This window comes from Manis javanica, chromosome 1 (genome assembly GCF_040802235.1).
Source record: "Manis javanica isolate MJ-LG chromosome 1, MJ_LKY, whole genome shotgun sequence".
NCBI classification, from domain to species: domain Eukaryota; kingdom Metazoa; phylum Chordata; class Mammalia; order Pholidota; family Manidae; genus Manis; species Manis javanica.
In genome coordinates this window covers 89,920,815-90,209,172 of record NC_133156.1, presented here as the reverse complement: position 1 = coordinate 90,209,172, position 288,358 = coordinate 89,920,815, and the positions used below count along the sequence as shown (strand labels likewise).

General features: G+C 40.8%; 1 protein-coding gene and 1 long non-coding RNA gene across 4 annotated transcripts; one reads left to right on the top strand and one right to left on the bottom strand.

The window, feature by feature from the left end:
• Window positions 1-51,700: 51,700 nt before the first annotated feature.
• Window positions 51,701-287,141, bottom strand: ARSB (arylsulfatase B). Of its 3 annotated transcripts, XM_037000068.2 has the most exons (8): window positions 286,598-287,137; window positions 252,273-252,459; window positions 245,799-245,989; window positions 238,694-238,901; window positions 182,023-182,266; window positions 136,736-136,806; window positions 55,255-55,374; window positions 51,701-54,468 (listed from the first exon to the last, which is right to left on the bottom strand). In XM_037000068.2, the coding sequence occupies exons 1-8, from the start codon at window positions 286,895-286,897 to the stop codon at window positions 54,203-54,205; spliced, it is 1,587 nt and encodes a 528-aa protein (XP_036855963.2). In that variant the 5' UTR covers window positions 286,898-287,137; the 3' UTR covers window positions 51,701-54,202. The 3 variants fall into 3 exon arrangements, with proteins under 3 accessions (XP_036855963.2, XP_073090839.1, XP_073090841.1); XM_073234738.1 differs by lacking the exons at window positions 51,701-54,468; window positions 55,255-55,374 and adding an exon at window positions 85,404-85,607 and having other exon boundaries at window positions 286,598-287,141; XM_073234740.1 differs by lacking the exons at window positions 51,701-54,468; window positions 55,255-55,374 and adding an exon at window positions 133,923-135,149 and having other exon boundaries at window positions 286,598-287,141.
• On the top strand, window positions 183,817-205,082 carry LOC140848476 (uncharacterized). Its single transcript, XR_012129436.1, has 3 exons — window positions 183,817-183,912; window positions 193,518-193,582; window positions 204,716-205,082. It is a non-coding gene; the product is annotated as an uncharacterized lncRNA (long non-coding RNA).
• Window positions 287,142-288,358: the final 1,217 nt, after the last annotated feature.

Genomic DNA, 288,358 nt, shown 5'->3' with positions numbered 1-288,358 from the left:
GACATAATAAAGATTAAAGCAGAAATAAATAAAATTAAGAAGAATGAAACAATAGAAAGAATCAATGAAAGCAGGAGGTGGTTCTTCGAGAAAATAAACAAAATAGATAAACCCCTAGCCAGACTTATCATGAAAAAAAGAGAGTCTACACACATAAACAGAATCAGAAATGAGAAAAGAAAAATAACTATGAACACCACAGAAATACAAAGAATTATTAGAGAATACTATGAAAAATTACATGCTAACAAACTGGATAACCTAGAAGAAATAGACAACTTTCTAGAAAAATACAACCTTCCAAGGTTGACCAAGGAAGAAACAGAAAATATGAATAGACCAATTACCAGCAAAGAAATTGAATTGGTAATCAAAAAACTGTCAAAGAACAAAATGTCTCGACCAGATGGTTTCACTGCTGAATTTTATGAAACATTTAGTGAAGACCTAATACCCATATTCCTTAAAGTTTTCCAAAAAGTAGAAGAGGTGGGAATACTCCCAAACTCATTCTATTAGGCCAACATCACTCTAAAATCAAAACCAGGCAAAGACACCACAAAAAAAGAAAATTCCAGACCAATATCCCTAATGAACATAGATGCAAAAATACTCAACAAAATATTAGCAAACCGAATTAAAAAATACATCAAAAAGATCATCCATCATGACCAAGTAGGATTTATTTCAGGGAAGCAAGGATGGTACAACATTCAAAAATCCATCAACATCATTCACTACATCAATAAAAAGAAGAACAAAAACCACATGATCATCTCCATAGATGCTGAAAAAGCACTCTATAAAATTCAACATCCATTCATGATAAAAACTCTCAACAAAATGGGTATAGAGGGCAAGTACCTCAACATAATAAAGGCCATATATGATAAACCCACAGTTAACATCATACTTAACAGTGAGAAGCTGAAAGATTTTCCTTTAAGATCAGGAACAAGAAAGACTTTCCCCACTTCTATTCAACATAGTTCTGGTGGTCCTAGCCTCAGCAATCAGACAACAGAAAGAAATTAAAGGCATCCAGACCAGCAAGGAGGAAGTCAAACTGTCCCAGTTCGCAGATGACATGATATTATACATAAAAACCCTAAGGAATCCACTCCAAAACTACTAGATCTAATACCTGAATTCAGCAAAGTTGCATGATACAAAATTAATACACAGAAATATGTGACATTCCTATATACATATGATGAACTAGCAGAGAGAGAAATCAGGAAAACAATTCCATTCACAATTGCATCAAAAAGAATAAAACACCTAGGAATAAACCTAACCAAGGAAGTGAAAGACCTATACAATGAAAATTACAAGACACTCTTAAAGAGACATTAAAGAGGACACTAATAAATGGATGGCCATCCTGCCTAAAGCAATCTACAGATTCAGTGCAATCCCTATCAAAATATCAACAGCATTCTTCAATGAACTAGAGCAAATAGTTCTAAAATTCATATGGAATGACAAAAGACCCTGAATAGCCAAAACAATCCTGAGAAGGAAGAGTAAAGCAGGGGGAATTATGCTTCCTGACTTCAAGCTCTACTACAAAGCCATAGAAATCAAGACAATTTGGTACTGGCACAAGAAGAGACCCATACACCAGTGGAACAGAATAGAGAGCCCAGATGTAAACCCAAGCATGTATGGTCAATTAATATAGGATAAAGGAGCCATGGATATACAATGGGGAAATGACAGCCTCTTCAACAGCTGGTATTGGCAAAACTGAGCAGCTACATGTAAGAGAATGAAACTGGATTATTGTCTAACCCCATACACAAAAGTAAACTCACAATGGATCAGAGATCTGAATGTAAGTCATGAAACCATAAAACTCTTAGAAAAAAATGTAGGCAAAAATTTATTGGACATAAACATGAGCAACTTCTTCATGAACACATCTCCGTGGGTAACGGAATCAAAAGCAAAAATGAACAAGTGGGACTATATCAAACTAAAAAGCCTCTGTACAGCAAAGGACACCATCAGTAGAACAAAAAGACATCCTACAGTATGAGAGAATATATTCATAAATGACATTTCCGATAAGGGGTTGACATCCAAAATACACAAAAAGCTCATGTGCCTCAACAAACAAAAAACAAATAAGCCAATTAAAAAATGGGCAGAGGAGCTGAACAGACACTTCTCCAAAGAAGAAATTCAGATGGCTAACAGGCACATGAAAAGATGCTCCACGTCGCTAATCATCAGAGAAATGCAAATTAAAACCACAATGAGATATCACCTCACACCAGTTAGGATGGCCACCATCCAAAAGACAAACAACAAAAAATGTTGGCGAGGATGCGGAGAAAAGGGAACCCTCCTACACTGCTGGTGAGGATGTAAACTAGTTCAAGCATTGTAGAGAGCAGTATGGAAGTTCCTCAAAAAACTCAAAATAGAAATACCATTTGACCCAGGAACTGAACCTAGGAATTTACCCTAAGAATGCAGGAGCCCAATTTAAAAAAGACATATGCACCCTTCTTTTTATCGCAGCACTATTTACAATAGCCCAGAAATGGAAGCAACCTAAGTGTCCATCAGTAGATGAATGGATAAAGAAGATGTGGTATATATACACAATGGAATATTATTCAGCCATAAGAAGAAAACAAATCCTACCATTTGCAACAACATAGAAGGAGCTAGAGGGTATTATGCTCAGTGAAATAAGCCAGGCAGAGAAAGACAAGTATCAAATGATTTCACTCATCTGTGGAGTATAAGAACAAAGAAAAAACTGAAGGAACCAAACAGCAGCAGAATCATAGAACCCAAGAATGGACTAACAGGTACCAAAGGGAAAGGGACTGGGGGGGATGGGTGGGAAGGGAGGGATAAAGGGGAAAAAGGGGCATTACGATTAGCACATGTAATGTAGCAGAGGGGTACAGAAAGGCAGTATATACAGAGAAGACAAGTAATGATTCTATAGCGTCTTACTATGCTGATGGACAATGACTGTAATGGGGTATGTGGTGGGGACTTGAGGGAGTGTCCCTCAATAATTTAAACAATATTAAACAATATAAAAAAATGCTATATGCATTATGTTTATTGTAGCATTTTTTGCAATAGCCAAAATATGGAAACAACCAAACTGTCCATTAATAGATGAATAAAGAAGAAGTGGTATATAGGCAGTGGAATATTATTCAGCCACAAAAGGAACAAAATATTGACATTTGTGACAACATGGACAGACCAAGAGCATATTATGCTAAGTGAAATAATCAGTTGAAGAAAGATGAATACCCTATGGTAGCACTTATGTGCGGAACCTGAAAAAACAAAAGAAATGAGCAAACAAAACAGAAATAGGCTCATATACACAAAGAATGAACTGTTGGTTACCACAGCAGGGAGGGATAAAGGACATAAAGAGCTACAAACTTTATATCATAAAATAGTTTAGTCATGGGGATGGAAATATTGCATGGGGAATATAGCTCATAATACTGTAAAATCTTTCTATGCTGACAGATGGTAACTATACTTACGGCGAGTATTTAATAATGTATAGAACTGATAAATCACTATGTTGTTCATCTGAAACCAATATGATATTGTATATAAACTATATTTCAATTAAGAAGAAAAATGTTGTATATTGTCTATTGAATTTCTACTATGGAAGAGCTAGATCTAACTTCTTAAAATCTTCCCACAGCACCCCTCCAATCCCCCATCTTCCCAGATAGTTACAGTGTATTTTGGTTAAATTAATATTCATTACTTACATTATTTTGGTTATGTGAATATTTTTCACAAAATATAAATGGGATAGATGTTGCCTTCAAGGCAGACCAGTTTCTACTTCGTATCTACCTTATTTACTTTTTTATACCTTTGCCATCTCTGAATCTCCTCATTCTAGCTGCCAATGACATCAGCTAATATTTAAGTAGCTAAAAAAATCTCCCCAATCCAGACTGCCAGGGCAAAAGTTTCCCTGAACTAATGGCAACTCAAGACAGAAAGAGATGTGTTTGTATATTGCAAAATAGTAAGAGCAAAGTTATGCAATGCACAAAAGAAAATGTTAAAAAAAATTTTTAAGTAGATGCTCTCATAGCAGATAGAAATAGCTATTTCTTTCCAGTTATTTGTAAGAGTGCAGAACAAGAATAGGCTGGGTTAAATATTTTAAAAATCATATTGCAGGAGAAAAAAAGAAGATCAAGCTATTTTCCTTTTTTTTAAAAAAAGAAAGAGAAAGAAAGAGGGAGGAAAAAGAGGCAGTTCCCAAGATACAAATCCATTGCTTAAGGAATGTTCCCCAGGATATAAGTATGTGCTTATGAATGTGAGTAGGTGGTGCTCTTTATGCTGTGACCCCTAGGAGACACCTTCTTTATGCACTAAATGCAGAGGGTAGTGTATAAAGGAAAGAAAAGGAAAAAGTCTCTCATAGCCAGAGCAGGTGGGGAGGTAGAAAGCAACTGTCTTCATTAAAGGCAGAACAGAATGAACACAGTTTTAGTGTCCTGAGTTCCTGGTTAGAAGCCAAAACATTTTCCAACAAAGGCAGTGGGTATCATTAGGAATGGTCCACTCAGGAATGGTCACATGTGGGGTATACTCCTATATCAGGATGGGAGAAGGGAAAAATAGATATCTATAAAAAAATATGAGCTCAAGTTTTATTTTCTCCTGTTGCAATATGTAGATTTCTATGGAAGAGCAGGAAACTTAACCACCATTTTTTTCATTTATTCAACACACATATTTATGAAACACTTATTAAGTACCCGGCAATGATCTAATGCTGGAGAGTTTTCTCAAAATGAACTTACAGTCTGGTGGGTGATACAGATTTTTAAAAGGCAATCCCAACAGTGTCAGAAGGCAGAATTGGGTGGATTCAGGTTCTACAAGGGCCCAGCAAAGTCATCCTCCATGCAGGCTGGATGGACATATGGGAGACTTCCAGAGACTGTCATTTAAAGTGACACCTAAAATAAGGATCTGTGGCACTGTAACTATGGGAAAATATTACAAACCCAAACTTTAGACTTACTAATTTATAAACCTAGTTGGTATGTTAATTTAAGATTACTTGTATGCTATTTCTTTCTGAAACATAAAGTCAATCATACTCATTGTTGCTACGACTGCTGAATTTTACAATTGTCTTAAGCCTGAAACCCTTTCTGTTGCTTTCCTTGCCACACCACCACTGAAAAAGGCCCCAATCCACTCATCTCCTTTGTTCTACACCCATTATTCAATGTTGCCTCAAAATATTGCTTGGGAATTCAAGGAGAATTCAGTGGGGGGAAGGCTGGGAACTACCTTTTAGAAAAGGTTTTCAGAAAACACCATCAAAAGGTAAATAGCCTTGTCCACCTTTTGATCAAATTTTAATGGCCACGCTGATAGAAACTCCTTTCTATTCCTGGTCTATTTTCCATGATCTTTCCTGCAATTAATCACCAGCTAAATGGATTCTGGAAGTCCAGGCCAAAGTGAGAATGCTCTGAGGCTTGCAAATTCTTAAAGGTTCGTACAGGGACATTACACAGCACTTTTCATTAGCTCTGACTCACTCTGGGCTGTCTCCACAGCCTGCAGTAAGACAGCCTGTTACCTTTGCTTACTCCAATTGCCATGGATACCAGCCAAAAGGGCTTTGAAAGCTTCTAATAAGGTTTCCTTTGTCTTTTGGTACTTCCCTTGGAAATCCATGTTGTGGTCCATCTGGCTCTTATTTTCAGACAACCTGGTGCTCTCTTGGTCACCTGCAGTGTGGCCCCTATCCCCTTCAGCCACTGGGAAAGCAACATTGGGGTAACCAAAACACCACGGCTGCCTCTATAAGCAGTGTTTTGGACTTGGGATTTGAACTTTGTCAGAAACAAGGCAATTCACAAATTCTCTGTTAATTGTCTGGACAAATGAGATGAGCAGAAAACAGCTAATTTTCTAAGTCAGGTTAGAAATAAAGAAATGAATAAAAAGCAATCCAGCTTCAATTTTCCAGACCTTTCAGTAAAAGAATTTTAGCCCAAATGATCAGGAGAACTGCACACTGTATATATGCATGTGGCCTTTGGTGTCCCCTGATCCTGGCCCCCACCAGACATCGCTAACCTGCATGTACTACTCTAAAAGTGAAGGAGTGCTTCTCGGCTCCTGCATTTTTCTTTGTTTTCCATGTAGGAGAGAGACTCATTCCTACTTGTTTTTCTTTTCCACGCAATACTGGAACAGTAACAAGCAAGATGGAAGAAAGCACATTCTATTTACAGCTAGTAAGTGAACCTGCACATTAATTACTCATGGAGATGCTCAAAACAAGTTGTTAAGGGTCCAGGCAGTATTTGTGGAGGAGCTAAGTGTGGGTAGCCTGTCCTTAGCTGAGGCCCCATTCTGCTCATGTGCCTGTGCAGTCCAGAGGCAGGACAAAGGGCAGGGAACAGGGCAGTGGGGAATTTTGTTTCCTTGGTAGCCGGTCTGCTGAGGTCAGGAGTACGCGGTGCTGCCGCCTCCCTGCCACCCTGGCCTTGTGGGTGGTCTCACACTTACACTCCACCGGCTACACCGCCCACCCCTGCTTATGGCCCTGCCTTCTTGGAAGACCAAATAGCTAGGACTTTGTAATTAAAGACTTTTCATTAGTTTCCTACTGCAAATTTCTGTGGCTAATAGGACTTACGCCTCACTATTTCTGGCATCAGGAGGCATTCCAACAATCAATCTCAGCCATCCTCTTACTCTCAGGTGTCTCCACCATGAGCCAGCAGAATAGGGGGGAGTCAATGCCAGAGTCAACAAAAAAAGCCTCCCAGGGTCCCCATACTGGTCTGCCTGAATTTGTGTGTGGCCAAAACAACGCTGGGAAATGCAACAAGTCTAATACCCATTTATCATATTTTAATTGATATGTGCTTCTAGTCTTGAGCTCATCCCATAGTAAATGGGGCATTCCAGTAAATGGCGTATCTTCAAGATTGTCACTAGGGAGCATTTAAGAAGCTTTTTGGGGCAGAGAAATGGAGACCCTTAGAGAAAAGGGGATGATAGTTGTGTTCAAAGCTGCCAAAGGAAACTGGCAGAATATGATCATGAGATCAGTACATTTTTTTTTTCCTAGAGTCATTTTGTGGCCTAGTTTGAGGAAATGCTTTCTTTCCTAATTCCTATTGCATGTGACAATTAGTTATACTAAAACAGCTAATATTTGTACTACCTTGCACCAGAATATTCTATGCACAGAATGCCTGATCTCATCTACTTGTGCAGGGGCTCTCCACCAAAATCTCTTCTTCCCCACTTTTCTGGCAAGAGCTGCAGCTGGAACATGGCTGACCAGCTTGGGAATACATTTCGCAGCCTCCCTTGACTCAGGTGAGGTCACACATCTATACCCTCACTCTTGGAAGGTAAGCAAGAGCATGCCACATTCAAGCTGGAGCCTGTAGGGAGTTGGCCTCCTCCATGCCCTTTTCTGCTTTCTTATTGGCTGAGGTGGTGAAAAATGTAATGGTCTTAAAGTCCATGAGTTGCTATCAGGCTTGGTGCTTAAGCCACCCACCAACCCAGAGCACCTGTCCTGGATGGTTTTACGACAGAGAAACAACTGTTCCTTAGCTTACCACACTTGAAGGATCTTCATTAGAAAGCTTGTGTTTCCTTGGAATACTTTGCAATGATGCTCCAAAGTTGTTTTTTTTTTTAATTAAACCCATTTTACTAATGATAAAACTGCTGCCCAGAGAAATTAGGTAATTGTCTAAAGTCATTATCATTAATAATTAGCATTGATATTAACAGGGATTCAAATCTAGGTTTTCTGACAATCTATGATGACAGAGGTCAGAATGGTTCCCTTGGATAGAGTGGATAGACTTGGGAGGGTGCCCCTAGGAGACTCCCCCTGCCCCCTACCTTTTTTTAGGGGGGGGGGAGGATTACTGATTTTCTTTAACATTCAGACAATATTTTATTATTATACAAAGCATCTTCACACAGTTAGTGCATTTAAACCTCACAAATCCCGTGTACATATGAAGAAATTGTGGTTTGGACAAGAAACATATCTTGAACACAGTTAATAAGAAACAGCTACAGGCTTTCAACACAGGTCTTCTCTCTAAATCCTGTGCACAGTCCATTATATGCACGCTGAAGCAACCTTCTTTGGTGTAAATAACAAAAACCAACCCATATTAGCTCAAGCAAAATACAAACCAACCCCACTACCACCATCACACACAGCCCTACACGTTCATGTAACTGGGTGGGTTGGGGGGACAAAATAGAACTGGCCAAAGTAGCATGGCTGCCAACACATTTCTCTTCTCACTCTGCTAGCAGTCTTCCTCCACGTGGCTAGAGGAAAATGGGGCCAAAGACAACTCTAACGCAGTTTCCAAGCTTAGCAACCCCAGAGGAAAAACTGAGTTCTTGCCTACGCTTTAATATTTTAAGTGCCAGCGGAAGACCTTAATTGGCTCAGCATGAGTCCGTTGCCTTCTCCATGGACCAATCATCGAAGCCAAGGGGATAGGGCAAGACACTGTGATTGGCAGTTCGACTAGAACCAAGAGGAACGCGTAGCATGACAGGAACAATTATTGATAGGAAGTGAAGGAAGGTGGATGCTGATGTCAAAATAGGATGGGGATGGCTGACAGACAAAAAACAGATCCATTAAACATACCCTGCATCTTTTTAAAGGATTCACTGTACAACTGGCAGCAGCATCCTTTAGTTTTGAAAACATTGTATCATGTATATAATGGTCTCTTGGTCTTACCATAGATATCCTCTTGCACAGTGTGGTCCTAAAAGTTGCACTCCATGACTCGCCTAGTCATTCAAAATCCTCTCTAGAACTTCTCAGCAGCTTCCTTTTATTACAGGCCTGGGGGGTCTGGCCAGCATCTGTGTGAACAGTCCTGTTCCTCGGAGACCAAAGTCCCTGATTTAAGGAATGAAGGAGTGAAATATTGCACACAGGCACGGGCATCTGTGCTCTGTGCAAGGAGCGGGAGTGGGGGGAGAGGTTACATAAATCCTTAGTTTTCTGTCTCCAGGTTTGTTTCTCTTTACTCTCTGAGGATCAAATTCATTTTCAACACAGTCCCTCAGAGTGAAGGGAAGACTAATAAAAAGTCAGATAGGCTGTCTGTCTGCTCCTCAAGTGTGCAGTGTTTTGGCTGCTCCCAACCAGGTGAATGCAGTTGGTCACCCCATGGGCCCAGGTGCTGGCCACAGACATGAGCTTCCCTGGGTGCTGGATCAAGAAAGCAAGCGGTCAGAGCTGCCCAGCCTGCTGGGGGCTGTTGTGTCTCTACTCCGGCATGTGACTTAACAATTTGTGACACATTTCTAAGACTCCAGACATTTCTGTCACATGCTTTAAATTGTGATGTTTAAACCTTTAAGTTAAAAAAAAATTAAACCCACAGTAAAACATAAGTTTTACACTGACCTTGTGTACACATATACACACACACCTTCACAATATAGCCAAAAATATTTACTGGGAAAACACCTACTTACCCTTACCCTGTGTGTTGCACTCTGGTTTGGTCTGCTCAATTTTATTTAATTTTTTAGAAACTGTGGAGCACAATCGACTGCCCTGATTTCAGGAGAGGTGGGGACCTGCAGTTTGGAGAGTGCACAGTGCATCCACTCTCTGCACTGCTAACCTGTGAGTGCATCATCAGCTAACCTGTGAGCACTTTCTCAGCAAACACTTCAAAAGCCCTTTGTTTCAGGATTCCAGCTCAGGAGGCTGGGAACTGTGCTAGGCTGGGTAGGTGGGTTCCCGGCCTCCCCCCTCCCTCCTGAGGCATCTTAGTTAGAAAGAACACTTCCTCAGCTGCATAAATCCTACATCCCAGGCCCTGCTCCACACCCTCAGGGGTCAGGAGCTCACTGCCTACTGGTTTTGCTGAGTTTTAAGCGTTCTTGATGTTTCCAGAACCGATCTTGCTGCCACGTATATTCCTCTGTCCTGTTCTTGCCTTTCGAAGCCAGCTGAGTTGAAGACAATACCCATTACTGTCTTGAATCCCCCATCACCAACTCCTTCCATCTGTAAGTGATACAATTTCCCAGTCCCTTGCCATCCTGTCTGCTGTTTCTCAGCACAGCACACTCTTGTTTGTTAACATCCTTCCCAAAGTGTGGCCCCCAGAACAAGCAGTTAAGTTTTTGGTGACTATATATTTTTAAAATCCATTTACAAGAAATCAACTCCAATGTAAGGGACAGAGCCCTTGATTCCAACATGGTACATCCTTGTTATGGCAACAGAACACTGAGAGGCCCGCTCCTCCCTTCTTTGGTTGGTTTCTTCATTGCTAAAAAGAGAGGGTTGTGCTGTTTAGTGGGTACAGAGTCTAATTTTTGGATGATGAACAAGTTCTAGAAATGGGTAATGGTGATGTTTACACAACATTGTGAATGTGCTCAGTGTGACTGAATTGCACAGTTAAAAATGATTAAAATGATAACTTTTATGTTAATGTATATTTTACCATAATTTAAAAAGAGAGAGGAGAGGGTTAGATATGATGATCTTTAAGAATCCTTCCAATGTTTCTAAAGCCTTTAATTTACCAACTGACCCCACTTTCCTTTAGCTCTGAAGGCCCCTTCTCTGGGAAACTGGTAAAAGAAACTTGACAGATTCCCAGTCTAGCATGAGGGTGGCTGCCATTCAGGCCTGGGAGCACCACCTCCTCACCCACACTGTCCTGGATGGTCTAGTAAAGCCTAAACACTAAATGCATCCCCAACAAAATTAGAACAGTGAACCTGGCTAGAACTGCTGGGACTCAAAGTCCCTGCAGGACATTAAAAACAAGCAAATATTTCCTGACAGCCTGACCTCTGTTACTGGAGGGCCAACTTGAAGAAGACCAGAGGCCCAGATTTGAGAAATTCCTTCCCTACTCCCTTGTTCTAGCTTTTAAAATCACTTTTCTCCTGCTGTCTATTCTGAGGCAGTGATGGGCACAGGGAACTGGTGAGGTATGGGTGGGGAAAATTTCCAGTTGGGCTTTAATTCTTTTTCTCTAGTTTTGGGAAACAGCCTCCCTGCTTTCTTTTTAAAAATGGAGGGGAGTGGGGGCTCTCTCGTCCCCTCTTGGCATGAGCCAGGAGCTCTATTCTCTCACTTTATTTCTAAATAAAAGCCTGTACCTTGCTCTCCTAAAAAAAAAAAAAAAATGGAGTGGAGGGGAACTAAACAACAGAAACACCAAAGAAGCTGAATCTGAGGACCAGATAGCTTCATGTGGGCTGGCCAATGGCCATCCTAGAGCTGTATAACACAAGCAATCATGCCTTGATGCTCTTGATAATCAGCACCCACAGGTTGCCTCCATCTCAGTTGTTCTGGCATTCACAGACCATCTGAGAAATGACATTCAGGTCTGATGGCCAGGTTCCTTCAGGACATTGTGAAAGGCTATGCACATCCATCAAAAGAGACCCAAGGCATTTGCATAGGTTTATTTCTGGGCTCTCTGTTCTGTTCCATTAACCTATGTGTCTAATTTTCTGACAGTATCACACTGCTTTGATTAGTATAGCTTTGTAGTATACTTTGAAATCAGGGTGTGTGATACCTCCAACTTTGCTTTTCTCAAGATTGCTTTGGCTATTTGGGGTCTTTTGTGGTTCTATACAAATTTTAGGATTATTTGTTCTAGTTCTGTTAAAAAAAATGCCATTGGTATTTTGACAGGGGTTGCACTGAATCTTTGGTTAGATTGCTCTGAGTAATACAGGCATTTTAGCAATATTAATTCTTCCAATCTATGAGCATAGTATATCTTTCCATTTATTTGTGTTGTCCTGAATTTCTTCTATCAGTAGCTTATAGATTTCAGAGTACAGGTCTTTCCTTGGTTATATTTAATCATAGGAATTTTATTTATCTTTTGGTGCAATTGTAAATGGGATTGTTTTCTTATTTTCAATTTCTGCAAGTTAACTTTTGTTATATAGAAATACACAGATTTCCATATATTGGTTTTGTATCCTGCATCTTTACTGAATTCATTTATTGATTCTAATAGTATTTTGGTAGAGTCTTTAGGGTTTTCTATGTATATATATTGTCATGTCATTAATCTACGACAAAGAAGGCAAGAATTTACAATGAGGAGAGGATATTCTTCAATAAATGGTGCTGGGAAAACTGAACAGCTATATGAGAAAAAATGAAACTGACCACTTTTTTACATCATACACAAAAATAAACTTAAAATGGGTCAAAGATCTAAATGTAAGACCTGAACCCATGGAACTCCTAGAGGAAAAACAGCCAAACACTCTTAAACATTAGAATTTTTTTTCTGGATATGTTTCCCCAGCAAGGGAAACAAAAGCAAAAATAAACAAGTGGGACTACAACAAACTAAAAAGCTTCTGACTAGCAAAGGAAACTGACAACACAAGAAGGCAACCTACTAAATGGGAGAAGATATTTGCAAATGATATATCTGAGAAGGGATTGGTATCCAAAATATATAAAGAATTCATACAACTCAACACTAACAAAACAAATAATCTGATTAAAAAATGGGCTGAGGACCTGAATAGACATTTTTCCAAAGAAATCATGCAGATGTCCAGCAGACTGAAAAGATGCTCACCATCACTAATCATCAGGGACACGCAAATCAAAACCACAAGATATCACCTCACACCAGTGAGGTTGGCTAGTATCAACAAGACAGGAAATGATAGTGTCAGGAAGGATGTAGAGAAAAAGGAACCCTAGTGCACTGCTGGTGGGATTGCAAATTGGTGCAGCCACTATGGAAAGTAGTAAGGTTTCTCAAACTAAAAATAGAAATATCATATGATCCAGTAACTCCATTTTTAGGTATTTAGCTAAAGAAAACATAAATACTAATTTGAAAAGATATATGTACCCCTAGGTTCATAGCAGCATTATTTAAAAGAGCCACAATATGGAAGTAACATAAGTGTCCATCTATAGATGAATGGATAAAAAAGATGTGGTATATCTAATGAAATGTCACTCAGCCATAAAAAAGAATGAAATTCTGCCATTTGTGACAATATGGATGGACCTAGAGGGTATCATGCTCAGTGAAATAAGCCAGGCAGAGAGAGACAAGTACCATATGATTTCACTTAAGTGTGGAATTATAAACAAATAAATATACAAATAACCCAGAATCAGATTAATAAATACAGAGAACTGGTTACTGCCAGTTTTAGAGGACAGGGTGGGCTGTGGGGGGTTGGCAAAATAGGTGAAGGGCTTTAAGAGGTATAAACTTTCAGTTATAAAATAAATAAGTCATGGGGATAAAAAGTACAGCAGGGGGAATATAGTCAATAATACTGTCTTAACTTGGCATGGTGACAGATGGTAACTACACTTAGCATGAGCACTAATGTATATAATGTTGTATCACTATGTTGTACACCTGAAACTATTATAATATTATGTCAATTATACTTCAGTAAAAAAAGATAATCAGGGCCTTCGCGGTGAAAAAGGTGTTGGAGTATTTGATTTTGAATGATTTTTCTTTCTTTTTACAAAAGGGGTTGAAAACCTAGGCAGCTGAAACCTACCTGAAGGACTTGACTTGGGGGAGATGTCATATTTCATATATTCAGCAAATGATGGGGGCAACTCCATGGGGACAATAGGAAGTAAAAGGAGGTGAAGCTCATTCAGGGCTGATCAAGTGGGTTGTGGCAAAGAGTGAACAAAACGTTTCTTCAAGAACGCTGAGATCCTAAGTTGCTCTTTCTTAAAGAAGCTGTCTCCCCAAAGAAGCCCTTTTAAATGCCATTGTGCTGCTAGAAATGTGCCTTTTTACCCTAACTTTTGCAGGAAAAACCCACATAGGTTTTTTTTGTGTGTGTTACTTAATCTTTTAAATTAAACTATCATTGATATATAATCTTATGAAGGTTTCACATGAGCAACATGTGGTTTCAACATTCACCCATATTATCAAGTCCTCACCCCCTGCCCCCACCAATTGCAGTCATTGTCTATCAGTGTAGTAAGATGCTAAAGAGTCATTACTTGATTTCTCCATGCTGTACTGCCTTCCCCGTGAATCCCCAAATCATGTGTACTAATTATAATGCCTCTTAATACCCTTTTCCCTCCCTCCCCACTACCCTCCCTAAGCCCTTCCTTTTGGTAACTGCTAGCCCCTTCTTGGAGTCTGTGATTCTGCTGCTGTTTTGTTCCTTCAGTTTTGCTTTGTTGTTATACTCCACAGATGAGTGAAATCATTTGGTACTTGTCTTTCTCTATCTGACTTATTTCATTGAGCATAATCCCCTCTAGCTCCATTCATGTTGTTGCAAATGGTAGGATTTGTTTTCTTTTTTTGGCTGAATAATATTGTGTACATATACCACATCTTCTTCATTCATTTATTCATGGACACTTGGGTCGCTTCCATATCTTGGTTATTGTAAATAGTGGTGCGATAAACATAGGGGTGCACATGTCTTTTTGAATCACGAAACTTGCAGGTAAATTCCTAGGAGTGGAATTACTGGGTCAAATGGTATTTCTATTCTTAGTTTTTTGAGGAACCTCCATATAGCTTTCCACAATGGCTGAACTAATTTACACTCCCAGTAACAGTGTAGGAGGGTCCCCCTTTCTCCGCATCCTCATCAGCATTTGTTGTTCCTTGTCTTTTGGATGGTGGCCATCCTAACTAGTGTGAGGTGATATCTCATTGTGGTTTTAATTAGTATTTCCCTGATGATTAGCAATGTGGACTATCTTTTCAAGTGCCTGTTGGCCATTCAAATTTCTTCTTTGGGGAAGTGTCTATTCAGATCCCCTGCCCATTTTTTAATCAGGCTACTTGTTTTTTGCGTTTTGAGGTGTGTGAGTTCTTTACATATTTTGGATGTTAACCCCTTGTTGGATAAGTTATTTATGAATATATTCTCCCATACTGTAGGATGCCTTTTTGCTCTGCGGGTGGTATACTTTGCTGTACAGAAGCTTTTTAGTTTAACGTAGTCCCATTAGTTCATTTTTCATTTTGTTTCCCTTGCCTGAGGAGATGTGTTCAGGAAAAAGTTGCTCATGCTCCTATTGAAGAGATTTTTGCCTGTTTTCTTCTGTGAGTCTTATGGTTTCATGACTTACATTCAAGTCTTTGATCCATTTTGAGTTTACTTTTGTGTATGGAGTTAGAAAATAATCCTGTTTCATTCTCTTATATGTAGCTTTCCTGCTTTGCCAACACCATTTGTTGAAGAGGCTGTCTTTTTCCCATTGTATATTCATGGCTCCTTTATCCTATATTAATTGACCATATATGCTTGGGTTTATATCTGGACTATCTATTCTGTTCCATTGATCTATGGGTCTGTTCTTGTGTCAGTAACTAATTGTTTTGATTACTGTGGCTTTGTAGTAGAGCTTGAAGTTGGGGAGCTTAATCCCCCTGCTTTATTCTTCCTTCTCAGGATTGCTTTGGCTATTCAGGGTCTTTTGTGCCACATCAGTATATTTTACATTCTCTAAGCTCTCAATGAACACCAGTCATCACAAGTATATTGGAGGCTCTTACCCTGATTCTCTATGCTCCCTGAAGGCCCTCCCGGCTCCAGGGCAGCTCATCAGTGAGACCAGCACACCTGCACAGGTGGACCTGGAGGCTGAAGATACAAGTGGTATGCTTCAGCAGGGTCTTCTAAAAAGGAACCTGCTACTTTACTCCAGAACTGGTACTATAAACCTAGAGTATACCCACAGCTGGAAAACCACAGTTCAGTTCCACCACATCCTGACTACTACAGTAGTTTTCTCTATTCTTTCATCTTCTACTTCCTCATTCCTTTGCTGTGCATAAAGCAACTAGTACATGTGTACAAACATGTTGGACTTTTAAAATATTAAATGGACAATGGTGTTTTGATCAAGTGGAGATGAGATGGGGAAAATTATCTTCTGTGAAAATGCCCTCTTTCTACACCAGTAGCATGCTCATTCAGCTCTTATCCTTATATTCCTATAACTTTTTTTTGCTCATAATGTGAAGACATAAAACCCTTGCTTACCTTGTTCAACTGTAGCATTTTAGTGTTTTTTATTTTTCATTGTAAAACCAAGGACAATTTTATAGCATTTTTGTATTTAGCCATTACATGTAGGACAATCTGTTTTTAACTTGAGATAGATTGCTCTAAAGGGAATGAATCCTAGTTTTCCCTTGAAGGGAAATTATCTTGTTGTTTAAATAAACTTGTTTAAAACTAGAAAAAAGATGAAACAAGAATAAAGCTACCAGGTGGTTCTATGAGTGTCTATTAAGAACCAATGAACAATTGAAGAACCATCATGTGAAGCCCATTGGAGGAAAAGACTCGCATGCGGGCATGCCTCCCACCTTCCCCCAAACAGCGAGTGCTTTCCACCCCACACAAGGCAGCATGCCAGGCATTCAGATCTGGGTCCCAAGTGTCATGCATTAGTCATGGCTCTGGGTTCTGGAGTTGTTCAGGCCTGGGTTCAAATCCTGAACCTGACATGGACCAACTCTGTGCCTCTGGGTACACACCTCATGTTCTCTGTCCCTCAGCCGTCCCATCTACAAAGTGAGTTTGATGGTACTTCATAGGTGCTCGTGAGAACAAATGAGATAGTACATATAAAGTCCTTAGTGAGCAATGAGAACTCAATAAATCTACATTAGATTCTGTATTTCAAGTCTGTGAAAGCTGAAAGCCGTCAACAGTTACATGGATTTTTCTCAACATTTTATGAAAATATTTTCAAACATATATTAAAATTTAAAATTGTATCATGAACACCTATATACCCCCTAAGACTCCAAAATTAGCATTTTACTATATGTTTTATCACATATCTATTTAACTCTTATCCACCCATAAATCCATTTGTTTTTAAAAATACATTTTAAAGTTATAAATATCAGTACTTTTCACACTGCAAATCATTATCCAGCTTTTTAAAATGTAGAATTAAATTGATAAATTACACAAACCTTAAGTGTACCATGAATGCATCCCTCTTGGATCCTTAGGTCTGTGTCCCTGGCCTCTGTTGCCATGAGGCTGCTTGGCTACAGGATGGGCTCTCCCAGTGAACAGATAGTGGGTGGTGGGTGGTATGGGAACACCCAGGAGGGGAAGGTCTGCCCATCTTGAGGCCACTCACCCTTTGAGGCCTGCACAGCAACAGCTCACCTGGGAGAGCCAGATTGCACTGATGCACCATTAACTATCTCACAAGTCAAGACCATCTTAGAGGTCATTTAGTTTATTCAATGCAGAAAGTTCTTTTGCAGCACCCCTAGGAGATGATTATTCGGCCTGTGTGTGCCCGCCCTCAGCAGCCTCACTAGATTAGCTTTCCCATGCGTGAGTTCTTTTTGTTGATGAGCTGAAATTCCTCCTGTAATTTCCAAGCTCTTCCTTCCGGAGATTCAATATCCCTGTAAAAATAGGAGGCCTGGTCTCTCACGAGCTCTTTGTTCTCTCAATATCTCCAGGTCTTCTTATCCACCCTCAGTTAGTACTTTATCACACCCAGCCTTGAATTGTTCGTTAGTGTTTCACACAGTTCTGTGTCTCCTTCTTGAAGTTTGCTGAGAGCAAAGACCACATCTAAGGTTTCTGTACGCCAGCCGGAGACACTGGTTCCTGGAAGGTGCTTGACATATGTGTGTGATGGACTTAGATGGAGAAAAATAAGGATATTACATGTGTTAGGGATGAATGTAAGTGATCTTTGAGTCCAAACAACTTAATGAGATTTTAATCATATTTTGGCCCATACATCATGAGTAGGAAAGGTTGTACATCGCCCAGTCTATATTCTATTGAGGAAATAGCCACAGAATATAGCACCTTAATGAAGGGCCTTGACTAATGAAGTGATAAATAAAAGCAGTGTTCTGCTTACTTTGTGTCGACAAGGTAGGGCTGCCTGAGCTGCCATGGCTGTACCCTTTGGATTATGAGCACCATAATTTTGGAGACAAAAACCTTGCTGTCCAGGAACCTTCTCTGAAATGTCAGCCCCGTCTTAATGCCCACCCCAAGAGTAAGAGCCGAGGAAACCGTATTTCAGTCCAGGGAACATCAAAGAGCTTTCTGGTGTGAGGTTTCTTCCAATCCCCCAGACACATCTTCCAAACAAAACCTCCATGTTTTCCATGACAGGCACTGGTTTCTAGTGGACTATGTTAATGAAGAAAGTCCAGTTCCATCCAGGTCTTATCCATTCACTTTCCTTCCAATTCATTCACAGGAAACCCAAGTTGAAATGTCCCTAAGCACACTTTCTTTGGTGCCCATAAGCGCCTCCATCTGGGGCAGACAAAGACTGCCAGCTCAGCTCGTTTACATTTTTTGTTTGTATTTACAGAAAGGAAAAACTGAGCTAATTTTTACCATGGCTTCTCTTCTCTGACTCCCATGAGACCAAGATTTAGCCAGAAGCCAAATAATCACTCTGACAACATAACTGTGTCCTTACCCTGCATGTTTTTCTTTTCTTCCAAAATTTATATTTTAAAAAACCCTGCCAAACCTATAGTCATATATGGTTTTCATGAGAGGAAAGAACTGTTGACACCATCCAGATGGGGCCTGGAAGGCACTGGTTCTGCCCTGGAGCTGGGGAGGGCCCCAGGGAGCAGAGAGAATCAGAGTAAGAGCCTTTGATATACTTGTGATGACTCGTGTCCACTGGGAGCTTAGTGAACGTAAAATAAGCCTATGTGGGTTGTCCCTGCAAAACTTGAGTAGAAAGACACATTTCCAGCAACACAATGGCATTCAAAAGGGCTTCTTTGGGGAGACAGCTTCTTTTAAAAAGAGCAACTTAGGATTTCAATATTTTGGAAGAAATATGTTTTGTTCACTCCTTGCTACAACCTACCTCGTATATGGTTCCGTGGTCAGCACAGGAGTTACAGACTATTACAGTCACTGGCGGTTCTCCAGAGAGGCTGGGCCTTATCTGGAAGAGGTGCTGAGTGGTGGTTCCTGAAACAGCCAAGAACATGAAGGCCAGAGGCACCCCCTCCATTGTGCCTGGGGAAGATCAATTCTGTGTCCAGTGTACTTAACACGCACCTGGAACAAGTACAAAAACCCTGCTGTGTCGACCACCAAAAAACATGGAAAGTGAAAGGAAGGATGGGGATGATGGAGAGAGGCCAGAATAACCTCCTGAACTAAATGTCCTGAGTAATCAGGACAGTTTTCCTGAGCAGAAATCATGTCCAGGCATGTATTTTATTACTTGTCCTGTACGTGGTGAATCTGGTTTGCAATAAAGCACAGCATTTAGGAAAACAACTGCCTTCAAAACAAAGGGATTTTGCTTTCTGGAGCTTCCCTGTGAGCATTATAGTTTCCTCTTTACTCTGGGGGCAAAAAGATCTGCCTCTGGAAAGTCTGAGTTAAAGCTAACCTGTGTGAAATTTTTTAAACCAATGACTTTTAACCACACTGTTGATTCACAGTGTTGCAAGATTCAGCCTTCTTCTGGACTGGAAAGTTTAACGAGACTTACCACAAGGTTGGCTATGGTGTCCATGGTTTAAAAAACATTGTTCAATATCACCTAGAAGAGCTGCATTTTAACAGCCACAACACTACCTGAAAGAATGAGTAAACTGTGACCATAAAATATGAACCTTTCAAACAAACACATTAGAACGTATAACCCAAATATATGGGCATATATCCAAATAAATATTGGTCTTGAAACCATCTTTTTAGTCAAATAATGTTGTCAATCCCAAAATATTTTCAAAACTTCTCTTTCAGAGTGGCCTTCAAAGAAATTGGCACACAAGCAGAAAGATGTCACCTGACTTGAGAGTCACAGGTTTGCTTCCTTGATTCAATGCAATTTTCTGCCTTTCACACTTTCTACAGCTGTACCCATGCCCTTCTCCCCTCTTTCGCACATGAACTAATAACAAGGGATCCCAGGAGATGTGTTGTAATGGTGCTGAGAGTGGGAAGGTCTGGAAGGAAGACTGTGGGTCCAAATGCAGTCTGGAATCAGAGGGACTGATAGAGCATGGCCACTGCCCAGGTTCCTTTGGGTACTGAATGACTGTAAGAACTACAGGCAGATAACTCGCCAAAGTGTTCTCAACCCAAATCATCTCAAGTTGAAGCCCCATTAAGTCAGGGTACATTCCTTGCCTATAGCCAAGAGGCAGCACCATGCATCTAAAGTAGATCTGGATTTGGTCAATGTCCCTTTTTGCTACAGGCCACAATATGAATGCTGGCCAGCCATGCTGGTGCTGGTTACCACTGGGTGGAGGCTCAGAGATAAGGTAGAAAAGGACCAACTGATGTTCAAATTCCCTCAAGGCAGCAGCTGTAAGAAAGACTTACGAGACTTATAAACCAGTGTTTGGGGAAAGATGAGTTTGAGGACTTCTCACTGTGTGGAGCTACAGGAAGAGAGAGTGTAGCTAAGGTAGCTAGGGTAATAGAGACCCCGGGGTATGGACTCAGACCGGGAACTAACCAGAACACCTAGTTGGCTTTTTGTAAGGAATATTTATGCAAATATTTTGAAGCTATAAAATGCTTTTGTTGATAAGTTATTCACCACCCTTATTATCCACCAGGAAGGCAAACAAACTTCAACCTCCTGCCCCTCCAGTTATCACTCACCTACACCCACCCCCATTTCCTTTGCTTTCTGCTCTTTTCCTTTCCTTAGCTTAGTGAAAGACTAATTACCTGGACAACATCAGTCCTCTTCTAGATCCATCCCTTCCTGCTTCCTGAGTTCACACTCCATCAGCGATGCCCCATGTGTTCACCTCTTCAGCCTCTCTCTTTCCCATCATCATTCACACATGTTCTAAGATCTCCCAACTTAGAGAAAAACGCTCTCTCATGCCATTATATCCCTATACGTACTTCATGTTTCTCATGCTACTACCTTTTTTTTATAGTCAGCCTTCTGGAAAGGGCAGTCTCTACTCACTGCCTCTGGTTGCTCATGTCCCACTCACATCTGAGCTTGCTGCCCTCTGACGCCTGAATCCATCACTGCACTAGAACCGTTTTGGCAAGGTGATCAGTGACCACCCCCACTAAGTCCAACAGGCATGTTTTGTTCTTCTATTAACCAACTTTCTAAACTCTCTTCCCTCAGCTTCTTTGGAAACACATTTTCCTATTGTTTCTACCATTTTCCCAATTGCTCTGTCCCATTTCTTCATCCATCCAGTACCCAAACATTGGGGATCCCTCCCTCTTGGCCTTTAGGGGCACTGACAGTACTTTAACTCTTAGGAAGAAACTGGTTGGCACATAGTTCATAGCCAAGGCCCTTTTTGAGCCAACAGGTTGGGAGCAGGTGCTTCTTTCCTCTGAGGGCCTCCATCAGGGTGCTCATGTTGAGACAGGAATCATGGGCTTAGACAGAGTAGGGTGAGGGCCTCCGGAAAAAGCAAGGCAGGATATTTACAGTCAGAGCAATGTAACTACATGCAAGGAAACCCACTACCAAATCTGTGTTAAACATTAAGCTCTAGAGTCATTCTTCAGCAAGATCAGATCACATGTTTTTATTATGCTGATCACTTGTAATCATAAGATTCACTTTAGCAATGCTAAAGGGCCCAAGCTTATGTGCTGTCTTTCCTCCTTCAGACCTGATTAGGCGATTTTGCAAACTGGGCAACTAATTTAGCATGCAGACCCTGCTATAAATAACACAGTAAAAGGCAGGAAGGATTCCACCTTAAAGATAAGACTGCATTTTAACACTCAGGAAGTTAAGAAGTAAGATTCTTAACTTACTCTTTAGCAAACAATACCTCAAACCCACCTTGGGGGCTGGGCAGGTAGCCTTGTTTGATTTGCTCCCAGACCAAGACTCTGGTATCTCAGGGAGAAATCACCAGAGCAGGAAGTTGCTTGTGTTAATTCTAAATATTCAGGGACCACTTAACAAGTCCACACCCGTAAGCCTTTGTCCGGTTTCCAAAAATCCTCAACTGCTTATAAACCCCCTAGACAAGGCACTACCCTGGGCTCTCTTGTCCCCTCCTGGCAGGAGCCAGGAGCTCTGTCCTCTCACTGTCTCAATAAAAGCCTCTCCCTGGCTCTCCTACCTTGGGTGTTTGTGAAATGCATTCTTAGACTCTGCAAATGAGAACCCAGGCATCAATGTCCCCAGCTGTCTGGTGTAATGAGTCAGACTGCATCATCTGCTGCAGGGAAAGCATGTCTCCTAGAGGTTCAGTTCCCATGAGCAGTGCTCTGGGTCACCAGAGCAAATCCCTTTGTTTCCTTATCCTTTTTTGCCATGCCTTTTCTAGGGTACACCTCGCATCTCTAAAAGGGATAAGAAGGGGCAGAGAGCTGCATGTGGGCTCATGAAGATGGGTTGCCACTCAGTCTGCTGGGTCTAAGTCTTAGATCTGCCAACTGAAGGCCAGATAGTGTGCGGTTCCATGAGTGAAACCCAACCACCAGGGCCCAGGCTCCTCCCCGAGGGCCAGGTTACAGCCCTCACATAGCCATCCCTTGGGGGCTTCCTGTGCCAGGCTACCTTCTTCATGACTTCTTCTTCCCACGGTCCTAGAACATGATTCAGGTGTTAAGGTCCTGTGTTCAGGCATTTTTAAAGGCACCCAAGTCTGAACAACTTGTATCATAGCCACTTTCTTCCCTATTTGCACTTGTTCTGAGGGGTCCGATCTACCCACAGGGCTCCAAATCCTGCACGCGGGTGATGGTGCCGAATCATGATCACTGGCTCCTGACCTCCAGGCCCATATCTGCTTACACAAGCAACACATCCAGAAGTCGATCCACCAACACTCCCTGTCCTTCCCCTCCCTAGTCCGTCTTTTCACTTCTTTCCATCTCCCTTCTGGTCTGGTTAGCTCTTGGTTCTCCGTAAAAATGTGGCCAAGCCGTTATTTCATTGGAACCTTCCCTCACCCCCAAGACTGAGCTGGTGGGCCGCCTCTGTGCTCATAGAGTGGTCTGTACTTTCTCAGTATGGCCCTGTCTTACAGTTACTTTCTCCCTTTCTGGGTTTCCCACTAGACTGCATTCTTCCAGGGCAGGAATGCTATCTTGGGTCTGAAAGTTCAAAAATAAGTGTGCAGGTAAAATGGATAAACTCTCCTGTTGCAAATTGGAATATTACTCTTCCTCAAACACATGTCACCAGTTTACCGAGGAAGCTGAACTCAGTAAGCTGCCATTTCTTTTTTTCTCCCACCCTGTCTTCACACAGACTCTGCCTAGGTCTCCTTTCTTGCTCTTTGGTGATTACTTTAGGCAGATCCCAAGACACCGATACTTTCACATAACAGAACAGTCCTATCCTGGGATATTGAAAGCTCCAATGTAACCCAAACTTGAGTCTCATATCCAATTAAAAGTTTCTTCCCTCCTAACTGGCTCAGGTCTGACATGGGGGTCAAGAACCTTCATGAAGAAATTTTTATCTATTTATTCAGTGGGAAGAAGAGTATGGTTTGTGTTAGGGTCCAGGAACTCAGAGTTTTCCTGAGAGAACAAAGCACACAGGCATGGAGATGTAAATACAGGCAAAGTCTTTATTCAGCCAGCAAGCTGGGGTCGATAGCACCTCCCCTGACACGCAGGCCAAGTCCGAGCTGCCGACCCCCAGGCAACTTTAGGTATTGCTTATATAGGATTTTCATAGCCGTTACACCAAAGCCTGCGCATTTCTACAACCAATAATTTTTAAACACATTCTATATTGTAACCTTTTAGGGAACACTCCAGTTGCCTGACCGCTTCAATTGTTATCTCTTGCTTACCCAAGCATGTCTATGTGATCACATCCCCAGGCTGTTGCCCACTTCTAGTTATCTAACTTAAAGGAGGCGCATTTCTAAGCTTAGCCTCGGGTTGTTTATTCAAAACTGGGTGGCCCATGCTTTAGGCAGTTAGGTTAAATGTTATTAGTCCTTTTTCCTGACTCTTGATGCCCTCTGCCCTCCTTTACAGTTTGTTCTTGATTTGCTCTCCCCACAGCCCCCAGCCTTTTTCAGGATCCACTTGGGCTGAGCAGATGAAGAAAAGTGAGAGGAAAGGGTCAGAGGCCATCATATTTAACATGTGCGGTTTGTGGCTTTTGCCTGAAGTTCCTTTCGTTCTCCATCCAGCTCTTCTGCAGGGCAATTTGATGGGACGTCGGCATACCCTCCCCTACTGCCAGCCCAGGGGCCTCCCACACTGTGCCACGGCTGACACGGGCCGCTGATCTCTCAGTTCTACCTGTGCAGCCCCTGCCCCACGGGGTAGCCCTCTGGCTGTCACCTGGCCCACGGGAATCTCCTTACTCATCTTGTCAAAGGACAGAAATACATCTATCTGTGTTGCTTTCTCTTCCAGGGCGACTGCTGCCCAGCTCCAGCTAGCATCCTGCTTCCAGGACTCTGGGGGGCCAGGCGCCAATCTTCATGCCCCAAATTCCAGGAGATACGTGGCAAGTTCTCCCAAGCCCTCTGGCAATCCCCACTCTGGGAAAAGTTCTAGAGAGGCTGAAATGTTTTCTCTACTCAACAAACTTCTGTCTACAAAGTGAGAGGCCAGTTTGATTCCCTTCTTGCCAGAACCTCCCTACAAACCTAAGCTTTCATGGCCCCCTCTTCGCTTGCTTTGGGTGAGGGGATCTCTTCCCCATGGGGAGGGAAAGATAAAGCAAAGCTGGCTCCTCTTACACATTCCCTTCAAAGAACTCTCTCCCATGAATCTCTAAGCTTTCCTTAGCAAGCCCTATGGGATTTTTTTTTAGCGCCTCTCTTTAGGATGTGGGAGTCCTTATCACCCACTGACTTCAGCTTTGAAGCTTCAGCCAACACCTGAGACAACAGGAAAGTTCTATTCCACATCCTGTTAGCTGTTGCTTCTGCTTAAAATACTCTTTCTCTTTCCTTAAACCTGCCTTTAGCCTCACATCACCACCCGTCAACTTTATCTAAAATGTCATAGTAAATAGTGAGGGAAAAGGAGGTTCGATTGGAACTTTACCTCCAAACAAAACTAAAACATCACAAAAGTGTATTTTATCTATTTTATATAACAGATGTTGTATGATTGTGCTTTAATTCTTATGCTAAAAACTAAAAAGTCTTTTTGGCATTAGTTGTTTGATAAAATTATGTGATAGCACAGCATGTCTTCCTTCATTTTGCATTCAAGGACAGGAAAGATAAGGAGGAATGTTTTTGCAAAAATATTCAAGAGTTTCATCAGTTTCCTGAGGGTCTCTCTTCTACCTTTGATATTCAAATCACCTTCCTTTGAAGAGCCTGTTTGTCAGTGTCCCTGTTACTTTTCTCTCCTCTGTTGGCTGCTCTAATTCTGCCAGATCCTTCTGTTAGCAGGCTTACTGTGGATGAGAAGTTCTCCAGCATCATTGCCCATTACATGAAAGGCATTCGGTCTGCATCTTACTTCTGTGTAGGTACAACACTGAAGAATCAGCTGCAGGACGGCTGACAAGGAGGATGAGGCAGCTGACTAGGAAGGAGGCTGGTTTATTTGGGGTCGAGGTATTTGCACATGGACACCTTTTATGAGCGGTGAGTTCATCAGTCACCAATGTGTTAGAATCGCTTTGGCTTCCCCAGGCCACCTTATAACTTTGGGGCTTAGATACTAAACCCTGGGATAACTAGGGGCCTCTGCCAGCCCCCAGGAAGGAGCTGTGCCTTAAGTGCTTCTCGGCTAAGATGGGGGCAAGGACTGACTGGAGCCAGGTGAGAGCTCACAGGAGCTAAGAATGACAGGGGGCAGGGGAGGGAGTTGAGGGTGACTGCCAAGTCACAGGCTCAGCCTGTAACGGAGTGCAGAGAGCATCAAGAGTCAGGAAAAAGAACTAATGACACTTAACCTGATTGCCTAGAGCGAGAGCCACCCAGTCTTTTCTTGTGTAAATTACCCAAGGCTTCTGAGAAATGCGCCTACCCTAAGTTAGATAACTAGAAGTGGGCAACAGCCTGGGAACGCCTGGGGATGTAACCCGTGATAAGTCACAGACATGCTTGGGTAAGCAAGAGATAACAATTGAAGACGGCAGGCAACTGGTGCGTTCCCTAAAAAAGTTACAATGTTTCCCATTGGTTACAATATAGAGTGTGTTTTAAACCTATTAGTTGTAGAACTGCACGGGCTTTGGTGTAACGGCTGTGAAGATCCTTATATAATCAGTACCCAAAGTTGCTTCGGGGTCGGCAGCTCGGACTCGGCCTCTGTGTCAGGGGAGGTGCTGTCGACCCCAGCTTGCTGGCTGAATAAAGACTTTGCTTGGATTTTCATCTCCGTGTCCGTGTGTCTTGTTCTCTGGGAAACCCCGGAGTCCTAGACCCTAACATTTGGGGGCTCATCCGGGATCCGTGCAGCTTCCCTGAGAACAAAGGATGGCTGGAGGCAAGGTCTAATTGTCTGGACGGGGCAGTGTAATTCGAGGGTCGCCCCCTCGTGTCTGCATAAATCCATTATAAAGTGGGAGTCGCCATCCCATGTATGGTCTCGGGTAGTGACCCCGAGTGAGAGAGTCCAGGTTGGTAGTCCCGGCCCCCGGGTTAGTGACCCTGGGTGAAGTCCAGGTGACTAATCCTGGCCCTAGGGTCTGAGTGACTCGGCCTTAGGAAAGCAAGTCCGATCGGCAGGAACCTGGCGCCCGAGGAGAAGAGGATCAAGCTCATCACTGTGCGGCAGTCTGAGTGGACGCCTTTCGGGAGAATCACGAGAGTTTTTGAGGATCCTGAAAGTGGTGAGGGTGGTGCGCACCAGAGTGAAAGAAGGATGGGTCCGAACAAGTGCGATCAGATGTGGTGTGTGTGCTTGGTGTTATCATTGATTGTTTTATTGTGTTTTGGTTTTGGTTTATATATTTTTTTGCGCTTCTCATTTTAAGTTTCCTTGTTCTAAGGTTCTCCTGCTCTCTCCGTTCCTCCTTTCTGCCACTACATCATTCCCCGCAGGCACAGGTCGGGCAATTAAGAGCCATTAGGGCGCCCACCGCTAGAAGACTCCTGTGACAGGATAAGGGGGTCACAGCCGCGAATCCCAGATAAATTCGCATCCCCCGCAGAAGAAAAACTGTGCAACGACAGGCATCCATTCACAAGCACATACAACAGTCATCTTGTTTGAAGTGGCATCTTCATCCTTCGCCTTTGTCTCCCTCATATTCTTTTTCTTCTTTCTCACTATGGGTCAGACTCAGGCTACTCCTAAGAGTCTGATCCTTTCCCATTTCCCGAAGGTCAAGGAACGGGCCTTAAATATGAGCCTTGGCATCAAGAAGGGTAAGCTCGACACCTTTTGCTCGGTCAGGTGGCCTTCCTTTGGAGTAGGCTGGCTGACCCAGGGATCTCTTTCCCTGGACCTTATCGGCAAAGTCAAAACCATTATCTCCTGACCAGACCCTGAGGGCCACCCTGACCAACTCCCCTATATCTTGGTCTGGGAAAATCTAGCCGAGAATCTTCCATCCTGGCTGAGGCCCTTTTTGGTGGGGAAACCTCATACTGACCCACTAAAGACCTCTGTCCTAGTTGCTCAGGAAAAATTAAAGCCCTCTGATTGCAGGGCCAGAAATTCTGTGTGCCCGAGTGCACTGCCTGTCCTCCCCGACAGTTCTCCTCTCTACCCCCTTCTGCCGATTGAGCAGCCACCCCCGTATGTGGAGGAGAGTGGTGAAGCTGCCAGGAGGATAGAAAATGAGGCTGGGGAACCCAGCGGGAACCAGGCGGCTGCAGCTTCCCCAGACTCTTCAGCAGAGGGAGGCAGGAGGCCGGAAAGAGCTTCCCCACACTCCCCCGCCCTGGCCCCACGCTGGGCACCAGGTAGAACAGGAGGAATGAAGTTAAGGCCTTGGGGGGTCAGGGAACAAGAAGGGGAGGCTTCCTCCTCCACCTCAGAAGGAGCAGTGCTGGTTCTGCCTGTGCGTGCCATCGGTACAGGCATCGCTCAACAATATCAATACTGGGCCTTTTCATCTAGTGACCTCTATAATTGGAGGACTCAGAACCCTCCCTTCTCAGAGGACCCCAAGTGTCTTATAGGTCTAGTGGAGTCCATTATGTTTACCCATCGTCCCACCTGGGACAACTGCCAGCAATTGCTCTACACTCTCTTCACGACGGAAGAGTGAGAGCGTATCCTCAATGAGGCCAGGAAAAATGTCCTCGGAGAGAATGGAAGACCCACTACCCTCCAGCCCATCATCAACGAGGCGTTCCCACTTATGCGCCCGGATTGGGACTTCGGGGCTGCAGAAGGTAAGGAGGGTCTCCAGGTCTACCGCCAGACTCTGATGACCGGTCTCCGGGTGGCCGCCAGACGGCCCACTAACCTGGCTAAGGTAAAAACTATTGTTCAGGGGGAAATAGACAGCCCAGACGCATATCTGGAAAGGCTGTTTGATGCTTACAGGCAGTATACCCCCATAAACCCGGAAGCAGAGGAACATAGATCAGCTGTAGTCCTCTCATTCATCAACCAGGCAGCCCCCGATATCCGGAGAAAACTCTACAAGCGGGAGGACCTGGGGGAGATCTCTATTAGGGAACTGCTGCAGCAGGCGGAGAAGGTCTTTAATGCTAGGGAAACTCTGGAGGATAGAGAAGAAAGGCTGAGGAAAGAGAAATGGGTAATGCAGGAGAAAAACAGGAAGGAAGACAGAGAATTTCAGAAGAGGGAGAACAAGAAGCAGAGGGCGGAGATGGCCAGGATATTCCTGGCTGGGGTGAAGGAGGGCCCTAGGCCACCTCGAGGAACAGGACCCCGCCAATCCTGACTAGGACGAGATCAATGCACCCTGTGTAAGAGATATGGACATTGGAAGAGGGAGTGCCCCCAAAGGAGGGAACAAGGAGGAGGGAACCCTGTTAAGACCCTGCACCTAGGAGAGGAGGATTGACGGGGAAGGGGCTCGGCACCCCTCCCCAAGTCCTGGGTAACCCTGTGCGTGGGGGGGACTCCCATTGGGTTCATGGTAGATACTGGGGCACAATATTCAGTTCTCAACCAGGCCCATGGTCCCCTGAACCCAGGATGCACAAGTATAGTCCAGGGAGCGACAGGGTCCAAGAAATGTGCCTGAACCACTAGCAGAGAAGTGGACCTAGGAAGGCATCAGGTCTCTGACTCATTTCTGGTTGTACCTGAGAGCCCTGCACCGTTGTTAGGTAGAGACTTACTAACCAAGGTTGGGGTGCACATTCATTTTGAACCCGAAGGGATAAAAATCATGGACAAAGAAGGGCGGAGCCAGGATGGCGGCGTGAGTAGAGCAGTGGAAATCTCCTCCCAAAAACACATAGAGCTATGAAAATATAACAAAAAAAAATCTTCCTAAAATAGAGACCACAGGACACAGGACAACATCCAGACCACATCCACACCTGCAAGAACCCAGCGCCTTGCGAAGGGGGTAAGATACAAGCCCTGGCCCGGCGGGACCCGAGCACCCCTCCCCCCGGCTCCCGGCGGGTGGAAAGAAACCAGAGCGGTTTTTTTTTGGCGAGTGCTTTTTGGAAGCCTTAAAGGGACAGGGCCCTTGTTGCTAGGGAGGCAGGGCGGCGGGACTGGTGAGTGGGTACCTGGGACCGGCGCCTGAGGACAAAGAATATCCCTCGTTTTTCCCTGCGGAACTGGTGGGCGCGTGCCTGAGACCGGCACCTGGGGACGGAGGAAATCGCGCGTTTTTCTCCCCCCCTTTTTTTTTTTCCTCTTTTTGGCGAGTGCTTTTTGGAAGCCTTAAAGGGACAGGGACCCCGGTGCTAGGGAGGCAGGGCGGCAGGACTGGTGAGCAGGTGCCTGGGACCGGCACCTGAGAACAAAGAATATCGCGCATTTTTCCCTGTGGGACCGGTGGGCGGGTGCTTTTTGGAAGCCTTGAAGGGACAGGGACCCTGGTGCTAGGGAGACAGGGTAGCAGGACCAGTGAGCGGGTGCCTGGGACCGGCGCCTGAGGAAAAAAAAATCGCGTATTTTCCTTTTTTTTTTTTTTTTTTCTGTTCCCTCTCTCATTGTTGCTGTTGTTGTTTTGGTTTGGAGAGTGCTTCTTGGAAGTCTTAAAGGGGCAGGACAGGTCACTTAGACCAGATGCAGGAAATCTGGGGATCTCTGGGCACTCTAACCCCCTGGGTAGCAGGGAGCACAGAGGCCCCATACGGAGATAAATAGCCTCCCGGCCACTACCCCTCCAACGGGGCTCCACCATTTTGGAGGAGCAGCCCCAGGCAGGCCACGCCCACAGCAACAGCGGAGATAAACCCCATAGGAACCGGGCAGGAAGCAGAAGCCCTGTCTGAACACAGCTGCCCAGCACAAGCCACTAGAAGGCGCTATCCTCCCAGAAGAGGAAGGCCACAAACCAACAAGAAGGGAAGCTCTTCCAGCGGTCACTTGTACCAGCTCTGCAAACTATTTCTATCACCATGAAAAGACAAAACTACAGGCAGACAAAGATCACAGAGACAACACCTGAGAAGGAGACAGACCTAACCAGTCCTACTGAAAAAGAATTCAAAATAAAAATCATGAACATGCAGAGAAAAATGCAAGAGCAATGGGATGAGATGCAGAGAAAAATGCAAGAGCAGTGGGATGAAGTCTGGAAGGAGATCACAAATGTCAGGAAGGAGATCACAGAAGTGAAACAATCCCTGGAAGGATTTATAAGCAGAATGGATAAGACGCAAGAGGCCATTGAAGGAATAGAAGCCAGAGAACAGGAACGTATAGAAGCTGACATAGAGAGAGATAAAAGGATCTCCAGGAATGAAACAACACTAAGAGAACTATGTGACCAAGCCAAAAGGAATAATATTCATATTATAGGGATACCAGAAGAAGAAGAGGAAAAGGGATAGAAAGTCTCTTTGTAGAAATAATTGCTGAAAACTTCCCCAAACTGGGGGAGGAAATAATTGAACAGACCATGGAATTACACAGAACCCCCAAAAGAAAGGATCCAAGGAGGACAACACCAAGACACATAGTAATTAAAATGGCAAAGATCAAGGACAAGGAAACATTTTTAAAGGCAGCGAGAGAGAAAAAGGTCACCTATAAAGGAAAACCCATCAGGCTAACATCAGACGTCTCGACAGAAACCCTACAGGCCAGAAGAGAATGGCATGATATACTTAATGCAATGAAACAGAAGGGCCTTGAACCAAGGATACTGTATTCAGCACAACTATCATTTAAATATGATGGCGGGATTAAACAACTCACAGACAAGCAAAAGCTGAGGGAATTTGCTTCCCACAAACCACCTCTACAGGGCATCCTACAGGGACTGCTCTAGATGGGAGCACCCCTAAAAAGAGCACAGAACAAAACACACAACATATGAAGAATGGAGGAAGAGGAATAACAAGGGAGAGAAGAAAAGAATCTCCAGACAGTGTATATAACAGCTCAATAAGTGAGCTAAGTTAGGCAGTAAGATACTAAAGAAGCTAACCTTGAACCTTTGGTAACCACGAATCTAAAGCCTGAAATGGCAATAAGTACATACCTCTCAATAGTCACCCTCAATATAAATGGACAATGCACCAATCAAAAGACACAGAGTAATAGAATGGTTAAAAAAGCAAGACCCATCTATATGCTGGTTACAAGAAACTCACCTTAAACCCAAAGATAAGCATAGACTAAAAGTCAAGGGATGGAAAAACATATTTCAGGCAAACAACAGTGAGAAGAAAGCAGGGGTTGCAGTACTAATATCAGACAAAATAGACTTCATAACAAAGAAAGTAACAAGAGATAAAGAAGTATACTACATAATGATAAAGGGCTCAGTCCAACAAGAGGATATAACCATTCTAAATATATATGCACCCAATACAGGAGCACCAGCATATGTGAAGCAAATACTAACAGAACTAAAGAGGGAAATAGACTGCAATGCATTCATTGTAGGAGACTTCAACACACCACTCACCCCAAAGGATAGATCCACTGGGCAGAAAATAAGTAAGGACACACAGGCACTGAACAACACACTAGAACAGATGGACCTAATAGACATCTATAGAACTCTACATCCAAAAGCAACAGGATACACATTCTTCTCAAGTGCACATGGAACATTCTCCAGAATAGACCACATACTAGGTCACAAAAAGAGCCTCAGTAAATTCCAAAATACTGAAATTCTACCAACCAATTTTTCAGACCACAAAGGTATAAAAGTAGAAATAAATTCTACAAACAAAACAAAAAGGTTCACAAACACATGGAGGCTTAACAACATGCTTCTAAATAATCAATGGATCAACGAAAAAATCAAAATAGAGATCAAGGAATATATAGAAACAAATGACAACAACAACACAAAGCTCCAAGTTCTGTGGGATGCAGCAAAAGCAGTCTTAAGAGGAAAGTATATAGCGATCCAGGCACACTTGAAGAAGGAAGAACAATCCCAAATGAATAGTCTAACATCACAATTATTGAAACTGGAAAAAGAAGAACAAATGAGGCCTAACGTCAGCAGAAGGAGGGACATAATAAAGATCAGAGAAGAAATAAACAAAATTGAGAAGAATAAAACAATAGCAAAAATCAATGAAACCAAGAGCTGGTTCTTCGAGAAAATAAGCAAAATAGATAAGCTTCAAGCCCAACTTATTAAGAGAAAAAGAGAATCAACACAAATCAACATAATCAGAAATGAAAATGGAAAAATCACGACAGACTCCACAGAAATACAAAGAATTATTAAAGACTACTATGAAAACCTATATGCCAACAAGCTGAAAAACCTAGAAGAAATGGACAACTTCCTAGAAAAATACAATCTCCCAGGACTGACCAAGGAAGAAACACAAAAGTTAAACAAACCAATTACGAGCAAAGAAATTGAAACAGTAATCAAAAAACTACCCAAGAACAAAACCCCGGGGCCGGACGGATTTACCTCGGAATTTTATCAGACACACAGAGAAGACATAATACCCATTCTCCTTAAAGTGTTCCACAAAATAGAAGAAGAGGGAATACTCCCAAACTCATTCTATAAAGCCAACATCACCCTAATACCAAAACCAGGCAAAGACCCAACCAAAAAAGAAAATTACAGACCAATATCCCTGATGAATGTAGATGCAAAAATACTCAATAAAATATTAGCAAACAGAATTCAACAGTATATCAAAAGGATCATATACCATGACCAAGTGGGGTTCATCCCAGGGATGCAAGGATGGTACAACATTCGAAAATCCATCAACATCATCCACCACATCAACAAAAAGAAAGACAAAAACCACATGATCATCTCCATAGATGTTGAAAAAGCATTTGACAAAATTCAACATCCATTCATGATAAAAACTCTCAGCAAAATGGGAATAAAGGGCAAGTACCTCAACATAATAAAGGCCATACATGATAAACCCACAGCCAGCATTATACTGAACAGCGAGAAGCTGAAAGCATTTCCTCTGAGATCGGGAACCAGACAGGGATGCCCACTCTCCCCACTGTTATTTAACATAGTACTGGAGGTCCTAGCCACGGCAATCAGACAAAACAAAGAAATACAAGGAATCTAGATTGGTAAAGAAGAAGTTAAACTGTCACTATTTGCAGATGATATGATACTGTACATAAAAAACCCTAAAGACTCCACTCCAAAACTACTAGAACTGATATCGGAATACAGCAAAGATGCAGGGTACAAGATTAACACAGAGAAATCTGTAGCTTTCCTATACATTAACAATGAATCAATAGAAAGAGAAATCAGGAAAACAATTCCATTCACCATTGCATCAAAAAGAATAAAATACCTAGGAATAAACCTAACCAAAGAAGTGAAAGACTTATACTCTGAAAACTACAAGTCACTCTTAAGAGAAATTAAAGGGGACACTAAGAAATGGAAACTCATCCCATGCTCATGGCTAGGAAGAATTAATATCGTCAAAATGGCCATCCTGCCCAAAGCAATATACAGATTTGATGCAATCCCTCTCAAATTACCAGCAACATTCTTCAATGAATTGGAACAAATAATTCAAAAATTCATATGGAAACACCAAAGACCCCGAATAGCCAAAGCAATCCTGAAAAAGAAGAATAAAGTAGGGAGGATCTCAATCCCCAACATCAAGCTCTACTATAAAGCCATAGTAATCAAGACAATTTGGTTCTGGCACAAGAAGAGAGCCACAGACCAGTGGAACAGATTAGAGACTCCAGAAATTAACCCAAACATATATGGTCAATTAATATTTGATAAAGGAGCCATGGACATACAATGGCAAAATGACAGTCTCTTCAACAGATGGTGCTGGCAAAACTGGACAGCTACATGTAGGAGAATGAAACTGGACCATTGTCTAACCCCATATACAAAGGTAAACTCAAAATGGATCAAAGACCTGAATGTAAGTCATGAAACCATTAAACTCTTGGAAAAAAACATAGGCAAAAACCTCTTAGACATAAACATGAGTGACCTCTTCTTGAACATATCTCCCCGGGCAAGGAAAACAACAGCAAAAATGAACAAGTGGGACTACATTAAGCTGAAAAGCTTCTGTACAGCAAAAGACAGCATCAATAGAACAAAAAGGAACCCTACAGTATGGGAGAATATATTTGAAAATGACAGATCCAATAAAGGCTTGACATCCAGAATATATAAAGAGCTCACACGACTCAACAAACAAAAAACAAATAACCCAATTAAAAATAGGCAGAGGAACTGAACAGACAGTTCTCTAAAAAAGAAATACAGATGGCCAACAGACACATGAAAAGATGCTCCACATTGCTAATTATCAGAGAAATGCAAATTAAAACTACAATGAGGTATCACCTCACACCAGTAAGGATAGCTGCCATCCAAAAGACAAACAACAACAAATGTTGGTGAGGCTGTGGAGAAAGGGGAACCCCCCTACACTGCTGGTGGGAATGTAAATTAGTTCGACCATCGTGGAAAGCAGTATGGAGGTTCATCAAAATGCTCAAAACAGACCTACCATTTGACCCAGGAATTCCACTCCTAGGAATTTACCCTAAGAATGCAGCAATCAAGTTTGAGAAAGACAGATGCACCCCTATGTTTATCGCAGCACTATTTACAATAGCCAAGAATTGGAAGCAACCTAAATTTCCATTGGTAGATGAATGGATAAAGAAGATGTGGTACATATACACAATGGAATACTACTCAGCCATAAGAAGTGGAAAAATCCAACCATTTGCAGCAACATGGATGGAGCTGGAGAGTATTATGCTCAGTGAAATAAGCCAAGTGGAGAAAGAGAAATACCAAATGATTTCACTCATCTGAGGAGTATAGGAACAAAGGAAAAACTGAAGGAACAAAACAGCAGTGGAATTACAGCACCCAAAAATGGACTAACAGGTACCAAAGGGAAAGGAACTGGGAAGGATGGGTGGGCAAGGAGGGATAAGGGGGGGGGAAGAAGAAGGGGGGTATTAAGATTAGCATGCATGGGGGGGAGGGAGAAAGGGGAGGGTGGGCTGCACAACACAGAGAGGACAAGTAGTGACTCTAGAATATTTTGCTAAGCTGATGGACAGTAACCGTAATGTGGTTGTTAGGGGGGACCTGATATAGGGGAGAGCATAGTAAACATAGTATTCTTCATGTAAGTGTAGATTAAAAATTAAAAAAAAAAAGAAAGAAAGAAAGAAAGAAAAAAAAGGGGGATTACTCCTTGATAGGATAAAACTATTGGTAAATCAAAGATCAATGCATGCTTTAAATATCCTTAATGTTGATCACTTAAAGGGTGTCAGATGATCAGCTATGGAGGTACTCTTTTCTGATAATATTCCTTTCTCTTAATAAAAAAAAAAAAAGCAGTTACTGTGTGCTGACCTCCAATGAGTTCTGCACAGTGGTATAGAGGGCATGTCAAAGTGTGGGCAAAGGGTCTGTTTGTTTCTATGCAGAAGATCAAGGCCTAGCTTGGATACCCAGAAAATGAACTAAGATACGATATGAGGAGGAGCTTCCGGCATCAGCACTCTCTGGAGGACTCGTGCCGGGGGATGATCATCAAAAAGCCTCCACAGGGATCCGGACGATGCTGCGGTTGTGGCTGCATCCAGCCCACCGTCTCCTGGACTTGCCATAGGAATGAGGAGGGAGATGTCTAGGCTGGCATGTGCATACAGTGAGACAACGAATTTGACTGGATCTGTACTGTTGGAACTCAACCAGGAGTTGCGAGGGGTGCAAGTTGTAGCGCTCCAAAATCTCATGACTATAGACTATCTACGGTTAAAAGAACATATGGGATGTGAACAGATCCCAGAAATGGGCTGCTTTAATTTGTCTGATTGTTCAAGTACAGTTGGATAATATCCATCATATCATAGATAAAATTTCACAAATGCCTAGGGTGCCTAAACGGTTTTCTTGGCTTCACTGTAGATGGATGGTAATTATAGATTTGCTTTGTTTATGTCACCGTATTCCTATTATGTTAATATGTGTGTGCAAATTTGTTAGTAGTTTAAAACCTATACATACTTAAGGTACTCTACAAGATGATATATCAAAGAAATAATCAATCCTCCCATGTTTTCTTCCATATGCTGCTACCTCTATAGCTTTTCTTCTTTCTTCCTAATTACAACCCTTAAATAGAATTCGTGCCTCATATCGAATTTACCGAGTATCATAATTCCTCCAGGTGGTAAAGATACCTCGAGACAAGTGCTGGATATAGAAGCCACAGGGCATAAATCTGCAAAGAAGTAAAAAGCTAACCTTTGCAAACAATATGGCTTCTCTCTCACTTACCAACTTTACATTTCCCTGTATGGCCCCGGAAGATGACTGGTTAGCCAGAGACGGGTAAGATTCCTCAAGGGAGGAACAACCTAAGACAGGCACAGTCGCAGGGGGGCCATCAGGTGAGAATTTGGGGATTAACAGAGGTGAGGCTCAGAACCTCACACCCCCTGCTTTGAGAGAAATATTCTGCATCCGTGGATGTCTTGCTGCCCTTGTCTAGCCTGGATTAATACTTAGTCCATAGGCAAACACCTGATCATCTGATCATCTACATTTGCCCTCTTACAGCACTAAACTATGTTTTCTACCTTTATCTTGCATCTACCTACCACTTCAGCATTTTATTAAAAATAAAAATAATAATAATAATAGAGAGAGAAATGTGGGATCAACATATAAATCAAGTACAAAAATCAAACGAATATTCATATTTGACCTGATTGTTTATAGGTCATAATGTGTGATCAAAACCGAAAGTTTCTGTGATGAATGCCCTTGTACTGTTCACCATGTAAGAATTTATTCACTATGTAAGAATTCGTTCACCATGTAAGAACTTGTTCGTTATGCTTCAGAAGATTGGAGACTGATGAGAATTAGGCTTGAGATGGATTAATGATTGTATATTGAGCATTGACCCCCCTATATTGAATTTTATTGTTGTTAAGAACCATTTGATCAATAAATATGAGAGATGCCCTCTCAAAAAAAAAAAAAATCTTCTGTGCTCTGTCTATTCATCCCTGTCTACCCCATAGTCCCTTGAAACCACTATCTTTTTATTGTCTCCATAGTGTCCAGAATGTCATATAGTGGGATCATAGTGTATGTAGTCTTTTCAGACTGACTTCTTTCAGTTAATAGTATGACATTAAGTTTCTACCTTGTCTTTCATGGCTTGGCAGCTCACTTCTCTTTAGTGTTGAATAATATTCCATTGTCTGGATATGCCACCGTTTATTTATCCATTCATCTACTGAAGGACATCTTGGCTGCTTCCAAGTTTTGGCAATTATTAATAAAGTGTCTATAAACAACAAAAAAATCATGGACAAGGAAGGGCAGCCCCTACAACTGGCGCATGTGTTAACTCTGTCCCTGGCCAACAAACATCGTATGTTTCAGGCGGATCAAGAAAAGGGGGGCCAGGGAGAAATGGACTCTTGGTTACAGAGGTTCTCTTCCCCATGGGCCGAGACCAGAGGAATTGGTCTCGCTAAACACCTATCCCCGGTCATTGTTTAACTCAAAGCCACGGCTCTACCCATCCGGGTCCGGCAATATCCAATGCCGGAAGAGGCTAGGAAAGGGATAGCACCCCATATCCATAGACTGTTGGAGACAGGAATCCTTAAAACCTGCCAATCTGCATGGAATACGCCCCTGCTTCCAGTGAGGAAGCCTGGCAGTAGAGATTACAGACCAGTGCAGGACTTGCGGAAAGTCAATGAGAGGGTAGAAGACATCCATCCTACAGTGCCCAACCCTTACACCCTACTCAGCCACCTGCCACCCACGCATGTATGGTATACTACTCTGGACCTGAAAGACGCCTTCTTTAGTATCCCACTCTCTGAAGTTAGTCAGCCTTTGTTTGCCTTTGAGTGGCAAGAGCCAGGGGTAGAGAAGAAAAGGGCAGCTTACCTGGACTAGACTACCACAGGGCTTCAAGAACTCTCCCACCTTATTCAATGAAGCCTTAATCCAGGACCTGGAGCCCTTTCGCAGGAGCCACACCCGTGTGACACTGCTGCAGTATGTGGATGACCTGTTGCTGGCCACGGAAACCCGTTAAGAGTGCGAAGAAGCCACGGGAAACTTGCTGGCTGAACTGGGCGAACTGGGATATCGAGCCAGCACCAAGAGAGCCCACATCTGTCAGAGGTCAGTAGTCTACTTGGGGTACAAAATATCTAATGGGGCCAGGTGGCTAACGCAGGCCATGAAACAAACTATCCTGACTATCCCCGTCCCTTCCTCACCCCGGGGAGTGAGAGAATTTCTTGGCTCAGCCGGGTTTTGCAGGCTCTGGATTCCAGGGTACGCAGAAATAGCCCGACCACTATATGAAGCGACCAAAGAAGGGCTGGGCTGGCAATGGACTCAGGAACAACAAGAGGCTTTTGACAGACTAAAAGAAGCTCTCCTCTGGGCCCCCGCCCTATCTCTGCCACACCCAGAAAAACCCTTTATCCTGTTTATAGATGAAAAGAAGGGAGTGGCTAAAGGAATCCTGGCTCAGCAGCTGGGCCCATGGAAAAGACCTGTGGCCTATTTGTCCAAGCAGCTAGACCCAGTGGCCTCCGGGTGGCCACCTTGTCTGCATATCCTAGCAGCTATCGCTCTACTGGTAAAGGAGGCAGACAAGCTGACTTTTGGCCAGAACCTGAGAGTAACAGCCCCACATACCGTAGAGGGGATCCTCAAGCATCCTCCAGGAAAATGGATGACGAACGCAAGACTCACCCACTACCAAGGGCTCCTACTAGATTCTCCACGAATCGCCTTCTCTGACCCGGTAACCCTAAATCCTGCCACCCTTCTGCCGGACCCAGATCTGACAACCCCCATCCATGACTGTAGAGACATCCTTTCCGAAATTATCCAGGTGCGAGCAGACCTGAAAGACACACCGTTACCAAACTGTGAGATAAATTGGTATACGGATGGGAGCAGCTTTGTGCAGGAGGGGGTCAGGAGAGCAGGGGCAGCAGTAGTAACCCACGAAGGGGAAGTTGTCTGGAGTGCAGCTCTGCCCCCTGGCACCTGGGCACAGAAGGCGGAACTTATTGCTCTCGCTGAGGCCCTGGAAAGAGCAGAAGGCAAGCGGGCCAACATTTACACAGATAGCAGATATACCTTTGGCACTGTCTATGCCCACGGTGCCATCTACTGAGAAAGAGGATTCCGTTCCGCAGAAGGGAAGGGACTGAGGAATCTGCAAGAAGTCCAAAGACTACCAGCTGCTGTCGAAAAACCCAAAGCGGTAGCAGTTATACATGTACCGGGCCACCAATCAAAGAAGACACCTGAGGCCATCGGCAACAGCCATGCTGATGCGGAAGCTAAGAGGGCAGCCCTCTCGGACTCCCTTGTACTTGCAGCCCTCGAAATACCCATACCTGAACTGCCCGCCTTGCCACCCAAACCTGAGTATTCCCCCCAAGATCTTGAGTGGATTAAGAAACAAGTCTCGGGGAAAGTGTTTGGGGAGGGAAATTGGAGTAGGGACCAAGAAGGGAGGTGATCCTGCCAGAAGCATTGGGGCAGTACATGCTTGCTAATCTGCATAAGTCCACCCATCTAGGCTGGAAAAAGCTGCTCAGCCTTTTCCAGTCCGCGCAGTTGGTGTTTCCCCACAAGAATGAGGTAGCTCGTGAGATCACGAAAGAATGCAGTAGCTGTGCAATGCTAAGACCGGCCCCAAGAGGGCTGCACCCGGCAGGTACCCGGGAAAGGGGGAGGGCTCCAGGGAGGAATTGGGAAATAGACTTCACCGAAATAAAACCAGGGAAGTATGGATACAAGTATTTGCTGGTTATGGTAGATACTTTCTCTGGGTGGGTGGAGGCCTTTCCAACCAAGCATGAGACTAGCCAGGTAGTAGCAAAAAGATTAATTGAGGAAATCATCCCCAGATATGGGGTCCCTGAAGCAATAGGTTCCGATAATGGCCTGGCTTTAGTTAGCAAAATCCTGCAAGGACTAGCCCTAGCTTTGGAAGTAGATTGGAAGTTACATTGTGCTTATAACCCACAAAGCTCTGGGCAGGTAGAAAGAATGAATCGGACCCTGAAGGAGACCCTTTCTAAATTGGTATTGGAGACTGGCGGGGACTGGGTGACCCTCCTTCCCTTAGCCATCTTCCGCACTCGGAACTCCCCCTATGTACATAGTTTAACTCCATTTGAGATAATGTACGGGGCCCCTCCACCCATAACCCGGCGAGTGCAGCTTCCCGGTGCAGAGGACCCGTCCCCTGACTATCTGAATGTGTTGCAAGCTCTTGCTAAAGTGCAGCAGGAAATCTGGCCCCTGATCAGAGCATATTATGAGGGCGGGAAAATTCCGAGCCTGAAACATGGCATAATCCCAGGGGATATGGTATGGGTCAAAAGACACCAAGTGAGGACTCTCGAGCCCAGGTGGAAAGGACCTTACGTTGTATTGTTTACCACCCCCACTGCTCTCAAGGTTGATGGTATCGCTCCATGGGTGCACCACACCCATGTTCGGATCCTACCTCGTAACGATCCAAGGAACCGAAAAGAAGAGTGGAAGGTGCAGCAGCATCCTGCCAATCCCCTAAAACTACACTTAAGCCAAAGATGAAAGAGATCATGCTAATAAGCTCCTTAGTATGGATCTTCATGGGAGCCACATCTGTGGGGATCAGAGGCACCAACCCTCATCAACCAAGGAACCTGACCTGGATGCTGATTGATAGCGACAATGGGGAAGTCATCAACTCCACACAACACAGTGCGCCAATCGGAACCTGGTGATCTGACCTGCATTTCTGCTTTCGGCAGATCAACCCCATTTACCCATCCGTCCCTCCAAATTTGGCTAGCTCCCATGGGTTTTATGCTTGCCCAGGAACAGGTAAAGGAAGGCACTGTGGTGGGGGGCATGACTTCTTTTGTGCCAGCTGGGACTGTGCCTCGAACGATGGGGATTGGAGATGGACAGTTACAAAAATCGATTCTGTCAAATTTACTTATGTCAACAAGGGCATCCCTGGTCACCAGCCTATGACCCTTTACAAAACCAAGGCTTGTGACAAAACGGACCAGGATTGGGTAAGAGTTCAATTCACTGAGACGGGCAAAAACACTGAGGTATCGTGCTAGATAAACGGACTAACGTGGGGAATGGTGTATTATAAATATGGGGGGCATGCCGGCTCAATCCTCATCATTAAATTAACCGTGTCAACTCCCACCCCCGCCGTAGGTCCCAACCCGGTTATAAATCCCCAGAAACCTTCAATCCAGGACAAGGGCATGAGCAAAAAGGATGAGAAAATGCTGACCAGAACGCTTGCTCCAGAGCCCATGAGAGGACCGGGTCCATCGACCTCTGGGTTATGGGCCCAGCACACTCCCTCCGGGTTAGATAATCCCATGTGGGAAATGGTGCAGGCAGTAGTAGAGACTCTTAACCATATCACTTCCTCCCTCACCGATCCCTGTTGGCTATGCTACCCAGGTTCACTCCCCTTCTATGATGCAATCGGGATAAATGGCTCCTACACTATCAACAACTCCCATCCCACTTACTGGGACAGGAGACCGTGGAGACTTACAATCGCTCAAGTCTCAGTCGTTGGTACGTGTGTAGGCACAGTCCCGATGACCCAGAGCCAGTTATGCTCCCCTATAATAACACTATGTGGGAGCAGGGAAAGTGAATTATACTTCCTCGGGCTGGTGGCTCTGCTCAAAGACAGGCCTCACTCTGGCCCTATCCACCTCTGTGTTCAATGCTAACAGTGAGTTTTGTGTGCTGGTGGCCATTCTACCTCGCCTAATGTATCATTCTCATGAATCTTTCCTTTCTTATTGGGAAGAAAGGCCGAGCCCCCACCGGAGCAAGAGGGAGGTTGTTACCGCCCTGACCATTGGGACCCTCTTCTCCCTAGGGATAGCAGGGGCAGGCACTGGGGTCGCAGCCCTTGTGATGCGGGAAAAAGGGCTGAGACTGGCAGTCGACAGGGACCTAGAACAACTCCGACAGTCAATATCAGACCTGGAGCAATCCCTCACCTCCTTGTCAGAGGTGGTCCTACAGAACCGAAGAGGCCTGGACCTCTTGTTCTTAAAAGAAGGTGGGCTATGCGCAGCCCTAAAAGAAGAATGCTGTTTCTATGTAGATAAGACAGGTGCAGTCAGAGATTCCTTAGCCAAACTAAAAAAAGATCTTGACAGGCGGCATAAAGAATATGAAAGCAGCAGCAGCAAAGGCTGGTTTGAGTCTTGGTTCAAGCACAAGCCATGGTTTGCTACCCTCCTTTCGGCCGTTGCAGAGCCACTGGTCATCCTGCTGTTTTTGCTTACTATCGGCCCGTGTATAATAAACAGGCTGCTTAAGTTTGTGCAGGAGAGGTTTGACACCATCCAACTCCTGGTCCTTCGCCAAAAATATCAGGCCCTAGACACCGCTGCGGAAGATTCCTTAGTCTGATCAAGAAAAGGGGGGAAATGTAACGGAGTGCAGAGAGCATCAAGAGTCAGGAAAAAGAACTAAGGACACTTAACCTGACTGCCTAGAGCTAGAGCCACCCAGTCTTTTCTTGTGTAAATTACCCAAGGCTTCTGAGAAATGCGCCTACCCTAAGTTAGATAACTAGAAGTGGGCAACAGCCTGGGAATGCCTGGGGATGTAACCCGTGATAAGTCACATAGACATGCTTGGGTAAGCAAGAGATAACAATTGAAGCGGGCAGACAACTGGCGCATTCCCGAAAAAGGTTACAATGTTTCCCATTGGTTACAATATAGAGTGTGTTTTAAACCTATTAGTTGTAGAACTGCACGGGCTTTGGTGTAACGGCTGTGAAGATCCTATATAATCAGTACCCAAAGTTGCTTCAGGGTCGGCAGCTCGGACTCGGCCTGTGTGTCAGGGGAGGTGCTGTCGACCCCAGCTTGCTGGCTGAATAAAGACTTTGCTTGGATTTTCATCTCCGTGTCCGTGTGTCTTGTTCTCTGGGAAACCCCGGAGTCCTAGACCCTAACAAGCCCTTAGGTAGTACAGAAACTATCCCCTTCTAGATAGTTCCTATCCTCTGCAAGACAGCTATTTGGCCCTGTACCATCAGCAGGACTACAGATAACCTCATACAATGGCAGACTGCTTAGCTCAAGAGACAGGCTGGGCTTCAAGCCATAATTTTCAAAATGGCTCCTGTCTAGCCAGACACTTCCAGAAATGACCTCTTCCTAACACTCCCACCTCCCATCCAGTACTTGGCCTCTTCAGAGGTTGCTTTCCCAGCACCTCCAAGTCCTCTGGATCCCCTACCTGTACAAGCAGGATATCCCACCTCATGTCCTGTTATGATTTAGGCCCATTCCTCTGATGCAGAGGAAAGAGGAAAGCTATCTCCAGTCCTTTTTGTAAACACATCCTGAACTGGGAAGGAAGCAACGAGATAGGGAGGAGAATGGGACCTGGTGGAGGGCACAGTGCTTAGCCCCTGAGATGGCCACCAGGTATCCACACCCTTGAGTAATCCCCTGCCCTTGAGTATGGGCTGGATTCAGTGGCTGGCTTCTAATAAATAGAGTATGACAGAAGTAACAGATGTCATTTCTGCAAGATCCGGTTATAAATGATGCAGCTTCCATCATGTGTACTTGTGCTCTTACATCCTACCACCATCCCCCTCCCCTCCCCGCCACTGATCAGGCCTGCAGCTGAGATGGCACACCATGAGAGTCCTGAGAGGCACCCAGCCAAGATGCACCCAGATTCCTGACCTCCACCAGAAAATGGAAAAGATAATATTGTTTCCAGACATAATTTTGTGGTACTGTTCACAGAAGTAGATTGTTAATACACAGGGCAGGGAGTATTGCATGAGGGTCATTTCCCTGGTTTCTGAGTCCAGCTGAGAGAAAAAATATCAGAATCTCCAAACAGTCCTGATGGCCACAGAGGCATGTGTATCTTGAGCCCCAGGGGCCTGAGGGTCTTTTCAGACAGCTTATTGGCCCCATGGTCCCAGTGCCAGTCAGTACAGCAGTGCCAGGTCAGGGGCCATGTGGGCAACCCAGATGGGCCTGCTTTCCTTGTCTCTGACCCACCCTTCCACCTGCATGTGGCACTCAAAATTCTGTATTGTCATAGTCCTAACAGACTGTGAGCTCCTTGAGGGTAAAGAGAAGTCTTATTTACCTTTGTTACCCACTGGGCCAGGTACTGGCATACACAGTAGATGCTCAATAAATGTAAATGTGTGTTGTATTAAATACATCTGCGCCTTACACTTCTCATCAAGATTCGTGCTATCCTATCTGTACTGAGGTGACAGAGCTGTATATTAACTCCAACCTTCTGCCTGAAAGTTTCCCAACTCCTCTTTCCTTAAGAAAACCAGTATTTTATCTCTATTGTATTTATACCAAAGAAACAAAATAAAACAAGCCACCCACTCTCACCTTATGGAAGGAGAAGAGCCTCTGTAAATGCGGACTGAAAACTAAAGAGCATCAGGAAAACACCGTCTGTCCTTTGCAGCAAGTCCTTGACATTTGCAAGACTTATCTCAGCATTAGGTATAATCTATGAAGCCAGTTGTCTGCTGGGCAAGTTTTGCATGGGAGAGCATTTGTAATAAAGCTTGAACAAATGGAGGGGAAAAAGTTTCAGGGAAGGATTGGAAGACGAGGGGGAAATTTTGAGACTCTCCAAATCTGAGACCATAAAAAGTGTTTGAAGCCATCAGCTGATGTCTTGGAGGGGATCCCAAAGTAAACAAAACCTGCCTGAGGAGTCTGGATAGTGTAATTGTCACTGGGATTTGCCAAAGGCACTGAGGTCCTTCCAGCTGATACAGATAAAGCCCTTTGAAGATAGCCAACACTCTAGAAACACAGTTCCCAGAGCAGGCAAGAGTGTGACGCTGCCGTCAGGCGGAGGAAACACGGTCTGCAGGTAGGATATGAAAGGATCGGGAACAAGGGCCAGACTCTGAAATCAGGGCTACAATGTCATCCTGAATACAGAAGGTGGTTAGGTCCTTTGAATTCAACAAATGGAACATGCATTTAGCTAATATTGTCTACGTGCCAAGCACTATTCTCTGAGACAAAGATATTCCATTAAATAAACCAGACACCAGCCTTCTGCCTGGTGGGGAAGATGGACATATCCATGTGAGTCACACTCAAAGGAGGTGTGCGGGTCAGGAGCACCACTCCAGTTCAGCAGGGCTAAGAACACCTTCCTAGGCAAACGAAGGGACCTGTGAGTTGAGACCAGAAAGCTGAGCTAGTCCAGCAAAGAGGAAAGAGAAGAAGAAACTATGCTAAGGGACTAGTCTGTGTGAGAGACTGGAATCACCGGAGTACCGGCAGACTGAAGAGCTAAAGGAAGTGCACAAAGTCAGACAAAAGGCATTGGGGTTATTCATATGGGAAAAGGAAGAGCTAAAAATTGAAGGAAAGTTTCTAGCTCTACTACATTGCTTCCACAAAGGGCGATGACCTCCTCCACCAAGGCCCCCTCAGAGGAAAGGGGCTTCAGGCGTCTCCTCAGGATAAATCCAGACTCGGCCTGGGCCGGCCAGTGGGCAAGCGTCTGAAGGTGCGAAGACACTGCCACCAGGGAGACAGCTGCAGTCACCAGAGCTCCTTGCGTGTGGCATTGGGTGGGGCACGGTCCTCGGGGGTGAGCTCACCCCAAGGTGAGTAAGAAACAAACGGCTGTTCAACTGCCTGGAGGCCTGTCAGTTACTTGTAGGACTTTCGTTTTGCCAAGTGTGGGTATTGCTGGTGCCAGACTTGCCAAGCTTGGGGTCACAGGGGAGTGACTGGACAGTCCCCCTGCCCCTGGGGGGCTCCTATTCCAATATTAAAAGAATGTCACTTTGAAGGAGCACTAAATTACTAGCCTTCCCAGGGGGCTCACAAGTCTCCATTTGGCTCTAGGAGAAGGATCTAGTTCATTTCTTGTCCACCCTGCCTCCTGACACAATTCCAAAGACTGAATATAAAGCAGATGCAAAGACCACTCGGCGTGCAGCACCCTGACCAGGAGGACCAGCAGCCCCACTGCGATGACAGCTCGGGTCCCAACAAAGGCTGGCTTTCCCTTGCCCTGTCCTCTCAGGGGGGCTCCTGTCCCCCACTTCCCACTCTCTCCAGGACAGGGCTAGTGAGCTCAGGGAGGGAGGACAGGCTGATTAGGCCACTCAAGAAAGAGCCATAGAGGCCAATATCTATATGGAAAAGTCCAATCCTCTGCTACTGAAAGAAACACAAAGTAAGGTAACATTTTAAAACCTGCCAAACCAGCAAGAATTTTAAAATCGTATAATAAAAAGTACTGATAAAAGTAAGGTCAATTTCTATTCACTGATGGTGGTGTGCGTAAATCCTTATGACAAAAGAGGAGAGGCTAATGGCACCAGCAGCTCACATTGCAACCCTGCCATCCCGGGCCCAAGACAGGCTATTTCTCCTGGTCTGGGGATGGGTCAGCTACACCTTGGCGCTGCTCTTGGTCACTAGGCGGTTCGTGCAGGAGCAATGACTGGAACGCCTTGGTGCAGGCGCCTCCCAGCAGCCCAGCCCTGCCACGGCGCCAGAAGGGATCCTGCTTTCAGGAGCAGACACGCCAGATGCTGTGTGAGAGGCAGGGAATCAAAGCTCACTGACAGTTTTCCTTCCCAACCAGTAAGAGGAATTGCGGGCATAATTACTGTGGCTCAGGCAACTTAACTTTGTACTTAAGGCAACAATATTTAACTAACTATAGAAATCAAAGTGTTTCTCTAACCAGGTCCTGTTGACCAATGTGGAACTCTCTAATTTACATAACATTTAAACCAAAACATGCCATTTTAAACCTAACATTCATAACATAACATTTAAACCTAAACATCATCGTGATTTGTTTCTCTTTTCAAAGAGACACTCCCACAAAGCAATATTCCTAGAAGAAAGTCCTCATATACAGGCTGCCTACTGCATTCCCTTCTTCCTTCCCGATCCCCAAAGAGACATCGTTACAAACAGCATGCTAAGGAACACTCTATATATTAAGTGTTCACTGCTTTTCACCTTGGAGCCCTAAACACAGAGGGGGAATGAGGTCTGATTGACTTGGTAGAGAAGAGCAGCCAGCCTTGCTAATAGGAACCACCTTCTCCAGAATTCAGCAAAGACGGTTAACTAATTGTACCTAAAGATTAAAGACTGGTTGATGCCAACCAGTCACAGTACAAGGTAAGACACTAAATGCCATTTTCAGGCCAGCCCCGTGCAGTGCGCTGAAGAACCTGGTGAGGCTCACCTCTCTCCTCAGGCAGCATTCCTGTCGGTTTGGGCTGTGTGTTCACTGGACGGCCGTAATAGCTTTTGTGAGCTGCATGTGGGAAGGCGATTGTTCTGTGAAATACATGAAAAACATTAAAGAGCTTCCTTTCCAGGCCAAGTAATCACAACCTCTTTCAAATGTTTTATTTTCTAAGCCTCTAATTAGCTCCTTGTCCTCCTACTTTCCAGCGTCTCTAGCTGTCGTTACTTCTTGGCTAAACTGTCTCCCTGGCTTGCCTGCCCCACTCCTTCCAGGCCGTCTACCAGGACGATGTTCTTCCCTCCAGCTTTGGCTGTCACTACTCAGAGGCTCTCTGCACCCTAAGCTGTAAGAACAGGACTTCCTACAAATGATCTCCTGTCTTCAAAGGCACAGGACAAAGGGAAGGGAAAGAAACCGAAGACTACAGGTTGTCTGGGAACAGAGTAGAGTGGAAGAGGTTTTAAGAGCACCCTGGATTCTACTCCCAATTCAACTGATTATGTGACTTCATGCCAAACAATTTCTGAAATGGTGAAAACATTTACCTAAGGAGTAAGTATTGGGAGGAGTTAGGTAGCCATTATAAAAGTCAAACTGTGTGGCATGTCCTCAATAAAGGTTAATTCCTTGCCTTGCTCCTACAATTGGCAAAATACGGCACACCTGAGGGGCTAAATCACAGTATCCAAAGAGATTATGGTGACCTTGGGTCAGATGAGCCCACGTGGCACTTAGGGCGTGTGAGCTGGCTGACGAAGCAGAGCACAAGCCATCTCTAGGCATTTGTGACACTGAGCCTCCCGGGAGGCTGGCCTTATAATCGGGGACCACAGATTACAGTCATGAAGATTAAGGCTCAGGGAACTTCGTAACCCAAGAAACTCCAGTGCTGTCTCTTTTCTTCCTCCCCTCAGTGTTTATTTCTTCAAACATTTCATCTCTGTATGTTGCATCTCCACCCACTTGTTTATTGGCTTTCTGGGCCCCTTCCCTTGGTTGGATTCTCTGTCATTTTTCTACCATATTCCAGAGGATGTGTATGTTGGTGTCTTCCTGTGTTTATACATTTAATAACCCATTCAGAACGCTTCCTCTGCTTCAGGGTCTCTAGGCACACAAGCGAAGCAAACCGCCAGGAGAAAAGTGTGGCTGTGCTCTTACTGGAGGAGACGGCAGCCGGCGGGGACAGCAGCGCAGCCAGAAGCAAGGCTACCAGTCCCATCAGGCACCAACCACCCAGCGCCCCATCAGACAGGTACACACACTGAAGGTGAGCGTGGCTGCCCTCAGGGAGCTTCATCTCCATGCCAGTGTTGCCAAATCACGGGCTTGGCACTGGTGACACTGAATCACTCGATGAAAAGGTTATTCTCTCTCCATTCCCCTTCCTTCCAGGCCAGTAACAGTTCCTAGCCCAACTTTAAGAGCAATTTGTAGTCACTGTGTATTTTATGATCACCAATGACACAGGCTTTCCCTATACCATGGTGATGAAAAGCATTGCTTTAAATTACTTGTTCTAGTACACAATGTAAATTTAAGGCTCCCAGCAGTGGAAAGGCCCATGTGAGCACAGAGGTCTGAGTGGGGCTGGAGGAGCTTCGGGGATTGCTGGGCCATGTACTTCCATCGCCTGTGCACATGAAACCCAAACACTTGTGTTCAAGCCGTGGCCTGAGAACCAAGAAAAACCAGCTGCCTGCTTTGTGAAGTTCCCCACAAGTAACATTTTCAAATCGAACTAGCTGCTTCTCTAACAGATTCAGAGGATCCTCTAATCAACTTTAAAAAATAACTTAAAAAAATAGTTCATACAGAAAGAACTGCTTTCAACGGTAGTGTCTCGATAATGGGTTTCAGCCCTGGGCAAGCTCACTCGTGATTCAGTGACTGAAAAATGACAATGGAACATTCTTAGCATGAAAGGGTTATACCCAACTTTATTCCCACGGTGGCAGGTCAGTCACTAGAATCCCGTCCACTCAGAGCGAGTCTGCAGGCAGCAAGCTGGGCTCTGCCTCCGGGCCTCTCCACCCCCACAGCCATCTCAGTCTCTGTCCTGTGTGCTGCCACCCCTCCAGCCTCTGCTCTCCTGCAGCTGTGCAGCCCAGAGCATGGGGCGGAGCTCTTTATAATAACAACATATTGCCCACACACGTGGAGTGAGCAGGGTCAGGTGAGAATCCGGGCCACAGGAGCTTTCACTTTCTCTACAGGTGTACAAACAAAAGGCAAAAATTAAGGTAAAATGAATTCTCTTATCCAGCATTAAACTGCATTTCCTGCCTCAGGAGCCAGCTCCACTTCACCTCTGCCCTAGGCCCTGTCCTGGGACTGCCTCCTCCTGTCTGCTGGGCTTCCTGGTTGGTGAGCTTCCTAGGAGCCAGTCTGATCTGATGCACCATCCCACCTTGCCCGCCCCCCCGCCCCGGGGGCGTGTCAGCGTGGACTTGAATGATCTCAGCTACAAAACAGCTGGCGTAAATGGCAATCCCAGCTGTGATCCATTTAATGTAAATAGAAGCTCAGTAAATCCCATTTACCTGTTGAAGGGAGGTGTGTATATGCTTATCCTCTCTGCCCTAGGCTGTAGGACTCTGGTCTGAACAAGAGGCGGGGGCTCTCCTGCTGATTTGATAGATCGTAGGCTGGCCCTCTGGGTCCAGGCTCCCCTCTTGAGGCCCATGGAAGAGAAGAAAATAGGCATAAAGAGAGAGAGAAGAAAAAGGCAAAGAGAGAGAAGACACGGAGGGAGAGGTTGAGAGGGAGGGAGGGAAAGAGACAGAGAGACAATGTGTGTGTGTGTGTGTGTGTGAAATTGTGGCCCTTTAAAGTAAAAATCCTGGAAAGATCTGTAATTCATTAATGGGATTAAAATGAAGATTTCCAAAAGAGGTGACATTTAATTTATCTATCATCTTGAGTCTCTAATGAGGGTTCAGCTAGGCACAGTGGAATTTGAAAACCAATCTGGGAAGCAGGCTACTTAATTACTTTCTTAAAGGGGTATAAAGAAGGTTAATGGTGGCTGTCTCTGGGTGGCTGGCTTCTGGATTGTTCAACTTTTCCTTCTGTGTTTTCTATAATTTCTAAAATTGTTATTATGGTGATATGTATTATCTCCATTATCAGATGGACAATAAAGGTTACTAAATGAAATATCTTAAGCCCAATGATTGGCTACTTGGGTGAATTAGTTTGAGAATTAAATTGCCCCTCCAGGACCCTGACAGTCACAAAGCCCTGAATCCAGCCTTCCTCCTCTGCTTTGTGCCATCTGGTGGGTGGCTCCCATGGCAACAGGGCAAAGGTGAAAGAGATGTGGCAGGTACCTGTATGCTGTTCAAACCTACCTGCTTTTAGTGATCGGTAAGGGTGTGGCCAGGCTGAGCAGTGTACTTTCAGCAGCCTGGAAATTAACCTACCTCTACCAGCTGTGGCTATTCTCTACTTTGACAAAAAAAATGATTTTAAACTTAAGTGGTGACTGGGAAGGATAATAACCACTTCAATATAGTTAGTGTTGGCTGGAATGTTCTTGAAAACTGTTAAGCTGGAAAGAACTTGGTACCACAGAATTCAATTGTAAGCCTTTTGAGGCAGAGGACACACCTGTAGTTTCCTCTGTACCATATCCTGGTCTTTCCACCTCTCCCCCCAGCACTAATACATGATGTGAATCCTTTGAGGAAATCTCTTTTGGTTAATTTGTTATGCAGCAAAAGAAAACAAAAACATTGTCTCATTATCACTTCTCCTAACCTCTCTAGACCTCCCTCCAATCTTGTATTGTCAGTTACATACTTGAGGCAATGACTGACACAATTTTCTTTGTTAGTTCTGATCTTTTGCTATATTTATTTGTTTTGTTGATATATAATTTACATAGCATAAAATTGGCTGAAACATTTTTAAAATTGTGAAAAAAATATAACATTGATCACTTTCACCACTTTAAAGCATACAATTCAGAGGCATTAAGTACATTCATGATGTTGTACAAACATCAACAGTATCTAGTGCCAGAATTTTTCATCACCCTAATGGAACCCCATAATCACAGCTGACACATTTTAAAAGGTAAAATTAATTTTTTGTCCCCCAAATCTGGGACAATCATGTGATAACAAAGAAAAACAAGTAAGTAAAACCCTTCTTAAAGGTAAACAAATTTGGAAAGAAATAATATTAATACTTCTAATAACAACCTATGAATCTGTTCACATTCTTGTACAGAATAAGAAAGTCTAATGAGATACATTTTATGATGGATAAAATAAAATCTCAAAAGTTTTACAAGAAATTAGTTTTTAAAACTCCTTTTAAAGCCATTGAGTGCAGAACACCTACATTGTACATGTGGTCAAGGAACTGGAATTGGGGACAGTTGTAGAGCACAGGGGAGCAAACAGGTGGCATGTGGCGATGGCGTCCAATCTTAGAGTAGGTAGTACCTGCAGCCATGGGATTGGAAGAGGGACATTGGGGCTCAGGTAGTTCACAATTTCTGCCACAGGCTTGGGAGGGAGAAGTGACAGCACTGTGGCCAGCTGTTTGCTAACCTAGGAATGTGGTAAAGGTTGGTGATAGCTGTCATTAGTTCTAGCACTGGTTCCTTCCAATTCTCTTATTTTAATACAAGTTAGTAGTGACAGAAAATATTTCTACTGAAGATGGCTATATAAGGATATCCTATGATTTGGTCCTATGAAGAACAGAACTGAAGATTACTGGCAAAGGATTACCTTTGGTAGGCATATTTCACCCTTTTCCCCCCGGAGAGGACATTACAACTTTACTATGGAGTGTCCTACGGCTGCGAGTATGCAGGCTCTGCTCCTCCCCGAGAGGGCAGCTTTAAAACACTGGAGTAGCATCTTTCATGGGGTAAGACTTTCTCATTTGCTGTTTTGTTCATTCATTCATTTATTTTAAAAAATGCATTGAGTGCATTCTATCTGTCAGGCACTGATCCAGGCATTAGTGACAAGCAGTGAATGAAACAGTGGAGCTAATGCAAGAAAGAGTACGGTTTTTGCATATATTTCTCTGAGTTTGACACTCTTTGGAGCTAATATGGACTGATCCATGTTAGTAGGATGTTTGTGGGACTGAGAAAGAGCTGGAGGGTCAACTGTGTGTCCTCTTTCCCCAATCCAGAACCTCAATACAAGCAGTAAAATGGAGAGAATAAGAAAAATGTGGGCTACCTTGCTTCACCAAGGCCAGTACCCCAGATGCTGGCCATTTCCTTTCAAGCTGCCCACTTCTACCATCTCAGGACAAAATTATTCTCTCCTGGAGTTTCTCCTCACTGCTAGGGAATAACTGTGCAACTCTTAATGTACGATGAGAAAAAGCTACAACCATGATCATAAACTCCCTGAAACTTAGAAAGAACCTCATCAAGCATATGACCAGACCCAGTATCAGGCACCCTGGCCCCTTTGTCCCGCATTAGCATGTTCACGAGCCAGACTTGACCACGTTCTTCGGGCAGGGCTCCAGCTTTGGTGTCAGGGGCAAAAGGAAGGCAGAGCTCAGCAGTGTTCTAAGAACCAGTGGTGCTCAGAGTGAGAGGCAAAGCAGCCAGCCTTCTCAGGCACAGGATGCCTGTGTCAAAACGGAGGTTAGGAAAAGAACAACAGTGGAATTGGGGAAACCAGGAAGGCTACACAAGTATGAGCAATGGCTGGAAAAAGAGTTGGGGATAAAAACATACTTCTTTACTGTAAACACCAAAACCAAGGAGAAGGCATATTGCCATGCTGCTCTCCATAATGAAATGGGCCAGATGCTCCCTGGTGGGAAGAGTGATGGCAGAGCGAGGGCGGGCTGAGCTAAGGGGATGATGCATGTGTTCTCTCACAGACGGGAGAACCTCTGGCCAACAGAACCATTAAAAATGCTCTGCTCCCTATATTTGTAACAAGAAATATGAGTCACTCCAATAAAACCGGGCTATTGGCAGAAGGAAATCTAACATCTGACTTGTGAGGCAAAAAGGGCCAGCTGCTTCAGCCTCCAGGACTCAGTGGGAAGTTCCTACTTCAAGTTCCCAGCTGTCCCAGAGCTCAGGAAAAAGGGGTGAACCCAGTCACCCTCTCCTCTAGACACATGCCCCAGCCAACAGCAGGAACATTCCAGATTTTATCAGCTTCTTAAATGCCCTAAGGGTTGAAATTGAACACCTCAGTGTGGTTTAGGCATAAGAAAAGGCCTGGGTGAACCCAGACTGGGAGAACGAATGAGACAAGAGCCACACGAATAAAGACCTGGAGTCCAACTTGCAACAGGTGATCTGGCTGGCCCAGGTTGCCTGAGATCCTACACCCAAGGGCCCCACGCCCCTGTGCTCTCGGGGTCGCAGCGGGGATCCTGTGCGGGGAAGTGCACTGGCACTGAGCGCTTGTGGTAGAACTGCAGGCGGGAAAGGAGCTGCTTGACGACATGGGGATAGTCTCTTGACAGGTCCCGTCTTTCTTCTGGATCCTTATCAATATCAAAGAGCCAGAGGGTCTTGGTTGGTGGGTCCGAGGAGGGTATCTCAGAAACATTGTAATGAGATGGTGGAGGGAACCAGTAGCCGCAGCCTGGCAAAGGAATACAACAGTTTACTGGGGAGAAACATTGTAGGCAGGTGCTCATTTTGAGGAAGGAGTTGGGGGAACAAGACTGACCTGGGTTACGGGCATTGGACATGTGAAAAAGAAGCGGCCTTTGATGCTGTGTCCAGATCTATCTCACTGCTTCACAACCAGGGGCACCCAAGAATGTGTGTGTGTGCATGTGTGTGTGCGTGTGTGTGATTTTTAGTTGTCGCAGTGACTTAAGGAGGCGCTACTGGCCGTTTAGTGGTCATGAGCCAAGGATGCTAAAATGTCTCGCAACACATGGGACTGTCCAAACAATGAAGAATCATCTTGCCGCAAATGTCAAGAATGCCCTCATCATAAACACTGCTTCCCTGCATCACAGTCTTGACCGTCATACAACATATTTACAAAGTATTTAAAAGATGTCACTTTTATAAAATGTGCTCATGGAAAGCAATTTCCTCCCCTAGTGAGCTACACAATTGGTTGAGGATGTAGCTGTTAGAGTCTCTTTGCCAGCTGGATGTGCTGTGCTTTAGCCACACATCAGGAATCACTGTTTTCCATGAAGTGTTACAGTGGCATTTCTTCCTTTCATCCCCACCACCCCTCCCCCCATGCCCCCAACCTGCCTACAATTACCCCATTTTTGGGGGGGTCAAGACCAGTAGATCATACCACTCCTCCTAATTCAGCAGCCCCAGAGATAAGTTTGGCAAAAGGCAGTTGTTACTTTGGTGAAGTTTTCTTTGATGTTCTGGTGGGAAATGCTACACATTCTACCTGGGTATCCCGTGAGCAGTTTCCAGTTCCTGTGCCTAATTGCAGCATGGACAGATGTGTTGAACATTGAATATTCGGGATAAGAAGAATCCTTTGCTGGAGCTATGCTTTTCCCAGGACCTAGAAAGAAACAGTTTGGAAGAAATAGATCACTGTTAGTGGGATGTGTTGTTATAACCAACATTTAATATACTTCTTGCAGAACAGTAGCTTTTATTCAATGCTGGAGTGTAAATGTGTATCCAGCCACAGAAATGAATCTTCTACTAAATATAAACAGAAAGCTATAGTTACATTACATGTCAGTCTTAAACCACCATAAATATAGAGGAAATCCCAATGAGATTAGAACACTAATTCATCCTTAAAATCACTATGTTCTGCCAATGAACAGCTGGCCATATGCAGAACAGTGTTCTGTTACAGCAGGAGGAGTTGTTTTTACTGGGTTTTTGTTTTGTTTGTTTTGCTGCCAAACGATTGAATTAAGTACATTTCTGTGTATACTTATACCTATGTAGATAAAATAATACATTATAAAACGCACATTTTAATGGAGTGTATCTCAAGCTATGAGAGTTCAAGCATGCCATGATAAATAGTACATGTATTTTTTTTTACCACACTTATGAAATCTAAGAGTAACTGATCAATGCTCACTTAACTATCAGACAGGATAATTATGGGTGTAAGAATGGATTTGGTATGCAAATTATTGGCTGTTATCATGGATTACATTGATTTATCATCTTGATAAATTCATTATATTAATTGATCATCACGCTTTTGATGGGAATAATTAAAAATTATTCTTACCCCCTCTGCCCTCTTGAGTTTGGAACCAACTGAAAGGTAGAACCCAAACAGATGGAACTAAAAATATTGCTTTTCTTACTGATAGTTGACTGGACAGAACACAGCTTCAGATCTGTGGCAGAGAAGCCTTGCTAGTAACTGACCCCTAACTTAAAAGGCTAGACCACCCATCACTGATACTGCAGGACACCCACGGGGCACCCTCAGAGAGCACAGCTAAGAGCAGAGCGGAGTGCTTCCAGCAGACCGAGGACAGGCTGGCCCCCACATTAGACAAAAGGGTCTGAACTGAGCACACTCAGTTCCTTCTTTTGGATACCTCTTTCTCTGACCTGCTTATGGGGAGGATCCATGAGGGCAAGGCAAGGCGGTCCCTCACCTCACTGCTTCCTGTTCAAAAGCCTCACCTAGGGCCTAACTGTATAATGTTCAGTCTGTTTTAAGTCCATATGTATTTGAGCACTTTTCAAATATGTTCACAGCCATCACCTTGGGGGCTGTGAACATACTGGCACTAAAGGCTGCCGAGCGACCAGCCCGATGAGCAAGAGCTAGGGTGCGATGTGTCTGGGAAAGGCGCTCTCCACCGCCAAGGTCAGTGCTGTGGTCCCCACCTGCTGAAGGACTTTGAGAGCGTCCCTAGCCTGCCAGAGCCAGACGAGTGTGCTGCTCAGGGTGTAAAGCAGGAGGCACTGCCAGGAGTAGAAAGGCAGGGTCTAGTCCTTTGTCAGTATTTGGACATGACGCTGGAGAGCCATATGGAAGATGGAGCCAATAACATTGTAGTTTCCATCCTCAGTCTTAACAATCACACACCGACAAATCGTTAGCCTCAAAGAGAAAATCTGTTTGACTTCTTGTTTCTCCGTTGCTTGTGTTATTTTGGCTCTGATACAAACGGAGGCTTCTAGTGATCAAGGGCAGTGAGGATGGCTATCATAGGAAATGCATTCTTAATACACAGGCCATGGTAGAACTGGGAGGCATCGTGGCTTACTCCTCACAAGTTTATATAAAGGCCATTATTTTGATATCAAGAATGTTAAATAAAACAAGCACACTTTGTGAACATAAACAAAAAAATGAAATTTAGCTATCTCAGCTATATTTATATATATTTTTTTCCTTAAAACAAACAGGAACAAACCTAAACAATAAATATGTTTAAAACTAAATGGTGAAACATGCTGTTGTCTCAACTTTTTTTCATGTTGAGTAATTAAACAAAGACAAAATTACAAAGAAAAATATAACTAACACCCTCTGAGCTGTCACCCAGAATGAACAGATGTTAACATTTTGTCATATTTGCTTTTTTTTTTAAATAAAGGAAACAGGACAATGAAGTGGCAGTCTTTTGTCCCCATCATCAATCCCAGTCCCTTTATCCACTCCCCAGAGGCACCTATCATGACTTCAGTGTACAGTGGATCCTTCAGTCTTTTTAAAATAAGTAGCACATCTCTCTGTCAAGGAATAATATATCATCCTGTTGTATACTTTTAAAATGTATGTGTGTTTATGATGTACGCATTCTACAATTTGCTTTTTCATCCATGACAGTATTGTTAGAGCTCTGTAATCTTATATATGTATTTACATATTCCTTTTAACTATTTAATATTTCACTATATCAAAAACCATATTTTACTTATCCATTCCCATGTTGATAGGCATGTAGTTACTTTAATTTTTTTCTAATATAAACTCTCCTGCACTGAACACTGTGTGCACATCTCCTTGTGCACATGTGCAAGAGTTTTTCTGGGATATGTGTCTGGAGGTAGAACTCTCCAGTTGCAAGGTACACACATTTCCAACTTTATAACATTTACCTGTTGGCCCTCCTACTGCTAATGTCCCCATTTCTCCATATCTATTGCCTGATATTTTCAGAATTAAAACTTTCACCTATCTAAAAGTTTTAGAGACAATATTTTTCTTTTTTTAAAAAAATTGTTCAGTTAGTGAGAATTCTTTCATGTCAATCCAGGGTTGCTTTAAAAAACGTTTTAAAATAACATCCAAAGAGAAAAGTGTACAAGTCATGCTTGAAAAGTGGACTCTTCTCTATATACACTAGTCCACTCAAGAAACAGAGCATTGCTAGGATTTCAGAAGCCCATGCAGATAGCCTCCAATTATTATCCACCCCAAGGTCACTGCTATCCTAACTTCAAACAGTTGAGATTATTTTTGTGTGCTTTTAAACTTCGTATGAATGGAAACCATGCAGCACATCCTCTTTTATTTCTGGCTCCATCTGATCAACATAATGTTTGTGAGTTCCACCCTTGGCCTTGAGGTTTGGCCTGTTCCTGCACTTCATTCATTTTCATTCCTGGATGGTTTTCCATCCTATGAAAATTCCACCACCTCTCAAATTTAGACTCAGAACCCACCAGGAATTGATTTCTGTGCATGAAGTGAGGTAGGAATCAAGATTGATTTTTCAAATATGGCTATCATCTGACCAGGCACAATTTATTGAAAAGACTCTTCTTTTCTATTCATCTAAAGTGATACCTTTATCAAACATCTGATTTCCATATGTGGTTAGTCTGTCTCTAGAGCAGCTTGTCCAGTGGAACTTTCTGCAGTGGTGGAAATGTTCTATATCTGGCTATCCAATGCAGTAGCCACTAGCCACATGTGGCTATTGAGCATATGAAATGTGGCTAGCACAACTGAGGAACTGAATTTTAATTAATTTAATTTTAATTAATTTAGACTTAAATTGCCATATGTAGCCAGTAGCTACTGCATTTGACAGCCCAGCTTTAGAGTTTCTATTTTGTCCCCCTGATCTATCCATCTATCATTGTGCTAATACCACACTGTCTTAATTACTGTAGATTTATAATAAGCTCTTCCATGTGGTAAAGTAAGTCTCCAACTTTGTTGTTCTTCCAGATTGATTTTATCTTTTTTGGGCTTTTACATTCAGTATAAATTTTAGGAGCTGACTACCGTGTTTTACAAACTAGCTGCTGGAATACTTACTAGGATATTATTGACCAAGGATCAGTTAGGGGGTATTTGTGTCTTAAAATGTTGAGACAATTCATGAATATGGTGGATCCCCAAATTTTCTCTTAATAATGTTTTATGATATTCTGTGCATTGATGCCGGGGTTCTTGTTTGCAGAGCCGAACAATGAGCTTCACAAACAGTCAAGGTAGGAGAGCAAGGTACAGGCTTTTATTTAGAGATAAAGTGAAAGGACAGAGCTCCCGGCTCACACCAGGAGGGGACAAGAGAATCCGTAGTGGTGCGTTGTCTAGGGGGTTTTATAGGCAGCTGAGGATTCTTTGAGAACATGAAAAAACTTAGGGGTGTGGTCTTAAGTGGTCCCTGAATATTTAGAATTAACTTAACACAAGTAACTTCCTCTGATAATTTTTCTTTGAGATACCAGCATCTTGGTCTGGGAGCATATGAAACAAGGCCACCTGCTCAGCCCCCAAGGTGGGCCGAGGTATTGTTTGCTAAAGAGTAAGTTAAGAATTTCTAACTTCTTAACTTCTTGGGTATTAAAATGCAATCTTATCTTTAAGTGGAATCCTTCCTGCCTTTTACTGTGCTGTTAATGCCTGGGCTTACCTGCTAAATTAGTTGCCCAGTTTGCAAAATCACTTCATCAGATCTGAAGGAGGAAAGACAGCAGGTAGGCCTGGGCCTTTTAGTATGCTAAAGAGAATCTTACACATGATTATAAATGGTTAGCATAATAAAACATGTGCTACTCTTCTTCATCTGGGGAACATTAACTGATTTCACTGAAGAATGATTCTAGAGCTCAATGTTTAACATAGAGTTTTAGCAGGGGGGTTTCCTTGCATGTAGTTACATTGCTCTGACTGCAAATATCCTGCCCTGCCCCCTCCGGAGGCTGTCACCCTACTCTGACTACATTTATGGTCCCTGTCTCACAATGGTCTTACACATCTTTCTTAGGTTTACTCCTAGTTGGTTGATTTTTTTGGATATGATTATAAATGATATTTAAAAATATATTTCATATTCTGACTATTGTTAGTGTATAAAAATACAGTTGGCTTTTTTACATATTGACCTTATTATATCCAGTGACATTGCTAAATTCACTAGTTAATTCCAATCCTTTGTAATCTTTGGATTTTCTATGCATTCTATCATGTCACCTATATATAATGACATTTGTTTCTCCCTGTATTATCTTTATATCTTTTAGTTTCTTTTCTTTACCTTATGACACTGGATAAAATCTTCAGTATAATTTTGAATAAAATTAGTGGATAGTGAGAATTTCTATCTCACTCCTAATTCCAGAGGAAAAACTGAATATTTCACTGTTAAGTATGATGGCAATAGAAAATATATGTGATTATAGTTTATGAAATTAAAGTAGATCCTCTCTATTCCTAATTTATGAGTTTATATTTTTATCATAAATGGGTGTTAAATTTTATTATATACTTTTTCTGCATTGAGAATATAATTATTCTCTTTTATACTTTAACATAATGACTTACATATATTGATTTTTAAATGCTAAATCAACCTTGCATTTATGAAATAAACCTCTTTTAGTCATGATGTTTACCCTTTTTATATATTGGATTTCTATTTTGTTTATGATTTGTTATATTTGCTGGACTCACATTTTGCTTAGGAATTTTGCACTTATGCTTAAGATAGAAATTGCTCTATATTCTTTTTCTTGAAATTCTCATCATATTTTTGAGTCATGATATTGGTCTTATAATAGGAATTGGGAAGTATTCCCTGAGGATTTTGTGTAGAATGGATGTTACCCTCAAATATTTGGAAGAGTTAATTTGTAAAACCATCTTGGCCTAGAGTTTTCTTTGTGGGAAGGTTCTTAATTATTGACTTAATATCTTTAACAAACATAGTGTAAGATAAATTCTACCAGAATAAGCAGGCAAAGAGAGGCAACAAAGGGCCAGGTAATTTATTTAAATACCCCCAGGTGAGGTTCTGTGGCCTTCTTGCCAGAAGCCAGAGAAGTCACACCCGGTTAGGGAGGTGGGGTGCCTATAAGGGATTAGGAGGGGGAGGAGTGGGCAAACTACCTTAGGGGGGTGTTGAGAGCTATGATTGGCTAAAGGTGACATAATAGTCAACTAGAAACTTTTTTTCCTTCCAAGAGGGAGGAGGCTGACATCCGGGTCTTAGTTGGCACATCAGGATGGAATTCAGGGAGAGCTATCCCCTTTTCATATACAGCACGGACTTTGCGGTCTAGTCTGTTCTCCCCCTATGGCATCTCTCTGTTCTGTTTGCATGTACTTGTTTTTACTTTCTCCAGCCTAACATTCCAGCCTTTTGGTCATAATGGGTGATGACTCAATCTGGCTACTTCCGGCTGACAAGGGGCATTGTGGGGGTTTGAGACTGGTATTAGGCTGAAGGAGGAGGTTCAGTGGGAAGAGGTGTGTAACGGTGAAGTAACATATAGTTGGTGGTGACTCGGGTCATCTGGGTTAGCTGCTGTTGGAGGAACCTGGGGACACAAGGGGCAACTAAGAGTAAACCACAAACTCTTATTAAGGAGCCTAGTAGGGGCATTAGCCAGGCTATTATGGGGGACTGGAATTCTGGATCGAGTTTACATCTCAATGACTAGTATTGGGATTTAGCATAGATAAGACTGCATTATTGAAAAAATACTTTTCTCTAAAATCACCCTTATTTTTATTAGAAGTAGCTAGATTAAAAAAATAATTGGGAGGTGGAGCCAAGATGGCGGTGTGAGTAGAGCAGCAGAAATCTCCTCCCAAAACCACATATATCCATGAAAATATAAGAAAGACAACTCTTCCTAAAATAGAGACCAGAGGACACAGGACTTCATCCAGACCACATCCACAGCTGTGAGAACCCAGCGCCTCGCGAAGGAGGTAAGATACAAGCCCCGGCTCGGCGGGACCCGAGCGCCCCTCCCCCCAGCTCCCAGAGGGAGGAGAGGAGTCAGCAGGAAGGGAAAGGGAGCCCAGGACTGCTGAACACCCAGCCCCAGCCATCCAGACCAGAGCGCAGAAACAGTGCAAGCATGGGGTCCTGGATACTAGGAAAACAGGGTGGCAGGACTGGTGAGTGGGTGCCAGAGGCTGACGCCAGAGAACAAAGAAACGGGAGCACCCAGTTTTTTTTTTTTTTTTTTTGCGAGTGCTTTTTGGAAGTCTTAAAGGGACAGGGACCCCAATACTAGGGAAACAGGGCAGCAAGACCGGTGAGCGGGTGCCTGAGACTGGCACCTGAGGACAAAGAAAATCATGTTATTCTTTTTTTTTATTATTATTTTTAATTAAATTAAATTAATTAATTTATTTGTTGTTGTTGTTTTGGTTTGGAGAGTGCTTTTTGGAAGTCTAAAGGGGCAGGGTGGGACAATTAGTTCAGAGGCAGGGAATCTGGGGATCTCTGGGCACTCTAACCCCCTGGGAAACAGGGAGCACGGAGGCCGCTTATGAAGATAAATAGCCTCCCGATCGCTCCTCTTCCAATGGGGCTCCACCATTTTGGAGCAGCACCCAGAGCCAGGCCACACCCACGGCAACAGCGGAGATAAACTCCATAGCAGCCGGGCAGGAAGCAGAAGCCCTGTCTGCGCACAGCTGCCCAGCATAAGCCACTAGAGGGCGCTATTCTCCCAGGAAAGGAAGGCCACAAACAAACAAGAAGGAAAGCTCTTCCAGGCGTCACTCGTACGAGCTCTGCAAACTATCTCTATCACCATGAAAAGGCAAAACTACAGGCAAAGATCACAGAGACAACACCTGAGAAGGAGAAAGACCTAACCAGTCTTCCTGAAAAAGAATTCAAAATAAAAATCATGAACATGCTGACGGAGATGCAGAGAAAAATGCAAGAGCAATGGAATGAAACCCGGAGGGAGATCACACATGTCAGGAAGGAGATCACAGAAGTCAAACAAACCCTGGAAGGATTTATAAGCAGAATGGATAAGATGCAAGAGGCCATTGAAGGAACAGAAATCAGAGAACAGGAACGTATAGAAGCAGACATAGAGAGAGAGATAAAAGGATCTCTAGGAATGAAACAACACTAAGAGAACTATGTGACCAATTCAAAAGGAACAATATCCGTATTATAGGGGTACCAGAAGAAGAAGAGAGAGGAAAAGGGATAGAAAGTGTCTTTGAAGAAATAATTTCTGAAAATTTCCCCAAACTGGGAGAGGAAATAATTGAACAGACCACGGAAATACACAGAACCCCCAACAGAAAGGAACCAAGGAGGACAACACCAAGACACATAATAATTAAAATGGCAAGGATCAAGGACAAGGAAACAGTTTTAAAGGCAGCTAGAGACAAAAAGGTCACCTATAAAGGAAAACCCATAAGGCTATCATCAGATTTCTTGACAGAAACCCTACAGGCCAGAAGAGAATGGCATGATATACTTAATGCAATGAAACAGAAGGGCCTTGAACCAAGGATACTGTATTCAGCACAACTATCATTTAAATATGATGGCGGGATTAAACAACTCACAGACAAGCAAAAGCTGAGGGAATTTGCTTCCCACAAACCACCTCTACAGGGTATCCTACAGGGACTGCTATAGATGGGAGCACTCCTAAAAAGGACAGAGAACAAAACACACAACATATGAAGAATGGAGGAGGAGGAATAAGAAGGGAGAGAAGAAAAGATTCTCCAGACAGTATATATAACAGCTCAATAAGCGAGCTAAGTTAGGCAGTAAGATACTAAAGAGGCTAACCTTGAACCTTTGGTAACCACGAATTTAAAGCCTGCAATGGCAATAAGTACATATCTCTCAATAGTCACCCGAAATGTAAATGGACTTAATGCACCAATCAAAAGACACAGAGTAATAGAATGGATAAAAAAGCAAGACCCATCTATATGCTGCTTACAAGAAACTCACCTCAAACCCAAACACATGCACAGACTAAAAGTCAAGGGGTGGAAAAACATATATCAGGCAAACAACAGCGAGAAGAAAGCAGGGGTTGCAGTACTAATATCAAACAAAATAGACTTCAAAACAAAGAAAGTAACAAGAGATAAAGAAGGACACTACATAATGATAAAGGGCTCAGTCCAACAAGAGGATATAACCATTCTAAATATATATGCACCCAACACAGGAGCACCAGTATATGTGAAACAAATACTAACAGAACTAAAGAGGGAAATAGACTGCAATGCATTCATTGTAGGAGACTTCAACACACCACTCACCCCAAAGGATAGATCCACCGGGCAGAAAATAAGTAAGGACACACAGGCACTGAACAACACACTAGAACAGATGGACCTAATAGACATCTATAGAACTCTACATCCAAAAGCAACAGGATACACATTCTTCTCAAGTGCACATGGAACATTCTCCAGAATAGACCACATACTAGGTCACAAAAAGAGCCTCAGTAAATTCCAAAATACTGAAATTCTACCAACCAATTTTTCAGACCACAAAGGTATAAAACTAGAAATAAATTCTACAAACAAAACAAAAAGGCTCACAAACACATGGAAGTTTAACAACATGCTTCTAAATAATCAATGGATCAACGAAAAAATCAAAATAGAGATCAAGGAATATATAGAAACAAATGACAACAACAACACACAGCCCCAACTTCTGTGGGATGCAGCAAAAGCAGTCTTAAGAGGAAAGTATATAGCGATCTAGGCACACTTGAAGAAGGAAGAACAATCCCAAATGAATAGTCTAACATCACAATTATCGAAACTGGAAAAAGAAGAACAAATGAGGCCTAATGTCAGCAGAAGGAGGGACATAATAAAGATCAGAGAAGAAATAAACAAAATAGAGAAGAATAAAACAATAGCAAAAATCAATGAAACCAACAGCTGGTTCATTGAGAAAATAAACAAAATAGATAAGCCTCTAGCCAAACTTATTAAGAGAAAAAGAGAATCAACACAAATCAACATAATCAGAAATGAGAATGGAAAAATCATGACAGACTCCACAGAAATACAAAGAATAATTAAAGACTACTACGAAAACCTATATGCCAACAAGCTGGAAAAACTAGAAGAAATGGACAACTTCCTAGAAAAATACAACCTCCCAAGACTGACCAAGGAAGAAACACAAAAGTTAAACGAACCAATTACAAGCAAAGAAATTGAAACGGTAATCAAAAAACTACCCAAGAACAAAACCCCGGGGCCAGACGGATTTACCATAGAATTTTATCAGACACACAGAGAAGACATAATACCCATTCTCCTTAAAGTGTTCCAAAGAATAGAAGAGGAGGGAATACTCCCAAACTCATTCTATGAAGCCAACATCACCATAATACCAAAACCAGGCAAAGACCCCACCAAAAAAGAAAATTACAGATCAATATCCTGATGAATGTAGATGCAAAAATACTCAATAAAATATTAGCAAACAGAATTCAACCGCATATCAAAAGGATCATACACCATGACCAAGTGGGATTCATCCCAGGGATGCAAGGATGGTACAACATTCGAAAATCCATCAACATCATCCACCACATCAACAAAAACCACATGATCATCTCCATAGATGCTGAAAAGGCATTCGATAAAATTCAACATCCATTCATGATAAAAACTCTCAACAAAATGGGTATAGAGGGCAAGTACCTCAACATAGTAAAGGCCATATATGGTAAACCCACAGCCAACATTATACTGAACAGCGAGAAGCTGAAAGCTTTCACTCTAAGATCGGGAACAAGACAGGGATGCCCACTATCCCCACTGTTATTTAACATAGTACTAGAGGTCCTAGCCATGGCAATCAGACAAAACAAAGAAATACAAGGAATCCAAATTGGTAAAGAAGAAGATAAACTGTCACTATTTGCAGATGATACGATATTGTACAATAAAAAACCCTAAAGACTCCACTCCAAAACTACTAGAAGTGATATTGGAATACAGCAAAGTTGCAGGATACAAAATTAACTCACAGAAATCTATAGCTTTCCTATACACTAACAATGAACCAATAGAAAGAGAAATCAGGAAAACAATTCCATTCACAATTGCATGAAAAAGAATAAAATACCTAGGAATAAACCTAACCAAAGAAGTGAAAGACTTATACCCTGAAAAGTACAAGTCACTCTTAAGAGAAATTAAAGGGGACACTAAGAAATGGAAACTCATCCCATGCTCATGGCTAGGAAGAATTAATATCATCAAAATGGCCATCCTGCCCAAAGCAATATACAGATTTGATGCAATTCCTATCAAATTACCAGCAACATTCTTCAATGAACTGGAAGAAATAATTCAAAAATTCATATGGAAACACCAAAGACCCCGAATAGCCAAAGCAATCCTGAAAAAGAAGAATAAAGTAGGGAGGATCTCAATCCCCAACTTCAAGCTCTACTACAAAGCCATAGTAGTAGACAATTTGGTACTGGCACAAGAACAGAGCCACAGACCAGTGGAACAGATTAGAGACTCCAGACATTAACCCAAACATATATTGGACAATTAATATTTGATAAAGGAGCCATGGCCATACAATGGTGAAATGACAGTCTCTTCAACAGATGGTGCTGGCAAAACTGGACAGCTACACGTAGGAGATTGAACCTGGACCACTGTCTAACCCAATACACAAAAGTAAATTCAAAATGGATCAAAGACCTGAATGTAAGTCATGAAACCATTAAACTCGTGGAAAAAAACATAGGTAAAACCTCTTAGACATAAACATGAGTGACCTCTTCTTGAACATATCTCCCCGGGCAAGGAAAACAACAGCAAGAATGAACAAGTGGGACTATATTAAGCTGACAAGCTTCTGTACAGCAAAAGACAGCATCAATAGAACAAAAAGGAACCCTACAGTATGGGAGAATATATTTGTAAATGACAGATCCGATAAAGGCTTGACGACCACAATATACAAAGAGCTCACACACCTCAACAAACAAAAAACAAATAATCCAATTAAAAAATGGGCAGAGGAGCTGAACAGACAGTTCTCTAAAAAAAGAAATACAGATGGCCAACAGACACATGAAAACATGCTCCACATCGCTAATTATCAGAGAAATGCAAATTAAAACTACAATGAGGTATCACCTCACACCAGTAAGGATGGCTGCCATCCAAAAGACAAACAACAACAAATGTTGGTGAGGCTGTGGAGAAAGGGGAACCCTCCTACACTGCTGGTGGGAATGTAAATTAGTTCAACCATTGTGTAAAGCAGTATGGAGGTTCATCAAAATGCTCAAAACAGACCTACCATTTGACCCAGGAATTCCACTCCTAGGAATTTACCCTAAGAATGCAGCAATCAAGTTTGAGAAAGACAGGTGCATCCCTATGTTTATTGCAGCACTATTTACAATAGCCAAGAATTGGAAGCAACCTAAATGTCCATCGGTAGATGAATGGATAAAGAAGATGTGGTACATATACACAATGGAATACTACTCATCCATTAGAAGAGGGAAAATCCTACCATTTGCAGCAACATGGATGGAGCTGGAGGGTATTATCCTCAGTGAAATAAGCCAAGTGGAGAAAGAGAAATACCAAATGATTTCACTCATCTGTGGAGTATAAGAACAAAGGAAAAACTGAAGGAACAAAACAGCAGCGGAATTACAGAACTCAAAAATGGACTAACAGGTACCAAAGGGAAAGGAACTGTGGAGGATGGGTGGGTAGGGAGGGATAAGGGTGGACAAGAAGAAAGGGGGTATTAAGATTAGCATGCATGGGGGGAGGGAGAAAGGGGAGGGCTGTACAACACAGAGAAGACAGGTAGTGATTCTACATCATTTTGCTATGCTGATGGACAGTGACTGTGAAGTGGTTTATAGGGGGGAGCTGGTATAGGGGAGAGCCTAGTAAACATGATATTCTTCATGTAAGTGTAGATTAAAGTTTAAAAAAAAAAAGAAAGAAAAGGGGGATTACTCCTTGATAGGATAAAACTAACGGTAAATCAACGATTAATGCATGCTTTAAATATCCTTAATTTTGATCACTTAAAGGGTGTCAGATGATCGGCTATGGAGGTACACTCTTCTGATAATATTCCTTTCTCTTAAAAAAAAAAAGGCAGTTCCTGTGTGCTGACCTCCAATGAGTTCTACACAATGGTGTAAAGGGCATATCAAAGTGTGGCCAAAGGGTCTGTTTGTGTTTATACAGAGGATCAAAGCCTATTTTGGCTACCCAGAAAATGAACTAAGATACGATATGAAGAACTTCCAACATCAGCACTCTCTGGAAGACTCATACCAGAAGATAATCATCAAAAAACCTCAACAAAGATCCAGGCGATGCTGCAGTTGTAGCTGCATCCATCCCACCAGTTCCTGGACTTGCCATTGGAATGAAGAAGGAGATATCTAAGCTGGCCTGTGCATACAGTAAAACAACAAATTTGACTGGATCTCTACTGTTGGAACCCAACCAAGAATTAGGAGAAGTGCAAGTTGTAGCGCTCCAAAATCTTACAACTATAGACCATCTACGGTTAAAAGAACATATGGGATGTGAACAGTTCCCAGGAATGGGTTGTTTTAATTTGTCTGATTTCTCTCAGACTGTTCAAGTACAGTTGGACAATATCCATCATATCATAGACAAATTTTCACAAATGCCTAGGGTGCCTAACTGGTTTTCTTGGCTTCACTGGAGACGGCTGGTAATTATAGATCTGCTTTGGTTATGTAACTGTATTCCCATTATGTTAATGTGTGCGTGCAATTTAATTAGTAGTTTAAAACCTATACATGCTTAAGTTACTCTACAAGAAGATATGTCAAAGAAATAATCAATCCTCCCATGTTTTCTTCCATATGCTACCTCTAGCTTTTCTTCTTCCTTCCTAATTACAACCCTTAAATAGAATTTGTGCCTCATATCGAATTTACCAAGTATCATAATTCCTCCAAGTGGTAAAGATACCTCAAGACAAATGCTGGGCATAGAAGCCACAGGGCATAAATCTGCAAAGAAGTAAAAAGTTAACCTTTTCAAACAATATGGCTTCTCTCTCACTTACCAACTTTACATCTGCCTGTATGGCCCTGGAAGATGACTGGTTAGCCAGAGACGGGTAAGATTCCTCAAGGGAGGAACAACCTAAGACAGGCACAGTCGCAGGGGGGCCATCAGGTGAGAAATCGGGGAACAACAGTGGTGAAGCTTAGAACCTCCCCCCCTCCCCCCGTTTTGAGAGAAAGCTTCTGCATCCGTGGATGTTTTATTGCCCTTGTCTAGCTCGGATTAGCACATAGTCTACAGGCACACACATGATCATCTACAATTGCTCTCTTACAACACTAAACTATGTTTTCTACCTTTATCTTGCATCTACCTACCACTTCAGCATTTTATTAAAAATAAAAATAATAATAATAATAAAGGGAGAAATGTGGGATCCACATATAAATCAAGTATAAAAATCAAACAAATATTCATATTTGACCTGATTGTTTATAGTTCATAATGCGTGATCAAAACCGGAAGTTTCTGTGATGAATGCCCTTGTACTGTTCACCATGTAAGAACTTATTCACTATGTAAGAATTCATTCACCATGTACGAACTTGTTCATTATGCTTCAGAAGATTGGAGACTGACGAGAATTAGGCTTGAGATGGATTAATGACTGTGCATTGATCATTGACCCCCCTATACAGAATTTTATTGTTGTTAACAACCATTTGATCAATAAATATGAGAGATGCCCTCTCAAAAAAAAAAAAGAGAGAGAAAATAATTAACAGTTGGCTTTATTATTTGCATAAGTGCAGCAAGAAGCGCAATTGATTACATAGGCTCTTTTAGATATGCTTTGCTGGAACTTTTTGTAAGGAATTTCAGATTGAACTTTTAAGGCCTCTTGAGGCCAGAAAGCCAAGCCAAACTTGCCATCAGGTTGTGCCTGCAGTACCTGTTCATTTGGGTGAATTCCTCTCTTCTTGAGGTTCTTGCACCTGCCAGGAAGTGACCTTCTTTACTCACCTTGTAAGGCTGCTGAGAACTCTGTAAGCAAAGCACCAGGCCAGTTCTTCCAAGGGGCTTTGTTGGCTTTATAAAGTCAGCCTTAGTTCCTTAAAGCTGTCTGTCCATATCTGAGTTTATGCAAGTGTCTCTCAGGTATGACATTCCAGTCAATGACTTGGTAGTATAACCTGTGTTTTTAATTGGTCCTCTTACAAGGAATGCAGGTTCTTATTGAACTTATGCAAATAAACATACTGCCATGAAACATAAAAATACTGAAAGCTTTTAAATTCTTGAGGGGTCAGGTAGAGAGAAAGATAAATGTTTCAGTTCTGCTTATAAAGGTATTGTCATTCATGAAAGTGTCGTTAGCTTAAGAGAAAAAGCTTAAAACACTTTATCAGCAACACCTGAAACAAAAAGTCACAAAACTATCTTCCTTAGTTCACTTAATCCTATGTAACCAATACCTGTTCTGCTGAAATCTAGTTCTTTACTAGTTTTGGAGTAATAAAACAGTGACTATAAATGGCAAAAGACTTACAAATGACAATGGTTAAAGATCTGATGAGAGCTTAGTGTAAGACAGTTGACATAAGGAAATTCTGATATTTCTGTAACACAAAACATTCAGTAACAAAGTTCAGCATTATTCCCTTTGACAGTGCTTTCCAGGTAATTAAGCAGGTAAGTATAAAGCAGATTAATAAGCCATATTAGTTAAATACTTTCTACAATGAGAAAAAAAATTCCTCTGACATCTTCCAGGGGCCCTCTGGAAAACATCAGAGTTAACTAGAGGTAAAAGTACTTTTTTGAATTTGATTTTGGGAAGTTGTCAGAAGAAAGTTTTAAGGCACTTGCTTAAATAGGATTATAGGTTGCTATGAAGCAACACTTATCTAATTGACTAGAATGACAACAAAGTACTTCAAAGGCAAATAAAGAAGGTTACACAGTTGTTATCAAAGTTTAGCTTTTAGTCTTTTTAATATTAAGATCTCATTTTCTTAAAGACTGACAACTCACTGAGACTTTAAGCATAAGAAACTGCTTTGATAAAACAATTAGAAGAACTTTCTGCAATCTTTCAATATTAAGAGCCGACTAACAGTTAAGAAAACTTTGTCTTTTTAACTGAAAACAAAATTCTAATTTTGCTGTGTACTTGATACTGAGACTCATTTGCTTTAATTTTATATAGCATGACTATATTAAATTCTTAAGTAGTTTTGATTAGAATTTAAAACTATTACTTTAACTTTCAGTGAACACTGAAAAATAGGCTACTGTAAACTTTACACTAGCGTTTTTCAGATTGATACATTTATGAACGTATATTATCTTTTTTGGAAATGTGCTTTATAGTAATTTCTTATTAGGCACGAAAGTCTATATAACTTAGCAAACTTTAAGAATTTTGGTTACTACAAAAATTCTCAGACTATTTGCATATATATATATATATACTGTTATACATTAATACAGTATTATTATTAAGATATTTATTTGCTAGGCTTGTTTACTTATTTTTAGCAACTATGCTAGATTACTTACAAAAATTTTACTGAATGTTTAGATGAAGCTAAGCTTTTAAGCATTTTATTCTTAAAAGATTAAGCAGATAACATTGACTTAAATGACTTTAGGTAAACTTAGGCAGCTGATAACAACAAGGACATGCCCGCCTCAGCTAAACTCAAATTAGCATTAATGCTTAACATTTTTTTTTACTAGATTCTCTGGAAGTTCTAGAATGCTCAATCTTCACAAGCGCTTGTTTTTAAATAAAATATTTTTCATTTATACACTTAGACACACAAACGTACAAACTGTGATACAACGACTACAGTCAGCAACACTTTTTTCATAAAAACATATACATAGACAAACTGATACAAAGACGTGAGTCACTGATTTCAATCTAATTGCTGTCTCTCTTCTCAGCTCCTTGTCTGTGGCTTCTGGAACCTGAGGGCGGGAGGGGCGTGTTCTGGTGGGGGAAGAGGGCAGTGAAGGTGGAAGGAGAGGGGGGGGGGTGGTGCAGCCACTGGAAGAGGAGAGCAGGACAACGGCATGGTTGAGAATGCAGGACTTTAAGATGGAGGCGACACGTGGGAAGACAAAGGACTTAGAGATGGTGGTGGAGAGAGGGGGAGGGGATTGCGAGCTGTGGGAGGCGGGTGACTGAGGTCTTCTGGCGGATCTGAAAAGGAAGGACTGGGCAGAGTAAGAGGCTGACAATCTGTAACTGGAGATCGGGCCAGGAGAACCTGAGTTATAGAACACTTAACGTAAAGGTTTTGACAGGAGTGCAAAGTCTAAAAAGCCTGCACATGTGGGATTTCATTCTACTTTCTGCTCCAGTGGCAATAATTAGTTAAGTCAGTGAGAAGACTAAAATCAAAAGTTCCCTCAGGGGGCCAGCGAGATTGGTTTTCCAAGGGATACCGAGGCCAGGCCTCAGAGCAAAGGAAGACTAACTTCCGTTTGTGAATTTCCTGGGACAAACATAGAGTAGCCAGATTAGAAATGAGACACCGCAGCGGGGTCTGAGCCTCTGCTTTCATGGGCTGGTTTCCCATGTCTGCGTTCACTTCCCAAAAAAATCCCGCTGAGAGGAGCGTGCCCAGCGTCCCAAGCGCACCAAGTCAGGGGAGACGGTCTGGGAGCCTGGGTGAGGGACATCTCCCCCACCGCAGGGCCAGGGACGAGTATCCCGGATACTCACAATGGATGGGCTGAATGCCTGGACCTGGACGTAGCTACGATTTTGGACGGACCAGGTGAAATGGAGTTAGGAAGGGAAGCGGACAGTACAGACTTTTTGGTTTATTGCTTACTCTAACAGTTACCAAGAGAGTTAATATTAAAAATCTCTCACTATGATTGAGAATCTCCTTTTAGTTCTGTCACTGTTGCTTCACACATCTTAAGACTATATTATTAAGTGTTTATAAAATTAAGTGCTTAGAAATCCAACTTTTCTGGTTGATTATTCTTTATATAATTTTGAAAAATGGTTCTTTATCTCTAATATTGTCTTCCCTCTGTAGTTCACTTTGTCTGATGTATAGACACACCAGTATAGCTGTTGTTGCTAGTATTTGCACATTATGTTTTTCCACCCTTCTGTCAACATGGTGTGAGGCTCACATACAATGCAAGGAAATATAAAATGGGGTGATAGGCAGGATAATGGTTCTCAGAGATGTCCATGCCCTAATCCCCCTGGAACCTATGAATGTGTTACCTTACATATTGTGCAGATACGGTTAAGTGTAAGAACCTTGAGATGTGGAGATTACAGCAGATTATCTGGGCGGGCCCAATCTAATCGTGTCCATAAAAGTAGGGACTATTTTCTGACTTTGGTCAGAGGGACATGTGGTCGCAGAAGGATCAGAGATGTTGCTGGCTTTGGACACGGAAGAAGGGGACCATGAGCTAAGGGATGTGGAGAGCCTCTGGAAGCCAGAAAAGGCAAGGACATGAATTCTATAGTAAAGCTTTTTAGAAGGGAACACAGCACTGCTAACAACTGGAGCTTAGCTCTGTGAGACCCGCATGGGACTTCTGACCTTTAGAACTATAATATAATGTACCTATGTCTTTTTTTTTTATACCTATGTCTTTTTAAGCCACTAAGTGTGTGGTAACTTGCTACAGCAGCAATAGAAACAACAGAAGGGGTCTATGTATTTTTAATTTTACATATTTATTAGGAAGATATTACATGTGAAATGGTTAAATAACAACACGAGGCAGAATATGATTACCGTCAAACAGTAAAGTTATAAACAGTCATGGGGTAAGTTGATAAGGGCTGAAGTATACAGAGAGGTTGATGAGGAAGGTGAACTTTCAGCAAGACTTGAAAGACGCAGCTCTTTGTTACCTGCCCCCCACCCTCTTCTTGGGTAAACATATATGGCATATGGCCTTAGTCTGATTTCCTTCTGTAACTCCAAATCCTAGCCCAGTGCCAGGGCACGGCAGGGATAGACACTCAACATTGTTAACTGAAACAGTGAATGACTAAGCATTGGATAAACCGAAGGTGAAGGGAATTTTAGACTGAAGAATGAGAGAAGCAGGCCCAGTGATCTAGTGCATCTGAAGGACAGGGTGGTAACTGCTACTGGAGGTTTAGTTGAGACCCCCTGGATAGATGGGGTGGAAGAGCTTCCAGGGAGAGCCACAACCCTGGCTGAGAAATTATCACTTTCTCTTCTCACCAACAGGGAGACCCAAAAAGAATTTAAAATTTTTAAAAGATTCAACTATTTTTTTCTAACTACTTTATTAAGATATAATTCACATATAATACAATTAACTCCTTTAAAATGTAAAATTCAGTGGTTTTGAGCATACTCAAAGAGTTGTGCAACCAACTTGGTGGATGAGAAAAGGACATTGGATTTGTTACCCTCTGGGCAGAAACTAGGGATTTCAGAAAGAAGCATAAACAAACGAATCTTTCCTCCTGAGCTGAAAGCCTCCAAGATAATAAAGCTTGCAGCTAGACAGAAATACTCAGTTATAAGATGGATTAGTCATGTGTTTTGATTTTGAATGTAAAAAAGGAGATTAGCTAAAATTTTTGGACAAATGAAGGAAATCCCTATCTTACATAATGTGTAGTAAATTTATAGCGCCCCTTATTTGAGCAACTTCTGGAAATCTGAAGGAGTTCAAGCTTCCAGAATGAGGTGGACCAATGGTTTCAGTGGAGAGCTATGCTCTCTAGAGCCAGAAGGGGTTCCAAAGTACCCTGGGAGCTGTTTTTAGAGAGATGGTGACTTCGTGGTGATGGCAGAGGTTGGGGGGAGGGTGGGCTCCCTATCTCCATTTCAATCAGAGCTGTTTTACTCCTAAGGGTAAACAGGAGCTTTTTTAAAGAAAGAATCTGTAGCATTTGCTAAATGTAGTGTATTTCTCTATATTTTTGTTTGAAAAGAGTCTGCGGCTAAAATATAATTTGAAAGATACTAATTAGTGATTGGTAATGGGGTCGTGAAAGACCTTGCTCTCGGGGCTGTACAATGCATCTTCCTGACTCTTTGGAAACTACTGTCTAATATGGTCTTTGATTACATTTTATAAAATACATTATTTTTTCCGACTATGTAATTTGTATGTTTAGTATATATTAGTTGGAAAATACAAAAATGTATAAATAGGAAAATTGTATTGCCTGTAAATGTATTAACTGCCGTTAACATTTTGGTATGTAACCCTTGAGTCTTTTAACTACACAGGCTTAAATAATATAAACATATTAGCTGACTTCTAAATAAGAAGAGAAAAGTTCATGGAAAAATTTTCATGCTGAGAGAAAATCGAGCAGGGTAGTGAGGAGTACCATGCATCAGTGCAGGGTGGAGGGGAGGGTCTGGGTCTCTTCCTTTCTAGAATGTTTCCCAGATAATGAGTTGGGCATAGCTGGAGAATGGGGTTTATGAAGACGATGTGGCCCTGAAGGAAAGCATTTCTAGGGATGGAAATAAGGACACCAGGGAAGTCAAGGCCCCCACCCGACCCCCAGAAGACCACAGTGCATAGCAATACAGAGAGCATGCACTTCTGGAGCCACATTGCTTGGGTTCAGATCTCAGCGCCATTGCTCCGTGGCTGTGTAACCTCAGGTGTTAGCTGATGTCCCTAGGCCTAGATTTCCTCATCTATAAAATGAGGATAATATAATTGATTTTACAGGATTGCTGTGTGGCCTAAATGTGGGCTAATATATTGAAAATGTTTATTAGCACTATATCCAGCATTTGGTAAGTGCACAATAAATGTTTTTGTTACCACTTGTGCAATCTTGGGCAACTTTCCTAACTTCTCATGCCTCCATTTACTATCTATAAAATTAGTATAATAATATCAAGTGGAACAAGGCATATACAGTACTTAGCATATTAGCTTGTATATTGGAAGACCATTGTCAACACTGTCAGCATTAAAGGTAATAACAGCTAATATTTGCTAAAATATGCTTATAAACATAAAACATTGTTAAGTATTCTAATGTATGTTAACTCATTTAATTTTTGCAATAGCTCTATGAAATAGGTAATTATGTCTGATAATACTGTTACTGAAGGCTAGCTATTATCAATATTAATATAGGTTTTTTCTTTTATATCATCTTTAGTGAAGACCTTACAAAGAGGAGAAAAGTAGACAGAAGTCATTATTATATCAGAACAAAACAAAACAAATCACCTCATCTCTGGTCTGGGTTTGGAGATGACTTATATTTGTCCCCCCATTCATGTTCCAGAGTTTGAACAAAGTTAGGGGGAAAAAACATTAATGGTGGAAGTTATAATTTTTCTTTCAGGGTGTATGTAGTCCCTTTTCTGCCCTGTTGAGTGACCTGTTATTCATTTCCACTGAATTCTTTGTTTTTGATCACTTTTGTAATTTACAAAGATCAGCTTAAACTTCTATTTTACCTCTATTGACTGATTTTATTCTGCCTGCTATGTGATGGCATCTTCATGCTTTAATGGCATGTGCATGTTTACTTAGAGCAGAACTTGGGCTAAGTGGGGAAAACCCCCAGGTTTTCCAGATATTTGGTGGTTAAGGTATTGTCTAAGATGGAATCTGGTCAGGTATGTTTTTAATGAACAGGCGAGATTTATTTTAATTAGCATAACTACCCTCAACTTTTGTGCTTAAAAGTTCTTCAAAGTAGCTTGTCAGTTTATTATGTTCCTCAAATGTGCTCCTTACACTTTATTTACCCCAAGCATTTGATTGGTTGACCACTTCTTCATGACTCAATCTAAAAAAAGTTCAAAGAATCCCAAATTCAAAGTGAAGTTCAAGTCACTAAGGTTCTTCTTCTATTTTTAAAAAAATTGTAGTTGTTTTTAATTATTTACTCTAACATTTTTGGCATAGTTATTACTCTTTCCCTAGTGAGTTACCATAGGAAAAACAATTTATAATGTAATAAAAGAAAGTACTAGTAAGGGAAATTTCCAATACTCTATTATTTCAGCTGCCAAACTACAGAATGGAACTAAACTTTGCTTTCTTTTTTTTTTTTTTTAGAGGGCATCTCTCATATTTATTGATCAAATAGTTGTTAACAACAATAAAATTCTGTATAGGGGGGTCAATGATCAATGCACAGTCATTAATCCATCTCAAGCCTAATTCTCATCAGTCTCCAATCTTCTGAAGCATAACGAACAAGTTCTTACATGGTGAACGAATTCTTACATAGTGAATAAGTTCTTACATGGTGAACAGTACAAGGGCATTCATCACAGAAACTTCCGGTTTTGATCATGCATTATGAACTATAAACAATCAGGTCAAATATGAATATTCGTTTGATTTTTATACTTGATTTATATGTGGATCCCACATTTCTCCCTTTATTATTATTATTATTTTTATTTTTAATAAAATGCTGAAGTGGTAGGTAGATGCAAGATAAAGGTAGAAAACATAGTTTAGTGTTGTAAGAGAGCAATTGTAGATGATAATGTGTGTGCCTGTAGACTATATGCTAATCCGAGCTAGACAAGGGCAATAAAACATCCACGGATGCAGAAGCTTTCTCTCAAAACGGGGGTGAGGGGTGAGGTTCTAAGCTTCACCACTGTTGTTCCCCGATTTCTCACCTGATGGCCCCCCTGCGACTGTGCCTGTCTTAGGTTGTTCCTCCCTTGAGGAATCTTACCCATCTCTGGCTAACCAGTCATCTTCCGGGGCCATACAGGCAGATGTAAAGTTAGTAAGTGAGAGAGAAGCCATATTGTTTGAAAAGGTTAACTTTTTACTTCTTTGCAGATTTATGCCCTGTGGCTTCTATGCCCAGCATTTGTCTCGAGGTATCTTTACCACCTGGAGGAATTATGATACTCGGTAAATTCAATGAGGCACAAATTCTATTTAAGGGTTGTAATTAGGAAGGAAGAAAAGCTATAGAGGTAGCATATGGAAGAAAACATGGGAGGATTGATTATTTCTTTGACATATCTTCTTGTAGAGTAACTTAAGCATGTATAGGTTTTAAACTACTAACTAACTTGCGCACACATATTAACATAATAGGAATACGGTGACATAAACAAAGCAAATCTATAATTACCAGCCATCTCCAGTGAAGCCAAGAAAACCAGTTAGGCACCCTAGGCATTTGTGAAAATTAGTCTATGATATGATGGATATTGTTCAACTTTACTTGAACAGTCTGAGAGAAGTCAGACAAATTAAAGCAACCCATTTCTGGGATCTGTTCACATCCCACATGTTCTTTTAACCGTAGATAGTCTATAGTCGTAAGATTTTGGAGCGCTACAACTTGCACCCCTCCCAACTCCTGGTTGAGTTCCAACAGTACAGATCCAGTCAAATTCGTTGTCTCACTGTATGCACATGCCAGCCTAGACATCTCCCTCCTCATTCCAATGGCAAGTCCAGGAAACGATGGGATGGACGCAGCCAGAACCACAGCATCGCCCGGATCCCTGTGGAGGCTTTTTGATGATCATCCCCCGGCACGAGTCCTCCAGAGAGTGCTGATGCCGGAAGCTCCTCCTCATATAGTATCTTAGTTCATTTTCTGGGCAGCCAAGCTAGGCTTTGATCTTCTGCATAAAAAAAAACAGACCCTTTGCCCACACTTTGACATGCCCTCTATACCACTGTGTAGAACTCATTGGAGGTCAGCACACAGGAACTGCTTTTTTTAATTTTTAAAATTTTTTTATTTTTATTAAGAGAAAGGAATATTATCAGAAAGGAGTACCTCCATAGCCGATCATCTGACACCCTTTAAGTGATCAAAATTAAGGATATTTAAAGCATGCATTAATCTTTGATTTACCAATAGTTTTATCCTATCAAGGAGTATTCCCCCTTTTCTTTCTTTCTTTCTTTTTTTATCTTTAATCTACACTTACATGAAGAATACTATGTTTACTATGCTCTCCCCTATACCAGGACCCCCTAAAAACCACATTACAGTCACTGTCCATCAGCATAGCAAAATGTTGTAGAATCACTACTTGTCCTCTCTGTGTTGTACAGCCCTCCCTCCCCTTTCTCCCTCCCCTCCATGCATGCTAATCTTAATTCCCCCTTTCTTCTCCCCCCCCCCTTGTCCCTCCCTACCCATCCATCCTCCCCAGTTCCTTTCCCTTTGGTACCTGTTAGTCCATTTTTGGGTTCTGTAATTCCACTGCTGTTTTGTTCCTTCAGTTTTTCCTTTGTTCTTATACTTCTCAGATGAGTGAAATCATTTGGTATTTCTCTTTCTCCGCTTGGCTTATTTCACTGAGCATAATACCCTCCAGCTCCATCCATGTTGCTGCAAATGGTAGGATTTTCCCTCTCCTTATGGCTGAGTAGTATTCCATTGTGTATATGTACCACATCTTCTTTACCCATTCATCTACCAATGGACATTTAGGTTGCTTCCAATTCTTGGCTATTGTAAATAGTGCTGCGATAAACATAGGGATGCACCTATCTTTCTCAAACTTGACTGCTGCATTCTTAGGGTAAATTCCTAGGAGTGGAATTCCTGGGTCAAATGGTAGGTCTGTTTTGAGCATTTTGATGAACCTCCATACTGCTTTCCACAATGGCTGAACTAATTTACATTCCCACCAGCAGTGTAGGGGGGTTCGCCTTTCTCCATAGCCTCACCAACATTTGTTGTTGTTTGTCTTTTGGATGGCAGCCATCCTTACTGGTGTGAGGTGATACCTCATTGTAGTTTTAATTTGCATTTCTCTGATAATTAGTGATGTGGAGCATCTTTTCATGTGTCTCTTGGCCATCTGTATTTCTTTTTTAGAGAACTGCCTGTTCAGTTCCTCTGCCCATTTTTTAATTGGATTATTTGTTTTTTGTTTGTTGAGGCGTGTGAGCTCTTTATATATTCTGGACGTCAAGCCTTTATCGGATCTGTCATTTTCAAATATATTCTCCCATACTGTAGGGTTCCTTTTTGTTCTATTGATGCTGTCTTTCGCTGTACAGAAGCTTTTCAGCTTAATGTAGTCCCACTTACTCATTTTTGCTGTTGTTTTCCTTGCCCGGGGAGGTATGTTCAAGAAGAGGTCACTCATGTTTATGTCTAAGAGGTTTTTACCTATGTTTTTTTCCAAGAGTTTAATGGTTTCATGACTTACATTCAGGTCTTTGATCCATTTTGAGTTTACCTTTGTATATGGGGTTAGACAATGGTCCAGTTTCATTCTCCTACATGTAGCTGTCCAGTTTTGCCAGCACCATCTGTTGAAGAGACTGTCATTTTGCCATTGTATGTCCATGGCTCCTTTATCAAATATTAATTGACCATATATGTTTGGGTTAATTTCTGGAGTCTCTAATCTGTTCCACTGGTCTGTGGTTCTGTTCTTGTGCCAGTACCAAATTGTCTTGATTACTATGGCTTTGTAGTAGAGCTTGAAGTTGGGGATTGAGATCCCCCCTACTTTATTCTTCTTTCTCAGGATTGCTTTGGCTATTCGGGGTCTTTGGTGTTTCCATATGAATTTTTGAACTATTTGTTCCAGTTCGTTGAAGAATGTTGCTGGTAATTTGATAGGGATTGCATCAAATCTGTATATTGCTTTGGGCAGGATGGCCATTTTGATGATATTAATTCTTCCTAGCCATGAGCATGGGATGAGTTTCCATTTCTTAGTGTCCCCTTTAATTTCTCTTAAGAGTGACTTGTAGTTTTCAGGGTATATGTCTTTCACTTCTTAGGTTAGGTTTATTCCTAGGTATTTTATTTTTTTGATGCAATTGTGAATGGAATTGTTTTCCTGATTTCTCTTTCTATTGGTTCATTGAGTGTATAGGAAAGCTACAGATTTCTGTGTGTTAATTTTGTATCCTGCAACTTTGCTGTATTCCGATATCAGTTCTAGTAGTTTTGGAGTGGAGTCTTTAGGGTTTTTTATGTACAGTATCATATCATCTGCAAATAGTGACAGTTTAACTTCTTCTTTACCAATCTAGATTCCTTGTGTTTCTTTGTTTTGTCTAATTGCCATGGCTATGACCTCCAGTACTATGTTGAATGACAGTGGGGATAGTGGGCATCCCTGTCTTGTTCCCGATCTCAGAGGGAAAGCTTTCAGCTTCTCGCTGTTCAGTATGATGTAGGCTGTGTGTTTACCATATATGACCTTTACTATGTTGAGGTACTTGCCCTCTATACCCATTTTGTTGAGAGTTTTTATCATGAATGGATGTTGAATTTTATCGAATGCCTTTTCAGCATCTATGGAGATGATCATGTGGTTTTTGTCTTTCTTTTTGTTGATGTGGTGGATGATGTTGATGGATTTTCGAATGTTGTACCATCCTTGCATCCCTGGGATGAATCCCACTTGGTCATGGTGTATGATCCTTTTGATATGCGGTTGAATTCTGTTTGCTAATATTTTATTGAGTATTTTTGCATCTACATTCATCAGGGATATTGGTCTGTAATTTTCTTTTTTGGTGGGGTCTTTGCCTGGTATTGGTATTAGGGTGATGTTGGCTTCATAGAATGAGTTTGGGAGTATTCCCTCCTCTTCTATTTTTTGGAACACTTTAAGGAGAATGGGTATTATGTCTTCTCTGTGTGTCTGATTAAATTCTGAGGTAAATCCGTCCGGCCCCGGGGTTTTGTTCTTGGGTAGTTTTTTGATTACTGTTTCAATTTCTTTGCTCGTAATTGGTTTGTTTAACTTTTGTGTTTCTTCCTTGGTCAGTCTTGGGAGGTTGTATTTTTCTAGGAAGTTGTCCATTTCTTCTAGGTTTTCCAGCTTGTTGGCATATAGGTTTTCATAGTAGTCTTTGATAATTCTTTGTATTTCTGTGGAGTCTGTCGTGATTTTTCCATTCTCATTTCTGATTATGTTGATTTGTGTTGATTCTCTTTTTCTCTTAATAAGTTTGGCTAGAGGCTTATCTATTTTGTTTATTTTCTCAAAGAACCAGCTCTTGGTTTTGTTGATTTTTGCTATTGTTTTATTCTTCTCAATTTTGTTTATTTCTTCTCTGATCTTTATTATGTCCCTCCTTCTGCTGACTTATGCCTCATTTGTTCTTCTTTTTCCAGTTTCAATAATTGTGATGTTAGACTATTCATTTGGGATTGTTCTTCCTTCTTCAAGTGTACCTGGATCACTATATACTTTCCTCTTAAGACTGCTTTCACTGCGTCCCACAGAAGTTGGGGCTTTGTGTTGTTGTTGTCATTTGTTTCTATATATTCCTTGATCTCTATTTTGATTTTTTAGTTGATCCATTGATTATTTAGAAGCATGTTGTTAAGCCTCCATGTGTTTGTGAGCCTTTTTGTTTTGTTTGTAGAATTTATTTCTAGTTTTATACCTTTGTGGTCTGAAAAATTGGTTGGTAGAATTTCAATATCTTGGAATTTACTGAGGTTTTTTTGTGAGCTAGTATGTAGTCTATTCTGGAGAATGTTCCATGTGCATTTGAGAAGAATGTATATCCTGTTGCTTTTGGATGTAGAGTTCTATAGATGTCTATTAGGTCCATCTGTTCTAGTGTGTTGTTCAGTGCCTGTGTATCCTTACTTATTTTCTGCCCGGTGGATCTATCCTTTGGGGTGAGTGGTGTGTTAAAGTCTCCTAAAATGAATGCATTGCAGTCTATTTCCCTATTTAGTTCTGTTAGTATTTGTTTCACAAATGGTGGTGCTCCTGTGTTGGGTGCATATATATTTAGAATAGTTATATCCTCTTGTTGGACTGAGCCCTTTATCATTATGTAGTGTCCTTCTTTATCTCTTGTAAGGTCCTTCTTAATGCCAGCTAGTTTGAGCCCTACTGCCCACAGCCTGCATGTCCCCCAGATCATAGTGCATTCAGGCCACATCTGGACAGAGGTGCTCCATGCACATGTGGATCAAATCTCTCAGCTGTTCATGGTTTTACATGTCTGAAAAATTGTGGACTCTGGCCATGGCTGCCTCTCATCTTGCTGTGTGGTAAGGACTTACATACCCAGATGAGATTGTGTGCATTGTTGTCTTGATTCTTATTTTTAAAAATCATTCTGGATCTGAAAATAGAAGTTTTTCTCTAAAAATATTTCCTGAGAAAATACTGGCTAGAACACCCACACTGTGAACTGATGCTTTATTGACCCTCTTGCTTAATTTTCAGAGATAAAAAACACCCCTAACAGCTTAATGCATGGGCCTCCCAGATCGAAAGCTGGGCCGTACAGAACTGTGAGGGGTTTAGCAGCCGCGTTCCCTATACCACATTACTCTCTGGCTGGGAAAACGCAGAGGCACGACTGGGCATTTTCATAGCCTTTAAATAATCTCCTTCTATTATCTTATTAAGTCATTTAACCACTCTGAATTCCTGTTGCCTTGTATGCAAAATGAAGATAAAAATAATGTCTGCCTCAAGGGGTGATTATAAGGATGAGATGAAATCCTATGGGTGGTGAGTGTCCTGTGCATCATAAGTTAAAAAAAAAAAATAGTTACTTGAATTTCCACAGTAGTGGCCATCGGACTGAGTACATAAACTGATTGACCAACTGAAAGAAATCATTTCAGTTTAGGTTGAACCTATGGTCTTTGACTGCTACCCATGAAAATCAAGGTGTGATTGGCTGCCAACCTTGTAACAACTGTGAGATCAGAACAAAGTGTTATTAGAGAAATTACAGGGAAGAGGGGAGGGGAAAATGAGGAGGTATTAGTCAAAGTGCACAAAGTTTTAGTTTAGCAAGAATTTAGTTATGCAGTAAAATTTAGTTATTAAGTAAGTCCTAGAGACAGTACAGTACCCATAGTTAACAATACCGTATTGTGTCCTCAAAAATTTGCTAAGAGGGTAGATCTTATGTTAAGTGTTCTTACACACACATAAGAAAATAATAATAAACGGGGTGGGAGGAAACTTACAAATGATGGATACATTAATAGCATAGATTGTAGTGACTGTTTTATGGATGTATACTTATCTGAAAAGTCATCAAGTTGCATACGTTAAATATGTACATTTTTTATATGTTGATTTTATGTTAACAAAGTAGTTTAAAATGAATGCATGAATAAATGAAAAAATAAAACTATGTGGGAAAAAAATGTGGCAACACCATATAAATTCTACACGGGCTCCCTGAGCCTAGCAGAGCTCTACTGTGGTCTGTTGCCTGGCCCAGACTGCCCTTCTGTCACCTTCAATGACCTGAAATCACCATCTTTAGCAGCAGCATCTGTTACGCTTGCAATGGTCTTGACATATTTCTTCCCTCCAAACACACACTATAGAGCTGCCCATTATATAGAACAGCTAAAAACAGAGCTGGGTTCACTGCTGGCAGTGCCCTGAGAACTCCTTAGGCTCCGCGGTCCCCAGGGCTAAAGCCCTGGCCCCCAGAGCCGCATGCATCCACATGGGCACTGGTGCAGAGAGCCCCTGGTCTCTGGACTCAGACCTGATCACTGCAAGTGTTCTGTCATACCCGCACTATTTATTCAGAGCCCTGTCTCCCCTGGCGAAATCCATACAGCATGAAATGGGAGCTTCAGGGAGAATATGCCAGACATAAAGCTGATCAGAAAAAGGTGAGGAGGAATATTACAGATGTTATTTATTACCTACAAGGGAAAAATCAAAATGCTCATAATTTTTATATATGCACTTCACATGACATATTTCAAATGAATCTAGGTTTATGATTTTCAGTTAACAAAGTCAGCTTGTCAGACACCTACTCATTCAGCCCATATTTGAGCTTTAAAAAGTCCTAGTGAAAAAAGAGCTTTGATGTAGCTTGGTCAGCCTAGACAGTTCAAATGTTAATCATTATTAAATTGTGCACAGTAAGTATTCAGAGAATATGTGTGCCTGTGTTACAGGGAACTTTAACTGGTTAATGTCTGATATTAGCCAGGAGTGTCAACTGGGCAAAGTAAACCACAACAACAGAAAAGAACCATTCAGTGAACCTGCAGCTCATGACTGTCCTAGTAAATTAAGCAAATTATAACTGCACTGGGTGATGAGACATCCTCTCACATTTTGAATCAAATTAAATCGTGAATAAATATTGTATTTTGTATTACTCATTTGCCTATATTATATATAATAATATATTGCCTAAATATATATTATTCATTTGGCTATTAAACAAACATTTATTTTGTTGATCATTCTATGTGCTGATACTAAATCTTCAGAACAAAAAAACTGGAGTCCAGCAGGTAATAATAAAATAATTCATTTAAACAGTGGAATAGACATTTGACAGGGTGAATAAAAAGCACATGAACCAGGTGACACCTGAGGAGGTGCCAAGTGCCTGGGCAGATGCAGGAAGGTAGAGCGTGAGCTGGGCTCTAAAGGACAGAGGACCATGGCAGGTGAGGAAAGTGTGGCAGAGGTGACCCAGGGAGGGGAAGTGTCTCTCTTCTTGGAATTTTCTTCTCACTATGGTGTCTTCCTCCTTTTAAGTCTCTGAAGGAGAAAAAGCATGCAGAGCACTTCCCAAGGCACCTGGCACAGAGAAGATGCCCACCAGAGTCAGTCATTTCTTCCTGAACTGGTTTCTCAGCTGCCTTTGCTTTTTCTTATTTCTTGGTTCATCTTAAATGTTTTAATTCCCCAAAGTTGAATGCTCGACATCCCCCTGGTACTCTATCCAAAATCTTCTGTCCAAACTCTAGTGCCTCTAACTCGGGCTGACTCGCCCAGACACCAGGTAGCCAGAGCCTGGCCTTCTTGCCTTGCACACACACACACTGCTCTCGCACACACATTGCCCTCACTCACACATTGTCCTCGTACACACATGTACACATCTATGTAGGAAAGCTGACATCCATCTCCTACTTCTGACTTTAACTATCAAAACAGGTTCAACCGCTTCAGCTTGCCCCTCCCCTTTCCTCCATGGACAATAGTTTATGTGCTCTCTCTGGCTCCACCACCTTTCTGCTGCCCCCATGAACCACCCTGCCTGTTTTCAGCCCTGTGCCCAGGACAAGTAAAGGCGGGAGGCAGAGAAACCCCATATATCCAAATGCCCGTAAGATAGCTTCCACAGGCAGCTCCTCTCTCCTGTGCCCTACACATTGCCAAGTCCAGGACCCCCAAGCGGGCTGCCTCATCTCCACATTTTCCTGTTGTAGTTAAAATGGTAGAAACATCTGGATTGAGAAGATAAAGGGGCAGAGGGTGGGACCCTAGAGAGAACCACCATTTGAGAGTCATAGCAGAGGGGAAGGAGCCTCCACATGGCCGAGGAGGATGACGTAGACTGGGAGAATGCCTCAGAGCCAGGGGGGAAATACTCCATGGAGACAAGGGTAACTGCCAAAGGGGAAAAGTACGAGAAAGCAGGGAAGGAGGGCAGTGGGTTTTGCAAATAGGAGGACTAGGGAGACAGCAATTTCACTGGGCTTCTAACATATGATGCCCATAATAAACATGAACAAGAGTTCAAGTGAGCTTGTAATAACAAAGATAAGACAGAAAGAAGGGCACATATTTTCTCTAAGCAACCTCCAATTAAAGTCATAACAGATGATCCTTTCTAGTTCAGAATCACTTCTCATGTGCCAACCACCATCTCCATTCTGATCCTGGCCCACACTAGGCTAATCTAATGCAGAACTATAGCTCTCTGCTGAGTTCACATTTTTAGTTAGTTTCTCTCTAAATACAAGTTTTTCAAGTAATTGGTAGAGTCCGTCAGCAAATAGCTATAAATAGGCACTGTGTATATAAAAAAAAGGGGACACTAACCAAAAATATTCATCTTCAGCCTGTGATTAAGATGATGAGCATGAGCCGGGCTGGGTCGCCTGTCCTCTGGCCAGGGATGAAAGAAGGGCTCCCCAGCCTGCAACAAACCCCAACCACAAAGCCTCACAGCTCGAACGCCTTGCTGAAGGCCATGCTCTTCCTGTGTTTTCCAGGCCGTGTTCCAGTGTGCAGGAAAGACGTGTCTAGGCTCTGAGCACATTTTTGGAAAAGGATGAAATAATGCTAATTTAATACTTAATTTGGAAAAGGGGCCCTGCCCGTGGACTTGGCCTATGATGGCTGCTGGGTGGGCCTGGCCTCCGTGGTCAGGCTGGTGATGCTGGCCCTCCGGACCCCAGGAGCTCACAAGGGGGCAGCAGCACCAACGATTACAGAGCAGAAGACCAAAGCCGGCTGGCACTCCTCCAGGGATGGCCTCCAAAGCGCCGCTATTCCACAGCTCATACCTGGGCTCTTACACAGACCCTAAGCCACTGAAAAAAGGGCTACTAGGTGCTGTTTGCCAAAGATAAAAAAAAGCAAACATCTGAGACAACTCTTGCTGGTCCACCCTAGTTCTTGGCAGTAGCCCAGGGGAAACCAAGGGAGTTCTCTGGTTTGAGATTATCAGGGTCTCACATAAACCAGATGCAGAACACAACCTCTCTTCCCAAGGGAAGCTGGAAGCACACCTGAGACCCTAAGCAGAGGAGGTGTCTTTGCTCTACCTGACTCAGAGAGAATGAAATGTCAGAGAGGTGCCCCTGCCTCCTCAGATCAGCTTGAAAAGGTTCAGGTCCCAGAGCACCTGCCTTAATGTTCATGAATTTGGAGATGCTGATTTGAATTTGGCAGCCCTATGGAGTCCAGCAAGCAGACATTCTGAGATTCCCAAAGCCACAGTCCTCTCTCTAAAGACCTGTGTTAACTGTTACATCCCTCACCCCCAAAGTGCTTCCTGAACAATGTTGGTTGTTAGGCACCTCACATATGTCTGTGACATGACTCACAGAAGGGCTGGATCTGACTCTGTGCCAGCCATCCCAGTCTGGAGAGACTCTCTCGCTTACATTTTGTCATCTTTTTAAAGCCCAAATTAACTCTAAACATCATTACCTACTTCTTATCTTTCCCCTGATACCAGTGTGCCTCCTCACATGAAAGGATGATGTGTACAATTACATCTGACTTCTGAGGCCTGCAGATGGAAAACCAATTCAGATGGGGAGAGAAACAAGACACAACTGAATTTTTTCATTTGACTCAAATAAGAATGTTGAGAATTAGGCAGATTTAGAAATGGAATGGAGGGGGGCCTACTATCATATTGAGGGCTCATCTTACAAGAAGATGGTACTCTAGGCAATTAAAACCCCACAAAGTATCAGGGTAAATTCTGAAAATGTGGTCATTTGCTCTGATGCTCTCTCCTAGCTCTAGTATAGCTTGTACATGAAAAATCTTGATAACATGGAAAGTTTAAAAAGACAGACACCCAGGTCAACACCCCTACCCCTTGCAACCTCTTTCTTGGGGAACAGAATGTTATAAATAGGGAAGTAGGGGTATCTGTAAAGGAATATTCCATGACAAACCCAGATTTGGGTAGAAGCAGCAAAATAGGAAGCTGCTTACAGAGGTATAGACCATCACTGAATCTCTACTCCCAACCAAGGATTTTTGCCCAAAGGTTTCCCTTTGGGGCTGGAATTCTCAGCTATTCTAAGGCTTTGCATTTAGAAGGGTTATATATTAAACAACCAGAAATTAATGAGAATTTTTAAAAATTTGAATTATTCAAAAATATTAATTTTTTAAAGGAGAAATTATTTATGGGTGTGTCCTTCACTAGAGACTAAAGTGCTGCTTGAGGTCAGGGATCATGTCTATTTTAACTTATTTTATTAAGGTATCATTGATATACAATTTTATGAAGATTTCACATGAGCAATACTGTGGTTACAACATTCACCCATATTATCAAGTCCCCCACAGACCCCATTGCAGTCACTGTCCATCAGTGTAGTAAGATGCTAGAGAGTCTCTACTTGTCTTCTCTGTGCTGTACTGACTTCCCCTTGACCTACCTATAATGTGAGTGCTAATTATAGTGTCCTTTAATCCCCTTCTCCCTCCCTTCCCACCTGCCCTCTCCCACCCCTTCCCTTTGGTAACCACTAGTCCCTTCTTGGAGTCTGTGAGTCTGCTGCTGTTTTGCTCCTTCACTTTTCTTTTGTTGTTATACTCTACAAATGAGGGAAATCATTTGTTACTTGTCTTTCTCCTCCTGGTTTATTTCACTGAGCATAATCACCTCTAGCTCCATCCACGTTGTTGCAAATGGAGGATTTGTTTTCTTTTTATGGCTGAATAATATTCCATTGTGTATATGTACCACATCTTCTTTATCCAGTCATCTAATGGACACTTAAGTTGCTTCCATGTCTTGGCTATTATAAATAGTGCTGTGGTAAACATAGGGGTGCATATGTCTTTTTGAATCTGGGATCTTGTTTTCTTCGGGTAAATTCCTAGAAGTAGAATTCTTGGATCAAATTTTCTATTTTTAGTTTTTTGAGGACCTGCCATACTGCTTTCCACAATGGTTGAACTAATTTACATTGCCACCAACAGTGTAGGAGGGTTCCCCTTTCTCTGCATCCTTGCCAGCATTTGATATCCTTGTCTTTTGGAAGTTGGCCATCCTAACTGGTGTGAGGTGATATCTCATTGTGGTTTTAATTTGCATTTCCCTGATGATTAGTGATGTGGAGCATCTTTCATGTACCTTCAACAAGAATATTTTGAACATCTACATTGAAGGAGCTGTACAAGGTGTCACAGGAATTATACAGAAACATTAATTAAGTAATTTGGAGGGGATGTGCCATGTATAATTTTAGACAGAGGGAAATATCTCTATTTAAGAAGTTTAGCCTGAATTGGCAGGATAAATTCCAATAAAATGTAATACACGACAAATGCCAAAGGAGTGGAAAGATGTAATTTAAATAATTTAAACATTAATTGAGCACTTCAATTGTAAGCCATTGAGCAAAGGACTTTGGGGAGTGTTACAAAATTCCAGAAACAGAAACCTTAGTTCTGGCTGGTTGGATAGGGGAAGATTTTCCAGAGAAGATGATGCTTGGGGATGAGGGCTGGCACTGAAGGATCAGTAAGAATCAAAGAAAAGGATGGCAGAGGGGAATAGTATGAGGTGAGAACTCACCAAAGCTGTGTTGACTCTGTATCCTGCCTGGCTGGAATGGGACACAGTTAAGAACCATTTGGAAAGAATGGGTTGAGTCAGCTCCCCCAAACTACAGAAGTCAGCAATTTTTCAGTAGGTAATTGGAACAATTTTTGAGCAGGGATGAAAGGCACATTTTCCAAAGATTCCTTTCCATGCTCACTATGCTCTGATTCTTAAACTTCACAGATGACTTGATACTACAGAAATATCACAGCTAGGAATAACTCACTGGGAGAGGAGACTACACATTGCAGATGTGCTAATTAGCAGTCTGGTCAGTGCAGGAAAAACCAACCAGAAAGCTCACTGGGCAAGTAATAAAATGGTGCAGGCTTGAGAAGCAGAAGGCAGGTCTTGAGGACCAACAGGCAGGACCATAGGACTGCTAGGCCTGGACTAGCACCACTGAAAGAACAAACCACTGGGGGTAGGGGCTGTGTTCTGACATGGATGCCGGTTAGACACACTGTGTGGCATGCAACTGAATGTGGAGGTCAGGTGAGCTGATGGCTTCCTGCAGTGCATGCCCACTCCCCTCTCCTCAGTGCGCTATAAGGAAAGCCTACACTATCACAGGGCCCACAGGGCCCACAGGGTTCCCATCAGCTGCTGCCTCCTTCTGGGGATCACAGTCCCGCTAAGATTTGTGGGCTCCCTTGCAGTTATGTACATGCCTGTGGAATACCCATTTTGTACTCTACATGAGTGGGAAATATCTGTATTATTTGGATTACCACAATGTCTGGGTGTTTTCAGCAGCCCTACCGTATTAACAAATCCATCCCTCCCGTCTCATTTCATGCCTCTCCCTCTGATGTTCCAGGTACACCGATTTCTTTGTTCTTCATACACACTAAAGCTCTGTTGGTCTGCTGGCCCTCCCTGCCAGAGAGCGCTTTGCATTTGCTCTTCACTCCACCTGATGCACTTCCCACTACTTGTTGCCTAGCTAACTCTTTTTCCAGGTAGCTAACTCTTTTTCCGGGTCTCAGATCAAATAAGACTTCCTCAAAGTAGCCGTTTCTGACCTTCCAAATGAAATCAGATCAATCCCTGTTAATCTTCCATAACCCATATCATGACTTATAATTATGTATTTCTTTCTTTATTCAGTACATCTCCCCATAAAGCAGGCAGGGATCATGGCTATTTTGTTCAGCAGTGCACTGTACACACAGCACCTGGCACTATGTAGGTATCAGATAAATAGTATTGTGTCAGTGAATGGCTGAAGCGCCAAGGTTCTGGTTTGACCCAAGAGTGAGTGATCTAAATGGGGCCGAGGAAAGCAGCATGCAGACACAGCCATGAAAATACACACTTAGCATCACCATTTCAATCTCATAACTCCAAACAGGGCCATTGTGGAAAAATAAAGTTTAGAGAAAAGACACTAGAAACTAAAGAGATAGTTTTGCTACAGACTGAAGAATATTAGCACTCCTGAGGGGCCTTAGACATCAAGCAGCCTGAGCTCCCCTTCGCATAGATGGGGAAATAGAAAGTTAAGCTCCCTAGCACAGCTGGTTGGTGTCCAACGCCGGAGCTGCGGTCAGTGTGCAGCTCTATATTAGGCTTTCCTAAAAAAGTATGGACTCTTCTGTTTGCACCAACAACTGAGGAGTATCATTTTAAATTGTGGCCAGGATAAACCTGTGTTCCCACTGCTAGATCTAAGGGTATCTCATCTCAGTTCTTAGGATGGCTTTAAATGAACTAGTGTCTCCTAAGACCTTAACTTCAAGGTCTTTTCTCCAGAATGGTCAAAGAGAAGGGCCGGGTCACAAGCATGAGAAAGTGACATACAAGCATGAGAAAGCGACATTTAGGTCCTTCTTTGGTTATATTTGCCCTCCTGAGAGTGAAACGCTTATCTGGAGGAGATAAAGAGCCTTCCCCAGAGAAATAAGGAGCAGGTATCCTGGGACTTGGAAAGAAGCATTTTCCTTCCCCTATGTGGCTCCTCTGCTCTCACAGAGAGTGTTGCACATAACAGATTGGAGCTGGAGGTCCAGCTCTGAAACCGACACTTCACCATTATATTTCTCTCTGCACTGGGGATACTTCTTGTGTTAATACAATTAAATTAGCCTGTCAGTCCTCTGGTATCCTTTGAACAGTTGAAAGCCAGCAGCTCACTGGGTTTTTCCAAAAGAAATATTTGCTTCTAAAAAGTGATTTCCATACACAACCCTGCCTCCCTTGGTCAGGAGATAATTACTGGGCTGTTAAAGCATCTGAAGCTGGGGCCTGGCACAGCAAAATGTATGCTCTTGTAAGAATGCCAAAAGGAACACAGAAAGCCCCTGGATTTGCACTACCCCAGACCAGTCCACTCTTGCAAGCTTCCCTGAGGCCAGAGCACCCAAGTTCCCACAGAAACAGTGCTGGTCTGAGACCTCAGCTCCATTTGCTCCCTTGCTTATGGCTGACTTACTACTTTATCCAGCAAAAATTCTCTCCAGAATTTAAACGATGTAAGCTCTATGGAAACTGGAATTCATCCTTTATAGAATACAGTAATTTATTCATTATTTTAACAGATACTTATCGAGCATCTACTTTGTACCTGGTGCCACACTAGGAATTGGTTTTATTCCATTTAGTGATTATTTACTGAGCACCTACTATGTACTGGGAACTGTTCTCTGGTGCCATTGCCTGCAGGCAAGGAGCTCTGGGTCTAGTAAAGAGCCTGGTCCTTGCTTTGGTGCCATTACTCTCCCACCTGAGGGCAGTGGGCAGAACAGGACAGGGCAGCTGATGGTCCTGTTGAGTCAAGAGGAAAAGCTGAGTCCTTGAATGGCACTAAGACTCTTTAGCCATGAATGTTCTGAGGATAGAAAATAAGTGCCCTTCAATGTCAAGGAGCTCCATAAGACATATGCAGAGTTAGACTCCTGCATAAAGAAAAAGAAATACTAGGGGAGAGATTATTTCTCAGGATAAGTAACTGTTCACATGGATGTAACCAGAACGTGGGATGAAAAGAAAGTGTTTCACTCCAGCTCAGGGAGAATTTTTTAATCAAAAGAGTTCATTCCTTCTTCCTCATCCTGCCACCTCCTCCAAACCCACCCACCACTGAGGTTAGAAGACTTGGACAATGCCATCACCAAAGCTTAAGAAAGGAGAGCCTATGTTTGAGAGGACAGAACGCTGGGGACTGCTATTCTCACATGACACAGAAGGGAGGGAAACCAGGGACCATTCTGCCGCTTCAGGCTGGATAGAACAGCCACTGGGAGGAAAGGCGAGTGCTCAGAGGGGTCAGGGGAAAACTGTCGACCTGACAGTTAATCACTGTAAGTAGCAACCAAAGGCAGAGATGGAAGCTCTAATTGCCCAGATGCTTTCAAAGAGTGGATCCTGAAGAGGAGATCAGGTGAGTGGCTCCTACCATCACTAATGCTGATGGCCAGGTAGGGACGGGCCCTTGTGCTCCCCAGCGGGGTGGCTAGAGGCCCCGCCTGCCCCCGCCTCGCGCCCTCATTCAGGCCTGCTGCTGCTCAGCTCAGCAGCCCGACAGCTGTGCACCCTCAGGGCACTAGGCCGTGCTGCCGGGGCTCCCTGCGTCCTCAGGGGTCCGTGTCCTGTGAAATGCAGGCCACTTGAGGGCAGGGACTATTCCTTCAAGTTCCCTTGAAATTACTTACTACTTAGCTCAGTAAGAGCCCTGGAAATATTTGCCGAATGACTGATTTTTCTCTGCAACATTCCTGACCCTGCTGGCAGGGAACCACTGGTGGAATCGCAGCACTGGCTTCCAGGGTTTTGTGAGAGCGACGCACAGGCAAAGCAAGCAGGATATGTGAGGATAACCTTACGGTCATGCTGTGCCCTCTGGTCAGGTAAACGGCTGGAAGAGCTGGACTGTCCATGCGAAGCAGCTTTATAGTTGTGGCGATCCCTGAGGAGCGCTGCCCGGCCCTGCGGGCTCCGGTGTTCCGTGCTCACACAGAGCGGCCCCCACAGGGCCCTCAGGACAGGCCTCCCGGGGCCTGAACAAGGCGGCGTTGGGCAGGCCTGATGGACCTGCCCTCTGGCCCACAGGGAGCCTGGACTCCCAGCTCTGCCACTTTCCTGCTGTGTAGCTTTGGGCAAATTACCTAGCTTTTCTAAGACTTACTTTACTTTTCTGTCAAATAGGAATAATACTACCTTCCCAGGATTTCTGTGAGGATTAAATGAACCAATGCAAAGTGCTGAGCCAGTGCCTGGCACAGAATAGGGGAATATGGTAGCCATTACTATTATTGTTACTATACACTCTATTCTGGCCTCACCCTTCTCCCTAATACCCTACTGTGCAACTTGGGAATTTCAAGTGGATGACGACAATAACAACAAAACTAATCAGTACTCAGGAAATAAAAAACAGTAAGAGTCACAGTGTCCACTGACATGTTTAACAATTTTATATCTGAAGGATGATATGAAGCTATTAATTATGTTGCAGAGAAAAATCAGTCATTCAGCAAATATTTCAGGGACTCTTACTGAGCTAAGTAGTAAGTAATTTCAAGGGAACGTGAAGGAATAGTCCCTGCCCTTAAGTGGCCTAATTATACAGCATCTTCTGCATGCAACACACAGTATCAGGCACCGTCAGAGAAATAATAGTAACTTTCCTACTAACAACAAATACTTATTGACATGGCCCCCTTCAGAAACTTATAGGAAACAAATGTGATTTCTGGATTAGCCTTCCATCTCTAGATGTAATACAGTATCGATGCCTCCAACTTCTTTTATCCATATAACTGGATTTTTAAAAATTTGTCGGTAGGTCTGTGCACCCATTATACTGTTGTCTCCCATTAAATTCTCAGTCAGCCATCCCTCCTTACCCTGCTCTTTGTGAGTGGCCCCAAGCATTGGTGCTCCATGTTTATCCTGACTACATTCCAACCTGTGAGACTTGCTGCATTCTCAACTGTCAGCTTCTCCTGGATCCTAACTTAGATGTCCATCGTGTTCACTATCACTCACAGCTCTTATGGTATCTGGAATGGGATAATGATAGCTCTGGTAGCTTCCTCCAAGTCACACCACTAGAAAAATGGGACATGGATTGGAAGCTAGACAAGATGTTAACTCAAAGGGGTAGGCTCCACAAAAACTGAAGTCTTGAATTGTTCCATTGAAGACCACCAGCTGGCACACACTTGCCATGCTTACCCCTCTACTCCCTGCACCCCCAACTGGCTGTTCTTCCTCATTTCTCTTGCAACCATTTCTGTGGTCTGCACAGGTAGAAAGCTTGGCCACACAGATGATAAGGGTTGAGGATAATAAAACGAGCACAGAGTGTTTCATGGTGGAGAGTGGTAGGGTGGGGTTGTATTTGGGAAACAAGAGGGTGGGGGAAATGAAGCCAATGAACATCCATTCTGGAAAACATTAAGCTAATGGACTTCAGAGGATCCACTCTGGGAAAGAAGACTAAATAGAAACACTTGAGAGGTTAAGTAATTCAGTGCTGAGGCTGCTCCCCACACTGTGTGTTCCTGACTGGTTGGTGGGCCCCTGGCTCTGTCAGGTAACCCATCTTCATCAGTTGGCTTCCAAGCAGAGTTAGCTCCATGAATAAAATCTGTGCATGCCAGCTCACTGCGATAGAGGCTCAGCGAAAATGGCATGTTTCTCTTTTATAACTTGTCATCAAGAAGGCAGTGACTCCTCACTAGGGAGAGGCAAGTGCTGGTGCTTCATCCCAGAAGGGGCCTAAGGCCAGAGTTCAGGGAGCAGACCTACTTACGAGGCCTTCAGGCTGCCCCCCACCCCACCTGAACCAACGGGAGGAGGCGTGTCTTATTTTCAAAATCCTTCAAACAGATTTGAGGAAACTCAAGGGAAGGCCTTTCAGGAAAATGCTAAAGGGGTAGAGATGCCAGTAATTTGGAACCCCTTCCCTAACCAGGTGACCCTCAGAGGTGACCCTGAGCAAGGCAAAGAGACATAATAAAATGAAAACAAGAATTGACAGGATGAGAACAGACAGAATAACCTTATTTCTACATTCTTTCCCACATACTTAAACAAAAACCTTCTTATGAAAAATTTGAAGCATACACAAAAGTAGACTGAATAGCATAATAAACACCAAGGTACCCAATGCCCAACTCCAACAATTATCCACTTGTGGCCAATCTTCTATCTTTTGCTGCTTTTCTGTCCTCCCCACCTTGTTCCAAAGCAAATCCCAGCCACTGTAACATTTCATCTATAAATATTTCAGTATATACCTCTAAAAGACAAGGATTCTTTTTTAAAAACCATAATCACAATACTATTACCACATTAAGAATGATTTAATAAGCAAAGATGAGCAGTGTTTCCTAGAGCATTAACAATTCTCTAATAGCCTCACAAATCCAGTACTATGATCTGAATGTTTATGTCCCCCAAAATTCAGATGTTGGAACACTAACCCCCAAAAATGGTGCTATTAGGAGGTGGGGACTTTGGGGAGTACTGAAGTCATGAGGGTATAGGCCTCATGAATGGGGCTAGTGCTTTTATAAAGGAGACCCCAGAGAGCTCCCCCGTCCTCCAGGTGAGGACTCAATGAGAAGGCAGCAGCTTTGAGCCAGCAGGCGAGGCTCCCCCAGGCTGTGACTATGCCGGTATCTTGATATTGGGACTTCCAGTCACTGGAACTGTGAGAAACAAATTTTTGTTGTTGATAAGCTACCCAGACTGTGGTACTTTGTTAAATCAGCCTGGATGGACTGAGACAACCAGTTGGTGTTCAAATGTCTGTCTCTACACAGCTTTTAAGACTCTTCTGACAAGGCCTACACTCACTCCCCCAGGATAACACCATCCTAGTGCACGTAGCTGGCTCAGGGCGGCTCAGCGTGCTTGCAGAGCACATCCTGTACTGGGTGGAGTGCAGTTCATTTCATGTTGCATTTACACCTCCCAGCCCAGAGAAGCACTCCTATTAAAGCATTTCCCTGATTTCCGGAGCCACAGGCAGCTTCAGAAAGCCAAATACTTTAGAAGGCCCCCAGGGACCAATCTCACTCCAGACGCCTCTGCCCTGTTTGCACCATCACTGGAGAGAACCAGGATGGCGCCCTCACCCCTCTGCTTGGGCCAACGATGAACTGGCTAACATTCTGTTGGATGTGCAGTGAGCCGGGGCATACAGAAGGGTATCAATAAATGTTAGCTATTCCACTCACCCTGCTTTTTACTTTCTCAAGTAATCAGACTTAAAATGTTAATAAGTACTAAAGACTTCCATCTTAGGTAATGGATTTGCAATATGGACATGTGTCAATTACAAACTGTTCCAGGTACTGTGCTGGGAGGGGATACCAAGGTGAATGGACAGACACCAAGGTCCCTATCTTTGAGAGGTTCTGAATCCAACAAAGACTGCTTTGACTAAGCCTACCACAGTGGGCTAGCAGTGCAGATACAGTGAGTGGGCACCGAGGGAGGGGTATTAGTACTTAATTCTGCCAGGAAATGTGGTGGGGGCGCTGGCTGGGAGGACCTTATCAAGGAAGGTTACATTTGCACTGGATCTCATGAGCCAGATTTCACCAGGCAGAGGAATGCAAGAAAGGACAGTCATGGCTAAAGGAAGTAAAGGAACAGCATGAGGAAAAGCACTGAGGCAGGAAAGCATGGGGCATGTCTGGGAGGCCTGGAAGGAGACAGTGTTAATGAGAATGAGAGCCAGTGGAAGGGGGTGAGGCTGGACAAGGGAAGGGCCTCTGAAGTGCAGACTTGAGACCAGCCCTGCTCTGGAGCAGGCACTGGGGGCTCCCTGGGAGATGTTAGGCAGGCAAGGAGCTCTCACGAGAGGCCTGCAGGCCCACCTCAAGTGGTGGGGGAAGCATCACGACAGATCTTTTGGCATACCTCATGGGTGACTTTCTCCTATGTCTATGCCAAGGGCCAGTCCCATGAGAGCTGGAAGGAGTGCAGAGCAAATATGAAGATAGATTATTCTGGAGCATGTCCAGGGAGGAGGGTAGGGGCTGTCAGGTCTGGCTCAGCTCCCAGAGTCGGCAGCACTGCTTGCCCTCCAGCTGGAGCCGCGAGATCCACGCTGCAGTCAGATGAGCCAGAGCCCCGGAACCAGGCCTGACCCAGACAGGGGCAACTCTGCAGCTGTTTGGTGTAAGGCATCCAGCCCCACTTGCTGTCAGCTGGCTTTCACCCTGTGCTCCTGCTGACAGCCACATCCTGGCAACCTGCCGTTAGACCTGGGGCCTGCCTTGCTCTCCCCACAGCAGGCCTGAAGGCCTGGCCCTGAACTCTGTCCAGTTGATACACAAAGCCTACTTGTCTGGCCCTGTGATCCTGGCCACCCCAGGGACCCGCAGTCTCAGAGAGGAATTGCTGGCAGCTGAATGTTAGCAGAAGGTATAGACTGTATGAGCAGCCCATCTCTGGGCTCTCCACAGCAAACCTTGGTCTGGGGCCCAGTGTGGTGAGCACTCCACTGGACCCCTTGATTTCTCAGAGGGTGGCCCCTCTGCTGTCCCAGAAGAAAAGCTCCCCAGCTTATGCTTGGCAAATTTTGCTCTCCTAATCTCTCTTCAACTCACACACTTCCCATCACTCACACTCCTCACTGCCCACCTCAGGTCTCCCTACCAAGGCGGAATGTTAATTTATCTTTTCTTCAAGTACCTGGAGTAGAAACATCATATCTCTTTTGGGGACAGACACAGACAGGGGCTGCTATGCAAAAGTCAGAACAAAGGGGGAAATAAGAACAGAAGTGATGAAAGCTGAGCCAAGCCAGCACACTAACCCCAGGAATGTCTTGTACCATTGGCACAAGTATTCTAGGGTGAACTCAGCGGCAAAAAGACAGGTGGAGGCAGCACAGCAAAACCTCTTCTTGCCTTAAACAGAATAACGAAGCTTGTGCCTGTGAAGTTATTTGTTTCTCATTTGCTTTGGGAAGAGATTCCAAATTCTAGAGAATTTGGAAACCTACATTCCATTTCAGAAAGCAGACCAGATTTCTGCTGACAGTTTGGTGGGGGGTAGATTTTGTCTATTTTTGCCATGTGAGTTCATTTTCTGGGGGACACACTCTGCAGGTCTAATTCTAGACACCGGCAGAGCTGTCTTTTCAACCATGAAACTGTAATTAGTATTGAATGGCTTCTGAGTTTTTATTTAGGGTGTCTTTTCAGAAAAACACAAGGCCTTCCTTCTACAAACAGTGAATGCCACCAGGGACTATGCAAGTTAAACATCTTCAGCCAGGATCTGCCCTTGGCCTTCCTGTGCTTTAGGAGTTTCAGGAACTTCGACCACCAGCTCTCCTGTTCTCTGTATCAGAAAGTGATGATGTATGGATTTCTCCCAAGCCCTCAAAAGCCTTGAATCTCTGACCTAGTGTTGTTAGCATAGTTATACATCTTGCTACACAGAAGGTTTTACGCAATATAATGACTTCACAATACAAGAAAAGTTAGGTAAATTTCTGTGGAAAATTCAGGTCCTAAAGTGTTGGATTAAATTTAAAATTTGGAAAAATGACTGGAACTGTGGGCGTGATAAGTGGAGGGCACTCCCCTCTTGTGGGGTCGGCGAGGTGCAGTGTGGAAGCACTCAGACATGGCACATGCCATTCTATTGTTTCTTTAGGTTTCATGTGGCCAACTAAATGGCATATTTCTTTGAAGTTAGCATCCATGTTTATCCTTGTTTCATCCACATTTCCTAGCAAAGTGAAACAATGGGTGGCCAGTAATATCTGTTGATTAAATTATTGAGGACACATTGATAGACTAGAACTTTTGAGGGGGTTTGCTGTTCATTCAGCTAGTGGGATTCTATTCTGGGTAGTGAAACTGCTTTCCCCATTCCCTCCCTGAGAACATAAATTCTATCAAGAGGGCACAATCAAACTAGCAATATAAACTAGCAGAATCCTGAAATTCATCCTGGGAGGTCACTGAAGAGTTAATTCAGTTCTGATATGAATTACGAGGCAAGGCTATAAGGATTACATACAATGGATTTATAACACAGTAAGATTTTTTTTAAAAGGACAAAAGTAGTGACTGGGGACATTTCAGATGAAGAAATAAGCATGTTAACCTCACTGCTTTTTAAACATTTGCATCTGTGAATTGCAGAGGCTCAACATAAAACAGATTGCCTAGATCCACTGAAAGCCATTCTGGCATGAGAAATTTCTCTTGCATAAAGCAAAACAGATGTGTGAGAAGGAAAAGCAAACTCTCTTATGGGCGTATCAACATTTGGAATTATATAGTTATCTCAGGAACTATATATTGTGTGAAACAATGAACATAGAATCTTGACCATACTCTGTCCCTAAAAACTCAATATAAAAAGCAAAAACTTAATATCTGGAAAATGCTAATTATTAATGCAGATGAAAAACTAAACAGTGTAGTCACATGTCATCTGCATTTTGTTTTAACTGAAAGGATATCTGCCAACTGAACTAACTCTGCACCAGGATTAAATATCCAGAATTTTTGGCCAAGTGCTGTCTGGAAGATGTGTTTTCAGATCCACTTGACTGTTCAAGTGACTGGAAAAAGTGTCACATGCTTATAAGCAGCAGAAAGTATACCAGGGTCAATGCATATGTGTCTGCATATTGGGATCTACAAGCAAATCAATTTGGAAATAGGAAAGTGCCCACAGGCTGCCCCACTCGAGGTATGGGTCAGTATTTACAGAGCAGTAGGTAAGTGCTTGGCTGTCTGCTAGGTCTGGGAAGCAAGCAAGAGTTCAGGCACTGAGCCAGGAGGAAAAACAGTGTCCTAGAGGGCAGGCCCACCTGGCCCAGGAGAAGAGTGTTTACAGCAGGGAGGAATTGAGAGAAAGAGTGGATGAATTCCTTATTAAGCAACCAATCTGAAACCATGCTGGGGAAGTTATAAAAAGGAAACTTCAAATTTTATCTACATGTAAAAACATATATGTAACAGATTGGGAATGGCAATACAACAGTCAAGAACAATTTGGCAGAAATGAATGCTAGTGTGATTAAAATAACTCCAAATATTTGATATGGTCACATTACAGAAACAAAGTTGCAAGAACATTCTGTTCAAATACACACACGTGTGCGCACACACACGATGTAGCACTGGAAGCAGCTCACAATTGTCCTGGCACATATAATAATTGATGATGGTGATAAAAAAGTTCACAAATTAGGAGTGTACTTAGAGGAAACAAGCAAATATATTTCTACAAATAGATTTTCTATTCATGCAGTTACACAAATTAAATTTTAGATACTTCAGTCTCCACCTGAAGCCACACAGCATGTATTTATCACTTTAAAAAAAGCACAGCAGTGATTCATATGCCAAGTAGTCAGCAGTACTATTCAAATCTCTACTTTTCTCATTTTGTATTTATTATGAGTACCAGCAAAGACAGAAAGTCTATTCATTTTCTTCTGATTGTGTTAACAATAATACATTTTCTGAAACTGTATTCTGATACAGGTTTCCCTGCTCTCTGAAAGCAGTGTTCCTATGAAACCTTTGGTAAGCTGACATGGCGTAGAGAGAAGAAGCGATTACCATTAATTTATATGGAAAATTTTTTGAGCATTCCCAAACCCAAAGCATTAATGTCTCTTTGGCTTCCTAATACCTTAGGAAACATCTTGCTAGCAGATGCACAAAATAAATCGAGAGGAGGCACAGATGCCCCCGGACGCAGTTCAAAGCTTGGTGCGGCACTGCTGCTGTGCACAGTTCGCGGGGAGGGTGCTTGGTGGCACCTCTCTCTGGGTGCGCCCTGCCTCTTAAATGGCTCACTCCAGACAAATGACGAACGCTCCTTTCACTTTTCACATTTTTTTTGGTAAAAGTGAAAATCCTCTTCAGATTTCTTTTGGTTAGCGAAAGCAGGTACTAGGTTTTTGGTAAAATAAAAGTGGTGTATTGTGAACTTTGGAAAAATGGGAGATACTGGCTCTCAAAACTGTTTGAGTGAGAAAAAAGAATTATAAAACAAAAGTATCAAATGCTCTCCAATAAAAACACTTGGATAGTAACCTATTTTAAAAACATGAGCTCCAAATCTGGGTTACATGAATAAACAAAGGCTCCACATTGCAAAAGGTTGATAGAATGTTTTCACATTTAATTTCATGACCACTTCCTCTATTTCATTGATTGGCAGCATAGCCTGAGATGTCTGTAGGCCTGCCACTTCTGAAGGAAAATATACAGAGCAAAAATGTTCATTGCTAATGAAAGGTTCTGGCATCTGACTTTAATAAGGAGATGCCATTTGGAGTCTATACAGTTTTTCAACAGTATAGACACTTACACAAATCAGGCTGGAATTATATGTAACTCAGTGCATATATTTCAACTGTGATTAATCTCTTTTTACATGTACATGTGCAATCTCTCATGAAATATTCTTAAAAGCAACTTAATAAGAAAGAAGGACAAGGTTACGGTCAAGAGGGCTCATCAATGAAGCAGTGAGGAGATACCAACTGAGCCTCCCCTTAGGTTGCTTTGAGCTGTCTGCCAGTACATAGGACCACAGTGTCTTCATTCATGTATTTACTGTACCTCTTTTAAAGGCCCAGTTACAAATCCAATTTCTTCTCTGAAATCTTCTGAGAACTCAACTTAGGAACATTTCTCTCCTCATATATCTCAGCTGTTCTTTATTTTCTCTATTACTCATTTAGCTCTTCAGCATCCACTGCTGTGCATTATTAGTTATTTTGAAATATGTCTCCACTTCATTTCCCAGACTCATTAGCATGTTCTTTGAGGACAAGGAACTCTGGGTTATACTTTTTCCAAACCTGGAGCAACCTTCCTCAAAGTGTGGTCTTGGCACCACTAGAACTGCCCAGGTGTTTGATAAAAATATAGCTTCCAAGATCCTGGAACCATATGGAAGGAGGGCCCAGGGAGCTGCATTTCTAACATGCTGTCCACGTGACTTTAATGCACTCTAAATACTGAGGACCACTACATACAAGGACAATATCCAAGAACTAGGGGAGTGCTGTGAATATAATCTGTATGAAGAATTTGTTGAATATTATATAAAGGAAAACATACACAAAAAAATCTCCAGACCAAACCAAAAGTACAATAAAAACAGACCAAACAAAAAACCATGTACAAAATTAAAGGTGTTAGAATTAATTTTATGTCTGTAAATATAATCATAACCCAATAATCTCATGAAGTTAACCATACATAAATGTTATTTTTAAGAGAATGCTTATTTTGTTGTCTCATGGTTGCTGAATAGGGCAGACCATATCCATTAAACCTCTAATTAGGAGGTCCTATGGCCACTATGTCCCCCCTCCACCCTTCCCTATCAATTTTCCCCAAGAATCTTTTCCTTGGCTTTCCTTCTTGTCTCTATCACTACTTGTCTGCTTTTTGTCTAGGAGATTGATTTCCTTACACCCATCTCACTGTGATTCACAAATTCTAGATAAGAAGACAGCAGGCCACTAAAAGCAGGGCCCCACAGGTTTATAGAGTACCTTATTCAGATTAGAATAAGGCCCCTTTCTGTGCCTGGAAGCACAAGTGGGCACATGCTGTGCCCTTAGCGACCTGCAAACCTGTGCACAGCAGCCTGTCACAAAAGAAGGAAGCAAGCATCTGTGCTTTCTCCCTGCCCCCACGGCCCTGAAGATGGCTTTTCCAGACCTGTTTTTTCTGGCTTTGCTCTTTTTATCTCAGATCCAAATGGTATTGAGTAATAAGGAAAGTTCCAAATGTTATTCATAAGAATGCTCAGAAGAAAGTTGCATGTGATGCATTATTGTGAGACAAATGGGAAAGGCTGGCTTGTTGTTGTTTTTTTTGTTTCCACACAGGAATGAACAAAGGAAAAAGGATGTAAATTTTGGGAAAAGGTAAAATAAAGGACTTTAGACCATGAAGGGAGAGAGGAATTCTCATCTGTGCAGCTGTTTTGAAATACTATCAGGAATGGTCCATCTTTGGTAGAGTTTATGGTTGATCTGGAGACAAGACAGCCTCCTGGGGCCCCTTTCTCCATGACAGCACTTTTCCTATAATGTAAGGCTCTCGGTCCCTGCATTTGCTCCCATTTCTTCTGGAGCCTCCTGAGGGCTCCAGGGCCCCTTTGGAGCCCTTGGCTCTGGAGTCCTTCCTGCTAGGGCCTGAGTTAGCTTCTTCAGCAGAAAGTTGGTGGTAGCTGCAATGGCTGGGGGCACTCATACCAGTCTATAAGATGTATCTATTATCTTCCTGAAGATATGTAGACTTCTCAGGGTACAAGTTTTATCAGGATGGCATTTCCAGTACGGGGGATATCTTATCATCTCACTAGGCTGTGAACTGCCAAAAGGGCAGGGGTCCAGGTTCTCCATTATTCCAATGCTTATGAAGCCTAGCAAAGAAGCATGTCCACAAAATGCTTATTGATGAAAGGAGCTCAATCCCTCAGCTCAGTCATGACTCAGCCTCCAAAACTCCTCCCCTGGTTGCCTCCCAGAGAATATGCCCTTCTTGCATCACTCTCCATCCCTACCACCCCACTGACCCTCACAATTGATGGGCCTGGGTATACTGGTGTCATATTAAGGTCAGATGGAACCATACCCTGGGCTAGGGCTGGCTGAATTCTGAGCCCCATGATCTTTGTCCCCTGGTGTTACTCCCATGATCATGTGACTTCGGTGGCAAAAGAGACTCTACAGATGTGATGAAGGTTGCTAGTTCGTGACTTCAACATAGGGAGATGACCTGGGATGCCTAACCTAATCATGAGCCTTTTAAAAACAGAGTTTTCTCTGGCTTACAGCAGAACCATCAGAGAAATTCTATATGTGAGAGGGATTTGGCCAGAGGAAGATGCGGGCTGGCTTCGAAGTAGAGGGAGTCATGGGGCAAGGCCATGAGGATAGCCTCCAGAAGCTGGGAGCAGTGCCTGTGGGGAGAACAGGGGTCTCAGTTCTACAACCACAGGCAAATGAACTCTGCCAACAACTGAAAGAGCATGGAAGCAGATTATTTTCCACAGCCTCTAGGTAAGAGCCTAGCCTGACTGACACCTTGATTGTAGCCTTGTGAGGCCCTATGTAAAGAATCCAGTTGAGCCTGTCCAGGCTTTTGACCTTGAAAACTGTGAGATATTGGGTATCATTTTAAGCTGCAAAGTGTGGCAATTTGTTACACAGCAATAGGAAGTGAATACAGCAGCCCTCTGAGAACATCTGTGGCAGTTCTCTACCTGTCTTCCAACTCAAGTTCAATCAGTTCTCTACTTGGAGAGATGAATGGGCATTAGCAGACCAAAAATAAACAACAGCTATGGCTGTTACTATTGTTGCCCTTGTTCACTGACCCATTGAACCAACCCTCTCATTCTCTCTCTTATTTGGGCTGCCCTTCCTAATCCCAAAACATCTGTCAAATCCTCCTATCTGTCCTTCATCTATCAGGGCTTGTAGTTTACGGTTAAAACCTCTATGATCCAGCTGTATCCTTTATGCTCCTGGGACTCCACTCAGCCTCAACATAAGCAATGAGAAACACAAATGTAGGTCCTGCAGAACATCTAAACATGGATCTGGACCATCAAGAATTGAAATGCTCCTTTAAGAATTAGAAAATGTGACTTGTATAAAATTAACTTGAAGAGAAATGAATCAAATTAAGATCCTTGACATACAACCAGAGCTGCTCAGACTTTGGGACTGAGATAGCCACAATCCTCAATGCTTTTCTTGAGACCTGAGATAAATATCCAAGAAAAAAACTCTCATGTCTAAAGTTTGGAGCCTTACCCAAACTATATGGTGCTCAGCAGAATGGCACTCAAGAATCCAGCTCTCTTGACACTTTATTCTTCCTTCCAGAAATCCCACTTTCCTTGTGTTTAAATCAAAATAATACATCAAAGAAAGCTGCTTTTATTTCTGAGAGAAGGGAAATGATTTCCAAGTGCCTTGTTTGATCTCCTACTATAGTTAATCCCCTTTTTCTCCGTAAGCAACTTTGCTCAGTCCTTTTTTTAGGGCTACCTGTATTCTCCACAGCATTCCAAGTTGCTGTTTATATGTGCTCCCCACTCTGCTGCTCCCTCCAGCTCCTGAAGGCAGGGGCTGTGTCCCATTTATCCTTGTATCTCTCCAGAGCCCAGCCAGTGAGCATTCAGTACATGTTTAAGGAACTGAATGTGAGCACTGAGTTGGATTTATAGTTAGATTTCCTTTGCTCTCGGGTTTCTGGAAGGGGCACATGGTCCCCTGATCCAAGGAAACAAGGGCCAGCTGCAAGGTCAACTGCAGCTCAGCCCATTCATGGGATCCCCTGGGGTTGGGAAGGGGTGGGGGAAGGGGGAACTGATGGCCCCACAACCCCAGGAGGTTGAGAAGAAGGGGGAGGGGAAGGAAGCTCCAGATGGAGAGGAGGGAGAGCCAACCACACTTCCTGCCCCTCAGCCAGCAGCAAGCAGGGTTGCTTCCCTAATGTGATCTCTCCTTTGCCTTGGCCAAGGCTGAGCGCATTCCCCACAGAGCAGAAGTGAAACAATGCGGTGGTTGTTTCCCAGCAGAAAAAGAGTGGTGGTGAGGAACTGTGAGGAAAGCATTTTTAATGATTTCTTTTTTTTTAAAGTATTTTGTGGGAGAAATAATCAAGAAAATAAAACATGCAGTCAAACATGAAGGAAAAACATTTTCTTTTGGCCTTTAAAATCTTTTATACTATGTCTAATCATTAATTCAATCACTCAGCAAGCTTTGCATATAATCTGGCTGGTTACTTTGTGCAACTCCTGCATGTACTTGTCTTCTAGACTGAAAGTCTGATTGGGAAAAGGGGCAGCAGAAGTAGAGAAGAGCCTTGGGGAGGGGAGCCAAGTGCTTCCAAGAGAGAGCATTGGTGAACAGTACAAAAAGGCCAAGTTGCTCATTCTGAAAAGGAGCCAAGCGATTTGGAAATTGCCACTGGAAACCTGAGAAATGTTTGGGGGAAGAAGGCAGTTTGCAACTGGGCAAAAAGTAAATGGGAGAAATACTCCCTGATGGGCACAAATCAGCATCTTTAAAAAAAAATCATCTAAATGTACGTTACAGGACTGGTGAAATACTGAGTTCTATGAAGAAGTTAAGATGAAAGTAGATCCATACCAGGGTTTCTCAGCCTCAGCAGTATTAACATTTGAGTGGGTAATTCTTTGCCATGGGCTGTTCTGCACACTGAAGGACGTTTAGGACCATCCATGGCTTGTTCAAGATGCAGGTACCACCACCACCCAGGTTGTGACCACAAAAAGACCACTGGTCTTCACCTACTAACCTGGAAAGACCTTCAAGGCAGGTCACCAAGTGAAAAAAACATGTTGCAAAAAGTACATTTTACACGATACCATTTATAGATATATAAAAAAAGCATTTTATATACACACACATATACACAACTCCATAAATCCATATTGTATAAGAAAGTACATCTAAAGTGGTCTAGAAAGGTAAGCTGTTGGCAGTTATCTCTGGGGAGGGAACTGGGGCAGGAGTTACAGTGGATTTGGACTTCTTACTGTTTGTGTTTTTTTAAATGGTGCTAAAATTAAATAGTTTGTAAACGAACGAAAATTTAAGATATGGAGAAAGCACATGTAAATTACTCCTTGACAAAGTTTAGAGATGAAGAGAAGGGTGGCCAAAATGAGACAAAATTAAAGGAAGGAATTTTTAGGATGTGGGAAAACTGAGCTAAGTTCAGTCAAGTTGAAGTTTTGCATAAAGCCTTATGAGGAGAGCAGTAACTTCTAGAATGCTTCCACTTATTAGCTCAAGATTTCAATAATGTTTTGCCAGCAATGTCTTTCCCACTACAGTTAAATATGCATGAAATGATAGAATTTCTCTTTCTGTTTTTCCACCACATGTTTCTTTAATTTGTGTTTCTTTGGTGTGTGTGCAGCTTTCTGTAACTGAAGTACTGATGCCATTATGGAAAACTGTCATTCTTCAGATCTGGAAAGACCTGAGAATAAAAGCTGGACCTGACATGTGTTTGCTCTGGCACAGCTGGGTGTATACTGCTGGAGTGTATTTGTTTTTCATTAATTTGTTTGTCATTTTTCTCCATGATCTATGGAACATTTATTTCCCGTGAAGCAAAAGGATCTGAAATGTCAGAGGTTTCTCTCGGTACTGCTAGGGTAATGAATTGTTGAGAAAAAGAAATTTTTCTTATATGCTATTTGATTGTGGAAGGAGACATTTTGTGACCTTTTTCCATTTTACAGTGATAATGAATTTCCTGACAGACTTAGAAACTTTGGGCTTCTTTATTAAAATAATAAGGTTTGAGGAATAACTTTGACCTGGACCTTCATAGAATTAATCAAACACAAATTTTGGGAAAATTGATGAGTTTGGTCTTTACTAAGACACTCTAATTTATTTTTGTCACTGAGGCAGTACACAGATCTATACACATAAAAACATCAAACAATTAACTACAGATCCAAGTCCCTGAACAGATTTAGACACATTGGTAGGAAGGGACAGAGGCTCAGGGCTTTTAGCCTGATCACAGTGTTGCTTTTTTAATTCTAATTGCAAATGTAATGCAAATCTGGCCCATACTGAACAAAATAAAAAAGATAATAAAAATCATCCATAACCTCACTCTCCAAAGCTAATGGACCATCATAACATTTTGGCATATTCCTTCTAATTCTGTTCTTAAATATTGCATGTAATGTTTAGTTTCTAATCTCCAGACACTTTCAAGGAAAATGGCACTGAGTTCTCTTAGGATGTGTTAAACAAAGGCACCAATTCATGGGGGGAAACGAAGTAATAGGTTTTCTTTTTTGCAATGTTATAGGAACATCAAATTCTACCATTTTCCCTCAGAATATAGTAAGTGATTGGATCTGTTTTTCAGATTCTCTGAAATTGAAGACATGTGTATGCCTTTATTTTTGAAGGGTGAAAAGAGAAAATAAACTGGCTAAGTCCAGGATAGAGGACAAGTTTATACAGTGACACCAGGATAGGTTGCTCTGTGTCTCTTAGAGACAGAATGATTGACCAGCAACTATCCCAGTTACTGCTTTGACCAGCTAAATGGATGTCAAACCCATGCCAGAGCTAACTCTCAGCCATTTACATAGGCACAAGCAAGGGAGATGTTCCTCCTTGCCACACAGAAGTAGCACTGTTAGTAACCTTGTTTCTCTCCTCATTCTCTCCGGGGTTCACGGGGTTTACCTACACTCATCTCCAATACTCCACAAAATTAAGGGACATGGTTGAAAGGAGACAGAACCACAACCCAAGCAGGGTCCCAGAGAATTCAGGTGGGAGTAATAGTTGGCTACCTCATTCTTGACTTGGGAACCACTTCTCGGTGGTAGTTTGGTTTAGCAGTTAGGGGAATTTAAACTCAAACCCAGTTCACTTCTAATTTGACTTAATCACCAAAACTTGATGAAGTGCCATCATGTTATCTAAAAGAAAGTAGATACCATACAATGGAAGAGCTGATGTCATCCTTGGAGTTGCCAAACCAACAAGAATTTGCAAAGTGATTTTTTTAAAAGGGAAAATGCAAAATTATAAAAAAATTTTAGATTTGCTTACATGCATGCTCTTCCAAGTATCTGGTGATTTATGTACAGCTCTTTCCATTCTTTTCTAATTTTGTTTCCACTGTCAACATTTTCATTTTAAAAGAATGTGTATTCACTTGAGCTCAATGCTGTTCTTTGTAATTTGTGGGAAGATTAAGAAAAAATAACCTCATATAATTTTGAAAATATGGTTGAAATTAGAAAAAGAGAATTATATATTTTTAAGTCTCTAACATTAAACATTTTTAAATGTTAGTTTTTTAACAATTAGAAATCAAATATTCCAACCTGTCCAAGAAATTACCCAAACCTAATGCTCAACTTTCTTTAAATGTAATATATGTATGTTACAAATAATTCTTATGCTCAGGCAAAAGACTAAGGGAGAGTGGTACTTCAGCTAGTTTCTCTTTCCTCTTTTATTCTTATTTTCTCTTTTGGGAAAGGAGCTAAAAGTCAGATAAGCACCAAATTATTTTCTGGAATGATATAAAAGAAAGGCTCAAATGATATAAAAGACCAAATGATACACAAGTGATATAAAAAAACTGATATCTTTTAGCAATGATATAAAAAAAGGCTATGAAATGAATTTTTGTAAGTAGTCAAAATGATCGTGATTTCCTATTTAAGTCATTATAAATTTATACTCACGACAGACTCAAGTAAACTTGAGTTTTTTAAACGAGCCATCACTTGCCAAATTTAAGTTTTCTGTATGTTACTTTACAAACATTAGCTCTTACAAATCAAGTACTCTGATATCTATCTAATCTATTTTTTAAAAGACCTTTAAAACCTTCCCCCAGTCTTTCCTTTTTTATTTTTCTTTTAAAAAGAACAACATTTATTCAAAGCTGCTTTTTGTTGTACCACTGTTCTAAATTCACTGATAATGAATAAAAGGACAAAAACATCTGCCCTTGTGGAATTTACATTTTAATGGCCAAGGAAGATAATAAACGAACACTTAAACTCTAATTTGCCAACTGGTGATATGTGCTCTAAAGAAAGTAATGCAAGTATGGGGACAGGGGCACGGGCAGGAGTGTGCCTAGATAGGGCCTAGAACAGTATACTGCCAGCAAGTGCTGCTTCTCTTCATTTCTCTCCACGTGATTCCTCTCTACTCCCTTACCTAACCCAATATGCACCCTGTACAAAACTGCTTATGTGGAGACATTTAGACAAGAGGACAACTAGCACAGGTATCTAACACCCCTCACATTTCAAAGGGAGAAGCTAAAGCTGACGGAAAGTCCTTTCCTGAGAAAAACATTATAGTGCCCCAGGAAATAAGTAAGAGACATACTAGGAGATTTTTACAAACATTTCTAATTTGGAAATCAGGGCAGGTCACAGAACAGAAAAGAAGCCTCGAAATGAGAACCACTTTCATTATTGTTAGGAATCACCTATGCCAGGAAGCCCAAGAGCACCTTCTGCACACTAGCTGGAAAGGCTGCATGCAGGGGGTCCATTCTAATATGGGGCACAGTAGCAGCAGGAAAGGAACTGGGCATAGTCACCTGCATACCTGGAACAGAGTCCAGGCTGATGACAAGAGACCATAAAACTGACTCCAGATCAATGGCCCCATCAGATACAAAAAGCCCACTTAAGAGACCACTTTCCCTTACTAAGATGGTTACTGCTCCAGACCACTACTTCTCATCCTCAGGCTAGTAGACTACCGAGCCAGTACTATATATCTCATGTAAACTAGTCCTGCTTGTATTCTTGAGATTATTCTAACAGCATGCAGAGATGAAACACAAAGATAATCCATCTATGCCATCTTTTTTGCAAAGCCCAGCTAATTTATGCTCAGTAACAAAATAATACAAACATGGAAAATATGAAAATATACAGAAATACTAAAATATTTCAGAACATAAGGAGATGAACGTATGACTGTAGAGGTACAGGCACAGCATATCTGAGAACTATTTACTGAAGAAAAAGAGTAAACTGTCAAAATCAAGTTTATATACTTAATACAATCAAATGAAATCCTAACTCTATGGAAGAAAAGGCCAAAGATACAATAATAATATTGGTATGTTTTTAATAAAATGAGCTGGAAAGCCTATAGAGAGTCAGCAAGGAAAAAGATTTGCTGTAGCACATTTTGAAATGCCGTTGGAAGCATTAAAGAGAAGCAGGATGAGGTCGGTAAGAAAAAAAAATGAGCGCAGTGGAACTTATCCCAGAATGTAGGGGAAAAGGGCAAAGAGATAAAAATGAAAAGTGAAAGAATGTGTATTTGAAAAACAAAGGATATCCATATACATTTAAGTAGTGTTACTGCCAAAAAGACCAGAGTACATTTAACAAAGATAAAAATCCAAAGATACATCAGATTAAAACTTTCCTAGGATGAAAAAACTTGAATTGTACAGTGTTTACTCTGTACCAGGAAAACCTGATAAAATAGACTGATTATATATATATATGTTTTATTATCAGTACAAAAGACAGAACACTATACTTATCCAGTCAGGGGAGAAAAACTGCACACGTCCAAGCAAGGATATCAGGCTGTGTTGAGATTACTTTTCGGTAATAATAGATGTCATGGAGCATGTGCAATGTCTATAGAATTTTGAAGGAAAAAACCTGTGACCTTAGGATTATTTACCTACAAAGTTGTCATTATGCACAAAAGTAATAGAAAGACATATTCTCAAATATGCAAGGCTTCAGAAAGCACATCATGCATGAAATTTCCAGGGAAAGAAGACAATTCAAAGATGTACCCAAATAAAGAATCAAAATAAAATTTCTCTCTAAAGATAAAATTAGTTATAGTAAAAGGAAGTCAGCACTAAAGTCTGTATGTAATTTAAATACAATTAAATCTGTTCCTCACTCCTGCACCTGGGGTCACTTCTCAAGAAAACTGACCACATGAAAGTCTAACTCATGCTCTTCTTTTTGTGAACTAAGACATAGAATAATTCATTATATGATGCTGAAAATATTAACTAAATAAAAAGCTTTATTTCTATAACATATACCACATAGTGAACGTTCATTTCTGCATTATGGTGAACTAGAAGTCTCAATAGACCCTTTCTCCAAAAACAGCAAACAAGCTATATACATTTATCTTTAAAAGAAAAAATTTTCAAATGCTTAGATTTGAAAATAGCAAATGGTGAAATGCTTAGAAATTAACCTTGAAAATCACAAAGTGAGGACTGCTGCTTCCAATCAAGTAAGTAGAGCCATAAACAACTAGAAAACTAGATAAAATTTAAGAATCAACTATTTTAAATCATTTAACAAAAAGCAAAATAAAACTACCATGATATATCATTACATACCTACTAGTATGGCTAAAATTAATGAGACTGCCAATACTAAATGATGGTGAGAAAGAAGGGTAATTAGAATTCATAGACTTTTATGCAAAGCTAAAATTTGTTAGACTGGAGTTAAGAAACAGTAGGTAAGTGTTTCTTATAAGAGACATACTTAAAACACTGAAAATGTAGGAAGGTTGAAAAGTAAAAGGATTGTAAAAGATATACCATGAGAATATTTAACCAAAAGGAAAAAAGATAATTGGTATACCTAGATTCAAATAATATCTAAAATGAGCTTTCAGGAAAAATATGTTTAAAAAAAAAAGACAGTTTTGCTAGATAGTAAAGCATTCATAAAGTTTGGTAAAAGATTAAATAAAACAACTTGTAAGCAAATTACATTCTCAAACAACAATATAACTAAGAAATTAAAAACAAAAAAGATAGAAAGACATATGTTTGCAAGTTTTAAAACACAATTTTAATAAATCATGAGTCTAAGAAATTTAAAAAATGTTTACAATGATAATAAATGTATGATAAATAAAAATTCAGTGAATGATAAAATATATCACTATATATAGGATGTAGCTAATACAGCACATAATTTTAGAAGTGTTAAATACTTACATTAAAAAAACATTGAAAATAAATGAGTTTAACTTGCAACTTATGTTATGCTTTCAACAATAAGAAAAAACTAAGTAAATAATTTATGACATGAAACAGACATATAGACTAATGGAACAAAGTAGAGAACCCAGAAATATACCCAAGAACACAGAATGGGGAAAGGATAGTTTCTTCAACAAATAGTGTTGGAAAAACTGGACAGCCCCGTGCAAAAGAATGAAATTGGAGCCTTACACCATATACAAAAATCAGCTCAATATGGATTAAAGATTCAAATGTAAGACCTGAAACTGTAAAACTCCTACAGGAAAACAGAAAGAAAACTGGACATTGATCTTGGCAATGATTTTTTGAATATTATATGCAAAACACAAGCAACAAAAGTAAAGATAGACAAATGGGATTACATCAAACTAAAAAGGTTCTGCACAGTAAAGAAAAAAATCAACAAAATGAAAAGGCAACCCATAGAACAGAGAAAATATTTGCAACCACACATCTGATTACAGTTGTAATCAGATAAAATATATAAAGAACTCATACCATGCAGTAGTAAGAAAAACAATTTTTTTATTAAAAAAGTGGACAGAGGACCTGAATAAATATTTTTCTAGAGAAGTCATACAAATGGTCAACATCACTAATCATCAAGGAAATGGAAATAAAAAACACAATGAAATATCACTTCACACCTGTTAGAATGGCTAGTATCAAAAAGAAAAGAGGTAAGTGTTGGCAAGGCTGTGTAGAGAAGGGCACCTTGGTACACTGTTGGTGGGAATGTGAATTGGCACAACCACTATGGAAAACAGTATGGAGGCTCCTCAAAAAATTAAAAACAGAACTGTCATAATGATCCAGCAGTTATGCTTCTGTTGTATCCACAGGAAATGAAAACAGGATATCAAATAGGTATCTGCACCCAATGCTCCTAGCAGCATTATTTATCTAGCCAAGATATGGGAACAACCTAAGTGTTTGTTAGTGGATGAATGGATAAGGAAGATGTGGTACATAAATATATACACACACACACATAACAGATGTCATTCACCCATGAGAAATAAGGAACTCCTGCCATTTGCAACAATATGGATGGGATTTAAGGATATTATGCTAAGTGAAATAAGCCAGAGAAAGACAAATTGTGTAATTATTATTTATATGTAGAATGTAAAAAAGAGGGTGAGGGTTGGGGGAGTCAAATTCTTTGAAATAGAGAGTAGTATAGTAGTTACCAGAATGTGGGTAGGGTAAATAGGGAGAAGTTGGTAAAAGGATACAAACTTTCAGTTACAAGGTGAATAATGTCTAAGAATCTAATGTAAAACTTGTTGACTATATTTAATAACACTGCATTATATAATTGAAATTTGCTAAGAGAGTAGAACATAAATGTTCTGCCCCTCCCCCCAAAAATATAATGTGAGGTGATGGATGTGTTCATTAACTAGATGATGGGAATCTTTTCGCAATTTATGCATATATATATATATATATATATATATATATATATATATATATATATATATATATATATATATCTCATATCACCATGATGTATACTTTAAACATCTTACTATTGTATTTGTAAGTTATACTTCAATAAAGATGAAAAAAAGAAAACATGGTATGTGTATATATGTGTGTGCATGTGAATACACACACATATATACACACACACACAATGGGATAATATTTAGCCATAAAAAAGAAGTAAATCTTGCCATTTAGGACAACATGGATGAACCCTGAGGGCATTATACTAAGTGAAATACTTCAGACAGAGAAATAGAAACAATGCATGATCTCACTCATATAAGGAACCTAAAAAAACTGAACTCAGGAACAGAGAGCAGACTGATGATTGCCAGGGCCCAGGGGGGTAGAAGAAATGGAAGGTAGCAGTCAAAAGGTACCAACTTCCAATTATAAGCTGAAGAAGTTCTGGGGACCTAAAATATAGCATGGTGTACATAACAATACTGTGTTATATACACTTGGAACTTAATAAAAAGAGTGATTGCAAAGGTTCTTACCACACAAAAAATAAATAAATAAAAAACAAAGGTAACTATATGAGGTAATAGTTGCATTAACTAACCTTATTGTGGTAATCATTTCACAATATAAACATGTGTCAAGTCATCACACAGTACACTCTAAACTTACATAATGTTATATGTCAAATATATCTGGATAAGGCTGGAGGAAAAAAGAAAAATATCTCCAGTTCACAGAAGCTCTTCCATAGGACACAGAAAAAAGGAACACCATTCACGGTATTTCATGAAAACAACATAACCCGGACTAAAGCCTTACAAAGACAATATTAGAAATCATAATTATAGCATACTCTTATACATAAATATGAATGTAAAAATGCTGAATAAAATATCAGCAAATCAGATTTAACAGTGTATCAATGGGATACACCTCAGAATGTAAATGAACATCAGAAATTAACAAATCAAAGGAAAAAAGTATGATCATAAAATAGAGGCAGAAAATATTTGAAGAAAATCAAACAGTTATACATAATTTAAAAAATTCTCCAAACTAGGAATGGAAGGGGGTTGTCTTATTCTGATAAAAAGTATAAAAAGTCTACAACAAACATTTTACTTAATGGTAACATTTTGAAAGCTTTCCCTTTGGGACTGAGAATGAAACAAAGATCTCCCAATATCAACACTTTCATTCCACACCAAACATTATTTAAATTATTCTATGGTACCATAAGACAAGAAAAAGTAAATGGTATAGAATTGGAAAGAAACAAACAAATCATCATTTTTCACAGAAATTGTGATATACCTTCTCAATATACAAACCCCCACAAATTATTAGACTTGGTAATAGGGTTTAACAATGTCATTGATTAGATGAAAGATGAAATGTCAACTGAGTATCTAAAACTCAACTACATTCCTATACATGAACAACGAACAGAATTAGAAAAGGAAAAGGGATCACTTACAGTGGCAATAAAAACAAATCTAATAAAAAAATCTTGGGAGTTGTAATACTTGACAGGAAGTCATTAGAGAAGATTATACCAAAGGAGAGATGTACTGTGTTCAAGGAGAAGACGTTGTTATATTGGTACAAATACCAAAACCCTTCACACTGATCTATAGATTGAATGCCATTTCAACCAAAATCTCAAGTGTTTTTTTCAAGATGGTGGGCATAACAGTATTGATTTTCCTATTTTTAAACTTCAGTTATACCTAAGACACATTTTGCAAAGAGCTAAATGTATAAGAGAAAATCTTCATAGGACTAGAAGAAAACATATGTGGATATTTGAACCCAGGATGGAGAACTTTCAAAAAATATAAACACAATGGGAGAATTCTACAAAATTTAAAATTTTTAAATTTAAATTTAAAAGATATCATAAAATGAAATTAAAAGAATAGTTGTTATATAGTAACAAAGACTGAATATTTTAATATGTAAAAAGTTCTTATAAACTGATGAGAAAACTTTTTCTTACCATGAGAAAAAGACAGGAACCAGTCGTTACAGCTCCCAAATAACCAATAAACATAAAAGAAAAGCCTAGCCTCAGAAGTAATCAAAGAAATTCAAACAATACATTATTTTATTTACAAAATTGGCAAATGTTTAAAAAAATGCTAATATTCCCTATTCCAAGATATAAGCATTCTCATAACAGTGATGGTAGGAAGACAGGATCTTTCCAAAATAATGGGTGGTCATTGCAGCTTTATTTATACTAATGAAAATTTGAAAATACCCTAACAAATGCAACAATAGGGTAATGGTTAAGTAAAGTATTTCCACATGTTAGAATGGTAGATCCGTGGCACAGAGTACCATGCTATGCAGCCAGTAATAAAAATGTTACAGAAAAATTTTAAAGATGAAAAATTTCCATGCTTAGTTATGCTAAAAAGTTAGTTAATGAAATAAACATATGATCCAAATTCTGTAAGAGTGTGCAATGAGAGTGTGTCAGTCAGTGAGCAGAGGAGGGAGATACAAAAAATAGAAAAACACCCAATATATTAATAATGCTTACTTTGGGTGGCAGGATAATGGGACTAGGATGATTTTTACTTTTATCTTTGAGTTTTCCTGTTTTCAAAATTTCTACACAAAAACCTTCCTATGTATTACTTGTATAAAGAGTAGTTAGCTTCCCATTGCTTACAGGATCAAATCTAATCTCCTTAGTTTGACATACTGTCTTTATTTATCCTATCTTCTCTTTCCTTCCCTTTGCCCTCTGAACAGGCTTACACACACCACCTTTTACTCACATGCTTCTGTATCCTGGGATTGCCTTTTCCACCTCAGGCACTCTTAATATACATTCAGGAAGGGCCGCCTTCCCTTCAGTGACCAGCCTGTGTGATTTAGCATCCCACAGCTTGCATAGCAGCTCTCTACCATACTCAAGGGGCAATTAATCAAGTACAACTTGTAACATCTCCACCATTGTTGCCTAGAACTGTTGTCTGATTTTCTTTTAATGTTTCATGTTTTTTTTTTTTTTTTTTTTTTTGAGAGGGCATCTCTCATATTTATTGATCAAATGGTTGTTAACAACAATAAAATTCAGTATAGGGGGGTCAATGCTCAATGTACAATCATTAATCCATCTCAAGCCTAATTCTCGTCAGTCTCCAATCTTCTGAAGCATAACGAACAAGTTCTTACATGGTGAACGAATTCTTACAGAGTGAATAAATTCTTACATGGTGAACAGTACAAGGGCAGTCATCACAGAAACTTTCGGTTTTGATCATGCAATATGACCTATAAACCATCAGGTCAAATATGAATATTCATTTGATTTTTGTACTTGATTTATATGTTGATCCCACATTTCTCCTATTATTATTATTATTTTTATTTTTAATAAAATGCTGAAGTGGTAGGTAGATGCAAGATAAAGGTAGAAAACATAGTTTAGTGCTGTAAGAAGGCAAATGTAGATGATCAGATGATCAGGTGTGTGCCTATGGACTAAGTATTAATCCAGGCTAGACAAGGGCAGCAAAACATCCACGGATGCAGAAGATTTCTCTCAAAACAGGGGGGGTGAGGTTCTGAGCCTCACCTCTGTTGATCCCCAAATTCTCACCTGATGGCCCCCCTGCGACTGTGCCTGTCTTAGGTTGTTCCTCCCTTGAGGAATCTTACCCGTCTCTGGCTAACCAGTCATCTTCCGGGGCCATACAGGGAAATGTAAAGTTGGTAAGTGAGAGAGAAGCCATATTGTTTGCAAAGGTTAGCTTTTTACTTCTTTGCAGATTTATGCCCTGTGGCTTCTATGCCCAGCACTTGTCTCGAGGTATCTTTACCACCTGGAGGAATTATGATACTCGGTAAATTCGATATGAGGCACGAATTCTATTTAAAGTTTGTAATTAGGAAGGAAGAAGAAAAGCTATAGATGTAGCATATGAAGGAAACTTGGGAGGATTGATTATTTCTTTGACATATCTTCTTGTATAGTACCTTAAGTATGTATAGGTTTTAAACTACTAACTAATTTGCACACACATATTGACATAATAGGAATACGGTGACATAAACAAAGCAAATCTATAATTATCAGCCATCTCCAGTGAAGCCAAGAAAACCATTTAGGCACCCTAGGCATTTGTGAAAATTTATCTATGATATGATGGATATTTTCCAACTGTACTTGAACCATCAGACAAATTAAAGCAGCCCATTTCTGGGATCTGTTCACATCCCATATGTTCTTTTAACCATAGATAGTCTATAGTCATGAGATTTTGGGGTGCTACAACTTGCACCCCTCCCAACTCCTGGTTGAGTTCCAACAGACAGATCCGGTCAAATTCGTTGTCTCACTGTATGCACATGCCAGCCTAGACATCTCCCTCCTCCTTCTCATGGCAAGTCCAGGAGATGGTGGGCTGGATGCAGCCACAACCGCAGCATCGTCCGGATCCCTGTGGAGGCTTTTTGATGATCATCCCCCGGCACGAGTCCTCCAGAGAGTGCTGATGCCGGAAGCTCCTCCTCATATCGTATCTTAGTTCATTTTCTGGGTATCCAAGCTAGGCCTTGATCTTCTGCGTAGAAACAAACAGACCCTTTGCCCACACTTTGACATGCCCTCTATACCACTGTGCAGAACTCATTGGAGGTCAGCACACAGTAACTGCTTTTTTTTTTTTTTTTTAATTAAGAGAAAGGAATATTATCAGAAAAGAGTACCTCCATAGCTGATCATCTGACACCCTTTAAGTGATCAACATTAAGGATATTTAAAGCATGCGTTGATCTTTGATTTACCAATAGTTTTATCCTGTTAAGGAGTAATCCCCCTTTTCTTTCTTTCTTTCTTTTTTTTTTTTTTTAAATTTTTAATCTACACTTACCTGAAGAATACTATGTTTACTATGCTCTCCCCTATATCAGGTCCCCCCTAACAACCACATTACGGTTACTGTCCATCAGCTTAGCAAAATGTTGTAGAGTCACTACTTGTCCTCTCTGTGTTGTGCAGCCCACCCTCCCCTTTCTCCCTCCCCCCCATGCATGCTAATCTTAATACCCCCCTTCTTCTTCCCCCCCCTTATCCCTCCCTGCCCACCCATCCTCCCCAGTTCCTTTCCCTTTGGTACCTGTTAGTCCATTTTTGGGTTCTGTAATTCTGCTGCTGTTTTGTTCCTTCAGTTTTTCCTTTGTTCCTATACTCCTCAGATGAGTGAAATCATTTGGTATTTCTCTTTCTCCGCTTGGCTTATTTCACTGAGCATAATACTCTCCAGCTCCATCCATGTTGCTGCAAATGGTTGGATTTTTCCACTTCTTATGGCTGAGTAGTATTCCATTGTGTATATGTACCACATCTTCTTTATCCATTCATCTACAGATGGACATTTAGGTTGCTTCCAATTCTTGGCTATTGTAAATAGTGCTGCGATAAACATAGGAGTGCATCTGTCTTTCTCAAACTTGATTGCTGCGTTCTTAGGGTAAATTCCTAGGAGTGGAATTCCTGGGTCAAATGGTAGGTCTGTTTTGAGCATTTTGATGCACCTCCATACTGCTTTCCACAATGGTTGAACTAATTTACATTCCCACCAGCAGTGTAGGAGGGTTCCCCTTTCTCCACAGCCTCGCCAACATTTGTTGTTGTTTGTCTTTTGGATGGCAGCTATCCTTACTGGTGTGAGGTGATACCTCATTGTAGTTTTAATTTGCATTTCTCTGATAATTAGCGATGTGGAGCATCTTTTCATGTGTCTCTTGGCCATCTGTATTTCTTTTTTGGAGAACTGTCTGTTCAGTTCCTCTGCCCATTTTTTAATTGGGTTATTTGTTTTTTGTTTGTTGAGGCGTGTGAGCTCTTTATATATTCTGGACGTCAAGCCTTTAGCAGATCTGTCATTTTCAAATATATTCTCCCATACTGTAGGGTTCCTTTTTGTTCTATTGATGGTGTCTTTCGCTGTACAGAAGCTTTTCAGCTTAATGTAGTCCCACTTGCTCACTTTTGCTGTTGTTTTCCTTGCCCGGGGAGATATGTTCAAGAAGAGATCACTCATGTTTATGTCTAAGAGGTTTTTGCCTATGTTTTTTTCCAAGAGTTTAATGGTTTCGTGACTTACATTCAGGTCTTTGATCCATTTTGAGTTTACCTTTGTATATGGGGTTAGACAATGGTCCAGTTTCATTCTCCTACATGTAGCTGTCCAGTTTTGCCAGCACCATCTGTTGAAGAGACTGTCATTTTGCCATTGTATGTCCATGGCTCCTTTATCAAATATTAATTGACCATATATGTTTGGGTTAATTTCTGGGGTCTCTAATCTGTTCCACTGGTCTGTGGCTCTGTTCTTGTGCCAGTACCAAATTGTCTTGATTACTATGGCTTTGTAGTAGAGCTTGAAGTTGGGGAGTGAGATCCCCCCTACTTTATTCTTCTTTTTCAGGATTGCTTTGGCTATTCGGGGTCTTTGGTGTTTCCATATGAATTTTTGAATTATTTGTTCCAATTCATTGAAGAATGTTGCTGGTAATTTGAGAGGGATTGCATCAAATTTGTATATTGCTTTTGGCAGGATGGCCATTTTGACGATATTAATTCTTCCTAGCCATGAGCATGGGATGAGTTTCCATTTATTAGTGTCCCCTTTAATTTCTCTTAAGAGTGACTTGTAGTTTTCAGAGTATAAGTCTTTCACTTCCTTGGTTAGGTTTATTCCTAGGTATTTTATTCTTTTTGATGCAATGGTGAATGGAATTGTTTTCCTGATTTCTCTTTCTATTGATTCGTTGTTAGTGTATAGGAAAGCTACAGATTTCTGTGTGTTGATTTTGTATCCTGCAACTTTGCTGTATTCCGATATCAGTTCTAGTAGTTTTGGAGTGGAGTCTTTAGGGTTTTTTATGTACAGTATCATATCATCTGCAAATAGTGACAGTTTAACTTCTTCTTTACCAATCTGGATTCCTTGTATTTCTTTGTTTTGTCTGATTGCCGTGGCTAGGACCTCCAGTACTATGTTAAATAACAGTGGGGAGAGTGGGCATCCCTGTCTGGTTCCCGATCTCAGTGGAAATGCTTTCAGCTTCTCGCTGTTCAGTATAATGCTGGCTGTGGGTTTATCATATATGGCCTTTATTATGTTGAGGTACTTGCCCTCTATTCCCATTTTGCTGAGAGTTTTTATCATGAATGGATGTTGAATTTTGTCAAATGCTTTTTCAGCATCTATGGAGATGATCATGTGGTTTTTGTCTTTCTTTTTGTTGATGTGGTGGATGATGTTGATGGATTTTCGAATGTTGTACCATCCTTGCATCCCTGGGATGAACCCCACTTGGTCATGGTGTATGATCCTTTTGATATACTGTTGAATTCTGTTTGCTAAAATTTTATTGAGTATTTTTGCATCTACGTTCATCAGGGATATTGGTCTGTAATTTTCTTTTTTGGTGGGGTCTTTGCCTGGTTTTGGTATTAGGGTGATGTTGGCTTCATAGAATGAGTTTGGGAGTATTCCCTCTTCTTCTATTTTGTGGAACACTTTAAGGAGAATGGGTATTATGTCTTCTCTGTGTGTCTGATAAAATTCCGAGGTAAATCCGTCCGGCCCCGGGGTTTTGTTCTTGGGTAGTTTTTTGATTACTGTTTCAATTTCTTTGCTTGTAATTGGTTTGTTTAACTTTTGTGTTTCTTCCTTGGTCAGTCTTGGGAGGTTGTATTTTTCTAGGAAGTTGTCCATTTCTTCTAGGTTTTCCAGCTTGTTGGCATATAGGTTTTCATAGTAGTCTTTAATAATTCTTTGTATTTCTGTGGAGTCTGTCGTGATTTTTCCATTCTCATTTCTGATTATGTTGATTTGTGTTGACTCTCTTTTTCTCTTAATAAGTTGGGCTAGAGGCTTATCTATTTTGTTTATTTTCTCAAAGAACCAGCTCTTGGTTTCGTTGATTTTTGCTATTGTTTTATTCTTCTCAATTTTGTTTATTTCTTCTCTGATCTTTATTATGTCCCTCCTTCTGCTGACTTTAGGCCTCATTTGTTCTTCTTTTTCCAGTTTTAATAATTGTGATGTTAGACTATTCATTTGGGATTGTTCTTCCTTCTTCAAGTGTGCCTGGATTGCTATATACTTTCCTCTTAAGACTGCTTTCGCTGCATCCCACAGAAGTTGGGGCTTAGTGTTGTTGTTGTCATTTGTTTCTATATATTCCTTGATCTCTATTTTGATTTGTTCATTGATCCATTGATTATTTAGTAGCATGTTGTTAAGCCTCCATGTGTTTGTGAGCCTTTTTGTTTTCTTTGTAGAATTTATTTCTACTTTCATACCTTTGTGGTCTGAAAAATTGGTTGGTAGAATTTCAATATTGTGGAATTTACTGAGGCTCTTTTTGTGAGCTAGTATGTGGTCTATTCTAGAGAATGTTCCATGTGCACTTGAGAAGAATGTATATCCTGTTGCTTTTGGATGTAAAGTTCTATAGATGTCTATTAGGTCCATCTGTTCTAGTGTGTTGTTCAGTGCCTGTGTGTCTTTACTTATTTTCTGCCCGGTGGATCTATCCTTTGGGGTGAGTGGTGTGTTGAAGTCTCCTACAATGAATGCATTGCAGTCTATTTCCCTCTTTAGTTCTGTTAGTATTTGCTTCACATATGCTGGTGCTCCTGTATTGGGTGCATATATATTTAGAATGGTTATATCCTCTTGTTGGACTAAGCCCTTTATCATTATGTAGTGGCCTTCTTTATCTCTTGTTACTTTCTTTGTTTTGAAGTCTATTTTGTCTGATATTAGTACTGCAACCCCTGCTTTCTTCTCACTGTTGTTTGCCTGAAATATGTTTTTCCATCCCTTGACTTTTAGTCTATGCTTATCTTTGGGTTTAAGGTGAGTTTCTTGTAAGCAGCATATAGATGGGTCTTGCTTTTTTATCCATTCTATTACTCTATGTCTTTTGATTGGTGCATTAAGTCCATTTACATTTAGGGTGACTATTGAAAGATATGTACTTATTGCCATTGCAGGCTTTAGATTCGTGGTTACCAAAGGTTCAAGGTTAGCTTCTTTAGTATCTTACTGCCTAACTTAGCTCGCTTATTGAGCTGTTATATACACTGTCTGGAGAGTCTTTTCTTCTCTCCCTTCTTATTCCTCCTCCTCCCTTCTTCATATGTTGTGTGTTTTGTTCTGTGCTCTTTTTAGGGGTGCTCCCATCTAGAGCAGTCCCTGTAGGATGCCCTGTAGAGGTGGTTTGTGGGAAGCAAATTCCCTCAGCTTTTGCTTGTCTGGGAATTGTTTGATCCCACCATCATATTTAAATGATAGTCGTGCTGGATACAGTATCCTTGGTTCAAGGCCCTTCTGTTTCATTGCATTAAGTATATCATGCCATTCTCTTCTGGCCTGTAGGGTTTCTGTTGAGAAGTCTGATGTTAGCCTGATTGGTTTTCCTTTATAGGTGACCTTTTTCTCTCTAGCTGCCTTTAAAACTCTTTCCTTGTCCTTGATCCTTGCCATTTTAATTATTATGTGTCTTGGTGTTGTCCTCCTTGGATCCTTTCTGTTGGGGGTTCTGTATAATTCCATGGTCTGTTCGATTATTTCCTCCCCCAGTTTGGGGAAGTTTTCAGCAATTATTTCTTCAAAGACCCTTTCTATCCCTTTTCCTCTTTCTTCCTCTTCTGGTATCCCTATAATACGAATGTTTTTCCTTTTGTATTGGTCACATATTTCTCTTAGTGTTGTTTCATTCCTGGAGATCCTTTTATCTCTCTCTATGTCAGCTTCTATACGTTCCTGTTCTCTGGCTTCTATTCCTTCAATGGCCTCTTGCATCTTATCCATTCTGCTTATAAATCCTTCCAGGGATTGTTTCACTTCTGTGATCTCTTTCCTGACATCTGTGATCTCCTTCCGGACTTCATCCCACTGCTCTTGCATTTTTCTCTGCATCTCATCCCACTGCTCTTGCATTTTTCTCTGCATCTCATCCCATTGCTCTTGCATTTTTTTCTGCATCTCTGTCAGCATGTTCATGATTTTTATTTTGAATTCTTTTTCAGGAGGACTAGTTAGGTCTGTCTCCTTCTCAGGTGTTGTCTCTGTGATCTTTGTCTGCCTGTAGTTTTGCCTTTTCATGGTGATAGAGATAGTCTGCAGAGCTGGTACAAGTGACCGCTGGAAGAGCTTCCCTTCTTGTTGGTTTGTAGCCTTTTCCTGGGAGAATAGCGACCTCTAGTGGCTTGTGCTGGGCAGCTGTGCGCAGACAGGGCTTCTGCTTCCTGCCCAGTTGCTTTGGGGTTTATCTCCACTGTTGCTGTGGGCTTGGCCTGGCTGGGGCTGTTCCTCCAAAATGGTGGAGCCCCGTTAGAGGGGGAGCAGCCAGGAGACTATTTATCTCCGTAAGGGGCCTCTGTGCTCCCTGCTGCCCAGGGGGTTAGAGTGCCCAGAGATCCCCAGATTCCCTGCTTCTGGTCTAAGTGACCTGTCCTGCCCCTTTAAGATTTCCAAAAAGCACTCTCCAAACCAAAACAACAACAGCAACAATGAGAGAGGGAACAGAAAGGAAAAAAAAAAGAAAAAACACGCGATTTTTTTTTTTTTTCCTCAGGTGCCGGTCCCAGGCACCCGCGCACTGGTCCTGCTGCCCTGTCTCCCTAGCACCAGGGTCCCTGTCCTTTCAAGGCTTCCAAAAAGCACCCACCCACCGGTCCCGCAGGGAAGGAACGCTCAATATTCTTTGTCCTCAGGCACTGGTCCCACGCACCCGCTCACCAGTCCTGCCGCCCTGCCTCCCTAGCACCGGGGTCCCTGTCCCTTCAAGGCTTCCAAAAAGCACTTGGCAAAAAGAGAGAAAAAAAAGGGGAAAAACGCGCGATTTCTTCCGTCCTCAGGTGCTGGTCTCAGGCACCCACCCACCGGTCCCACAGGGAAAAATGCGGGATATTCTTTGTCCTCAGGTGCCGGTCCCAGGCACCCGCTCACCAGTCCCGCCGCCCTGCCTCCCTAGCACCGGGGTCCCTGTCCCTTTTAGGCTTCCAAAAAGCACTCGCAGAAAAGAGAAAAAAAAAAAGGGGAAAAACGCGCGATTTCCTCTGTCCTCAAGTGCCGGTCTCAGGCACCCACCCACCGGTCCCGCAGGGAAAAACGGGGGATATTCTTTGTCCTCAGGCGCCGGTCCCAGCCACCCGCTCACCAGTCCCGCCACCGTGCCTCCCTAGCACTGGGGTCCCCGTCCCTTCAAGGCTTCCAAAAAGCGCTTGCCATAAAGAGAAAAAAAAAAAGGGGAAAAACGCGCGACCTCCTCCGTCCTCAGGCACCGGTCTCAGGCACCCGCCCCCAGGTCTCGCAGGGAGAAACGCGGGATATTCTTTGTCCTCCGGCGCTGTTCCCAGGCACCTCCTCACCGGTCCCGCCACCCTGCCTCCCCAGCAACGGGGGCCCGTCCCTCTAAGGCTTCCAAAAAGCGCTCGCCAAAAAAAAAAACTGCTCCGGTTTCTCTCCACCCGCCGGGAGCCGGGGGGAGGGGCGCTCGGGTCCCGCCGGGCTGGGGCTTGTATCTTACCCCCTTCACAAGGCGCTGGGTTCTTGCAGGTGTGGATGTGGTCTGGATGTTGTCCTGTGTCCTGTGGTCTCTATTTTAGGAAGATTTTTCTTTGTTATATTTTCATAGCTCTATGTGTTTTTGGGAGGAGATTTCCACTGCTCTACTCACGCCGCCATCTTGGCTCCCGCCTCTGTCGTAATGTTTCATGTTTTTGTTCTTCTCTCCCAAAGATTAAAAATTACTCTTTGTATTTTTCATAAAATCTAGTGCAACAGAGTAGGTGTCCATGGGAGACAGAATAATGGCGCCCTGACTATGTCCACATCCCAATCCCCACAAGCTGTGAATATGTTAGGTTACATGGCAAAGGCGAACTAAAGTTAGGGATGGAGTTAAGGTTGCTAATCAGTTGACCTTAAAATAGGGAGATTATCCTGAATTATCCAGGTGGGCCTGATATAATTGCAAAAGTCCTTACAAAGTGGAAGAGGCCAGAGGAGGAGATGTGATGATGCAAACAAGGCTGCAATGATGCACTCTGAGGACTCCACCCCCATCGCTGGCTTTGGAGGTGGAGAAAGAAGGCCATGGGCCAAGCACTGTGGGCAGCCTCTCAAGGCTGGAAAAGTCAAGGAAATAGATTCTCCCCTGGAACTTCAGAAAGGAATGCAGCCTTGCCACCACCCTGGAATTTTGTCCAATGAGATCCATATCAGACTTTTAACCTAGGGAATTTTAAGATACATTTATGTTGTTTTAAATCATTATAGTAATATGTTACAGCAGTGATAGAAAATTAATACAGTGGTAAATATTCCTTTGTTCATTCACATTAAAATCAAGAAAGGTAAAACCTAAGTTGTTGAAATAATAGATACATTTTAAACCATACTTCTTGAAGAAGTCTATACTAATCACCCCCAAAAGCCTCTCAATATTTCTCATTAGTGCTTATGTATTCAATATATATTGCTTATCATTTGTTGCTACTTTATTTTATAACTGTGTTAATATCATTTCCTGGGCATAGAGTTTGTCCTGATTCAAAAGGCCCTTCAGAAGTAGGGGCCATGTATTTCTTCTCTAGGTATTTGTTGCTAGAGGTAACAGACTTCGATCTATAAATGCCTGATTACTAATATCTTACATTAGTGATTATTTAAGGCAGACCATGCACTCAGCATTCTATGGTTTATTTCTCAGAAATGCTTTTAAAAGTTTATTTTGGCCTTATACGTAAGCACTCTTAAGCCCCTAAAAAAATCTGACCAGATTAGTAACATTTAGAAAGTGGACTTAGTATGGTTTAATTCCATTGGATACATCCCATAAAATTTAGTGAGGTTTTATGTTTTCCCAGAATTTTATGGTTGAGTATTTCAAGAAAGTATATATATTTATCTTTGCAGACTACAAGATTGGGGAACTGAGGCAGGAAGATGTCTGGGCCCGACTGGGAGGGAGGAGGGAGCTGACATCCCCAAATTGTGAACAGACCTGGGTATGGAGTAGGTTCTCGTGTGGAGGGTGGGGAGGCACAACTGGTGGGTCTGAAAGAGTCTCTTTGGAGGATAGTCTCCTTTTGTGTTGAGTAACAAAATCAGCATAGATCTTCTAAGAAGTACTGTGCTAGAAGCCATGACTAAAACTTCTGAGCTCTATCAGAATTAAGGAAAAACTAGCTAATAAATAAATGGTTAGTTGGGAATGAGAGGATTTTGCATCATTGTAACCCTGGGGAAAAAGATAAAAAGCTGATATGTAAATGGGATTCTGGGCAAGTAACCCCATCGGGTTGTGCAGAAGGGAATTCAATAAGGCAGCTGGCCCTGGGTAGGCGCCCTTCTTCCAGAGGCAGGGCCAACTCAAGTCCTTCAAGTTAACTTCTGTTATCTGGCCCTGGGAAGCCTTAAAAATGTTGCTTACCCTGGTTTCTTCAAACATAAAATTGGGGCAGTGGGATTTGCCATTTCTGTGCAGCCTAAGCCTGTGGTAAGGATTAATTAGTGTTTTTAAAGAGCTGTGGGTTGGGTTGGGTTTATTTATTTTCTCAGGATGAAAGCCAGTACGCCAGCACCAAGTGTTAACAGTGAGGCTTTGATGTATGTTACTTGAGATGCACTGTGTGAAGTGGGGTGAATGGGATATGAGGCCTGTGGGCCTGACTTTGGCATCAAAAAGGCCACATTTCCAAATATACTTCAGGTCTCCCCAAATTGAAGGAAACAGAACAAAAGCCTTTGAAATTAAAAAGGAGCAAAATTATCTGTGTTTAGGCTGTGGTTGAGGGCAAGGACCAATTCACACCAAGGAAAATCCAGTGAACCACTAAAGACAAATATTGGCAACTAGAGAAGACACAAAATTCTGTTAACTTTTTGACAAGCTACAAAATGAGCTCCAATATTCGATAAAGAGAAAGAATACAACTCAGGCTGTGTCAGAGTATCAGGGCTGACAGCTGAGGAGAAACGCTGTCACACACTAGCTTATCTGACCCAATACAGGTGGGTATAGGGAGCAAGAACTCCAGGATGGCCCTGACGTCTGCTCACTGGGAGTCCAGCAGCTTTACAGATATTACAGTCTCACAAGAACCCTCTGAGCTGGTTTTTAAAAATAAATCTTTATGGCTTTATGCCTGATTATGGAAGTTACATGTGCTCATTGATAAAAATTAAAACTGGAAAGATAAATGAAAGTACAGACACTACACCCCCACACCCCCCAACCCTAAGAGCCAGAACAGAGTTGCTGTTAACCGTTTGGACATATTTACAGGAGAGTTATAACTGTTCTCAGTTTATAGGTGAGGAAGCAGACAACTCAAAGAACTTATCTGCAGGCTCATTAACTCAGAGTTGAAATTTAAACCCAGGTGTTTCTGACACCACAGAACTCCTCATGGTCCATTAGGCTACATGGCCCTGTCCCCACACCATGCACCCTCCTCACACCACCATCCCCACATGTAATTACTACAAGGCGCCAACAGGTTTCCCTAACTGGCTTTACAAAGAGAAGCTGCTGCTATCCATAGAGTCAGGTTATACGTGAAACCCACAAGGCTAGTATCACTTTAGACCCATCTTTCCAGCCTCGTTTAAGAGCATAAGAGCTCCTAAACTGCTATTATGTGAGTGAGATGACTGTAACTAAGATCTGCATGCCCCTTTCTCACAAGCTTGGTGTAGAACAGAAAGCAAAGAGACCCCTGAAATCAGTAGGATGTGGCTTATGTGCAAGACCTGGACCTGGAGAGCCCCAGTCCCAGGTCTGCTTGTTAGATATTGGCCATATGACCAATGCCCTTGTATCTCCTTCGGATTATAAAGGTAGAGGAAGTGAATGCTGAGGTGCCTTACCCTCTGGTGTCCCATGCAGTGATGAACAATCTCATCACTGAGAAGTGATGAGCCTCCTGCATCCCACCTAACTTTTTTATTCTGCTCAACAGCTAGTTTCAGGCTGCAAGGTAGAAAACTGCCTCTGTATTGCTACTTCTCAAATATACCCAGAAATAAATGAAGTTGCTTTGGAAATAATGTATGATATTATTGCTCTTGCAAGATTTATTCTAATTAAATGAATGGATGATAACCAACTTAAATGACTAATTTATTAGCATACATTCTTTCAGTATATATAAATCTCAGGCACATAGGCATTGAGAAAGCTACACAGATGAAACTGTGCTCTCCTTGGAGCTTATGGCTCTGGATGCAGAAAACATAAATATAAATAACTGCAATATGATGTAGCAATAGCTCAGTTTCCTAGGATGCTCCAGAGAAACTCAAAGGACTCATGTTTGGAAGGCTGAGGCCGAGCTTTATTGAGGAGTAGGGATGTGAACCAGTCCCTCAAGAAGGGTCAGAGAGGCAAAGGAAGCTGACAGTGACTGAAGGAGGGCAATGGTGCTGAGTGGTCATTTCAGCTGAATGACGGAGGCTGTAGAAGGCTGGCTAAGGAGGCTGCATGTAACAGCTGCCAAGGGGGGAAGTGAGAGGCTGTGCTCATGTCCTATTCCAGACTGGTTTCTAATAAAACTTAAAGCCTAACTAAGGTCCAGTACCTACAAAACTACCTAGTGTGTTGTGGGCCATCAGTATCTACCAAGTAAATCATCTTAGGAGTGGCAGCCTAATGTTGGGAAATGGATTTGGATGTTGCTCTAACGAGGAAAAGAGGGGCAGCTCCATGCATGCAACCCTGCAATGACTCGTGGATCGAGTACAGACTTGGCAATTCTGCCACAGAAAATGTGAGAGAGGAGGGGGAAGACTTCTTTCACCCTGTAATCATGAGCAGTAATAACATCTCATTATACCTTTAAAGAAAAGAGGCCCTTTAAATGAAATAGTAACAAAGCTGTACAGAATCACTTTGAAGACCTGACCTTTGGTGGTGAGGAAAGTGCTAACATCTGTCACTGCTCTTCATCTATGCTCAAGCTTCCACCAGCAGGACGAGTGCTATGGATGTGTGCATGTGTGTCAGGTATACACGTGTAAGTTACACAGGTGGACATACTAGAGAATTCTAGCAAAGCACAGAGTGTGTGTCTGACTTCTGAGGTGAGCTGTAGTCTCAGGCAGGGTAGTCATGACTTCAGAGCAGGCTGTGTCAAGCGTAGGGCCTGCAGGATGGGGGTATGTATTTTCTCTAAGGCCAACTAATGCCTTTGAAACTATTTTTTCTCATGGTCTGAGACATGCTGATTAGAAACTAGGAAGGCACTGAGTTTGATATGGGAGCCTCGCGGAGCCGAGCTCACAGGTGTAGGATCTCAGGGCCTAACTTGGGATGGAGGCTGCCCCCCCACCACTTTGGATGTTTCCAGGCTTCCCATAAACCAGCTCAAATAGCACCAGCCCATTCCCTCAAGCTCTCTCAGGATCCCTCCACTGACTCTCCTGCACTGCTAGAGAAAGTCTGTCAGCCTGCTTGAAGAAATATTTTAAAGAAATGGGGGAATAAATAAATCTTGGACCTATTCTTAGAAAGGAAGGAGGGAAGAGAAAAAGGTATTATCTGAACAGAGACCAAAACATGTTTGTCTAAGGTTACCTCAGAACAAAGCCTCTAAAGATGAATAAAGAGTTTCCTCACAGCACACTGGAAAGCAATTACAGCCCACACGTCTGACACGGCCATGGGGCAGAGGTGAGAGAGAAAAGTGGAACCATATTTGAGGCACTCAGAGGACCAGTGGCCAGTAAAACAATGAAAGGGAACTTGCCAGGAAGGCAGGAGGGACTGGAACACAGAATGGCACGAAGAGGAGTGCCAGGGACTCAGAGGGCAAGTCAGGCCGAGCCAAGCCCAGAGGCAGGGGCTTTATAAATCTACATTTGTAGATCAGGGAAGCCTGGGGAAAGGAATGAAGAAAGGCTGGGAAAATCCCACATCAGCTCTTCTGGCTGATATTTTCAATTCAGGGAAAGTATAAGCTGGCTAAGTAATTTCAAACATCTGTATATGATAATGTTAATTAAAATTAAGAAGTGGTCTGTGACTATTAAGTAGTTATGTAGGATGTAGGTTCAGGGTTTAAGAGGAGGGTGTGAATTTCCATCTGGAGGTACTTTTAGGTTTCAGAAGGCTGAGAGACAATAAAAACAATGACTCTAACCTACTGTGCTATTCATCATTCATTAAAAAGTATTCACGAAGACCTCAGGATGATGGTGGGCTCTGAGCTGTGCCCAGGGACTATGGCAGTGAAAGAAGATATAGACCCTGTCCTCATGAGTTTCTCTGTTTTTTTTATGGTTTTACTTTTTTTTTTTAAATTGTGGTAAAACACATATAACAAAATTCACCGTTTTGAACATTTGTGAGTGTACAGTTCAGTGGCATTAAGTACACTCACATTGTTGCACTGTCCTCACCACCAACGTCCACAGAACTCTTTATCTTGCAAAACTCAATACCCATTAGGCACTAACTCCTGATTCTCCTCTTCTCTCAGTCGCTGGCAACCACCATTCTACTTTCTGTCTCTATGAATCTGACACTATATACCTCATACAAGTGGAATCATACAGTATTTGTCTTTTTGTAACTGGCTCATTTCACTTAGCATAATGTCCTCAAGGTTCATTGATGCTGTAGTATGTGTCTGAATTGCCTTCCTTTTTAACGTTGAATATATCCCACTGGATGTGTATACCCCATTTGTTACCATTCATCCATCCATGCACCATGTTACATTCCCACCAACAGTGCATAAGGACTCCAATTTCTCCATATCCTCACTGACACTTGTTTGTTTTTTCTTCCTTTCCTTCTCTCCCTCCCTCCCTTACTTCCTTTCTTCTCTCTTCTTTTCCTTTTCTCTTTCTTTCCTTTCTTTTGATAGTAGCCATCCTAATGGGTGTGATCTATGGTTTTGAGACTATGCTTTACACAGGAATATCCTGGTCTATGGAAGAACCTATGACCTCTTGGGTGTGTGTGAACGTTTTTACTTTGAGGACACAAGCCATAACCTACTAAGGGCATGTGGCCATAAGAAAAGCCCTAACTCCACCAGTAGGAAGGACCTCTGGGGGCACTCTACACATAAGGCTAAGAGGATTGGGGGTCTGGCTGCTAAAACCCAAGAAGCCAGCTTCTGAGGGGATCTGGGACTACTTGGAAGGTAAGGCTTCCTTGGAAATGTCTCATGCCTGTCCCTGTGAGTCATTACAGGAGGAGCCATTGGTCCACAACCCTCCACAGGACCCACTGGAAGGGCAAGAGCAGATGGAAAAGTGGGTTGATGCAGTGAAATTTCAGAAGAGGGATCAGAAAGGTTGGCAAAATGCAGTAGTAGTAAAATAATACAATAATTCAAATTATTCCAGTGCTTATAATGTTTCTAACACTTTGACTTGTCTTCACCTATTTACGACCCTGCTTTTGCTCCATCACTGCTTATGAACGAGGGCACCTTTCTAGCTGGGTGAAAGGTAAGTAGCTGTGCTCCTTTTTGGTCCTGTTACATAGAGACCCACTGCATGCTGAAGCTGGAAGGGATTTCAGAGATCATTTGATTCAATCTTTACTTCACGGATGCAGTTGTCTTGAGGGAGGTGGAGGTAGAACATTACCCGCGCGGTAATACAAATAATCTGCGAACTGCTTGAGTTAGAAACCAAAGAAATATTTCGGTGATAACACTGACTCAATTATCAATCCTTAATTTATACCCTAGAATGTCAGCTTGCTGATCTTGTTCCATAAAAGCCTCTAAGAACATATTCATAAAACACCTTCTATGAATATAATTTGTACACTTGGCTGTCCTATAAATACACATTTTATTGTAGCCAGATTTAATTTTTCCCCACAAATTAACTGCACAGAAAATATAATGGGCTTGTATCATCATACTGTAAAGGAGCAGGCCCCCAATGACAGCTCTCCTTTTATCAACTTCTGCTGCACAGTGGATTGACATGAAAATTAGAACAGGGCAGGAAAGGCATGGTGTTGCCCACATATGAGGAGGAGGTGGCACTTTGCTATCTGCAAGCAAAGACAGTAGAAAGTGCTCTGTTTTTGTGGTTCAACAGTGAATGTGGTCTCTGTCAACACCAGGACCTGAATGTCCCTCATTACAAGCAGGAGTCAGAGTGAGCATCTCAAGTGAGCAGGGAAGGCCTGGGGTGAGCTTCAAGGAAGAGGGGAGGAGCAGCAGAAGGCCGGAGAGCGCCCCTGAATCTGTGACCACAGTAAAGGATCTTAGCAGGTCCATCGAATAATATATGGGAAACTGAGTCCAAGAAAAGTGAAGGGATTTGTTCAAGATCTTACAGTCTATGGGCAGAAAAACTAAGACGATTCTCTATTCTGATTTCCATGCCTTATTAACTTTTACACTAGAGAAGCCTTTTCCCTGTGTTGTTAGTTAACTAGAAGCACTTTAGGGAAGATAGCAAAAGTCACAACAGGTTGTACTAAGAACCCTGCAGCAAACAGCACTGTGACTGGGTTACAGAGAGAATACAGTCCTTGAGCTCCCATTTCTGATGCCAAGACAAAATACGGTTCAGGGAATGAAGGGGGCTAAGGCTTTTCTTCTGCAGATGGAGCTGAGGACAGGTTACGTTCATTGTGATGTGGCAGCATATTCAGCACATCCTTGGGTGTTGTGTGGGCTTTGTAGGGTATTCAATCATGCAGAAGTTTCAAAAGTCATTTCTGCCTCCCCTCTATTCTCTCCTGGCCACTCTGAGAGGCTCTGATATGACTGGCTCATGGTTACGATTCATTGCTCAAGTGAGCCAGTTACAGACTAGAATGTGTCATATTGTGTCATGATGTGCCCAGTGTGAGGGGCAGAGGGAAGCTGAAGAATCATTGCTGTAGTAGTCTCATGGCAACTGGTCACAAGTCTGTGATCCTCTTACAAAGCCCCTTCTAAAGCATCAGTGCATTTCCTAGCACCATCTAGACAAACAGAAATACAATGCAAATTACATATGTAATTTTAAATTTTCTAATAGCCACATTAAAAAGGAAAAAGAAACGGGTGAAATTAACAATAATATATTTAACTCAACATATCCAAAGTATTGCCATTTCAACAAGAAGTAAATCTATATTATGATGTTCTACATTTCTCATACTAAGGCTTTAATATCCAACGTGTACTTAATATTCAGAGCACATCTCAGTCCAATTAACCATGTTCCAAATGTGCAGTAGCCACACAGAGCTAGTGGCTACCAAACCGGACAGGCAGGTATCCTTGTCTCCCTCCCTGACATGAGTGTACTCCACAGAAATAGAAATGTCTCCATGCCACAGCCATTCCTACCATCTCAGGGCCCTCTCCTCTCCAAGTCTAATGTGGCCACTTTGGTCTTTATTCCACCCCAATTCTCCTCCATTCAGTCATCGAATAATAACAGCTGAGCGCCTACCAAATGCTGGGTGTCTGTGTTAACGTGAGAATGAACAGGTAAATGAGCAGGAGACCCTGTCTTCCAGGAGCGCTCAGCTTAATGGGGAAAGAAGGCACGAAGAGAATTTGCTGAGTGCTCTACAGAGATGTATGCAAAGGGATGTGGAAGAGGAATGCCTTTCTTCTGGGGCTTCTGGAAAGCATTCCAGATGGCGAGCGTGTAGTAAGACCAGGAGCACCTGGAGTGAGGCTGGCGAGCAAGCCAGGCCTTGAACACCTGAAGACGCATTCAGAATTACCGAGTCATTCCCTGAGCAGAGAAATCTTGTGGCAGGGTCACCGCCCAGGTTGGAGAGGACTAAGAGGTAAGGAAAGGCTGAGCGGAGGGGGCAGGAGTCTGTCTAGAAAGGTGGGGTGTGAACACCCCAGTGAATGACAGGAATGTCAGAACACTATTTTCTGAAGACAAGATGAAGCATTATGATGGAGCCTGGGCAATGGGCCTACCAGCCAAGGCTTTCCAGGCCCAAACTCACTACACCAGGCAACTAGCATGGTCTTTACACAGGACCACAATAGCCTGGATAGCACCTTAGAGAGCACCAAATGGCCTCTTTCCCTGAAGAATCAACCAGGCTCCTTACGGGTTCATTTAGACAATGGAAGGAACCAAGCTGACTTACTTCCAGGATTACTAGGTAACTCCTGCGAGAGGCAGCAGGTGCTGGGCAGCACTTGGCCAGCACAATCACATGTGTTCACTCACTTGACCTTGAATTTTCTTGAATAAAGCTCTGGAGCTCTCAGGTAAGAACAGGGAGACAACTTGACATTTACAGTAAGAAGGAGTCTCTGAGATCCCATGGGCCCTCATTTTATAGACAGGAAAGCTGAAGCACAGAGAGTGAAAGGCTTAAACATCATACAGCTAAGTAAGTGCCAGAAATAAGAATAGAATTAACCCTCTGTGGCACCAAAGCCTCCGTATGGTTAGTATGAAAGGTGCCACAAAGGGCTGTTTACCCTCACAGCAGACTCAAGTGGGAAAAGAGGCTAGAGACACACTGGGCAGTAAAACTGTCTTTGTGAGCCTAAGATTCAGTTTAGCAGCAATAAACAAGGTACTCACATGGTGAAGTGTCTTCAAAGATTGGGTCGATATTATGCAGCAGCTCTATTCTGGGAGACGGGCTTCCTTCACTAGAAAAGAATTTTTTTAGGAAATGTTAATTTCCTCTCTCAAATGGGTATGAATGATTTTAATACTTCCTTTCCTTGTATTTACAGGAAATAACAAACCTGCCAGTTAACTTTGTCATGGATTCAGAGGTCTCCCAAATCTGTGGCCGGTATATTTCAAGTAGTCATTATTAGTCTACATTATAATAATGACTGAACATTTATATAAGAACTTCAGTGTCAAGCATATGGCAATTAAAAAACAGAGTCCTGTGACTCTGCAATAAAAAAATGCAGCTATGCTTATACATGACCATTCTTTACTGCAGCAAAAGGAAAACTCAAGTCATCCGGGGTAGACTGTAATGAACACTCAAAGGTCAATGAAGAAAGAAGAGCTGCCAGAGTGGCAGCATCAATACTGTAGATACAACATGCCTTTTAAATATTACATGAGTGAACTTGTCTTCCATATCCTATTTTGCAACGTGGAACTTAAATATAATACAAATACCTATATCCCTTTAAGATTTTTTTAAAAGGTGTACATGCAAATACAATCAAAACCTACCTTAGTGCTGAAAAGAAACTTGGAGATCACTTAGTCCAACCACCTCAGTTTACAAATGAGGAAGGCATATAGTAAACTATTGGCCGAATACTGAATTATGTGACACTCAAAATAGTGTTCTTAAAAACTGGAGCATAAACACCACAGCGGTATATAGGGTGTGCATGAAGGGCACAGGTCACTTTGCTAGTACAGACTCAGCCTTATGGAGGAAATTGTTAGACATAATTTCAATCATTGGGAGAGGACTGAGAACTTCTTGATAATCCAATAAAAGGTTGCAAAGCACTGTTAATGCCACCAGATTTGTACACATCTTAACCGATAAGGTCCCTCATGTAGCCAAGAAGACATGTACTCTGGTAGCCCCAAATTCACACCCCAAACGCACAGCTAATTGTCTACAGCAATGGTTGGGGATTTCAAGGACTATGCAACTTCAAAATGTTTTTGTGACTGGCAATGTTGCATTTGCCAAATAAGGAAATGTTAAAACAAAGTTAAACGTATTCAAAAGCCCTAGATGAGCTCATGTACCTCCCCTGGGGCTAGTCCTTTGGCGAAATGATGCATTTTAGTAATATCTCCAGGTGGATTTTTAAAACATGCATACATATATGGAAAGGGAAGATGGTAAATGTAAATGTGGAAAAACATACACCAAACTGTTAATTGGTGTGGGGTATGTCTGTAGAAGACTTGTGATTTCTATGATAAACATGTATTACTGTAATAAGGAAAAACTTCAGATTTTTTTAAAAGTAGTATATAATTTGTAGATACTTCTAAGCTCTCAAAAACACAGCACTTTAAAGTATCACAAGGAAAAACAGATATTTTACAGAGTTTAGGATTTTAAATACAGAAAAACCATCCATAATTTCAAATTACATGTACAATTTTAAGGCATTAGTTTTTGGAATTTAATTGTATTCTACCCACGTAAGCTATCTCAATAATTGACCATGTAATTTTCTTCTCTGGAGTCTAGAAAGTTCCCTACATGTTTGAGAACAGGATTGCCTTTACCAATAGGTCGAAAACAGAGCAATGGGCTTTGGGTTACTAGGTTCTCAAGTCTCACTCCTAAAGTCACTTCTTTCTGTTTCAGTAAAAGGTGCAGGCAGGGTCTTGATGCCAGAGATTGAGGGGATGAGAGGAAAGAGGGGGAGAAATAGGGGAATGAAGAAGAGGTGGGGGAGGAGGAAGGAAGAATAGGGAGAAGGAAAGAAACAAGGAGAGAGGAGGGAAGTAGGTTTACTTTAAGAGTTACACACTAAGTTGTTATTAGCAGATCCACTAAAGTCATTATACATACACACATACACACATCAACTCAAGAAGGCAGAGAGACCACATGGCTAATTTCAGTGGAGACAAGGGCACAATATATACTGATGCTGGAATGGAGAAGTAGACTCAAGTCACATGAAGGACCTAGGGACAATGGGAGGTGGAAGGGATGCAGGGGTGGAGAGGTGAAGATCTCTGAGATCTCAAAGACCAACCTGGCGAGCTCCACAATATTGCACAGGGAAGATTCTAGAGTCATGATTCTGAAAGGACCAATAGTGGGCAGAGAGACATTGGTCATCATGAAGGTGCACCCTGTTGTTGGCAAGGGGAATCCCTCAGGCCTGAGTGAAGGACTCCCTGGACTCAGCTCAGTGCCCACTGTCTATGGAATTGACTCCCCAGAAATGCAAAACTGGGTGCTGGGGCTGGACATTGGCACTCTGGTTATTGGGAAGGAATATCCACCACTGAATTAACAAATTAACATTCTCTTTTATGTATTAAAAGAAAGTTTAGTAAGTAGCCACACATTTTCAATGCAGTTTAAAAACACTCTTCTCTTAAGAACTCTAGGCCACTTGAAATGCAAGTAGTCTCTAATAACCACAGGAAAGATCTCACTTCTGGATCTGGAGGGGAAAATGCTTGGCCTTTTTTTTCTTCTTCTGTGTCATTTTAGGTAAATCTTCCCCACTGTTTTTTTACTCCCATCCCTTCTCTGTGGCTCCGGAAATTTTTGTCATCAACAATCTCCACTTCCTTATGCATGTTCCTCTATTATTATGTTAAAAAATATATACATTTTATTTTTAACTATCTTTTCTTCTCTTCACTATTAAATATCCCCAAACAATATTTTTACACCAGTTACTCTTGCTTTATCTCACTTTGGAATCACCTGAAGAGCTTTTGAAATCCAGAAGCTCCGGCTGCACCTTGCACCAGTGAGGTTACCAGGGATGGAACCAAGCCACCAGTAGTTTTTTTGAACTCCCAGGTGATTCCAAAGTGCCACCAAGATTGCAAATCACTGCTCTGGAGCAGTGCTTTTCAAACGTTAATGTCAATATAGATCACTTGGGAATCTTTTTTTTTTTTTTTTCCCATAAAACCAACTTTATTATAAACACACAATTTAACAAATTACTTGATAAAAATATTTCATTTAGAATAAATTGTTAGGACAAGACTGGATTGAACTTTTAAGGTCACTTATATTGTTTGATTTGTTGCTCTGAAAAATAAAAATGGTTCTAGGAGTAATCAAGTTTATTTGCCTACAGAAACATCAAGTACTCTTTCTCTAAGAAGCATTCCAAACTGCATAGAAATATTGTTACTCTTCATCTTAATTACTAATATACTTATAAATCTTATATTAAATCTTTAAAATTCTAACAAAGAATCAAAGTAATATAAAAGATTGTGGAGCGCAACTGTTTGATCACCCCACCCCACCATCACCACCACCATCTAAATCAGCTGTATGGCTGTACCTTCCTACTCCATAAACTGTCAATCTCACAGTGACTTGTTTCCACAAAATTTAATTTTCTCCTTAAAGCTTGAATTTTAATGTTGGCAATAAATATTGCAATTTCTTTTTCAAAATAGACAAATTTTGTCAAAATAGACAAATTTCTTTCATATTTTTCCAAAACCAAGTCAGTTTAATGCCCATGTCTAAATAATAAAAGTTTGCCTGCTACTTGTTTTCTCAAATAAAAATGAATGGTATTCCATTGAAAAATGGCTAATTCAGCTGACAAATCTTACAATCACACAGGCACTTTCCTGACAGACACCATCCTTACCTATGCCTCAGAACTCCTTTAGGTGGACTTTCTCATTTGTTACATGGAATATTGAAAAAAGTGACTCTAAGGTTGAAGGTAAGTACAATCATTAATTTTTCAGTTCAAGCAGGACAATCTTAAATGAAATTGCTTATTTTTTTAAACAAAACTTTCCCGACAGTAAAAAACATGATGACAACTACTACTACATTTGGGGGCTACTACCTTGATTAGTACTAAGTCACCAGCAGTTTTTTTTCACCATTGTTTTTGCACTATCAGTAAAGACGTCAACATAGTGGAAAAGGCAAATAACCTCTTAGCAAAATTGAAATACCCTTTTCCCTTGTTTAAGTATAAAATAGTTGACATGCTAGTTATAATTAAATATATGTGATATCATTATCAACATCCTTGAACATGGCCCTAGGAAGCAACAGTGGCTTATAAAATAGCACAGAGAAAATACTCAACTAAATACTTTCAATTTAACCATGAAATATTTAAGGTAATGAAATTCAGTAAATATCTTCCATTATCAGACAAGTAGTCCTAGCATTTTCACTCTCTTGGTCCCAATTAAGACCCAAAGCAATAGTTTGCTTCAATGGTACTCATACAGTTCCATTGTAATCCATGCTAATTCAACTCATTCTCTTCATGAGAAGAGAGCTCCATAGGCCATATTATTAAGTCAATTAGTAAATGATCATGAGGTAACCAATAAAATAAACATGTGCATATGCATGGGTATTTAATATTTTCACATTTCAATTAGTTCATAACAGTACATTTGTTACTTCTATACATAAATCTTGATTTCCCTATATCATTTTTTTTTTGAGAGGGCATCTCTCATATTTATTGATCAAATGGTTGTTGACAACAATAAAATTCTGTATAGGGGGGTCAATGCTCAATGCACAATCATTAATCCATCTCAAGCCTAATTCTTGTCAGTCTCCAATCTTCTGAAGCATAACAAACAAGTTCTTACATGGTGAACAAATTCTTACATAGTGAATAAATTCTTACATGGTGAACAGTACAAGGGCATTCATCACAGAAACTTTCGTTTTGATCATGCATTATGAACTATAAACAATCAGGTCAAATATGAATATTCATTTGATTTTTATACTTGATTTATATGTTGATCCCACATTTCTCCCTTTATTATTATTATTATTTTTATTTTTAATAAAATGCTGAAGTGGTAGGTAGATGCAAGATAAAGGTAGAAAACATAGTTTAGTGCTGTAAGAGGGCAAATGTAGATGATCAGGTGTGTGCCTACGGACTAAGTATTAATCCAGGCTAGACGAGGGCAGCAGAACATCCACGGATGCAGAAGATTTCCCTCAAAGCAGGGGGGGTGAGGTTCTGAGCCTCACCTCTGTTGATCCCCAATTTCTCACCTGATGGCCCCCCTGCGACTGTGCCTGTCTTAGGTTGTTCCTCCCTTGAGGAATCTTACCCGTCTCTGGCTAACCAGTCATCTTCCAGGTCCATACAGGGAAATGTAAAGTGGGAATCTTTTTAAACTGTGGATTCTAACTTGAGCCAGATGGGTCCCTGCATTTCTAACAGGTTTGTAGGTGACACTGTTGCCGCCAGTCTCAGGACCTCACTTTGAGTAGCAAGACTGGAAGAATCTCCTGGAGTCCTTTTATGTGAGATCTGAGCTCTTTCAGAGTTTCCTACATTAGAAACTCATTTAGATTGGAGCTGGTTCTAGACCAGTGATTCTCTACTTTGGCTATATAATGCAACCACCAGGGAGCTTTAAGAAATAGTGATGCCTGGGTTCCACCACAAGAAAGTGATCTTGTTGGGCTGGTGTTCAGCCTGAGCATAAAGATTTCTGAAAGTATCCAAACTGATTTTTTAAAAAATTTGCTCTATTAAAATATAATTTCCTTAGACTGCAATGCATTCAATTTAGGAGACTTCAACACACCACTCACCCCAAAGGATAGATCCACCGGGCAGAAAATAAGTAAGGACACACAGGCACTGAACAACACACTAGAAGAGATGGACCTAATAGACATCTATAGAACTCAACATCCAAAAGCAACAGGATATACATTCTACTCAAGTGCACATGGAACATTCTCCAGAATAGACCACATACTAGCTCACAAAAAGAGCCTCAGTAAATTTCAAAATATTGAAATTCTACCAACCACTTTTTCAGACCACAAAGGTATAAAAGTAGAAATAAATTCTACAAAGAAAACAAAAAGGCTCACAAACACATGGAGGCTTAACAACATGCTACTAAATAATCAATGGATCAATGAACAAATCAAAATAGAGATCAAGGAATATATAGAAACAAATGACAACAACAACACAAAGCCCCAACTTCTGTGGGATGCAGCAAAAGCAGTCTTAAGAGGAAAGTATATAGCGATCCAGGCACACTTGAAGAAGGAAGAACAATCCCAAATGAATATTCTAACATTACAATTATCGAAACTGGTAAAAAAAGAACAAATGAGGCCTAAAGTCAGCAGAAGGAGGGGCATAATAAAGATCAGAGAATAAACAAAACTGAGAAGAATAAAACAATAGCAAAAATCAATGAAACCAAGAGCTGATTCTTTGAGAAAATAAACAAAATAGATAAGCCTCTAGTCAAACTTACTAAGAGAAAAAGAGAATCAACACAAATCAACATAATTAGAAATGAGAATGGAAAAATCACGACACACTCCACAGAAATACAAAGAATTATTAAAGACTACTATGAAAGCCTATATGCCAACAAGCTGGAAAACCTAGAAGAAATGGACAACTTCCTAGAAAAATACAACCTCCCAAGACTGACCAAGGAAGACACACAAAAGTTAAACAAACGAATTACCAGCAAAGAAATTGAAACGGTAATCAAAAAACTACCCAAGAACAAAATCCTGGGGTCGGACGGATTTACCTCAGAATTTTATCAGACACACAGAGAAGACATAATACCTATTCTCCTTAAAGTGCTCCAAAAAATAGAAGAGGAGGAAATACTCCCAAACTCATTCTATGAAGCCAACATCACCCTAATACCAAAACCAGGCAAAGACCCCACCAAAAAAGAAAATTACAGACCAATATCCCTGATGAATGTAGATGCAAAAATAGTCAATAAAATATTATCAAACAGAATTCAACACTATATCAAAAGGATCATACACCATGACCAGGTGGGATTCATCCCAGGGATGCAAGGATGGTAAAACATTCGAAAATCCATCAACATCATCCACCACATCAACAAAAAGAAAGACAAAAACCACATGATCATCTCCATAGATGCTGAAAAAGCATTTGACAAAATTCAACATCCATTTATGACAAAAACTCTCAACAAAATGGGTATAGAGGGCAAGTACCTCAACATAGTAAAGGCCATATATGATAAACCCACAGCCAGCATTATACTGAACAGCAAGAAGCTGAAAGCATTTCCTCTGAGATCGGGAACCAGACAAAACAAAGAAACACAAGGAATCCAGATTGGTAAAGAAGGAGTTAAACTGTCACTATTTGCAGATGATATGATACTGTACATAAAAAACCCTAAAGACTCCACTCCAAAACTACCAGAACTGATATCGGAATATAGCAAAGTTGCAGGACACAAAATCAACACACAGAAATCTGTAGCTTTCCTAGACACTAACAATGAACCAATAGAAAGAGAAATCAGGAAAACAATTCCATTCACCATTGCATCAAAAAGAATAAAATACCTAGGAATAAACCTAACCAAAGAAGTGAAAGACTTATACTCTGAAAACTACAAGTCACTCTTCAGAGAAATTAAAGGGGACACTAAGAAATGGAAACTCATCCCATGCTCATGGCTAGGAAGAATTAATATTGTCAAAATGGCCATCCTGCCCAAAGCAATATACAGATTTGATGCAATCCCTCTCAAATTACCAGCAACATTCTTCAATGAATTGGAACAAATAATTTAAAAATTCATATGGAAACACCAAAGACCCCGAATAGCCAAAGCAATCCTGAAAAAGAAGAATAAAGTAGGGGTGATCTCCCTCCCCAACTTCAAGCTCTACTACAAAGCCATAGTAATCAAGACAATTTGGTACTGGCACAAGAACAGAACCACAGACCAGTGGAACAGATTAGAGACTCCAGAAATTAATCCAAACATATATTGGTCAATTAATATTTGATAAAGGAGCCATGGACATACAATGGCAAAATGACAGTCTCTTCAACAGATGGTGCTGGCAAAACTGGACAGCTACATGTAGGAGAATGAAACTGGACCATTGTCTAACCCCATATACAAAGGTAAAGTCAAAATGTATCAAAGACCTGAATATAAGTCATGAAACCATTAAACTCTTGGAAAAAAACATAGGCAAAAACCTCTTAGACATAAACATGAGTGACCTCTTCTTGAACATACCTCCCCAGGCAAGGAAAACAACAGCAAAAATGAGCAAGTGGGACTACATTAAGCTGAAAAGCTTCTGTACAGCGAAAGACAGCATCAATAGAACAAAAAGGAACCCTACAGTATGGGAGAATATATTTGAAAATGACAGATCCGATAAAGGCTTGACGTCCAGAATATATAAAGAGCTCACACGCCTCAACAAACAAAAAACAAATAACCCAATTAAAAAATGGGCAGAGGAACTGAACAGACAGTTCTCCAAAAAAGAAATACAGATGGCCAATAGACACATGAAAACATGCTCCACATCACTAATTATCAGAGAAATGCAAATTAAAACTACAATGAGGTATCACCTCACACCAGTAAGGATAGCTGCCATCCAAAAGACAAACAACAACAAATGTTGGCAAGGCTGTGGAGAAAGGGGAACCCTCCTACACTGCTGGTGGGAATGTAAATTAGTTCAACCATTGTGGAAAGCAGTATGGAGGTTCATCAAAATGCTCAAAACAGACCTACCATTTGACCCAGGAATTCCACTCCTAGGAATTTACCCTAAGAACGCAGCAATCAAGTTTGAGAAAGACAGATGCACTCCTATGTTTATCGCAGCACTATTTACAATAGCCAAGAATTGGAAGCAACCTAAATGTCCATCGGTAGATGAATGGATAAAGAAGATGTGGTACATATACACAATGGAATACTACTCAGCCATAAGAAGTGGAAAAATCCAACCATTTGCAGCAACATGGATGGAGCTGGAGAGTATTATGCTCAGTGAAATAAGCCAAGCGGAGAAAGAGAAATACCAAATGATTTCACTCATCTGAGGAGTATAGGAACAAAGGAAAAACTGAAGGAACAAAACAGCAGTGGAATTACAGAACCCAAAAATGGACTAACAGGTACCAAAGGGAAAGGAACTGGGGAGGATGGGTGGGCAGGGAGGGATAAGGTGGGGGGAAGAAGAAGGGGGGGATTAAGATTAGGATGCATGGGGGGGAGGGAGAAAGGGGAGGGTGGGCTGCACAACACAGAGAGGACAAGTAGTGACTCTACAACATTTGGCTAAGCTGATGGACAGTAACCGTAATGTGGTTGTTAGGGGGGACCTGATCTAGGGGAGAGCATAGTAAACATAGTATTCTTCATGTAAGTGTAGATTAAAAATTAAAAAAAAAAGAAAGAAAGAAAGAAAAGGGGGATTACTCCTTAACAGGATAAAACTATTGGTAAATCAAAGATCAACTCATGCTTTAAATATCCTTAATGTTGATCACTTAAAGGGTGTCAGATGATCAGCTATGGAGGTACTCTTTTCTGATAATATTCCTTTCTTTTAATAAAAAAAAAAAAAAAAAAGGCAGTTCCTGTGTGCTGACCTCCAATGAGTTCTATACAATGGTATAGAGGGCATGTCAAAGTGTGGGCAAAGGGTCTGTTTGTTTCTATGCAGAAGATCAAGGCCTAGCTTGGCTACCCAGAAAATGAACTAAGATATGATATGAGGAGGAGCTTCCGGCATCAGCACTCTCTGGAGGACTTGTGCCGGGGGATGATCATCAAAAAGCCTCCACAGGGATCCGGGCGATGCTGCAGTTGTGGCTGCATCCACCCCACCGTCTCCTGGACTTGCCATAGGAATGAGGAGGGAGATGTCTAGGCTGGCATGTGCATACAGTGAGACAACGAATTTGACCGGATCTGTACTGTTGGAACTCGGCCAGGAGTTGGGAGGGGTGCAAGTTGTAGCGCTCCAAAATCTTATGACTATAGACTATCTATGGTTAAAAGAACATGTGGGATGTGAACAGATCCCAGAAATGGGTTGCTTTAATTTGTCTGATTTCCCTCAGACTGTTCGGGTACAGTTGGACAATGTCCATCATATCATAGACAAATTTTCACAGATGCCTGGGGTGCCTGGATGGTTTTCTCTGCTTCACTGGAGATGGATGGTAACTATAGATTTGCTTTGTTTATGTCACCGTATTCCTATTATGTTAATATGTGAGCGCAAGTTAGTTAGTAGTTTAAAACCTATACATGCTTAAGGTACTCTACAAGAAGATATGTCAAAGAAATAATCAATCCTCCCATGTTTTCTTCCATATGCTACCTCTGTGGCTTTTCTTCTTCCTTTCTAATTGCAGCCCTTGAATAGAATTCGTGCCTCATATCGAATTTACCGAGTATCATAATTCCTCCAGGTGGTGGAGATGCCTCGAGACGGGTGCTGGGCATAGAAGCCACAGGGCATAAATCTGCAAAGAAGTAAAAAGCTAACCTTTTCAAACAATATGGCTTCTCTCTCACTTACCAACTTCACATCTCCCTGTATGGCCCCGGAAGATGACTGGTTAGCCAGAGACGGGTAAGATTCCTCAAGGGAGGAACAACCTAAGACAGGCACAGTCGCAGGGGGCCATCAGGTGAGAGGTTGGGGATCGGCAGAGGTGAGTCTCGGAACCTCGTCCCCCCTGTTTTGGGAGAGGTCTTCTGCATCCGTGGATGTTCTGCTGCCCTTGTCTAGCTTGGATTAATACTTAGTCTATAGGCACACACCTGATCATCTACATTTGCCCTCTTACAGCACTAAACTATGTTTTCTACCTTTATCTTGCATCTACCTACCACTTCAGCATTTTATTAAAAATAAAAATAATAATAATAAAGGGAGAAATGTGGGATCAACACATAAATCAAGTATAAAAATCAAACGAATATTCATATTTGACCTGATTGTTTATAGTTCATAATGTGTGATCAAAACCGAAAGTTTCTGTGATGAATGCCCTTGTACTGTTCAACATGCAACAATTTATTCACTATGTAAGAATTCGTTCACCATGTAAGAACTTCTTCGTTATGCTTCAGAAGATTGGAGACTGACGAGAATTAGGCTTGAGATGGATTAATGATTGTGCATTGAGCATTGACCCCCCTATACAGAATTTTATTGTTGTTAACAACCATTTGATCAATAAATATGAGAGATGCCCTCTGAAAAATAAAAAAAATATAATTTCCAAACCATATAATTCACCCATTTAAAGTGTACAGTTATATGTGTTTAGTATATTCTCAGTTGCACATTGTCTAATTTTATATTATTTTTGTTCCCTGCTAAAAGAAATCTGTACTCACCAGCAGTTACGGTTTATTTTCTACCTCCCCACCTTCCCTGTGGCCTTAGGCAGTCACTAATTCATGCTTACAGATTTGCCTATTCTAGACATTCCATAGAAATGGAATTATACAATATGTGGTCTTTTGTGATTGGCTCCTTTCACTTAGCATGTTTTCAAGGTTCATCCATGTTGTAGCATACATTCCTTCATATAGCTGAATAATATCTCATTTTATGGATATACAATTGTTTCTTTATCTACTCATCAGTTGATGGACATTTGAATTGTTTCCACATTTTGGGTATTATGAATAATGCTGTTATGAATAATCATATACATATTTTTGTATGGACATTTGTTTTCATTTCTCTTGGGAATATACCTAGGAGTAGACTTGCTGGTCATAAGATAACTCTGTATTTAATCTTTTAAGGACCTGCTAAACTGTTTGCCAAAGCAGCTATACCATATGACACTGTCAGCAACCATGTATGAGCACTCCAATTCCTCCATATCTTCATCATCACTTATTAATGTTTGCCTTTTTTACTATGGCCACCCTAGATGGTATGAAGAGGTATCTCATTAAGGTTTCAATTTACATTTTCTTTTCATGTGCATATTGACTGTTTGTATAGCATTTTTTGGCAAAAGGTCTATTCAGATCCTTTCCTCATTTTTAAATTGGGTTATTTATCTTGTTATGATTGAGCTGCAAGAATTCTTGATATATTCTGGATGCAAGTCCCAGATCAAATATATGATTTGTTGATACTTTCTCCAATTCGGTGGGTTGTCTTTTTGCTCTCTTGATAGTATCATTTGCAGAACCAAGGTTTAAAATTTTGATGTAGTCCAACTTAGCTGCTTTTTCTTTTATTGCTTTTGGTATTTTATCTCCAAAACTTTAGCCTAATCCAGGGTCACAAAGATTTATTCCTATGTTCTCTTCTAAGATAGTTTTAGCTCTTAGATCTCTAATCCATTCTAAGTTCATTTTTGTGTATGTTGTGAAGTAGGGATCCAATTTCATTCTTTTGCTTGTGGATATCTAATTATAGCGGTACCATTTATTGAAAAGAGTACCCTTTCCCAATTGAAGTATCTTGGGACCCTTCTTAAAAATGCAGCTAATTCCAACACACAGTTCATGTTGAGAATCACTAATCTTGATGCATCATCACATTTGATGATATGTTCTAAATTCTTGATTTATTTTTTCTGTAGAGCAAAAATGGGTGTCTAGTTTAAGGCACTTATGTAATGAGCCCTTGTTTAGTGGTAATGCCTTCCTCTTGAAAGGAAGTCCTAGTTTCTCTAAAAATACCTTAAGAACTCTATTGATAACTTCCAAAATCAGTTCTTTAAATGTGCCAGAGTATAGGGATATAAGTACCTTGAACACAAATTTGTTGCATATGGTACAATTTCTTCCTCAAAGGTGTGTGTACCAAAGTAAGCTGGAAAAAAAAAGTTACACTTGTATGTTTGTATGTTCATAATACAACTTTCAGTAAGATCACCAGATCCTGTAGAATAAATAGTGGCCTCATTCAACTTATAAAATGTTCACAGGATTGACTGTTGCTGTATTACAACATGTGTTAGCTTTTATCTTCTTTATGTATGTGTTTATACATAATGCTACAAATATTGTAGTACTTCACAATTGTTTTGTACATTATGCTGTTCCAAAGTTTCATTTCCATACAACCAAAGCACTAGAAAGTGGACAATGTAAGTTGTATCAATAGTTTAACCTCTGACCAGTTCTGAAGGCTTCACTCATATGCAGTACAGCATCGTCTTTAAGAGCAGAGCCTTCCAGGGTTTAACCTCAACGCCACAAGGTTATATAAATTTGAGCCTTGTTTTTCTCACCAGCAGAGTGTGGATAACAGCACCTACTAATAGTGTTGATATAAGAATAAATGAGGCAACATATGGAAAGCACACAGTGCTTGGGGTATATAAGTGCTTAATAGGCTGGAAGCTTAAAAGCACCACCACCTCTTACTGGCAAATGTGGATCTTGACTCTGCAGATGTGGAAAGAATATAACCAGATACAAGATATAAGACTATAGATAGATACAAGACTATACTAAGATAGAGACACAAAAATAATATGTAGATACAATGGAACACTAATACTCCTATCCATTCTTCTTGCTAGCAAGAGTTCCCCTTATGAAGTACACTGGTGTAGCTACAGCTTTAATTTCTAAGACATGTTATGATATTCTCTGCCATGTGAAAGTCTCTTTTTAGGAAATTACTAGTGTTAAATATAGCTAATCACACAATCTACTCATTATGAACTGTCTGTAAAAAAAGATACACTGCAATCTGTTATTTAGGAATTTTCTCTGTTTTTCAGATTAAGCCTATGGTATAGTTTAGCTATATATACAACACTATCTTTATTAGACTGCTGATTCCATTTGTAAAATTTAAATCTCTGAATAATGGCTGATGATGTTCATGGGGAAAGATTTTTCAATTATCACATAAATTCATGGAATGCCCTGGTATTTTTTATGGCAACGTAATGGGTTTTTATTATGGAAAATGTTTGGGCTCTAAGCTAACAAGTTCAAAGCAGAGCTCTCTAATTAGCTTCTTTAAGGTAGGCACCTATGGGACTGTTAAAGATCCCTCTGCACGCTGCTCACTGCCCACCCCAGTATATGTTAACAGTTATGGAAGTAAGTAAACCATTATTTAAAGAAAAAGAACTAAAACATGTTATTCATACTGACCATTTAATGACAGAGACCTACCTCTAAGCCAGTGAAATGGGCACGCTTCATGCATGTCCATAACAACCAGACTGGAGTTATTTGGGGAGTTTGTTTTGGCCAAGCTAGTTTGAGTAATAGTAGCTGGCATTTATAGAGCATTTTTATGTGCTATATACCATTTCAAATGCTTTACAAGTATTATTATCTTATTTAATCCACAATACTACAATATAGATACAACTTCAGCAGAGAGCAATTACGTGACTTACAAGATTATGTGGTTGAGCCAGTGATAGATCGGGTTTGGGCCAAAGGCAGACTAATTCCCAAATTCCCCGCTCCTAACAACTATGCTAAATTGTCTCTCTAGAAAATTTAGACATGGTCTCAGAATCTCCTTAAATGTAATATGTTTCAATTCATCCTGCTTAATTTTAAGGCTCCATTAACAAATATCTTTATTAACTGCAAATGCCTCTTATTAACAAAAGAGTTAATCATTCTTCTCTTAAGGGCTTATATAAAATGGTACACAGTTCATTGTCTCTAATGACATTTCAATATTCACTTTAATTTACCCCAAATTTCATATTTTCTGAATTAGTAAAAAAAAAAAAAACACAGGGAAAGGAGGCACTGATCAGTGACTAGTTTCCAATATGCTATAAATATTTTTGAGAAGTCTACAGTTTCAGACACTGAGATCACAGCACTGTCCAATTATAGAGTTTCCAGTTTTCAACTTTCATTTTCCAGCTGGTTGAAGGGTGGAGCAGTAAAACATTTTCCATAATAAATGAAATGCTATTACATTCCATACTTCTTTTACCACTAGCTGCTGACCATCTGTCATAAAAAAGACACACCCTGGAAGGTAGTATCAAATTTTTAGAAGCAGAAATAGCCATGGCAATATTTTCTAAGATGAAATTTTGAAGAAACAAGGTTATTGATTAAAAAATTCAAGAAACACCTAGAGAGTAACAGCCATCCTGTTAGCTCTTTGTAAGCACCACCATCGTATCATTTTCACATCAAGCCACTAAGTTGTGACTATGTTGTAGGCACTGTGCTAAGAGTTTTATACATATTCTTTCACTAAATCCTCATTTAAGTGCCTATGAGGTAGATACTACTAATGGTACACTTGACACATAAGGAAAAAGATGCATAGAGATATTAAACAACATGCCCAAAATTACACAAATAATAAGTGGAGGAGATGGGGCTTGAACCAGATCTAACTGCAGAGTTCATATTTTTAACCAGTGTACTAGTGAAATTCCTTGCAGGACTTACTTTCCTTGTTATGTAGTGCAGGTATTACATTTGTGTAAATCCCATGCTCCTCAAAAAGCCATTTTAACATGCAAATGTAACCATGAATAAAGGCTTTAGGCATGGAAATTATAAAAGTTTGACTAAATCTGGTGAGGAAATATGCAACTTAAATTCATTTGATATAGTTATATGTGAGAAGAGAAATTTTCATTTACACTTTTATTAAGGAATCTTAGTCCATTTTTAAAGTATGCTACTTAAGAAATAAGTAATATTATTAAAAATAACTGAATCATCCTTCTAATTTTTCCTATTTACCCCTGAAAAAATAATTTGTAGGATTTCTGGGTTAGTATCAGGGCAAATCAGGAGGGCCTAATATGCCTTTTTTCTACTTTCCATGATAATACCCATGAAGAATTATAAAACAATAAAAACAGGAAACAGTGTTTGAAACTAAAGTGAACACCAGATGCCGAAGTCTCAAGGGGATTTTCACTAATGCCAATGCTGAAGAGATGAACATATTCTTGGATTCTACCATAAGACTTAAAACCTGATCCTAAAGAAAACAGAAAAAAAGATGGACTCACTTTGTCTACTACTAACTATGGGACCCAGAGACTACTAAACAAAAAATGGGCAGTTATCTCCCATTAGCTGTCTTCAGAGCTAGCCCATCATCGCTTCCATGCCTCATCCCCAGGTGGGAATGCAAACTGGTGCAGCTACTATGAAAATCACAATGGAGGCTCCTCAAATAACTAAAAATAGAAATACCACATGACCCACATAAGGAATTTACCCAAAGAAAACAAAACCTCTGATTCAAAGAGATATACACATCCTTATGTTTCTCACTGCATTATTTACAATAGCCAAAATATGGAAGCAACCAAAGTTAATCCAACCGAAGTCCATCAACAGATGAATGGATGAAGAAGATGTGGTACATATACACAATGTAATATTATTTGGCCATAAAAAAGAGGGAAATCACGCCATTTACAACAACATAGATGGACTTAGAGCACATTATGCTCAGTGAAATAAGCCAGGCAGAGAAAGACAAATACCATATGATTTCACTAATATGTAGAATCGAAAAACAAAACAAAACAAAATGAACAAAACAGCACTGGACCCATAGACACTGAGAAATGACTGGTAGTTATGATGGGGATCTGCCAGTCTGTGTGGTAGGTGAGTGAAATAGTTGAAGGGTATAAAGAGGCAAAAAATCTCATTCATAATATTAGTTAGTCACAGGGATGGAAGTACAGCATAGAGAATACAGTCAGTAGTTCTCTAACATCTTTCCATGTTGACAGATGGGACTACACTAGTTGGGGTGAGCATTTAATAACGTATGTAAGTGCTAAATCACTAGTATACTTGAAAACCAATATAATATTATATATCAACTATACTTTAATAAAAAATATCAAAAAAAGGTTGGTAAAGTAGAGAATCAAAAAATAATACACTGTTTCTTAAATGTTTCACTTTAACTTGAAAACACATACATACTCCCTTGACAGTCTTTGACTGCAGAACTACTGGTTAGAGTTTCTTACCATCTTTATTTTATAAACCATACTTAAAATGCATCATCTACAGTTTCTAGTGCTGCTTTTCTTAAACTGGTATAGGGCACCTAAAGGCATGTGAGTTTCCAGATTTCCATTAAATAACAGTGGCCACCTAAATGTGAATCTCTCCACATTTCTCCTTAAAAACCATACTGAAAAGGAAAGAGAGTAAAACCACCTATGCCCACGCCTATGACACAAGCAAGAGAAAGAACATGTTTAAACTCCAGATGGACATGAGGAAATAACCACACAGGATCTGAAGAATCAGTGCCAGGGCCCACCCAGGGGCATAGTCAAACTGAGACTGTGCTCAAGAGGGTAAAGGGGGGCACAGGAATAGACGGGACTCAGATCGTGTCTGGTAAAATAAACCCCAGAAAGAGGGCCCCACCCTGAGCGACAAAATGCTGAGGTGCAGGTCTGATACTTGGTGGATCAGAGCACTGGCTACGAGGGAATCAGAAGGAAGTGGCTCAGGCAGTATGCAGGACAACAGCAGCAGTCTCAGGAGGGTACCAGTTCTGAGAGGAGCAGTAGAAGAACAGGTGGATGGTAAAGGGAAGGAAAGAAAAGGCAAAAGGTCAGGGTCCTACTGAAAGAGCACAGCATCATTGAATCATAAGAAGATAAAAAGGGGCAGCAGCTATTAAAAAAGAAAGTACATTTCACTGAAGCAATAGAAGACGGTGCTCTTGACCCAAGAAATGAACTAAACCGTCCAAACCCCACCCCCACAGACTGCCCACTGCACATCCAGGAAAAGCTGATGCATCTGAACGTGAACAACAAAAGGAACCCAGCATTTGAACAAAGCTACCACAGGAGTTTAAAAAAACAGCAAATGAGAATTCAAAAGTTTTGGCAAATGAAAATACTCCCTTTCTATGCGGGGAGAAAAAGCCACAAAGCAGAAAAAAGGGTTACATGGTATTTCATCAGGAATTCAGTGTAATTAAATCAGCAGCTGCCAATATAAAAAAAATACCATGAATGAAAAAGCTTTAAATTCTGACACTGAACTAAGGGAAGAAATGAAAGGGCAAAAATCTCAGAAGGGATATTATAAATCTCAGAAGGGACATTATAAATCACAGGAAGAATACTATAAAGGCATATAGAGAAAAGAAATGAAAAGAGAGAACATAATTCAAGATAAAGAAAAAATAAACAATCAGAGAGAAACTGATACATATGTAATTAAGATTCAGTAATACCTATATTGGAGTTCCTGAAGAAGAAACACAAAACAATGGAACATAATATTTAAAACTATGATTCAAAAATCTTTGAAATAAAAGAACTGAATACACGGACTGAGGACTCTATATTTTTGGGAAATTGACCCAGCACAGTCCTACCTTTGAGACATATCTTGTGAAAGTCTTAGGCCTTAATTAATAATATCAGTGATAATAAATATATTCTGTGCCTGCACACAAAAGGACTAGATACTTACAAAGGACATAAAATCAGGTTAACATTGAACTTATCAACACTAGCAATATACAAAACAAGTAAAGAGTGAGATAAGAAACTCAAGAAAAAAAAAAGGCATGAGACAATGATTTTACATCAGAAGAACTGTTTGTCAGTTATCAAGGTTGTAGAAAATGTTTAGCTATGCAAGAATTCAAGGAATTCTGAGAAATCTATTAAAAAATGAATTCATCCAACTAAGAGATAATTGAGAACACTTTAGAAATGGACAAGTGGTTACCACAGAATATATTATTGTAGAGCTAAGGTTAACATAATTGTGTATATAATTATTGAAACTGGAAAAAGAAAAACAAATGAAGCCCAAAGTCAGTAGAAGGAGGGACATAATAAAGATCAGAGAAGAAATAGATAAAATTGAGAAGAATAAAACAATAGAAAAAATTAATGAAACCAAGAGCTGGTTCTTTGAGAAAATAAAGAAAATAGATAAACCCCTAGCCAGATTTTTAAGAAAAAATGAGAATCTACACACATAAACAGAATCAGAAATGAGAAAGGAAAAACCATAACAGACACGATAGAAATATAAAGAATTATTAGAGAATACTATGAAAATCTATATGCTAACAAACTGGATAACCTAGAAGAAATGGACAACTTTCTAGAAAAATACAACCTTCCAAGGCTGACCTAGAAAGAAACAGAAAATCTGAACAGACCAATTATCAGCAACAAAATTGAACTGGTAATAAAAAAACTACCTAAGAACAAAACCCCTGGACCAGATGGCTTCACTGCTGTATTTTCTCAAACATTAAGTGAAGACCTAATAACCATCCTCTTAAAGTTTCCAAAGAGTAGAAGAAGAGGGAATATTTCCAAACTCATTCTATGAGGCCAGCATCACTCTAATACCAAAACCAAGCAAAGACACCACAAAAAAAGAAAATTACAGACCAATATCCCTGATGAACATAGATGCAAAAATAATCAACAAAATATTAGCAAATCAAATTCAAAAATACATCAAAAAGATCATCCATCATGATCAAGTAGGTTTTATTACAGGGATGCAAGGATGGTACAACATTTGAAAATCCATCAACATCATCCACCAGATCAACAAAAAGAAGGACAAAAACCACATGATCATCTCCATAGATGATGAAAAAGCATTTGATAAAATTTGACATCCATTCATGATAAAAACTCTCAATAGTTTATAGTTCATGATGTGTGATCAAAACTGAAAGTTTCTGTGATATGACTGCCCTTGCACTGTTCACCATGCAAGAACTTATTCACTATGTTAGAACTTGTTCACCATGTAAGAACTTGCTTGTTATGCTTCAGAAGATTGGTGACTGTTGAGAATTAGGCTTGGGGTTGATTAATGATTGTGCATTAAGTCCCCAGTACAGAATTTTATTGTTGTTAAAAACCATTTGATCAATAAATATGAGATACGCCCTCTCAAATAAAATCAAAAACAACAACAAAAAAAACTCTGAACAAAATGGGTATAGAGGGCAAGTACCTCAACATAATAAAGGCCATATATGAGAAACCCACAGCCAACATTATACTTAACAGCAAGAAGCTGAAAGCTTTTCCTTTAAGATCGGGAACAAGACAAGGATGCCGACTCTCCCCACTTCTACTCAACGTAGTACTGGAGGTCCTAACCATGGCAATCAGACAACACAAAGAAATAAAAGGCATCCAGATTGGCAAGGAAGAAGTTAAACTGTCCCTGTTTGCAGATAACATGATATTGTACATTAAAAAATCCCTAAAGAATTCACTCCAAAAGTACTAGATCTAATATCTGAATTCAGCAAAGTTGCAGGATACAAAATTAATACACAGAAATCTGTTGCTTTCCTATACACTAATGATGAACTAGCAGAGAGAGAAATCAGAAAAAAAATTTCATTCACAGTTACATCAAAAAGAATAAAATACCTAGGAATAAACCTAACCAAGGAAGTGAAAAACCTATACTCTGAAAACTACAAGACACTCATGAGAAATTAAAGAAGATACCAATAAATGGAAACACAACCCATGCTCATGAATATGAAGAATTAATATTGTCAAAATGGCTACCCTGTCAAAAGCAATCTACAGATTCAATGCAATTCCTATCAAAATACCAATAGCATTCTTCAACGAACTATAGAAAATCATTCTAAAATTCATATGGAACCACAAAAGACCCCGAAAAGCCAAAGCAATCCTGAGAAGGAAGAATAAACCTGGGAGGATTACCCTCCCCACGTTCAAGCTCTACTACAAAGCCACAGTAATCAAGACAACTTGGTACTGGCACAAGAACAGACCCACATGGAACAGACTAGAGAGTCCTGATATAAACCCAACCATTATGGTCAATTAATATATGATAAAGGAGCCATGGACATACAATGAGGAAATGACAGCCTCTTCAACAACTGGTGTTGGCAAAAGTGGACAGCTACATGCAAGAGAGAGAAACTGGACTATTGTTTAACCCCATACACAAAAGTAAACTCAAAATGGATCAACGACCTGAATGTAAGTCATGAAACCATAAAACTCTTAGAAGACAACATAGACAAACAACTCCTGAGCATGAGCAACTTCCTCCTGAACACATCTCTTTGAGCAAGGAAAACAAAAGCAAAAATGAACTCATGGGACTACATCAAACTAAAAAGTTTCTGTATGGCAAAGGACACCATCAACAGAACAAAAACGCATCCTACTGTATGGGAGAATATATTTGTAAATGACATATCTGACAAGGGGTTAAATCCAAAATATGTAAAGAACTCAAATGCCTCAACACCCAAAAAGCAAATAACCCAATTAAAAAATTGGCAGAGGATATGAACAGACAGTTCTCCAAAGAAGAAATTTGGATGGCCAACAGACACATGAAAAGATGCTCCACATCACTAATGATCAGGGAAATGCAAATTAAAACCACAATGAGATATCACCTCACACCAGTTAGGATGGCCAGCATTGAAAAGACTAAGAACAACAAATGCTGGCGAGGATGCAGAGAAAGGGGAACCCTCCTACACCGCTTGTGGGAATGTAAGCTAGTTCAACCATTGTGGAAAACAATATGGAGGTTCCTCAAAAAACTAAAAATAGAAATACCATTTGACCCAGGAATCCCACTCCTTGGAATTTACCCAAAGAATACAAGTTCTCAGATTCACAAAGACATATGCACCCCTATGTTTATTGCAACACTTTTTACAATAGCCAAGATATGGAAGCAACCTAAGTGTCCATCAGTAGATGAATGGATAAAGATGTAGTACATATACACAGTGGAATACTATTCAGCCATAAGAAAGAAACAAATCCTACCGTTTGCAACAACATGGATGGAGCTGGAGTGTATTAAGCTCAGTGAAATAAGCCAGGTGGAGAAAGACAAGTACCAAATAATTTCCGTCATTTGTGGAGTATAATAATGAAGCAAAACTGAGGGAACAAAATAGCAGCAGACTCAGAGACTTCAAGAAGGGACTAGAGGTTACCAAAGGGGAGGGTTGTGGGAGGGCGGATGGGGAGGGAGGGAGGAGGGGTTGAGGGGTATTATGCTTAGTATACATGGTGTGGGGGATCACGGGGAGAACAGTGTAGCACAGAGAAGGCAAATAGTGAATCTATGGCATCTTACTACACTGATGGACAGTGACTGCATTGGGTTATGGGTAGGGACTTGATAATATGGGTAAATAAAGTAACCACATTGTTTTTTTATGTGAAACCTTCATAAGAGTGTATATCAATAATACCTTAATAAAAAAAATTATATCCTCCAATCACAACAGATTTTAAAACAACTCATAATTTGCATACCTCTACTGAAAATTACTTTAAAACATCCTAACTAATCAAAAGATTAATTAAAATTAGGAATGGAAGAATCAGAAAATTATACAATAAAAGGAGTGTTGGTGACATTAAAAGTAATTAAACATACAGATCAGTGTATGTAATTATTTTGTGCATGATTATAAAGTTGAATGCAGAAGAAAAAAATTCTTTGAAATGAAGAGTTATAAGATCTATAATACTATATTTCAGAAATCTGGGTCTATGATCACAGACTGAATTAACAAATACTTGAAAGTAGAAAATAGACAGAAAAATTTTGATTAAGAAAGTAAAGACACGCTAAAATTGTCTTTGGACACTCTGCTTCTTGCCAAGACAGAGTAACAGGCAGACTAGACTTAACCCTCCTGACTAAAATTATCTGAAGAAAAACAGACAGAATATACAAAACAACAGTTTTCAAAGCATAGGTTATCAGGCAAAGGACAGTTGTCCCTGAGGGGTAGAAAATAAGGAGATGAGTCTTATCATTGACCTAGCTTACTACCTTGAGCGAGTTTCCAGCTTGGTGCAGGGAAGGAAAATGGAGGCATAACCCAATAGGCTCCCTGGGTTGATGAGTGCTGGCAGACCAAGTTCACGAAAGAGAGTACCAGAGAAGAGAAAGCTGCACCAACTGAGATTTGCAGAGGATTCTTTGGGAATATTTAGCTGAGCACTGATCAGATGTAGGTCATCAAAATGGAGTAAGAACCATCTGAAAGGATTAGAGGGAACCATGCCCAGCATTCAAGCAGGGTTGGGAAAACAACTATTTCCATCAGCCAGATCCACAGGTACTGGGTAGATTACTAGAGAGGGTTTTGACTCAGTAGTGGAGAACAGTCAGACTACACTGAGCACTGCTCTGGACCTGCCTAATCAATCATAAAAGCCATACCCAGAAGGATCAAACTGTGTTTAAGTAACTTCATCTCAGAACAAAGCAAGAAGACCATAATAATATGTAAAAATCTAGTACCAAACAAGGTAAAATGCACAATGTCTGGTATCAAACCAAAGATCAAATAGCATGGAAACATGACCCAGAATGAGGAGAATAATCATTCAATCACCACCAAACCAGAACTGACACAGATGTTGGGATTAGTTATTATAACTATATTCTTTATGTTCAGAAAGTTGAGTAGAGACATGGAGGATATAAAAAAAGACCCAAATTGCACTTCTAGAAGTGAAAACCTACAAAGTATGAGATGAAAAATATACTGGATGGAATTAATAGAAGATTAGATATTGAGAAAAAAAAACTTGAGGACAGTAATAGAATCTATTCAAAATGAAATAAAGAGAAAAAAATTTTTTAAATTAAAAGACTATCAGTGAGTGGAGGGCAACTTTAAAAAATTGCTGACTACATTTTTTCCAAATTAATTTTTAGGCTTGATCTCATTCAATGCAATTTTATAAGACATAATTTAACTTATTTTAATTAAAAACAAAACATTCATTCACAAATTAATTTCAGGATTCATGAGAAAAAATAAAAAGTGGGAATGTCAGGAACATTTTGTAAAGGAAATTTAATGGGGAGGTGAATAACTACTTCTACCAGGTATTTAAGTATACCCTAAGAAGTATATTTACAGCATATTACAGATTACAACAGTAAGGTGCTAACCTGAGAACAGCTAAGTCAGTGGACTAAAACAGAAGGACCAACACAGGTAACAGTACTAATAAGAACTTAAAACATTATTGAAGTGATATTATAAATCAATGAAAAAGGAAATATTATCCAAAAATAATAATGATGAAATTTATCATTCAATGATAATTATTCAAAACTCAGCTTGGGAAATATTTGGAATACAGTATATTTCAGCTCAGAGGTTCTTAACTTGTGGTTCATTGATCATTATGCTTCATTAGGCTTCATGGAATCTGTGAAAGTGGGGTTTAAAGTAACTTACTTTCCCTTCAACTTTCCTCTGGAAACAGAATTGTTAGGGGGCTAAAGTCTTTATAATTTCATATCAGGTTTTCAAAATATTTTATGTCATCAGATAATATTTGACTGCTGCCTCTGTCATGTTATTACATCCTGAAGAGTTTCCCATTGATGAGAAAAACATTCCTACCTTTATGATTAGGGGTTCTGCTTTTGTTTATGTAAGTACAATGAAATATAAAATAAATTTTGAAAAACATTATGAAGTATGAATCCTTTGAAATGTTCTGAAACAACATATAGGCTGCTTATCAAGTTAAAAAGCAGAAAAACCACTCAGAATTAGAAGGCATGTGGAGAAACCATGTCCCCTAGACATAACAAACACACTCTGTGGCTTGGAACAGAAGAAAAACTGAAGCAGTTGAAGGAGCTCCTATTGCAAATAATGTCACCCATTCCAGGACTACTTATTCCTTCTGAAAGTTTTATATTTTGAAGCTGGTCTAAGAGGAATTCATAACTACGCAACTAATGCAATATCTGATATTCTCAGCTCAGACAACTCTGTTACTGGCATCACTGGCATTCCTCTTTCATGAGACTTTTAAAAAATTTTTCAAAAAATGTCATTATCTTGAAAATGGTATTCCAAATAAACATCTGACTGGAAAAAATTTCCAGGACTCTGGGCACCGGTCAAGTGCCTCTGACATTTGGCTATTCATTTGTTTTTGCTGCTTTGGAAAAAAGCTCCGGATGCCAGTGCGACATGGGTGCCAATGTTCTGCCACTGATCCCAAATGAAGGCTCGCCTAATGCTGTGAGGAGCATCAACTTCATCAGGCCCAGGGGGTCCAGTCATCTTTTCAGGCTCTTTTATCAGGACATGGGAGCAGAATGAGAGGAGTTCTTACTTATTGAATAGAAATCTGCTGGATTTCCAGAGGAAAGTCTTGAAATGCTTGATTAAACTTTGGGCAGGAATTTTACTTATTTTCAAATACAAAAGGAAGCCTGCTCTCATGGTTTGGCATACTTGGACACTATTTTTGCCTGTATCTTTTGGTTCAAGCCCTGCAGTCAACATTATGTATGCTGCTCAAGAATGGAGAGCTCCTGTTCTGTAAGAGCTGGGTCACCAGGAGTTCAGCATTCTGACACTGAAGACCTCCAATCTGGAGTTAAGGGTGACCAAACTTTCTACAGTTTCTCCTCAGGCAGAAGCAAACATGTGCCAAACTCTTAAAGGTTATTTTTGATCAAGATAATCTCAAAATTGAAATGTGAATTCACAATCCAAAATTTGATGATATGGATGAACATCAATGACTTGGACCTTGCCAAAGATAATAACCTCAGTGAATTGGGGATAGAGGAAATTATTCAAAATGAGTTCAACTGTTTCTCAACCCAAGCCTAACCTCATTTGGCAAAGAGCACCTCAGAGCTTTGACTCCATTTGCTATTGTGTGCTTTTACATGCCAGGGTTTACAACATTCTTGCCAATAAAACAAAACAAAAATCAGAACTCATTGGATGTTAAGCATGACACATGCTGTCATCTCAAAACTGTCTCCTACTTCTTTAGGTCAAGGCTTCATATTAAAAGTTGGTGATACGATGAACTGGAGTTCAAATTATGCTCTGCTTGGAAATCTTTGTGTTATTCCTTTTTTATCATGAAATAGACATTAATTATTACACTAAAAGTGGGTGAGCATGGTATAGGTTGTAAAGAATGTTTTCCATATTTTTCTATGTGTAATTGCATAGAAAAGAATGTATAATTAATGTCTAATATCATAAAAATAAGTTCTATGTTAACTTTCACATATGTTTGGGCACTTTTTTTCTGCAAGTTCAGAGATTAAAAAACCTAGGGAAAACACCCACTCTTCTGATTTACTCACCTCACATAACACACACAATCATCTGACAATAATTCAAGAATCATAATCAAATTATGTGAAAGATAATCAAGCCACAACACTTAGAAGAAAATGTAAATATTTAGCACATTTCAGGCTGAGAAAAGTTTTCTGTACAAAATAGCAAGAGAAATACTCATTTTGTTGATACACATGGGAAAGATATCCATGTCAAATCAGATCATCAGCAAAATTAAAAAGGCAAATAAGACATGAAAAAGATTTGCACAAAATACAACAGTCAAAAGATAAAAGAGCAATACAAAAAAGGGCATATAAATCAGCAAGAAACACAAACCTCAGTAAATATAAAAAAGCATGAAGTGAACACTTCCAAAAGAGAAAACACATATGAAATATAAACATTAAAAATTAATTTCTTTAATAATATAAGAAATTCAAGTTCAAATGAGACCATTTTGTCTATAATATTAGTGAAGATTTTTTCTTAAAGCTATATAAGGAATAGTTGTGAAGATGAGAACTCTCATTCATGAGTGGAATAACAGCACATTGGCAGCCTTTTTGGAAAGCAGTTTTATAATGTGTGTCAAATGTTTTTAAAATGGTCATTCTCAAAATATTGTATGATATCACCTATGGTGGAGTCTGGAAGGAAAAAAAGCCAAACTCAGAAACAGAGAGAAGAGTGGTAACCAGGGCCTGGAGTGGGGAAAATGGGGAAATGGTGGTCAAAGAGTACAAACTCCCAGCTCTAAGATGAATAAGTTCTGGAAACTAATATACAGTATGGTAACTATACTTAACAATACAGTATTGTATATTTGAAAGTTATTAAAAATAGTATATCGTAAATGTTCTCAGCACACCAAAAAAAAAAAAAAAAGTTAACAATGTGAGGCAGTGGATGTGTTAAGTAGCCTTACTGTGGACATCATTTCCCTATATGTATATCAAATGATTATTTTGTACACTTAAACTTGCACAGTGTTATATGTGAATTACATCTCAGTAGAGCTGGAAAAAAATTAATTGAAGTGGAATATTTTTCCTCACATTATCAGTAAGGGGTCAAAGTGGGGAAAGGTGCTACACAATGTTTAAATGGACCACAGAACCAGTAATCCTTCCCCTGAGTGTTCCTCAAGTACATGTCTATCTTTTTGCTACTTAACACCTTTCAGTTGGATGATGAAATATATAGACTTTAAGCAAAATTAACTTCCAGATTTAATTTGATACCTACTTTCCCCATTCTCTAGAATTAGACAAACTTTCTCAAAGCTTGTGTTCAACAGTAATATGAGAAAACAACTCTAAGTATGCAATAAAACTGAGGGACATTCAAAAAATTAAAAAACTAAATGGCCATTTTCCTTTTGACTGTTGTATTTTGTGCAAATCTTTTTCATATCTTATTTGCCTTTTTAATTTTGCTGATGATGTGATTTGACATGGATATCTTTCCCATGTGTATCAACAAAATGAGTTTTTCTCATATTAAACTTAATAATTTAACTTCAAATCATTTATATCTAAGGGGAAAATCCAAAACAGACATAGGTTTTATGAAGAAGTCATTCATTGCACTATTACTGATTTAAAAAAAACAACCCAGAGGAGCCAAGATGGCAACGTGAGTAGGGCAGCAGAAATCTCCTCCCAAAACCATATATATTTTTGAAAATACAAATACAACAATGCCTAACAGAGAAACCAGAAGATACAGTACCATAGCCAGGCTACATCTACATCTGCACGAACTCAGCATCTCACGCAAAGGGTAAGATACAAGCTGCAAACCAGCAGGACCCAAGAACTTCCCCCACCCCAGCTCACTGGCGGGAGTAAAGGAGTCAGAGCAAGGAGGGAGTGGAAGCTCAGGACTGCTAAATACCCAGTCCTAGTCATCTGCACCGGGAGCGCAGACACACATTGCACGGTGTGTTGGATATTAGAGAAACGGAAAAGTAAAATCTGTGAGTGGGTCCCCACAGCTGGTGCCCCTGGAACAAAAGAAAATCGAGTGCTTTTTGATAGTCTTAAAGGGACAGGATGGAATCGTCCTGGCACACACAGCCCAGCAGGTTGGGAATCCTGAGGAAATTCAGGTGCCCTAACCCCCTAGGTGGCAACACAGCCCTGAAGCCCCTCACAGTGATAAGCAGCCTGCCACTCATTCAACCTGGCTGGCGCTGCCCCGCCACAGTGGTGGAGCAGCCAGAGAGTGGCCCCACCCACAGCAACTACCCAGAGTCTCTTCCCAGTGCATAGCCATCCAGGCTGGACCCAGAGGCTGCTGCCAGCGTGCAGCAACCTGGTACAGACAGAGGAAGCCAGGGCAAGGAGCGAAGGGGCACCATTGTCACAGGAGAACACACCTGATGCGCCTGCCACTCCCTGCAGGGCTCTAGGCTACCCCAAGGGCTTCCCTGCTCATGGCAGCTCAGGGATTAACCTGGAGGCTGTGAGCGGTGTGTGGGTGACTGACACAGGCAGCGGAGAAGGGCAAGGAAACCAGCAAGCAGGAAGGGACTTTGTTCTCCCAGCTGAAACATGCGCTACCTGCCTAAGACTATGTCTATCACCATGAAAAGGCAGAAGAATCTGCTCCAGTCAAGAATCACCCAGACAATCCCAGAGAGAGGGCTTTGGGAGACAGATACAACCAATATTCCTGAAAAAGAATTCAAAATAAAGGTCATAACCATGCCGATGGACTTGCATAGAAATATGCAAGAGCTAAGGGTTGAAGTCAGGAGGGAGGTTACAGAATGGAAACAATCTCTGGAAGGACTTAAGAGAAGACTGGATGAGGTGCAAGAGACTGTTAATGGAATAGAAATCAGAGAACACAGAGAAGCTGAGGCGGAGAGAGATAAAAGGGTCTCCAGAAATGAAAGAATATTAAGAGAACTGTGTGACCAATCCAAACGGAACAATATCTGCATTATAGTGGTAGCAGAAGAAGAAGAGAGAGAAAAAAGGGTTAGAAAGTGTCTTTGAAGAAATAATTGCTGAAAACTTTCCCAACCTTGGGGAGGAAATAGTCTCTCAGACCATGGAAGCCCACAGATCTCCCAACAAAAGGGATCCAAGGAGGACAACACCAAGACACATAATAATTAAAATGACAAACATCAAAGACAAGGACAGAGTATTAAAGGCAGCCAGAGAGAGAAAAAAAGATCACCTACAAAGGAAAACCCATCAGGCTATCATCAGACTTCTCCACAGAAACCCTACAGGCCAGAAGAGAATGGCATGATATATTTAATACAATGAAACAGAAGGGGCTTGAACCAAGAATACTGTATCCGGCACGATTATCATTTAAATATGAAGGAGGGATTAAACAATTCCCAGACAAGCAAAAGATGAGGGAATTTGCCTCCCACAAACCACCTCTACAGGATATTTTAAAAGGAATGCTCTAGATGGAAGCACTCCTAAGGCTAAATAGATGTCAACAGAGAAAATAAAATCACAGCAAAGAAAGCAGAACAACCAAATACTAACTAAAGGCAAAAAATAAAATAAATTATTAACAAAAGCATTCAAAGGAAACACAAAAGAGTACAGAATAAAACACCTAACATATAAAGAATGGAGGAGGAAGAATAAGAAGGGAGAGAAATGAAGAATTATCACACTGTGTTTATAATAGCTTAATAAGTAAGTTAAGTTAGACAGATAGTAAACAAGCTACCCTTGAACCTTTCATAACCACACATCTAAAGCCTGCAATGGCAATAAGTACATATCTTTCAATAATCACCCTAAATGTAAATAGACTGAATGCACCAATCAAAAGACAAAGAGTAACAGAATGGATAAAAAAGGAAGATCCATCTATATACTGCTTATAAGAGACTCACGTCAAATCCAAAGACATGCACAGACTAAAAGTCAAGGGATGGAAAAAGATATTTCATGCGAACAATAGGGAGAAAAAAGCAGGTGTTGCAGTACTTGTATCAGACAAAATAGACTTCAAAACAAAGAAAGTAACAAGAGATAAAGAAGGATATTACATAATGATAAAAGGGGCAGTCCAACAAGAGGATGCAACCATTATGAATATATATGCACCCAATACAGGAGCACCAACATATGTGAAACAAATATTAACAGAATTAAAGGAGGAAATAGAATGCAATGCATTCATTCTAGGAGACTTCAACACACCACTCACTCCAAAGGATCAACCAGGCAGAAAGTAAGTAAGGACACAGAGGCACTGAACAACACACTAGAACAAATGGACCTAATAGACATCTACAGAACTCTACATCCAAAAGCAACAGGATACACAATCTTCTCAAATGCACATGGAACATTCTCCAGAATAGACCACATACTAGGCCACAAAAAGAGCCTCAGTAAATTCTAAAAGATGGAAATTCTACCAACCAATTTCTCAGACCACAAAGGCATAAAACAAGAATTGTACAAAGAAAACAAAAAGGCTCACAAATACATGGAGGCTTAACAACATGCTCCTAATCAATGGATCAATGACCAAATTAAAATAGAGATCAAGCAATATATGGAGACAAATGACAACAACAGCACAAAGCCACAACTTCTGTGGGATGCAGCAAAAGCAGTTCTAAGAGGAAAGTACATAGCAATCCAGGCCTGTTTAAAGAAGGAAGAACAATCCTAAATGAATAGTCTAAAGTCACAGTTATTGAAACTGGAAAAGGAAGAACAATGAGGCCCAAAGTCAGCAGAAGGAGGGACATAATAAAGATCAGAGAAGGAATAAATAAAATTGAGAAGAAAAAAACAACAGAAAAAAATCAATGAAACCAAGAGCTGGTTCTTTGAGAAAATAAACAAAATAGATAAGCCCCTAGCCAGACTTATGAAGAGAAGAGAATTTGCATATGTAAACAGAATCAGAAATGGGAAAGGAAAAATCACTATGGACCCCACAGAAATACAAAGAATTATTAGAGAATACTATGAGAATCTATACACTAAGAAGATGGAAAACCTAGAAGAAATGGACAACTTCCTAGAAAAATACAACCTTCCAAGACTGACCAAGGAATGAAATTGAATCGGTAATCAAAAAACTACCCAAGAACAAAACACCCAGGCCAGATGGATTCACTGCTGAATTTCATCAGACATACAGAGAAGATATAATACCTATTCTCCTTAAAGTTTTCCAAAAAATAGAAGAGGAGGGAATATTTTCAAACTCATTCTATGAAGCCAGCCTCACTCTAATCCCAAAACCAGGCAAAGACACCACAAAAGAAGAAAATTACAGACCAATATCCCTGATGAACATAGATGCAAAAATAATCAACAAAATATTTGGAAACCAAATTAAAAAATACATCAAGAGGATCATACACCATGATCAAGTGGGATTCATCTCAGGGGTGCAAGGATGGTACAACATTCAAAAATCCATCAACATCATCCACCACATCAACAAAAAGAAGGACAAAAACCACATGGATCATCTCCATAGACACTGAAAAAGAATTCGACAAAATTCAACATCCATTCATGATAAAAACTCTCAACAAAATGGGTATAGAGGGCAAATACCTCAACATAATAAAGGCCATATATGATAAATCCACAGCCAACATCATATTTAACAGCAAGAAGCTGAAACCTTTTCCCCTAAGACTGGGAACAAGACAGGGATGCCCACTCTCTCCACTGTTATTCAACATAGTACTGGAGGTCCTAGCCACAGGATTCAGACAAAACAAAAAAATACTGAAGGTGTTCAGATTGGTAAGGAAAAAGTGAAACTGCCACTATTTGCAGATGACATGATATTGTACATAAAAAAAACCCTAAAGACTCCACTCCAAATTACTATAAGTAATATCTAAATTCAGCAAAGCTGCAGGATACAAAATTAATACACAGAAATCTGTTGCTTTCCTATACATCAATGATGAACTAGCAGAGAGAGAAACCAGGAAAACAATTTCATTGCCAATTGCATCAAAAAGAATAAAATACCTAGGAATAAACTGAACCAAGGAAGTGAAAGACCTATACCCTGAAAACTACAAGACACCCTTAAGAGAAATGAAAGAGGACACTAACAAATGGAAACTCTTCCCATGCTCTTGGCTAGGAGGAATTAGTATTGTCAAAATGGACATCCTGCCCAAAGCAATCTACAGATTCAATGCAATCCCTATCAAAATATAAACAGCATTCTTCAACGAACTGGAACAAATACTTTTAAAATTCATATGGAACCACAAAAGACCCCAAATAGCCAAAGCAATCCTGAGAAGGAAGAATAAAGCAGGGGGGATCTTGCCTCCCAACTTCAAGCTCTACTACAAAGCCACAGTAATCAAGACAATTTGGTACTGGCACAAGAACAGACCCACAGACCAGTGGAACAGAATAGAGAGTCCAGATATTAACCCAAACATACATGGTCAATTAATATATGATAAAGGAGCCACGGACATGCAATGGGGAAATGAGTCTCTTCAACTGGACAGAGTTGGCAAACTGGTGTTAGCAAAACTGGACAGCTACATGTGAGAGAATGAAACTGGATCATTGTCTAACCCCATACACAAAAGTAAATTCGAAATGGATCAAAGACCTAAATGTAAGTCATGAAACCATAAACCTCTTAGAAAAAAGCACAGGCAAAAATCTCTTGGACATAAACATGAGCAACTTCTTCATGAACATATCTCCCCAGGCAAGGGAAACAAAAGCAGGAATGAACAAGTGGGACTATATCAAGCTGAAAACCTTCTGTACAGCAAAGGACACCATCAATAGAACAAGAAGGCACCCTACAGTGTGGGAGAATATATTCATAAATGATAAATCTGATAAAGGGTTGACATCCAAAATATATAAAGAGCTCATGCATCTCAACAAACAAAAGGCAAATAATCCAATTAAAAAATGGGCACAGGATCTGAACAGACACTTCTCCAAAACAGAAATTCAGATGGCCAATAGACACATGAAAAGATGCTCCACATCACTAATCATCAGAGAAATGCAAATTAAAACCACAATGAGATACCACGTCACACCAGTAAACATGGCCACCATCCAAAAGACAAACAACAACAAATGTTGGAGAGGTTGTGGAGAAAGGGGAACCCTCCTACACTGCTGGTGGGAATGCAAGCTAGTTCAACCATTGTGGAAAGCAGTAGGGAGGTACCTCAAAAAACTAAGAATAGAAATACCATTTGACCCCAGAATTCCACTCCTAGGAATTTATCCTCAGAATGCAACAGCCCAGTTTGAGAAAGACATATGTACCCCTATGTTTATTGCAGCACTATTTACAATAGCCTAGAAATGGGAGCAACTAAGTGTCTATCAGTAGATGAATGGATAAAGATGTGGTACATATACACAATAGAATATTATTCAGCCATAAGAAGAAAACAAATCCTACCATTTGCAACAACATGGATGGAGCTAGAGGGTATTTTGCTCAGTGAAATAAGCCAGGTAGAAAAAAACAAGTATCAAATGGTTTCAATCATCTGTGGAGTATAAGAACAAAGAAAAAAACTGAAGGAACAGAACAGCAGCAGACTCACAGAACCCAAAGAATGGACTAACAGTTCCCAAAGGGAAAGGGACTGGGGAGGATGGGTGGGAAAGGAGGGATAAGGGGGGAAAAAAAGGGCCATTACTATTAGCAGACATAATGTAGGGGGGAGGTACAGGGAGGGTTGATTCTTTAGCAGCTTACTACGCTGATGGACAGTGACTGTAATGGGGTATGTGGGGGGGACTTGGCGATGGGTTTGTCTAGTAAACATAATGTTCCTCATATAAGTGTAGATTAATGATACCAAAAAAGTGTTAAAATAGGATATAAAAATAAACATAAAATTGATTGCAAACAGGAAAAAAATACATACATGAGTGTGGCTATGAGCCAATAAAATTTTATGGACACTGGAAAACAAAACAAAACAAAACAAAACAACCCAAATCTATGTTAAGGGAATGGGTAAGTATAGCTAGGACATATGATAGAATATGCTGTCATTAAAACAGTGTTTGCAATGAGTTTCTTGGCTGATATGATCAAAAGTGATGATACATTAAGTGAGGGGAAAAAAGAAGTAAAAAAATGCTGAGAAAAAAATTGTAAGGAAATATGACCAAATGTGTATGGTAGCTGTTTCAAGGTGAGATTTAGGTGATTATTTTTATTGTGTGTACCTTGAAAATAGATATTTCAAGGTAGATATGTACATATAATGAGCATATATTACTGGTACTCAGGAAAATAAAAATGAAGTAACTGCAGAATACATATGTACATATCAAGTTTAGATCATGGATAGAGGTAGAAATATTTTAAAGAAAAAGAAAAATGTTATCTTGTATGAATAAGCAAATAATGAGTATAAACTTTCCAAACAACTGACGAGAGAAAAGATTATTTTGTTGTTCATTTCTTGGCTTAGCTGTTCAGCAATTTCAATACTATTCTCTTTAAATGGCAAATCATAAGATGGTCTTTATCTTGAAATTAAAAAATCAACCTCTTGGGCAAGAATAAGAAGAAACAATTTGGGGGCCCCTCCCCCAAGTATGATTTACAAGAAGGATTGAAATAATAGCTGGAAAAGGTGAGGAAAGAACTACAATTGCTTTAAATTTTGCTATTTGAAAAATGGTCTTTTCAATTTGATAAATTCTTTGAAGAAAACTTGAGAACTTTGAGTTGCAAAATAATTTAAAGAACAATGTTATAAAGCTAATTGAATCCAATTTTCCTTCATGTTTATAGGAAATGAGGATGGTCCCTAGTTTCACCTCCCCAATGAGACTCATCAGAAAAAGACCATGAGACTCCATGCTTGTGAGAAGCTGAACAGTCCCACCAACTGGTTCTTCCAGCCATTTCTGAACCCACAGGAAATGTTAAACTTTAAACTTTAGTGGTATCAAACTTCCTTTGCATAAAATAATCTTATGCCAAACTGTACAATTTTTAATATGGAAGATTATTAATTACAGGAACATCAATAATATAAAAAAATCAGAAATAGCCTATATATCCAGCACATGGGGATTAGTTAAATTATGGTATACAGACTGTGTACCATGGATTACAAATTTAAATGTCTACCATGACCAGGTAAGTAACATAAATGAAGGAAGGGTGTTTGGGCTGGGAATGGGAGCAATGGAGACTGTTGAAATACTTCATCTAAGGAAGACAGCAGCTACTTGGTTTCTGTCAGTTGCTGGCTTTGTGGATAAGCAGTTCCCATGTTGCCAGAATTTTTTATTTTTAAAAAACTTTTTATTTAGAAGTAATTTCAAATTTACAGAGAGTTGCAAAAATAAGAAATAGCTGAAAAATATCTATGCCCTTGACCCAGATTATTTTTTTATTTTTTATTTTTTTATTTCATGTTTATGCCTCACTTTTTTTTTCTTTTTTTTTGAGAGGGCATCTCTCATATTTATTGATCAAATGGTTGTTAACAACAATAAAAATCAGTATATGGGGGACAATGCTCAATGTACAATCATTAATCCATCTCAAGCCTAATTCTCGTCAGTCTCCAATCTTCTGAAGCATAACAAACAAGTTCTTACATGGTGAACGAATTCTTACAGAGTGAATAAATTCTTACATGGTGAACCGTACAAGGGCATTCATCACAGAAACTTTCGGTTTTGATTATGCATTATGACCTAAAAACAATCAGGTCAAATATGAATATTCGTTTGATTTTTGTACTTGATTTATATGTTGATCCCACATTTCTCCTATTATTATTATTATTATTTTTAATAAAATGCTGAAGTGGTAGGTAGATGCAAGATAAAGGTAGAAAACATAGTTTAGTGCTGTAAGAAGGCAAATGTAGATGATCAGATGATCAGGTGTGTGCCTCTGGACTAAGTATTAATCCAGGATAGACAAGGGCAGCAAGACATCCACGGATGCAGAAGATTTCTCTCAATGCAGGAGGGGTGAGGTTCTGAGCCTCACCTCTGTTGATCCCCAAATTCTCACCTGATAGCCCCCCTGCGACTGTGCCTGTCTTAGGTTGTTCCTCCCTTGAGGAATCTTACCCGTCTCTGGCTAACCAGTCATCTTCCGGGGCCATACAGGGAGATGTGAAGTTGGTAAGTGAGAGAGAAGCCATATTGTTTGAAAAGGTTAGCTTTTTACTTCTTTGCAGATTTATGCCCTGTGGCTTCTATGCCCAGCACCCGTCTCGAGGCATCTCCACCACCTGGAGGAATTATGATACTCGGTAAATTCGATATGAGGCACGAATTCTATTCAAGGGCTGCAATTAGAAAGGAAGAAGAAAAGCCACAGAGGTAGCATATGGAAGAAAACATGGGAGGATTGATTATTTCTTTGACATATCTTCTTGTAGAGTACCTTAAGCATGTATAGGTTTTAAACTACTAACTAACTTGCGCTCACATATTAACATAATAGGAATACGGTGACATAAACAAAGCAAATCTATAGTTACCATCCATCTCCAGTGAAGCAGAGAAAACCATCCAGGCACCCCAGGCATCTGTGAAAATTTGTCTATGATATGATGGACATTGTCCAACTGTACCCGAACAGTCTGAGGGAAATCAGACAAATTAAAGCAACCCATTTCTGGGATCTGTTCACATCCCACATGTTCTTTTAACCATAGATAGTCTATAGTCATAAGATTTTGGAGCGCTACAACTTGCACCCCTCCCAACTCCTGGCCGAGTTCCAACAGTACAGATCTGGTCAAATTCGTTGTCTCACTGTATGCACATGCCAGCCTTGACATCTCCCTCCTCATTCCTATGGCAAGTCCAGGAGACGGTGGGCTGGATGCAGCCACAACCGCAGCATCGCCCGGATCCCTGTGGAGGCTTTTTGATGATCATCCCCCGGCACAAGTCCTCCAGAGAGTGCTGATGCCGGAAGCTCCTCCTCATATCGTATCTTAGTTCATTTTCTGGGTATCCAAGCTAGGCCTCAATCTTCTGAATAGAAACAAACAGACCCTTTGCCCACACTTTGACATGCCCTCTATACCACTGTGCAGAACTCACTGGAGGTCAGCACACAGTAACTGCTTTTTTTTTTTTTTTTTTTTTAATTAAGAGAAAGGAATATTATCAGAAAAGAGTACCTCCATAGCTGATCATCTGACACCCTTTAAGTGATCAACATTAAGGATATTTAAAGCATGAGTTGATCTTTGATTTACCAATAGTTTTATCCTGTTAAGGAGTAATCCCCCTTTTCTTTCTTTCTTTCTTTTTTTTTTAATTTTTAATCTACACTTACATGAAGAATACTATGTTTACTATGCTCTCCCCTAGATCAGGTCCCCCCTAACAACCACATTACGGTTACTGTCCATCAGCTTAGCCAAATGTTGTAGAGTCACTACTTGTCCTCTCTGTGTTGTGCAGCCCACCCTCCCCTTTCTCCCTCCCCCCCATGCATGCTAATCTTAATACCCCCATTCTTCTTCCCTCCCACCTTATCCATCCCTGCCCACCCATCCTCCCCAGTTCCTTTCCCTTTGGTACCTGTTAGTCCATTTTTGGGTTCTGTAATTCCACTGCTGTTTTGTTCCTTCAGTTTTTCCTTTGTTCCTATACTCCTCAGATGAGTGAAATCATTTGGTATTTCTCTTTCTCCGCTTGGCTTATTTCACTGAGCATAATACTCTCCAGCTCCATCCATGTTGCTGCAAATGGTTGGATTTTTCCACTTCTTATGGCTGAGTAGTATTCCATTGTGTATATGTACCACATCTTCTTTATCCATTCATCTACCGATGGACATTTAGGTTGCTTCCAATTCTTGGCTATTGTAAATAGTGCTGCGATAAACATAGGAGTGCATCTGTCTTTCTCAAACTTGATTGCTGCGTTCTTAGGGTAAATTCCTAGGAGTGGAATTCCTGGGTCAAATGGTAGGTCTGTTTTGAGCATTTTGATGAACCTCCATACTGCTTTCCACAATGGTTGAACTAATTTACATTCCCACCAGCAGTGTAGGAGGGTTCCCCTTTCTCCACAGCCTCGCCAACATTTGTTGTTGTTTGTCTTTTGGATGGCAGCTATCCTTACTGGTGTGAGGTGATACCTCATTGTAGTTTTAATTTGCATTTCTCTGATAATTAGCGATGTAGAGCATCTTTTCATGTGTCTCTTGGCCATCTGTATTTCTTTTTTGGAGAACTGTCTGTTCAGTTCCTCTGCCCATTTTTTAATTGGGTTATTTGTTTTTTGTTTGTAGAGGCGTGTGAGTTCTTTATATATTCTGGACGTCAAGCCTTTATCGGATCTGTCATTTTCAAATATATTCTCCCATACTGTAGGGTTCCTTTTTGTTCTATTGATGGTGTCTTTCGCTGTACAGAAGCTTTTCAGCTTAATGTAGTCCCACTTGCTCATTTTTGCTGTTGTTTTCCTTGCCCGGGGAGATATGTTCAAGAAGAGATCACTCATGTTTATGTCTAAGAGGTTTTTGCCTATGTTTTTTTCCAAGAGTTTAATGGTTTCATGACTTACATTCAGGTCTTTGATCCATTTTGAGTTTACCTTTGTATATGGGGTTAGACAATGGTCCAGTTTCATTCTCCTACATGTAGCTGTCCAGTTTTGCCAGCACCATCTGTTGAAGAGACTGTCATTTTGCCATTGTATGTCCTTGGCTCCTTTATCAAATATTAATTGACCATATATGTTTGGGTTAATTTCTGGGGTCTCTAATCTGTTCCACTGGTCTGTGGCTCTCTTCTTATGCCAGTACCAAATTGTCTTGATTACTATGGCTTTGTAGTAGAGCTTGAAGTTGGGGAGTGAGATCCCCCCTACTTTATTCTTCTTTTTCAGGATTGCTTTGGCTATTTGGGGTCTTTGGTGTTTCCATATGAATTTTTGAATTATTTGTTCCAATTCATTGAAGAATGTTGCTGGTAATTTGAGAGGGATTGCATCAAATCTGTATATTGCTTTGGGCAGGATGGCCATTTTGACGATATTAATTCTTCCTAGCCATGAGTTTCCATTTATTAGTGTCCCCTTTAATTTCTCTTAAGAGTGACTTGTAGTTTTCAGAGTATAAGTCTTTCACTTCTTTGGTTAGGTTTATTCCTAGGTATTTTATTCTTTTTGATGCAATGGTGAATGGAATTGTTTTCCTGATTTCTCTTTCTATTGATTCGTTGTTAGTGTATAGGAAAGCTACAGATTTCTGTGTGTTGATTTTGTATCCTGCAACTTTGCTGTATTCCGATATCAGTTCTAGTAGTTTTGGAGTGGAGTCTTTAGGGTTTTTTATGTACAGTATCATATCATCTGCAAATAGTGACAGTTTAACTTCTTCTTTACCAATCTGGATTCCTTGTATTTCTTTGTTTTGTCTGATTGCCGTGGCTAGGACCTCCAGTACTATGTTAAATAACAGTGGGGAGAGTGGGCATCCCTGTCTGGTTCCCGATCTCAGTGGAAATGCTTTCAGCTTCTCGCTGTTCAGTATAATGCTGGCTGTGGGTTTATCATATATGGCCTTTATTATGTTGAGGTACTTGCCCTCTATTCCCATTTTGCTGAGAGTTTTTATCATGAATGGATGTTGAATTTTGTCAAATGCTTTTTCAGCATCTATGGAGATGATCATGTGGTTTTTGTCTTTCTTTTTGTTGATGTGGTGGATGATGTTGATGGATTTTCGAATGTTGTACCATCCTTGCATCCCTGGGATGAACCCCACTTGGTCATGGTGTATGATCCTTTTGATACACTGTTGAATTCTGTTTGCTAATATTTTATTGAGTATTTTTGCATCTACATTCATCAGGGATATTGGTCTGTAATTTTCTTTTTTGGTGGGGTCTTTGCCTGGTTTTGGTATTAGGGTGATGTTGGCTTCATAGAATGAGTTTGGGAGTATTCCCTCTTCTTCTATTTTGTGGAACACTTTAAGGAGAATGGGAATTATGTCTTCTCTGTGTGGCTGATAAAATTCCGAGGTAAATCCGTCCGGCCCCGGGGTTTTGTTCTTGGGTAGTTTTTTGATTACTGTTTCAATTTCTTTGCTTGTAATTGGTTTGTTTAACTTTTGTGTTTCTTCCTTGGTCAGTCTTGGGAGGTTGTATTTTTCTAGGAAGTTGTCCATTACTTCTAGGTTTTCCAGCTTGTTGGCATATAGGTTTTCATAGTAGTCTTTAATAATTCTTTGTATTTCGGTGGAGTCTGTCGTGATTTTTCCATTCTCATTTCTGATTATGTTGATTTGTGTTGACTCTCTTTTTCTCTTAATAAGTTGGGCTAGAGGCTTATGTATTTTGTTTATTTTCTCAAAGAACCAGCTCTTGGTTTCGTTGATTTTTGCTATTGTTTTATTCTTCTCAATTTTGTTTATTTCTTCTCTGATCTTTATTATGTCCCTCCTTCTGCTGACTTTAGGCCTCATTTGTTCTTCTTTTTCCAGTTTTAATAATTGTGATGTTAGACTATTCATTTGGGATTGTTCTTCCTTCTTCAAGTGTGCCTGGATTGCTATATACTTTCCTCTTAAGACTGCTTTCGCTGCATCCCACAGAAGTTGGGGCTTAGTGTTGTTGTTGTCATTTGTTTCTATATATTCCTTGATCTCTATTTTGATTTGTTCATTGATCCATTGATTATTTAGTAGCATGTTGTTAAGCCTCCATGTGTTTGTGAGCCTTCTCGTTTTCTTTGTAGAATTTATTTCTACTTTCATACCTTTGTGGTCTGAAAAATTGGTTGGTAGAATTTCAATATTTTGGAATTTACTGAGGCTCTTTTTGTGAGCTAGTATGTGGTCTATTCTGGAGAATGTTCCATGTGCACTTGAGAAGAATGTATATCCTGTTGCTTTTGGATGTAGAGTTCTATAGATGTCTATTAGGTCCATCTGTTCTAGTGTGTTGTTCAGTGCCTGTGTGTCTTTACTTATTTTCTGCCCGGTGGATCTATCCTTTGGGGTGAGTGGTGTGTTGAAGTCTCCTACAATGAATGCATTGCAGTCTATTTCCCTCTTTAGTTCTGTTAGTATTTGCTTCACATATGCTGGTGCTCCTGTATTGGGTGCATATATATTTAGAATGGTTATATCCTCTTGTTGGACTGAGCCCTTTATCATTATGTAGTATCCTTCTTTATCTCTTGTTACTTTCTTTGTTTTGAAGTCTATTTTGTCTGATATTAGTACTGCAACCCCTGCTTTCTTCTCACTGTTGTTTGCCTGAAATATGTTTTTCCATCCCTTGACTTTTAGTCTATGCTTATCTTTGGGTTTAAGGTGAGTTTCTTGTAAGCAGTATATAGATGGGTCTTGCTTTTTTATCCATTCTATTACTCTATGTCTTTTGATTGGTGCATTAAGTCCATTTACATTTAGGGTGACTATTGAGAGATATGTACTTATTGCCATTGCAGGCTTTAGATTCGTGGTTACCAAAGGTTCAAGGTTAGCTTCTTTAGTATCTTACTGCCTAACTTAGCTCGCTTACTGAGCTGTTATATACACTGTCTGGAGATTCTTTTCTTCTCTCCCTTCTTATTCCTCCTCCTCCATTCTTCATATGTTGTGTGTTTTGTTCTGTGCTCTTTTTAGGGGTGCTCCCTTCTAGAGCAGTCCCTGTAGGATGCCCTGTAGAGGTGGTTTGTGGGAAGCAAATTCCCTTAGCTTTTGCTTGTCTGGGAATTGTTTAATCCCACCATCATATTTAAATGATAGTTGTGCTGGATACAGTATCCTTGGTTCAAGGCCCTTCTGTTTCATTGCATTAAGTTTATGATGCCATTCTCTTCTGGCCTGTAGGGTTTCTGTCGAGAAGTCTGATGTTAGCCTGATGGGTTTTCCTTTATAGGTGACCTTTTTCTCTCTAGCTGCCTTTAAAACTCTTTCCTTGTCCTTGATCCGTGCCATTTTAATTACTATGTGTCTTGGTGTTGTCCTCCTTGGATCCTTTCTGTTGGGAGTTCTGTGTAATTCCATGGTCTGTTCGATTATTTCCTCCCCCAGTTTGGGGAAGTTTTCAGCAATTATTTCTTCAAAGAGACTTTCTATACCTTTTCCTCTTTCTTCCTCTTCTGGTATCCCTATAATATGAATATTATTCCTTTTTTATTGGTCACATATTTCTCTTAGTGTTGTTTCATTCCTGGAGATCCTTTTATCTCTCTCTATGTCAGCTTCTATACGTTCCTGTTCTCTGGCTTCTATTCCTTCAATGGCCTCTTGCATCTTATCCATTCTGCTTATAAATCCTTCCAGGGATTGTTTCACTTCTGTGATCTCTTTCCTGACATCTGTGATCTCCTTCCAGACTTCATCCCACTGCTCTTGCATTTTTCTCTGCATCTCATCCCACTGCTCTTGCATTTTTCTCTGCATCTCATCCCATTGCTCTTGCATTTTTCTCTGCATCTCTGTCAGCATGTTCATGATTTTTATTTTGAATTCTTTTTCAGGAGGACTAGTTAGGTCTGTCTCCCTCTCAGGTGTTGTCTCTGTGATCTTTGTCTGCCTGTAGTTTTGCCTTTTCATGGTGATAGAGATAGTTTGCAGAGTTGGTACAAGTGACTGCTGGAAGAGCTTCCCTTCTTGTTGGCTTGTGGCCTTCTCCTGGGAGAATAGCGACCTCTAGTGGCTTGTGCTGGGCAGCTGTGCGCAGACAGGGCTTCTGCTTCCTGCCCAGTTGCTTTGGGGTTTATCTCCGCTGTTGCTGTGGGCTTGGCCTTTCTGGGGCTGTTCCTCCAAAATGGTGGAGCCCCGTTGGAGGGGGAGCGGCCGGGAGGCTATTTATCTCTGTAAGGGGCCTCTGTGCTCCCTGCTGCCCAGGGGGTTAGAGTGCCCAGAGATCCCCAGATTCCCTGCCTCTGGTCTAAGTGACCTGTCCTGCCCCTTTAAGACTTCAAAAAAGCACTCTCCAAACCAAAACAACAACAGCAACAATGAGAGAGGGAACAGAAAGGAAAAAAAAAAGGAAAAAACACACGATTTTTTTTTTTTTTTTTTTTTTTTGTCCTCAGGTGCCGGTCCCAGGCACCCGCTCACTGGTCCTGCTGCCCTGTCTCCCTAGCACCAGGGTCCCTGTCCTTTCAAGGCTTCCAAAAAGCACCCACCCACCGGTCCCGCAGGGAAGGAACGCTTGATATTCTTTGTCCTCAGGCGCTGGTTCCAGGCACCCGCTCACCAGTCCCGCCGCCCTGCCTCCCTATTACCGGGGTCCCTGTCCCTTTAAGGCTTCCAAAAAGCACTCGCCAAAAAGAGAGAAAAAAAGGGGAAAAACACGCGATTTCCTCCGTCCTCAGGTGCTGGTCTCAGGCACCCGCCCACCGGTCCCACAGGGAAAAACGCGCGATATTCTTTGTCCTCAGGCTCCGGTCCCAGGCACCCGCTCACCAGTCCCACCGCCCTGCCTCCCTAGCACCGGTGTCCCTGTCCCTTTTAGGCTTCCAAAAAGAACTCGCAAAAAAGAGAAAAAAAAAGGGGAAAAACGCGCCATTTCCTCCGTCCTCAGGCTCCAGTCTCAGGCAACCGCCTGCCGGTCCCACAGGGAGAAACGCGGGATATTCTTTGTCCTCAGGTGCTGGTCCCAGGCACCTGCTCACCGGTCCCGCCACCCTGCCTCCCTAGCAATGGGGGCCCGTCCCTTTAAGGCTTCCAAAAAGCACTGGCCAAAAAAAAAACCGCACCAGTTTCTTTCCGCCCGCTGGGAGCCGGGGGGAGGGGCGCTCGGGTTCCGCCGGGCCGGGGCTTGTATCTTACCCCCTTCGCAAGGTGCTGGGTTCTTGCAGGTGTGGATGTGGTCTGGATGTTGTCCTGTGTCCTGTGGTCTCTATTTTAGGAAGATTTTTCTTTGGTATATTTTCATAGCTCTATGTGTTTTTGGGAGGAGATTTCCCCTGCTCTACTCACGCCGCCATCCTGGCTCCGCCCCCCAGATTATTTTATTGTTAATATTTGACTCAGTTTGTATCCTCTCTGTGTGCACCCATGTGTTTCACAGGAAAACATACACACACACACACACACACACACACACATTTTGTGTATCTATTGAGATATATATTGAAATGCACATGCAAACAATTTTTTTCTGACTCATTTGAGGGTATGTTACATGTTATCATGATCCTTTACCTCTAAATACCCCACAGTTTATTTCCTAAGCATAGAAACCCTATTATTTTTGAGATGGGGCATCTGGGGTGGGATGAGGAAGGCAGAACATGAGGAAGTTGTCTCCCCCTGGCCACCAGGAAACCTATCAATCAGCTATTACCCCTTGCTGTAACATCAGAGCCTGAAAACTATTATACCAGACAACTCTCATTCCATCAGTTAAAAAGAGTATTTCCAATATTTGTACATTTATTTATAAATTGGATATATATATATACTAATCTACTAATATATAAAGCTTACTTATGTATAAAATACATACTTACAAAGGATGAGATAAAATTAAATACAAATAATACAAGTTTTAAGGTTTTCTCCCTTTACCTTTGAAGGTATGCACCTCCCCATTTGGGGACCACTTTTCTATACTATGGTGGCAAACAGGAAAAGCACTGCTACCATTTCCAAAGCTCAGCATGGGTTCTGCTCCCCAGATATATGCCCACTCTCTCTATCACAACAAAGTTTTGTCGCCTTCATAGAGCTTCCTGCTACCAGAAGTCATCTTGCTTATTAATGTATTTACTTGTATATTTTCTTTTTCCCCCCCATTAGAATATAAGCTCCATGAGAGCCAAGATCTTATCTATCTTGTCTACACCTAACAACTCTGCACCTAAAACAGTGCTTGGCACATAGTAGGTGTTCATTAGATACTTATGAACAGCTAGTTCCTAGCTTGCATTCCAGCTCTTTCCGTCTGCCTGGTCCTCCACTCTCCTGGCAGGCAACAGGGCAGGGCCCCTGACCCCCTGCAGGCAGCAAACAATACCCTATCCTACTGAGAAAAGCTTCTCTACTTAAAGACCTCCTGCAGAGTATGAGTGGCTGAGGGCAATCTTTCTCTTCCTGTAAAACACAGGGCCACAATCTCAAACCCAGAACTTAAAACATATATGTAATTAAAATATTTCTAAAGGCATTTCTTATAAAAAAAAAAAAGTCATTGATTTGTAAGCTCAGCTATCATTTTTCACAAAAGAGCTATCATTCTCAGTCAGTAGAGTCCAGCTATACTTGTGGTTTCTGTTCTGTGAAGAAAAAGAGAAAGACATGCAGGTACCTGATGGTTTTCCACACATCGAAGCCATCCAGAGGCTTGGTGCCGTTTGTGCTTCCCCCGGCCAGCTTCACCAGCGTTGGCAGCCAGTCGGAAATGTGGATGAGCTCCCGGTTCTTCACACCCTTCTGTTTCAGCAAGGGGCTTGCCACAAAGCCCACGCCTCGAATGCCTCCTTCCCAGAGGCTCCATTTTCTTCCTCGAAGGGGCCAGTTATTGCCACCTGCCAAAGTCTGCCCTCCATTATCTGAAACACAATTAGGTCCTGGTATGAGGGCCATGTTAACTATTACATATACATAATAACAGAAGACTTTTGTGTGTGTTGTTGATAAAAAGAGCTTAAGAACAAAAAAGATAACTTCTCCTTACCCTCTCCGGTACCAACTACCCTTCTCCCACCTGACACTACTCTCCATTACATAGGTGTGGCACAAATCTGACAAAAAGACTTGTCAGGGATTTAAGGACAAGGAAGTACCCTGAAAGTAACAATTTAAAGACACTAAAAAACAAGGAAGTCCCCTGAAAGTAACTGCTTGAGATAGAGCCCTGGCTAATCAATGGCTAGGCTTCAAATGCATGCATGCAACTTTGTGTAACAAGGGAGAATGAATCCAGGTAAGCTGGGCCACTCCTCCCATATGAAAACAAACCTCTGAGTTTCACTTAGTGTCTTAAAGCTCCTGGTAAATGGGAATAACAGACCTTTTTATTTTCCTCCTGGATAATTTTTCTAAGATTTAAACTGGTAACTGGATTAATATTCTACTCCCTGGTGATTTGGATTCTTTCTTAAGTATAAAAGTCGAAGATTTCTCCAGTAGGCTTCTCTAAAAACAAAGCAGCTGGGTGGAAAAAAATAATTGTAAGAAAAGTCCCTCCCTTCTCAACAAGATGGCAAGACGAACTTCATCATGCACTGTACCAGGGAAGAAACAGATTTTCTTCCAAGACAACTGAGGAAATGGAGGACATAAATGAAGCCAGAGAAGTTACAAGAATGACTGACGGTAAGTATCCTACCAGCTGGTTGGAGCTCAGTTAGAAATTAAGTTGGACTGTAGGAAGTAAAACGTGGTATTTCTTGTGTACCTGAGGTTGTAGAATCGTATTATCTCCAAGCGTATCCATACACTTGGGTGACTTTAGAGATACATTTAATAACACCTACTTGCATATATATTATACTTCAATTAAACTTTAAAAAACCACTGTTATCCAAATAACCACATGAGGGCAGTATGATAGACCTGCTTTATAGAACATTACAAACAAAAATCTAACACTGAAATCAAGATCTATCAAAGCTGCAGGATACACACAGAAGGAAAGAGTACCAACATTTGTAAAGCATATACTGTGCACCAGACACCACTTTAATTTCACATTATCTTTCACAGAATCTGGAGTCTGATAGATCTGAAATTAAAGCCTGATGCCAGCTACTAGCTGTGTGATCCAAGATAATATGCTGCCTCAGTTTCTCTACCTTTAATAGGGAGATTATAATTCTTATCTCATGCATTATGGTGAGAATTAAATGATACCATTTATAATAATTACTTGGCTGGCTACCTGGCACAACCTACGTACCTGCTCGATAAGGGTAGCTAATATTTACAACAACTCAAATAGTCTACTATTACAAGCATTCTGTTGCTTAAAAAAAAAGGTTTGTAAGGCCAGATAGCTAATAAGTGGCAAAGCTAGGATTCAAATAAAGTCTGTGTGCCTCCCCAGGTGCCTTCTGGACCCTGAGTGCCATGCTACTAATGTCCCTGGTGTAGAGAAGAACTTATGCCTACAGGCCGCATAAAGCTTCAGTTCTCTGTGAAGACTATAAGAAGTCAATCTCCATACAGGATACAGCAGAAGGAGAGCTATTTCAAGGTGATGATTAATTCCCGTTAAGGGAACCTTAGTGCTGGTACGTAAGAGGTTCAAAGCTCTGGTGCCAAGGAGGCTTCTGATCAAGCCCTTACCATGCTGGGTCCTTGGTTCTTCTCTGTGTTTATGAGGGGGAGGAGGAGAGCCTTGGGCTAGATTAGAGGAAGGAAATGATTGTTCAACATGGGTGGGTGACAGTCAATCTCATCATTTGCTATCACAGACTTACAAGAACCTTTCCTTAAACTCACATCTCTTCTTGTCAGTACTCAAGGTCCAAAAAGTCATCCAAGCCAGTTTATTAAATATACATTACATTTCACACAAGCAGATCTGTATATTCAAAACAAGGGACGAGCATTTTTAGACAGAGGGAATTCCTCCATGCTCCTCATTCTTCACTGAGCATCAGCCACCCACAGCCAACAAATCAAAGCTTAAAAGAAGGTGCCATTCATGTTACACAAAAATACACTGGAGAGAAACAGTTACCCATGAAGTCAAGAATGGCTGAGGCAGCATTACTGTTTAACCCTACTGTCTGGATTGCTATAAATGTACTGGCACAATGCTTGTAGAAGATGCATGTTGTCTCCATTTTAAAAAGATACACTTCTTTGGAGATACTTTATAATGTCTCTTTCAGTTCCACATGTTTGTTAGTGCTCAATATAGAAATATTAGATGATGGTGGTGGAAATAAGAGTGGTGATGGCAGAGATAAGAGTGGCTGGGTCTGGAATCTGATTCTAGGAGCAGCCCTCCAGGTATGACTCAGAAAGGAAAACACTCTGGGCTATAAAGAGAATTTGGCCACTGTTGCTACTGTAGGAAGAGGAAGGTGTCGCCACCTCTTCTTAGGGGTGGCCGATGATGCAGTGTGGGTGATGTTTTTGCCATTAGCTCATTGTGATGTTTTTTCCATTAGCAATGATAAGTCATTCTCTCATCTGTTATCAGTGTGGCTTCCTCCGTCATTTTTTCATGAGCATTCCAGAGAGAAAGCACTGTCAGCTGACACTCCAGCAACTTCTTCTCTTGGACTGCCTGTCACAGAGCCAGTGCAGATGCAGCCACATGAAGAGGGTGATCCAGCTGTACTAGGGGCTTACGTCTCCACAGGTGGCATATGGTGGGTGGCTGCCATGTCCCAGCAAAGGGACAGAATCCACAGGTGGGCCTTTGAAATGCAGCGTGCTGTCCATCTGTTATAGTACAGTCTCCAGGGATTTCAAAGAGTTGGACATAAAATTGATCAGAGTAACAACAAACATGCAATAAGTTCATTTGAAACAGGTACAGAAAGTTTACTATTTTGCTCCCCTAAGTCTGACATAAAACTTAAAAAGACAATAGAGCCACGACCATTTCAAACACATTTCTTTTCATTTTCCATCCTAATTTTTTGTGGGGGCAAAAGTTAATTGTGTCCTTATTAAGAAACAATTTTCAAGAGAAAATTTTGTTGTTTCACTTCCTGATTGACTTAATGAAAAAATACCCAAATCAAAGTAAGATGACTCCCACTAATAAAAGAAGCTATGAAGCAAGGAAATAGTTCTTCAGCAATGTTTTTGGCAGAGAGAAAACCTAATTATAAAACCTCTGCTGTCTAGAAATGTCAAAATAAATGTTGTCATATACAGATGGCAAATCTCACTTTATTATTCATTACTGAAAAAACTGTCAAAAAATCATGGAAAAATATTGGTTAGCCAAACATCTGAGCCAAACATTAAGTATATGAGAATGAAACCTCATCCATATCCAGCTGATAAAAATTAAAATGGAACCATGACAACAACATTAGTTTTTAGGACTATTCCCGATGATGTACTGTTGTGGCTTGGCTATGGAAGACTGCCCTAAACCATCAGTGTCTGTCTCCATCTTGTTGCCCCCATGGGTCTTTCAGCCTGGGCTTGTCCAAGACCTCCTCCTCACCCTGACCTCGGGATCCTGGAAGGAAAAGCAAGGAAGGTTCCAGCAGCTTGGCATCAGAGCCTGGACTTCCCTCGGAACAGGGGTGCCAACGTGAATGGGACAGATGAAGGGACAGAATGATTCAAATACAAAGCAGCCCCTCTTTCTAAAAATGGGGCCTGTTTGCTGATGGTTGATTCTTTCAGACTAATATTTAAAATTACTAAAATGTAAATTAAAGAGTTAGTTTATGTCTTAGTAGTCATCTAAAGGATTAGGTATTAATTCAAACTTCTCCTATTAGAAGATCTTAGAGAAACTACCTACCCAGACACTTCCTTTACAATCCATTACAATCCAATGTTCTCCTGTTTCCCTCTTGCCCTCCATTCAGTCATTCTGATTAAATATGCATTCACTGCTGCCGAATCTCTCTAAAATGGACTTCCAGTCCATCACCCCTTGTCCAGCCCCACTGCCCTGGGTCTGACATCTCTCTCACCTGGACTCGGGGTAATTTACAGACTGCTACACGTTGTTGTCAGGGCATCTCTGTGAAAGTAAATCCAATCAGGCCACATCCATGTTTAAAGACCTAATTGCTTTCCAATCAGGAAAAATTTCAAACTTCAGTCAAACATATAGAATCCTTCACATCAAGCCCCAACCTACTTTTTGGGCAATTCCTGCCCTTCCCCGTAAAAAGTGCCCTGGGCTTCAATCACACAGAACTAAATTCTTGTTATTAGCATATGGTATGCCTGTTCATGCTGACTTTGCCTATATACATGTTGGTTCCTTTGCCTAAAATGCTCTACCTCTTCTTACCTGCCTGACTTAAATTTAATGTCACATCTTCTATTAACTTTTTGCTCACTCCCCAAATAGACTTTATCTCTCTTTGCTTCTATACTTTATGCACACCTTTTCTATTGCACTTATCTCTGTATATCGTTAATTAGTTGTTCATGGGTTTGTCTTCTCCTTAAACTCTGCCTCTCAAGGGCAAGAACAATGTCTCATCTCCTTTGCATTTCCAGGATCTAGCAGAACTGCCAAGAGAAGGGCTCAAAAATAAACGAGTGGAGAAAAGGCCACCAAAATTTGACACTGAAGTTACTAAAAATTAGCTTTGTTACTGTACAGTGTTTTCTGAGCCTTCACCCAGCCTTGACTTTGACTTAGGAAGCTGTTCTTTACAGAGATGTTGCTTATTTACCAGAATATGGGTAAGGCATGGTAGGGGGGCACCTAGACCCCTGTGAGGATTTACGCAATCAAACCCACAGAGACCAGCATTGTCTGCCCAACCTGGCACCTGATCTGCTACACTAAAGTCAAAGGGATTTGATTACAAGCATTTGAGGGACTTTGGTCCTGCCTGGAAAACATCTTCACTCACCCCTTAAACAAATCTTCCCAGAGCACCCACCATGTACCAGGGACCACTCTAGTTTTAGGAAAATGTCAGCCAAGACAGAAAAGGTCCTCTCTCTATGGAGTGAGTAGAAAAAGAGATAAGATCTCTGCCAGTGATTGGGCCTCTGGGAGGAGCTTAAACCAAGACAGGAAAAAGCCAACCCCCACCAGAGATGGGAGCACCCAGGTACAGAGAGTAGGAGGCTCAGGGGCCCCACGCAGTTACACAGATGGCAGGGTGCTCTACATCAAGGGTGCTTCTTAAGACAAAAATAACTATACTCATAAGAACACTCTGTTGCCAGAACTTAAGGAAAACTTTAGCCAGAATGATGACTAAACATAAACAAAAAGGTGTCTAGCTGTTTTATGACTGTCTTTATCTTTCCCTATCATCCCTATTGCCACAGTTCTAATTTCACTAAAATGTATTCATGGGAGAGGTGTTACATGCTGTGAGCCTGGGAAAATTACTCTCTCTCTCAGCCTGTTTCCTCATTTGAAAAATGAGGGTAACAATACCCATCTTAATATAAAGCCTGGCACAGAAATGGTGCTCCATAAACACTAGCTATTTTCACTGATGATCACGACCAGCAGCAGCATCGAAGTATGCAGAGCAGAACAGACTCCCATCTGGGTATTTATTAAACATAGACCAGATTTAGGTAGTATAGCTATACTCTAAAACACCATACTTTCAAAGAAGAAAATCTTACAAGCACAGAGCTCTTCTGGGTTGCTTTCTCTTCTCTACAGGTAATTTCTTGAGAGTAATAAAAATACAATGAATTGTGAAGGGTTTTGTTGTTACTGGGGCAGAGCCAGGTGACTACTTTCTGTTTCTAGTTCAAATAATGTACATGAATTATCAAAGAAAGAGGTACAATAATCATAGCCGGTGATTCAAATCAAATGTCAGAGACTGAATCTTTATTCATATATTCATTTGAATATTTGTGGGGGTTTTAAATGGTTGGCACCATTCAGGGCAGATAAATGTTCTGATCCCTACCTTCCAGTCAGACACAATTAGACTTTACACCTTAATTAAAAGAACCAGCGAGGCGAACATTCCTGCTGAGCTAGCACAAGGAGGATTCTGGTGGAATGGTATTAGCAGCCAGACCCAAATAACTGATGTAGCCACCAAATGAGCTGCCGATAAAGGAAGATAGATGCATGGAAAAGGCAAAACCGGAATAAGTGGGGATTAAAAAGAAAATTATATAGTGTTGTAGTAGAAGATTTCCTCATTTTAATGGGGCTAATGTCACTGCTTATAATGATGAGATACCAACAAGATTCTATCTCTCATTTAAAATTTATTAAGAATGAAAGACTCAAAAGTCTGTTGAAAGATTGAAAACATTTGGTCTCTTAAAGTAAAATAGTACTGGGACCTGGAAAACACTGTCCTAATTTATTACATATTTTTAGGCAAACAGCTGGACTTTTTTCTGTAATTTAAAGCAGAGGAAGTCGCAGATCTTGGAGAACCTTAAATGAAAGTTGTAGGATAAGTACACATTGCTGTGAGTTACTCTCAAATGGAATGGGTAATGCTAAATTTGATCTCCAAATCCTGGATCCCCTATAACAATAAGCACAGATGCCCCATGTTTAGAGTATTTACAGCCAGTAAAAGTATACCAAATGTTTGCTCTATTCTTTTTTAAAACTAAAGCCCTCCTTGTTTTCCCTTCAGTTTGATCTTGAAAGAATGCTTAATATTTTTTACTAATGAAATTATGAATTTGGGGGCGAACTGAAACTGTTTGCCACTTTGAAAGAGTATAATAGTTTATTCAATAATTATTTATCTCCCCTTCAAGACCTGAAACTCCTTTAAGGTGGCCAGATACTTTTTTTTATTAGATAGCTGTTTATCCATCAGTAATGCCAACTGAGAAGTAATAGATGAAAAAGTAGCACAGAAGGGCTTTAGAGTCTGGCAATTTCAAGGACAGCAGGAGAGAAATGAAAATACCATCAACAGAAAAAAGAATTATAGTTGCTATATATATATATATGTATATATATATATACATATATATATATATAGTATTAAATATAATACAAGTGTACTTGCATGGTGAGAAAGATGGGAATTGAGGCCAGTGATTTTTCAGAGAGAATTGAATCAGAGAAAGCTAACATTCTATGTGGGCAAGCATCAGTTAATTTATCTTTATATTTCCAAATATATAATACAAGTTAAATGTTCTGAATTTACCCCTGAAGCAGAAACAACATTTTATTGGATCTTTACTTTGTATGTAGTAAGATAAGATTTTAAAGTTCCTCAGAAAAACCAATAAACTAAACTGAGCTTAGAACAGGCAGTTTTGTTTCCCCAGAGCTCTTCTCTGAGGTTTGCTAAATGCTAAAGGAGCTCACTGGTATATGTGTGACAAATTACAAAGGGAGAGACAAACATAAGTCATGAGAACATTGTCAGCACAATCCTCTTGGAAGAACAGAAGAGTGAAACATTCAATGGCAGAACAAGAATAATTTAATACACCTATATATTAAGAAGTTTGTTAAAGGAATTAAACAAATATTTCAAATGTTGAATGCATACTTAATAAAGGTACAAGAAAATGTTTCTCTTCAGATCTGCAGGTAACACTTGCTCCAAAGCCAAAGTGAAACAAACTCGGAGTCCTCAGACTCCAGGTTCTCCTGACCATGCAGGCAGCAGGACCCTTCTGCCCAGGCTGGGAACGGGGAGAGGGAGGAGAAATCCTGGTGACCCCAAACAGGTACTGGGAGGGAAGCAGCTGGAGGAAAGGAGAACTCTGTGCCTAAGGAGAGGCAAGAGGCATTTTATCAGGAGACACAGTGATGTTGAAATAGGAAGGTCCAATATCAGGGAAAAGCATCATGTCCTAAACAGCATGAATCAGGATTAAAAAAAAAAAAAAGACCAAACACAAATCAAATGCCCCTGAGTAACCACAAAAGGCTCATCAAGTCCCTGCAATAAGATCCCTTTATTCCCAGATACTGGTCTGGTGATGGTACCTGGCTTCCTCATTTCACAGCATGCTAGAATCTGAAAATTAGGAAGGTGCAGATTGCTGGAGATGGTCTCCATAGAGACCATCCTAAGGGTAAGGGAAGAAGAAAAAATGTGAATTTTAAAAGTAGACCACAAGCTAAAAGCATATTTACCTGTTTCTCCAACATTAAGTGATCCACACTGATGTACATTAAGGATACCACTGTATGAAGCATATACACTAATAAAAAAAAGTAAATGATGACCATATTAAGATGGCAAGAGGCTCATAGTATAATTAAGGATAGTTTAGACCTAGAAAAAGGTTTATATCCATATTCATGACACGAATCCCATCTACATCAATGGAATGTGACCACCTCCACCTGTCATCTTCCAGCAGAGGACACAACCACAAGCACACAGCAACTTTACTCTCCCGGCAGAGCTAAGCCTATACATTGAAAAGATGAAAATGATTACAGGTCAAACAGGGCACCTCAGGATGCATTAAAATAGTAAGTCAGGGCTTTTCTTACTCCCTGTAATTCCTGTTGCCCTGTGACTTCCACCTGCCCGGGAAGTAGGCAGGGCAGTGGGTACAGCCTCAGGGAAGGGGTAATCAGCAGCCTGACGATGTCATAGGTTTAGCTTAATCACTCAGTTAGGGGAAGAGAGAGGACTGCAAGCAGAGCGAGGACAGGGCTGTGAGCCTAAGGAGGCACCGTGGGCCCTGGCCTCAGGACTGCATCCCATGGTAGAGGAAATGACAGGTGTGGAACCCAAGAGTAGAATCAACTGGGACCTCATCCAGGGGGCCTGGGGGCAGTGGGGACAGTGAGGCCCTTTGCATTGCCCTGTGCCCAGTGTGGTCTGGCAGCAGCAGGTGGCAATGGTTGTAGGGTCACAGGCCCTTACACCACTGTGTGGAAGAAGATGCAGCCCCAAAGGTGAATGGTTTTCATTTGCTGTTGAGAAGAGCACAGATGAGGCAAGAGATGGCCCAAGTCTCTGCAGGCAAGGAGGTTGCAGCATAATCGAGATGGATTACACAAAAAGACCAGAAAGGAACACGAAGGCTCCCGTATAGAGCATGTAGGGATGATGACACATGAAGGCTCCTGCATAGAGCATGTAGGGATGATGACTAGGGACCAGACACTTCCCTCAGCTCCAATGCTTTGGTTCTCTGGAGGCCAGCCAGGGATAGACAAAGAGACTTTGAACTAACCTAGTTGACCCGACTTAACTGAAACCAGATTCACTCCACCCAGCAGAACTGGACCCTGGTAGTACTGAGTACAGCTATGGTGGGGGGAAGAAGAAGCATTACACTTGTTGCATATCTAAGTTTGTGGACTGAAGTCTGTGATCACTATCATGAGTGTGAGCATTACGGCTGGATGCTCTGTGTCTGATGGATATCACAGCTATGTTGGGTTACTTTGCAGGTGAAACAGATGAATCCATTTTTATTGCTGTGGTTGTTTTTTTTGTGTGTGGATGTATAATAGGTGACCCACCTATGGGCTCATTCACAGATTTTACCTTTTTATATAATAGCAACTATAATAATTGGAAAAGTTCTGAAATAGGATAAAAAGCTTGTTTCTATATCAAACCTAAAACCTTCTTTTCATAACTATTATTTTGTAACGATCTTTTCACTGTCTTGTAACGGAATTCATACATAAGATTATACTCACACATCTAATTTGTAAAACAAGCTCTAAATGTAATATAAAAAGGAAGAGGCAACTGATAATAAAATAGCATGTATTTCATATGAAAATGTGAAGGCTCAATCCTAAAAGACGTAACAAAGTGGTGAGATAATTGTGTGTACTATACAGGTAAATTTGGACTTCAAGGAAGCCATTTCTGTACTAAAAGTACAGAAAAATGAAAGTGAGCAGGGATGAATACGAGAATAAAAGTTAGAATATAAAGTGTCTATAAAGCCATGCAAAAACTACAGTGTCTATGCAAAACTAGATGAGGTTCTAGACTCAGAAAATTATAAATATGTGTTTTAGTCCTCATGCCTAACCAGCAGGAAATTTGTAAGCTATATATAAGGCTTAAGATACACAGCTCCTCACATGCAGGATTTTTAGAGGCACTGCATCCTGGACCTCTGTCCACTAAGTGCTAGTAGCACCCATGCAAATTTCCAAAATTCTCTCCTTAAGAACCACTGCCCTACATAATGGCAAATTGGGACATATGGCCAGGCAAAGGCAATGACCTCTATTTCAAGAGGCTCTCCAGGTTGGCATTCATTACTTTGTGAATTTATTATCATCTGAGGTCGGATCTGAAGTTCTACAGGCTCACAAATAATTCTACCAGCACATGGAACAAGGCTCTACCTCTCAGGACAGAACCACTGTAAGTGATACATATAATCATTGATTTACAATGTAAATTTACCTATCACAGTGGCTTGCATGTTCATGCCCCATATGAATGGTTCAAATGCATGGGAGGCCAAATCATAATTGATTTCCTAGTGAAGAAGACTCAGACTTACTATGTCTTGTTGCCAACATATGGTGTATTTGTGTTATTGTTTATGCAATCTCATAATAATTACTTTTCAGATCTAAAATGTTATAGTGTACTACAAATATTCAAAAGTGCTTCTTTCTTTAAAAAAGGAAATAAGCCAAATTTTAACCACTTTTTTCCAGCAATTAAGTTCTCAAAAAGCTACTAACATTCACTCAAGAGTAGATAACTTAAGTAGCTCTACATCTATTAAAGAAATTGAAATTTGTAATTAAAAACTTCCCATAAAGAAAACTCCAGGCTCAAATGGCTTCACTTGTAACTGTGAAATATTTAAAGGAGAAATAATACTCACTCTATACAAACTTCTCCACAAAACAGAGAGGAGCCCAAATTCCCAATTTATTCTAGGAAGCTGGCATTACTCCGATTCTAAAACCAAGAGATTACAAAAAAAGAAAAAAGAAAAAGAAAACTACAATGAACAGAGGTGCAAAAATCCTTAACAAAATCTTAGTGGATCAAATCCAACTATATATAAAAGTGATAATATATTAATGTATTGTTTTCCATTGCTGCCATAACAAATTATCATAAACGTTAGCAGCTTCAACACCACAAATTTATCATCTTATAGTTCTATAGGTTAGAAGTCTGATACAAGTCTCAAAGGGCTAAAATCAAGGTGCTGGAAGGGTTGCATTCACTTCTGAAGGCTCTAAAGAATCTGTTCCTTTGCGATTTTCAGCTTCTAGAGATTGCTTGATTTCCTTGGCTCAAGATCCTCCTCCTTCAACTTCAAAGCCAGCACTGGTAGGCTGAATCTTTCTCACATCATATTACTTTGACCTCCTCTTTGTCTATCTCTTCCACTTTTACAACCGTTGTGATAACATTAGGCCCAATCAGACAACAGTTCAGATGACTGGCAACCTTAATTCCTCTGCATCAGCTAACATAATATTCATGGGTTCAGGGCTGTAAAATGTGAACATGTTTGGAGAAAGAGAAGGGGCCATTACTCTGTCACAGTCATGATGACACAGTGAGGTTATCCTTGGATTGCAAGTAATTTGCAAACAGAAGCACAGAGTCGCAAGAATTACACTACCCAACTCAAGACCCACTGTATAAAGCTATACTAATCAAGACAGCATGGTGCTGGAATAGGGAGCCTAGTAAAAGAACCACACTTAAATGATCATTTGGTATTTAACAAAGGTGCCAAATAAACCAATCAAGAATTCCTTGCCACAAATGATTCTAGAGTAATTGGATATCTACAGGGGGGAAAAAAGAACTTTGGCCCATCCCCACTTCACAACATACATAAAAATTACCTGAAGATGGGTCATATTACAGCTCGTTTTTTAAAAAGAAATTAAAGTATGAGCAAAGGACTTAAATATATATTTCTCCAAAGAAGATACACAAGTGGCCAAAGAGCACATGAAAAAAATTCTCAATATCACTAGTCATCAGGGAGATACACATTAGAACCACAAGGAGATACCACTTCACACTTACTAGGATGGTTATAATAAAAAGGAAAATGACAAATGTTGGAGATGATGTGGAAAAACCAGAACCCTCATACATTGCTGGTGAGAATTTAACATGGTTTTGCTGCTTTGGAAATAGTTTAGTAGTTCCTCAAAAAGTTAAACATAGAGTTACCATATAAACCAGAAATCCCATTCCTAGATGTATGACCAAGAGAAACGAACACATATGTCCACCCCAAAATGTGTATATGCATGTTCACAGCAGCATTATTCTTCAAAACCAGAAGAATGGAAACACCCAATGTCTACTAACTGATGAACGGATAAAGAAAATGTGATATATTTTCAGCAATATGTAGCAAAAAAAAAAAAAAAGAGGGTATTATTCAATAATAACAAGAAAGGAAGTACTAATACATGCTACAGTATGAAAGAACTTTGAAAACATCTTGCTAATGGAAAAAGCTAGACACAGAAGATCACATACTGTATTATTCCACTTACGGTTTACCCTTGAACACCAAAGGTTTGAACTGTGTTGGTCCACTTACACATGGATTTTTTTCAGTAAATGTACTCGAAAATTTTTTGGAGGTTTATAACCATTTGAAAAAACATTTTCTTTTCTCTAGCTTATATTATAAGAACACAGTATATAATAACATACAAAACATGTGTTAGTCAACTGTTTATGTCACTGGTAAGGCTTCCAGTCAACAGTAGGCTCTTAGTAGTTCAATTTTGGGTGAGTCAAGGTACACATGGATTTTCAACTCACAGGGTAGCTTCCCTAATCCCTGCGCTATTCGAGGGTCAACTATATATGAAATGTCCAGAATAGTCAAATCTATACAAACAGAAAGTAGATTAGTGGTTATCTAGATTGGGAGGAAGGGGGAATGCTAATAGATACAGGATTTTTTTTGTGGGTGATGGTAATAAAAACATTAGATGATGGTCATGATTGTATAACTTTGTGAATATAACTGATGACTTGTACACTTTAAAAGGGTGAATTTTATGTTAATATGAATCATATCTTAACAAAATTGAGGAAAACAAAGATGGACCAAAGACCTAAACATAAAAGCTCAAACCATAAAACTTTTATAGAAAAATGTAAGAGAATATCTTTGTCACTTGGGAGTAAGCAATGGTTTCTTAAAACCAACAGTTTTCCCCACACATTTGTGTATAAAAACTGATAAGCCCCATAATGGTATAGGTGGGAGCACAGGGATGATAAAACTTGAAAGGCAGAAGCAGCAGTGGGAGAAAGTGCAGCTCTGGTCAGGGGTGGGTTCTTACTGCAGTTAAGCATCCATCCTTACTTTTTGACCATTGGGTGAGAGGTGGGTTAAGGAAGAAATCCTATATTCATGAAAACTCTTTGTGATGTCACAGGAATATATATAGCCTGCTTCATGGAAACCATCCAAGCCTGACCACCCCATGTATATTTGAAAACACAGGCAGGGATGTACCTTAGTACAACAGATGTGATTCTCCTAGGCAGGGTATTCTAGGTTCCACCCTAATTAACAAAACACAGAGCTTCCAGGACATATCAGATTCTTTGTTCTTGTTTCCACCAGATTCATGGGGCTTTTAAAAACAGATCTTTACCAGAATCAAAGTGTCTCTCTTTCTCTTACAGGCTCCTACTTTTTTTTTTTTTTTTTTTTTTTTTTTTTGAGAGGGCATCTCTCATATTTATTGATCAAATGGTTGTTAACAACAATAAAATTCAGTATAGGGGGGTCAATGCTCAATGTACAATCATTAATCCATCTCAAGCCTAATTCTCGTCAGTCTCCAATCTTCTGAAGCATAACGAACAAGTTCTTACATGGTGAACGAATTCTTACAGAGTGAATAAATTCTTACATGGTGAACAGTACAAGGGCATTCATCACAGAAACTTTCGGTTTTGATCATGCAATATGACCTATAAACCATCAGGTCAAATATGAATATTCATTTGATTTTTGTACTTGATTTATATGTTGATCCCCCATTTCTCCTATTATTATTATTATTTTTATTTTTAATAAAATGCTGAAGTGGTAGGTAGATGCAAGATAAAGGTAGAAAACATAGTTTAGTGCTGTAAGAAGGCAAATGTAGATGATCAGATGATCAGGTGTGTGCCTATGGACTAAGTATTAATCCAGGCTAGACAAGGGCAGCAAGACATCCACGGATGCAGAAGATTTCTCTCAAAGCAGGGGGGGTGAGGTTCTGAGCCTCACCTCTGTTGATCCCCAAATTCTCACCTGATGGCCCCCCTGCGACTGTGCCTGTCTTAGGTTGTTCCTCCCTTGAGGAATCTTACCCGTCTCTGGCTAACCAGTCATCTTCCGGGGCCATACAGGGAAATGTAAAGTTGGTAAGTGAGAGAGAAGCCATATTGTTTGCAAAGGTTAGCTTTTTACTTCTTTGCAGATTTATGCCCTGTGGCTTCTATGCCCAGCATTTGTCTCGAGGTATCTTTACCACCTGGAGGAATTATGATACTCGGTAAATTCGATATGAGGCACGAATTCTATTTAAGGTTTGTAATTAGGAAGGAAGAAGAAAAGCTATAGATGTAGCATATGAAGGAAACTTGGGAGGATTGATTATTTCTTTGACATATCTTCTTGTAGAGTACCTTAAGTATGTATAGGTTTTAAACTACTAACTAATTTGCACACACATATTAACATAATAGGAATACGGTGACATAAACAAAGCAAATCTATAATTACCAGCCATCTCCAGTGAAGCCAAGAAAACCATTTAGGCACCCTAGGCATTTGTGAAAATTTATCTATAATATGATGGATATTTTCCAACTGTACTTGAACCATCAGACAAATTAAAGCAGCCCATTTCTGGGATCTGTTCACATCCCATATGTTCTTTTAACCATAGATAGTCTATAGTCATGAGATTTTGGGGTGCTACAACTTGCACCCCTCCCAACTCCTGGTTGAGTTCCAACAGTACAGATCCAGTCAAATTCGTTGTCTCAATGTATGCACATGCCAGCCTAGACATCTCCCTCCTCCTTCTTATGGCAAGTCCAGGAGACGGTGGGCTGGATGCAGCCACAACCGCAGCATCGTCCGGATCCCTGGGGAGGCTTTTTGATGAACATCCCCCGGCACGAGTCCTCCAGAGAGTGCTGATGCCGGAAGCTCCTCCTCATATCGTATCTTATTTCATTTTCTGGGTATCCAAGCTAGGCCTTGATCTTCTGCGTAGAAACAAACAGACCCTTTGCCCACACTTTGACATGCCCTCTATACCACTGTGCAGAACTCATTGGAGGTCAGCACACAGTAACTGCTTTTTTTTTTTTTTTTTTAATTAAGAGAAAGGAATATTATCAGAAAAGAGTACCTCCATAGCTGATCATCTGACACCCTTTAAGTGATCAACATTAAGGATATTTAAAGCATGCGTTGATCTTTGATTTACCAATAGTTTTATCCTGTTAACGAGTAATCCCCTTTTCTTTCTTTCTTTCTTTCTTTTTTTTTTTTTTTTTAAATTTTTAATCTACCCTTACATGAAGAATACTATGTTTACTATGCTCTCCCCTATATCAGGTCCCCCCTAACAACCCCATTACGGTTACTGTCCATCAGCTTAGCAAAATGTGGTAGAGTCACTACTTGTCCTCTCTGTGTTGTGCAGCCCACCCTCCCCTTTCTCCCTCCCCCCCATGCATGCTAATCTTAATACCCGCCTTCTTCTTCCCCCCCCTTATCCCACCCTGCCCACCCATCCTCCCCAGTTCCTTTCCCTTTGGTACCTGTTAGTCCATTTTTGGGTTCTGTAATTCTGCTGCTGTTTTGTTCCTTCAGTTTTTCCTTTGTTCCTATACTCCTCAGATGAGTGAAATCATTTGGTATTTCTCTTTCTCTGCTTGGCTTATTTCACTGAGCATAATACTCTCCAGCTCCATCCATGTTGCTGCAAATGGTTGGATTTTTCCACTTCTTATGGCTGAGTAGTATTCCATTGTGTATATGTACCACATCTTCTTTATCCATTCATCTACAGATGGACATTTAGGTTGCTTCCAATTCTTGGCTATTGTAAATAGTGCTGCGATAAACATAGGAGTGCATCTGTCTTTCTCAAACTTGATTGCTGTGTTCTTAGGGTAAATTCCTAGGAGTGGAATTCCTGGGTCAAATGGTAGGTCTGTTTTGAGCATTTTGATGCACCTCCATACTGCTTTCCACAATGGTTGAACTAATTTACATTCCCACCAGCAGTGTAGGAGGGTTCCCCTTTCTCCACAGCCTCGCCAACATTTGTTGTTGTTTGTCTTTTGGATGGCAGCTATCCTTACTGGTGTGAGGTGATACCTCATTGTAGTTTTAATTTGCATTTCTCTGATAATTAGCGATGTGGAGCATCTTTTCATGTGTCTCTTGGCCATCTGTATTTCTTTTTTGGAGAACTGTCTGTTCAGTTCCTCTGCCCATTTTTTAATTGGGTTATTTGTTTTTTGTTTGTTGAGGCGTGTGAGCTCTTTATATATTCTGGACGTCAAGCCTTTAGCAGATCTGTCATTTTCAAATATATTCTCCCATACTGTAGGGTTCCTTTTTGTTCTATTGATGGTGTCTTTCGCTGTACAGAAGCTTTTCAGCTTAATGTAGTCCCACTTGCTCATTTTTGCTGTTGTTTTCCTTGCCCGGGGAGATATGTTCAAGAAGAGATCACTCATGTTTATGTCTAAGAGGTTTTTGCCTATGTTTTTTTCCAAGAGTTTAATGGTTTCGTGACTTACATTCAGGTCTTTGATCCATTTTGAGTTTACCTTTGTATATGGGGTTAGAATATGGTCCAGTTTCATTCTCCTACATGTAGCTGTCCAGTTTTGCCAGCACCATCTGTTGAAGAGACTGTCATTTTGCCATTGTATGTCCATGGCTCCTTTATCAAATATTAATTGACCATATATGTTTGGGTTAATTTCTGGGGTCTCTAATCTGTTCCACTGGTCTGTGGCTCTGTTCTTGTGCCAGTACCAAATTGTCTTGATTACTATGGCTTTGTAGTAGAGCTTGAAGTTGGGGAGTGAGATCCCCCCTACTTTATTCTTCTTTCTCAGGATTGCTTTGGCTATTCGGGGTCTTTGGTGTTTCCATATGAATTTTTGAATTATTTGTTCCAATTCATTGAAGAATGTTGCTGGTAATTTGAGAGGGATTGCATCAAATTTGTATATTGCTTTCGGCAGGATGGCCATTTTGACGATATTAATTCTTCCTAGCCATGAGCATGGGATGAGTTTCCATTTATTAGTGTCCCCTTTAATTTCTCTTAAGAGTGACTTGTAGTTTTCAGAGTATAAGTCTTTCACTTCCTTGGTTAGGTTTATTCCTAGGTATTTTATTCTTTTTGATGCAATGGTGAATGGAATTGTTTTCCTGATTTCTCTTTCTATTGATTCGTTGTTAGTGTATAGGAAAGCTACAGATTTCTGTGTGTTGATTTTGTATCCTGCAACTTTGCTGTATTCCGATATCAGTTCTAGTAGTTTTGGAGTGGAGTCTTTAGGGTTTTTTATGTACAGTATCATATCATCTGCAAATAGTGACAGTTTAACTTCTTCTTTACCAATCTGGATTCCTTGTATTTCTTTGTTTTGTCTGATTGCCGTGGCTAGGACCTCCAGTACTATGTTGAATAACAGTGGGGAGAGTGGGCATCCCTGTCTGGTTCCCGATCTCAGTGGAAATGCTTTCAGCTTCTCGCTGTTCAGTATAATGCTGGCTGTGGGTTTATCATATATGGCCTTTATTATGTTGAGGTACTTGCCCTCTATTCCCATTTTGCTGAGAGTTTTTATCATGAATGGATGTTGAATTTTGTCAAATGCTTTTTCAGCATCTATGGAGATGATCATGTGGTTTTTGTCTTTCTTTTTGTTGATGTGGTGGATGATGTTGATGGATTTTCGAATGTTGTACCATCCTTGCATCCCTGGGATGAACCCCACTTGGTCATGGTGTATGATCCTTTTGATATACTGTTGAATTCTGTTTGCTAATATTTTGTTGAGTATTTTTGCATCTACATTCATCAGGGATATTGGTCTGTAATTTTCTTTTTTGGTGGGGTCTTTTCCTGGTTTTGGTATTAGGGTGATGTTGGCTTCATAGAATGAGTTTGGGAGTATTCCCTCTTCTTCTATTTTGTGGAACACTTTAAGGAGAATGGGTATTATGTCTTCTCTGTGTGTCTGATAAAATTCCGAGGTAAATCCGTCCGGCCCCGGGGTTTTGTTCTTGGGTAGTTTTTTGATTACTGTTTCAATTTCTTTGCTTGTAATTGGTTTGTTTAACTTTTGTGTTTCTTCCTTGGTCAGTCTTGGGAGGTTGTATTTTTCTAGGAAGTTGTCCATTTCTTCTAGGTTTTCCAGCTTGTTGGCATATAGGTTTTCATAGTAGTCTTTAATAATTCTTTGTATTTCTGTGGAGTCTGTCGTGATTTTTCCATTCTCATTTCTGATTATGTTGATTTGTGTTGACTCTCTTTTTCTCTTAATAAGTTGGGCTAGAGGCTTATCTATTTTGTTTATTTTCTCAAAGAACCAGCTCTTGGTTTCGTTGATTTTTGCTATTGTTTTATTCTTCTCAATTTTGTTTATTTCTTCTCTGATCTTTATTATGTCCCTCCTTCTGCTGACTTTAGGCCTCATTTGTTCTTCTTTTTCCAGTTTTAATAATTGTGATGTTAGACTATTCATTTGGGATTGTTCTTCCTTCTTCAAGTGTGCCTGGATTGCTATATACTTTCCTCTTAAGACTGCTTTCGCTGCATCCCACAGAAGTTGGGGCTTAGTGTTGTTGTTGTCATTTGTTTCTATATATTCCTTGATCTCTATTTTGATTTGTTCATTGATCCATTGATTATTTAGTAGCATGTTGTTAAGCCTCCATGTGTTTGTGAGCCTTTTTGTTTTCTTTGTAGAATTTATTTCTACTTTCATACCTTTGTGGTCTGAAAAATTGGTTGGTAGAATTTCAATATTGTGGAATTTACTGAGGCTCTTTTTGTGAGCTAGTATGTGGTCTATTCTGGAGAATGTTCCATGTGCACTTGAGAAGAATGTATATCCTGTTGCTTTTGGATGTAAAGTTCTATAGATGTCTATTAGGTCCATCTGTTCTAGTGTGTTGTTCAGTGCCTGTGTGTCTTTACTTATTTTCTGCCCGGTGGATCTATCCTTTGGGGTGAGTGGTGTGTTGAAGTCTCCTACAATGAATGCATTGCAGTCTATTTCCCTCTTTAGTTCTGTTAGTATTTGCTTCACATATGCTGGTGCTCCTGTATTGGGTGCATATATATTTAGAATGGTTATATCCTCTTGTTGGACTAAGCCCTTTATCATTATGTAGTGGCCTTCTTTATCTCTTGTTACTTTCTTTGTTTTGAAGTCTATTTTGTCTGATATTAGTACTGCAACCCCTGCTTTCTTCTCACTGTTGTTTGCCTGAAATATGTTTTTCCATCCCTTGACTTTTAGTCTATGCTTATCTTTGGGTTTAAGGTGAGTTTCTTGTAAGCAGCATATAGATGGGTCTTGCTTTTTTATCCATTCTATTACTCTATGTCTTTTGATTGGTGCATTAAGTCCATTTACATTTAGGGTGACTATTGAAAGATATGTACTTATTGCCATTGCAGGCTTTAGATTCGTGGTTACCAAAGGTTCAAGGTTAGCTTCTTTAGTATCTTACTGCCTAACTTAGCTCGCTTATTGAGCTGTTATATACACTGTCTGGAGAGTCTTTTCTTCTCTCCCTTCTTATTCCTCCTCCTCCATTCTTCATATGTTGTGTGTTTTGTTCTGTGCTCTTTTTAGGGGTGCTCCCATCTAGAGCAGTCCCTGTAGGATGCCCTGTAGAGGTGGTTTGTGGGAAGCAAATTCCCTCAGCTTTTGCTTGTCTGGGAATTGTTTGATCCCACCATCATATTTAAATGATAGTCGTGCTGGATACAGTATCCTTGGTTCAAGGCCCTTCTGTTTCATTGCATTAAGTATATCATGCCATTCTCTTCTGGCCTGTAGGGTTTCTGTTGAGAAGTCTGATGTTAGCCTGATTGGTTTTCCTTTATAGGTGACCTTTTTCTCTCTAGCTGCCTTTAAAACTCTTTCCTTGTCCTTGATCCTTGCCATTTTAATTATTATGTGTCTTGGTGTTGTCCTCCTTGGATCCTTTCTGTTGGGGGTTCTGTATAATTCCATGGTCTGTTCGATTATTTCCTCCCCCAGTTTGGGGAAGTTTTCAGCAATTATTTCTTCAAAGACACTTTCTATCCCTTTTCCTCTTTCTTCCTCTTCTGGTATCCCTATAATACGAATGTTTTTCCTTTTGTATTGGTCACATATTTCTCTTAGTGTTGTTTCATTCCTGGAGATCCTTTTATCTCTCTCTATGTCAGCTTCTATACGTTCCTGTTCTCTGGCTTCTATTCCTTCAATGGCCTCTTGCATCTTATCCATTCTGCTTATAAATCCTTCCAGGGATTGTTTCACTTCTGTGATCTCTTTCCTGACATCTGTGATCTCCTTCCGGACTTCATCCCACTGCTCTTGCATTTTTCTCTGCATCTCATCCCACTGCTCTTGCATTTTTCTCTGCATCTCATCCCATTGCTCTTGCATTTTTTTCTGCATCTCTGTCAGCATGTTCATGATTTTTATTTTGAATTCTTTTTCAGGAGGACTAGTTAGGTCTGTCTCCTTCTCAGGTGTTGTCTCTGTGATCTTTGTCTGCCTGTAGTTTTGCCTTTTCATGGTGATAGAGATAGTTTGCAGAGCTGGTACAAGTGACCGCTGGAAGAGCTTCCCTTCTTGTTGGTTTGTAGCCTTTTCCTGGGAGAATAGCGACCTCTAGTGGCTTGTGCTGGGCAGCTGTGCGCAGACAGGGCTTCTGCTTCCTGCCCAGTTGCTTTGGGGTTTATCTCCGCTGTTGCTGTGGGCTTGGCCTGGCTGGGGCTCTTCCTCCAAAATGGTGGAGCCCCGTTGGAGGGGGAGCAGCCAGGAGACTATTTATCTCCGTAAGGGGCCTCTGTGCTCCCTGCTGCCCAGGGGGTTAGAGTGCCCAGAGATCCCCAGATTCCCTGCTTCTGGTCTAAGTGACCTGTCCTGCCCCTTTAAGATTTCCAAAAAGCACTCTCCAAACCAAAACAACAACAGCAACAATGAGAGAGGGAACAGAAAGAAAGAGAAAAAAAAAAAAAGGAAAAAAAAAGGAAAAAACAAGCGATTTTTTTTTTTTTTTTTTTTTTGTCCTCAGGTGCCGGTCCCAGGCACCCGCGCACTGGTCCTGCTGCCCTGTCTCCCTAGCACCAGGGTCCCTGTCCTTTCAAGGCTTCCAAAAAGCACCCACCCACCGGTCCCGCAGGGAAGGAACGCTCAATATTCTTGGTCCTCAGGCACTGGTCCCACGCACCCGCTCACCAGTCCCGCCGCCCTGCCTCCCTAGCACCGGGGTCCCTGTCCCTTCAAGGCTTCCAAAAAGCACTTGGCAAAAAGAGAGAAAAAAAAAGGGGAAAAACGCGCGATTTCTTCCGTCCTCAGGTGCTGGTCTCAGGCACCCACCCACCGGTCCCGCAGGGAAAAATGCGGGATATTCTTTGTCCTCAGGTGCCGGTCCCAGGCACCCGCTCACCAGTCCCGCCGCCCTGCCTCCCTAGCACCGGGGTCCCTGTCCCTTTTAGGCTTCCAAAAAGCACTCGCAGAAAAGAGAAAAAAAAAAGGGGAAAAACGCGCGATTTCCTCTGTCCTCAAGTGCCGGTCTCAGGCACCCGCCCACCGGTCCCGCAGGGAAAAACGGGGGATATTCTTTGTCCTCAGGCGCCGGTCCCAGCCACCCGCTCACCAGTCCCGCCACCGTGCCTCCCTAGCACTGGGGTCCCCGTCCCTTCAAGGCTTCCAAAAAGCGCTCGCCCAAAAGAGAAAAAAAAAAAGGGGAAAAACGCGCGACCTCCTCCGTCCTCAGGCACCGGTCTCAGGCACCCGCCCCCAGGTCTCGCAGGGAGAAACGCGGGATATTCTTTGTCGTCCGGCGCCGTTCCCAGGCACCTCCTCACCGGTCCCGCCACCCTGCCTCCCCAGCAACGGGGGCCCGTCCCTCTAAGGCTTCCAAAAAGCGCTCGCCAAAAAAAAAACCGCTCCGGTTTCTCTCCACCCGCCGGGAGCCGGGGGGAGGGGCGCTTGGGTCCCGCCGGGCTGGGGCTTGTATCTTACCCCCTTCACAAGGCGCTGGGTTCTTGCAGGTGTGGATGTGGTCTGGATGTTGTCCTGTGTCCTGTGGTCTCTATTTTAGGAAGATTTTTCTTTATTATATTTTCATAGCTCTATGTGTTTTTGGGAGGAGATTTCCACTGCTCTACTCACGCCGCCATCTTGGCTCCGCCCCAGGCTCCTACTTTTATACTTCAGTTTCTCACCGGGGCCTTTTGCATCAAGCTGACACAACCAAAACCTCTGCCTGGCATGTGAGGCACCAAATTATCTTTTTGAAAGCCTTGTGCATATACTCAAAGAGACCATTTCGCTGTAGATTCCATTTTTTGCTTCCTGCAAGTTTCAATGTGGAATCAAGAAGAAAATGACTTCTATAGAAGATGACATGAATCTTTTCTATACTTCATGTAATCATGAAGAGATATCAACCTCATCAGATATGAAATGGTATGCTAGTGATTTATTTTGATTTTCTGATTTATATACAGCAAAATTCACCTGTTTGCTGTGCAGTTCTATGACCCTTTGCAAAGGTTCTTAAGAAATAGAGAACCAGCACCACAATCAAGATCGAGAACCCCCTCACCCCAGAATCACTTCCTTGTGTGGCCCCTTTGTAGTGAGACCCTCCAACCCACCCTTAACCCCTGGCAACCACTCATGTTTTTCCCCATTTTTAAAGTTCTGCCTTTCCCAGAATGTCAGATAAAAAGAACTCTACAGTGTGAAACCTTTTGAGTCTGGCTTCTTGCACTGGGCACCATGCACCAGAGACTCGGGCACTTTGTGTGGGCATCCTGTTCCTTCCGCTGTGCAGTAGTCCACTGCACAGATGTACCCTCGCTTTGTTTATCCATTTCACTGGTTGAAGGACATTTGACTTTTCTGCAATTTTTAGTACCTATCAATAAAGCTGCTGGAAACATTTGGGTATAAGGTTTTGTATAAACATGTTTTCATTCTTCTTGGGTAAATTCCCATGCCTGGGATTGCTGCTTTCGAGACACATTTTCTTCATCTCTGGTTATTAGCGGTTTGATTACAGTGTGTAGTCTTCTTTGGGTTTATCCTGATGCATTTTACTGAGTTTCTTGAGTCTACACATGTATCTGTCACCAAATTTGTCAAGTTTGCAGACATTATGCCTTCATATATACTTTTCTGCATCAATATTTCTTCTCTCCTTGTAGGTCTGTAATGACATAAGTGTTAGACCTTTCGATATTGTCCCACAGGTTCCCACAGCTACGTTCAATTTTTTCTTTTTTCTGTCTTTCATATTGTGTAATGTCTATTGATGTTGAAGTCCACTGACTCTTTCCTCTGTCATCTTCATTATGCTACTGTGCCCATAAAATGGATTTTAATCTCGAGACACTGTATTCTTCAGTGCTAAAATTTCAGCTTGGTTCCTTTTTTTTTTTCCCTTCCAAGAACTTCTATGTTTCCATGCATTTCAAGAGTGTTCGACTTTACCTCGTGGAGGACAGTTACAATGGCTGCATTAGTGTATTTCTGACAACTCCAACATTTGGGTCAGCTCAGAGTTGGCACCTGCTGTGAGTCTTTCCCCTTGAGTAATGGTCAAATTTTCCTGGTTCTCTGTATGATGAGCAGTTTTGGATTGCACCCTGGACCTTTTGAATATTAGGTTGTGAGACTCTAAGACTTGTTAAAATCCCCTCAAGGATGTGGATATCTGTGTTTCGGCAGACAACCCAGATGGATTCAGAATCCTAGCTTTGTCTCACCTGGGCACAGTGGCTCAAACGGCAGTTCCGTTTTGAAAGGCTTTGCTGTGATGCTGGGGACTGCTCTGCTCGGCATGTGCTCTGCTGAGGGGCTGGTCTGGGACATGGCCAGTGGTATACTTTGCATATGAGCCCTTGAAGCCTTTGCTTTGCTTCTTGGGGACTGAGTGGCACATGCCAGTGCAGAGGTGAGCCTGGGACTTCTGTCAGTTCATGCACAGAATCGGGGGTCCTCTTCTCCAGCTCCCTCCCCTCCAAGATTCCCCCACACTTTGTAGCTCTTAGGGTTCCCATTTCCTGGTTTCTCTGGTTAAAAAAGATAGCTTTCTGTCAGGTCTCAGCTGTCTATGCTGATACGCACTTCTGCACAACTGAGGCTGCCTTTGGGAGCAAAGCAGAGAGAGAGAGAGAGAGAAAGAGGATTCTCCCACACACTGTGGAACAAAAGGGGTCTCTTTACCTTGGTCCTCTGTCTGAGAGAATGTTCTTTTGGGCTTTTAGGTGCCCAAACTCCTATCACAAAAGCAAAGGCAGATCCTCAACTGAGGCTGGCCTTGGGGCAGGGCTGGGAAACAAGAGAAAAAAAGAAATAAAATGGTAATTCCTCTATATTCTCCAGTAAAGGAGTCCTTTCCCAAGCCTCTGGGTAGAAACCAGGGGTTTCATGTGTAGGGTCTCCTGCCAATGCCTAATTCAGAGTCCGTGATTCCATCAGCCCTTGGGGCAAAGCTGAGAGGCAGGAGAAAACAAACCCAGAAAACTCACCCTGGTACCAGGACCAGATCAAGCTTTGACCTCATTGCCACTCACTGTTTGCCTGCTACCATTTACTTTTCAGGTGTTTTCTATATCTTCCAGACTTTTCAATTTGTAATCCATGAGAAAGATAGGCTTCAGTTGGCTTCCTCTATCCTGCCCTGTACCAGAAGGGTATGTTCATGATTTCAATGAGAATGGGCCAGTGGAACAATGTCTGGTCTTGTTTTTTTGTTATTGTTTTCACCTTTGCCTGAATAAATACAGAAGTAGAATGAGTGACACTTCACTGCATAAAAAAGAAAACACAATTAAGTACCTGCTAGGTGCCCATGACAGGTGCTGGCAGTGTGGGAAAAGACAAGAAGGTTCAGTACATGGTCCCTGCCCTCAAGGGACAGGTCATCTGTGGAAAGCCTGGCCCAGGTGAAAAATACAAGACTGTCTGTCCACCATTAGGACTAAAAAGGACACACAGAAAGAAAAGAGATGAAAACCAGGGAATCAGAAGGTGACATGGAGGCTGTTCAGCTCCATGATGGAGAAGAAAATGCACATTCCACCAGAGAAGGGGCCTGGCGGGGTAATCATTTTCCCAAAGTTGATTTTCTACCTTTTTATTACACGTTGAGTTTATTTGTCCCCAAGGAAACTAAGAGACAGTCTCTAAGGGCATTTTATTACTCCTGACTCTGTTCTCCCCTACTGTTCTCCCAACTTGTTCTCAGAGAGGGAACTGGAGGCCCAGTCATGCTGGAGTGAGTCATGGTATCTTTCCTGGGGAGTCTTGAATTACCACGGACAAAATTCTCAATAATTGTTGTTACTCAGCTGGTTGCTGGCATTGTTCATATGCTTCAGCTGAGTTAAAGCATTCGGAAGTTTATCTTTCATATTTTATTTGGGTTTATTCCTACAATCACAAAGGCAGTATCTTCATTCTAGGAGAGTATCTATTATATTTGAAAATATTTTTTGTTAAGTATTCAGAAAGGCTTTTCATGGAGAGGTCCCGTGAACAGACAACCACAAAGGAAGAGCGGCTGTAGGCAGAGCAGTTGCACAGATGGCCGGCATAAGCAAATGTGGGCCAAGTCCTTGGTGAATTTTCACTTGCAGCTGTGTGGAAAATACCTATGCTGGTGACTCAACGTCTTTGGATTTCTAGCTTTAAATCACAGCAGGGAAGAGAACATTTTCAAATGCTATGCATTTAGGGAGACTGGTGTGAACTTCAGCCAGTTTTGGGCCCATCAATTGTCATGCATTACAATAAAGGACAATTTTTTAAAAATAAAAGGGACTCTTGTCACAATCAGGGCATCAAGCATGGTACCTGAACAGATGGCATGGCAACCAGGTGTGTGGGTGATAGAGATTCTGTATCTATTTCCAATCATGAAAATTTAGCTTCTTTCTAGTATGACTTCATGCTGGGGCCTCAGTTTTCTTTTCTGGAATGAGGTGTGTGCACATCGAAAGTCTTTGCTTGGTCAGCCCTTCAGGGTCACATGTAATTGGCAGGACCAGTGACTGTATCACATGTGCGCCTTTTCACGGTTTTGTCTGGGAACTCTCTTTTGTAAAAGACCTTGCTTGTGTCCTCTGATCCCCACCCCCCACTTCCACCCACCTCCTGGCTGGCTGCTGGGACTGTATTTTGTCGCTTATCTAACACAAAATAAACAGAACAATCTGGAGCTAATTTAAGTGGTTTACCATATCAGGATACAGCTGGGAAAGATTTTAAGAAAAAGGCTCACCAGGAACAATAGTGCTGTGAAGCTGAGCAGCAGTGGAGAGCACAGGAAGGCCTTTCAGACAGCCTGGCAGACAGCTGTCAGCCCCTCCAATAACAATCCCCGCAGCCAATGAAAACGGGCAGGGCCTGTATGCACAGCTCAATGGAACACCAACAATGAAAACAAGGGATTAGAGAGCATTCTGAGTTAATGGCTCAAGTGGCAGAGCCACCCATCTCCCAGGAGGCCTTCTGCAATACTCCCATGCAGCCAGAATGAGGAGGTTTTACAGATGAGGGGACAACACTTATTTCTCCACAATGCTGGCCAAAAGGTTTTTTCTGACTTGCATGCATCATGCCGGCTTCATCCTGACTTATGAATCCAGCAAAGTCTGCATTGGAACATCTGTTTTTGACATCAATTTCTCCAACTCTGTAGGCTGCTTGTCTTTTTAACTCTTTGGGGGCCTCTGGCTAGACCTTGAATTTCCTGGTGCAACTTGACAGAGGAGGGAGGGCATGAGGGAGTTAAATGAAGCTGTGCACTACCCTTGAAAGAACTTGCAAATGCTTTCTGTATTAAAACTGAAAACCATACTTGGATCAAGCTCTTGACAAAGATCCAACCAATTAGGTAAACTGAATAGTCCTAACAGCAATGACGTTTCATGTAGAAAATACTGAGCTGGAAGCATGGACACTTGGACTCTACGTCTACTTCTGCCACTGCAAAAGTTTGGGGAGTCACAGTCTCCTCACTTAGGGCCAGATGCCCTTATCCTCTTTGTTATGTAATCATGATAACAGCATATGCTCATACATTTCTTCCAGAAAGTGCTTGACTTAGTAGAATTTTCCCTCTGACAAAAGCAACCTTTGCATCTGTTACAGAACAATTCCATTTGTTTGAGGATAGCTTTAAAAAATAATTCTTGTCTATGTTCTAAAGTAAAAAGAATTCCATCTGTAATTTCCAATTAAAAAAATATAAACAAATGAAAATGTAGAAATTAAATAAGTATTTTATTAGGCACCATTCCATCTACTGTTATATATTTCACAATAGATCATATACATGGTATTGATTAGCAAAGTTTCCATGATAACAGAACTAATTTAAGATTAAATTTTCAACGTGCAAAAAAGAGATATAGATAGGTTTTCTAAGAGCTGAAAAGAATATGAAAAGTTCTAAAGGGTAAAAAGATAGGAAGGCAGGGAAATAGCCCCTTTAGAAATGGAATATCCCTCCCTTCTGTTTCCAGCACATGTATGTTTGGACAATGATTACTTCAAAAATACCTGAGCACACTTACAAAAAAAAATCCAACTATTTAAAAATATAAAATCTTTCCAAGACACAATAAAAGACCCCAAATACCCAAAGCAATCCAGAGAAGGAAGAACAAAGCAGGGGGAATTATGCTCCCTGACTTCAAGCTGTACTACAAAGCCACAGTAATCAAGACAATTTTGTACTGGCACAAGAACAGACCCATACACCAGTGGAACAGAATAGAGAGCCCAGATACAAACCCAACCATATATGGTCAATTAATATACGATAAAGGAGCCATGGACATACAATGGGGAAATGACAGCCTTTTCAACAGCTGGTATTGGCAAAACTGGACAGCTACATGTAATAGAATGAAACTGGATTACTGTCTAACCCCATACATAAAAGTAAACTCAAAATGGATCAAAGACCTAAATACAAGTCATGAAACCATAAAACTCTTAGAAAAAAATATAGGCAAAAATCTCTTGGACATACATATGAGCAACTTCTTCATGAGCATATCTCCCCGGGCAAGGGAAACAAAAGCAAAAATGAACAAGTAGGACTATATCAAACTAAAAAGCTTCTGTACAGCAAAGGACACCATCAGCAGAACAAAAAGGCATCCTACAGTATGGGAGAATATATTCATAAATGACATCCAATAAGGGGTTGACAGCCAAATTATATAAAGAGCTCATACACCTCAACAAACAAAAAGGAACTTAGCCAATTAAAAAATGGGCAGAGGAGCTGAGCAGACACTTCTCCAAAGACGAAATTCAGATGGCAAACCGGCACATGAAAACATACTCTGCTAATCATCAGAGAAATGCAAATTAAAACCACAATGAGATATCACCTCACACCAGTTAGGATGGCCACCATCCAAAAGACAAACAACAACAAATGTTGGAGAGGATGTAGAGAAAGAGAAACCCTCCTACACTGCTGGTGGGAATGTAAACTAGTTCAACCATTGTGGAAAGCAGTATGGAGGTTCCTCAAAAAACTCAAAATAGAAATACCATTTGACTCAGGAATTCCACTCCTAGGAATTTACCCATAGAATGCAGCAACCCAGTTTGAAAAAAGACATATGCACCCTTATGTTTATCACAGCACTATTTACAATAGCCAAGAAATGGAAGCAACCTAAGTGTCCATCAGTAGATGAATGAATAAAGAAGATGTGGTACATATACACAATGGAATATTATTCAGCCATAAGAAAACAAATCCTACCATTTGCAACAACATGGATGGAGCTAGCATAATATGCTCAGTGAAATAAGCCAGGCAGAGAAAAACAAGTATCAAATGACTTCACTCATCTGTGGAGTATAAGAACAAAGAAAAAACTGAAGGAACAAAACAGCAGCAGACTCACAGAACCCAAGAATGGACTAACAGTTACCCAAGGGAAAGTGACTGGGGAGGATTGGTGGGAAGGGAGGGATAAAGGGGAAAAGGGGGCATTACAATTAGCACACATAATGTAGTGGTGGGGGTGGACACGGGAAAGGCAGTATATACAGAAAAGACAAGTAATGATTTTACTGCATCTTACTACGCTGATAGACAGTGACTGTAATGGGGTATGTCGGGGGACTTGATAATAGAGGGAGTTTAGTAACCTTAATGTTGTTCAAGTAATTTTACATTAACGATACCAAAAAAAAATATATATATATATATCTCTAGAACAGCTCTCAAATAATAGGATGTATCATGAGGATCACCTAGCAGACTTGTTCATGCACAGGTTGCTGGATCCCACCTGAGCTTCTGGTCCAGGGAAAGGCCTGAGAATTTGCATTTCTAATAAGTGGCCCGAGTGATGGTGATGAAGATGGTATTTTGAGAACCACTGCTAAAGTCAACCAGTTTAATCAATATCTTTTTGTTGTTTTTATGAATCACTGGTCAAGTGTGGTTGAATACCGACAGTAGAAAAAGAAGCAAGAACATGAATGGGTACTGAATCAACATAAAATATTCCTAAAAGCTACATAAAGGGAAAATGGCTAGACTATAACTTCTGTGAGGGGCAAATTATAAAAGCAGTTACTTTCTCAGGACAAAATAGTCCTTGACTTAAGGATGAAAAAAATGTGGCAAAGGAGAAGGTTTTGTAATAATGAGCCCCTGGGTCTGGACCCTATACCAGTGGTTTTCATACTGGCTATACTACAGAGTAACTTGGGGATAAGAATCTTTGGAAGGAGGGGCCTTTCTAGGTGATCTGGAAACACAGAGAATATTATGAACCTGCCTAGGAGGCACTGTGCCCTCTAGAAAAGAGTTTGACCTTCCATAATAGGACCACAGAACCTCAAATGATATCTTAGAGATCAACATGAAGAGGACAAGGTCAAGAAAGACTAAATGGCATTCAAAAAGCAGCACAGCTAGTTAGAAGCAAAGCCACAATTAAACCTCTTTTCCTGAAGCACGTCCAAATCTCTGTCATACTATTTGACAGCAATGGTAAGAATAATCAACAAGACAGAAAAGGAAGGTAATTGGGAAGAATCTAAAATAGAGACCTCAATATACAACAATAAGGTCTATTTTCAGGGTGGAGATTCCAGGGGTTTCATTCAAAGTATCTGTTTTAAGAAACTGAGGAATTAGTTTCATCAATTGCAGGCTTCATCAAATCCGAAACTGCACTTCTAATGAATGGTTATGTAACCAGGCCTTTATTATCTATAACCTAAGTGGCTGTAGTGAAGTTGGTCATGAGGACCATGTGAATTTCAAGAATAAAAAAAGTAGAGAAGATGGACTATAGTGATGCTATCTGGCAGCCTTAACAGCTCACAGACAAACTTCTCTCAAGCAAGCTGTTTCTGATGCTCTTTCAGCGATATAACCATATTGCTCTGAGAGAGGTTTGCCAGAGGGACAGTGAGGTCATGGAGTGATTTGGTGAGGCCCACAGCTTGTCTGTGACTCAGCCTACTTTTATGGGACTCAAAATGAATTAAAACTACATTTGAAAAGCTGTATCTTCCACCTGGTTTCCATCACTGTTTTTGGCTAGTGGGAAAAGGACTTGTCAGTTTTTATCTGCAGGAGGTAAAAAAGGGACAGCACATTTCAGAGAAAAGTAAGTAAACATATTTGCCACTAGGATTTCATGTTTACCGACACAGCAAGTGGGTCAGGAAGCCCTGCACTGATCCAAATGATGGCAACTCCAATGTTTCGCTCATCAGGCAACGTGACAGCACATGGCCAAGAAGAGGGCATTGTTTTGAACTCATAACATGGAACAGAGGTCAGACAGGATCTCCTCCAACTATCTGACTAAGGGACATACATTTTACGGGAATTTTTCTCACTTGGGATCAATTCACAATACCACTCTCCATTTCTTGATAAAAACCAAACATACATCAGAAATTATTTTTAAGGCAGCTTTGCTCAAAGAATATTCAAGGCATTAAAAAGAAGAATCAATGTATCATTTTGAACACTTAAAGGCTTTTTTTCATGGGGACTGAAAGTATGTGAAGAGCTGGGCGGAGGGCTCAATGAATGTTTGCTGGCTAGCCAGAATAGTGCCTTCTTCACAGGTTTGTATTAGGCCAGCCAAAAATGTGATGGAAACCAGGCTTTTAAAATGTAGTTTTAATTCACTTTGAGTATCACAAAATAGACTGAGTCACAACAAAAGCAGCAGTTTGGGATGGACTTCATATTTTTCCTATCCTGTTGTATGATGGAACCTATGTATTTCACTGAATTCGCAAGTTTCTTATATTATGATCAGACACAGTGGCTCCTACAGGTTTACTTCACAAAAGTTAGTTGGATCCACATTTCAACATAGGATTAGTTTTTTGCCTATTTGTGTTTGGAACTGAAATTTACAGACCTGCCATTCTAGATTTATCACAATTACTCTTTGCTACAATGTGTGTTTATGCCAAAATATCAAATTAGGGTACCCAAAACTTTAGACACACACACAGAAAAATCTGTTTTCTAGCTGTAGTCACCCAAATCATGATATCCTAAAATGATTGCTCTTAGCTATTATTAAAAACTATGTTTTTAAAGAATTTTTAAAGTCAGGGAAATTTCACCAGAGAAAGTTAGGCATTTACCTTGGGTGGTAAGATAATGGATCATTTACACTTTTCTTTTTATAACTTTCATACCATGATCACATATTAATTTTTTTATCAGAAGTATGATTAAAGTAATTTTAAATAGATTAATGAAGATATTAAGGATTTCTTTCAGAAGCTGGCATTAAATCTAAAATAAGAGAGATGTTATATAATAAAGTCTACTTTGGTAGTCCAAAGGTTAGAAAGTATTATTTAACTTTAAATGTTAATTTACAAAGAAGAAAGACATGAACTAGGAATTACCTTATTTAGAGAGAAAAGTAGTATCTTAGGGCCAAATTATTAAAACATATAGAAATGAAACAGGCCCTCAATGTCTCCAATCTTTTCAATGCCATACCTTGTTGGAACAGGGTGGCACACATATCAGAATGGAGGGACCATAAATACTCAGAGCCATGTATTGGGGCCAAGATATTTTATATTCATTATATTTCATGAATTATTCTTCTTGTAGCTATTCAACATTTAATAAACTTCTAATTTTCCAGGTAATTTGCCCTCCAATAGCCTACTTTCTTCAGCTCTAGAGTTCCTTGTGTATTCTTCATTCCTTGGGTATTTTTTACTAGAAGAGGCATAGTTCAATTTTGGCAGAAACATATCCTTTTGTCAAGTAAATCTGGTTTTCACTATCAATGTGCAATCACTGGGTTTCTGTTTCCCATTCATTGCCTAGATACCTTCTTATTACAATAATTACATTGAGGATCAGGATTAGTAACACTCTGTTCAAGGCAGTCTGAGGGGAGCTAACTTTATACATTGAGGAAAGTTGCCTTAGCGACAGTAATGGGGAAGATTAGATACACTTTCTATTAAACATGAAGACGACACTAATGTGGGAAAAATAAAAGGAAGGAGGGGATGTGAAATAGAAGGTAAAATGAAATCTAACACCTGTCAGATCTAAATGGATATTTACTTGCTTACTACAGCCTTGTGTAAGCTTTGTAACTTCATTTACACCCTGAGATTAGCAGTTACTACAAATATCGTCTCAGATGAATGATTCATTGCAAAATTACTGAAGTTTTAGATGAGGATATCATGTGGCAAGTGAGGCATAACTTTCAAAGAACTCAAAATATCCCAGACACATACGTACACGTCGCATGTGTGAACAGGTGATGACAATCACACTATCCCACATTTCTTTTAAGGCTCGGGGCAGGTCTGTGGTGGCTTCCCACACAGGCTCTAAGGCAGATAAGAGGCCAAACTACCTCAAGGTTGCCCTGACTATTGGAAGAAAGAGAATGATTCTCCTGAACCTATTTACTCGGGAGCCAAGACTGAGCCCAGACACATGGACAAACTTTCTTTAGTCTACAGCTGAGAGCAGACGGGATCAAACTTCTGGGTTCATGTGGTGAAACATAAATTTGCCTGTCTTCTGGGAATATTCAGAGAAAACAAAAGGTCACTGAGATAATGACCCCAGGGACTCCTACCCCAAGATCACCTGTTTCTTTCCCATCCCCAAAGTCATCCTTCTCTTATTGATAAAAACGAAAAGATAAGAAGGGAGCTAAAACATCAATCTGTTCTGCAGATAAAATGTTACGTGAATGCCAAGTTTTCTCCTTAACTTCTATCATTTTCCTATTAAATTGTATCATTTGTCATGTCCTAAAAGCAATATATGTGCCTAAAAAAAACAGAAAGAGAGCAAGGAATGAGAAAAGGTTTAGGAAATGGAGTTTGTTATTTATTCATGGGGTATCTTTCTGGCCTGTTTTCTACCAGCAATTATAAATCTGTATATACTTAGATATCTGTGCTGCAATGTCAAATATTAAAGTAGACCCACTATATGCCAATGTTCCAAGCACAGGGGATATATTGATAAGCAAGACAGACAATATTCCTGCTCCCTTGGAGCTAAATGCTGGTGAGAGAACAGGGGATAAACAAGTAAAGCACAAAACAAGCAGAGAAGGGAATTCCCACTGTAAGTGCTATGAAGAAAACCAAGTACTATGATGTGATAGACACGAGGGAGCAGGGAAGGGCAACATCAGAGGGAACTCAAGTTCAAAGGCCCTCTCTATTATACAGTATCAGGGTACTGTGATACATTATGACAAAGTTTCTTCTCAATTAAAGACTATGCTAACTATATTCCTGAATTTTCTGTTGTCAAGAAATACATAAACTAAGATGATACCTGAAAATGAAATATCATTGAAGGAGCTTCAAATCAAATTTTGTGATTATCATCACTTTCTTCCATTATTGGTACCACCCATCAATGAAAATTTCATTTAAATCTATTTATGATAGGACATATGTCCACTTGAAATACTTTTGTGTTCGAATGCAACTATGCTTAAAGGTAGTAAATTAAACCACAGGTTCAAGAAGAATCAAGGAAAACTGAACATTCTTGAATCAAATTTGGCCAAATTCAATTACTTTCTTAGAAATTCAGAACAAACCAAGATAAAGGCATGATGCAAATGGTCAGCACACTTCCTCAGATTGGCCCATCAGCATCATGAGCTAACCCTGAAGACAATTAATTTATAGCCGATAATTGCAAGTTTGACTCAGATATAGGAAAGCTTTATTAGTAAACAGATTCATTGTTTCACTTAGGAAAGGCATCTCCTATAAAGCACTTAAATATTCTACAAGCAATTTCATGGCTAATATATTTGCACATCAGGGAATTCTGATGTTACTATTAGGTAATAAAGCTACCACTCCTAATACTGTTGTTAGATGTAGTCAGAAGCCTTAAGATGGTAACATAGTGTCAATTTTTTAATAAAGTTTTTAAGTGGAATATCATAGAAACTTTTCATGGATGTTCCCACTCCGTTTATTGTAGAATGGATTTAATTTGATTTTTAAGGGCCTTTCACATATATATACTTCTTAAACATTTTATTTTAGAACAGTTTTAGATGTACAGAAAAGTTGCAAATATAGTACACCAAGCTTCCCCTACTGTTAACATCATTAATTAGTCCTATATATCTTGGGGACAAAAATCTCAATTTCACGTGCACAAAACACATACACACACACTTGAAGAACTCTCAATCAATATAGTATTTCTTGTATGGCTTACTATGAAAATTACAAACTTTCAAGACCTTTTCTGATTTTTTTAAATGTTAAAATAACAGTGACTTATTAAATTAAGTAATTCTCCAGACATTTTTACAGTCAAAGCAATTTTTTAAATCAAATGACCACCACAAAATAATTTTCTAATTAGCAAAAACTTTTTTTTTCCTCAGCTCAAAAAGTAAAAATTACAACTATTAAAGGGTGCTAATTGGGGTTTCCCAGAAGCATGCAGTACCCAAGCAGGTTTTTTGTTGTTTCACTCCTCTGCAGAGGACAGAGGAAGGCTATCCTAATTAACCCTTTATGTTCTGCATGACAACACTAATATCAAATGCTGTGGTTCAGTTGTGGTGGTAAAGGAGGGGGGAACAAAGCAGTCAGGTAAGCTTTGAGAGTTTTCTTAAGTGAGAGGTTTCCTATAAAGGCACAATTTCAACACAGGAAACTAGCAACCCCAACCTCTAGTCTGGGGGAAGGAAATGGAGGCGGGGCAGGGAGAATGTTGCTCAGCAGTCCTCATGGGAATGCCTGCCGGAATTACAGCAAGTTACAGGATCCCTAATGTGCCAGTGAGCTTATGGTAGACCAGACTGGAGAGCAATGGGGACAGAGCACACTGTGGGGATCACACAAGTGCTTATTCTTTACATACAATACCACTCCGCATGAATGTAAGTGCATTTGCAACATCCTGACAGTTCTTGAACAAGGAGGGACTGCTACGCTAGTAGGTAGCCTGGATGAGACTTCAGGTAGGGTTAATGTACAGGCCAAATGCAGAGGGAATTTGGTCAAGTTTGATTCACTTGTGTGTGCTTAGCATGGAGCCTTGCACAGAGGAGTCGTCGAAAGAATATTTGTTGGTTACATGAAGGAACTAAGGGTTTAATTCACTCCTAAAAGAATTGCTATATGTAGTTGTTGGAGCCCAGAAATCAAGGGCTTTCCAATCAGGCAAGCACAAGACCACATTTGAATTCAGAGCACTGACTGCTCTGAAGTCATTTCTTAGTGCCCAGACTTCTGCTTAGCAAGCCACTGTCTTGGAGAGTGAGAATTCATTTTCTAAGAAAAAAGCCTCCTCCATATCTCAACCACCAAGAGGCAAGAGGAGGCAAGGGCAGAGGAGCCGCCTATTACAAATGAATTCTAGATTAGCAACAGTGGTGTTCTTGGGGAAAAGAAACCGGGAGGCTGGAGGACCAGGGCTGGTAGATGGACTTACTTTTCCTTCAAACACTTCTGTACATTTTTAAATGTACAAATATCGTATCCATGTTGCAAGATATGTAAGCAACCTAACTGTCCATCGGTAGATGAATGGATAAAAAATATATTATTCAGCCATTAAACAGAAGAAAAGCCTGCCATTTGCAACAACTTACATGAACCCTGAGGTACATGCTTAGTGAAACAAGTCAGAGAAAGACAAATACTGTATGATCTCACTTCTATGTGGAATCTGAAAACAACTGAACTCATAGTAACAGAGAGTAGACTGGTGGCTGCCAGGGGCTAGGAAGGTGGGGGACATGGATGATGGTGGTCAGAGGGTACAAAATTCCAATTATAAGAGGAATAAGTTCTGAGGAGCTAATATACAGCATGGCGACTATAGTTAATACAGTAAGTACTGTACACATGAAAGCTGCTAAGAGAGTAAATCTTAAATGTTTTCACCATACACAAAACAAAGGTAAATAGATGAGGTAATAGATGGTATTAATATGGTATTAACTAACCTTATTGTGGCAGTCATTTCACAGATGGAAAAGACTTCTTCCCCCTTAGCCTTCATCATGTTGCATTCTGCATTCATAAAATAACAGGTTCAACCATGGTTCTTGCCCCAGTGCCTTTCTACATGCTGAGACCCACTGGAGATAGAGACTTCAAGTAATGAAACAGCCTTCTTTCATTATTAACATTCCAACCCCAGACATACGTAACCAGATGAATTACATCTTTCAGTGGAGTCACTGGGAGGCAGAACCCTTATTTCAGTGATGCCGTCAATTTTCAAAACTGTTTTCAGAATTTGCTTCAAAGCCAGTTTATAAGCCTCCCAAGCAAAATGATCTCAACACTCATGCCTCCAAAGAAGTACAATAAACAGACAGCTCTTGCTTTGTAGAACCTTATAGTCTATTATGTGTTATTCCCATCTTAGTCTGGTCATTTAGAGAGAGGAAATCTTCCATAAATAATCCCTGGGAAACGCCCAAGAGGTCTGATTTACTATGATTACAAACCTACAATCTAGAGCAGCAACGCCCCATAAAAATATAATCTGAGCCACCTATGTAATATAAAATTTTCTAGTGGCCACATTTAAAAAAGGCAAACAGAAACATTTAAAATTAATTTTAATAATATTCTATTCAACCCAATATTTCAATAACTATTATTTCAACATGTAATCAATATAAAAAATTACTGATAATATTTTACAATCTTTCTTGATACCAAGTCTTTGAAATTCACTATTTTATACTTACAAGCACATCCCAATTCAAATTAGCCACATTTCACTAGCCACCTGGGGCTATTAACCACCTACAGGAAGCACAGAGCTAGATCCTTTTCTGCCCTGAATGAAGGCCACTGCCCTGTTTGTGTTGGATTAACTGAGTTCATCTCGGCTTTTCTTAATTCCTTTAACTTGTGACAGCAACACAAGAAAGTTATCTCCAACACTGGGCAGAGTTTGGTATTATAACAATGAAAATCTTATAACAAAGTCAATCTGACACATATCAGAAAACATGGAAATTAAAGCAGAAATGGTAAACAGAGGTCTTTTACACAACAACTCTGCCTCTGGTTGGCCTCTGATGCCACTCTAGTTTAGAGAAACTACATATGGTCTTTCCTCAAAGCTAGGAAAAGCCAGAGGGACCTGTGAAAGGGAGGGGTTTGCCTTGGCCTAGGAAAAACAAAACCTGCGATCTCAGTTACCTAATGATTTACAACCCAAACATACTGAAAACAGAGGGCCAGCATGGGGGCCAGGACCTGTGGAGAGCAGGAGCAGGAGGGGCTAGAGAAGCTGAGACAGGATTGAGGATTTAGGACCAGAGGTGAGAGAGAAAGGAAACCAAACACTCAGGAGGTGACTCTAAAGACCCTTCATTCCATTATCCCCAGGAGACCAAGGCAGCCAGGCCTCCCTGCCTTCTTAGCAAGAGTGCAGACTCCATGGCCCAGAGCTGAGCACAGAGATGCATCAGGTCTGTTGTATGCAACAGAGGCATATCTTTTAGGGGGAACAACATCAATCACCATCAAGATTTACCATCCAGGATATGCAAAGTGTCAAAGAGCCTGGGTCTTCAGCTGGGGTCCTCTAACAGCTAAGCAAAGTACCCAGCCTTGTGGCCAAGTGCTGGACGGCATGCCCCACCTCTCACAGGTACTTCAGAGACAGCAAAGCTCCTCCCTCAAGCTCTAAATGGGGATTAGTAAGGCATTTGTGTGTGAATAAATAGTTAATCTCCTTGAAAGAATTTTTAATTCTTCTATCAAATGATCAAAAGAAAAGAGTAGAAACCTGAGATTTTGAACTTTAAAAATATCCATGGAATTAACTATATTTTGTTCCAAAATTTGCCTTGTTTTATTGTAAAAATGTTTTAAATTATTAACCAATTAAATTACTTAATTTTTTCCTCCAATATAACTAAGCAAAATTAACATTCCAGGAAAATGTATCCTGTCTATACTGTGGTTTTGTGGGTCCCTTTGAAAACCAATGGTAAAGTGGGCTGGCTTCGTCACCATGCCCAGAACACACCCGTGCTTCCCTCTTCCTGGATATCTGCTACTGCTGCTCTCCATGCACTTCATCTTTCTATTCCACCCACTTGACCTTGAATTATAGCCTAGAACGCATGCAAGCTCCTTCCCCTGCAAACATTACCTGAGCTCTGTGCTAGCCACTGTGCTGGACTAGGGGCTCATGCTTTTTGTCCTCCTGCTGACCACTCACACTGCCTCAGTGTAGCACTTCCTTTTACTCTAAGTAATTTTCTAAGCCTAAATTACTCTAAGCCTGGAGGTCAGGGAATAAACACAAGGGCATGTGTCAGAGCCTTAGACATGGGAAAGGACTTCTCTAAACCATACACTTGCCTTGCCCCTTCCTCACCCCAACACCCCCCACGTACCAGGGAATCTAATACGCCTTACACTGAATTAAAAACCATTATCACTCACTAAGTGTTCTTTAAGAGAAACCATATCTTATTGAGCTTTGAGTCTCTTCAAGACCAGGTACATTGTCTTAAGTACAGAGTTATCATGCTTATTAGCTGACTAATTCTTGTTACGAAAAGAAAAATGATCCTCTCACCTGGCCAGGGGACCTCACCTGGTGACGGCCTGATGACCAATACCTCCTGCTACAGACACCAATCATGTCTCTCTCTCCCTTCAGGGTCTCATAGATGTGAACTGTACATACTGCACAGAGGGCTCTTTTGGGGACTGCATTTTCAACAGACCCCACCATTCAACCTGCTCTAGTACTGAAGGGACCCGCCAGTAAGATGGCAAACTTCTGGCTTCTCTTCGGGGTCCTCGGTTCCCGCCGGCGCCACCTGAAGCCCAATCACCTCTCGCTCCCCTCCCAATCCCAGCACCTAGCCAACAGCCACCAGCCCCGTAGAAGTGACACCTCAATCAATTCATGCCCCTTCCTATATAACCCAGCACCTTTCCCTAATAAAGTGGAATTCTCCGGTGAATTGCTTCTGTGTGTTGCTCCTTTCCTTTCATTGGTGCCGAAACCCGGGAGACGGGACACCCCAACTGGGCCCCGTCTTCCCCCCGACACCAGCAGCAGCTTGCCCTCGTCCTCTTTTTCTGGCGCTGGCTCATCACACTTACCACTCCTCTCTGGCCTTTAGGTAAGTTTTCCCCCGGAGTGGGCCACTCTTCCCCGAGCTATCTCAGTGCCATTGACCGTGATCGTCCAGCAAGGCCCTGACGCTCGGGGATGAGGAGGGAACTCTCCCCGCCTCAGGCCTTCACGGCTGCGGCAGACCCTCAGGCCCCTCCTCCAACAGCCATAAATCCCTGCCTCAAGCCTTTACGGCTGCGGCGGACCCTCAGGCCCCTCCTCCGACAGCCATAAATCCCTGCCTCAGGCCTTCACAGCTGGCGGACCCTCAGGCCCCTCCTCCAACAGCCATAAACGAGGTGACTCCTTTGCGGATGAGAACGCTCCCTTCCCCCCCTCTTCTGCTCCGTCTGCCGAAATCTGTTCTGTCTGCCGAAAATTCCTAGCGCTAGGTACCTCGTGACTCCGGCAAACTGCCTTCTTAGGGAAGTCTGGGTGACGACCCACACTTCCTAAGAAATTCCGACTTGTATACGAGTTTCCGCAGACCACCAAGGTTCATCGGGGACGCCCTTTGTCTACTTGCGGTCTGCTTCCAGTCCGAGGATCTCCGTTCATCTTCCCCTGTTTGTCTCCTTCTCTGTCCTTTAGCCATGGGAGCCTCCTCATCCCTCCCTGAAAGTTCACCTCTTGAATGCCTGCTTAAGCATCTGGCTACCCTCTCCCTGATGCCTCATATAAAACCAAAACTTCTCCGTAAATATTGCTCCCAAGATTGGCCAACATACCCCCTAGACAATAACAACCAATGGCCCGCAGGGGGAACTCTTGATCCTAACATCACTCGTGATCTTTTTAACTACTGCCAGCACCTGAAAAAATGGAAGGAGATTCCCTATATTGAAGCTTTCCGCCTCCTCCTCCCCCTGCCCCCTCCCAAGTTCTCCTAGCCTGCAAGCCACTGCCCCCGCAGAAGCCTCCCGTTCACTCCCTTCCCCTTCTTCTCCTACAACAGCCCTTCTCCCTTCCTCCCCCACCATCTCCTCCCCCATCTCACCTCCTCCGCCTTCGTCCCCCACAGATTAAGCCTGAGCCTTTCAGCCCCCCCCTTTAACTAGGTCCCAAGGGCCTCCTCCGTCTTTGCCCTCATCACCTGTTTCTCCCCTGTTAGGGACCACCTTTGTCTTCTCACATGTTTGTAGGGAGAATGGGAAAGCACCTTCCCCCATGTCTGAACGCAGCATGGGAAAGCACAAGCTAGAGAACAACCGGTGCAGTCCTTAGAAGTTATCTGTCCACAAAAACATATCTTGCCAAGACTTCTCACTCTGAAAATAGGGAGACCTTGAAGATGTGTAGAAAAACCACCCCTGCTTCTAAATATGCCCTTCCCCCACTTGCTGATGTGGCAGGAATGGAGAACAAAGAACATTCTGTTTACGCATTCCATAAGCAATTAACTGGAGCCCTGCTGTAGCTCAGTTAGTAGAGCATGGGACTCTTAACCTCAGAGTCATGAGTTCAAGCCCAACTAAAGCAGCAGAGGCAAGCAGCTGGGCTGCTAGCTGGCGACAAGTGGGTCCGATTCTATCTTTCTTTATTTTCTTTGCCCCCCTTCTGCACTTCAGGACCTGCTCAACTAGGCATGGCTAGACCACATCACTCTCCCACAGACTGAGCCAGAACTCTTCAGTCCCCCTCAGACTCGGTCCCGAGGGCCTCCCAAAATTATCGCCCCCCTCTGGGAGGTAGCAGGATCTGAAGGCATCGTGCACATTCACGTCCCTTTCTCCTTAGGATATTTAGCCCAACTAGAGAAATGCCTAAGTTCCTTTTCCACTGATCGCACGACATACATCAGGGAGTTTCAATGGACCCTCCAGTCTTACAGCCTCACACATCATGACATTTTCATGCTCCTGGCCAATACTCTCCTCCCTGAAGAGCGTAGACGAGTTTGGGACTTCGCCCAAACGCACGCTACCGAAACCCACAGGACTGACCCCACCTATCCCCCTGGCCCCACTGCTGTCCCAGAACAAGACCCACACTGGGATTATAACACCGCCGTGGGTCTCCACTCTTGAGATATTTTTGCCTCCTGCTTAATACCAGGTCTAAAAAAGGCAGCTCGTAAAGTAGTCAATTTTCAAAAGCTCCAAGACATAATTCAAAAGAGAGACGAAACCCCCTCCAAGTTCTTAGACAGACTCACTCAAGCCCTATTACAGTATACCAGCCTGGACCCAGAAACACCTGAAGGAAGACATGTCCTTATGACATACTTCCTAGCTCAAAGCTACCCCGACATTAAAGCTAAACTCAAAAAGTTAGAACAGGGCCCCGCTCCCCCACAGACATTTAGACTGTTAGGACTGAGATCCTAACAGTGGCCTTTAAAATCTTCCATAACCGGGAGGAGGAGAAAGAATGCTGTAAACAAAAGGCTGATCAGGCCAATTTCCAGATGTTGGCCCAGCTGATAAAACCACAACCTGGGCGCCCCTCTACAAACAAGCCCCCCCCCCCCAGGAGCTTGTTTCAAGTGCGGAAAAGAGGGACATTGGTCAAGGGCGTGCCCCTCCCCCAGATCTCCTACCACCCCATGCCCCAGATGCCACAAAAAGGGCCACTGGGGGTCTGATTGCCCAACCACCCGAAGGGGAGGCTGGACGAACAACCCCCATCCTAAGCCCGCTGTAGTGGGGCTGGCAGAAGAAGATTGATGGGGCCCAGGGGCTTCTCGCCCAACCATTTCCATCACCAAACAGGAGCCCAGGGTTACTTTAAGAGTAGACGGTCGCCCCATCTCCTTCCTCCTAGATACAGGAGCCACCTTCTCAGTCTTGCGAGAATACCGGGGCCCTACCACGCCAGCCATTACTCCTATAGTCGGGGTAGGAGGTAAACAGATTTTCCCATTAAACCCCCCCCCCTTTTATGCACAATCCTAGACAATCCCATACCTTTCTCCCACTCCTTCCTGGTTATGCCCCAGTGTCCCATCCCTTTACTAGGACGAGACATCCTTTCCCTCCTCCACGTTTCCATAACTATATCCACTCCCACAGCCCCCAGTACTCCCTTTCTGATGGCCCTCATAGCCGACAACCCCCCTCTACCCAATGAAAGCTCCGGTTCCGCCCTCATACACCCTGTAAATCCCAAAGATTGGGACATTACAAGCCCCTCCATGGCCCTATGTCCCCCTGCCTCTATCAAATTACGTGACCCCTCTCAGTATATCTGTCAGGCCCAATAACTCCTAACCACTTCAGCCCTCATAGGCCTCCAACCCATCATTCAAGATCTCTTAAACAAAAATTACCTCAGGCCCACTCACTCCCCATTTAATACCCCCATATTAGCTGTTAAAAAACCAGTGGATCTTTCCACCTCATCCAAGACCTTCGGCTTATCAACATGGCCGTTGTCCCTATCCATCCCTTAGTTCCAAATCCATACAGCCTTTTATCGCAGATCCCTGCCTCAGCAATCCACTTCTCAGTCCTAGATCTCAAGGACCCATTTTTCTATCCCTCTAGACCCCTCCTCCCAAGATTTTTTCATCTTCACCTGGACAGACCCATACACAAGACATTCTGAACAACTCACTTGGACAGTTTTGCCACAAAGCTTCCAAGATAGTCCCCATATTTTTAGACAAGTCCTAGCTCAGGACCTCAAACAGTTTCATCATGATCACTCCAAGTCCACCTTATTACAGTACATGGACAATCTTCTACTCTGCAGTCCCTCGTGGGAACAGTCTCAACTTGACACTGCCTCCCTACTTAACCTTCTAGCTTCCAGAGGTTACTGAGTATTCCCCCGTCAAAGCTCAAATCTCTTCCCCTCCTGTCACTTACCTCAGACTCCTTCTGTCTCAACAAAGAAAGTCCATTACCTTAGACAGAAAATAGCTCCTCTCTGACCTGCCCGTTCCCAAAACCAAGACAGAAATCCTTTCCTTTCTAGGCCTGGCTAGATATTTTAGAGCGTAGATCCCTAACTTCTCCCTGTTGGCAAGACCCCTATACGACCTCAGCAAGAGCCCCCCTAAAGAACCATTATCCTCCTCACCCCAACACTCCTTCATTAAGCTCCATCAAGCCCTTGTGGAAGCCCCAGCTCTCCATCTTCCTGATTTGTCGAAGCCCTTCTCATTATACATTCATGAGAGGCCCAGTCAAGCTCTAGGAGTCCTAGGCCAATATTATGGCCCATCCTTTGCCCCAGTAGCTTATCTCTCCAAGGAATTAGACCCCACAGTTCGGGGATGGGCCCCCTGCCTACGAGCATTGGCCGCTAGACAGCTCTTGCAGAAGGCAGCTCATAAACTGACATTCAGGACGCCCCTTACCATTCTGTCCCCACATTACCTAAAAGACCTCTTAACCTACAAAAGTTTACAGACTCTCCCTCCCTCCAGACTCCTGACCTTACTATCCTCTTTCCTCCAAAATCCCGTACACCCCCTTTGCCATCCATACCCGAATCATGACTTTTTCCTCCTTTACTGCTCTCTCGCTTTTTTTTCCTCATTCCTATTGTCTTCCCCACCACCCCAGCCTCCTTTGTATAGAGATTCAAAGTCAGACAGACTTACACACAGCATCAAACAAAAGTTACTGCCCTCATTGCCACACCAGACTGCCCTCTAAAAGGCTGCTCCGAGCCTTTATACCTCCACTTTCCTCCCTCCACCGAAGTGTTCACTAGCAGCTACCCTTATTCTCCCTACCTCTGCTTCCTCTATGACCAAAAACAAGCCTATTGCAGGCGATGGCCAGACACCTACAGGAGATGTCCCTACTGGTCTTGCGCCATTCACTACATGGGTAACTTCCAGTACCCACAGTATTACTCCTCCAACCGTTTCATGAAATATCCCAACGGCTCATTCTCCTTATCAATCCCAGATCCCTGGGACTCTCGATGGGCTGCCAGAGTCACAGCCTCAGTTTACTACTGGGGGTCCTCGACCACCCACGGTACCCTTCATATCTCTCAAAAGTATGTTCCCTCTCATTCCCAGATCTCTCAATTTGCATCAGATATCAGACATTCCGAAAAAGTCATTATCCAAACTCTTGATGGCGACAGCTCATTCAAGACACCACCATCTTTCTCAACCACACCCTTAACACCGCCAACTGTTTCTTGTGCGCATCACTACAGCGCCCACTGCTGGCTGCCATGCCCCTTAATATTTCCAACTACTCCTTCCATGCAGAAAGACAACCCCTCTGCCCCCTGGCAGACATACCCCTATGGGAACCAGAATACGCAGATAATCTCACCATCCACCACTGTGTAAGCCCAACTCCACCCCCCTCCAGTGCACTTCACTGCCTCTCTATCTACACCCCTATCTCCGGCTCTAAGACTTTTACACAACCGGGACACTTCTTTTGGTGTAATGGCAGCCTTTTCAACTCACTGCCTCTCAGCTCCGATACACCCTGCATTCTCGTCACCCTAATCCCACAGCTTACACTTTACAGCATGGCAGAATTTCTTGAGCTCCAACCTCCCTTGCCCTCGCACACAAAAAGAGCTGCTTTCCTTCCCATCATGGTCGGTATCTCTTTGATCACCTCAGCCATTGGGGCACGGTTTTCGGGAGAAGCCTTGGGTCACTCTCTATGGGCAGTTAGAGATCTCAACGCCACACTTGAGGGAGCCCTGACATCCACTGCCAATTCCCTAGCCTCTCTCCAAAGACAGGTCACTTCGCTAGCTAAGGTCACCCTTCAAAACCGGCGGGCTCTAGATCTGCTTACAGCCAAGAAGGGCAGCACCTGCGTCTTCCTCCGGGAAAAGTGCTGCTATTACATCAACGAATCCGGCATTGTAGAAACTGACATTACCAAACTCACCGACCTTGCCTCCAGTCTCCACTCTGCTTCCAATTCCAACCTATTCTCTTCAATACTAACAAAACCCTTCTCACCTGGCTCTGGCCCATCGCAGGCCCCATAATAATCATTCTTCTCGTCTGTCTCTTCTTACCCTGTATAATAAAGTTCATCAAATCCCAAGTCGGAAAAATCTCTAATCAAGCTTTCAACCAGCTTTTACTCAGGAACTACCAGCTTCTGGCCACAGAAGATCCCTCACCCTCACGTGACCTCCTCACCACACACTGAGATGGACCCCTCTCTCCACTGGAAACTGTTCCTAGAAACAATGGCTACAGACGCCTGGCTCCTGACACCCATATCCTCTTGGCACCATTGGAATCAACAGGTCCTCAACCTATAGTTACAGGGAACCTTCATTGATTTCCAACCTGAAGAAGTCCACATCTACTCATCCTTACTGTGGGGAGTCCTATCAACCCTTTCCTCCCAATCCTCAAGCCCTCACTCCCTTCTCCGCCCCTGTTCAGCAGGAAGCAGCCAGAGAGAAAGTAACGTCCACAACCCCATAGAGGAGAAAGGGGGGAATGAAGGGCCCCCACCAGTAAGATGGCAAATTTCCAGCTTCTCTTCGGGGGTCCTCGGTTCCCGCCGGTGCCACCTGAAGCCCAATCACCTCTCGCTCCCCTCCCAATCCCAGCACCTAGCCAACAGCCACCAGCCCCGTAGAAGTGACACCTCAATCAATTCATGCCCCTTCCTATATAACCCAGCACCTTTCCCTAATAAAGCGGAATTCTCCAGTGAATTGCTGCTGTGTGTCGCTCCTTTCCTTTCAAGTACCTTTGGACTTGATAGGGACCTTTTAACATCAAACAAGATACCAACGTGGTATTTTAAAGTGGCTGCATAAAGCTAGCATTCTCAGTCCAAACACAGCACTCCCTTCTCCCCTCACCCCCACTTCTTTTACACTTTTACTAATTTGTATATGTCGGTATATGGTGGAATATGTCACCAGACCACAAGCTGTTTTGAGGACAGAGCTACAACTCTTTTTCTTGGTAGTCTTCACTGCAGTGAATGCCATTTTTAAAGTCTGTTAAAATTTTTGAAACAGTCCTTAGTTTTTAAAAATCCACACAAACCAGAAGTGCTCTGGGGTGGAAATGACAAAAAAAAAATTCACTGTACTTGTAACAGTCATCCTACAGGAGGTTGATTGGATGTGGCTCATACTGTGAAAGAAAAATAGAAAAGAGATCAGAGAGATTATAGTTGGTTAAGAGTGAAACCACAGGAAAGGAATAAACCTGTGGTGCCAATAATCTCTGAAATATTTTCTCATTAAGAAAACATGAAAAAACAGCCCCACAAGGTTAAGGATTTTTCTGTTAGAAGGGAATAAGCCTGGAAGGCAGAATTTCTGTTTGCAGCATTTTGTGGACGCTTTGTACCTTACTGCCAAGGTCAGCAAAAGAAGCAATGGGAATTTTCCAAATATATTTTTATTATCATTTCTAGGCCTGGCGGGGGGATCTCATGCTTCTGAAAGCAAAGGATGAGCAGCCTGTTTGAGGCCAAGCACAGCAGGGCTATCTCCCACAAAGAGCTCTGCACCGGTTCCCAGGCCCTCCACAGAAGAGCAAGTCTTCATGAGCTCCTGGGAGGGAAAGAGACAGCAGCCTTTCATCAGCTGACCAAGAGAGGGCTTCAGATCAAGTTAGAAAGCCACAGCAATCATTGTATAAACTACAAGTAGAGAGGAATCTGGGACAGAATACTCGCAAAAGCTGGCCCCTGGAACTCTAATTTTTGAGTAAATGTCTTGCTTCAAATATAGTCCACACATATGCACAGCAGAGACCACTGGCTCAAGGAGAACTTCACATGTGGAGAGTAAATGGGGAAGAATTAGACTGGGTTTTTAGTAGCTAAAATTTAGCCACTCTCAATTTTTTTTTCCTTAAAAAAACTAGTACAAAATAATTTTTATTCTGGAAGATATGAGTATAAACAATATGTCTTTTGTTTTGGAACTGAAAATACTAGTCCATCCTTTAAGATCTAAATTTGTATCTTCCATCTATTATTAATGACATTGATACAAAAAACATTCCAGGCCAAAAACATGTGAAACACAATCTACTTTCTGCCAATCTATAAACTGGTAATTCCTAGGCCAGTTAGTACCCTCTTTCATCCTCAGCTGCCTGCTGTGTACCCACATCTACTGCTGGGGGTAACCTGACTTTATTTGGCCCCTTCCTCTGGCTGTGACTGGTTCTTATGTGAAAATTTCTATACAGAACCTACTTTTCACCTCGCTTCAGCCTCCAGCACAGCCTGTCCAACACAACATGCTTCCCCCCTCACAGGGAATTTGGGATCCAATGAGTTCTGGGAGAATGTACAATACAAGAAATTGATCTATCTTAAATATGGCCTTTAAAATGGAATGCAAAACAAGAGGAGAAAATAAACCCAAACAAATTGGAAAGCTCCTGGTAATTCAGTCAATAAACTTACTCAGTTCAATATATATCTTCCATTAATTATAAATTTAGGGAAAAGCCACTTCTCATATAAGTGAGAAAATAAAGATTATTTCATGTTTCTCATGCTAGAAAACAATTTTTTTATCATTCAAATCATAATACCAAAATACAGTATTACAGCATGTAATAAGCAATAGAATAAAACACTGATGATCCGATAATCATGGGGACTTGAGCAGCCTTCTCGCCTTGGGCTCTGGGCTTCTGGATTGAATGGTTTGTCACAGAGAAATACAAACACAAGACTTTGTTCTGGGGGCCTTTGAAATGTATTGCCTATTATTATCTCTCAATAAAACAATCAACACATCTGTATGCCTTACTGCCTATCACTAATAAAATTTTAAAGTAACCCAACATGCTTTCAGCAGGACATTAGCATATAAAATCTAAAAAGTGAATGGATTAATGACTTCTGGCTGGGGAGAAGACCGAGTCTAAGAGTTTTGAGCCACATATTTTTATATCACTCTGTGATAGATATGTTAAATAAAGGGATAATTGTAAAGGCAAAGTGTGGACACAGAATATGACTTATTCACCTAACAGGTTTTCCTTAGCTTTGTCAGAAATGCATTTAAGTATTTGTAGAACGTTGTGAGATTGGTTTGCCAGCAGTCAGATTACTTTGCTCCTGGCACAGAATTTCTATATTTATAAGTCTCCCAATCGAGTAAGTACATTTAAACTGTGAAGTTGTCCTTTTGCCAGCACCAGTCTTTAAGGAAATTCAATATATGAGAAAGAAAGGGATATAAGGTTTAGAAGAATTAGCTCTGATTCTTTGTTGCTCTGTTTAAGATATTAAATGATATATAATTTGTGAAAGCTCAGATAATAAATAAGTCTAAGCTCTGTAGTAAGTTATTCGGTCTGTTCAGCTAGAAATGATGCCCAGGATCTGGTCAATGTCCCCGAGTGGTAGTGCTGCCTGATGTTTGTGTCAGGACATGTCTGCATCACAGGTGCCTGTCCTTCAAATAACTCCACCCTCAAGTCACTCTGACAAGCAAAGCCATTTCTGAATACTGTTGCAGACTCCCACCCCAGTCTGAAACGGACTATAATCTACTGCTCTGCCACTACATGGGCACTGGCTTGGGCAGCTCTTTCCAGCTCTCTGCAAATGATCCCAATGCCAACTGAGGGGACAGCTCCACCAAAGGCCATCACCAGCAGGGACTAGTTCTGAAAACACAGAATTACAGAACCATCAACTTCACTATTAACAAGAACATTTAAGATCCACTGGTCCCAGCTCTCCCATGTATTTCTTAATTCTGTCCTTTTTTCTTCACCAATTTTCCCTCTGTCTTTATTCAGGCCCTCCTAGTCTTCCTGCCCCTCTTTACTGTAAGCCTCCTAAAAGGTCTGCCTGCCTCCACTTTGGAGCCTAAAATGGAAATTTGATCCCCACTTAAAACCTTTCCATGCCTCCCTGCCTTCAGAGTACCTCCAAGATTCCTTCCTGCACATACACAGGCCCCTCCAGAGCTGGCTCTCCAGTCATGCCCCAGCCACCACTGTGCCATCCGCACCTGCACTCTGGGCTCCAGCCCTGCCAGGCCACCTACAGAACTGCCCTCTCCTCTCTGCGCTTGGCACATTCCCCTCTCACAGCTGAAAACACTGCCAGGTCTCCTCCCTACCTGCACGCTGTTTATCTGGCCAACTCATTCCCAGCCGTTAAATCTCAGAAAGCCTCTCCAGACCCCTGGGCTCTGGTAGGTGCTCTATGTGCACGTGGCACACGAGGCAGCATCCAAATGCTCTTCCAACACATTGTAACGACACACTGGCTTGCCTGCCTCTCCACACTTGGAGATTCCGAAGGCCTGAAGCCATGTCCTATTTATCTTTCTGTCTGCAATGAGAGACTGGGTGAATAAATGATCGGCCAACTTGCCATTGGATAGATAATGAAACTGAGGACAGAGTCTATATAACTGATTGGCAGGAAAGCTTGGACTTCAACTCTGGTTGTATCCTATCAGACAGGGATTAGAATGGTCATCATTGTATAAAAAGAACAGAATATTATGTTTGTAATGAGACAAGCAATATTTTTTAATAGCACTAATAATCACACACTGTAAAAAGCTATTAATCTATCGAGATGGTAATTTAGATAAGTAAGGGTATGAAGTGCAGAATAATTTAAATTAAAAGTTTTCTTATTCACTTTTTTCAAGAGTCTGTTTTTTGCAATGGGTGTATTTACCTGAAATGAAAACACCTAGGGTAAGATGAACTTCAAACCCAGTTTGTTTCTGGCAACTATATACATATCTATGAATATTCCTGTACATATGTATAATATATTTATGTAAACTATTTAAATAATTTATGTATACACACACACACATTTATACACACACACACACTCCCCATTAGGTTAAATTCCAAAGGTTTGAAAAAGTTACCTTAGATTAGAGGTTCCCAAATTTCTGTGTACAAAAGAGTCACCTGGATTTTGTTAAAAATGGAGATTCAAAGGCTCAGACCTCAGGGTTTCTGATTCAGTAAGTGTAATAGATGCTGAGAAATTGTATTTTTTTTAATTGAGGTGAAATTCACATAATATAAAATTAACCATTTTAGAGTGTCCAATTCAGTGGCATTTAGTATGTTCACAATGTTGTGCAGCTTTCACCTCAGAAACTACATTTCTAACTAACAGTCAACTGCTGTGGGTGGTCCCCAGACAGCACACTGAGAATTAACTCCCTTAAGTGCTCAGAGGAGGATGACAAGGAATGAGAAGCCTCATGGACCTCCCTCAGATTATAAAAGGGGATAAAAGAAAAAAGTCAGGTTCCCCAAACATCTGAACCTAAAAAAATATGTCTTTGCTTCTCCCTTTCACTAAATGTAAGTGAAAGAAGCTAGTTTGTTTCAGGGTCTTCTATACTAATGGGTTCAGCATTTATTCATTTGTGTGCACCAGTATTTTCATGGTTATAAAGAAGAGCAGTACTAAGTGAAGGTAAGAAAACTGGAAGAAATGACTCACTATAATCAGTCAGATCCAGGTCCTGTTTCCTTGGATTTTAATCACACCATTATAGCAATATAAAATTCTGCTCCAGGCAATGAAATTGTCAATAAACACAGAAAATGTCTCCAGAGGCAGAACTGCAAATTAGGTCTCTCCTTATAGTCAAACTCTCATCTAAATGTAAGTGAAAACTGATTATTCTGATAGGAGTTAATATAAATATATAATAGCTGTATAAAGATGTTGAGATCAATTACTATTTTCTCTTCAGGGCTTTACAATCAGTTTTTCTTGTTTTAATTTATGATCTAGTTGCTTCAGAGTTGGCTTTCATTTTAGCTCATTTTACTCAGGGTCAGACTTCTGTGAAGATTCCTGGAGTTCAGCAACCAGAGACAGCCATTGTGATAGGAAACAGGTTAAAATGTTGTCTTCCTAATGGCCGCCATTGCCACCTCTCTTAGCCAATATTGTGCTCAAGTACTGCAGACACAGAATAAGATGAATAACATCGCATTGTGATGAGTTAGAATAAGATGAAAACTCATCATAATGTGAGAAACCAGCACTGGTGGACAATCTATAACCCCAGAGAATCTTGGAATAATTTACATAAACTGTAAGATGAAAGAAGCTGGGCTGAAGAAGCAAGGGCCGGCCTCCTGCTTGCATCATGACACAGAGCCACTCCGCCTACCAGAAAAAGGCAGGAAGGCAGCCTGGAGGGGACAGTGCTAAGTTTTGACATGACCAGAGAATTACTACCTCCTCAACTTTCTGTATGCAATTAGAGATTACAAATCCCAGAAACCATGGGTAGAAGAAAAGGGTCTGGCAGTGGGACACACTGTGTCCTGGAAAATGCCCCCAAAAGTAAGGCCCTGAAGGAATGGAGACAGGAGGAGTCTGGGAGCTATGCATGCTGGGGTTCATTTAGCCTGTAAAGAACATGGTAGCCAGAATGTCAGGTAGGTCAGTCCGTTCCACAGGTCAGTCTGGAACACAGAAGACTCAACGCCTAAGGGCCACCAGGAAACAGAGGGGTTATGTGCATGGACGTGACTTTAAGGCACAGATCCGAGGAGAAACTAACAGGGAACAGTGACCAGTGGCCAAGAGGTAGCCGTGCACTCTGTGTGGACAGACCCTTCACTGCTTATACTCAGAGGAAGAATATATAGCTGGTAATGATTTACTACAGAAATGAAGATTTTAGGAAAGTTCTATTCTATAACAAAATACCACAGAAGGGTTGGCTTTCAAACACCACTAGCTCATTTCTCACAGTTGTGGAGACTGGCAAGGCATGACCAAGGCACCAGCAGGTCGCCTTCTGGTGAGGCTTCTTCCTGCCTCATGGCCAGAGCCTTCTCACTGCATCCTCACATGGAGGAAAGCACCAGGAGCTCTCCGGGTCTCTCATAAGCACTGATCTCACCCCTGAGGCCTCCACCCTCAGGACCTGATCACCTTCCAAAGGCCCCACCTCCACCACCACCACCACAGGGGCTTTCAAGTGGGCACAAACATTCAGACCACAGCAGCAACCGTGGGCAAATCAGTTACCCTCGTTAAGTTTTGGTTTCTTCATTTATAAAATGGGGATAAAGAAATCTATTTCATAAGGTTACTTTGACCTTTAATGCTTACAACATGACCAATGGTGAGAAAACATGCGAAAGGCACTGGACAGGACCTGGGCATGTGGTAAATATCTAATAAATGGTAGTCATTATTATTATTATTATTATTATTATACTCATAAGTTTCAAAGTAAAGAGAACTGACTGAGGCAAAGAATAGACTATAAAACTAAAAATCCAAGAAATCATAACCTACATTGGAGACATTAAAGAGCAGAATTAAAATTGCAAAAATGTCTAATGCAGAGGTACTCCAGAAGACTGAGGAAAAGGACAAGAAACTGAAAATGATCTAAGAAAAGCTCAATCAGTGACTCAACCTACTAATTAAAGATATTTTTGGGAAATAAGTTGAGCAGAACAGAAGCAATAAAGTATGAACATGGAAAACTTCCTGGAGTAAAAAATAATCTCAGCATACAGATCAAAGGGCTCATATATTTCAGGCAAAATTAATTTTTAAATATTTTTAAAACTCACACCTAGACATAATTTCAGCAAAAAATTTAAACTATGGAGATAATTCCTTTTTTTGAACACCTCCAGAAAAGGTTCTGGGGACCAGCTTAACCAGAGAACTTTCAATCTACAAATGATTCCAAAACAGAAAAGATGGAAAAGTCATGCAAACTATTTTCTGAAGCAAGCATAATCAAGAAAAACATAACAAAGAGAAAGGAAGCCACCAACCCAGTTGTCACTTCTGAATTGATACAGATAAACAAATAAAACCTGAGCAAACTGAATTCCACAGTATAATAAAAGTACGTACACGAGATGGATTTAGCCCAACAAAGCAACTACAGTCCAAGATTAACGTACCGATTCATATATCATAGTGTGAGACTATAAGACAGCCTTTATAAAGTAATCCTCATCTTCTCAGCGAGAAAATTAAAAATTTAAAATAAAAAAAATAAAAAATTATTTTTGCCAGCTTGAATAAATAATATATTATGGATATTTATGAAATAGTCAAAAGTATATTTAAAATATAGTTATGTATACACACCTAAAATCATATAATAAAAAATCTGAAAATACTTTTTTTCCACTCTTACATATCATGAAAAAATTTTATTCCATCTCTTTCCATGCACCCTTGAATTAATATCTATTGTCACAGGAGCCACTCTGAGATATTTAACAGTTTTCCGTCTTCATTTCTACCTGGGCACTTTTCAGTCTGTATATGATACATTAATCCACATATTCTTTCATTTCAGGAAATCACTTCTCCTTAAGCTATATAATTATGATCTCTACAACATAGAGTTGTCTTATAAACTTATAACTTCAAATTCCTGCAACTGTGAGGTCATTTTACATGAATAATTACTAAATCAGTACTAAATGTCTTGGCTCCTTTCTCAATGATTCTTTTTAGTGACTTCTATAATCACACAATACCAGTGCTGATCAGAGTGCTTTAGCAGGATGTTCAAAGCAAAATAAATTCAGAAACACTCTCAGAATATGAGAGATCTTGTAAGGACTTCGGTAGAAGATGCCCCTCTTTTATGATGGGTAGGTTTTGCAGACAGGGGAGAGAAACATGTTATATTCAACATTTTTCACAGCAGGGCATACTTAGAAAATTATACTATTTATGTAACATTAAAGCAACTGAACAAGGCTGCTTAGGGTGGATGCTACCCCTGGCCCTGCCAGGCTCCTCAAATGGTGAATATTGTAGCAATTTATGGGGAAAGCTTTGCTATATATCATGAGGTCCAGTAAGAACAACCAGATCATCATTGGCATCATCTCAGAAACAGGAGACTGCAGAGGAGCCAGAAAGGCTGACGTCTGATTCTACCTGGCTGTGCAACTTTGCCCAAGTTACTTAGCTTCTTTGCACTTTACTTTTCACATCTGCAGGATGGGATAATAACAGTCATTGTGAGAATTATTGTGAGGATCAACTGAACTAATTCATGTAAAGCACTTAAAACTATGTCCCACACATAGTAAGCATGGAATAGAAGGTAGACTCAATAACCACACCTAATTAAAAGCAAAGTAAAACAAAACAGCTCAAAAAAAAAAAAGCAACAACAAAAAGCTATGAGTAGAATACTTAGATTAATTCCTCAACATGTCACCTCACACCCTTTACAGTCACTTTTCAGTAAAACTCACCAGAAGACAAGTCCTATCCTCACCCTTGGAGTTTCCATTCAAATTTTTAGGTTTTAGCCAAGGACCCCTAGGATTTGAGAAAGCCTCCTTCATGAAAGACAGACCAAAAAAAAGATACAAATGACCTTAGATGGGAGAAAAACAATGTGGGAGTACAAACTTTAAAATGTGTATATGTACACATGCACATACATACATACCAGTACATATATGTATACACATACCTACACACATACTCACACATATATAAAATTAGTGGTTAAGAGCACAGACTTTGGAAAAAGAAATTATTACACATAAAGTAAAAATATAACTTTATAAAAAAAAAGGAGTCCTCAGAAAAGAGATTTCTTAAATATGGTGGTTGCAATGAATGTTTCAACAGAAAGGTTACAAAATAATGACAAGGAAATTTCCCAAATAATAGAAGAAAAATAAAGAAAATATGAGAGGGAACTAAAACTAAGAAAATTGCAAGATTGGTCCAATATCCAAATAACAGGAGTTTTGTAAAGGGAGCATAGGAAACAAGTGGGATGGAGGGCCAAACAATTCTGAAATAAATAATACACTAAAATTACCCATAAAAAAAGATATCCATTTTCAAATAGAAAGTATCTGTACTCAGATGAGTAAGAGTATTCAGCATAATGCATAAACTGAGATCTATACCCAAAGCACATTAAAGGGAAATTTTAGAAAACTATGTATTTGAGACAGGAAAAAAAAAAATTCACATATATTACAGATTAGGAATCAGAAAGACATTGTCATAATTCATAATGAAAATGATTTTCAAAAATTTTCTTTCTTCCTTCTTCTTTTCTGTTTTTGCTGTAATGAACATGAATGACTTTTATTGTCAGAACAATCTTAATACAAAAAATCTATACTTGGAGACTAGCCTAGATTTAAATGGCTCCATTTCTTATGTCTTCTTAATGTCACAATCTGTGTCTTTGCACTAATACAGAGGCTGCTCTAGGCAGCCAGAGTCCTGTTGACAGAGGATGCCTAGACTGTTGAGATTGCTGAGAATAAGCTGCTCCAGGGATACATGGCCCAGCTGCCCTACATATGAGTGATGTCCACTCATAGTTACTCAGTTAGCGAGTGCTTGTTCTCGAGCATACTTCCAGAATATTCTGATATCTGAAGGAAGAGGGGGAAGGCCTATTTTTCCTTCTTAAGACACATTTTTCTATCCATTATTACCATGTCTCCACTCTTGCACTTAGCATTTATTTTAATAAGGAACTTCTACATGCTCCAATTTGTCTTCATTCTGTTTATCGAATACCACGTCCTAGGCTTTGCCAAGAGATGATTTTCCTATTGACAGACTTACCTGTGGAGAAGATGAACACCGTGTTGTTCCATAGCCCATTCCTTTTTAAAGCTGCAGTGACATTTCCCACTGCTTCATCCATAAGGGACACCATTCCTGCATAGTAATGCCTATTCTTATCTTGGATAAAGTCATATGGCTTCAGGTACTCCTCAGGGACTTGAAGGGGCTCGTGGACAGACTGGAGAGCAAGGTATAGAAATAAAGGCTGGAAAGAGAATTTGTGCAAATCAGTTAAGAGGGCACGGAAGCATTAAATATCTAAAGAAAGGTCCATATTTATCAATTAGTAAAAGCAATACCAAGACAACCCACACAATGGGTTGAATGTACTTGTAAATCATGTATCTGGTAAGGGACTTGTATCCAGAATTTATGAAGAACTCTTACAGCTCAATAATAAAGGACAATTAACCCAATTACAAAATGGTCAAAGAGTATGAATAGACATCTCTCTAAAGAAAATACACATATGGCCAGTAACAATAAGCACATGAAAGGATGCTCAACCTCAGTCAGTACGGAAATGTAAATCCAAACCACACTGAGATACCACTTCATATCCCCTATGATGCTTGTAATTTAAAGAACAGAAAATAATAAGTGTTACTAAGGATGTAGAAAAATTGAAACCCTCATTCACTGTGATGGGACTATAAAATGGTGCAGCCTGTTTGAAAATTTGGCAGTTTCTGAAATTTTTAAACATAGTTACCATATGACCCAGCACAGACAGCAAGTAGATTAATGGTTGCCTGGAGCTGCAGAGAGTTGGGGGAGGGGGTGGCAAGAATGGTGGGTAACTGCTGACAGCTAGCTACAAGGTTTCTTTTTGGGGTGATGAAAATGTTTTAAATTACATTGTGGTGATGGTTGCACACCTGTGAATTTACTATTGAATTGTATACTTTAAATGAGTGAATTTTCTGGCATGTGAATTATTAACATCAACAAAGATGTTAAAAAATGTAACAAAAGACACAAGATAAAAAATTAAAAGCTTTAGTCCTCAAATGGCCTAGAAGGCTCTGATTCAAATAATAATAATGATACCAATAATAACAACCATATACTAAGTGTTGTCTGTGTGCTCGATACTATGACAGTAGTTTAAATACTCTGTCTCATGTAATACTCAAAACCACCTTAAGTTATACCCATTGTACAGATGAATTAACTAAGGCTTAAAAGGTTGTATTATATGACTTGCCCAAGTTCATTGTACAAATGAAGAATAGGTTCTACACTATGCTTCAATATTAATTGCAGAGCAATTTCCTGTTGGAACTCACTATTACAGAGCAAATATGTACCAACAGATGCATTAGCTTTCTGCTTTAGCTGAAAAATAAGTTCCCATCTTTCAGGATAAGCTTAGGGAGTTTTCATACTTCTATGAGAAAACAAGTAAACACCACACACTTGATCTAGGACCGAACATAAGGTCAACATAATTCTTGTAAACTAATGAGTGTGATACATTGATTTTATTCCACCTCTTAATCAATTCACAGCATTTAACATCAGTGGTATTTCAGATCAGCCTTTCCTTTTTAATGAGCCTTGCTGGAGGCACTCTCTTCATTGGGCTCCTGCAGAATTCTTTAATGAGTTGAAAACCCTCAAACAGACAACTGGTTCACCCAAGAATAAAAATATAATTCTGTTTAAGTGTCTGAGGTATTTAAAACTCATAAGCAAATGGGGAGAAGCTAGAAAGCAGCCTGGGAGAGGGAGCTCATATTACTTCTTCATTACTGTTGATAAACTGCTTCAAATTATGTGTTATACATCCCTGTGACAGAGTAAGGAGTATACTGATAGAGACTCCAATAGACACCCATAAGATTGTTCAGATCTTTGGAACTAGGAAATATCTTTCCTCCAAAACTAAAATGTTAAAAACAGCTGTTAAGTAGCATAGCCATAGTTTTAAAACCTATTTAACTAAGGATGTAGGTGACAGAATGAAAACCATAATAGTGCAGAACCTATGCTTCATTTGTACATTATTTCCACAGGAAAACACTCCAAATTCCAACTCCAAAGGCAATACCAGCCTTGACACTGCTTTCACTCTGCCTCCATTTCCCCTCAACACACACACTTCCCACTCCAGCCCCACAAGTGGAACCTCCGTGTTCCTCCAGACCACAGTGAAGGGGATGCCAGCACTTGCCTGCCCAGGGGCTGGTAAGGACCCTGGGCTGAGGTGGTGGGAGGGGAAAGGACGTGGAGGAGCATCGGTCCACCTGGCCCTGTGGTGCACATCTGCAGAGGGGCAGCTGTCTGGCTCTTCAGCACTAGAGCAAGCCAACCCCACCAGCAGCCAAGGTCTGGATGGGGACAGGATTAAAAACTGAAAGGCTACAACCATTTGCAGCCTATATAAAGTCTTAAAAATTGGGAGATACCACATGAAAAAATCTGTTTTGTATGGCTTTTTATTTTCTTGAAAACTCAGAACTTCTGACAAGTCCATGCCCATACTCCATCTGGTAACAAATGACTGCAGCATGTAAAACAGAGACCCCCCTTCCCAGTGCTCTCTAGTTTTCTAGAGACTCCCCACTGCTCTACCTGAGCAACTTCACTTACTTAGGTAGCAGCCGGGCCCTTGTGAACATGGGAATTTGTGACCCTGGTCTGGATTCTCTACAGTGGGCGGGGCTGGAGAAAGGAGAGAAGGAGCTCCCTGCCCAAGAAGATGTGCTTATTATGCAGGTCATCAGCAGCAACACAGCCACCCACACGGTGAAGGAGGGACAGGGCAAAGAGGGCAGGCTATTCCCAGCCAGCAAGTGATTCCTAGCGGTGATGTGAGGGCAAGGGAGAGTTCTTACAATCATACCGGGGAAAAAAATAACGATTCCGGGATCATCCATAAAGGGTCTTACAAGTATTCAGTATGGAAATCATTCTACTCACTTTGTTAAACAATGATCTGAAAATCCTTCCCATAACTATTCCTTAGTGGCTAAAGACAGAGCTATCACTCTTGTGGGGTTAAAATTATAAAACTACAGCAATTTCCCCCATTTTCCCAGTGGTCAGGGTTCTCTTAGTTCAAACATAAGTGAGAGGAGGAAGTGAAAAACCTCTGGGGGATGAGGCCCAGCCTGTCTTGCAACTGTCACAGGCCATGCAAAGACCTTGCTCTAACTGCCAGCCATGTCCTAATAACGTACAAGTGTCAGTCACAGTATTCTTTGAACAAAACAAGTTATCTTTCTGTCCCATTTCATCAGCAGAAGTTGAGGGCTGTTAGTTACGGCAGCCTTACACACATAGGATGGCTCTGTGTCACCAGGAGGAGGCAGAATGATGTACAGTACAGCCCATTTCATGCGGGGAGGACCAATGCAATACAGAGCACCTCCATCCAATAATGCAAAACCAAGTTTCAGCACCCACACAGTGAGCTTTACTCATGAGACAACTCATTCCCCAACTATGCCAGATGTGCAGCATTTCATACCACATTCAAGCTGAAAAAAATTGGAGTGCTGTTCTTAATATTACACAGTGGCCCAGTGGCAAGAACAATTAAGTATGGCTGTAAAGTGATCTAACCACAGCCAAGACACCTGCAGCCACATGTCCTAAGGCCTCCTGGGGAACAGCTACAGCCATTGTCCCACACCTGCCAACCACGGCCTCAGCTCACTGTTAGCTTAAAGCAAGCGGCCACCAGCCTAGTAATGGACTCATAATCCCTACGCAGTCTACTGACTTGAGATCCAACCCAACCACTTGAGACCTGAGGGCCCATTCTGACTGTACAGACATCCTGGCTTGAGACACTGGACTCCTGAACCTAACTTTGATCTCCACGGATCTCTGGGTTTCTGCTGGGCCCTGATCCCTCTCCTTGCTCCTTCCTAGGTCCAGGTGGCCACTCTGACCAACCTGGTTACAGCTACCACCTTTATATCAACCCTAACTGTAATCCTCTCAGGCTTCTTAGGAATATAAAATGGAACCCTAGATGTGACTGATGACCAAATGTTTAAATTTTACATGAAAGTATGACATCATTATCTAAATTTATTAGCATATTAAAAAGATGCTAAGGGTTCTTTTCCCTTTCCTGTTATGTCATATAACTCCTTAGATATATACTCTAAATACCCTCACCATCTAAGAAACCTGATTATAGTCAAGAAGAAAATCTTACTTTCATTTTGTTAGTATGTTTTTATAATTTAAAATATTAAAAAATTGAAAAAGCATATGTTTTAAAAATGTTATTCTGTGTTTGACTCCCAAATTGAAACATTTCTTCCCAAATTCCAGGGAAATATGTCTACCACTAGAAATTCACATTTGCTTTAAGAAGCTGCTGGTAGATTGGGAATGTGAGAAAACATTTATTTTTATTCTGCAAAGTGTGGAGGGGGGCTATTTTTAACCAAAAGGAATATGTTACTTTCACACTGCAGTGTTCGTACTGAGGAAATTATCCTGTACAAGGCAGAAGACATTCTTTGCCAACACCTGTGCAGGAGCTATTAGCAGTATCTCCCTGAGTCCAGCACTGACTATGTTTCTGTTATAAAATAACTCCATATGCTTTCAGCTTGTGGATATTTCATGTGTATTTCTTTAATGATTTCCATCTTAAAACAAGTTGCCTATGTTACAGTCTATAACAAACACCTGAGAAATTAGCACAGAATTAGATTCACCATTGGAATAAAATGATGAGAAATACAGCTACTGGAACTGTGTGAAGCATCATTTTACTGAGAATTGAAAATGTAAACTATGTTCACTGCCTTAAACAAAAATTCTGGGGCTATTACTCAGTACTATTTCACTCATCTATGTCTGCACTTGAACCTTTACTGAGAGGATGTTGGGAATGCTGGGTAATGCTTCAGACTGTGAGCAAATAACCATCCCCTCACCTGGCAATTTCCGTCCTGTTAGCTCGCAGCACCACCATTCCTGTAACACTAGTTTGGATGGCCTGTGAACTATTAGGGTCTCATTTTCCTCAGTTCCTGTGCTTTCCCCACTACACCAGATAAAGCAGCCCACCCACAAAGAACTATTGCACCCCAGCTGCTTCCTCTTAGTGCCGAATGTTATGGGCACCGTGAGAGAATACTCTCTTGTTGCATAGTGGGAATGGAATTTTATTGTAGGCATATTATAGTTGTTGAATGATTAAGGCAGGGTTATATTGTGAATCTGTAAAAGGCAGATGGCTTGCACTTGCCCCTCTGTGTTTGAGGAGAATCAGTGGTGCCTGCCCATCAGAATTACTGCTAGGAGGTGGGGTAGAAGGGTAGTTAAGTACCAATGACAGGGTCCCACCCAAGACCAATAATTTGGAATTAGAATGACTGATAAACTCTCCAGATTATCCCAATATATTGTCAGGATTGGAACCATAAGGCTGAATCATATACTGGGGCTCATAATTCCTGGTCTTGGACATTAGCTGTGAACTAGGGAGGCCTGTTAACTGCATTGAACTCTAGTCAAACAGTATGTGCTTAAATTCTGATTCTGACTCTCAATAGCTCTGTGTCCTTGAATAAGTTACTTAACTTCTCTAAACCAGTTTGCTTAGCTGTAAAATGATACCTATTCTCAAAGGAGAGGACAAGGATCATAATCTTCCTAGGAGCTTACCTTGTTTTTAGGGTTTTTATCTTAATCTATAAAATGCCAAGCATACAGAAGAAATCTGAGAACTTAAGGCAATTATCTAGCAGTTATCTTTCCAACTATCAGAACACTGGCTTTGATCTAGATTTAAAATCTGCTTGTGCCTACATATCTGAAAAAATGTTCCAGTTTCCTCCATATCCCACAGCAAGCATGGCCACTCCAAGAAGCCAGCATATAAAAGTGATAAAATGCCACAAGAGGGGCAAAGCTGTGGAGAGATACCAGAGAAGACCCCAGTACTGAGCTAGAGTAGGCAAATGTAGAGCCCGGAAGAAAATATGTCAAAAAGGGTGTTAGCAGCCAGGTACCAAGTCTGAACAGGTATACAAGCTGGAATCCAAATTATGATCCACACTGAGGACCTTCAGCTATTGTCAAAGAGGCAAAATGCAGGAAATTGGATGAACCAGAAAACACTGCACATTTGGTAATTTGCTATGTCACAGTCATATTGAAGGGCTAATTTCATGGGTGTGCTAATACAGTTCTTCATGAAGGCATACTTTGAGCCCAATATCTGACAACACAATATATGACACAATTTTAAAGGCATGTATAAGTTAAATCCAGAGAATTTAGCTTAAATTTTAGCTCATGAGGCTAACTCTAGGTTAACAAAAAAAATGTTTAAGGCTATTCAGACTCTTATCTATTTCCACCTACAGATAAGTCAAAAGATCTCAGAACGTGATATACACAATCACTTCAGAATGGTAAATGTGGAAAACAGGCTCATTGTTATACCATGTTTATAGATTGGATGACTCAATATTGTTAAGAAGTTCATTCTCTCCAAATTGTTCTATAGATTCAGTGAAATCCAAATTCAAGCAGGCACTCTCTTTTTTTGGTAGAAACTGACCAGCTGATTCTAAAATTCACATGGGAATGAAAAATACCTAGAATGGCCTAAATAATCTTGGTAGGAGGGAGAGGGGAATACAAAGTTAAGAGGACTTGCCCTGAGCCTAAAATTTGTTGATCTCTTAACTGAAAGTTTGCCATGAAAAACCCCATCTTGTACATAGCCTATCATTTAAAAAAGTCAACTGACTAGTGACTTACAGCACATGTACACAATATACCAAAATAATAAAACCGTATTTCTACAAAAACACTATAGACAAAGTATTCCTCAAAGTGTGATTTGGGTACCATTTGAGTCAGAATCACCCTTAAGGAGTTTCTTTAAAATGCTGACATATGATTTCCCCAAGACCTAATGAATCAAACTCTTAATGGGCTCCTAGAATTTCTATTTTTAACAAGCTTCCCAGGCTGATATTGATGTACTCTAAAATCTGGAAACTTCTCCCCTAGGATTTATTTAATTTTTCCTAAAAAACAGTGTCCTTTTCCTACATTCATCTGAAGAGATACTATTTTAAATGATTTTGATTATCAGTGAAGAATCAAGACTTACCTTCTCTGGTGGATGGTTAGTTATAAGGGCTACAGCCCTTTCGGTAAATATATTTGTTGAGTACATATTTTCATATCCCATTGCAACTTCTTCACCATTTCGAAAATCAAGAGCACATCGTGTGACATTCAGAGCATAGATTAATGTACAGTGTTTATGAGAATAGTAATCTTCACTACCTAGGAGATATCCTATGACAAAAATGGTAGATGAAAGTAGTTAGCATAGCATAAATCTTGTTAAGCAAACTAATGCTTTAGCATAACGCAATTGATTACCCATGACAAGACTAATCAAATAACAAGGCCAATCAGAGAACCATTTCTTAACATCTCTATATTTGGTAGAAGCCATTAAAATGTTATGACAAAAAAAATTCAAATCCACTCCTCAGTCAAGTCTTCAGGACACAAGCTCTATAATGTAACTCTCAAAGTGAGTGATTCCAAGTAAATATGCTTTGAAAAAATCAGAGTTCAAATTCAGTAAAGGTGATAACATCATAATCTTTTAAAGCTATCTAATGGCTAATATAGTACATGGTTAATATGATTTGTTAGAAGTTTCTAGTCTGAGGTGATCACATAAATGAACACACAATTCAAATAATGTTGATATTGACCTTGGGGGGGAACTGGCTTCAAGGTCATTTACAGAATCGGCTCTAGGAGGAATCATTTTTAGTCAGATGCTGACACCCACTGGTGAAAGACATGAATCTTTCCAAACAGGATCTCCAGACATAACAGAGCCAAAAGATCAAACCTTCAGCGCTGAAATTACATTTTTCTACCTACACCCCAAATCTCAGTTACACCCCAAATTTAAATGGCATCAACTGCCTATCCCACAAGTTAGACTTAACATGGAAAGAAATGGGTTTTTTTCAATTAAGACTTGTTTCCGCAAATGCTCCATATTTCCCTAAAAAATAAGCGTATTACATGACTCCATTTATATTAAGTGTCCAGAAGAAATAGGTAAATCTATAAAGACAAAAAGTAGGTTAGTGGTTGCCTAGGGCTGGAGGGGCTGAGGGAAACTGGGGAGTGACCACTATTGGCATGGAGCTTCTTTTGGGGGCTATGGAAATGTTCTAGTACTGGATTGTGATGACAGTCATAACCCAGTGAATTTATTAAAAATAACTGAATTGTACACTTTCATTGGGTGAATTGTGGAGTATGTGAATTACACCTCAAAAAGCTACAAAAAAGAAATAAACTTTGCTGGACTCTGAGCTATCTCCTGATAAATACGGCCTTTAACCTTAAAATGAAGATGATAAAATTGACCTAGCCCCTTTTCCAGTCCTGCATGTTCTGTATAATCACAATTAAAAGCCTTTACATCTTACATAATAAGTTAATTCATTTTTCATTAATTTTGTCTTTTTCCACGATTCAATAGATTCAATGTCCTAAACACAATGAATACCTTGGTCTTAAGATAACTTTTTAAATGATATTTTCTTCTGTCCATACAACAGAAAGGGAAATATATATAACTGCTAACTAATATGTAATAAAGAAATATATCCATTAAAATAATTTCATCCCTTATAGGGGTAGCTAGAGGGGCCAGGACATTGGTGCTCTATGTGGGATTTTTAATGATTATGAATGTTAGAGTTCGAGTATATCACTTCAGGGTCTTTATTTATAAATGAGCTTTCTATCACTTCAGAGAATATATGTACAGGATATATTTGATTAAAAGTAGTCTGAATATAAATATTAAAATGATATTACAATAGGAGGATTCCAAAATAGATCTCTTTATTCACATACTTGTCCAAACTAATAACATGCAACCATGTGGCAATTACATAGAACTTTTCTCATAACAGTGATTCACAAATTTGAACTTATATTCAGAGCCTAAAGATGGCAAACTATGCTTTTTTGGGAAAACATGAGAAAATACTTTTTGAACAACTAAATCTCTGCTTTATTTAATAGTCTTATTGATATATGTAATTCACATACCATACAAGTCACCCATTTAAAGGGCATAATTGAATGGTTTCTATGTTTTCCTAGAGTGGTGCAACCAGTCCCACAATCAGCTGACTGCTTTTTAACAGAATATCTAAGTCAAAATAGTGATAAAAGCTCCTTGTCTGCAAGTCTCCATTCCATATGAATGAGGAGTTCTGTCTGTTCATCTAAATCCTGGTTAGACTTCTTAATTCTCATTAAAAGATATCATTTCTACCTTTTTCCCAGATGAATTTTTAAATATATAATTTGGCCTTTAAGAAAGAAACAATCTATAGTCCTTCTTCTTGGTAGAACATAGGTATTGACCCATCTTTTAGCAAAGGAGTGACTGAAAATCGTCAAAGGATGTTTTTTTTCTCTGGAATTTCCGAGATGACAAAGAGGTTTTACACCCAAGTCAAATTTTTAATAGCTATTTAAGGATACTAAAGATATATCCAGGTTCATCAGAAAGAATGCCATGCTTGATGAATGATATCTGCTGGAGGACCCAGGCAGGGGTGGAGCACATGTGGTCTCATGTCTGATTGTCCTTGCATCTCAACTTTAACCTTGCATCCAACAAGGCACTACAGAGCTGTGTAATTCATCTGCACTGTTTGGGCCCAGTGTAATCATTCTACTGAAATGCCCTTTGGTGCTCTGGCCCTAATAAAAATGAATGCCTCAAGAAACATCTACAAGAAAACCACCACGTTTTTTACTAAAATGATGTTTTTCAGGATGCTGTCTATCTTACCTTCTCCCAAAGGAGAAATTTCTCTCAAGTCTAAGGGCCAGAAAATGCTTTCCTCTTCCTGAACATCTGATTTTCATTTATCTTATAAATAATGTGATTCTTACAGTGTTCTCCCTTTTAAAATTTATCTGGACATAAGAAATCTCAAATCTCAGTGTTGAATGTAAATCCTGCCAGAGCCATGCAGTTTGTTTGCAATTTGATGCTAATGCAAACTACTTCATCTTTTTCTACTCACCCTGATTTTTATTCTATTTTTAAATCTTTATGTTAAATGTGTATTCCTTTTTGATATGGCAGGTTGTGAATAAATGAAGAGACAAATGAGAGCTAGGCAGATAGGTAAATAGCTAGACAGAAAGCTCAATATGAAAAGAACTTGACAGAAAGATATATAGCCTCTGCAAGATAAACAGATGTTAATTAAGACACGGTTTGTAACATGTTAAGGGATGGCATGTTTTAAAACAACCTTTAGGTTTCACATTTATTTTTAGAAGGCTATCAAGTCTATAAAGTACTTATTATTTCTTACTATCATTCCTATTGCCATTTGTTGTTTATCCCATTTTATTTCTTTGGTTTATCTTCCCCAGTCTAGAGATTTCAAAAACAGCTCTCAGAGCAGGATGCCAATGGAAAGAGTCTTCTCCACCAGCTTCAGGAAAAATAAAAATCTTTGAACACAATCCACAGGGAGAAAAAAATATTTTGAACCTTTGTGAAGGAAACACTCTTGTATTGGGTTCGGCCTGGAATTTTTTTTTTATTAAGGTATTATTGATATACACTCTTATGAAGGTTTCACATGAAAAAACAATATGGTTACTATATTTACCCATGTTATCAAGTCCCCACCCATACCCCAATGCAGTCACTGTCCATCAGTGCAGCAAGTTGCCAGAGATCCACTATGTGCCTTTTCTGTGCTACACTGTTCTCCCCATGATCCCCAACACCATGTGTACTAAACATAATACCCCTCAGTTCCCTTCTTCCTCCCTCCCCACCTGCCCTCCCGCACCCCTCCCCTTTGGTAACCACTAGTTCATTCTTGGAGTCTCTGAGTCTGCTTGCCATTTTGTTCCTTCAGTTTTGCTTCATTGTTATACTCATTGTTTCAATGAGGGAAATCGTTTGGCATTTGTCTTTCTCCACCTGGCTCATTTATAAGGGCCTCCAGCTCCATCCATGTTGTTGCAAATGGTAGGATTTGTTTCTTTCTTATGGCTGAATAGTATTCCATTGTACATATGTACCACATCTTCTTTATCCATTCATCTGCTGATGGACACTAAGGTTGCTTCCAAATAAAAAAAAAATATCAATCTGTATCTGGCATGATATTGTACATAAAGTCCTAAAACATTCACCCCAAAACTACTAGAACTAATATTTGAATTCAGCAAAGTTGCAGAATACAAAATTTGTATTAATAGAAATGTCACATTCCTATATACTAATGATTAATTAGCAGAAAAAGAAATGAGTAAAACAATTCCATTCACAATTGCATCAAAAAGAAAAAAATACCTAGGAATAAACCTAACCAAGGAGGTGAAAGACCTATACTCTGAAAACTACAAGACACTCATGAGACAAATTAAAGAAGATACCAATAAATGGAAATACATCTCATGCTCAAGGACAGGAAGAATTAATACTGTCAAAATGGCCATCCTGCCTAAAGCAATCTACACATTCAATGCAATCCCCAACAAAATACCGACAACATTGTTCAACAAACTAGAACAAATAGTTCTAAAATTCATATGGAACCACAAAAGACCCCAAATACCCAAAGTAATCCTGAGAAGGAAAAAGAAAGCTGGAGGATAATGCTCCGCAACTTCAAGCTCTAATACAAAGTCACACTAATCAAAACAATTTGGTACTGGCACAAAAACAGACCCATAGATTGATGGAATAGAATAGAGAGCACAGATATAAACCCACACACGTATGGCCAATTAATATACAAAAAAGGAGCCATGGACATACAATGGGGAAATGACAGCCTCTTCAACAACTGGTGTTGGCAAAACTGGAAAGCTACATGTAAGAGAATGAAACTGGATTATTGACTATTCCCATACACAAAAGTAAACTCGAAATGGATCAAAGATGTGAATGTAAGCCATGAAACCATAAGACTCACAGAAGGAAACATAGGCAAAAATCTTTTGAATATAAACATGAGCAACTTTTTCCTGAATGCATCTCCTCTGGCAAGGGAAACAAAAGCAAAAGTGAACAAATGGGACTACATCAAACTAAAAAGATTCTGCACAGCAAAGGGAACCATCAACAGAACAAAAAGGCATCCTACAGTATGGGGGAATGTATTTGTAAACAACTTATCCAATAAGGGGTTAACATCAAAATATATAAAGACCTCACACACCTCAACACCCAAAAAACAAATAACCCGATTAAATAGTGGGCAGAGGATCTGAACAGACACGTCTCCAAAGAAGAAATTCAGATGGCCAACAGCCACATGAAAAGATGATCCACATCACTAATCATCACAGAAATGCAAATTAAAACCACAATGAGATATCACCTCACACCATTTAGGATGGCCAACATCCAAAAGACAAGGAACAACAAATGCTGGTGAGGGTGCAGAGAAAGGGGAACCCTCCTACACTGTTGGTGGGAATGTAAATTAGCTCAACCATTGTGGAAAGCAATATGGAGGTTCCTTTAAAAAATAAACATAGAAATACCTTTTGACCTGGGAATTCCACTCCTAGGAATTTACACAAAGAAAACAAGATCCTAGATTCGAAAAGATATATGCATCTCTATGTTTATTGCAGCACTAGTTACAATAGCCAAGATGTGGTAGCAATCTAAGTGTCCGTCAGTACATGAATGGATAAAGAAGATGTGGTATGTATACACAATGAATATTATTCAGCCATAAGAAGAAAACAAATCCTCCCATTTGCAACAACATGGATGGAGCTAGAGGGTATTACAGTATACTCAGTAAAATAAGCCAGGTGGAGAAAGACAAGTACCAAATGATTTCTCTCATTTGTGGAGTATAACAACAAAGCAAAACTGAAGGAACAAAACAGCAGCAGACTCAGATTCCAAGAAGGGACTAGCAGTTACCAAAGGGAAGGGCATGGGAAGAGTGACTGGGGAGGGAGGAAGAAGGAGATTAAGGGGCATTATGATAGCACACATAATATAGGGGGGGAACGTGGAAGGCAGCATAGCACAGAGAAGACAAGTAGTGATTCTATAGCATCTTACTATGCTGATGGGCAGTGACTGCAATGGGGTGTGGGGAGGGGACTTGATAATATGGGTGAATGTTGTAACCACAATGTTGCTCATGTGAAACCTTCATAAGACTGTATATCAATGATACCTTAATAAAAAAAAAATCAGTCTGTATCCCATTTGGTAGTATGGTTCTCTAAGAGTACAATCGTCTTGGATGTGCAGGGAGAAAACTCTTCGAAGGCCCCAACATGGCATTCAGTACCTTAGCAAAGATAACCTCTCCCCTGCCCCCTGTGGGCTCATACACACCATGAGCTGAGCACAGAGCCACATTTACAGAGGTGCCATTAGAAAGTTGCCCATGGCAGTGCTGACAGATTCATTCTGTGTCCAAGTTTCCAGTTATTTCATTTGATTACACTGGGATGTGTTTTATGAGATGACTGCAGTTAGTCTAAGTTGTTAAAGAAACATGTGCATTTCCATTACCAAAGTAGGTATCAAATCCTCTGCGGGTTGGAAGGCATTCTTTCCGGTACATTCCCAGGTGCCATTTTCCGACCATATGGGTAGTGTAGCCTGCCTCTTTTAGAAGCTGGGGAAGGAGCTTTTCATCCAGAGGAATGCAGCTGGGCTGACAGGGCCAGATTATTTCATGCTGTAAACCTGTGTGGATCTTCAAAAGATAAAGTTATGGATTAATGATGGTGAAACATTCTGAACAAGCAAATAAGTCTCCTAGTTTATTGGACATATCTGTAGGCTTGAATGTTTAACTCTTTCCTGTACTGACTTAAAGACATTTCTAAAAGCATTTTCCTTACTTTTTCAAATAAGGTAATAAACAGGATTTGAAAAAATGAATAAAAGCACTCTGACAAATGTTAGAGATTTTCAACAAATATTTATCAAAGCACTATTCTACAAACCCTTAAGTTTTCACTTCCTACCTCAAAAAAGTAGCCATAATATAAAGCATGGATCTATCAATGAAAAAGTATTCCAAAAATTTTTGTGCACCTAGAAGTTAGTGTTTCATTAGAAGGAGTTTTTGTAATCCTTCAAGACTTGGTAATTTTTAAAGAGTTATTCAAAAGTATAATTAGAGTAATGATTTGCCTTTCTTATTCCACTTAAGGTAAATGACAATTTCAAAAGATAGTGACCATCTTTTCCTTTAAAAAAGTGGCCATCTGACCCACTGGTGGGAAGTGGCTCACACAAGGATGCCCAGGGTCCAAGGACCACACAACAGCTAGCCTTTAAGAAATGACCACATACAATGAGTCTTGGTGTAATGTTGAAATAGAATATCCACAATTAAATTAAATGACTATTCAGATAACCCTCCCTTTTCCATTTATAATTCTGTGTGAGACTAGATGTTCTTCATCAACTTTTATCAAAGCAAGATACCACAACAGATTGAATGCAGAAGCAGGTGTAAGAATCTTCTAACTTCTATTAACAGAAGATGAACAAAAATACAAAATAACGTCACTCTATGTAATTCGCTTGCTTTGGAAAAGTTATTTTTCATAAGTTATTTATATTAACATGTAACTGGATTATTATTGTTTTTCAATAAATAAAACATTTTTAATATAGTAAATTGTGAAAGGTATAACCCACATAAACATAAGCTCTTTGGGGTCCTCAATAATTTTTAAGCACATGCAGAGATTCTAAGATCAAAAAGGTTGAGAACTGAAATTATGATGTCCAATAGTGATCACTGATATAAGGAAAATTAAGGAGGAGAGGGAGAAAGTGAAAGAGATGATACTTTAGAGAGAGTGGCAAAAAAAAAAAAGGTCCTCTGAGGAGGAGATATTTAAGCAGTAATATGAATAAAGTCAGAGAGTGGAAGAGACTTGCAAAAATCTGGGGCAAGAATAATATGGGCTTAAGGAACAAAAAGTGCAAAGGCCCCAAGGCCAGAACCAGCAGCGAAGCCAGTGTGGTCCCTGTCATAGTCCCTGTACTGAAAGATGCCACTGCACACACTGCTGGGGGACCCCAGGGTCCCCAGGGCCTCCCTCCTTGTCTGCACAGCTCCTCCCTCCCCTAAAACTTCAAACTTTTTCTCGCCTTGTCTGGCTTAGTCAGGAAATACTCTTCTTTGTATGGAGTGGGGCTGGGGTCTACCATTAGATTCCACACTGGATGCCAGCTATCCCTAGCACTGGGCACTCCTGATTCCCCCAGAATAAATGGGGCTCCAGGAATACAGAAGGTTGAGGATGAGAGTTGTCATCCCAGGCCAGGACTCTCTGGTGCCTCCATCAGCTGCTGGGTGGGTGGCAAGCAATTATTAATAAATGGCAAAAAAATGGATGTGCACAAGATTTACTGGCTTTTATAACTTAAAGTAGGATGGCATAAAGCTCAGAGAACTAAATCTCATCCCAGCTGTATCTCCAAGCACATACTAAACACTCAATAATGGTCATGGCAGTAGCTATAAGTATTGTTATCAATAACACCTCATCCCCTCTCACCTACATTTCAATACGCTTTCCTGAGGGGACGGGGTGCCATTATACAGAACACGCATCTACACTGGGGCCTGCCCCAGGAGCATATTGTGGGCATATGAACATCAGATAAAATGCATACCAGAACTACATATCTATAGTTCTGCTAGTACTACTAAATTCTGATTCATCAATGATTTTCTCAGACTTAAATACGGACTACTCACACTAGACAGATTCACAGATTTTTGTCTTACTTTTTAAAATATGTGGCAATAAACATAAAAAATAGAGACCAAAAACTAGAGACCAAACCTTTCAAACTCACAATCTTTTTTTTTCTAATTTATTACAAACTACTTGTACATAGCTTTCTCATAAGTTTTGACATTGCCCTGAATTTTATTTTTTTTGGTGTGTCTTTCCAGAGCCAGTGCTTTGGGCATTGCACCTTGCTTTCATGATTATCCTCCCACAGCCTCCCAAGAACCATACGGAATATCTTAAATGCTAAATTAAAATGTACATTTTGAAGGTGATGGATATGTTTACTCTCTTAATGGTGGTGATGGTTTCATAGGTATACACACATCAAAACTTATCAAATTGCATACTTCAAATGTGTAGTTTACTTTATGTCAATCATACTTAAATAAAGCTATTTAAAAATAAAAGTGAGTTGAAGCTTTCTATTGAGATTTTTTATGCCTCTTCAAGGAATAACCTGACACCTACATTGGGATATGTGCCTGATGCCTTCGGAAAACCCTCCACATCCACGCTCTGCCTTCTGTCCTGGTCTCTCTCCCAGGAAGCTGACCTATGGAACCAAATGAAAGGATTCCATGCCTTTAGGCTTCTGACAGGGGTCAGCCAGTGGGGAGCCCAGACGGGAGGTAAGTGGGAAGGAAGAGACGAGAGACCACAGATGGCCAGACTCTGTCTCTCCAATGCAGGCCATTCAGAAGGCAACCTTCCCCACATGACTCTCTCCTTCTAGGTTCTAGCAACAGACCTTTCCTTCCCTCCCTTCTGGTCTAGGGATAGTAACAGCTCCACTGGGTTAGGCACTATCCCAGGTGTTTCCCCCACACATCCAGAGCCTTCAAAATAGTCCTTTTGTAAATAAACCCTCATAAACTATCATAATTCCAATGTGCCATCTCTTCCAGCTAGGATCCTGAATAATAAAGACATTCTAATAGCCAGGCAGGGAAAGGGAAACATTGCTCTCAAGAAGTATTCACACACACACCCTAAATCATAGAAGGATTCTGCCCATGGTTAACACTAGAAGTTTACTCAACATAAAATGAATCCTGGGCTCAAAAGCTTCAAAATATATATTAATTGGCAACAGTGCAGGATAAGGAAAGATAGTATTTTATGGAATTCAAAACACCAGTGGAGATACATGCTATGTGCAAATTTTTTTAAACGGAAGGCTCATCTATCACATGCAGGGAATTGACTCTGATCACTATGAAATGCTGCCAAGGGATGCTGTGCAATTCGGTTTTTCTAGGCCATGGGCATCAAGCCAGGTGGTCAGTTGAAGCCTGTTTCTATTATCTACAATCACATGGAGCAGAGAATTTGTTCTTTTCAGTTCCTGAAAATTTATTTGACAGACCATTTTTATGGCATTACTGGGGATGTAGAAGTCAAACTCTGGATGACAGCCAAAAACATGTTTTTGGTCTGTTTAAACACTATTTGAAGTCAGGAAGCTGTAATGTGTAGAAAAGCAGTAAACAGGCAAATGCCCAACTAGTTCCTACCCAGCACTTCGGTTGAGCAGAGAGCTACAGAGCTCCGCCAGGCTGCGTGGGGAGCACAGAGAGCTAGAGGGCCCCGCTGCACTGTGTGGGGCACTAACAGGAACCAAAAGAAAAAGTAAGCACCACTTATAAACCATCTCAATATAACCACCACAATACCATCTCAAACAATTCCACTTAACATCCACCTTCAAAGTTCAGAGAGTGTGTGTGACTGGAGAGGGTGCTAAAGATAATATATGAAAATCAAATGGAGTTACTCTTTATTTACCACATACAGCTGCTTTTTCTTCATTAAACCAAATCCTCACTCAAACAAAAGCTTGACCATCAAATATTCCCTCCCCAACGGCAAAGGTCCGCACATTCAGTAAAGGACCTCACTTGTCTCTGGGTTCTTTTAGTGAGGTGACTGGTTTTACATATTTGTTCGTTCTGTCACATGTAAAGGTTTATTTGACCCTGCGAGTTACTCTGTCCCACATAGACCTAGAAGATCCAATCAGTATAGTCTTTTGAACTTAAAAAGAAAAGTCCAATCTCCCAGGGGGAAGGGAAATATGGCAGCTCCTACATCAGAGCCTCTTATGATTCCCCATTAAGATGTCCAGGCTGTCTGCTGATAAATTACCTACGGTATTTGGAAGCTTGGAGCACAGTATTTCAGCTACACTGAAAAGAAGCTTGCCAGGGGATAAGTGAAGCTCTCTTCACATATGGCTATTTCCCTCCTAACCTCAGGAGAGCTTATACCCAGCCGACCCAAGGGAGATTCCACCTTTCAGTCTGACTTGCATGAGACGACCTCATGCCCTCATTGCGCCCACACATTTGTGCAACATCTCTGGCTACAGTACTTCAAAATTCAGAGAAACAGGCAGCTGTACCCCTTCGCTTTACACACCAGAGAGTCTAGAGGGAAGCTTCATGACTGCAACACAACCAGAGAACATGCTAGTAGCAAGCCAGGAATTCAGAATTTCCAGCCTGGCCCTGGGCCAGGACACTACAGGTTTTAACCACGGTCAAATACCACTCATGCAACCTTCGGGTTTATTCCTGGAGATGCCCCACACGACAAATGGAGAGTGGTGAATCTGCTCCCTCTCCCCTTAAGCCCTCTAAAAAGCAGTCAGCTGCCTATGCTGCAGAAGCCAAGAGCTACAGAACACACATTATGTGTGTTAAGGGCCTGGCTCTGCCATCTGGCCTGGTCCTTCAGAACTCAGGCTGCAGAACTGGCTGTTGTCACTGACAGTTGTAAGGGTCTATTTATTTTGGTGATGATTAGCAAAGAGTGTAAATCTCTAACTAAATCCACAAAGGGATGGTGTTTGTAAAAAGAATAAACAAGGCAAGAACTGTTTCAGTGCCTTCCTCTGTTTATATCACAAATCCAACCAAAAGCCCAAAATGAAAAAGGAAAATATGGAAGTAAAGGAATTTTTTGTAAATTGATGTGATTAAGGAAACAAAAACAAAGAGTTACAGACAGTAACAACTTATGCCCAAAGTGATTCTTGAAATAACAAACTTCAAAAATCCATCAACAAAAAAAAATCCTATAAGTCAATGGGTCCTATTCAGTTCAGCCCCACACTTACTTATTTCCTCATTTCCAATGATGTGGGCAGTAAAATATGTAAAACAGTGAACTGTTTCTTTAAAATATCTTTAGTATTTGCAGAATAAGGCCTCAGACACCCTTTCCCTTCTGGGAAAATGCTTCTTGACTCCCACTGGGTTTAGGAAGGACACTGGGCTTCAGCAAAAACAAAAGACCTATCAGAACAAGTCATCCCAAGGAATCCCTGCCCTAGAGCCCTGCGGTCGTAGGATGTGGTGCTTTGGCTAGTCACTATGGAGCTAATGCATCCTGTTCTTCTGCCTCAATAACAAAGTGTTTTCTCTTCAGAGGCATCCATGGCCTCTGGACTACATTCTCCTCTTATCTCAACTCCTCAGTTGCCCACTCCCAGTTTGGGACAAACACTTCCCCAAGCACTTTATTCCTCTTTGCCCCAATTCTGACTTTAGAGTCCAGGGACAAATGAACAGAGAGAGGAGTCCATTGAGAGGCAACCATGGGAGGATGTTAAAGAACAGGCAGGCAAGCAGGACACTGAGGGCAAGGGGGAAAAGGAGCAGGGATGTGAGGGATCCTTAGGCAGAACTCTCTCCTTCCGCACACCGTCCACCTGCAGCCAGAGGTCTCACCTGCTTACATTCTTTTTTTTTGTATTGTTAAAGTATCATTGATATACACTCTTATGAAGGTTTCACATGAAAAACATTGTGATTACTACATTCACCCATATTATCAAGTTCCCCCGCACACCATTGCAGTCACTGTCCATCAGTGTAAAATGCCAATAGAGTCACTACTTGTCTTCTCTGTGCAACAGTCTTCCCTGTAACCCCCTCCACATCAGGTGTACTAATCATAACACCCCTCAATCCCCTTCTCACTCCCTCCCCCACAACCGCCCCACCCCTCCCCCTTGGTAACCACTAGTCCCTTCTTGGAGTCTGTGAATCTGCTGCTGTTTTATTCCTTCAGTTTTCCTTCATTGTAATACCCTACAAATGAGTGAAACCATTTGATAATTGTCTTTCTCCACCTGGCTTATTTCACTGAGCATAATATCCTCTATCTCCATCCATGTTGTTACAAATGGTAGGATTTGTTTTCTTCTTATGGCTGAATAGTATTTCATTGTGTATATGTACCACCTCTTCTTTATCCACTCATCTACTGATGGACACTTAGATTGCTACCACATCTTGGCTATTGTAAACAGTGCTGCAATAAACATAGGGGTGCATATGTCTTTTTGAATCTGAGAACTTGTTTTCTTTGGGTAAATTCCTAGGAGTAGAATTCCTGGGTCAAATGATATTTATATATTTTTAGTTTTTTGAGGAAACTCCATATTACTTTACACAACTGTTGAACTAATTTACATTCCCACCAGCAGTGTAGTAGGGAACGCTTTCTCTGCATCCTCACCAGCATTTGTTGTTTCTAGTCTTTTGGATGTTGGCCATCCTAACTGGTGTGAGGTGATATCTCATTGTGGTTTTAATTTGCATTTCCCTGATAATCAGTTATGTGGAGCATCTTTTCATGTGTCTGTTGGTCATCTGAATTTCTTCTTTGGAGAAGTGTCTGTTCATATCCTCTGCCCATTTTTAATAGGGTTATTTGCTTTTTGTATGTTGAAGAGCACGAGTTCTTTATATATTTTGGATGTTAACCCCTTGTTGGATATGTTGTTTATGAATATATTCTCCCTTTCTGTAGGATGCCTTTTTGTTGTGCTGATGGTGTCCTTTGCTGCAGAGAAGCTTTTTAAGCTGATGCAGTCCCATTTGTTCATTTTTGCTTTTGCTTCCCTTGCTCAAAGAGATGTGTTCAGGAAAAAGTTGCTCATGCCTATATTCAAGAGAGTTTTGCCTATGTTTTCTTCTAAGAGTTTTATGGTTTCATGACTTACATTTAGGTCTTTGATCCACTTTGAGTTTACTTTTGTGTATGGGGTTAGACAATAATCCAGTTTCATTCTCTTACATGTATCTTTCCAGTTTTGCCAACATCAGTTGTTGAAGAGCCTGTCATTTCCCCATTGTATATCCATGGCTCCTTTATCATATACTAATTGACCATATATGCTTACGTTTATATCTGGGCTCTGTATTCTGTTTCATTGATCTACAGATCTGTTCTTGTGTCAGTAATCAGTACCAAATTGTCTTGATTACTGTGGCTTTGCTGTAGAGCTTGAAGTCGGGAAGCATAATCCCCCCAGCTTTATTCTTCCTTCTCAGGATTGCTTTGGCTATTTGGGGTCTTTTGTGGTTCCATATGAATTCAGAACTATCTGCTCTAGTTCACTGAAGAATGCCATTGGTATTTTGATAGGGATTGCATTGAATCTGCAGACTGCTTCAGGCAGGATGGCCATTTTGACATTAATTCTTCATATCCATGAGCACACGATATAGTTCCATTTATTGGTATCTTCTTTAAGTTCTTTCATGAGTGTCTTGCAGTTTTCTATTGTTTTATTTTTCTTGATTTTATTTATTTCTGCTCTAATCTTTATTATGTTCCTCCTCCTACTGACTTTGGGCCTCATTTGTTCTCCTTTTTCTAGTTTGTTAATTGTGAGTTTAGATTGTTCATATGGGATTGTTCTTTTTTCCTGAAGTAGGCCTGTATTGCAATATACTTCCCTCTTAGCATGGCCTTTGCTGCATCTAACAGATTTTGCAGTGTTGAGTTATTGTTGTCATTTGTCTCCATATATTGCTTGATCTCTGTTTTTACTTGGTCATTGATCCATTGATTATTTAGGAGCATATAGTTAAGCCTCCATGTGTTTGTAGGCTTTTTTGTTTTCTTTGCATAATTTATTTCCAGTTTCATACCTTTGTAGTCTGGGAAGCTGGTTGGTACAATTTCAATCTTTCTGAAGTTGCCGAGGCTCTTTTTGTGGCCTAGTATATGATCTATTCTTGAATGTTACACATAACTTGAGAAGAATATGTATCCTGCTGCTTTTGGGTGGAGTGTTCTGTAGATGTCTGTTAGGTCCATCTGTTCTAATGTGTTGTTCAGTGCCTCTGTCTCCTTACTTATTTTCTGGGTGGTTGATCTGTCCTTTGGAGTGAGTGGTGTGTTGAAGTTTCCTAAAATGAATGCTTTGCATTCTATTCTCCCCTTTAATTCTGTTAGTATTTGTTTCACATATGTAGGCGCTTCTGTGTTGGGTGCATATATATTTATAATGATTATATCCTCTTGTTGGACTGAGCCCTTTATCATTATGTAATGTCCTTCTTTGTCTCCTGTTACTTTCTTTGTTTTGCAGTCTATTTTGTCTGATACAAGTATTGCAACTCCTGCTTTTTTCTCACTATTAGTTGCATGAAATATCTTTTTCCATCCCACCACTTTTACTCTGTGTATGTCTTTGGGTTTGAAGTGAGTCTCTTGTAGGCAGCATATAGACGGATCTTGTTTTTTTACCCATTCAGTGACTCTATGTCTTTTGATTAGTGCATTTAGACCATTTACATTTAGGATGATTATCTAGAGGAATGTACTTATTGCCATTGCAGGTTTTAGATTCGTGGTTACCAAAGTTTCAAGGGTAACTTCCTTACTAAGAGTCTAATTTAACTTACTTGGTATGCTATTACAAACACAATCTAAAGGTTCTTTTTTTTCCCTCCTTTTTCTTCCTCCTCCATTCTTTATATAGTAGTATCATATTCTGTACTGTTTATATATCCCTTGACTGACTTTGGGGGTAGTTGATATGATTTTGCATCTGCTTAGTAATTAATTGGTCTACTTTCTTTACTGTGGTTTTATTTCCTCTGGTGACAGCTATTTAGCCTTACGAACACTTCCATCTAGAGCAGTCCATCCAAAATACACTGTAGAGATGGTTTGTGGGAAGTAAATTCTCTCAGCTTTTGCTCATCTGGAAACTGTTTAATCCCTTCTTCAAAGTTAAATGATAATCTTTCTAGGAAGAGTATTCTTGGTTTGAGTCCCTTCTGCTTCATTGCATTAAATATATCATGCCATTCCCTTCAGGGCTGTAAGGTCTCTGTTGAGAAGTCTGATGATAGCCTGATGGGTTTTCCTTTGTATGTGATCTTTTTTCTCTCTCTGACTGCTTTTAATAGTCTGTCCTTATCCTTGATCTTTGCCATTTTAATTATTTTATGTATTGGTGTTGTCTTCCTTGGGTCCCTTGTGTTGGGAGATCTGTGCACCTCCATGAGACTATATCCTTCCCCAATAGGGAAAGTTTTCAGCAATTAGTTCCTCAAAGACACTTTCTATCCCTCTTTCTCTCTCTTCTTCTTCTGGTACTCCTATAATGCAAAAATTGTTCCGTTTGGATTGGTCACACAGTTCTCTCAATGTTCTTTCATTCCTAGAGATCCTTTTTTCTCTCTGTGCCTCAGATTATTTGTATTCCTCTTCTATAATTTGTTTCTTTTACCATCCCCTCTACTTCATCTAATCTGCTTTTAAATCCCTCCATTGTATATTTCATTTTGGATACTGTATTTTTCAAAGTTTCCATCTCATTCTTGAATTCCTCCCTGTGGTCCTGAATAGTTTTCTGTAGCTCTGTGAACATGTTTATGATTTTCATTTTGAACTCTCTTTCAGGAAGATTGGTGAGTTCAGTTTCACTTGGCCCTCTTTCTGGTGTTTGTGGGATTCTGGTTTGAAGCAGGTTCCTTTGACATTTCATATTTGTAGGTGGCACCCTCTAGTGCCCAGAAGCTCTACTCTTCAGAGCTGCTCATCCCCTGGAGTGATGGCGGGGGTCACAGATGAGCGGCCCTGGTGCCTGCTGTGAGGCAAGAGCTCTTTCCTGCTTTCCAGCTGCAGTGCCTGCCTCTACTACCAGGGCCAGTGGGCCAAGCACCCAGGGGGGAGCCTCTATGCTATGCACTTGTAACTGTCATAGGCAGGACAGCCCTCTGGCTCACCTGGTGCAATGGCAGGGGCAGCCAGTTTGCAAGCTGGTGTGGGCCAGGAGGAAAGAATGGCAGACTGCCTATTACCAGTCATGGGGGTGGAGCGGCTGAAGCTCCTCAAAGTTCCCAACCTGCTAGGCTGAGTGCACTGGAACAATTCTGTCCACCTGTCCTGTCTCCTGAGCAGCAAGCTCTGTACAATCCTTGCCCCTTCAGCAGTTCTCTCGCTGCTAGGAAGTCTTTCAGACTGCCCACCTTTCTTTTGTCCCAGAGCAGCCTGTTTTCCACAGACAGCTGGAATCTCAGTGTCTCCAAATATTCTGCCTGTCTTAGCTTTTGAACCTCACTAATCTTCAGAGCACCATATAAAGTAGGTTCGTGCTCCCATAGCTGATCTCCAGGGCTGGGTGTTCAGCACTCCTAGGATTCCATCCCCTCCCCTGCTCCATTTTCTTCTTTTGGGGTAGGGGAAGGGCTTGGGTCCAGCCAGGTCACAGCTTTGTTACTTTACCCTTTTCCTTGAGGTATGCAGGTTTCCTCAGGTGTAGACAGTCTGCTGCAGCCTTCTTTCCTGTTGCTCTTTCAGGTTTTGGTGTATTTGTTATATTTTCATATTATGTGTGGTTTTGGGAGGGGGTTTCTGTCTTACCTCTCATGCCATCATCTTTAATCCTCTTCAACACCTGTTCACATTCTTAAAGCAAACTTGAAGCAAAAGCCAAAAATTACCCACGATGCTCCTACACAGTCTCCTTCCTACATTTCCTGTCCAAGTTTCTGCTTCAGGGGTGAGTGAAAGCCATTAAAGTGTCTTTTCCATTTAATGATGTGATTAAGAAAAATGTGGCTTAAGTCCCTTAAGAATGAAACCTTGGAGTCATCTTTCATTGCTTCACCCTCTGCCAAGGTTTACAAGTTCTGGTGGAGTGGTCCCCTTAGTTCCCAGGTAAGAATATTCTCAGTTGAGCATCAGAGTTACTTTTCTTTACATTTTTCCTAGAAGGAAGTTGTTCCCACTAAGGCCTACCATCCTCACTATCCTTTAATCTTTCAAATTTCTTAAAAAGGAAGCAAGGGCATTAGAATGACATGTAAAGCCTACAGTTAGGATAGTTAAGAGCCCTTTCAGGAAATGCTCAAATGTTAAAGTACTTAGCATATTCATTCATTTAGTTGTTTAATACCGAGTGCTTCTCTAGGCCAGATATAAGCAAGGCAATCCCATCTAAAGGAGAACTCAGCTCTGAAAACAGCCACACTGAAAATGTGTACTAGGAAGCAGAAGTACAACAAATATTTTGTATTGAATAAAGTCAATTTGCAAGAATATGGAAACTTAGTCTTTTTAAGTATTCTAAAAGCAGTATACAAATCTATTGGAAAAGGTGACTTTTATTTATTTTACTACTTTTATAAACTTCTTTATTACATGTATATTTTTACTGAAATATATTTCACATATAACATTGTGTAAAGGTAAGGTGTGCCACATGTCAACTTGACACATTTGTACTTCATGATATGACTGTAACTGTAAGTAGCACCTCTATTACATTACTTTAGTACCCTTTCTTTTTAGTGGCTGGAATCATTCATTAAGTTCTACTCTCTTAGCATGTTTGATGATTATAATACAATACTGCTGTCTATATTCACTGACTTAGATCTCTAGGTTTTATTTACTCACTGCAAATTTGTAACTTTAAACAACATCTGTCCTATCCCCCAACCTTCTGAAGGATTTCTAAATATTTTTGATCCTGAGGTTTTAAACAAGGAGAAAGTGAATATAAAATCTGCTTCATTACATACATAACATACCTTCAAAGGCTACTAAGAAACTAATAAACAGGAGCTACCTACAGAAACGAAGGCTGAGGACAGGATGGAAAAAAATCTTTTCTTTTTTTTTATGTATTTCTTTTTTTAAAATCTTTTATATTTGAAACTTTTGAAGTATTTCCTAAAGAAAATTCTCAACAAGTAGAGTTCAAGCTTAATGTTTTATTATGATCAGGCAGTATTAGTACAAAGAGACCCTGCCTCCCTCTCTGAGCTCTTAGCATGTATTCACACTCTCCTTCACTCAGCTCCAGGCACAATGACCTTCTCCTCTTTCTTAGGAAGAATTCCTTCCAGCCTCAGGGCCTTTCCTTTGGTTGTCCCTCCTATTGTGTTAAACTTTCCCAAGGTTTTGGCAACCTGACTTCTCTTCATTCAGGCCTCTGCCCAAATCACATTCTTGGAGATAACTTCCTGAGTCACTGCCTCTTTATCTAGTTTATTTTCTTCCCCACATTTATTGCCATGTCATTTAAATTTGCCTTACTTACTCATTTGTTTATGTGTTTGCTTCATCCCCCTCTTGGTAATTCCTTTCCCTTGCCTCACCCCCACCAGACTAAAAGCACCAGGAGAACTCCAGGGCATAGCACAATTCTCAATATAAATATTTGCTCAATAAATACTTGCTGAATGAAAGAATGAGTGAATGCATTAGACTTAATGTGATAGACTAAAGCTTTCTCTGTAAGATCAGGAATAAGAAAAGGATAACCACTCTTGTCACTTCTATTCAACATTGTACTGGAGGTTCTGGCAGGGCAAAGAGGCAAGAAAATGAAATGAAAGGCCCTCAGGTTGGAAAGGAGGAAGACGTAAAACTATTTGTATTTGCAGATGACAGGATCTTGTATATAGAATATCCTAAAGATCTCCCCCCCACACACACACATGCATGTGCACACACGCCCAGAATTATAAAATTAATAAGTTCAGTGAAGTTGCAAGATACAGATCCATATATAAATGTCAGTTGCATTTCTATACAGGAGTAATGAACAATCAAAAACGAAATTAAGAAAACAATTCCATTTATAACAGTAACAAAATAAAAATTTAGACATAAATGTAACCAAAGAAGTGTAAGACTTATATGTTGAAAACTATAAAATACTGTTGAAAGAAATTAAATAAGACCTGAATAATAGAAAGACAACTCATATACACAGATTGGAAAACTTACATTGTTAAAGTAGTAATACTCCCCAAAAGGATTTATAGATACATGCAATCCCTATCAAATTCCCAACTGTCATTTTACAGAAATGGACAAATTGATCCTAAAATTCATATGGATATGCAAGGGGCCCAGAATAGCAAAACAATCTTGCAAAAGAACAAAACTGGAGACTGCACACTTTCTGATTCTGAAACCTATTGCAAAGCTACAGTAATCATAACAGTGTGGTACTGGCATAGGATAAACATAGATCAATGGAATAGAATTGTGAGTTCAGGAATAAATCCATATATCCATGGTCAACTGATTTTTGACAAGGGTCCAAAGACCATTCAATGGGGGTAGAATATTCTTTTCAACAAATGGTGCTGGCACAAGTGGACATCCACATATCTTAAAAAACATATAAAAAGGAACTAAAAATGGATGGAAGACCTAAATATAAGAACTGAAACTATAAAACTCTTGGGAAAATACAGAGGTAAATCTTCATACCTTGGATTAGACAGCAGTTTATTTACACCAAAAGCACAAATAACCAAAGAAAAGCAAATAAATTGAATGACATTGTAATTTAAAACTTTTGTGAATAAAAGGACACTATCAAGAAAGTAAAAGACAACCTACAGAATAAGAGAAAATATTTGCAAGCCATATATCTGGAAAAGATTTAGTATCCAGAATATATAAAAAACTCTTGTAACTCAACAATAAAAAACAACCCAATTAAAAAATGGCAAAGGATCTTAGTAGCAATTTCTCCAATATACAAATGACCAATAAGACATACATAGATGCTCAATATCATTAGTCAAATGATACAAATTTTAAATGCAAATCAAAATCACAATGAGATATCACTTTATATCCACTAGGATGACTAGAAGGCTATAATCAAAAAGACAGATACTAACAAGTGTTAGCAAGTATGTGGAGAAATTAGAACCCACATACATTGTTGGTGAAAATGTAAAATGGTACAGCTGCTGTGAAAAATAGTTTGGTACCTCCTCAGAAAGTTAAACATAGACCTGCCATATGATCTAGCATTTCAATTCTAGGTATACACTGAAAAACATGTTCATACAAAGAAGTTGTATATGGATGTTCATAGCAGTGTTACTCACAATGGCCAAAAAGTAGAACAGTCTGAAATCCATCAGCTGATGAATGGATAAAAAGTTGAATTTATCCAGCAATGATTATTTGGCAATGAAAAGGGAATAGTACATACCACAACATAGAGAAAAGGACACCTCCTTATGATTCCATTTATATGAAATGTCTAAAATAGGCAAATCCATAAAGGTTTTACAAGACTAGTAGGGGCCAGGGGCCAGGGGGATAGGGAAATAGGGATTGACTACGAATGGTTATAGGGATTCTTTTTGGGATAATGGAAATGTTCTGGAATTAGATAATGATGATAGTTGCACAACCCTGTGGATATAGGAAAAAAACAATATACTTAAAATGGTAAATTTTATGATATGTGAAATTTAACTTTATAGGAAAAGTAAGTGATATCATATATTGCTGGTGCAAATGTAGATTGATACAACCTATAGAAGTACAATTTTGCAGTATTTATCAAAATTACAAATGCATCTACCCTTAAACTCCAAAAATTCATTTTCTAAGAATTTATCCTACAGATATATTCAAACATGTGCAAAATGATATACATACAAGGTATTGACTTCAGCATTCTGATATATCTAGAACCACCCTATATGCCCAACACTATGCGACCAGTTAAAAGAATTATGATATATCCACTTTACGAAATACCGTGCAGCCACAAAAATTGAGCATGCTCTTTACATAACAATATGGAATTATTTTGAATGTTAAAAAAAAAGAAATATAAGGTGCAAAACAGTGTGAATAATACAAGAGGAGGGGAATATCTACACAGGTATTTGCTTGTATATGCATAAAATGCTTTTGGAAGTATATATATATATATATATATATATATAGTATATATAACATATATGTATACAATTCAGATAACATTGTTTGCCCCCAAAGATGAGGAACTGGATGCCTAAGCAACAGAATGTGTGTGTGTGTGTGTGTGTGTGTGTGTGTGTAGAGATATTCAATATAAGCCCTTTTGTAACTTTTGAGTTTTTAAACCATGTGAATGTATTTTCTACAAAAGTAATTAAATATAGGTTTTAAGGTTTTAAAAGTAAATGAGTGAATGAATCATGGGACTTTGGGAAGATCACCAGCCTAAGTGTACAGAAACCTGACTTCTTGTTCCTGAATTTACTAGGAACTACTTATCTCACCTGCTGACAGTCTCCCACTCCCTCCATTTTCCAAAATCCATGCATTTCTCACCATATCATGCCAGTTTTTACAGGTTGATATGTAAGGATTCTGAACAAGTATATGTCTTAATATAAAAGGTTGAATTTATGTACCTGTTAGATCAAGTTCCTAGCAGCAAATAGCTTGGCAATGTGTAAAGGCAGAGTGGGCAAGATTAATCTCTCTTTCTACCAGTAGATGGGGTTAGTGGGTATAATATGTATTTGCCTAGTTAGAAACTTGCCCTAATGGACACAGGGGCCTTACGAGTCAAAGAAATTTAGAGCTAGAAAGAGCTTTAGAGTTCAGCCCAACTCCCACATTTTTACAGATGTGAAAAATGATCTCCAGCAAGGTAAGAGTCTGAGGACAGCCATGGCAAAGATTGACCCACATCTCATAATTCCTAATTGATTCCTCCCTAAATACTTTTATAACCTAAAAAACTAGAGCTCAGAATTTCACAGGAATTCAGTTTACTCCGGCAGTCTAGGCTTATTTATCACTTAAAATTTTTCTTTTCTAATCCAAAGTTAGATGATTATGGGAAGGAAGGGTCTCTAAATATAAAAGCATGACTGCTATATTCACAGATATGACTATTAGTAGTTTGTTCAAGTATCTAATTTAAAAATAGCCAATATATGTCATTTAGTGTCTAAAATTATGCACAAATGATTCATTAAGAAGACCTCTCCCGCTACCCTCACTTTACACTAAACACAGGCAATTCTTAACTTGAAATGTGATTGGTTAATTTTTTTCATTGAGATGTTTAGGAATAACCTGGATGTCCAAAATAGTAGGGAGATTTAGTAGATCTGAAGCAGCTCTTGCAATGGCATTTTCAGTAATTCTGAGTAGGCTATGTAGAGTACTCACACTGCCCAGTTGAAATCCTGCTCTATCATCTACTAGCCCTCTGACCTTGAGCAAGGTTCTTATCCTCTCCCAGCCTCAGTTTGCTTGTTATCAAATAAGGTTGGAAATTGTAACACCTAACTAATCAGGTTGCTGTGAGAGTTAAATGAGTTAATATATGGAAAGTGCTCAGAATGGAACCAGGATAAAGGGCAGTGAGGCTCCTTAGTACTCCCAGAAATACTGACTTTTTAAAAACAGGATGCTTGCTAACCAAGGTATTTCTAACTGGGTCTCTTGAACTCCAACAGAATAATAGAGGGGAGAAAAGTCAAACAAAATGTAGGGAGGCTAGCTTGCTACAATGAGTATCTCTCAGCTGTTTTGGAGTACATAGTTTCTACCCTCCCTTCACTTCTTAACCACAGAGTACTCTAAATACTCCCGTGTTATCTCCAAGACAGAATGTTGGTGACTGGTGGAGGGATGTTAGGGGACAAAAACAGTCAATGAGAGGTACCAGTTTTTGAAGTGTGGTATTGCTTTCCTGTTTAAGTCTGTTGGAAAGGGGGAAGTTAGAGATATGAATGACCCTCCCATTTTTCTGCAATTTGAGTTCAGTTCTCTTACTTCAGAGCAAATGCAGAACTATTTGGGGCAGACCTTACCCTCTCTTCTTTACCTTCTTTACTCAAATGCCCCTTTACTCCTGCAGAGTCCAAGGTGAGATTTGTGTTAAGACTAGGGATTCCTGATTACACCTAGCAGCCAAAGTTAGAATTGCGGAAAGTACTTAAGGCTTACGGTGAAGGGACCCAGCCTGTATCTCTGTTGCAAACCTTGGCTACAGCTACTTCTTGGTCCTATACTAAAACTCTAACTTTTCTGTTTCTAAAAGTCTTTAGATCACTGTAGAAATCTTAACGCAGGTGAACCTTCCCTTCTCTTGAATTCAGAAAAAGATAAGGCTAGGGTTGACCTGAAAGGACAAGATTGATTTAAGAGGGCAAGGTTCAAGCATACACCCTGTGACTGGCACAGTAAAGCATCAAAATATGCTTGTTGAATAAACAGTACATATATATGGAGGTATGCTTGTGTTCTCATATAGTACCCATTTATTGAATTTAAATGATCAGAAACATTAGGATCTTATAAAGATGTCAATCTTATTCAGATTAAGCCAAAAGGACTCAATTTTATAGGTTTGGGATGACTACTGGATGCAGGAAAAGTTTTAAAACCCAATTTTGCCACTTTCTAGCTAGCGATTCTTAACATGTCATGAAACCTCTACAGGTTTACTTCCTCATGGGTAGAAGAGGAATTAAAAATAAATGCTACCTTGTGGGCTATTTATCTCCCTTATGTGCACACTCTCTACAAGTATACTTTTCTCTTTTAACAGAAGTTTTTAAAGAAAAGCTTTTAGAGAGATAATGTGAGAGATCTCCTCACACCTGTCAGATTAGCCAGTATCAAAAAGATAAGAAATAACAAGTGTTGGTGAGGATGTGGAGAAAAAGGAACCCTTGGGAACTGTTGGGGGGTATGTCAATTTTTGCAGCCACTATATAAAACAGTGTGGAGGTGCTTCAAAAAGTTATAAATACCAGCCAATCCAGCAATTCCACTTCAGGGTATTTATCCAAAGAAAATGAAAACTAATTCAAAAAGACACATGCACCCCCATGTCCACTGCAACATTATTTACAATAGCCAAGATATGGGAGCAACCTAAGTGTCCATCAATAGATGAATAAAGAAGATGTGCTACATATATGCAATGAAATATTACTTGTCCATGAAAAAGACTGAAATCTCACCATTTGTGACAATATGGATGGGCATGGAGGGTATTAATGCTACATGAAATAAGACAGAAAAAGACAAATACTATATGATTTCCTTTATATGTATAATCTAAAAAGAAAGTGAACAAATCAGGAGTCAAGATGGTGGCATGAGTAGGGCAGCGGAAATCTCCTCCCAAAACCATATATATTTTTGAAAATACAACAAATACAACTATGCCTAAAAGAGAGACCAGAGGATACAGTACAACAGCCAGGCTACATCTACATCTGCGAAGGGGGTAAGATACAAGCCGCAGCCCGGTGGGACCTGAGCCATACCCGCACCCCAGCTTACTGTCGGGAGGAGAGGAGTCAGAGTGGGGAGGGAGAGGGAGCCCAGGACTGCTAAATACACAGCCCTAGTCATCTGCACCAAGAGTGCAGACACACATTGCATGGTGTGCTGGATATTAGGGAAATGGAAAAGTAAAATCTGTGAGTGGGTCTCCGCAGCCAGCTCCCCTGGGACAAAAGAAAAGCAAGTGTTTTTGAAAGTCTTAAGGGGACAGGGGCCTCACAGCTGGATGGAATTGTCTCAGCACACTTAGCCCAGCAGGCTGGGAATTCAGAGGAGCTTTGGGTGCTCCAGGTCTCTGGGAGGCAGCGCATTTCTGAAGTCCATCATGGCGATAAACAGCCTGTTGCTCATTCACACTCCGGCGCACCCCCGCTACAGCGGCCAAGCAATCTGAGAGCGGCTGTGCCCACAGTAGCCGCCAAGAGAAACCTGCCAGGGTGCAGCTGCCAGGGCCAGACCCAGGGGCTGCAGCCAGCGCATAGTTGCCCGGCACAGACAGAGGAAGTTTGGGCAGGGCACGAAGGGGCACCGTTCTCACAGGAGAGCACACCCAGCGCACCTGCCACTCCCCACAGGGCTCTGGGCTATCCTGAAGGCTGCTCACGGTGTACAGGGAACCAACACAGGCAGCAGAGAGGGGCAAGGTGATCACCAAGCAGGGACTTTGCTCTCTCAGCTGACACACATGCCACCTGCCTACAATTACCTCTACCACCGTGAAAGGCAGAAGAATTTGACGTAGTCCAGAATTACCCAGACAACCCCTGAGAGAGGGCCTGGGAAAACAGATATAACCAATATTATTGAAAAAGAATTCAAAATAAAGGTCATAACCATGCTGATGCAACGGCAAAGACATATGCAAGAGCTAAGGGATGAAGACAGGAGGGAGATTACAGAAATGAAACAATCTCGTGAAGGACTTAAGAGCAGACTGGATGAGGTGAAAGAGACTGTTAATGGAAAAGAAAGCAGAGAACAAGAACACAGAGAAGCAGAGGAAGAGAGAGATAAAAGGATCTTCAGGAATCAAAGAATATTAAGAGAACTGTGTGACCAAACCAAACGGAACAATATTTGCATTATTGGGGCACCAGAAGAAGAAGAGAGAGAAAAAGAGATAGAAAGTGTCTTTGAAGAAATAATTGCTGAAAACTTTCTCAAACTGGGGGAGGAAATAGTCTCTCAGACCATGGAAGCCCACCGATCTCCAAACACAAGGAACCCAAGGAGGACAACACCAAGACATATACTAGTTAAAATGGCAAAAATCAAAGACAAGGACAGAGTATTAAAGGCAGCCAGAGAGAGAAAAAAGGTCACTTACAAAGGAAAAACCATCAGGCTATCATCAAACTTCTCCACAGAAACCTTACAGGCCAGAAGAGAATGGCATGATATATTTAATGCAATGAAACAGAAGGGCCTTGAACCAAGAATACTTTATCCAGCACAATTATCACTTAAATTTGAAGGAGGGGTTAAACAATTCCCAGACAAGCAAAAGTTGATGGAATTTGCCTCCCACAAACCACCTCTACAGGATATTTCAAAGGGACTGCTCTAGAAGGAAGCACTCCTAAGGCTAAATAAATGTCACCAGAGAAAATAAAATCACACCAAAGAAAGCAGATCAACCAAATACTAACTAAAGGCAAAAAATAAAATAAACTATTCACAAAAACACTCAAAGGAAACACAAAAGAGTACAGAATAAAACACCTAACACATAAAGAATGGAAGAGAAGGAATAAGAAGGGAGAGAAAGAATCAACACACTGTGATCATAATAACTTGATAAGCGAGTTAAGTTAGACAGTTAGATAGTAAAGAAGCTACCCTTGAACCTTTGGTAACCACAAATCTAAAGCCTGCAATGACAATAAGTACATATCTTTCAATAATCACCCTAAATGTAAATGGACTGAAAGCACCAATCAAAAGACACAGAGTAATAGAATGTATAAAAAGGCAAGACCCATCTATATGCTGCTTACAAGAGACTCACCTCAAACTCAAAGACATACACAGACTAAAAGTCAAGGGATGTAAAACAATATTTCATGCAAACAATAGGGAAAAAAAGGCAGGTGTTGCAGTACTTGTATCAGACAAAATAGACTTCAAAATAAAGAAAGTAACAAGAGATAAAGAAGGACATTACATAATGATAAAGGGGTCAGTCCAACAAGAGGATATAACCATTATAAATATATATGCACCCAATACAGGAGCACCAACATATGTGAAACAAATACTAACAGAATTAAAGGAGGAAATAGAATGCAATGCATTCGTTCTAGGAGACTCAACACACCACTCACTCCAAAGGACAGATCCACCAGACAGAAAATAAGTAAGGACACAGAGGCACTGAACAACACACTAGAACAGATGGACCTAACAGACATCTACAGAACTCTACACCCAAAAGCAGCAGGATACACATTCTTCTCAAGTGCACATGGCACAGTTTCCAGAATAGACCAAGACTAGGCCATAAAAAGAGCCTCAGTGAATTCAAAAAGACTGAAATTCTACCAACCAACTTCTCAGACCACAAAGGTATAAAACTAGAAATAAATTGTACAAAGAAAAGAAAAAGGCTTACAAACACATGGAGGCTTAACAACATGCTCCTAAATAATCAATGACCAAATTAAATTAGAGATCAAGCAATATATGGAGACAAATGACAACAACAGCACAAAGCCACAACTTCTGTGGGACACAGCAAAGGCAGTTCTAAGTGGAAAATATGTAGCAATCCAGGCCTATTTAGAGAAGGAAGGACAATCCCAAATTAATAGTCTAAAGTCACAATTATTGAAATTGGAAAAACAAGAACAAATGAGGCCCAAAGTCAGCAGAAGGAGGGACATGATAAAGATCAGAGAAGAAATAAATAAAATTGAGAAGAATAAAACAATAGAAAAATCAATGAAACCAAGAGCTGGTTCTTTGAGAAAATAAACAAAATAGACAAGCCTCCAGCCAGACTTATTAAGAGAAAGAGAATCTACACACATCAACAGAATCAGAAACGAGAAAGGAAAAATCACAACAGACCCTACAGAAATACAAAGAATCATTACAGAATACTGGAAAACCTAGAAGAAATGGACAACTTCCTAGAAAAATACAACCTTCCAAGACTGACCAAGGAAGAAACAGAAAATCTAAACAGACCAATTACCAGCAAAGAAATTCAATCAGTAATCAATAAACTACACAAGAACAAAAACCCTGGGCCATATGGATTCACTGCTGACTTTTATCAGACATATAGAAAAGACATAATACCCATTCTCCTTAAAGTTTTCCAAAAAATAGAAGAGGAGGCGACAGGGGAGCCAAGATGGCGGCGTGAGTAGAGCAGTGGAAATCTCCTCCCAAAAACACATAGAGCTATGAAAATATAACAAAGAAAAATCTTCCTAAAATAGAGACCACAGGACACAGGACAACATCCAGACCACATCCACACCTGCAAGAACCCAGCGCCTTGTGAAGGGGGTAAGATACAAGCCCCAGCCCGGCGGGACCCGAGCGCCCCTCCCCCCGGCTCCCGGCGGGTGGAGAGAAACCGGAGCAGTTTTTTTTTTTGGCGAGCGCTTTTTGGAAGCCTTAGAGGGACGGGCCCCCGTTGCTGGGGAGGCAGGGTGGCGGGACTGGTGAGGAGGTGCCTGGGAACGGCGCCGGAGGACAAAGAATATCCCGCGTTTCTCCCTGCGAGACCTGGGGGCGGGTGCCTGAGACCGGTGCCTGAGGACGGAGGAGGTCGCGCGTTTTTCCCCTTTTTTTTTTTTTTCTCTTTTTGGCAAGCGCTTTTTGGAAGCCTTGAAGGGACGGGGACCCCAGTGCTAGGGAGGCACGGTGGCGGGACTGGTGAGCGGGTGGCTGGGACCGGCGCCTGAGGACAAAGAATATCCCCCGTTTTTCCCTGCGGGACCGGTGGGCGGGTGCCTGAGACCGGCACTTGAGGACAGAGGAAATCGCGCGTTTTTCCCCTTTTTTTTTTCTCTTTTCTGCGAGTGCTTTTTGGAAGCCTAAAAGGGACAGGGACCCCGGTGCTAGGGAGGCAGGGCGGCGGGACTGGTGAGCGGGTGCCTGGGACCGGCACCTGAGGACAAAGAATATCCCGCATTTTTCCCTGCGGGACCGGTGGGTGGGTGCCTGAGACCAGCACCTGAGGACGGAAGAAATCGCGCGTTTTTCCCCTTTTTTTTTCTCTCTTTTTGCCAAGTGCTTTTTGGAAGCCTTGAAGGGACAGGGACCCCGGTGCTAGGGAGGCAGGGCGGCGGGACTGGTGAGCGGGTGCGTGGGACCAGTGCCTGAGGACCAAGAATATTGAGCGTTCCTTCCCTGCGGGACCGGTGGGTGGGTGCTTTTTGGAAGCCTTGAAAGGACAGGGACCCTGGTGCTAGGGAGACAGGGCAGCAGGACCAGTGCGCGGGTGCCTGGGACCGGCACCTGAGGAAAAAAAAAAAAATCGCGTGTTTTTTCTTTTTTTTTTTCCTTTCTGTTCCCTCTCTCATTGTTGCTGTTGTTGTTTTGGTTTGGAGAGTGCTTTTTGGAAATCTTAAAGGGGCAGGACAGGTCACTTAGACCAGAAGCAGGGAATCTGGGGATCTCTGGGCACTCTAACCCCCTGGGCAGCAGGGAGCACAGAGGCCCCTTACGGAGATAAATAGTCTCCTCGCTGCTCCCCCTCTAACGGGGCTCCACCATTTTGGAGGAACAGCCCCAGCCAGGCCAAGCCCACAGCAACAGTGGAGATAAACCCCAAAGCAACTGGGCAGGAAGCAGAAGCCCTGTCTGCGCACAGCTGCCCAGCACAAGCCACTAGAGGTCGCTATTCTCCCAGGAAAAGGCTACAAACCAACAAGAAGGGAAGCTCTTTCAGCGGTCACTTGTACCAGCTCTGCAAACTATCTCTATCACCATGAAAAGGCAAAACTACAGGCAGACAAAGATCACAGAGACAACACCTGAGAAGGAGACAGACCTAACTAGTCCTCCTGAAAAAGAATTCAAAATAAAAATCATGAACATGCTGACAGAGATGCAGAAAAAAATGCAAGAGCAATGGGATGAGATGCAGAGAAAAATGCAAGAGCAGTGGGATGAGATGCAGAGAAAAATGCAAGAGCAGTGGGATGAAGTCCGGAAGGAGATCACAGATGTCAGGAAAGAGATCACAGAAGTGAAACAATCCCTGGAAGGATTTATAAGCAGAATGGATAAGATGCAAGAGGCCATTGAAGGAATAGAAGCCAGAGAACAGGAACGTATAGAAGCTGACAGAGAGAGAGATAAAAGGATCTCCAGGAATGAAACAACACTAAGAGAAATATGTGACCAATACAAAAGGAAAAACATTTGTATTATAGGGATACCAGAAGAGGAAGAAAGAGGAAAAGGGATAGAAAGTGTCTTTGAAGAAATAATTGCTGAAAACTTCCCCAAACTGGGGGAGGAAATAATCGAACAGACCATGGAATTATACAGAACCCCCAACAGAAAGGATCCAAGGAGGACAACACCAAGACACATAATAATTAAAATGGCAAGGATCAAGGACAAGGAAAGAGTTTTAAAGGCAGCTAGAGAGAAAAAGGTCACCTATAAAGGAAAACCAATCAGGCTAACATCAGACTTCTCAACAGAAACCCTACAGGCCAGAAGAGAATGGCATGATATACTTAATGCAATGAAACAGAAGGGCCTTGAACCAAGGATACTGTATCCAGCACGACTATCATTTAAATATGATGGTGGGATCAAACAATTCCCAGACAAGCAAAAGCTGAGGGAATTTGCTTCCCACAAACCACCTCTACAGGGCATCCTACAGGGACTGCTCTAGATGGGAGCACCCCTAAAAAGAGCACAGAACAAAACACACAACATATGAAGAATGGAGGAGGAGGAATAAGAAGGGAGAGAAGAAAAGACTCTCCAGACAGTGTATATAACAGCTCAATAAGCGAGCTAAGTTAGGCAGTAAGATACTAAAGAAGCTAACCTTGAACCTTTGGTAACCACGAATCTAAAGCCTGCAATGGCAATAAGTACATATCTTTCAATAGTCACCCTAAATGTAAATGGACTTAATGCACCAATCAAAAGACATAGAGTAATAGAATGGATAAAAAAAGCAAGACCCATCTATATGCTGCTTACAAGAAACTGACCTTAAACCCAAAGATAAGCATAGACTAAAAGTCAAGGGATGGAAAAACATATTTCAGGCAAACAACAGTGAGAAGAAAGCAGGGGTTGCAGTACTAATATCAGACAAAATAGACTTCAAAACAAAGAAAGTAACAAGAGATAAAGAAGGCCACTACATAATGATAAAGGGCTCAGTCCAACAAGAGGATATAACCATTCTAAATATATATGCACCCAATACAGGAGCACCAGCATATGTGAAGCAAATACTAACAGAACTAAAGAGGGAAATAGACTGCAATGCATTCATTGTAGGAGACTTCAACACACCACTCACCCCAAAGGATAGATTCACCGGGCAGAAAATAAGTAAAGACACACAGGCACTGAACAACACACTAGAACAGATGGACCTAATAGACATCTATAGAACTTTACATCCAAAAGCAACAGGATATACATTCTTCTCAAGTGCACATGGAACATTCTCCAGAATAGACCACATACTAGCTCACAAAAAGAGCCTCAGTAAATTCCACAATATTGAAATTCTACCAACCAATTTTTCAGACCACAAAGGTATGAAAGTAGAAATAAATTCTACAAAGAAAACAAAAAGGCTCACAAACACATGGAGGCTTAACAACATGCTACTAAATAATCAATGGATCAATGAACAAATCAAAATAGAGATCAAGGAATATATAGAAACAAATGACAACAACAACACTAAGCCCCAACTTCTGTGGGATGCAGTGAAAGTAGTCTTAAGAGGAAAGTATATAGCAATCCAGGCACACTTGAAGAAGGAAGAACAATCCCAAATGAATAGTCTAACATCACAATTATTAAAACTGGAAAAAGAAGAACAAATGAGGCCTAAAGTCAGCAGAAGGAGGGACATAATAAAGATCAGAGAAGAAATAAACAAAATTGAGAAGAATAAAACAATAGCAAAACTCAACGAAACCAAGAGCTGGTTCTTTGAGAAAATAAACAAAATAGATAAGCCTCTAGCCCAACTTATTAAGAGAAAAAGAGAGTCAACACAAATCAACATAATCAGAAATGAGAATGGAAAAATCACGACAGACTCCACAGAAATACAAAGAATTATTAAAGACTACTATGAAAACCTATATGCCAACAAGCTGGAAAACCTAGAAGAAATGGACAACTTCCTAGAAAAATACAACCTCCCAAGACTGACCAAGGAAGAAACACAAAAGTTAAACAAACCAATTACAAGCAAAGAAATTGAAACAGTAATCAAAAAACTACCCAAGAACAAAACCCCGGGGCCGGACGGATTTACCTCGGAATTTTATCAGACACACAGAGAAGACATAATACCCATTCTCCTTAAAGTGTTCCACAAAATAGAAGAAGAGGGAATACTCCCAAACTCATTCTATGAAGCCAACATCACCCTAATACCAAAACCAGGCAAAGACCCCACCAAAAAAGAAAATTACAGACCAATATCCCTGATGAACGTAGATGCAAAAATACTCAATAAAATATTAGCAAACAGAATTCAACAGTATATCAAAAGGATCATACACCATGACCAAGTGGGGTTCATCCCAGGGATGCAAGGATGGTACAACATTCGAAAATCCATCAACATCATCCACCACATCAACAAAAAGAAAGACAAAAACCACATGATCATCTCCATAGATGCTGAAAAAGCATTTGACAAAATTCAACATCCATTCATGATAAAAACTCTCAGCAAAATGGGAATAGAGGGCAAGTACCTCAACATAATAAAGGCCATATATGATAAACCCACAGCCAGCATTATACTGAACAGCGAGAAGCTGAAAGCATTTCCACTGAGATCGGGAACCAGACAGGGATGCCCACTCTCCCCACTGTTATTTAACATAGTACTGGAGGTCCTAGCCACGGCAATCAGACAAAACAAAGAAATACAAGGAATCCAGATTGGTAAAGAAGAAGTTAAACTGTCACTATTTGCAGATGATATGATACTGTACATAAAAAACCCTAAAGACTCCACTCCAAAACTACTAGAACTGATATCGGAATACAGCAAAGTTGCAGGATACAAAATCAACACACAGAAATCTGTAGCTTTCCTATACACTAACAACGAATCAATAGAAAGAGAAATCAGGAAAACAATTCCATTCACCATTGCATCAAAAAGAATAAAATACCTAGGAATAAACCTAACCAAGGAAGTGAAAGACTTATACTCTGAAAACTACAAGTCACTCTTAAGAGAAATTAAAGGGGACACTAATAAATGGAAACTCATCCCATGCTCATGGCTAGGAAGAATTAATATCGTCAAAATGGCCATCCTGCCAAAAGCAATATACAAATTTGATGCAATCCCTCTCAAATTACCAGCAACATTCTTCAATGAATTGGAACAAATAATTCAAAAATTCATATGGAAACACCAAAGACCCCGAATAGCCAAAGCAATCCTGAAAAAGAAGAATAAAGTAGGGGGGATCTCACTCCCCAACTTCAAGCTCTACTACAAAGCCATAGTAATCAAGACAATTTGGTACTGGCACAAGAACAGAGCCACAGACCAGTGGAACAGATTAGAGACCCCAGAAATTAACCCAAACATATATGGTCAATTAATATTTGATAAAGGAGCCATGGACATACAATGGCAAAATGACAGTCTCTTCAACAGATGGTGCTGGCAAAACTGGACAGCTACATGTAGGAGAATGAAACTGGACCATTGTCTAACCCCATATACAAAGGTAAACTCAAAATGGATCAAAGACCTGAATGTAAGTCACGAAACCATTAAACTCTTGGAAAAAAACATAGGCAAAAACCTCTTAGACATAAACATGAGTGATCTCTTCTTGAACATATCTCCCCGGGCAAGGAAAACAACAGCAAAAATGAGCAAGTGGGACTACATTAAGCTGAAAAGCTTCTGTACAGCGAAAGACACCATCAATAGAACAAAAAGGAACCCTACAGTATGGGAGAATATATTTGAAAATGACAGATCTGATAAAGGCTTGACGTCCAGAATATATAAAGAGCTCACACGCCTCAACAAACAAAAAACAAATAACCCAATTAAAAAATGGGCAGAGGAACTGAACAGACAGTTCTCCAAAAAAGAAATACAGATGGCCAAGAGACACATGAAAAGATGCTCCACATCGCTAATTATCAGAGAAATGCAAATTAAAACTACAATGAGGTATCACCTCACACCAGTAAGGATAGCTGCCATCCAAAAGACAAACAACAACAAATGTTGGCGAGGCTGTGGAGAAAGGGGAACCCTCCTACACTGCTGGTGGGAATGTAAATTAGTTCAACCATTGTGGAAAGCAGTATGGAGGTGCATCAAAATGCTCAAAACAGACCTACCATTTGACCCAGGAATTCCACTCCTAGGAATTTACCCTAAGAACGCAGCAATCAAGTTTGAGAAAGACAGATGCACTCCTATGTTTATCGCAGCACTATTTACAATAGCCAAGAATTGGAAGCAACCTAAATGTCCATCTGTAGATGAATGGATAAAGAAGATGTGGTACATATACACAATGGAATACTACTCAGCCATAAGAAGTGGAAAAATCCAACCATTTGCAGCAACATGGATGGAGCTGGAGAGTATTATGCTCAGTGAAATAAGCCAAGCAGAGAAAGAGAAATACCAAATGATTTCACTCATCTGAGGAGTATAGGAACAAAGGAAAAACTGAAGGAACAAAACAGCAGCAGAATTACAGAACCCAAAAATGGACTAACAGGTACCAAAGGGAAAGGAACTGGGGAGGATGGGTGGGCAGGGAGGGATAAGGGGGGGGAAGAAGAAGGGTGGTATTAAGATTAGCATGCATGGGGGGGAGGGAGAAAGGGGAGGGTGGGCTGCACAACACAGAGAGGACAAGTAGTGACTCTACAACATTTTGCTAAGCTGATGGACAGTAACCGTAATGTGGTTGTTAGGGGGGACCTGATATAGGGGAGAGCATAGTAAACATAGTATTCTTCAGGTAAGTGTAGATTAAAAATTTAAAAAAAAAAAAGAAAGAAAGAAAGAAAAGGGGGATTACTCCTTAACAGGATAAAACTATGGGTAAATCAAAGATCAACGCATGCTTTAAATATCCTTAATGTTGATCACTTAAAGGGTGTCAGATGATCAGCTATGGAGGTACTCTTTTCTGATAATATTCCTTTCTCTTAATTAAAAAAAAAAAAAAAAGCAGTTACTGTGTGCTGACCTCCAATGAGTTCTGCACAGTGGTATAGAGGGCATGTCAAAGTGTGGGCAAAGGGTCTGTTTGTTTCTACGCAGAAGATCAAGGCCTAGCTTGGATACCCAGAAAATGAACTAAGATACGATATGAGGAGGAGCTTCCGGCATCAGCACTCTCTGGAGGACTCGTGCCGGGGGATGATCATCAAAAAGCCTCCACAGGGATCCGGACGATGCTGCGGTTGTGGCTGCATCCAGCCCACCATCTCCTGGACTTGCCATAAGAAGGAGGAGGGAGATGTCTAGGCTGGCATGTGCATACAGTGAGACAACAAATTTGACTGGATCTGTACTGTTGGAACTCAACCAGGAGTTGGGAGGGGTGCAAGTTGTAGCACCCCAAAATCTCATGACTATAGACTATCTATGGTTAAAAGAACATATGGGATGTGAACAGATCCCAGAAATGGGCTGCTTTAATTTGTCTGATGGTTCAAGTACAGTTGGAAAATATCCATCATATCATAGATAAATTTTCACAAATGCCTAGGGTGCCTAAATGGTTTTCTTGGCTTCACTGGAGATGGCTGGTAATTATAGATTTGCTTTGTTTATGTCACCGTATTCCTATTATGTTAATATGTGTGTGCAAATTAGTTAGTAGTTTAAAACCTATACATACTTAAGGTACTATACAAGAAGATATGTCAAAGAAATAATCAATCCTCCCAAGTTTCCTTTATATGCTACATCTATAGCTTTTCTTCTTCCTTCCTAATTACAAACTTTAAATAGAATTCGTGCCTCATATCGAATTTACCGAGTATCATAATTCCTCCAGGTGGTAAAGATACCTCGAGACAAGTGCTGGGCATAGAAGCCACAGGGCATAAATCTGCAAAGAAGTAAAAAGCTAACCTTTGCAAACAATATGGCTTCTCTCTCACTTACCAACTTTACATTTCCCTGTATGGCCCCGGAAGATGACTGGTTAGCCAGAGACGGGTAAGATTCCTCAAGGGAGGAACAACCTAAGACAGGCACAGTCGCAGGGGGGCCATCAGGTGAGAATTTGGGGATCAACAGAGGTGAGGCTCAGAACCTCACCCCCCCTGCTTTGAGAGAAATCTTCTGCATCCGTGGATGTCTTGCTGCCCTTGTCTAGCCTGGATTAATACTTAGTCCATAGGCACACACCTGATCATCTGATCATCTACATTTGCCTTCTTACAGCACTAAACTATGTTTTCTACCTTTATCTTGCATCTACCTACCACTTCAGCATTTTATTAAAAATAAAAATAATAATAATAATAGGAGAAATGTGGGATCAACATATAAATCAAGTACAAAAATCAAATGAATATTCATATTTGACCTGATGGTTTATAGGTCATATTGCATGATCAAAACCGAAAGTTTCTGTGATGACTGCCCTTGTACTGTTCACCATGTAAGAATTTATTCACTCTGTAAGAATTCGTTCACCATGTAAGAACTTGTTCGTTATGCTTCAGAAGATTGGAGACTGACGAGAATTAGGCTTGAGATGGATTAATGATTGTACATTGAGCATTGACCCCCCTATACTGAATTTTATTGTTGTTAACAACCATTTGATCAATAAATATGAGAGATGCCCTCTCAAAAAAAAAAAAAAAAAAAAATAGAAGAGGAGGGAATACTTCCAAACTCATTCTATGAAGCCAGCATCACTCTAATACCAAAACCAGGCAAAGACAACACAAAATAAGAAAATTACAGACCAATATTCCTGATGAACATAGATGCAAAAATAATCAACAAAATATTAGCAAACTGAATTAAAAAATACATCAAGAGGATCATACACCATGATCAAGTGGGGTTCATCACAGGGATGCAAGGATGGTACAACATTCGAAAATCCATCAACATCATTCACCACATCAACAAAAAGAAGGACAAAAACCATATCATCACCATAGATGCTGAAAAAGCATTCAACAAAATTCAACATCCATTCATGATAAAAACTCTCAACAAAATGGGAATAGAGGGCAAGTATCTCAACATAATAAAGGCCATACATGACAAACCCACAGCCAACATCATACTTAGCAGCAAGAAGCTGAAAGCTTTTCCTCTAATATCGGGAACAAGACAGGGATCCCCATCTCCCCACTGTTATTCAACATAGTACGGGAGGTCCTAACCATGGCAATCAGACAAAACAAAGAAATACAAGGCATCCAGATTGGTAAATAAGGAGTCAAACTGTCACTATTTGCAGATGACATGATATTGTACATAAAAAACCCTGAAGACTCCACTCCAAAACTACTAGAACTAATATGTGAATTCAGCAAAGTTGCAGGATACAAAATTAATACACAGAAATCTGTTGCTTTCCTATACACTAATGATGAGCTCGCATAAAGAGAACTCAGGAAAACAATTCCATTCACAATTGCATCAATAAGAATAAAATATCCAGGAATAAACCTAACCAAGGAAGTGAAAGACCTATACCCTGAAAACTACAAGACACCCTTAAGAGAAATTAAAAGGACACTAACAAATGGAAACTCATCTAAAGCTCTTGACTAGGAAGATATAGTATTGTCAAAATGGCCATCCTGCCTAAAGCAATTTACAGATTCAGTGCAATCCCTATCAAACTACCAACAGCATTCTTCAATGAACTGGAACAAATAGTTTTAAAATTCATATGGAACCACAGAAGTCCCCAAATAGCCAAAGCAATCCTGAGAAAGAAGAATAAAGCAGAATAAATAGAATAAAGGTCTTGCTTCCCAACTTCAAGCTCTACTACACAGCCACAGTAATTAAGACAATTTGGTACTGGCACAAGAACAGACCCATAGACCAGTGGAACAGAACAAAGAGTCCAAATATTAACCCAAACATATATGGTCAATTAATATATGATAAAGGAGCCATGGACACACAATGGGGAAACGACAGTCTCTTCAACAGCTGAGGTTGGTAAAACTGGACAGCTACATGTAAGAGAATGAAACTGGATCATTGTCTAACCCCATACACAAAGGTAAATTTGAAATGGATCAAAGACCTGAATGTAAGTCATGAAATCATAAAACTCTTAGAAAAAAACATAGGCAAAAATCTCTTGGACATAAACATGAGCAACTTCTTCATGAACATATCTCCCCAGGCAAGGGAAACAAAAGCAAGAATGAACAAGTGGGACTATATCAAGCTGAAAACCTGTACAGCAAAGGACACCACCAATAGAACAGGAAGGCATCCTACAGTATGGCAGGATATATTTGTAAATGACAGATTGGATAAAGGGGTGACATCCAAAATATATAAAGAGCTCACACACCTCAAGAAACCAAAAGCAAATAATCCAATTAAAAAATAGGCACAGGAGCTGAACAGACAGTTCTCCAAAGTATAAATTCAGATGGCCAACAGACACATGAAAAGATGCTCCACATTGCTAATCATCACAGAAATGCAAATTAAAACCACAATGGGATATCACCTCACACCAGTAAGGATAGCCAACATCCAAAAGACAAACAACAAATGTTGGCAAGGTTGTGGAGAAAGAAGAACCCTCCTACACTGCTGGTGGGAATGTAAATTAGTTCAACCATTGTGGAAAGCAGTATGGAGGTTCCTCAAAAAACTAAAAATAGAAATACCATTTGACCCAGGAATCCCACCCCTAATAATTTACCCTAAGAATGCAGCAGCTCAGTTTGAAAAAGACATATGCACCCCTATGTTTATCGCAACACTATTTACAATAGCCAAGAAATGGAAGCAACCTAAGTGTCCATCAGTAGATGAATGGATAAAGAAGATGTGGTACATATACACAATGGAATATTATTCAGCCATAAGAAGAAAACAAATCCTACCATTTGCAACAACATGGTTAGAGCTAGAGGGTATTATGCTCAGTGAAATAAGCCAGGCGGAGAGAGACAAGTACCAAATGATTTCACTCATATGTGGAGTATAAGAACAAATAAAAAAACTGAAGGAGCAAAACAGCAGCAGACTCACAGAACCCAAGAATGGACTAACAGTTACCAAAGGGAAAGGGACTGGGGCGGATGGGTGGGAAGGGAGGGATAAGGGGTGGGGGAGAAAGGGTGCATTATGATTAGCATGTATAATGTGGTGGTGGGGCACAGGAAGGGCTATACAACACAGAGAAAACAAGTAGTGATTCTACATCTTACTATGTTGATGGACAGTGACTGTAATGGGGTATGTGGGGGGGACTTGGTCATGGGGGTAGTCTAGTAAACATAATGTTCCTCATGTAATTGTAGATTAATGATACTAAAATAAAAAAATAAAAATGAAAAATAAAATAAAAAAGCAACTGAACAAACAAAACAAAAAACAGAAAGAGACTCATTGGTACAGGAAATTGTTGGTTACCAGTGTGGGAGGGGTTAGAGGTGGAAGAAACAGGTCAAGGGGATTAAAAGGTACAAACTTCCAATTATAAAATAAATAAGTCATGTGGAGGCAATATAGAGCATAGGAAATAGTCAATAATATTGTAATAACTTCGTATGGTGACAGATTTCTTAATGTAAATAATACCGAATCACTATGATGTACAAGTGAGACTAATATGATATTGTGTCAGCCGTATTTCAATTAAAAATTATTCTTAGTTTTTAAAAAAAGATGAGATGCTCAGAGGCATTGAACCCAAAGTTAAATCTGAAAGGAATGCCGGCAGCCCAAGAAAAATTAACCTGGCTAAGTTCCATTCCAAGACTGCTGAGAACTTGTAAAAATTACTTTATTCTAGGGTGGAACAGTCCTACCCCACGGCCGCAGGATTCACGAGGACTAGAGTAGCACCCCCTGCGGGCACTGTTCCTCTTAACCCGCTGCCCCGCTCGCTCCCCAGGTCCCACGGCAGGGCCGCTGGCAGAGCCCTCCCTGACCCCTGCGCTCGCGGGGATCCGCAGCTGGCCTTCCCCCAGGAACCCCCTTCGCCCCGAAGTTCAGAAAAAGCGGGGCGGAAAACCAGCGGAGGCGGGGCGCGGGGGGGCGGGGCGGCCCGGACGCGGGCATGCGCAGAGATCTGGCGGGCGGCCTCGGGAAGAGCGAGGACGCCGGGCCGGGGGGTGCGGAGAACAGTTCCCCGCACGCCCGCGCACGCCCGAGCTCCCGGCCCACGTCCCGGAGGTTCCCGAGGCCGGCCGGCCTGGAGCGGGGGAGCGGGAGAGTGTGAGGGGAGGGCCGCGGGCCGAGGCGGAGCGGGGGCCGCCCACCTGATAGCGGCCGGTGAGTAGCTGGCTCCGCGACGGCGTGCACAGCGGTTGCGTGTAGTAGTTGTCCAGCCGCACCCCGCCGGCCGCCAGCGCGTCCAGGTGCGGCGTGCGGATGTTCGAGCCGTGGAAGCCCACGTCGTTCCACCCCAGGTCGTCCGCCAGCACGAAGACGATGTGGGGCGGCCGGCCGGCCCCGGCGCCCGGCGGCGACAGGAGCAGAAGCAGCGGGAGGACGGCAGGGAGGAGCGGGCGCCGCGGGCCGCGGCCCCGGGGCAGGCTCGCTGCGCAGCGTGGACCCATTCTTCGCGCCGGCCCCGCGTCTGTGGCGCCGCTAGCCGCGGGCCCCGTTTATAGAAGCAGGAACTGGGCGGCCGGGGCCTGCCCCGCCCCACCACGGGATCACCGCGGCGGGCGGCGGGCTGGAGAGGCCGCGCGCCCGACCCCCGCCGCCGCCGCCCCGGCCTGCGCGCTGTGGGCGGGAAGGGGCCCGCGAGGAGGAACTGCGGCCCAGCCGCACTGAAGCTCAGTTGAAGCTTGATAGGACCGAAAGTCTTCTATCTGACCAGCGCCGAACTCTGCATCGTGGCACCCGAAAAGGGGAGCAGATTTTTTTCTTTTTAATAACTTCACAGTTTATAAAGCATTTTCTTTAAATCTCGCGTAACCCGGCAGCTAGGAATTATATAATTAATGTCTTTCTTTTTCAGAAGAAAGAAGCTTGTGTTTGTTTGAGCCTACGCCAGCCATGACTCCAGATGGTGAGCTGTGATGTTTTAAAGGCCCTGGGAGAGTCATTTGTAGCAGAATTACTTCTCAAAAGAACCCGGCCTCGTGCAAGTGGGAGGATGATGGGGCACTGGTCTGATGAAGTTTCAGATTCATTTCTGCACTTTAGGCCTGTGAAGACACTTCCTACCCCTAGAGAAAGGGGGGCCGGATACACACTCTGCCTGCAAGGTGCCCTTTTGAACTTTTTACGTTTTTTACTTACGCTTCCCTGGATGTTTTTTGGGGTGTTGTATGGCTGTTGAGTAGTTCATTAGCCTGTCCAAGTATGAGCCCTTTCAGAGCTGGCTCCCCAACAATGAACTAGGGAACCAAAGAAGTATAGTATCTAATTTGCCTGAAATAATCTGTGGATGGAAGGAAAAACTCCCTTATTCGCATGCTCACTGAATTGGGAAGTTACCCTTATGCCCAGCATATTCCCATTGCCATCCAAACCTATTCTGTGTCTGGAGGGCGACAATAACTGTCAACAGTTGTCAGGTAAAATGTCATGCAGGGCGTCCTTTCAAGTTATCTCAGTGATTCCAATGGATTTCTTTTGCAACTTTGTAAGTTGTAGATAACTGATAGCAATGAAAACCAATTCTTGTTTATACATATGTAAATGAATTCTATCCAGTGGAGTGCCACACACCCCACCACCACCACCTACGAGGGAAAAAAACTGTTTGGCTCTACTGGCTCATTTATTTTAATATTCCTGATTTGTTCACTGAATTGTCCTGTGAACTGATTTTAACAGCTTACCAGATTTCTCATTAATGAGTTAAGTAAAATCTTTAATACGTATTCATTTTTATATCTGAATAAAGATCATGATTTTATCTTTTTTTGAATATTATCCCTTTAACATATGGAATGTTTTCCCTTTTACATACATATTTTTATTCTTTGCACGAAGTAAATTAGTTTGTTACATCTTTTCATCTCTGGTGGAATCAATGAAGTTTAGCAGGAAAAAAATTAATTTAG

Excerpts from the sequence above, each read along its gene's own strand:
- ARSB (XM_037000068.2), bottom strand. The coding sequence starts at position 286,897 with ATGGGTCCACGCTGCGCAGCGAGCCTGCCCCGGGGCCGCGGCCCGCGG. Across the intron at positions 136,807-182,022 it reads GATGTGTGGAAAACCATCAG|TGAAGGAAGCCCGTCTCCCA; the intron begins GTACCTGCATGT and ends ATTCTTTTCTAG. Across the intron at positions 54,469-55,254 it reads ACTGCTCACGGGATACCCAG|GCTGCGGCTACTGGTTCCCT; the intron begins GTAGAATGTGTA and ends TTCCTTTGCCAG.